This window comes from Megascapheus bottae, chromosome 17 (genome assembly GCF_031878675.1).
Source record: "Megascapheus bottae isolate mThoBot1 chromosome 17, mThoBot2.hap1, whole genome shotgun sequence".
Taxonomy (NCBI): Eukaryota; Metazoa; Chordata; class Mammalia; order Rodentia; family Geomyidae; genus Megascapheus; species Megascapheus bottae.
Genome location: NC_143525.1, coordinates 18,583,440 through 18,861,366, shown reverse-complemented (window position 1 = coordinate 18,861,366; position 277,927 = coordinate 18,583,440). Strand labels below are relative to the sequence as shown.

At 42.6% G+C, this 277,927-nt stretch overlaps 9 protein-coding genes, 1 long non-coding RNA gene and 2 pseudogenes across 16 annotated transcripts; 6 read left to right on the top strand and 6 right to left on the bottom strand.

The window, feature by feature from the left end:
• Positions 1-25,190: 25,190 nt before the first annotated feature.
• On the bottom strand, positions 25,191-27,084 carry Fzd2 (frizzled class receptor 2). The gene has a single exon (XM_090350079.1). It carries the CDS (start codon positions 27,033-27,035, stop codon positions 25,338-25,340), a length of 1,698 nt encoding a protein of 565 aa, XP_090206205.1. The 5' UTR covers positions 27,036-27,084; the 3' UTR covers positions 25,191-25,337.
• Positions 27,085-57,451: 30,367 nt separating this feature from the next.
• On the top strand, positions 57,452-131,844 carry Gpatch8 (G-patch domain containing 8). Of its 4 annotated transcripts, XM_090350036.1 has the most exons (9): positions 66,745-66,824; positions 74,685-74,702; positions 78,927-78,999; positions 95,856-95,900; positions 97,960-98,027; positions 98,805-98,891; positions 100,512-100,655; positions 120,295-120,425; positions 125,483-131,843. In XM_090350036.1, the coding sequence occupies exons 5-9, from the start codon at positions 98,001-98,003 to the stop codon at positions 129,393-129,395; spliced, it is 4,302 nt and encodes a 1,433-aa protein (XP_090206162.1). In that variant the 5' UTR covers positions 66,745-66,824; positions 74,685-74,702; positions 78,927-78,999; positions 95,856-95,900; positions 97,960-98,000; the 3' UTR covers positions 129,396-131,843. The 4 variants fall into 4 exon arrangements, with proteins under 4 accessions (XP_090206161.1, XP_090206162.1, XP_090206163.1 ...); XM_090350035.1 differs by lacking the exons at positions 74,685-74,702; positions 95,856-95,900 and adding an exon at positions 57,452-57,557 and having other exon boundaries at positions 66,750-66,824; positions 125,483-131,844; XM_090350037.1 differs by lacking the exon at positions 95,856-95,900.
• A 202-nt stretch (positions 131,845-132,046) lies between these two features.
• Positions 132,047-134,903, top strand: LOC150051246 (heterogeneous nuclear ribonucleoproteins A2/B1 pseudogene; annotated as a pseudogene). Its single transcript, XR_016538291.1, has 2 exons — positions 132,047-134,330; positions 134,481-134,903. The product of XR_016538291.1 is annotated as a heterogeneous nuclear ribonucleoproteins A2/B1 pseudogene (transcript).
• A 1,736-nt stretch (positions 134,904-136,639) lies between these two features.
• On the bottom strand, positions 136,640-167,899 carry LOC150051242 (uncharacterized). 2 transcript variants are annotated; one of them, XM_090350119.1, is made up of 3 exons: positions 167,487-167,899; positions 166,527-166,563; positions 136,640-137,994 (listed from the first exon to the last, which is right to left on the bottom strand). In XM_090350119.1, the coding sequence occupies exons 1-3, from the start codon at positions 167,882-167,884 to the stop codon at positions 137,773-137,775; spliced, it is 657 nt and encodes a 218-aa protein (XP_090206245.1). In that variant the 5' UTR covers positions 167,885-167,899; the 3' UTR covers positions 136,640-137,772. The 2 variants fall into 2 exon arrangements, 1 of the variants encoding a protein (XP_090206245.1); XR_016538292.1 differs by lacking the exons at positions 166,527-166,563; positions 167,487-167,899 and adding an exon at positions 138,915-140,815.
• LOC150051245 (uncharacterized) lies at positions 140,854-144,842 on the top strand. The gene has a single exon (XM_090350039.1). It carries the CDS (start codon positions 141,359-141,361, stop codon positions 144,803-144,805), a length of 3,447 nt encoding a protein of 1,148 aa, XP_090206165.1. The 5' UTR covers positions 140,854-141,358; the 3' UTR covers positions 144,806-144,842.
• On the top strand, positions 144,821-145,829 carry LOC150051244 (uncharacterized; the record flags this gene model as incomplete). Its single annotated transcript, XM_090351455.1, has 1 exon — positions 144,821-145,829. A coding segment is annotated over one exon (999 nt), but the record flags the coding sequence as incomplete, so codon positions are not given.
• Positions 146,479-166,277, top strand: LOC150051243 (leucine-rich repeat-containing protein 37A2-like). The gene is made up of 12 exons (XM_090351453.1): positions 146,479-146,495; positions 146,820-146,891; positions 148,109-148,180; positions 150,296-150,367; positions 150,973-151,053; positions 153,927-153,998; positions 154,957-155,031; positions 156,754-156,872; positions 157,279-159,077; positions 159,416-159,514; positions 166,034-166,131; positions 166,175-166,277. Exons 1-12 carry the CDS (start codon positions 146,479-146,481, stop codon positions 166,275-166,277), a joined length of 2,679 nt encoding a protein of 892 aa, XP_090207579.1.
• Positions 167,900-173,481: 5,582 nt separating the features above from the next.
• LOC150051238 (uncharacterized) lies at positions 173,482-266,928 on the top strand. Of its 2 annotated transcripts, none has more exons than XR_016538305.1 (3): positions 173,482-173,535; positions 262,110-262,173; positions 266,725-266,928. It is a non-coding gene; the product is annotated as an uncharacterized LOC150051238 (long non-coding RNA). The 2 variants fall into 2 exon arrangements; XR_016538306.1 differs by lacking the exon at positions 173,482-173,535 and adding an exon at positions 256,908-261,635.
• LOC150051239 (leucine-rich repeat-containing protein 37A2-like) lies at positions 178,667-255,679 on the bottom strand. Its single transcript, XM_090351451.1, has 14 exons — positions 255,651-255,679; positions 254,548-254,568; positions 199,835-199,906; positions 196,353-196,424; positions 195,719-195,799; positions 191,368-191,439; positions 190,332-190,406; positions 188,466-188,584; positions 184,283-186,078; positions 183,873-183,977; positions 180,817-180,863; positions 179,311-179,362; positions 179,092-179,240; positions 178,667-178,985 (listed from the first exon to the last, which is right to left on the bottom strand). Exons 1-14 carry the CDS (start codon positions 255,677-255,679, stop codon positions 178,832-178,834), a joined length of 2,844 nt encoding a protein of 947 aa, XP_090207577.1. The 3' UTR covers positions 178,667-178,831.
• LOC150051241 (receptor-binding cancer antigen expressed on SiSo cells pseudogene) lies at positions 193,021-193,727 on the bottom strand (annotated as a pseudogene).
• Positions 216,696-247,796, bottom strand: LOC150051240 (uncharacterized). The gene is given in 16 exon segments (XM_090351452.1): positions 216,696-216,783; positions 216,893-216,982; positions 216,985-217,038; positions 217,109-217,160; positions 218,131-218,177; positions 222,090-222,194; positions 222,774-223,413; positions 223,415-224,336; positions 226,509-226,627; positions 231,986-232,060; positions 233,027-233,098; positions 234,735-234,815; positions 235,439-235,510; positions 237,854-237,925; positions 238,816-238,887; positions 241,337-247,796. Coding segments are annotated over 15 exon segments (8,823 nt in total). The 5' UTR covers positions 247,735-247,796; the 3' UTR covers positions 216,696-216,783; positions 216,893-216,940.
• Positions 261,712-271,858, bottom strand: LOC150051237 (RAD52 motif-containing protein 1-like). The gene is made up of 6 exons (XM_090350109.1): positions 271,751-271,858; positions 271,262-271,441; positions 267,375-267,497; positions 266,734-266,893; positions 265,177-265,275; positions 261,712-262,000 (listed from the first exon to the last, which is right to left on the bottom strand). The coding sequence occupies exons 1-6, from the start codon at positions 271,844-271,846 to the stop codon at positions 261,879-261,881; spliced, it is 780 nt and encodes a 259-aa protein (XP_090206235.1). The 5' UTR covers positions 271,847-271,858; the 3' UTR covers positions 261,712-261,878.
• Between the last annotated feature and the right edge of the window lie 6,069 nt (positions 271,859-277,927).

The window sequence follows — 277,927 nt, the reverse complement described above, 5'->3', positions numbered from 1 at the left end:
CTGTGAATGGAGCAAGTTTCTGGAGGCCCCTTCCCCTGAGCCTCAGTTCTTCCCTCCCCCAAAAGAAGGATAGAAAGTTCTTCACAGGGCCCAGAGTTTGGCCTAGTGGTAGAGTGCTTGCCCAGCATGCACGAAGACCCAGGTTCAATTCTTCTGGACCACATACATAGAAAAAAGCTGGAAGTGGTGCTGAGGCTCAAGTGGTGGAGCTCTAGCCTTGAGAAAGTCCAAGGACAGTGCTCAGGCCCTGAGCACCAGTTCATCACAAAAGGAATTTAATGAGATATTATACCCGAGATACCTGACAGATGGCAGATAGTAAGTGTTGAAAGTATGGTGCCAGAGTCTTTGAAAGGCCAGAGCAGTCCCCAGGCTCTGTGTAACTTTTTAGGCAGGAGCCCTGGGGTTGGGGCCATATAACTAGGCTAGGCCAGGAGTGTGTGTGTCTGCATGCACACGCGTGCATGTGCAGAAAGGGAGCACTGATTCTTAAGAGCCCTCTATGGAAGTGCATATGGCGCATGCCTGACTCCAGAGCAGACTAAAGTCAGGGGCCCTGAGGACACAGACACCCGCTCCCACCCACAGGCAGGGAGGACCACTCCACCACACTGGGTGGTCTCTGGCCCAGCAGTTTCTTCCTCTGACTCAGAGAGAAGCCTGGTTGGCCCCGAGCCACAGCAGCCACATTGCCACGCACACCACTCGTCCACCACTATAGTTCTTTAGCCCCTGCTGACCCAGTGGAGGGGTGACCAGCACACTTGGGCATTTGGAATAAGATTAAACATGGAATGTGCAAGTTCAGGCACTGGGCTCTCATACAGGGGATATACTTAGGATGGATGTGGCTGTCATCTTTTCCTATGTGTGTGTATACGTGTCTGTGGGCACACACTCATCCTGGGGTTCCCGGGTGCATGTGTGTACCATGTGCCTGGATGTCGGCTCGTGTCCACGTGTGTGACTGCTTGTCAAACAAACTCCCTGGAGCTGGGACTCCGCAGGAAAGGTCAGATGGCAGTCTGAGACACTTTTCATGTGTCAGGAAAACCAGGCTCCCCTTTCAGGAAGCCTTCCCAAGGAAAATAAACCAGCCGGGCTCCTGCAGCAGAGAGGAGGAGGAGGGGCTGTGGGGAAGGAAGAGAGAAGTACGGGGGTTGGGGGGACAGGGGCACAAAGCAAAGCAACCAGATGATACCCTTTCACCCTCATCCCCTATTGCCTCTCATCTCTGGAGGTAACTTCCATTCGCTGTAGTCTAAGAAACTTTTTCCTCTTAACCTCTTCGCTTTTTCTCTCTTTTTTTTTTTTTTTTTTTTTTTTGCCAGTCCTGGGCTCGAGCTCAGGGTCTGAGCACTGTCCTCCTTGGACTTTCTCAAGGCTAAAGCTGTACCACTTGAGCCTCAGCACCACTTCCGGCTTTCTTCTATGTATGTGGTACCGAGGAATCGAACCAGGGTCTTCATGCATGTGAGGCAAGCACTTTAACCACTAGGCCAAACTCTCGGCCCGACTTTCCTTTCCTTTCTTTCTCTTTCTTTCTGTCTGTCTGACTGTCTGTCTGTCTGTCTGTCTTTCTTCCATTGTTCACAGGGCTTTAACTCAGGGGCTGGGTGCTGTCCCTGAGCTCTTTTGTTCATTCTACCACTTTAAGCCATGGCTCTACTTTTTGGGGGTGGGGGGGGCAGTGGTCATGGGGCTTGAACTCAGCCTGGGCGCTGTCCTTGAGCTCTTTAGCTCAAGGCTACTGTCCTACCCTTGAACCAAGCCCCACTTCCCATTTTCTAGAGGTTAATTGGAGATAAAGAGTCTTAGGTCTTTCTGTGCCCTGGCTGGCTTTGAACCTTGATCCTCAGATCTCAGCCTCCTGAGTAGCTAGGATTACAGGTGTGAGCCACCACCCAGCTTCCACTTCTGATTTTGAGACTATAGTTTCAAGGGGACTTTTTTTTTTTTTGGCCAGTGCTGGCTTCGAACAACGGTCCTCAGCTTTTAGCCTCCCAAGTAGTCCCAGGCATAAGCCTTTCCCTTCCTTCATTTCTCTTTTCCTTTCCCTCCCTTCCTTCATTTCTCTTTTCCTTTCCCTCCCTTCCTTCATTTCTCTTTTTCTTTCCCTCCCTCCATTCTTCCCCTCTCTCCCCTCCCTCCCTTTATCCCTCAAGGCCTTTCCTATGCTAGGCACACACTACTAGGCCTTTTATTGCTCTGCATGTGTGTGTGTGTGTGTGTGTGTGTGTGTGTGTGTGTGTGTGTGTGTGTGTGTGTGTGTGTACCACATAGTAGGACATGAATTCAGGGCCCCATGCTCTTGCTTAGCTTTGTCTGCTCTAGACTCGACATCTACTACTTGAAGCATACCTCCTCTTTCAGCTTTCTGCTCGTTACTTAGAAATAAGCTTCTCGGGGGGCCGGGAGTTTGGCCTAGTGGTTAAAGTGCTTGCCTAGCATGCATGAAGACCCGGGTTCGATTCCTTGGTACCACATACATAGATAAAAGCCAGAAGTGGTGCTGAGGCTCAAGTGGTAGAGCTCTAGCCTTGAGAAAGTCCAAGGACAATGCTCAGGCCCTGAGCTCAATCCCAGCACTGGCGAAGAAAAAAAAAAAAAGAAATAAGCTTCTCGGGCCGGGAGTTTGGCCTAGTGGTTAAAGTGCTTGCCTAGCATGCATGAAGACCCGGGTTCGATTCCTGGGTACCACATACATAGAAAAAAGCCAGAAGTGGTGCTGAGGCTCAAGTGGTAGAGCTCTAGCCTTGAGAAAGTCCAAGTACAGTGCTCAGGCCCTGAGCTCAAGCCCAGGACTGGCAAATAAATAAATAAATAAATAAATAAATAAAAGAAATAAACTTCTCTCAAACTTTTCTGCCCAGGCTGGCTTTGAACCCAAATCCTTGAGTTGCTAGGATTACAGGCTTGAAGTATTAGCACCCGGCTCTTTTGAGTTGTTTTGAGCTATCACATGCTGTTTTGTGCATTTTGTTTTGTAGTTTTTGTCTTTTAATGCCAGGCTGGTCTCAAGGTCCTGGCTTATTGCCTCCAACTGTAAAGCTGATCTTTCATCCTAAAACTGGTTGACTGCATCATCTATACTGTGTTTATTTAGCACCTAACTTGTGGCTTGTGCCAGGCACTGTGTTTGGCTCTTAAGCTACAGTGGAGGTGGGGAGGGAGAAGAGGGGACAAGAAGCAAGAGAGGAGTGGGCTCTGCTTCACAGAACTCATAGGAAAGTCAGAAATTAAAGCCACAAGCAGAAATGTAAAATTAAAACAACATAAGGGTTGCAGACAGAGGGGTGATTATGTGGATCTGAAAACCTCTAATGGAATTAATATGGTCAGGGAAAGAGACAGATTCCTTAATGAAGCTATTAGCTATGTTTGAGGAAAAGTGAGATTTAACAGGACCTAGGAAAGAAGGGAATGGGTGCTCCTTGAGGCAGATCGTTGTAGGCTGAGGAAACTGCAGGTGAAAAGGCCCTGAGGCCAGAAGGAAGGAGTTCCTAGGGTATAATTGCAATGAGGCTGGCCTGTGTGGTCAGAGAAGGCGGGAGCTGAATGAGGCTGGAACAAAGGCTAAGACCAAGCCAACTGGGCTCTCATAGGCTGAGTACTAGCATCAAACCCAGGGCTGCAGACATCATAGGCAAGCCATCTACCAATAAGCTACACCCTAGGCCTATTTTTTTTTTTTTCTTAAGAAGAAGAGTCTCAGGATTGGGAGTTTGGTCTAGTGGTAGAGTGCTTGCCTAACATGCACGAAGACCGGGTTGATTCCTTGGTACCACATACTTACAAAAAGCCAGAAGTGGTGCTGAGACTCAAGTGGTAGAGCTCTAGCCTTGAGAAAGTCCAAGGACAGTGCTCAGGCCCTGAGCTCAAGCCCCACGACTGGCAAAAAAAAAATAAATAAAAAAAGAGTAGAGTCTCAAACCAGGTCCCAAAACAGGCTCATGCCTGTCAGCCTAGGAGGCTGAGACCTGAGGATCCTGGTTTGAAGTCAGACCAGGCAGGAAAGTCTGTGAGACTGGAGCTGAAAGTAGAGATGTGGCTCAAGTGGTAGAGCATATCATGAAAAATAAAAGCTCAGGGATGGGGCCCTGAGTTCAAGTCCTAGGACTGGCACCAATAAATAAATAAATAAATAAGTCTCTTTCTATTGGCCAGATTGACCTTGCGTTTTTGGATTCACATAATCTTTTTTTCTTTTTTTGGCCAGGCTAAAGCTCTACCACTTGAGCCTCAGCACCACTTCTGGCTTTTCTCTATGTAGGTGGTACCGAGGAATCGAACCTGGGTCTTCGCGCATGCTAGGCAAGCCCTCTACCACTAGGCCAAACTCCCAGCCCCTGGATTCACATAATCTTCTTGGCCTCAGTCTCCCAAGTAACTGAGACTACAGTCATGTAACACCATACCCTGTGGGGCTATTCAACCTGGTAACAGCCTGTGATAAGTATGAAATATTTTATCTCTTTTTTTAAATGAAGAAAGTATCAATTCATTAAAACTAAGTGTTCAGGGCCGGGAGTTTGGCCTAGTGGTAGGGTGCTTGCCTAGCATGCATGAAGATCCGGGTTCGATTCCTCGGTACCACATACATAGCAAAAAGCCGGAAGTGGTGCTGAGGCTCAAGTGGTAGAGCTCTAGCCTTGAGAAAGTCCAAGGACAGGGCTCAGGCCCTGAGCTCAAGCCCAGGACTGGCAAAAAAAAAAAAAACAACTAAGTGTTCAGTAGTGTAGTAGCATATGCCTATTATGCTAGTTACATGGGAGGCTAAAATTGAGATGATCATTATTTGAGGCCCCAACCTAAGCAGAAAAGTTTCAGATACCCTATCTCAATCAATATAACAGCTGAGTGTGGGTATTGCACTTTTGTTATTCCAGCTACTCAGGAACTATAACTAGAAGGATCATGGTCCACTCATAAAAACCCTGTTAAATGAGACAGGAATGTAGCCTAGTGGTCGAATGCTTGCCTAGCATGCACAAAGTCCTGGGTTTGATTCCTTGGTACCACATACACAGAAAAAAAGCTGGAAGAAGTGCTGTGACTCAAGTGGTAGAGCTCTAGCCTTGAGGAAGCCCAAGGACAGTGCCCAGGCCCTGACATCAAGCCCAGGACTGGGGAGGAAAAAAAACCCCCAAACTATTTGAAACATGGCAAAAGGCAAAAAGGACTAGATTGCCTGTTTGGCAAGCACAAGGACCTGAGTTCCAACCTCAATATTGCTGGGGGGGGGGGGAGCGAGGGAGAGAAAAAAAATTAATGCTTTTATATTTTTCACATAACATTCTCCACACCTATTTGTAGAACAAATGCAGACAATTTAGGATCCAGTGCAAAACTATCCACAGATGATGCTTGGTCCATTTGTGAATTCTCAAGACTCTCACAGGTTAAGGGTCACTGTGCTAGAAAAGAGAGGAAAGGGGACATGGAGAATCACCCCTTTGTGTTGCCTGAACCAGGGTCAGACAGAGAAGCCAGGCTGAGCCCAGTTCTACACCCTCCCTCCCTCCACTTCAGTAGACCCTGGCCCTCTGCCACACCAACCATGTGCTTGGCCCCCAACAGCTGGGGTGGCTTGTGTTTGAGGAGGGTAGGGGCTAAGACAGGGAGGGATGGGACAGCTGAGCAGGGAGGAGACGGGATGTGTAGCAGCAATACCTGAGGATCTGAAGAAAATGCAGGCTGTCAGGCCTATCCTAGACCTGGGGAATCCAAATCTCTGGTGGGTGACAGTGTTATGGTTTTGTTCATGTGTTTCCAGACAGGGTCTTGAATTTTTACCTGGACCAGCCACAGCTCTCAATCCTCCTTGCCTGTGCCTCCTGGAATTCTTTTTTTTTTTTTTTTTGCCAGTCCTGGGCTTAAGCTCAGGGCCTGAGCACTGTCCTTGGACTTTTCTCAAGGCTAGAGCTCTACCACTTGAGCCTCAGCACCACTTCTGGCTTTTTCTAAGTATGTGGTACTAAGGAATCGAACCCGGGTCTTCGTGCATGCTAGGCAAGCACTTTAACCACTAGGCCAAACTCCCGGCCCTGCCTCCTGGAATTCTAATGTGACCCACTACACACATCCTATTTGTTAAGATGGGGGGGCGTGTCTCACTATATGCCTGGTCTGGTCTCCTCCAAATCTTTGCCTCCCAAGAAGCTGGATTCCAGGCATGCACCACCACACATGGCCCACTATTACCACCCAGGTAATTCTCCAGCACCACTAGTTTGAGAACCAGCACAAGGACAAAGGTTAGTGGGAAGTCCTCCAAACTGGATTGGTGAACAGATATGCTGAATCCTCGTTCCACCATCCAGCCATCCTCTGATGCCACCTACTCCATGAAACCCAAGTGCTGTTCATGAAGACTTTCTGGTAGAGAAGTGCCCAGAAGGGGATGACCTGGCTCCCTCCATTTCAACCCCTCTCTGCTTCTTCTGGTCTGTCTGGCCTTTTGCTCTGGGCAGGTAAACAGGCTTCTCCCCCCATTCTAGCCAGAAAGAGGAGTGGAAAGAGTGGAAGCTTCCAGGAGGGATGTCAGGCCAGGATTCCTGGCAGACCCAGCTGTCCTTTCTAGTCCACATACCACCCCCACCTCCTCCTCGACAAGCACACCCACCCAGCAGCTGCGAGAACCACCCAGCCTGGCCCAGCCCAAACTCATATCCCCAAGCTCAGGGGAAGTTGAGTTCAACCTGTTCTTCCAAGACGGCTGCTTCCAGGCCTCCTCAAGGGATGCAGACCCACCACAGCCTGAACCATGGCAGCTCCTGAGCCCTTCTCTCTCTTCTCACACATCTCCCCTTTTGGAAGCTAGGTGGGAAACTGTCTAAAGTCATGTCTAAGCTCCAGTTTGTATCCCAAACCCCAATCATCAGCTTCTTGGGTCACAGCCCACTATCACCAAACGTCATCCCACACTGTGGGTGGGATCCCTCCACACAGGCCAAGCAGCTGGCTGGACCACCTGCCTCAGGAGAGACCAAGTGTTAGGCTTGAGAGGAAGGTCAGCTACAGTGGAGGCTCGGAGGGAGAGGAAGCAGGGGTGAGAGGGTGAGGAGCCTGGAAGTCTAGCACATTTGAGCTAGAAGGCCTCAGCCCATACAATTAGGGTTATAGTTTACAAGCTCAGAGAGCTTTTGCCTTGTCCAGTGTCACAAAGCAAATTGGCGTCAGAATCCAGCACAAACCTGAGCACCCCCCAAATCCAATGCAATGCTCTTTCCACTGCCCTCTCCAGGTATCAGAAAGTAAGGAAATACCTGTATCCAGAAAAGTGCCACTGCAAGTCTTCCTTTAAGGAGTTTCCTTATGTTAACTCCCTACTTCTCCTTTCCTGTCACTCATCTTGAAATTCCTGATTGCTTATAACAGGCATGTGGTGCACAGTTCCATGTTGATAGCTCTTGTGGTCTTAGGAATGTGTGTGTGTGTGTGTGTGTGTGTGTGTGTGTGTGTGTGTGTGCGCTACCTTCACTGGCAGACATGGGGATCCCCAAGGACAGAGGATATATCTCTACTAGCATGTAAGATGTTCCTAGAAAACAAATCACCTTTCCCTTGCATCAGAATAGGAGCTGCATCAGCCACTAATGGCTCAAGCCCATAATGCCAGCTATCAGGAGGCTGAGATCTGAGAATTCCAGTTCAAAGCTAGCCTTGACAAAAACCTTTGTAAGACCCTTATCTCTAGTTAACTAGCAAAAAGCCAGAAGGGAAGGTGTGACTCAAGTAGTAGAGGGCCAGTCTTGAGTGGAAAAAGCACCTAGGCCTTGTTTGAGTTTAAGCGCCAATACAAGAAAAAAAAAAAACATAAGGAGAAAAAAAAGAAAGAATAGGAGCTTCTCCAGAGAAGCTATTTTCCATAGACTGAACATCAACGCAGGAACTAAGCCTCCAGAATTTTGTGCTTCCCTATCCACCCCTATTTCTCTTCAACAGTCAGTCTTGGTGCTAGTCACTAGCCCATGTGGACTAAGATCTAAAGTAGACAAAGAGTACTTGGCTAAGAGAGTACCTGGATCTGTACCCTGTAATCCTAGCTACTAAGGAGGCAGAGATCTGACGATTGCAGTTCAAAGGCAGCCTGGGCACAAAAGTCCATGAGACTCTTATCTCCAATTAACTACCAAAAAACCAGAAGTGGCACTGTGGCTCAATGTAAAACGCTACTCTTTTTTTTTTTTTGTACCAGTCCTGGGCTTGAGCTCAGGGCCTGAACACTGTCCTTGGACTTTCTCAAGTCTAGTGCTCTACCACTTGAGTCTCAGCACTGCTTATGGCTTTTTTCTATGTATGTGGTACCGAGGAATCGAACCCGGGTCTTTGTGCATGCTAGGCAAGCACTCTACCACTAGGCCAAACTCCTGGCCACAGCACTACTCTTGAGCTGAAGAATTTAGGAACAGTGCCCAGGCCCAGAGTTCAAGCTCCACCATCAACAACAACAACAAAAAAGAGAGACTACCTGGGGCTAAAATGAATGGCTGGCTGTGTCCAGAAATGAGTGTGACTGGGTAATTTCCAGACGGCTCTTCCCATTCCTCATTTATCCCCAAGATTTCAAGATTTTGGTCGCAATAATTGCCAGCCATGATACTCAGTGATTTCCAGCCACCTGGGAAATTCCCTGAAGAGTTGGTTTTTTTTTTTCCTTCCCTTTTCCCTGTTAGTACTGGAGTTTGAATTTAAGGCCTCAGGTTTACTTTATTAACACTAAACCACTTGAAGCACTTCTCCAGCCCAATTTTGTGCTGGTTATTTTGGAGATAGAGGGGACTTCTCTGCCTAGGCTGGCTTTGAGCTTTGGTCTTCCAAATCATAGCTCCTTGTGTTGCTAAGATGATAGACATGATCCACTGGTGCCCAGACTTCTGAATTTTTAAAAAAATTTTTATTGTAATTAATAGAAGGGTTACATTATATTTGCCGAATACAAGGTACATTTCTTAACAATCACTACTACCCCTTCTCATGTTTTTGTCCTCATTTCCCTCCCCCACCCCTCCTCTCATCTTGTTTTCCCCCTTCCCTATCTTATTTCAAATAAACATATATACAATATATCAGATAACAAGATAAGATGAGAAATAACATAGTACATTAAGAACAACAGTCACACCTTATATAGCTCTTCTTTCTAATCTTGGAGGTCATTTCATTTAGCCTCATCCTATATGGCCTTATGTATCTAGGTTTTGCCTTATTGTAAACCTCTGGTAGGAGAGTCCAAGGTTTATACTAATTATGACAAATTAGGGAAACCATTGAGCCTACGTTGCTTTGAGTCTGGCTTACTTCATGTAATATGATTTTTTCTAAGTCTTTCCATTTCCTTACAAATGGGGAGATGTTCTTTCCGATGGCAGCATAGAATTCCATTGTGTATAAATACCACATCTTCTTGATCCAATCAGCAACTGAGGGGCATTTAGCTTGGTTCCATATCTTTGCTATAGTAAATAGTGCTGCAATGAACATCGTTGTGCTAGTGGATTTAGTATGTCCTTGTTTCTGGACAATTGGGTAAATGCCAAGTAGTGGAATTGCTGGGTCATAGGGGAGCTCTATGTTTACTGCTTTCCATGGTGTTGAACAAGTTCGCACGCCCATCAACAGTATAGTAGTGATCCCTCCTGGCCACATCCCCTCCAGCATCTGTTGTTATTGGATTTCTTGATCATGGCCATTCTAACTGGGGTGAAGTAGAATCTTAGAGTTGTTTTGATTTGCATTTCTTTTATGGCCAAAGATGTTGAGCATTTCTTCATGTGCCTATAGGCCATTCTTATTTCTTCCTCAGAGAAGACCATCTTTTAATGGGATGGTTGTTTCTTTGGAGATTAGTCTGGGAGTGATTCAATTTTTTGAGCAGTTGATATATTTTAGATATGAGGCCTTTGTCTATTGTGTGGTTAGTAAAGAGCTTTTCCCACTCTATTTAGCTTGTCCTTTGCCATACTGAAGCTCTGCAGTTTAATGCAGCAGATTTCTGAATTTTGAGGGACTTCAACCCACATACTGGAGATATTCTGAAGTCTTGTGGAGTCCTAAAGAAACAGAGAGAAGGGAGAAGAGGGTCTTTCTTCCCTTTCTCTCCAAGACCTCTGGGATGACTGAGACAGCCTTCTCTAAAACTGCCCTTTCTCTATGTCTGTGCTCCCCCACTCAGCTATCCCCTCTTCTTCTTTCCTTCCAACAGCTGAAGTTAGTGCTCATGGAAGGCCGTTGAAGCTTATCCCATTTTAAAGGCCCTAGTCACAGTACCATCTTCTCTGTACCTGGCCCTCAAACTTCTCCAGTTATCAGAGAATTCATTCTGGAATTTTCTGGTACCAGCCTCCTGAACGTCTGGCATCCCTGGCCCCCCAGCTGGAAATGTGCCTGAGCTGAGCACAGTGAGTAAAGAAGACCTCAGTCCTGTCCTAGAGGATCTATCACACCACCTCTGGCACCGCGCTGGGCCATTTGGCACACAGGGCCATCCAAGATTTCATCCTACAAACATACATGCTCCACTGGTAAGCATTCCCACAGGGCCTACCTAGGTTTGTGGGTGGCCCACATTAATACACTGGGTGTGCCTGAGCCCACTTCACCAAGCACAAGCACCTGATGTCAAGGCCTTGTTCACCTTGGTAGCCTACATAGCATGGATGCATAGATGGATAGTGAACATAGACTGTACAACAGTGCTGAGATGCATAGGACAGACACTGCCCCAATGATGCAGAAATTATGGATATAAGTATGGATACACTGGGCACAGTGGCTCAAGCCTGTACTACTACTACTAGCTACTCTGAGGGGCCTGAGTAGCCTAGCTACTCTGGAGGCTGAGATCTGAGGATCGTCATTTCCATATTCCTTCCTCAAGGTTTATGTGAATATATGGAAACGTGGAACAACATGAATTCTTGGCCTCCTTCTACTGTCCTATTAGCAAGGGTGCTAGCCAGAAGAAGCTCCTGGAGGAACAACTATGGATCCCAGAAATTCACAGCACTCCTCTCAGGACCCCTGGGGACACTTTCTGTCAAAACTCCCCATGTCCCCAAGAGTCCCTTTGCATGTGCCCACAACTCCCTTCTCCTTACTAAGGTGGTACAACTGCCCCCACACAAGGGTACACCATGTGAGTGAGGGGCAGGCCCCAGCTCTCCAAGCTCCTGTCTGAGCCACAAGCAAGCAGGGGCTAAGGGCTGGGGGACAGCTTCCCTCCCATAGCAGAGCCCCTTCCCCCTCTGCTCCTATGCAGGGCCTGGCCCCTCCCGAGGAACAAGGCTGGGATTAATAAGCGCCCAGCTCCCTCCCCTAATGGGCTCCAGCTGCACAAACATTCCCAGAATTCAGAGCGGCTCTGTCTGGGGCAGCCCAGGCCTCAGCCCCAGCATTCCTGGCTCCCCTTCCCCCCAAAGCTCAAGACAGCTGCTCCGGAACTCAGCAACTGGCTGGGGATCGAATCCCAATTCAGCTTTTCCAGAGGTGGGGGGCATTGAAATGGCTGGGGGTGGGGGTGGGGAGGACAGCAAGGCAGAGGAAACAAAAGGTTAGGGAAAAGCTCAGTTCCTACCCATCTGCCCTTCCCCCTCTGCCTCTAACCCTAGAGTGCTGCCTGTACTCTAAGTCGAAGGTACCAGAGGCCACTGTGTCTTGCCTAATTTGTCTCCCCAGGCAGTGCCCTTGGCTGGCACAGCCCAGGAGGAGGTAACCAGGCAGGCTGGAAGGAAAGATAAACATCTGCCCAGGCTTTTTAAGAGATCCAGCTGTGCTTCCTTAGAACCTCTGACCTGGCAGGAACTTGTTCAAACAGGCTCTTATCAGAAGGGGGCCACCTGGAGCCCAGAGAAGGAAGGTGGGGTCCTCCTTCACCCAGGGAGGGGCATTTAGGGGTCCAGTGGCAAGGAATCCAGGTGGACAAAAGCATGCCTATGTTGATGATAGCTTTGAACCTGTCTTCTTTTTCGTAACTCTGATTCCAAGGCCAGAAGGGGATACCCGGTCATCTTTTGTCTGTTGTCTCCAGTTATGCCAGCTGTGGACACAAGGGCTGAGATGAAGAGGTTCCAGGGATCTGCATTTGTGCCAGAGTCCATGAGCAGGGAGATGGAGAGCATGGGACCCTAAAGTTAGGTGTGTAGCTGTGCTTGGTGTGCAGTGGTCTGAGAACCCAGGCCTGAACAGCTCGGTGGATCTATTGACATCTGCCCAGTTTTTTTTGTTTTGTGTTGTTTTGTTTTTGCTGGTCCTGGGCTTGAGCTCAGGGCCTGAGCACTGTCCTTGGACTTTCTCAAGGCTAGAGCTCTACCACTTGAGGCTCAACACCACTTCCGGCTTTTTTTCTATGTATGTGGTACCAAGGAATCAAACCCAGGTCTTCATGCATGCTAGGCAAGCACTTTAACCACTAGGCCAAACTCCCGGCCCCATCTGCCCAGTTTTTGAAGTAATGAGGGTTGAGTCCTCTCTGACCCTATACCCACCTGGAAAGGCTTCCCAATTCCCACTCCTCTCGCAAAGTTGAGGTAGCCATCTCCAAAAGCTAGAAAGAAGCAGATAAGAGAACAGAAGTAAGAAGACAAGGAAGGGCAATATAAGACAAGGGGCACTGGGGCCTTGGAGGGTGCTTATTTAGAGGACAGGCCCAGAACCCAATGTGGTGGTTCAATGTTATATTCCCAGGAGGTGGAAAGAGGAAGATTGGAAGTTCAAGAGTCTGTCTTAAAAACAAGTGGTATAAGCCTGTAATTCTAGCTACTCAAGAAGTGGAGATCTCTGTTCTAGATCAGTTTGGGCAAAGCATTCCCCAAACAATAAAAAGTTGGATGCAGTGTAGTATACTAATCACTCCAGATATGCAGGAAGCATAAATAAAAGAATTGCAGTTGAGGTCTGCCTGGAAATATACATGAATATTATCTCAAAAATAACCAAAACAGCTGAGTGCTGGTGGCTCATTCCTGTGATTCTAGCTACTCAGGAGGCTGAGATCTGAGGATCATGGTTCAAAGCCAGTCTGGGCTGGAGAGTCCATAAGACTTTTTCTTTTATTGTCATCTATTCAAGCTTGTCATTTAAATTAATTTATTGTTATAAAGGTGATGTACAGAAAGATTACAATTATGAGGCAGATAATTTCCTTTTGTATACTGTCATCTGTCCCCTCACTCCCTGAGACTCTTATCTTCAATTAGCTACAAACAAAACAAAACAAAACAGAACTGGAAATGGCCCTGTAGCTCAAAGTGCTAGAGTACTAGTCTTGAGCAAAAGAGCTCAGGGGCAGTACCCAGGCCCTCAGTTCAAGCCCCATGACCAACAAAAAAATATAAAGACTGGGGAATTGAATGCTGATGCCTCATGCCTGTAATCCTAGGCACTACAGAGGCTGCAATTTGAGGATTGCAGTTCTAAGCCATCTTGGGCAAGAAAATCCATGAAACTCTTCTCCAATTAACCACAAAAATCTAGACATGGAGCTGTGACTCAAGTGGTAGAGCCTTAGCCTTGAGTATAAAAGATCAGGGATAGGACTATGGCCCTGAGCTTAAGCCTCAGGACTGGCACCAAAAATCGGTCATAGACATAGCTTAGAAGGTAGAGCATCTGCCTAGCAAATATAGGGCCTGGATTTCAGAACTCCACTACTGAAGAAAACACACACATACACATACCCTACAAAACCAAAAATGGGGGCTAGGAGTTTGGCCTAATGGTAGAGTGCTTGCCTAGTGTGCACAAAGACCTGGGTTTGATTCCTCAGTACAATGTACATAGTAAAAGCTGGAAGTAGTGCTGTGGCTCAAGTGGTAGAGCTCTAGCACTGAGAAAGCCCAAGGACAATGCTCAGGCCCCAGAACTGGAAAAAAAAAAAAAAAAAAGGCTAACATAGTATAGAGAACTTGCTTCTTCTATGCCCCAGGGTTCAATCCCTGATACTATAAAAACAATAGTAATCAAATTGATAAACTTCAGAAATGTAGACCCTGGCCAGGAATCAGCTGGGCCTTGGTACATGCCAATTTCATTGTCTTGAATATGAGAGGTTAAACAAGACAGCACTGTGGCAAGCATTGGGTTGGAAACATAGGGAAGACATTCTGCTCTGGCAGAGCTGCAGGTAGTTCACTTTGGTTTTTTGTTTTGGGTTTTTGTTTTTGTTTTCTGCTATTTTTCAATTGTAATTAATAGAAGTGTTACATTATGGTCGTTCACTTCTATAATCCTAGCTATTCCAGAGGCTGAGATCTTAGGATGAAGGTTCAAAGCTAGCCTAAGCAGAAAAGTTTGTGAGACTACTCTTTATCACCAGGTAACCAGCAAAAAGCCAGGAGTGAGCTGGGAGTGTGGCTTAGTGGTAGAGTGCTTGCCTAGCATGTACAAAGCCCTGGGTTTGGTTCCTTGGTACTGCGTACACAGAAAAAAACAGAAGTAGTGCTGTGGTTCTAGTGGTAGAGGGTTAGCTTTGAGAAAACTCAAGGACAGTGCCTAACCCCTGAGTTCAAGCCCCAGGACTAGCAGAGAAAAAAAAAAAGCCAGAAGTGAAGCTGTGGCTCAAGTGCTAGATCCTTGAGCAAAACATGGAGGGGCTAAAGAGGCCACCAAAAGCTGTCTATAGGGTGTCAGTGAAGGATTCTCAACGTTTCCACCCTGGAGGGGAACCTCAGAGGAAAGGGTGTGGTCCCTGCCCTGGGGATGTTGTGGGAAGGCCTCAAACTCTGCAACAGGCAGACGGAAAAATGCCAGTTCTTCCTATTATCTGAGCTGGGGGCAGCCTGGGATTAGGGGAGGGAAAGGTCACAGAGTCAAAGTGCACAGGGTTGTCATCCTCTCCTTCATGTCCACACACCGTCTTCCTCTTCAGGCCCCTGCTGAGGAATGCAGACAGACCGCTCCAGGTCTTATCTGCATCAGTCACACCACACTTGCCTATCACATCATCTGCTTCTGTGTATTTCCAGCCATTTCTCTGGGTGCACAGGATAGCTCCGTGACACCCTGACTACTATATACTGAGGGAAAGAGTAAGGTAAGAATGATTTCTTGGCTGGGCTTGGTGGCTCACACCTGTAATCCTAGCTATTCAGAAGGCTGAGATCTGAGGACTGGAATTCAAAGCCAGCCAGGACAGGGAAGTCTCTGAAACTCTTTATTTCCAATTAATCACAGAAAAAGCTGGAAGTGACACTCTGGCTCAAGTGATAGAGCACTAGTCTTGAGCACAAAGAAGCTAAGAGACAGCTCCCAGGCTAAGTTCAAGCCCCAGGACTGGCCCCCAAAAAGACTTCTCTTGTATCTCTTGTGTAAATGGAGAGGCTGAGGGGTTGGATAAGGACCAGAACTCATACACTCAACTCTGTCCAAGTGAGCCTCATTTAGCCAAGGATCTGGCATTTAGTGAACACATACTCAGTATTTATTCTGTGTTTGAAACAGAAATACAAAGAAAAAAAATTCTCTATAGTATGAAGTCCCCTAAAACTGAAGGGGCATTAGAAACAACCCTAGACTGACCCTAGCAAACAGCAGTCAACATCCAATTGTTTATGGAGGCTCCAGAGAAGCAAAAGAACAGGACCCCTGCACCTCCTGGCCAGATAGAAAGGTTGGATTGTGAAGTAGTGAGTATGAAACCTCTCTCTCCCCTTCCCTCCCTCTCTCCCTCCTTACCTCTTTGTCTTTCTTTCCCTCCATTCCCCTCCCTCTTCCAGTTATTTATTAAGTAACAAACCACCCTAAAACTGAGTGGCTTAAAGCAACAGCAATTTTTCCTGATATCAACATTTGAACTCAAGACCTTGCCACTTGTTTGTTTGTTTGTTTTTCTTAACTGGTGCTCTACCATTTGACTACCCCTCCAGCCCAGCTTTTGATGAGTTATTTTGGAGATGGGTTATTTGGAGTCTAACAGTCTCCCCCCACCCCACCCCCACCCCTACCCCAGTCCTGGTGCTTGGACATTCAGCTTGCTTACTTAGCTAGCTCTCTTGTCACTTTCAGCCCAGCTTTTTACTAGTTATCAAGATGGAGTGTCACAGACTTTTCTGCCCAGGCTAGCTTGGACCTTGCTCCTCCAGGATGACAGGCATCAGGCTTGGTGTTTGGCTTTGACCTGTCCTATAGGGTGTGGATATGTTTCCTGATTCTGACCACAAGACAGAAATGGAAATGGGGTCTAGTGTGGAAAGTGGGCAGGATGTCTGAGATGTGTTTTGCAGGGCCAAGGGATTCAGAGTGAGATTTGGATTTGGCTGGGGATCAGCCAAAGTCCTCATTTTGATCAGCTCTGCCATGCTCTTCTGAATACTTGTATCTCAGACATCTTCCTTTTCCTTTCTTCTTTCTTTCTTTCTTTCTTTCTTTCTTTCTTCCCTCCTCCTCCTCCTCCTTCTCCACATCTTCCTCTTCCTCTTGCTAATAGTCTACCACTTGAGCCACAGCACCATTTCTGGCTTTTTCTGAGTAGTTTATCAGAGATAGGAGTCTCACAGAATTATCTGCCTGGGCTAACTTTGAACTATGATCCTTAGACCTCAGCTTTCTGAGTAGCTAGAATTATAGGTGTTAGCTACCAGCTCCTGGCACACCTTCCTTTTCATCATTCCTGCAACACATCACCAATTATTTGGAGGCTGTAGCTGCTGTGTATCTACATGATACCTTACCTCCTCCTTTTCCTGATAACCCACTGGCTGCCTTTTATGTTACACTTATTCTTTGCCACATCTCCAATGCCTTGCAAAGAGTAGTGCTCAGCAAACACTGATTGAGCTGGATGCCTGTGGCTCACACTTTTTTTTTAAATAATCCTAGCTATTCAGGAGGCTCAGGTTTAAGGATGGGAGTTCAAAGCCTGGGCAGAAAAGTGTAGGAGGCTCTTAGCTCCAACTAACCAGTAAAAAGCCAGAAGTGAAGCTGTAGCTTAAGTGATAGAGTGCTAACCTTGGGTGAGAAAGCTAAGGCACAGTTGTATCTCTAACCCTTTCATTGTTTTGTTTGTTATTTTTCAGATAGGGTCCTGTGATTTTGCCCAGGCTGGTCTGGGACTTCAATCCCCCAGATCTCTGTCTTCCAAATAGCAGGGATTATACACATGAGCATGAGCTACCACATCCAGCCAGAAACCCTTGCCAAGGAAAATTGTGAAAGACTTAGAAATAATCAAAAAGACTTCTACATGTCTTTACATGTCTTATTGTTCTTGAACTATTTTACAACTGATAATAATGGAAGTGATTCTTCTCCATAGAAATGCGCATAGTCTTGTGGCATTGCATTTGCCTGTTACACATGGATATTGCCCAGTTTTGTATAATTAAACAACTTTATTCAGGGTGCTAATGGTCTAGAAATGTTTCTGCTCTTTCGATTCTCCTTTGAACTGGTTGTAGCAACCTTACTGATTCTTTCATTAATTAATGAGCTAAAATGGAAACTTTGACATATTTATTATGTATTTGGATATTTGGACAGAGTAATTATTCTGCCTTGTAGGAAAAATAATGTTTTAATTTTCTCATTAGCAGTGAAGATTGAGCATCTCAGTTCGAAGCCAGCCCCAGCAAACAAATCTGACAGACTTCTTTTCTTTTGTCAGTTGTGGGGCTTGAACTCTTGGCCTCAGCATGTTCCCAGAGCTCTTCAGCATAAGGCTACCACCCTACCACTTGAGCTACAGCACCACTTCCATTTTTCTAGTGGTTATTTGGAGATGAGTGGCTTTGAATCTTGATCCTCAGATCTCAGCTTCCTGAGTAGGTAGCATTACATGCAGAAGCCACCGGCACCCGACTAGTTCTGACAGACTCTTTTTTTTTTTTTTTTTTTTGCCAGTCCTGGGCTTGAGCTTAAGGCCTGAGCACTGTCTTTGGACTTTCTCAAGGCTAGAGCTCTACCACTTGAGCCTCAGCACCACTTCCGGCTTTTTTTTTCCTATATGTGGTACCGAGGAATCGAACCCGGGTCTTCATGCATGCCAGGCAAGCACTTTAACCACTAGGCCAAACTCCCGGCCCCTAACAGACTCTTTAATGAATCACCAAAAATCCAAAAGTAGAGAGGTGGTAGAGTGCCAAGACAAGAATTCAGGGCCCTGAGTTCAAGTCCTAGTACTAGCCCAAAACAAAACAAATGCTGGGGATAGAAGTGTCAGAGGGCTGAGCAGGGGGACAGGGATAACGCTGTCTGTGGACAGTCCACCTGATCTGAGGTCACGTGTGAGGATCTGGAGTTAATAGGTAGACTGGAGGAAGAGAAAGCCCATGGACCACAGAAACAGTTTGTTGCAAAGCCAAGGAGCAGATTGATCTGAGCACATAAGAGCCAGAGTGTGCTTGGTATGCTGTAGGAGGGAGCAAATTTGGGTCCTCTGTGGTGGTCTGGTAGGTCTTTTGCTTTGACAATGCTGGGGATGGGACCTTGGACTTTGCTCAAACCACTGAGCTATATCTCCAATCAGCCTGGCCTGAGAATTTGAAGCAGGAGAGTTATGAGCTCAGATCACATTCTCTGCCTGCTTTCCCTCAGCCCAGGACACCAAACCCTGTCCATAGAATTCCCTACAAGCGGGGCTGAGAGTTTGACCTAGTGGTTAGAGTGCTTGCCTAGCATGCACAGAGACCCTGGTTCGATACCTTGGTACCACATACATAGAAAAAATGGTGGTGTGGCTCAAATGGTAGAGCACTAGCCCTGAGGAAAAACCCAAAAACAATGCTAAGGCCCTGAGTTCAAGCCCCAGGACTAACAAAAAAAGGGGGAAAAAAATGCAAGTAATTTAATGCCGGGAGTTTGGCCTAGTGGTAGAGTGCCTGCCTAGCATGCATGAAGACCTGGGTTCAATTCCTCGGTACCACATATACATAGAAAAAGCAGGAAATGGTGCTGAGGCTCAAATGGTAGAGCTCTAGCCTTGAGAAAGCCCAAAGACAGTGCTCAGGCCCTGAGTTCAAGCCCAGGACCGGCACAAAAAAAAAAAAAAAAAAAAAAAAAAAGAATTGCCTACAAGCTACACCTACTCCACAGAGATCCTGAGAAGCTTTTGGAAATGCTAATTGTGGGGCACACCCTGTGCCACCTGGAAGCAGTGGCTGGGAACCGTCTCTCCAGACTTTTTATTTTTCTACCCAGGATGCCCACTGGGACTCCACCATTCTATCTTGCCACCCTCAGGTCACTCTCTTCTGCTACATTCTCAAGATAAGAACACCTCATCTCCTTTTCCCACATCTTTTTCCCTGCCCACCCTCTCACTCCATTAGCTTAAGCAGCTCCAGGCCTCAGGGAGAGGAAGAATGAAGAGCTCAAGCTTCCCAGGGGAGCCATAGCTCTAGCCTGTCCCCTCCCCTCCCATGGGGTTGAGGCTGGTGATTAGTCGGGTTAATTATATCCAAGCCATTTCCGATTGGCATAAGCCCACCCACCCACAGAGGCTGCCCAGAAGGAGGCAGGCCTAGCTTTGGGACAGGATGCTGGGTGTCTTATGGCCCAGGGAGGGATGGGAGCTGACTCCTAATAGGGCCAAAGTGAATGGTACTTCTTCCTCCCTGGACTCTTCCTCATCTGTGTCTCCTTTTCATCACTTTCTACCCCCACCATTTTTTTTTTTTTTTGCTTGTGTTTCCCCTCTCCTCCCCCCCAGGTTTGGAATGAAATCACCAGGCTCTGAGTTCCTTAGTAGGCTCCCGACATAAACACTCTGATTGGGGCTAATTATAAGGGCCAGCTTGGGAGGCTGGAGTCTTCAGAAAGCTTTGGCTTCCCAAACAAAGAACCCAGGGCTCAGCCCCCCTGCTCAGGTTGGCTCCTCTCTAGGCCTCACTGGGTATGAAGGAAACACAATACCCTAAAGCTACTTGGTAATCAACTATGAACTCTCCCCCTCCCCACCTCCCCTTCCCCGCCCTCCGTGCTGCCCTAAGTCTCATCATGTATCTTGGTTCTTTTGCCTAGATCTTTTCAGATTTGAAATCCTGGAACATTTGCAGATAGAGGGCTTGGAGAAGCCACTGTCTTAGGGGTAGGCTAGGCAGCTGGGAAGGGTATCCAGACTGTGAGGCTGCAGAACAGGACAGGGCAAGAGAAGCCAGCTGTGACAGTCCTATCCCTAATTAGTAGGCTTCAAAGCCACTGGAGAGGCAGGCCAGTGTGTGTACTCTGAATAAGACATTTCTGTCCTAATCAGAGAGAGGAGGAGACAAATTCTGCCCACTACCTGCTTGGACAGCCTGTAGATACTGGGCTGGGGTGCTCAGACTTAGAAAAATCATTCTGGGGGCCGGGAGTTTGGCCTAGTGGTTAAAGTGCTTGCCTAGCTTGCATGAAGACCCGGGTTCGATTCCTTGGTACCACATACATAGAAAAAAGCCCGAAGTGGTGCTGAGGCTCAAGTGGTAGAGCTCTAGCCTTGAGAAAGTCCAAGGACAGTGCTCAGGCCCTGAGCTCAAGCCCAGGACTGGCAAAAAAAAAAAAAAAAAAAAGAAAAAAAAGAAAAATCATTCTGTTGCATGAAAACTACCAGTAAAAAAGCCTTCAAGAAATGCATCAGGCCAAGTACCTATAGTTCGTGCCTGTAATCCTAGTTATTCAGCATTCTGAGATCTAAGGATCACTGTTCAAAACCAGACCAATCTGGAAAGTCCATGAGACTCTTAATTCCAATTAATTACTAAAATTCTGGAAGTGGAAGATATGGTACAAGTGGCAGAGCACCAGCCTTGAGCAAAAAAATCTAAGAGATGGCACCCCAGCCCTGACTTCAAGCTCCAGAATTGGCAGAATTCTTTTCACCAAGAATTCTACTTTTCTGAATTCTGAATAGGAAAAGGCCACCATGTTATTGGATGTCTACTTCATGCTAAATCTGTCTTTGCATCACCACGTTTAGGCCACATGACAGTCTTACCTCACAGGTACTTTTTATCTGTGAGGACACTGGGCTGAGAATAGAACACTTGCACAAGTGCTCTTAAGATCACAAGCTGATTGGCCATGCCTCATAAGGTCAGTCTGTCTGTCTGTCTTTCTCCTTTTTAACCCCAAGGCTCAAGATATTGCACATTCACTTCCATCTTGATAATTTGTTACCCTAAAGGGCAAAATCTCAAGTGGCTCAACAGGCTTTGGGGCACTCCTGGTTTTGTTGGCCAGATGGTTTCTTCTTCAACCCCTTTGGGTAGCAGAGGTAGTGGAGACTTAGGGGTAGGTGAGATAAAGGTAGAGAAGGCTCACCCAGATGGTCTAGAAGCCTCCTAAATTTACATGCAAAATGGTGTTTGTCTGTGGCCACTTTTTCCAGGAGGTCCAAAAACCAGTGAACCCTGAGAAGTTCAAGTTGAGAGGTGTGACAGTAGGAGGGAGAGCAGAACTAGAGGGGTACAGCTCCAGTGAGCAGCAAACCTGCAGAAGGGACTTGAAGTGGCAAAAGCTTGGGCCTGGTAGGTTCCCAGACATAGCCCACACTGGTGACAGATAGTGAATCCTCCGAAACCCAGCTCAGAGCAGGGGCTCCAACACCTTCTTGGAGTGAATTTTAGAATACCCAGAAGTAGTAGCTCCAGGACCCACAGAGTACAATTTGATTCCCCCCACCTCCGGTCCTAGGGTTTGAACTCAGAACTCACAGTCTGGTTGCTGTCCCTGAGCTTTATTTTTTATTTTATTTATTTATTTATTTATTTGGTCGTGGTCTTGAACTCTGGGCCTGAGCATTGTCCCTGAGCTCTTCAGCTCAAGGCTATCGCCCTACCCCTTGAGCCGCTTCTGGTTTTCTGGTTATTAATTGGAGCTAAGAGTCTAATGGACTTTAGTGCCTGGGCTGGCTTTGAACTATGATCCTCAGATCTCATTCCTGCGTAGCTAGGATTACAGGCGTGAATAATAGCACCTGGCTTCCCTGAGTGTTTTTTGTTTTTTCGCCAGTCCTGGGGCTTAAACTCAGGGTCTGAGCTCTGTCCTTTGGGCTTTCTCAAGGATAGCATTCTATCACTTGAGCCACAACACTACTTCTGGCTTTTTCTATGTATGTGGTACTGAGGAATCAAACCTGGGTCTTCGTGCATGCTAGGCAAGCACTACCAAACTCTGGGCCATTTTTTTTTTCCTGATTAATTGGAGTTAAGAGCCTCACAGATATTCATCCTAAGCTGGTTTGTAAGTAATATTCAAACCTCAGCCTCCTGAATAGCTAGCATTCAGGCATGAGCTACCAGTACCTAGCTGTGTCTTGGAAAACTTGAGTGGCCTTTGTGAAACTATGACATGATCCTAATAAAAGACAGTTTGTAACAGAGATGGTTTTTTTTTTTTTTTTTTTGCCAGTCCTGGGCTTGAGCTCAGGGTCTGAGCACTGTCGTTGGACTTTCTCAAGGCTAGAGCTCTCCCACTTGAGCCTCAGCTTTTTTCTATGTATGTGGTAGCGAGGAATCAAACCTGGGTCTTCGTGCATGCTAGGCAAGCACTCTACCACTAGGCCAAACTCCCGGCCCTGTAATAGAGATGTTTTTAGGAAGGAAAGCTAGACTAGGGTTGGGAGAAGAGCAAGTCTCAAGAACAAGTCAACCCAAACAGAGCATCGGCATCGCTACCTGTAGGATGCTGACATATTAGAACTGGAAAAGGCTACCTGTGGCCTGAGATCTGCCCTAGGCTTGGGGGCCTCAGGTGAAGTATTTCCTTCTCTGCACATATCCACCATCAAACACGACATCTCAGTCTTCTAGTAAGACCGTCATCCACTTGTAACACATAAATCTGCAAAAACAGATCGCCAGGCCTAGGATTTAACTGGGTTTTCCAGACCACAGAATGAGGACAAAACTTCCTAAAGTCCTAGGGTCCTTTGTCTAAGTCATTTCCAAAGAAATGGGAGTGAGGCGGAAGGAGGGCTCCCCCACTACTTCCTATAAGGTATAATCCAGCCAGTGGGCAGGTCACTCCTTACCCAAGGCATCCTAACATCTGATGTTTCTAGATGAGGCAATGATCACAACTCTCTTCTGTAGTCATAAAACCATTTTGTCCGTTGCCTCACACCCTTTTCCCTATAGTGGCAGGAAACCTTGGGGTGGGAGAGGCAGGAAATTTCCCTCTCTTCTACCCCTGCCCAGGGAAGGAAAAGGTAGTTGTCACCCCAAGATTTTTACCTTTATTGACTGGAAAAGTACTCACAATTTGTGTGTAGTTTAACTCTTTTCCTGTAGCCTTTATGGAGTTCTCTTAGATTGGAGACAAATGGAGCTACAGGAATGACGACATTTCCCCCTAAATTTACTTTGATAGAAATGAAACTTCATGTTGAGACAGTGAATTGTAACTAGCTATTGGTACAAATGATTTGGGGAGAGGGAGATTATATATATTGGGGGGAAACCCTGCTGAAATGCCTATACTTCATACAACGCCAAACAAAGCCCTACACATGACTTCAATTACCACCAAATATTTCCACCTCCCCTCCCCCAACATAAACATACACAAACACTTCCAAGTAGGGTTCTAACTTACTTTCTCCCTGGTCTCAAAGTCAGCGAACAAAGGATGAGAAGGCATCATTCTTCCCAGAATCAATGTGTTAAATGCTAAAAAATGTTCAATCATTTTGTGAAAAGTTTTGGGCTAGATGATCATTCTCCATACCCCAAACAAAGTAGGTAAGGGGCAAGAGGAGGAGGTGTGCTTTGGTTAAACTAATAAAATGTTACAACCCTGTTAAACACAATTAAAGGGCTAGATCTCTTGAAGATAATTAAATGCACTTTATTATTATGATTATTAGCTTTTAATTTGCAAGACATGGGAGATGGTGAGAATTGAGTTATGAGGCACACTTGTCTTCAGATCAATCCATTGTAATTAAAAATCTAAAATATTCCAAATAGTAAAGGAAACTGATTTTTGTTGGAAACTGGAGTTCCCATACCAGCAAAGATACTTTATACATCACCTCTCAGGCAGCTAGCTTAAGTCTTGACTTTTATTGGGGGAGGGGGACAGGGGAAAGATAACAAACATCTGTTATAAGCCTTCTATCAATCTGGAGCTATAGAATGTCCTGTAAACACTCAACCCTACCCCACAGCCACAAAAAGTCTGCCCAGAGGCTTCTAAATCAAATGTATACCCACCCCTTTTTTTTCCTGGACAAGTTTTTAAAAGAAACTAGTCTGTCAAAAAAAAAATCCATCAGCCTTTTCCTGCAACCCTGCTCATTGCTTTTTTTTTGGTGAGGGGTGGGGAGAGAGAAGGAAAGAAAACACAAATAACAAAAACCCACACATAACACACTAACCAACTGGCAAGCTCATAACCTGAGTGCTAGGACTTTTCACCACCACGAAGAAGGGGGGGGGCGGGAAGGTGGTGATGCAAGATCTCAGCCCCCCCAGTATTTGCAAGTCAGTGTTCAAAGGCTAATGATTCCCTTTCCCCAAATTCAGGCAGAGAGGATAAGTATTCAGGTGGGGGTGGGGGTGGGGGTAAGAAGGAAACATACTTCACAAAGCTTTTCTTTTTTCTGCCCATCTTCAGTGCTGGGGTAGTCCAAAAAGAAGACCATCAGAGAAGATATTCCTAGATTTCAGGCTGGGGTGAGGAGTGTGTGTGTGGTGGGGGGGGATAATCACCCCTATCCACCCCCCCCCCCAATCCCCACACCTCTCTGGGGTAGGTGTTATTCCACGTCTTCATCTCGGCTGGGAGGTTTCCAACTATGAAGGGCAGATGAGTAGAGAAGGGAGGAAAGGGACATAAAACAAAACCAACCCAAGCCGTATGTGTTCAAAAACTACTCAACAGCTTCCACAGGCCCAGCGGCAGCGAGGAGGTTTGCAAAGTTTGACTTTCATAGAGGTTGAATGGAACTAACAGCCAACAGAAACATCGGGCAGGCTAGGTGCCTCTAGCCGGCAGGCCCAGCCCTGCCAAATCACAAAAAAAGAAGAAGAAGAAAGACCCAGAGCACAGGGCGGCTTTTAAAAGGGTACTTAAGAAAGGAGAGACCTCCCCCTCCCCCACACCCACCCCATTCTTTAGCCCAGGCGCCCTCGGTGCTGCTTTTTTTTTCTTTTTCCTTTTAAATAGAAAATATATAATTAAATTTACAAAGACTATATACAGTTTTAATTACAAACCTGGTGGGGGTGTTGGGCAGAATTCTCTTTAGGAAAAAAAAAAATGAGGCAAACCTTAAAAAAAAAAATGGTTTCGATTGTTCTTTATTTAAAAAAAAAAAATAAAATAGCAGTCCGCAAGAACCCTCCCTCGGCTAGACGAAAAGCCCGGCCCGCCGCCGGCCACCCGAGCCGGGGAGCGCGCGCCCGGCGCCGGGTCCCTCCTCACACCGTGGTCTCGCCGTGCCGGCTGTTGGTGAGCCGCGTGTAGAACTTCCTCCACGAGTGCAGCGTCTTGCCGGACCAGATCCAGAAGCCCGACGTGATGCCCACGATGAGCGTCATGAGGTATTTGATCATGTAGACGGTGAAGTCGGGCGACAGGCGCGGCGTGTAGTGCGCCGGGCACGGGATGGCCAGGCTCTTGCAGTGCTGGCTCACCCACGAGCGCTCCCAGTGCTCGCGGAAGGCCTGCTCGTAGAAGTAGCAGGCGATGACGATGGTGGCGGGCACCGTGTACAGCACCGAGAAGACGCCGATGCGCACCATGAGCCGCTCCAGCTTCTCCGTCTTGGTGCCGTCGTGCTTCATGATGGTGCGGATGCGGAAGAGCGACACGAAGCCGGCCAGCAGGAAGGACGTGCCGATGAACAGGTAGACGAAGAGCGGCGCCAGCACGAAGCCCCGCAGCGGGTCCAGGCTGTTGAGGCCCACGAAGCACACGCCGCTCAGCAGGTCGCCGTCGATCTGGCCCATGGCCAGGATGGTGATGGTCTTGACGGCCGGCACGGCCCAGGCGGCCAGGTGGAAGTACTGCGAGTTGGCCTCGATGGCCTCGTGGCCCCACTTCATGCCGGCCGCCAGGAACCAGGTGAGCGACAGGATGACCCACCAGATGGAGCTGGCCATGCTGAAGAAGTAGAGCATCATGAAGAGGATGGTGCAGCCCTCCTTCTTGGTGCCCTGCACCACCGTGCGGTAGCCGTCCTCCGAGAAGCGCTCGTTGCACACCACGCGCTCCTGCAGCACGAAGCCGGCGATGTAGGCCACCGACACCATGGTGTAGCAGCCGGACAGGAAGATGATGGGCCGCTCCGGGTACCGGAAGCGCTGCATGTCCACCAGGTACGTGGTGACGGTGAAGAAAGTAGAGGCGCAGCACAGCACCGACCAGGTGAGGATCCAGAGGCGGGCGAAACGCGTCTCCTCTTGCGAGAAGAACATGGAGCCGTCGGGCCGCGAGGGCTCGCAGGGCGCCGCGCAGTCGCGCTCGCCCAGGAACTTGTAGCTGAGATAGGAAGGCACCTTGAGGACCCGCGGGCAGTGGAAGGGGTGCTCCAGCGTGGCGTAGCGCGGCGGGGCGCCGCCCCCGCCCGGGCCGCCCGGGGTGCCGCCGGCGCCGGGCTGTAGTCCCGGCGGAGGCGCCGTGGTGAGCAGCGCGGGCGCTCCGTCCTCCGAGTGATTCTGGCCCACGCAGATCTGCTCGGCCCCGTGGCGCGGGAAGTGCTCGCAGCGCAGGCGCTCGGGCCACTGGAAGCCGAACTTGTTCATGAGCGCCTCGCAGCCCTGGCGCGCGCGCTCGCAGATGGAGCGGCACGGCGGGATGGCCTGCTCCAGCACGGTGCACACGGGCGCGTACATGGAGCACAGGAAGAAGCGCAGTTCGGGCGAGCACTGCACCTTCACCAGCGGGTAGAACTGGTGCACTTCCAAACCCGCGTCCTCCTGGTTCGTATGACCCAGGAGGTTAGGCATGATGGTCTGGTTGTAGGCGATGTCCGTGCACAGCGGAATGGAGATGGGCTGGCAGAAGCCGTGATCCGGGATGGAGATGCCCTTCTCCCCGTGGAACTGGGCCGGCCCCGCGGCGGGCAGCAGCAGCAGCGGCAGCAGCAGGCGGGGCAGGGCGCTGCGGGGCCGCATGCTGGCCGCCGCCGCCCCCCAACCCGGCTCCGGGGCGCCCCCCCCGCCCCCGCCCCCAGCCCGGAGACCGCGCGCCTTCTCCGCCGCCGCCGGGCTGCGGCCGCCGCCTCCTCCCGCGCCCCCGGGCAAAACTTTTCGAACGGCCGCAGAGTTTTTTTGGGGGGGGGAGGCCGGGCGGGGGAGGGGGCGGCACGCCCGCCCGCTCGCTAGCTCGCCACAGTCCGACTGAGCCGCGGGAGTCTCGGAGAGCCGCTGCCCTGGCTCCCCTTCCTCCGCCTCCAGCCTCCAGGCTCCCCCCACACACACCCCGTCCCCTCCCTTCTCCACCCAGCGACTCCTTTGTGCCTCCTCCCGCCCTCACCTCGGCCTCTCCGATCCCAATTAGTCGGTTTCAAGGGGGCCCCCGCTGGCGGCCCCGCCCTCTCCTCGGCCCCCCCCACCACCACAAAAGGGATCCTTGAAACCGCCCCGTCGAGCTCGGTGTACCGTCCCAAAATGTGCGCTCAGCCAATCACATTTAAACCCGAGGACCAGCCCCGAGGGTTGGATAGGCCGACCACAGCAGACTGGGATCCGAAACCCGACGCCAGCAAAAACTTTGCTCCCCGCCCCCCTGGCTTTTTAAAGAGACAAGCCATCCTCACGTTAGGGTCTGTTGGCCCTGCCCGAGCTTTCCCCGGGAGTGGCCGGGGGTTGCTCTACGGAGTGGCCGCGGCGGGATCCGGAGACACACGTCCATTGCGCAGAGCCGCGGACGACCCGGAGTACCCGAGCCCGATGGAGCCTTCTTCCCGAAGCCCGGGCGCTCCGTAGGCTAGGGGCTCTTTAAATCGTTGCCCCCGCCCCTCTTGCTCCAACTCCTCCTATTCCAAGTCTAATTTTTCCAATGAAGTAAAAAAAAAAACTAAAGTTCAAAAAAATTTTTTTTAACTCTTCAAAACAAAACTCGCAATTTAGAAATGTTTTTATTTCATCCTTTTCTCCCGGAGCCCAGACAAAAGTTTATTTCACAGCGCACACACTCCTCCCCTCCCCCACCCCCAGAAGTTTGTCTCGTCCCTCCCCCCCCTTGCACCTACCCTCAAGTAACCCTCGGAAAAAATCAGAGCCTGTCTCTTTAAGAGGCTCTTAAAGGGGCCCGGATTCTGGGGCGTAATTGCCCAGTTGCGAGTACAAAGGAGCCCATTATGGTTCTTTGTGTTCGGTGGCACCTCAAAGTGAGAAAACTCAGGAACCCGGAGGCCGGGGGCTGGAGGGATGGGGTTGGCGGGGAGGAGGGGGCCAGATGAAGGAGAAGAGCCGAAGCTTTGCTTTCAAACTCCTTCTAATTCGGAGACAAATCTTAATTATGCAAAGTAAAGTTTAGTTGCCACTGAGGAAGAGGTCTTAATCGAAAGTTAATGGGGGGTGGAGCGGGAGCGGCCGCGCTGGGTCCCAAGAAGACGCTCCGGGGGCCTTGTCCTCCTCCCTCCCCAGCCTGCTCCGCCTTCTAAACGCTTCCAGACTCGGTCTCCGGGGAGAAGGGGGTGTTTCGCCCGACCCTTAAGTGATTCCACTCCAAAAAGGGCGGTGTGCGGAGGGGAAAGAGGCGGAACGTCCGCCCTTCCCCTCTCTCACCTGTGGAGTGGGAGACGTTTAGCATCGGTGTCTGGCTTGGAAATTGTCTCTCCCCCCCCCCCCGCCCCACCTCTAGGATTTTAAGCTGGGTGAGGGGTTTGGGGCAGAGAGGGGAATTTGCATGTAAATCTCCTGGGCCTGGTAGTGGATGATGGATCAATTATTTCTTGTTTTCTCTTGAGAGAAAGAAGGGGAAGACGAGGAAGAAGGAGGAGGAGGAGGAAAAAGGAGAAGAAGAAGAAGAAGAAGAAGAAGAAGAAGAAGAAGAAGAAGAAGAAGAAGAAGAGAGACCTTTTTTTTAAAGCCTCTTTGCTTTTCAGTAAGAAAGAGCCAATTCTACCCCCCCAACTAGAAAAGGACTGCCTTTAAAAACAATGAAAAGAAAGAAATGTAATGAAAAGGACAAACAATGCCAGAAAGAAAGAACAGTAGTGAGAAAGAGGAAAATGTAAAAAGAAAATTGTAAGGAGATAGACATAAGGGATCTAGATTTGATAAGGCTAAAATTGTTCTGACCATAGATTTGTCTGATTCTTTACAACTTGAAAATGCTTCTTATCTAATCCTAGAGGGGTTGATTTTTCCCTTCTGCAGGAAAAGTTTTCCTTCAAAGATCAAGGGATAGACTTTAAAAAAAAATCTATTTGCATCCCACTCACAAACCTGTCTCTGACAGCCGTCTGAAGAAGGGAACTGATCAACAGAGCTCAATCAAACCTTTAGCTGTGGCTTCTTGCACCTCCTGGGTATCTTTAGAGGCTGGTATGAAAACCTCACTTGAGCTTTGGAAACAAAAGTTAAGACAAGCGCCTGTCTCCTCTTCAGGAAGCTCACAGGAAATTAAGAACAAATCTCCAATATAAAGTGCCGCATCTTCAATTTCCTTCCAAGTCAAGGTAGTTTTGTTGCCCTGGGGCCAGTCCTGAGTGACAGTTATCTGCCTTGACTACCTCCAGGCAGAAGGGGAAGTTGGAAAATAGAAAGGACCTTCTTCCATTCAGTCAACCTTTCTTTCTTTCAATGCACTTTTGTTGATTTTCCTTTTTTTCTTTCTTTGGTGGTGGAAATCAAATCTAAGGCTTCAGGAATGTTAAGCAGTAGCATTACTACTCAACCACTTAGCCTCTCACATACTCAACAATTTTTCCCCCCCAGTGCTGGGGTTTAAACTTAAGGCCTTAGGGGATTCTTTCTAGCAAAGCAGGCATACTCTGCTGCTGAGCCATACCTTTAGGCCTTTAGGACACGACAGTAATCACTATAGAAAAGATCAGAAGGGGAAAAAAGGCAATTTATCTGCCAATCACGAGTTTATCCAAGCCATGCCTGCCTGTATTTCTAGCTACTCAAGATTGGGAGATCTGAGGGTCATGAGTTCCAAGCTAGCCCAAGCCAAAAAGTCCATGAAACTCTACTCGCCAATAAACCCTCAAAAAGTTGGAAATGAGTGCGACCCTGAGTGGGTTTTTGTTGTTGTTGTTGTTTTCAGTCCTGGGCTTGGGCTCAGGGCCTGCCCTTGGGCTTTCTCAAGGCTAGAGCCCTACGACTTGAGCCACAGCACCACTTCTGGCTTTTTCCTGTGTATGTGATACTGAGGAGTCAAACCTGGGTCTTTCTTTGTGCATGCTAGGCAAGCACTCTTAGCACTTGGCCAAACTCCGGGCCAGTGTTTTTTTCTTTTGAGTTTTTTTGTTGTTGTTGTTAGTCATGGGGCTTGAACTCAGGCCCTGGGCAATGTCCCTGAGCTTTCTCGGGGCTAGTGCTGCTCTACCACTTGAGCCACAACTCCACTTCCCACTTTTTTGGAGTAGTTTATTGAATAGAAGAGCCTCCTGGACTTTCCTGCCAAGCTGGCTTCAAACTATGATCCTCAGATCTCAGCCTCCTAAGTAGCTGAGATCGCAGTGTGAGTCACCAATACTCAGCTAGCCGCTCATTGTTGTGTTGGTTCTTTTTGGGTTTTTGCTCATCTTTTCTTGTGTTTTCCGTTCTCTTTCTTTTTTTTAAATTTTCACTTTTTGTGTTAGTATGGAGCTCCTCCATATTCTTTCATGGCTTTATTGCTTATAGTTGGTACTCTACCACTCGAGTCACATCTCTAACCTGGCATTTCACCAGTTGATGGGTGATGGAGCTTTATAGACATTTCTGCTCCAGCTGGCTTCAAACTGAGATCCTCCAGGTCTTAACCTGCTGTGTAGATATGAGTCACTGACACCTGATATGTAACTACTTTTTTTTGGCCAGTCCTAGGGCTTGAACTCAGGACCTCGGCACTGTCCTTGGACATACATTTTGCTCAAGGCTAGCGCCCTGCCACTTGAACCACAGCACCACTTGCAGCTTTTTCTGAGTATGTGGTACTGAGGAATTGAACCCAGGGCTTGGTGCATGCTAGGCCAGCACTCTACTACTAGGTTCCGCTCCCTGCCCCTGTAACTTTTTTTTTTACTCAAACAAGTTGTTGAGCACCTACTATATATAAGACAGCTATGCTGCAGATACTCAGACTTAATGTTGTTGCTGTTGTTTTCTAATCTGGAGGTCACACTGCTATTCTTCCCTAAGAGACTGTGTGTGTGTGTGTGTCCGTGTGTGTCTCCTTAAGCTTATCTGCCTATTGCTAATGGTCTGAAGATCCAGGACTCTTGGATCTCCACTTTCTGCTCTCCTCTAGGTTTCTTCAGCACTGTCTCACTTCAGCCTTGTTGAAATTCAAACTTGCCTTGGTTTTGGGGGTAGAGGGTCAAGGAGACTTGGCAGAATAGATAGCTGTTCACTATTTTTTTCCAGTCCTGGGGCTTGAACTCAGGGCCTGAGCACCGTCCTTGAGCTTTCTCAAGGCTAGAGCTCTACCACTTGAGCCACAGTGCCACTCCTGACTTTTTCTATGTATTTGGTATGGAGGAATCAAACCTGGGTCTTGGTGCATACCGAGCAAGCACTCTACCACTAGGCCAAACTCCCAGCCCTATTCATTCTTTTCTATCTCCCCCTTTTCTCTCTGGCACCTTCTCCCATGTCCCTAGAAGACAAAATGGATAATAAAAGGATTAAACAGATATGCCAGATGACCTATTAATTAAGCGCTTTAATTCGACCAGGCCTTAGACTGGGCAAGAGCAAGTAAGGGCTGCTTGGGGCAGATTGGAGAAAAGAAGGCTGAGAAATCAATGCTGATTTTGATTCCTCAGATTCTTGGGGTGATTTTAGGAAAGGAGGAATAAACAGATCTAAGAGTCTTTTCCCAAATCCTTTTAGAAGCTAACACCAAGAGGAGAAGAAAGAGACTCATAGATTTGTAGATGGGAAGGGGTGGATGCTGGGGTGTCCACTTGGGAGAGAGGACAGAAACAGATCGGCACTTCATCTAGGTCTCCCATCCTGTCCAGTTAGCACACTTTCATGGGCATCTCACCCCATCTTCTACTAGCTGGGTTTCAACTCTCTTCTCCTCCCCTCCCCCTTCTCCAGAATTTCTCTCCTTTCCCTTAGGCTGGGTCATCTCACCCCCTTCCTCTTTCTCTTTCCTGTAACTTAAGCTGTTGTTGGGAGTTGGAGGAGATGGGCTGGTTTGAAAGGAGGCCCCACTGCTTTTCAGGGTGGAATTGAAACTGGGGAGCTGGGCATGCAGGGAGGCAGCAGAGGGGGAGGGGCGGCTTGAGAAATCAAAGAGGCTCCAGCTCCATCTGGGAAAACCAACTTTGATTTACTAGCAAGGACCTGGCTCCCCCGCCACCCCCACTCTCACCCACTCTTCGTCTTCCCTGGACTTTTGCTTTGTTTTCTGGGGACTGGCTTTACTCCTTTTTTTCCAACCTGAAAACCTGCTCTTGTTCTAGGAGAACCAGGCCTGGAGTATCCTGGCTAAGGAACCACAGATCTTCCTGAAAGGGGCTCTAAGGCTCTGAAACTGGGTGAGAGGAATCTCCTGGGAGAGGGTTTTTCTTAAATCTACAGCCTTTTGCCCCCTCCAAATGGATGCGAAGAACCAAGACAAGAAAAACTATATGAAATGATTCTTTTGTGTTGAAGTTCAGTGCAAGCTATGGAGAACACTGGGGTTTCTTTGGGTGAACCCTGTTTTCACTTCTCTTCATCCTTTCATTGCCTCCTCTTTTTTCTTTATTCCTTTCTTTTTTTTTTTTTTTTTTTTTTTTTTTTTTGCCAGTCCTGGGCTTGAGCTCAAGGCTTGAGCACTGTTTTTGGACTTTCTCAAGGCTAGAGCTCTACCACTTGAGCCTCAGCACCACTTCCAGCTTTTTTCTATGTATGTGGTACCGAGGAATCAAACCCAGGTCTTCATGCATGCTAGGCAAGCACTTTAACCACTAGGCCAAACTCCCGGCCCCTCTTTATTCCTTTCTTTATAGAATCCCCCTCAAGGGTTTTGTTGTTGTTGCTGTTGTTTGTTTGTTGAGATACTGTCCCTGGGTTTGTTTATTTGTTGAGGTGCTGTCCCTGAGTTTTTGTGCTCAAGGCTAGCATTCTACCATTGAGTCACAGCTCCACTTCTGGCTTTTTGGTAGTTAGTTGGAGATAAGAGTCTCATGGATTTTCCTGCCTAAGCTGGCTTTGAACCATAACCTTCAAATTTCAGCCTCCTGTATAGTTTGGATTACTGGCATGAATACTGGCACCTCAAGTTTTAAGAAGCTCTCTAAAGGAGCTGGGAGTGTAAAGGGGCCAGGAGTGTAATTTATATTTGCCCAGCATGCATGAAGCCCTAGGTCTGATTCCTCAGTGCCACATACCCAGAAAAAGCCAGAAGTGGTGAGTGCTAGCCTTGAGAAAGCTCAAGTACAGTGCCCAGGCCCTGAGTTCAAGCCCCAAGATTGGCAAAATAAATAAATTAATTAAATTAAATAAAAACAATAGCAACGAAAAAGCTACAGCTTTAAATAAATTTATTAAAAAGAAAAAGAAAAAAAAAGTTCTTCAAAGAAGCTCCCCAAACTCTAACACCAAAATGCAATCCTAATGATTTTCAACCTCTGGATCAGAGTGCAGAACAAGTGACAACTCAAGAAAATGTTTAGAGGTGGGCTTTCCTCCAGTAGTGCCCTGTATTCTGTGTCTATGACAGCGATAAAAGCAGTGGCACTTATGCCTGAGACCAGCTATGAGACTATATCCTTGACTCTGTGCCAAAGAGCCTCTTGGCACAGATAGTCACACCCCTAGCAGAAGATAACTTCTGTGACTTTATTATGAAGTCTGAACTTAGCCAGGAGAGGTAGCCTACGCCTGTAATCCTAGCTACTCAGGAGGCTGAGATTGAGGATCACGGCTCAAAGCCAGCCTGGGCACTAAAGTCTGTAAGACTCATCTCCGATTAATCACTAGAAAACTGGAAGTGGTGCTGTGGCTCCAGGGGTCAGGGTAGGGCAGAAGCCTTGAGCTGAAGAGCTCAGGGACAGCGCCCAAGCCCCACAACCGACTAAAATAAATAAGTAAATAAATAAATAAAATAAAGTCTGTACTTATTGCGGTAACTAAATACCACAGGCTAGGTGGCAAAAATAAAAATAACTGATGCTGCAAACCAGTGGCTCATAATTATAACCAGACTCACTCAGGAGACTAGGATCTGAGGATGTTGGTTTGATGCTAACCCAAACAGGAAAGCTGGTGAAATTCTCTTATCTCCAATTAACTACCAACGGAAGCCCAAAGTGGAGCTATGGCTCAAGTAGTACAATGGTAGCCTACCACTTGAGAAAGAGAGACAGGAGAAGGAAGGAAGGAGGAAAAAAAGAGAAAAATAGCATTTTCTCATAGTTTTTGAGGCTGGAAGTCCCACATCCAGGTGGTAGAGTGACCAGGTCCTGATAAGGGCTCTCTTCCTGGTTGTTGGCTGTCCACTTTCTCAGTGTATATTCATTCATTCCTTAGTGGATAGAAGTTGAGAGGCGGGGAGGGAGAGGGAACACTCATAATAAACTCACCAGCTTTATGGGATTAGGACTCTACTCTTAATTTATTTTTCATTACCTTCTGAAAGTTCTGTCTGCCTCCACATACAATGCCATTGGAGGTTAGGGCCTCAACATGTAGTTTGTGGGAACATAATTCATTCCAAAGCATTTATATTTTCTTTCTGCATAAAACACCTAAATGGTTTTAGTTTCTCCAGAATCCTAGCTTATTCTGATGGAGACCAAGAACATTTGTCATTTTGATACCCCTTGTCTTTGCCTCAGTGGGTCCTTTCTAGAATTACCTGTTACCATAGTAAATCCTGTTACCATAGTAAATCCTACAATGCATTGGTCCTTTCTCTAGATTTTTGTTTCTATGTGGCATTGAACACCTGGCATGGCTTGTTTATGTACATCTCTGCATCTCTCCATTCCCAACGTTGTTCTCTAAAGGACGGGGTCTCTGTTCTAGTTTTTAGTCTTTTTGGCCTTGATGCCAGTACCGGGGCTTGTTGAAGCTCAGTGTGAGCTATGAAGGATATTAGGTGCCTCTGGATGATGGCTGTCTTCCCTTCAGGACTTTCTGCTCTTATTTAGCTTTAACACGCAAGGCTAGCACTCTATCATTTAAGCCATGCCTCCACTTTTAGCTTTTTGCTGGTTAACTGGAGATAAGATTCTCACAGATTTATCTGCCAGGCTGGCTTCAAACTTTGTCCTTAGATCTCAGCCTTCTGAGCAGCTAGGATTATAGGCATGAGCCACTAGTGCCCAGCTTTGTTCTGCTCTGTAGGCACACTCCAATTCCTAAGAAAGGATATAGTAGTCACACAATAAGCATATCTTCAAGGAATCCATATTATCTATAACTAGGCCTGATTGGAAGAGCTCCCTTGGCTGGATACTCTAAAGATACAGGATGCCATCGTGACTCCTTTACCTGGTTTTGCCAAACCTCACACAAACACTCAGAGAGAGGAGGACCTCTGCTCTGGGGCAGAGAAACGAGCAGCTACATTTCCAGAATCCCGATTTCCAGTGTCTAGTTTTAACGAGACTATCTGGTTCTTTGAAGGCACGTTTAATTACAGCTACGTTGTTGTCTTGAAACTGGAGTTTTGAACTCTAGGAGTTCCGCATGCCAAGTGGGGCCACTCTCCCCGAGATGCTAAATAAAGGGATGTGGTGAAGGACAGAGACAGATTTATTATGTGGCAGGCAGCCACACACAGGAAGACAGCCCTTCAGTACATCTTGAACCTTTTCTGAGGCTACAGACAGTTTGCCCGAGATTCAATACGGAGAATTGGAGGTCTGGTGAGACGATATGCAAAAAGCAGTCCTTTAAGTTCCAAGTTGTTTCAGAAGCTGGTAGGGGCAGCTCCTCAGGAGGCTGAGGTCTGAGGCTATCCCCAGGAGAGAAGCAGACTTTTACGGAAGGCCTAGAAAGATCCTTAACATCTTTTTGTATTGGGGGCCTTAAAGTTCTGCTGGTTTGTGCAGGGCTGAAGTTGGGAGGGGCAGGTTCTATACCTTGTGGTCCTGGGTGATGAGGAACATGAGAAAACACTTCCCTCCTCTCCCCAGGAAGTTTCCCTTCCCTGCAGCTGGTGCCCCAAGGACCCCCTCCCTCTCCCCATCCCAGGCCCATCCCATAGAGAGAGCCTGCTGAGCTTGGAATGAGAGGAATCTGAACCACAAACAGACCTCCCAGCGCACCCCTAACTACTCCGCTGCTCCCAGCTGGCAAAAAGCAGCCTTCCGCGGGAGACTTCCGGCCTAGCTAGCCGCAGAGAAGGGACCTAGGTGGGGAGATTTTCATTTCTTTTCTTCTTTTTTTTTTTTCCTGGAAGAGGGACAGGAAAGGATGATTGAAACCTAGGACTAGGTGATATAAGCACCCTAATTTTGGAACTGAAAATCAGAACCAGTGAAACAGAAGAAGTAGACTTAGGGACACGGCTCAATCCAGGTCCAGACTTCAAGCCCTACTACTCTAAAAGAAAAAAAAAAAAGAAAGAAAAGAAAAGAAAAAAGGTTGCTGGGAACCACCAGGGTATACTCCTGTGATCCCAGATAGAAAGGAGTTAGAATTTGGTCCAGTAATAGAGTGCTTGCCAAGCATGTACAGAGACCAGGGTTCAACTCCTCAGTAACCACATATACAGAAAAAAGCCAGAAGTGGTGTTGTGGCTCAAGTGGTAGAGCTCTAGCCTTGAGAAAACACAAGAACAGTGCTCAAGCCCTGAGCCCAAGCCCAGGGCTGGCAAAAAAAAAGAGAGAGACCAAAAACGTTAGTGAGGTCCTAGGCCAGTGGCTCATACTTGTAACCCTAGCTACTTGGGAAGCAGAGATCTGAGGATAGTCCTGGCAGGAAAGTCCATAAGACTCATCTCCAATTAGCAACCAAAAAGAAAAAAAAATAGGGTGATATAGTGCTAGCAAATGCAAGCCTCAGGACTGGTGTGGGGCACAAATGGCTCACACCCACAATCCTAGCCACTCAGAAGGCTGAGATCTGAGCATAGCCGTTCAAAGCTATTTGGGGGAGGAACTTATTCACTTATTCCCAATTAAGGAAACTCCTTATTCCCAATTAACTACCAAATGGTTATTCCCTTGGAGGTGGAGCTGTGGTTCAAGCTTTGAGCAAAAAAAGCTCAGGGATAGCGCACACACACACACACACACACACACACACACACACACACACAGTGAAGCTGGGCACCATTGGCTCATGTGTGTAATCCTGTCCACTCAGGAGGCTGAGATCTGAGGATCACTGTTGAAGCCAGCCTGAGCAGGGAAGTCTGAGACTCTTGTGGTGCTACCCTATGACTAACAAAAAGAAAATGAGAGAGAGACACACACTCACACACACAGAGAAAGACCGTGGAGGGCTGGGGAGGTAGAGAGGGAGAGAACCCATTTCATTCAATGAGCTGGCTGAAGTTTGCAACCTGTCATGTCAGCTGAGCAGAAGGCCATTAGGTAAGATGACAAAGATTGGAGCCACCAGCCAGACACCAGTGGCTCACACCAGGCCCTGAGTTCAAGCCCCACTACAGACAAAAAAAAGAGGGGGGCAGGAGTGGTAGAGTGCTTGCTTAGCATGCATGAAGCCCTGGGTTCGATTCCTTGGTACCACATATACAGAAAAATCTAGAAGTGGTGCTGTGGCTCAAATGGTAGAGTGCTAGCCTTGAGTGCTCAGGCCCTGAGTTTAAGCCTCAGTACTGACAAAAAAAAAAAAAAAAAGCTACAAAAAATTATTATGTGTGGGTCGGGAGTGTGGCCTAGTGGTAGAGTGCTTGCCTAGCATTCACGAACCCAGGTTCGATTAGTCGGTAGGACATATGCACAGAAAAAGCCAGAAATGATGCCGTGGCTCAAGTGGTAGAGCTTTAGCCTTGAGGAAGCCCAATGACAGTGCTCAGGCCCTGAGTTCAAGGCCCAGGACTGGCAAAAAAAATTATGTGGCTTAACAAGCATGAGGCCCTGAGTGCAAATCTCAGTGCCATACAGATGAATAAATAGCAATAATAACAACCCAAATAGATTTGCTACAGCCCTAATAGTGAAGGTATGAAATCAAGCCTGTCCTAGAAGAATCCAAGCTGTGAGGTCTCTACCCTAAGAGTGACAAGAAGTCACCCAAATATAATCAAGGAAAACAAAGAAATAACCTGCCCTCATTTCCCTGCTCCTGTCTGCTTGGCTTCTTTTTCCCTAGGAACCAAGCCTGCCCAGTCCTCAGAGTGAGCTATAGAACTAAGTCTGAGAAGGCTATGAATGAGCTAAGGAGGAGTAGGAGGCAAGGGCTGGAATCAAGAAAGATGAAGAAAGCAGCCAATGGGATAGAGGGCACAGAGCCAGAGAGACCTTCCCTCCTGCCAGTCACATTTCTGTAGACCCTGCCTTCCTCACCCACCATCTCTTAGTCTTTCCACCTGGAACCAGCCTGAAGCTTTGATACGCTCTAGCTCAAGTCTTTAATATGTTCTAGCCTAGGTTGTCACTACACAGGGATGCCCAGGAAAGGAGAATAGTCCTGGGGAGGGGACGAGGGAGAAGAGGCTGCCAGCCAGAGCTGGAAGCTGCCTGAGGCAGGATGACCTCTTGGCGGGGGCGGCTCTCTCCAGCTTGTTTTACACAGCTCCTGCCAAGGGTGGTATAGAAAGGCTCTGAGCCCACAGCGGGCTGGGGAAGGAGTTGAAAAGACAGCTTAAGGGCTTCCTGCTGGGTGAGATGGATTAGGGGCCTGGGCGGAGGTAGTTGGGCAGTGAAAAAGACACTGGACTTCTGCCAGAGCTCCTTGGCTGAAGGCCCTCTGGGACCAGAAGCACCCTGGGTGTCTGGCCGGCTAGGTATCAGCATTCTCCACCTGACCCAGTGGGGTGGGCCCAACAGTGTGACATGCAGAAGAGGTGAGGTGGACCCTGGAGTCCCCAGAATAATAGAGGGGAGCAGGAAAAAGAGGAGGCTGATGAATCGAGTGGACATCTAGCATATTACCTGCGTCTCCCAGGCACCTTGGGCCTGGCTCTGGGCTCTACTTGTCTGGTGTGTGAGATGTGACCTGTGAGGCCACACCGGGAGTCTGACAGCACTGAGATCATGGACTCTCAGTTTTGTCATCGAATATGGAGGGGAGGGTGTTATTTACGGATTGTACATGCATTAAGACATTGGTATCTGTCTTCTGAAAATGTCTAAAGTGAACTATCAAAATATGATCTTTGGGGTACATGTGAATGACTGTCAATATTGATAACCAGGGATTGCTTTGTAGGGTGATTCCTCCCCCCTTTTCTCTCCCTTCCTTCTTTTTTTTCGGGGGGGGGGGTAGGGTCAGGTATGGGGCTTGAATTCAGGGCCTAGGCATGGTTCTATCACTTAGAGCCACAGTACCACTTCCAGTTTTCTGGTGGTTAATTGGAGATAAGAGTCTCATGGAATTTCCTGCTTGGGCTGGCCTTGAACCTCGATCCTCAGATCTCAGTCTTTTGAGTAGTTAGTATTACAGGCATAAGCCACCAGAATCTATCTTCCTTCCTTGCTTCTTTTTTCTTCCTTCCTTTTTTTCTTTCTTTTCCTTCTTGATCCCTCCTTCCTTCCCTCCCTCCTTCCTTCTTCCTTCCTTCCTTTCTTCTTTCTTTCTTTGCTTAAACTCAGGGGTCTTTCTTGCATATGGCTGGTGCAATACCATTTGAGTTATCGCTCCAGTCCAGCTATTTGCTGGTTAATTGGAGATAGAGTCTTCAGACTTTGCTGCCCAAGCTGGCTTTGAATCTAGCTGACATCTTAGTTCTGAGTCGTGTTCTTTCTAGCTTCATAAGGATTTTAAGAGAACAATACCATCCTCTCTATTTTACAGATGAGAAAACCAAGCCTCCATGGGTTATTCAAGTTTATTTAAAGTTATGTAGCCCTAGGGTCCAGAAACATTACTTTTTTTTTTTTTAACCAAAGCTAGCCTCTTACTCCTAGATTTCAGCCTCTGCTATATCTGGGATAACAGACACGACAGTCTCCTGCACGAGTGTTATTAGGTTTATGTTTAGAGCAATGGTTTCCTCAAAGGTTTTATTCTTTCTCCTAACTTTGGTAGGCTCAATTAGGAAGCAAATTTAAATCTCCTACCAACCCAAGGACAAACGTTTAGAAAGGAGTTGAGCTTTGGTGCCTCATACTTAAATTGTGGTGAGGGTCGCAATTTGAAACCAGCCCTTGCTGACAGATCCCAGACTCTAATCTCCAATTAATTAACCACCACCACCACCAAAAAAGAATGGGAAATGGGGCAAAATGGGTTGAGTGCCTGCCCTGAGCAAAATAATAATAATAATAATAATAATAATAATAATAATAATAATCAGTGAGTATAGAATGCACTGAGTTCAAACCCAGTACTAGCACGTTTACTAGTACACACAAACACACACACACACACACATGCAGAGTTTAAGAAGGGTTTGCCAAGTGGAAGAGCAAGTCTGAAGTGGGCCCAGATGACCAGATGAGTTGCTGGTGGCCTCTGGGAACTTCTCTGGGGGCAAAGGGTTCCAGCAGCACTGGGTCCTCCATCCTCTGGGTATCCCAGGTTTCTGGCTGCCCGGTCTCCTAACTCAGAGGGCCAGCCCCCTTCTTTGTGCTCAGTTTTTTCCCACAGCCTGACTACGGGGGTGCTGGGATCCCAGGCCCACCTCCCCTCCCGCTGGGCAGCACCCCATCCACATAAAAAGCTTGAGAGAGGACCAGGAGGGGGTTACGATCGATCGATCCTACGCCCACCATGCCTCAGCACCCTGCTCACTTTCTGGGGAACAAGAAACTTGCTAATGGCTTGGGCCCCCTTCCCCTGCCCCTGGCCCCAGACGGGTCTCCCCCCAGACAAAAAAGCTGCTTTACATGAGAAGAGCAGGCTGGGCTGGCCTCACTCGGGCACTCAAAGAGGTGGTAGCCACTGACAGCCAGGGCTGCCCCTTCCCCCACGCCGCTGCGCCTCCTCAAGCCTCTCGATTAGTTGCAATTAGCAATTCTTTGCATAATTCTCCTCTAAGCTGAGCAGGCTGCCTGGCCTCTCCTCTCAAACCCAGTCTTAAACCTTCCGAAGCCTCCAGGTCCCTCTCTTTCCCTCCTCACCCTGTCTACACCCCCGCACTGGTTCTGGGGGCTTTCCAAAGCGGGCACCCCAAGGGGCCAAGCCCAGGGCATTGAGGGTGGGCGTGGGGGGGGGGCTGCTTAGGGGACTCCCTGTCCTCAATTTGCCACCCCACCTCCAAATCAGACTTAGCTTTCAGATGCTTTTAGATATCCAGGAGGGATTTTAAAGAACGCTAAGGGGCAGTTTCCCATGGCTGTTAATCCTAGCCACTCAGGAAGCTGAGATCTGAGGCCCACAGTTCAAGGTCAGCCTGAGCAGGAACGTTTGTGAGACTCTCATCTCCAACTAACCACCTAAAAACTGAAAGTGGAGCTGTGGCTCAGAGTGGTAGGCTGGGCAAGGTGGCTCACACCTGTAATCCTAGCTACTCAGGAGGCTGAGATCTGAGGATCTCAGTTCAAAGCCAGCTTGGGCACTAAACACTGTGAGACTCCTATCTCCAATTAACGGCTAGAAAATGGGAAGTGGGGCTGTGGCTCAGGGGTAGAGTGTTAGCCTTGAGCTGAAGACTTCAGAGACAGTGCCCAAGCTCAGAGTTCAAGCCCCACAACTCACAGGGGCAAATACAAAAAAAAGCAGTAGAGTGCTAGACTTGAGGAAAAAAGGCTCAGAGGCAATACCCAGGCTTTGAGTTCAAGCTCCATGACTGACAAAAAAAAAAAAAGGAAGGAAGGAAAACAAAAAGGAAGAAAGCAAGTAAGCAAGCTGAGGATGAGCACGTGTGTCGAGGCCCTGGGAGGTTGGGAAAGAGGAGGCTGTGGCTGGGATAAATCAGGGGCTTCTGTCCACCCTGGTGGGCTTGAGCTTGGATACTGGATTGACTTTCATTTAGAGGTGGCCTCCCAGACACCACCCGGTGAGGCAAGTTTGGAGAATGAAAAAGAAGAGCTAGATTCTCAAAGCTCCTATTTGGCTCTCAGGAACCACTCTTCAGTGCCTGGTGGGGGGCAGGGGAGGAAGGTCATTCTCTCCCTGGATGGAGTTCCAAGCTCCTGACCCACATTTCTTTCCACCAAGCTCCTTTGTCCATTCTCTCCAAGTCTTTGGTAGGCTTTTCCTAAGGCCACAAGGTGGAGCCCTTGGTGTGGTGGGAATTCTGGAGCTTGGGAGGGAGGGGAGGCTGAGATAGGAGTAGAGGTGGAAAGGAGATAACTGGGGGAGTGCTGTCCAGCTAGATCTACATTGCCCACACCCACAGGGCCTTCTTTCTACCCTGGGTGAGAATGAAGCACTCCTGAAAAGGAGATCCCTGTCCCCTGAGGGAATTCTGCTCTGGCCATCAAAAGTCGGTGGTGGTCGTGAGAGAGGTTTTTGGATTAAGGAAACAATATGCCTGCCAGGCACTGGACAAGATAGAGAAACTATGCATCCCCTGGGGTGGCTCCATTGGGGGAATCAGGGATTCCTTGTTTAGATGGAAGTTTTGAGCAGAAACTCTGTCAGAGGACATAGTACTGGACCGGGCTCTGCAGAAGGCCCATGGGGGAGCTGAGCTGTGCTGGTTTATTTGGGGGTGGTCCTCGCCCCTTGTTTACTTAGTACATTACTCATGAAAATAGGGAGTGTGGTTTAGGTTTAGGAAGTAAATCTCTGGTAGACTCTTAGTACTTCCAGCATTTCCGGCAGGATCTCATGCCTCTCAGCAGGGAGATCTGCCCTCATAATAGAGGCATAGCAAGCCTCAGGTGGTTTTAGGGAAAGAAGGAATCCTTCAGGTTAATTCCTGTGGGACTAACAAATGCCTTTCCCCTTCTTTCAGTCTGGAAAGAGTCTCTCCTATGTGTGTGCGTGTTGGGGGTGCAGCTTGTGCCCACACCCAGGTGAGAGGACAGAAAGGGCTGAGGTCCTTCATCCAGAGTCTCACTCCAGCACCACATCTTCACCTTTGTTTTGGTCTTTGTCTCTCCATGGGTTCCCCCCCCACCCTGCAAACCTTTCCCTCACTAACCTTGAGAACTTTGCCAGCTTTGCCAGGCAGGCTAAAGGCAGGATAATTCACTGCTGAAATGAAGTTTCTTCAAAGGAGAAGGTCAAAACAGAGCTGGAAATTTCCAAAAAAGAAAGAAAGAAAGAAAGAAAACTCTTCAAGGTACAACCAGGGAGCAGTGGGTGTTTGTTGAGTGCCAGGGGGAAAAAAAGAGACTAGCTGGGACAAAGTGATGGGAGTGTGGCCCAATGGCTTTGGCAAATACCTTCCCCTCCTCTGCAGTTGGCTTCAATGGAGAAAGCCACTGAAAAATTGCATTTTGAATCCACAGCGCCCTCTGCTGGTCCTAAGGGCCTAGGGCAGCACCACCAACAGCAAACAACAAAAACCAGTCATGTGGTGAGATTTAGGAAGTGGGGAAAAAGTTCTGTACCTTATCTGGACCTTTCCACTTCCAACTCCTCTACGAAGTTCGTGCACTGGAATCCCTTAACTAAAAAAATAAATAAATAAAGGTACCGGAAGTGAATGCAGAACCAGCAACCTTTGAAATTTGATCAGTGACTAGCTCTTTAACTCCTAACACAGTTGGTGTAGACAAATGTGTACTATGCTAAATTTATCCCACTTCATAATTCTTTGGTTTTAGAGGGCTGTACATTAGAAACAATAATAATAGCAGCTGAATCTTATAGAGGCTTACCTATGCCAAGTATTCCCTTTTCATTATTTTACAGATGAGGAAACTGAGGCCCAGAAAGATTTGTTATTTACCTAATGTGATATAGCTGGAAGAGGCCGAATGAACAGGGCATTCTGGCCCCAGAGTGGGTACCACAAACCATCAAGCACTCACTAGTTCTCAAAAATGTTCAAGACCAAAGAAAATCTACTCGCATTAAAAACTAATTTGTCTGTTAAAAAAATGAACAAACAAACAAACATACCAGGCTGGGAGCATGGCCTAGTGGTGGAGTGCTGGCCTAGCATGCACAAAGACAAGGGTTTGACATCAGTTATTGGTTTCTGTTGACAATATGTAATGGCTTACTGCTGTCATTGTCCAGGCCTACAAATAATTTATTTTGTATTTTTAAATAAAAGGCATTTGTACTGGGTGCAAGAGTCATGTACCAATGTACTGCTTTCAACTTCAATCGCTGAGGCATTTCTACTACTATTCTATTAAAATCAGGATTTTAGTGCTTGATGAGAAGTTCAGAAGCAGCCTTTCTGCAGAGAGTAAGAATACTTGAGTATAAATTAGAGAAAAATCAAATTATGTGACAAACTTTGTGTAATAAAAGTTTGTTTAAAGTTAAAAAAAAGACCTGGGTTTGATTCCTTGGTACCATATACACAGAAAAGCCAGAAATGGTGCTGTTGCTCAGAGGTAGAGCGCTAGCCTTGAGGAAAGCCCAAGGACACTTCTCAGGCCCTGAGTTCAAGACCCAGAACTGACAAAAACAAACAAAACAAAAAAACACATGCTCAAGAGTACCCTTTCTTACATAGATATTCGGGGAGTTCCTCCCTACTTCTGTTTCTGCTTCTCAAACTACAACTAAACAATTTTTTTTTTTTTTTTTTTGCCAGTCCTGGGCTTGAGCTCAGGGCCTGAGCACTGGCCTTGGATTTTCTCAAGGCTAGAGCTCTACCACTTGAGCCTCAGTACCACCTCTGGCTTTTTTCTATGTATGTGGTACCGAGGAATCGAACCCGGGTCTTCATGCATGCAAGGCAAGCACTTTAACCACTAGGCCAAACTCCCGGCCCCTAAATAATTTTTTTTAATGTCAGGACTAACATTTATTAATTTCTTGTACATATAGAGGAGGAAAAAGAAATTGTTTTCTTCACTTAGAGGAAAGCTGATGGATGACAAGTCTGTGACAAAAGACATCAACAACAGGAAAGCATATAAACATGTCACAGCAAGTTTTTGTTTTGCCAGTCCTGGGGCTTGAGCTCAGGGCCTGAGCTCTGTCCTTGGATTTTCTCAAGGCTAGAGCTCTACCACTTGAGCCTCAGCACCACTTCCGGCTTTTTTCTATGTATGTGGTACTGAGGAATTGAACCCGGGTCTTCATGCATGCTAGGCAAGCACTTTAACCACTAGGCCAAACTCCCGGCCCCCACAACAAGTTTTATAGTATATGAGAGAATTCAGAAATCAAAACCTGAAGAGCCAAGCCAGGTACAGTGGCTCACGCCTGTAATCCTAGCTACTCAGAAGGCTGAGATCTGAGCATCACAGTTCAAAGCCAGCCTGGGCACTAAAGAACATGAGACTCTTCTCTCCAATTAATCTCTAGAAAATGGGAAGTGGGGCTGTGGCTCAGGGGTAGGGTGTTAGCCTTGAGCCAAAGAGCTCAGGGACAGCGCCCAAGCCTAGAGTTCAACTCCCACAACCCACAGAAAAAAAAATACCTCCAACAATAACTCTTTGACTCTTTGGTTCCTGGCACCTAGCTCAAACTGTCCACCAAATGAAGTTGCATGCCCAGCATGGCTGCTTGTTTCACCATGCCAGCCAGAAGTGTCTCTGGAGTGAGCTACCTACCAAGAAAGATCTGATGTGAAGAAATCACAGGAATGATGTCTTCTTGCCTTTGTTTGACCTTTCCTGTAAGGATCCCAAACACTCTTTTCCAAATGCTGGATCATTTTTGCTCTACTTTCTGAGCTCTACTCTCTCTCTCTCTCTCTCTCTCTCTCTCTCTCTCTCCTTTAGTCTTTGATCCAGAAATTCATCTTTAAAAACAAATTTTTTATGCAGCATGCAATTGTTCCCATTCGTAGGTCTGGGCTCTATCACTTCCCCTACCATTACTAAAAATGGAAGTCCTTCACCTCCACTTTCCTTTTGTTCAACTTGTCCTCTCCTTTCCTCAATGATCCAAATTGGAGCCTAGGACTGCCCAACAGTGATCCCTCTTTGTCCAGGTCTTACTGGGTCTTTCCTACAGGAACCACAACCAATGGTTTCCCATTCACTATAAGCACATGGAGATTGCTCGTGCATTGTTTATAAGAAAGTTGATTTTGAAAATGGTGCTGTGACTCAAGAGATAGAGTGCTAGCCTTGAGCTCAAGAGCTCAGGGACAGCTCCAGGCCCAGAGTAGAAGCCCCAGGACTGACCAAAAAAAAGAAAAAGAAAAAGAAAAAAAGAAAGTTGATTTATTGTCTTTTTTTTTTAACAAGAAAGTTGATTTATTGTCTTCCGTGGTAATCAATCCAGGAAAGGAAAGGCGCAAATACTTTTTGATCAGTAGTTCAAAACCCTGGCAGAGCTGAGTACTGGTTATTCACATTTGAAATCCTAGCTACTCAGGAGGCTGAGATCTGTGAGAATTGTGGTTCCAAGTTAGCCTGAACAGGAAAGTTTGTTAGACTCTTATCCCAATTAACCAAAAAACTAGAACTGTGGCTTAGATGACAGAGTATCAGCCATGAATGAAAAGGGTAAAGAATAGTGCGCGTGCACACACACACACACACACACACACACACACACAGACACCAGACACCAAAAACAAACAAACCAAGAAAAAAAAAAGAACCGAGAAGATGTGGTGGGGATGGAAGAGATTTAGAGATTTGGGCTCATTAGATGCTAAGCAACTTTTTTTTTTTCCTTTTTTGTGGGTCATGGGGCTTGAACTTGGCCTGGGTGCTGTCCCTGAGCTCTTCAGCTCAAGGCTACTTCCCTACCCTTGAGCCAAGCCCCATTTCCCGTTTTCTAGAGGTTAACTGGAGTCTCAGGTCCTTTTGTACCCTGGCTGGCTTTGAACCTTGATCCTCATATCTTAGCCTCCTGGGTAGCTAGGATTACAGGCGTGAGCCACCTCTTCCTACTCCAAGCAACTTTGGTCTGACCAGGCATCATTTATATGATGCCCTTCTACCTCTTCACTATTGCATTTAACTTTTACTGGTCTCAGGGATCTCTTCTCCAAAGCTGGAGGAGGCTCTCTCTGTGTGTGTGTCTGTGTGTGTAGAGCTTGTGTCTGGAATCTCTTGTTCTAGAGAAGTTTAGGGTACTGCATTCCCTCAAACCAACAGTAGATGGCAGCACATCCCCAGTGCAACTTGGGGATCCAACCTGTGCACTTTGAAGTCTGGTCAAATTGACCGCCCAAAATTGATCTTTCTTTCTATCCCCAATATCTCAAGCAGGATAATCTGAAGGACTTCCTGTTTAACCCTGGCTCCATGCTCTGCTATAGTCACACCCCACCAAATTCGAGTTCCCCTGTCCAATTACTTGGCTGCTTATCTTCACTCCTGCTCTACCATTTTCTGATTAGCCCTTCAATCTCCTCTCCTATACATTCTTAGCTCAAGAACATGAAAGTAACATTAAATTAATTATAAAATATTGTTTCCATTTCCTGTAATTCATTTCAATAAATATGATGATGATGATGATGATGATGATGATGATGATGATGATGATGATGATTGGATGGTTATGGGGCTTGAACTTAGGGCCTAGGCACTGTCTTTTTGCTCAAGGGTAGCACTCTACCATTTTGAACGACATTACTACTTTCAGTTTTCTGACTGTTCATTGGAGATAAGAGTCTCATGGACTTTCCTACCTGAGCTGGCCTTAAACTGCCATCCTCAGATCTCACTTTTCTGAATAGCTAGGATCGCAGGTGTGAGCTTTTTGTCTGATCAGAGGCACATAGGCATTGTGCCTTTATGTTCATCCACTAAGAGTATTCTCCATGGCCTCAATGTGTGTAAATGCCTAGGGTCCTGTATAATTTACCATATATTTTTATATCTAGCTTCCACATATAAGAGAAAATATGAGCTGTTTGTCTCTCTGTGCTGGCTTACCTCGTTTAACATGATCTGTTCTAGGTCCATCCATTTCCTTCAAAATGCCATATTATTCTTTCTAATGGCTGTGTAAAATTCCATTGTGTATAGGTATCATATTTTGGGGGATCCACTCATCTATTATAGAGTATTGGGGTTGTTTCTGTAACTTGGCTTTTGTGAACAGTGCAGCAGTGAACATGGAGGTGCAGGTGTTAGTGGTGCAGGTTAGTGGTGCAGGTGTTAGTGTTAGCAGGTTAGTGGTAGAGCTTTAGCCTTGAGAAAGCCTCAGGACAATGCTCAGGCTCTGACTGGCAATAAAAAGGAGAAATTACTGTATTATTCATCTGACCTTCACCCAAATACTTAGTTGTAAGTGTGTGTGTGTGTGTGTGTGTGTGTGTGTGTGTATGTGTGTCTGTGTGTATTGGGGGGGTGGACATGGGGCTTAAACTTGGCTTGGGCATTGTCCCTGAGCTCTTCAGCTCAAGGATACCACCATACTCCTGGGCCTGGGTGCTGTCCCTGAGCTCTTCAGCGCAGGGCTACCTTGAGCCAAGCCCCACTTTCTGTTTTCTAGAGGTTAATTGGAGATAAGAGTCTCAAGTTTTGTTGTGCCTAGGCTGGCTGAGTACCTAGGATTACAGGCATGAATCACCGTGCCCGTGCCCGGCTGGCTTAGCCTTTTCAGCTCAAAGCTTGAGCCATCTCCCACATCTGGCATTTTTTTTTTAAAGACTTTTATTTATTTTTTTATTTTTATTTTTTATTTTTTGCCAGTCCTGGGCTTGAGCTCAGGGCCTGAGCACTGTCCTTGGACTTTCTCAAGGCTAGAGCCCTACCACTTGAGCCTTAGCACCACTTCCAGCTTTTTTCTATATGTGGTACCGAGGAATCGAACCCGGGTCTTCATGCATGCTAGGCAAGCACTTTAACCACTAGGCCAAACTCCCGGCCCTTTTTTTTTTTTTTGGTGGGTCATGGGGCTTGAACTAGGCCTGCGTGCTGTCCCTGAGCTCTTCAACTCAGGGCTACCACCCTATCCTTGAGCCAAGCCCCACTTCCCATTTTCTAGAGGTTAATTGGAGATAAGAGTCTCAGGTCCTTCTGTACCTGGGCTGGCTTTGAACCTTGATCCTCAGATTTCAGCCTCCTGAGTAGCTAGGATTACAGGTGTGAGCCATGCGTCCAGCATCCAGCACGTCTGGCTTTTTGTTGGTTAACTGGATATAAAGAGTTCCATAGAGGGCCGGGAGTTTGGCCTAGTGGTTAAAGTGCTTGCCTAGCATGCATGAAGACCCGGGTTCGATCCCTCGATACCACATATATAGAAAAAAGCCGGAAGTGGTGCTGAGGCTCAAGTGGTAGAGCTCTAGCTTTGAGAAAGTCCAAGGACAGTGCTCAGGCCCTGAGCTCAAGCCCAGGACTGGCAAAAAAAAAAAAAAAGAAAAAAGCCGGAAGTGGTGCTGAGGCTCAAGTGGTAGAGCTCTAGCCTTGAGAAAGTCCAAGGACAGTGCTCAGGCCCTGGGCTTCCCAGGACTGGCAAAAAAAAAAAAAAAAGAGTTCCATAGATTTGTCTGTTAGGGATGGCTTTGAACTGCAATTCTGAGTAGCTAGGATTACAGGCATGAGCCGCTGATACCCAGCTTCTCCTCTCATTCTTGCTCTCTTACCAAAACATACTGCACACACGCAGTGATGGGGCTCTTGAAACAGGACCACACTACTTTCTCCATAAATCTGTCAGCTCCCTAACAGAGACCTGAAACTTCCTCAGGGATTAGGGACTCTATCTCCTTTTCCACTTCTTCTTAGAATCCACTTCTCTCATTTTGTTCCCTCCCCCCACAGTGGCTCAATAAGAAATTAAGAATTTCCAGATGGTGAGAACAGAGCATTCACTGCAGTATGGCCCTTCTGGGTATCGGCCCTTCTGAGCCAACCTGCTTTGTGTCTACCTCTGGCTATGTCTCCTCCTGGCACAGAATACTCTGTCCCAGTTTCTAACTCCCAGCTCTCATCTCAAATGTCACCTCCAGAGGTCTTACCACTAGTTGCACAATGTAAAAGAAGCTTCATCTAGTTTACCTCTATCGCGTAGCCTGTGTTATCATCTTTTTACCACCTTGCCTGCCAGAACCAGTCTAGTTTGTTTCTTTGTGTAATAATGACTCAGTGACACCTCTTTCTCCCCTGCTGTCTGTCTGTCTGTCTGTCTGTCTCTCTCTCTCTCTCTCTGTCTCTCTGTGTCTGTCTGTCTGTCTCTGTCTCTGTCTCTCTCTGTCTCTGTCTCTGTCTCTGTCTCTCTGTGTCTCTGTGTCTCTCTCTCTCTCTCTCTCTCTCTCTCTCTCTCTCTCTCGTCTTCCTGGGTAAGAACAGGACTTGGATAAGCACAAACACCTCTGCTGTCTATCCTGCTCACCTCAGTGCCTCCCGCACCCAGGGCCTGAGTCACATCAGGTCATGATAAATATTTGATGATGAATACAGGCAAAGAAACAACTAAGAATGCTCTCTGGGGAATGAGTCTGCATCTTGGCCTCCTTCCACAGGAGGTCCCAAGGGAGCAACCAGAGGATTCTTTTTCCTGTTGGAAACACACACACATACACACACACACACAAAACAAAAAACCACAAAACAACTGCTCCTTCTGTAAAATGACCATGGCCGGGCTGTCATACCATCCCGATTCTCACACTACCTTTTCTTACCTTTCCTGTGGTTTCCATGGGCCTGCTGATCTTATCTCCTCCCAGAGGGTTATGATAGTATTCGCTCTTTCCTTCATTTTGGGAACAGAGGGCGATGATGGGCATGCGATGCATGTAGATAGGTATTGGGTGGTACTGAGGTTTTGAACTCAGAGCCTCATACGTGCTAGCAGGCACTCTACTGCTCATTCATGCCTCCAGGTTCCCCTTTTTCTTGTGCTGGCTACTTTTATATTAGTCTGGATTGCTGTCCAGGCATTTACCCGGACTTTGATCTGCCTATTTCAGGCTTCTTGTCATAGTGGAAATGACAAGGTATGTGAAACTATGCCCAGAAATGGCTTGAGAAAAAGTTTCTTCAACCTTCCCACCCATCCTGGCTTCACACCAGGAAGCCCATCTCACACCAATCTCAGCCTTTTAAGCAGTTAAGCTTAAAGGTGCAAGCTGCCAGTATCCAGAAATTCTGAAACATTTTTTTTTCCAGTCCTGGGGCTTGAATTCAAGGCCTGAGCACTGTTCTTGGACTTTCTCAAGGCTAGAGCACTACCACTTGAGCCCCAGCACCACTTCTGGCTTTTTCTATGTATGTGGTACGGAGGAATTTAACCCGGGTCTTCGTGCATGCTAGGCAAGCACTCCACCACTAGGCCATCCTTTTGGCCCTAAAACATTTCCTTTTTTTGAGTGCTGTCATTCGCTTACGAGAAGCCACGTCAATACACGTCAAGTGGGGCATGATAGTACACGCCTATAGTCCCGGGTACTATGCGGATTCAAGTAGGAGGCTCATTTGTGCCAAGGGGTTGAATCAGCCTGATCAAGATAGAGCCTGTCATAAAAAGGAAAACCTAATGTTTGAAAACAAAAGTGAAAGTGATAGTAACAAAGAAAGAAAGGGAAAGAGAGAAAGTAAGTAGGACATGAAGTTGTGTGTTTCTGTTTCTTTCTTTTTTTTTTTTTTTTTTTTTTGCCAGTCCTGGGCTTGAGCTCAGGGCCTGAGCACTGTCCTTGGACTTTCTCAAGGCTAGAGCTCTACCACTTGAGCCTCAGCACCACTTCCGGCTTTTTTCTATGTATGTGGTACCGAGGAATTGAACCCGGGTCTTCATGCATGCTAGGCAAGCACTTTAACCACTGGGCCAAACTCCCGGCCGTGTTTCTAAGTGTTCACTATCTGTGCGACCATGACCAACGCCAAGTGTCAAAGCCTCCACGTTCTCTTCTACATTGGTGGCAGTGAAAGCCATCATAGTATGATTGGTTTTGTAAGAGAAAGTTCTGGATGAAGGCGTGTGATGTTCTTGCCTGTTTCTGAAGAAGGAGACATATGTTGTGTTGTGTTCAGGAAGTATTCCCCTTACAGCCATCAGGGGTGTTTCATTCCCCCTGCAGTTGTATTAGAGGATCCCCAGGGGCCACATATGGATTCACACAGCTCAAGCACAAACCTTAGCTTCACCATCTCTACTAACTCTCTCCACCATGAGTAAGGAACAAAAGTTGGATTCCACAGGAAAACAAAGCATTTTCTGCCTCATGAAAGAACAACTCCAGGAGCCAGGAGTTTGGCCTTGTGGTAGAGTGCTTGCCTAGCATCCATGAAGACCTGGGTTCTAGCATGAATGAAGACCTGGGTTCAATTCCTCGGTACCACGTACATAGAAAAAAAGCTGAAAGTGGTGCTGAGGCTCAAGTGGTAGAGCTCTAGCCTTGAGAAAGCCCAAAGACAGTGCTCAGGCCCTGAGCTCAAGCCCAGGACTGGCAAAAAAAAAAAAAAAAAAAAAAAAAAAAAGAACAACTCCAGGCCAGGAGCATGGCCTAGTGGTAGCGTGCTCATCTAGCAAGCACATTGGTACCACATACGCAGAAAAAGATGGAAGTAGCACTGTGGTTCAAGTGGCAGAGTGCTACCCTTGAGCAAGAAATGTCCAAGGACAGTGCCCAGGCCCTGAGTTCAAGCCCCAGGACTGGGAAAAAAAAACAACCAACAACTCGTGTTTTGCAACATGGGTAGGTTCCAGCCCTTTCTCTGTATTCATAGCCCCTAGGCTCTTGCATGCCAGTAGATGCTGCCTCTTTAGCTGGTCAAGGCTGGTGCTACCACTTGAGCCACATCTCCATTTCTGGCTTTTTCTGATTACTTAGAGGTGAGAGAATCATAGACTTTCCTTCTCAGGCTGGCTACATATCTCAGTCCTCAGAGCTCAGCCTCCTTATTGGCTAGGATTACTGGCATGAGTCATCAGTGCCTGGCATAAGGGATACATTTTAAAAAATATTTAGCAATTGCTCTCCCTGGTCAAACATGAAACAATGAGGGCAACAAAGTGAACAAAGCTGAACATGATGGTTCATGCCTGGAATTCTAGCTACTAGGTAGGCTAAGATTGGGGAGGAGGGGTCACAGTTCAAGGCCACCCTGGGCAACAAGTTCATGAGACAGTATTTCAAATAATACATTGTTGGATTCCAGCTATATGGGAGCAGGATTGTTGTTTGTGGTAAAAAAAAAAAAATAAGACCCTATTCAAAAAATAATGAAAGCAAAACAATGGCAAGGAATGTGGCTGAAGTGGTAGAATGTCTGTCTTGTTACAGAAATCCTGTTCTGCCCTAAAATAAAGAAAGAAAGAAAGAATAATGAGGCTGGTTGTAGTAGAATGCTTGCCCAGCATGCACGGAAGACCCAGATTCAATTTCTCAGTACCACATACATAGAAAAATCTGGAAATGGTGCTGTGGCTAAAGTAGTAGAGCTCTAGCCTTGAGAAAGCCCAAGGACAGGGCTCAGGCCCTGAGTGCAAGCCCCATGACTGGCAAAAAAAAAAAAGAAGAAGAATGAGGCTGATTATGATGGCTTTCACCTATAATCCTAGCTATTTAGGAGGTAGAGGTTGGAAGGATCCAGTCTGAGGCCAATCAGTAGATTTTCTTTCAAACATGGTTTGACATGAGAGCCAGCCCTGGCAGAAAAATCCATGAGACTCTTATTTCCAATTAGTCGTCAAAAAGCTAGAAGTAGAGCTATGGCTCAAATGGTAGTGTGCCAGCCTTGAATGAAAAAGCTCAGGGACATAGTCTCAAAGCACTGAGTTCAATCCCCAAGACGAACACCAAAAAACAAGATACTGGGGATGGAAGTATAGCTCTAGTGGTAATTGAGTAAAAGGAGCTTGAAAAATAAGATACTTAAATGCTCTCTACTTCAGCCCTGCCACCTCCTCAAATAAAATCAGTATCATTTTTCCTTTCTTTCTTTTATGCTGTTTAAACTCTGAACTTCATGTAAGCAGTCTACCACTTGAGCTGCAGCTCCAGCTCTTTTTTGCTCTATTATTATTATTTTTTTATTTTTTGCCAGTTCTGGGTCTTGAACTCAGGGCCTGAGCACTGTCCTTGGGCTTTCTCAAGGCTAGGGCTCTACTACTTGAGCCACTGCTCCACTTCCAGCTTTTTCTAGGGATGTGGTACCAAGGAATGGAACCTGGGTATTTGTTCATGCTAGGCAAGCATTCTACTACTACTCCTGGCCCCTATTATTATTTTTTGTGTGCTGGCACAGGGCCTTGAATTCAGGGCCTGGGTGGTATCTTTATCTTTCCCTTCTTTTCTCCTCCTCCTCTCTTCTCTTTATCTCTGTAATGCTGTGTATTGAACCCTGTGCCCTAGGTATGCAAGGCCAGCACTCTACCTCTGAGCTACACCTTCAGCTCCCTTATCTGTGTGAAGGTGAGGCAGTCCCATAGTACAAGGTCCAGTGATTGCCAGGGTAGCCGGTTTCAGAGATTACCAAGGCCACTTGCAAAAGCCTTGGATCTGCTCATAGACTCCCCTGTATAAGGAGTACCCCAGCACCCCAAAAGGATCTCCCCAAGGAACCAGGAGTTTGGCCTAGTAGTAGAGTGCTTGCCTAGCAGGCACTAAGACCCAGGTTCAATTCCTTGGTACCACCTACATTAAAAAAAGCTGGAAATGGTGTTGTGGCTCAGGTAGTAGAGATATAGCCTCGAGAAAGCCCAAGGACAGTGCTCAGACCCTGGTTTCAAGCCCTGGGACTGGCAAACAAAACAAAACAAAACGGATCTCCTGAAGATTACTAGAAAAGTGCTGATATAATTCCTGGGGACAGATTGTCTGGCCCCAAGTCCTGGTGATCCAACAAAACCCGGCCTCACAGAGTGCACACATGCAAGGGCCAAACACTATTGCCCTACAATGCCTTGGCACCGCTATGTCCAGGACCTTGGTTTTAGACTATTGAGGAGCATGAGCTCAGCCATCCTGCTGTGCATTGGCCTATGCATATCTGTTGTATAAGCGCCACTATCTTATCAATCTGTCCATCAAAGTTCAAGCCAAAGGAAGGACCCACCTATCTCTCTTGACCCCAGCGGTGCACCCTTTCCCCCCAATAAAGACAAGCAGGAATGCTGCCCTTGGGGCTAAAGAATTATACTCTAGGGGCTGGAAGTTTGGCCTAGTGGTAGAGTGCTTGCCTAGTATGTATGAAGACCCAGGTTCGATTCCTCAGCACCACATACATAGAAAAAAGCCAGAAGTGGTGCTGTGGCTCAAGTGATAGAGCACTTGCCCTGAGAAAGCCCAAGGACGGTGCTCAGGCCCTGAGTTCAAGGCCCAGGACTGGAAAAAAAAAAGAATTACAGTCCATCCTACTGGTGCATTTCCTGCTGGACACACTTTCTGTGTCCTGTCCTTCACTGCTACCTGTCTGTGTCCTGATTCTTCGGAATGAAGAGAATCTGGAACCAAGATCCTGACAGAAGCTTAATTCCTGAGACTCTCATTTGTAACAGTGACACTTCCCCCACAAATTTGAAAGATGGCTAAAAATAAATGGAGAGTGTTTTGCTACAATCTGCTTTCTTTACCACATGCTTCCTTGTCATGTTGGTGGTGGTGGTGATGGTAGTAGTGGGACTTGAACTCCAGAGCCTGGGCACTGTCCCAGACCTCAAAAGCTCAGACCTCAAGGTTACCACTTTGAGCCACAGCCCCACTTCCTGTTTTCTGGTGGTTAATTGGAAATAAGAGTCCCAAGGACTTTCTTCCTGGGTTGGATTTGAACAGGATTCTCAGATCTCAGCCTCCTGAGTAGCTAGGATTACAAGACATGAACCATCAGCCTCCAGCGATTATAACTTGCACCAAGTCATGTGAGTCTTGTTTTGCCTGAATTCTCCACTAGCTGGGCACGGGACTGAGGCTGATAGTTGTGCTGACTTTCTGGTGACAGAGCTTCTCTATAGAGTATTTGAGCAGAAATGTTGATTTTAAATTGTATTTGTGCTAGTGTTAATGCTTGAACAAAGAGCCTCACATTGCCTGGCATTTTACCATTTAATCGATGTCTGTATCGCAGCCTTTTGGTGATTGTTTTGGTGGAGTGATGGAGTCTTGCAAACATCTAACCTGGTTGGCTTCAAATTATAATCTTCTTGATGTCACACTATAAAATTTCTAGGGCTATAGGTGAGAGTTAATGGTCTCAGCTAACACCAGTATGCATGCATGTATGTATGTATGTATGTATGTATGTATGTATATATTTATTGCCAGTCCTGGGGCTTGAACTCAGGGCCTGGGCATTGTCCTTGGGCTTTTTGCCCAAGGATAGCACTCTGTCACTTGAGTCACAGTGCCATTTGCAGCTTTTTCTGGTTATGTGGTACTGAGGAAATCCAACCCAGGGCTTTATGCATACTAGGCAAGCACTCTACCATTAGGCTATGCTTCCCCAGCCTTGTTTTTTTTTTTTTTTAAACTGTATTTTTTTTGGTATTGGGGATTGAACCCAGGACGATGCATTTGCTAGGCAAGCGCTTTGCCACTGAGCTACATCCCAGCCCACACCACTGTTAATTTTTTTTGACAACTATTAACATTTACAATTATGAAATTATTTTAGTAAGTATATGATCTCTCTCCTGGAATATAAAGAGTATGAGATAAAATATTCTCTCTGTTAGCTTTCTAATCCTAAGAGTAAATGGAGATTAGAAACTAAAGTCTGGATAACCACTTTCTTCTGATCATCAGACTTTATATTCATGTGACAAACGATTGCACTCTGCCCCCATTAAAATAGCTGCAATAGGCTGGGAATGTGGCTTAGTGGTAGACTGCTTGCCTAGCATGCATGAAGCCCTGGGTTCGATTCCTCAGTATCACACACACACAGAAGAGGCCGGAAGTGGCGCAGTGGCTCAAGCAGGAAAGTGCTAGCCTTGAGCAGAAGCAGCCCGGGGAGAGTGCCCAGGCCCTGGGTTCAAATCCCGGACTGGTGAGAATAAACTATGTGTATTATGTATTATTTGTAACAAAGCTAGTGTGGCTCCAAAGTCAACACTTCTAACTACTACGTTATATGCTACTTAGTGACTAAAGTAGAGGCCAGGCTTCCGCGATCAAAGAGAAAGAGCGGGGTGGACGGTGATCCAATGGAAACTGCCCAGATCCGTCAGAACCAAGCCCTCCGACCTTTCCTCCGGAAGCTCTTGGGACGCTCGTGCGCACGCGCAGCTGGGAGTGGGGTCGCTTGGGGCCGTGCTGGCTTTATAGCAAGGATTTACGGGAGGGTTCGGCCTCTGGTGCCGGGAGGCGCCTGCGCCAAGTGGCTCCCGTCGGCAGGCGCGTTCCCGCGGGCTGCCCCTCGCGTTTGCGCGCGCGCGCCCGGTGGGCGTGGGAGGAGGCGGGGTACGCGGGAGGGGGCGGGTGTTGCGGGAGGGAAAGAGCGAACCGGAGAGCGTCGTCCTGAGAAGAGTGAAGGCGGCAAAATGGCGGACCGCTTCTCCCGCTTCAACGAGGACCGAGACTTTCAGGTAAACACGGGCGTCGCCGCGGCTCCGCGGGGGGCTCTCGCTGAGCTCGGAGCCTCGGTCATCACCGCCTCCCGGCTCGTTTTCCATGGGGGGCCCTGCTGCCGCTCGCGACCCGGCTCGCTCTCGTGTCTCCCGTTCCTCAGGGGGCCTCCTGGCTGGGGACGAGGCCCCGTCTCCTCGCGGCTGCCTTCTCCGTCCTCATCCACTCAGGTTTCGGCCTGTTTGGCTTGGGGTCCTGCAACCCCAGCCGGGCGGTTTGTGGGCGGCTGTGTGTCGGCCGGGCCGGAGGCCTGGGCCCGGCGGCCGCAGGGGTGTCTGGCTCCCCGGGGAAGCGAGGGCCGGGGTGGGGAAGGCGTGGGGCGGGTGTCGTGGCGATCGGGACTTCCAGACCCCTAGACCTGGCTCACACTCATCTTCCCGGAGTGCTTATCTCCCTTTTCCTTTAATAAACAAATGCCTTCATTGTCTATTTCTCCCCCCCTTCCCCCTCTCCTCACCCACGAAAAAGGTTCAGTTACCAGACGCCTTCTGCTTGGGTCGAATATTCAGATTTCCCCGCATAAATACGGCTGTTGTTACTAAGCCGTTAATTGAGATTGGGAAAACAATGATAGGACGGTGAATCGATGTAAACTTTAACCTCCTCCCCCCCCCCTATTTGTAAGAATTATGAATAATGGCCCTTTTAAGCGTGTGATAACTAGAGGCAAAAGATGTTTTTTTTTCTTTCTTTCTTTCTTTGCAAATGTTGGATGAAATGCCCTTGCCATGGCAAACATTATCGTAGGAAAGATAGCGGCCAAATCAGAATAGTTCATCTTTTGGCTTTTCCAAACTGCTTTCTGTGGAGCATTGTTACCGCGGAAATATCGGAGACTGAAAGGGATTTAGTAGAGATGGCTATTGCTAGAGCCTCGGAGTCCCAAAGAAACCACTGCATTACTACCGCATATCCTGGCAACAGTAATTTGGGTCAGGGGAGGAATCCTCAGAACTCAAGTTTTTACCCTGCTGTAGAGCTTTCCCAAAGCAACCCGAGAATGCTCTAAATGTGTTTCAGAAGGCAGTTTGAAGGGATTGAATTACCTGAGATGATTGAGTTGGTAAATGAACAGGTAAAGCAGTTTAACAGTTTTAAACCAGCATTGGTAACAGTGTAGTACATAGAGCGCCAGGAGTTTTGCAGCAGTGAGATCTGGGGGCTGTTGAAAAAGCCTAGTGATCCTGGGCCCGCTGTATACGCTCCAGCGCTGCACAGAATCTCAGGGTGTTTTAAGGATGTAACTTGGGTCTACTAAAGTTTGAAGCAATTTGATCCTTGAGGTTTTATAATTGTTTTGTTTAAATAGCAAGCACTATAAAACATGAGTTGGTGCAAGTTGTGGAGCCTCAACTGCTTTTCTGAGGAGAATTTCAAGGTGACCAAATATAATTTGAAAATAGTAATATAGGTAATTACATTTTGAGGAAAAAGAGCTCTCAACTATTTCAGCAAAAAATCACCACCACCACCAACAAAATTCAGTACATTGAATGAAATTTTTGAAAAATATGGATAGCAGGATGTGAATGCTATCACTCCCAGAAATTATCTTGTACCTTTTAATATTCGGTTAGTTGGGTTAACATTAGGAGTTGATCTTAGATACTTCATACTATTCTGCTCTTATATTAAAATAATTTACTTCTGCTGTTTTTTTTTTTTTTAAAGAATTTAGATATCCTAGCATTTTGAATGACTAGGATATTAGTGCTGGAAACCTTTTGGAAAATTGTAAGATAGTAAGTAGGTGCTTTATTACTGAGCTACCTTCCCTGTCCTTTTAAAAAAAATTATGCTACTATGTCTAAAAAGCATTTATTTAAAAAAAAAAAAACCTTGATGGTTAAGGGTATAGTTGAAAGTGTGGATGCCTACCATGTGTTAGGTGCTGGGTTTAATATCATCTCTGTAATGGTGATGTTGCTTAATATATTTTTTCCTGAATCGTTCAGTAAAGGGAAAATATAGGTTGTTTTATTGTCCTGGGATGTAAAGTTATTGGAGAGAGAATGAAATATAGTAAGATCTAGTAATAATGTATCTGAAACATTTTTCAAATACAAGTTGCTAAAAAATAAAGGTGACCTCCTTTTAAGGGGTGTGTGTGTATGTGTGTGTGTATGTGTATATATATATATGTGAATGTGTGTGTGTAACTGGGAGTCCTAGAGTCTGGGTACTGTCCCTGTTTTTGTTGTTTTATGTTTTTTGCCCAGGGCACTTGAGCTACAGCTGCACTTCCAGCTTTTGGGGTAATTAATTGGAGGTTAGAGTCTCACAGGATTTCCTGACTCGGCTGGTTTTGAATCTGGATTCTCGGATCTCAGTCTCCTTCTGAGTATTTTAGTTTGAGCTACCAATGTCTAACTTACAGTCTCACTTGTTACCACTTTACTATCAAATACAAATTGAGAGAATTTTGATGTTCTGTTGAACTTAGTGTGGCATCAGATATCCAAAAAGCTTAACTAGTATGCCATTTGAAGCAGTTAGGAATATATGAGATACTTATTATCAGGAAATTTTTTCCTCCAGGAATTGGTATCTTTATAATAGTAAACAAGTGTGACTACAGGTTTTATTATCTCATAATCATTATAGTAAACTTGGGAGGTAGGTGGTGTTAAAGGTGTTATTTCTATTTTCAAATAAAGTAGATATGACACAGAAATTAAGTAAATACATCTGTTAAACGGCAGGGCTTGGATTTAGACTAGCCTTTTGACTCTAAAATCTATGTTCAAATTATTATCCCTGGGCTAGGAATGTGGCTTAGTGGTTGCCTAGCATACATAAGCTCTGGGTTCAATTCCTCAGTGCCACATAAACAGAAAAAAGCCAGAAGTGGTGCTGTGACTCAGTAAAACAGAGTACTAGTATGCTTGAGCAAAAGCAGCTCAGGGACAGTGCCCAGGACCTAGCACTGGCAAAAAAGAAAAAAAAAATTATCCCTGGGGCCAGGAGTTTGGCCTAGTGGTAGAGTGCTTGCCTAGCATGACCGAAGACTTGTGTTCGATTCTTGGGTAGAACATACATAGAAAAAAAGCTGGTACTGGTGCTGAGGCTCAAGTGGTAGAGTGGTAGAGCTCTAGCCTTGAGAAAGTCCAAGGACAGTGCCTGGGCCCTGAGCTCAAGCCCAGGACTGCCCCCCCCCAAAAAAAAATCCCTGCTGGCTGATATATATTGTATACAGCTCTAATTGAGTCATCAGATGTAGAAGATAAACTTAACAAGTCACAAAGAAAGGGAACTTTCAGTAAGATGATACAGTTTTTACTCTATTCCTTTGTCCAAGTTTGTTTCTGTTGGTCTCTCAAGAACTTCTAGGGAGGCTTCTGGCACTGATAAGTTACAACTATATCATAAATGATATATTGTAACCATTTTAGACATCCTTTTGTTTAGCTGCTCCACCTTCTTCTTTGGCAGTACTGGAGATTGAATCAAGAAAGAGATTTGTAACCCCGACAATAAAATGGAATTTTTTTTAAAAAAGAGAGAGATTTGTGCATTTGTGCATGTCCCAGTCTCTGTGTAATTAAGATGAGGATAAAAAAAAAAAAGTTTTTGACACTTTAGCTTCTTTAAGAACTGACCTTACTTTTCCCCCCCTCTGGAGCCAGGTCCCAATAGCTCATGCCTATAACCCCAGCTACTTACAGGATCATGGATCAAAGCCACCCTGGGCAGGGAAGTCCTTGAGACTTTCATCTCAGAAAAAAAATCTGAAAGAGGGCCGGAAGTTTGGCCTAGTGGTTAAGGTGCTTGCCTAGCATGCATGAGGACCTGGGTTCGATTCCTCGGTACCACATACATAGAAAAATGCTGGAAGTGGTGCTGAGGCTCAAGTGGTAGAGCTCTAGCCTTGAGAAAGTCCAAGGACAGTGCTCAGGCCCTGAGCTCAAGCCCAGGACTGGCAAAAAAAAAAAAAAAAAAAAAATCTGAAAGAGACTGGGAGTGTTTCTTAGTGGTAGAGTGCTTTCTTCTAGCATCCATGAAGCCCTGGGTTCAATTCCTCAGTACCACATAGGCAGGAAAAGCTGGAAGTGGTGCAGTGGCTCAAGTGTGGTAGAGTGCTACCTTTGAGCAAAAGAAGTTCAAGGATAGCACCCAGGCTCTGAGGTAAAGCCCCTGGACTGGCAAAAAAGAAAGAAAGAAAATAAGAGAAACATGTAACCCTTTCTAAAGTTGATGTCCTGATTTTCCTTATAGACCCTCAGGTTCTTAGAAATTAAAATGGAAAGCCAAGCACTGGTGGCTCATACCTATAATTTTGGCTACTCAGGAGGCTCAGATCTATGGGTCAAAGTTCAAAGCCAGCCCAGCAATAAAATCAATAAGGCTCTTATTTCCACTGAACTACCAGAAAAGTCACAAAAGAGCTGTGACTCAACTGATAGAGTACTAGCCTTGAGCAAAAGAAGCTCAGGAACAGTGCTCAGGCCCTGACCATCCAGGACTGGCAACAACAACAATAACAAAAAAGAAAAAGAAAAGGAAGTGGGATATATGTATAAATTTTTTGGGGGCAGGGGCTGGGAGTTTGGCCTAGTGGTAGAGTGCTTGCCTAGCATGCACGAATACCCAGGTTCGATTTCTTGGTACCACATACATAGAAAAAAAGCTGGAAGTGGTGCTGAGGCTAAAGTGGTAGAGCTCTAGCCTTGAGAAAGTCCAAGGACAGTGCTCAGGCCCTGAGCCCAAGCCCAAGCCCGGCAAAAAAAAAAAAAAAAAAAAAAATTTGGGGGGGGAGGCAGTCCTGGGACTTGAACTCAGAACCTGAGCACTGACCTTGGGCTTTCTTCAAGGCTAGCCACTTGAGCCACAGCGTCACTTCCAGCTTTTCTATGTATATGGTACCAAGGAATCAAATTCTGGTCTTCATGCGTGCTAGGCAAGCACTCTACTACTAGGCCAGACTCCTGGCCCACTTGGAAAGAATTTTAAAGTACTGCATTGAATGTAGATTGTTTAAAAATATTCAACTTATTTTTATCTTTTTTTGGGGGTAATCAAAGTAATATTTAACCACAATAGAAAATTTGACAAATACAAAAGGTATAAAATAAGCAGTAAGTCACTCTTATTGCATCACTCCCTTGAGTCAGATACCTAATTCTTGAGTTTCTGGGATTCCATGAAACAATTCACTACTTTTGCTTCTATGTCTGCCATTAATTTCCTTTTCATAATGGCATGATGATTTAACATTAAGTGAAAGCACATTCATGGTAATTACCGAAAGAATTACAAATGACCATCACAAATTTTGAAAGAAACCATTATTTTGATACTGCAGCACATACCAGAAAATGTGGTAATGATTTTTCACTTATAAAAAGTGAATTGTCCATTTAACTGTGGAAATCTTAACACTGAATGTGTTTAATACATACTGTATTATTATTAGTCAGTGCAGAAAGTCAAGTATGTCTAGGCTGCCAGAAAGAATGTGCTGTTCTGACTTATTTAATGTTATCTTTGAGATTTAAGCAAATGTTTTCAATATTTTGTATTTTATATCTAATTTAGGAATGAATGTACGAAAAAGTAGCTAAAGTTGCTGTGGTAACGTATATAGATTAGTATATATATAGTGTGTGTGTGTGTGTGTGTGTATGTGTGTGTGTGTCTTTGTGTCTTTCTTTGTCTTTTTTGGTACTGGCTTGAACTTAGGGGCCCTAGGCTAGGAGCTTCCAACCACAATTTTTTTGGGGGGGCATTTATGGGGCTTGAACTTGGGCACATAATGATTTAATAAGTGGTATATATAACAACGAATCAAAGTTGTTAGAAGAGTAATGTTTTCCTGTTATTTACCTTTTATTTTTGTGGTAGTTTTGAGGGATGATAAATTCTGTATTATTAAGTGTAACTCAGTTACCTGCAATGTTACATTTGGTTTCATCTCATAAGGTTCCATTTATTAGTTGCTATTCTTGTTATTTGTTGCAATTACATTGATTTCAAAGAGGAATTATTTTATTTTAGAGCTGGGAATGTGGCTTAAGTGGCCAAGTGCTAAGCCCTAAGTTCAAACCCCAGTAACCATCAGCAAATTATTTTAGTGTTTGTGGAATTACAATACAGACTAACAAATAGGTTTAAAGTTGTAATTGGAATAAGTAATCGATCGTGTTTTCTGATATTTTAATGATTCTTCAGCTGGGGTGGGCGTATACTAGCATGCTCAAAGCCCTAGACTTGATCCCTTACACTATAAAAGAGAATTTAAATAATACAATCTCCCTCCCTTCCTCCCTCCCTTCTTTCCTTTCAAGACCAGGGTCTTGCTGCATAGCATAGTCTGTCCTAGAACTCAGAATTATCCTACCTCCATCTGCTACATGTTGGAGATTATAGGTATGTACCACCATACCTAGCCATGACCTTTATTTTTCTCTAGTATAAAAAAAGGCAGTATTAAAGCTGGGTGCTGATGGCTCACACCTATAATCCTAAGTACTCAGGAGCCAAGAGCTGGAGGATCAATATTTGAAGCCAGCCTGGTTACAAGTCTGAAGCTCCAGTTCAAACTAACCAATAAAGTTGTGCATTAAAGGCATAGCTCACGTTATAGAGAGCCATCCATGAGCAAGAAAGCCTAGTGAGTTGAGTGCCCCAGAGTTCAAGCTCTTGTACTAGCACATCCAAAAAATAATATTGTAAGCTGGGCTCACTCCTGTAATCCTAGCCATTTAAGAGGCTGAGATCTGAGCATCTCGTATTAAAGCCAGCCTGGGCACAAAAGTTCAAGAGACTCTTATCTCCAGTAAACCACCCAAAAACCAGTAGTTCTGTGGCTCAAGGGATAGGGCGGTAGCCTTGAGCTAAAGAGCTCAGGGGCAACACCCAGGCCCAGAGTTCAAGCCCCACAACAGACCAAAAAAAGAAAAGAAAAAAAAAAAAGAGCTGATGTTGCAAATGGTTGCTTAATTTGGAGGAGAAAAAAGTACAGATTTAGGTTTAGACTTTTTTTTTTTGCCTGTACATACACTGTAGTTTAATCAGAATAAATAATCCCCTTAGGCTTTTAAACTCTTACTAATTTTTTTTTTCTGGTCCTGGGGCTTGAATTCAGGGCCTGAGCACTGTCCTTGGGCTTTTTCCTTAAGGCTGTAGTCTGCCATTTGAGCCACAGCACCATTTCTATCTTTTCTATGTATGTGGTACTGGAGGATCGGACCTGGGTCTTCGAGCATGCTAGGCAAGCACTTTACCAAACTCCTGGCCCCTTACTAAGTTGCTTACTATTTGTTTATTTGTTTGTTTGTTTATTGCTAGTTCTGGGGCTTGAACTCAGGGCCTGAGCACTGCCCTTTCTCAAGGCTAGAGCTCTACCACTTGAGCCACAGCACCACTTCGGGCTTTTTACTTTTTCTTTTCTTTTTTTGGGTCATGGGGCTTGAACTCAGCCTGGGCGCTGTCCCTGAGCTCTTCAGCTGCCCTTGAGCCAAGCCCACTTTCGTTTTCTAGAGGTTAACTGAAGCTAAGAGTCTTAGGTCTTTTTGTACCTGGGCTGGCTTCGAACCTTGATCCTCAGATTTCAGCCTCCTGGGTAGCTAGGATTACAGGCTTAAGCCACTGCACCACTTCTGACTTTTTTCTATGCTTGTGGTACCAGGTATTCATGCGTCCTAGGCAAATGCTCTATTACTAGGCCAAACTCCCAGCCCATTACATAGTTTTTATACATACTTTTTTTTTCCTGCCTCAGGAATTGAACCCAGGGCCTTGTATATTGCTTAGGCAAGTGCTCTACTGTAAAACTATATTCTCTTAATTCCTAGTTGCTTTTATTTTATTTTTATTTTTTGTTTTTTATTTTTGCCAGTCCTGGGGCTTGAGCTCAGGGCCTGAGCACTGACTGTCCTTGAGCTTTCTCAAGGCTAGAGCTCTACCACTTGAGCCACAGCATCACTTCTGGCTTTTTCTATGTATGTGGTACCTAGGAATTGAACCCAGGTCTTCATGCATACTAGGCAAGCACTATTACCACTAGGCCAAACTCCTGGCCCCCCTAGTTTTTATTTTTTTATTTTATTTTATTTATTTATTTATTTATTTTTACCAGTCCTGGGCTTGAGCTCAGGGCCTGAGCACTGTCCTTGGACTTTCTCAAGGCTAGAGCTCTACCACTTGAGCCTCAGCACCACTTCTGGCTTTTTTTTTTTCTATGTATGTGGTGCCGAGGAATCGAACCCGGGTCTTCATGCATTCTAGGCAAGCACTTTAACCACTAGGCTGAACTCCCGCCCCCCCCCCCCCAGTTTTTATTTTGCTTGTTTTTGTTTATTTGTTTTTGGCAGTCCTCGGGCTTGAACGCAGGGCCTGAACAGTGTCCTTAGGCTGTCTCAAGGCTAGTGCTCTACCACTAAAGCCACAGCACCACTTTCAGCTTTTTTTCTATGCATGTGGTACCAAGGAATTGAACGCAAGTCTTCATGCATGCTAGGCAAGCACTCTACCACTAGGCCAAACTCCTCCCACCCCCACAGTTGTTTTTGTAGATTTAAAAAAAAAAGGTCTGGCAGGGTTGGCAGGGTGCCAGTGGCTCACACAATCCTAACTGAGATCTGAAGATGGCAGAGGGTTTAAAGCCAGCCCAAGCAGGTTGGAACTGTGGCTCAAGTGGTAGAATACTAGCCTTGAGCAAAAAATCTCAGGGACAATACCAGTGCCCTGAACTCAAGCCCCAGTTATTAGACACACAGCCTGAATTATCGAGATGCCAGTGGCTCATGCCTGTAATCCTAACTACTCAAGAAGTTGAGATTTGAGGATTACAGTTTGAAGTCAGCCTTGGCAGTGAGGTCAGTGAAACTCATAGCTAAACACCAAAAAAGAAAAAGAAAAAAAAGGCGGGGGGGGGGGGGTCCCCAGGAGCATAACCTAGTGGTAGAGTGTTCACTTAGCATGCATGAAGCCCTGGGTTCGATTCCTTTGTACCACATGAGCTCTAGCCTTGAGAAAGTCCAAGGACAGTGTTTAGGCCCTAAGTTCAAGCCCCGGGACTGGCAAAATTAGTTGTACAGTTTTGGTTGTCTGCTGAAAAATGCTAAAAAGGTGGAAATAATTCTTACTTCAGTAGGCTATTAATAATCTTGGTTTATTGTTTTTGAAAAGAACTATGGTCTTCTTTTTTTTAGGGTAATCACTTTGATCAGTATGAAGAAGGACACTTAGAAATTGAACAAGCGTCCCTTGACAAGCCTATAGAATCGGTAAGATGATCAGCACTTTATTTAAGGTCTTAACCAGTTAGTTAGTTGGTGTTTGAGTGACACTTGATGTGGATGAAACTAAACTTATTAATAACTTATAGAGTAGTTTAGAACTATTTTCTTGCATGACCTACAGTAATCAGAGTTTTTGATGTAATATTTAATATGTTGGAAAATCAGCCTAAAATAGAGAAAAGATTAAAAATTTGATGGAAATGTAATTATGGCTTATACTAATATTTTGGTTAAAGTAGTAAGTTAAACTTTAGCACTTCGTAAATTGAATAAAGGAGTAAAATGTATTTTGATCCTTTAATATTTTTTCTGGGCATTAAATATAATCAATCATGTATTGAAACAGTTACCAATTTTATTTACCAGACTCCTGTATAACACAGTAAATTTCATCCCTGTAGCTTAATGTCTGGTGTATGAACTGGGGATGTAGTTTTAGTGGTAGATTGCTTGCCTAGCCATGTTTAGGGCCATGGGTTTGAGCCCAACACAACAAAACAGAAATTTTTAAAAAGTCTGTTTTGCGGGCCGGAAGTTTGGCTTAGTGGTAGAGTGCTTGCCTAGCATGCACAAAGACCCAGGTTTGATTCCTCGGTACCACATACATAGAAAAAAGATCTGGAAGTGGTACTGAGGCTCAAGCAGTAGTGTGCTAGCCTTGGGAAATTCCAAGGACAGTGCTCAGGCCCTGAGCTGAAGCCCAGGACTGGCAAAAAAGAAAAAAGTCTGTTTTTGTTTTTTTGGTGGGGTCAAAAGTTATTTTTGTCTTTTCATACTGTATATTTTGAAACATTAATGATGTCAAGCAGTAGAATGAAGAGGTATCTTTCCCCTGTCTCTTAATTAAAAAAAAAATCCCCTTAATTTTTAAATTTTGAAATAACTTTGTTTTGAAAAACCTATTATTTTTTAATAGTTTAGTCCTTTGTCAGAATGTCTTAAGTTTGTCATAATTGTCAGCTTTAATATTTGTGAGTAAGTATACCACTTTATAAGGGTTTTATTGAGCCACTGGTAAAATTTAAATGAGGCAATGAGTTAAGAAGGAGTCAGTCTTTGTATTAGTCAAGACAAGACCCCTTTTCTTTAAGAGGCATTAGCTTCTTTTTTCCTGTGGGAAGTAAGGCAATGTAGAGTTGTAGAGAGCATAGATACTTTAGCTTTTTTATTTTTTAAACTGTAACATAGTAAAGGATCAACATATATTTATGTTCCTAATTAGGTTGGTGTTGTGTATGTTTGTGTGTGTGTTTAGATGTTTACAGAAATTTACACAACTTGGGGTGTTCGACATTTTTCTTCCACAGCAGTTGGCCCATATTAGCTAAGCAGCCATGATCTGGTTTGTATTGCACGGTCTGCCTTTTTTTTTTTTTTTTTTTTAATTTCTTCTCAAGGGTTTCTTTCTCCCCCACTTCCCTTTCTTATTTCTGTCCTCTGGTCCAGTGAACACTGCATATAGTATCTTCTGTCTTAATGTGCTGGCATGGTGCTAGACTTAGGCATGGCAGTAATTGATGACGCATGTGATAATGCTGCAGAGGGAGAGTTCAAATCTGATATGGTGCAGAAAGTCCAGTCTTGTGTTTTGACATAAGGTTAAAATGCCAAGCCTACTTTATTAAGTTAAAATTTACTGTGCTTTTTTCCATATTGGGGATTATCACCAAGCTGGACTTTATAATGAAACCCATAGTCAAGATCAGTATCTTGTACTTAAAATAATTTAATTTTCCCATTTTAAGTATGTTTCTCTTTGCATCAGAGCTTAAGAACAAACTGTCAATATCTAGTCCCCAGTACCAAATTTTGTAAGGCATATGGTTGCTTAATAATCCTATGTAAGTTAGATTCTGTTCAATACTCTGATTGCCAGTAGTAGGAATTTTTTTTTAGTATGAATTTGCAGCCTATTATTTATTATTGCTATACTTAACAAGGACTTTGTAAAATCTTTAAACAATTAACATTTTTAAAGCCTCTTTTTAGGGCTACATTGTCAGAAAGTTTTCTATGGCATAGGAAGCTAATGCTGTATTGCCTTTACAACGCCCAGGATTTTCTGCCAAATATCAGAGGCAGTACTGTGAGAAGACAATCTGAAAAGTCACTGTTGACTTAATAAATAGTAGTAGAATTGACATATGCCCTAACTGCTAAATAATGTTATTTTCTTCACTTAAAAAAGCAAATGGTTTAGTAGTCTGAGTATATATTTAAATTTTTAAATAATGTATGGTCAAAGATATATTCAATTATTACAAGTAGTAATACAAATTTCTTTCTGAGGCACAAATATATGTATTATTTGTGATTTGGTAGTTTATGTTAAATAGAATCACAAGATAAAGAGGTATCTTACTTCTGCTGCCTAATCATTTAGGAACAAAATTTAAAGTTTTAAAAGAAACTCCTATGTGATTGACACCAAAGTAGGTAGTGTTCCCTCTTTTCCGTTCCCAAAGATGAAAGTCCTATATCACCTGAAGAATGCTTAAGAAATAATAGTATATGTTAAGTTATGTGGCTGGCTGGCTATATTGAGCTGTTTTGTTCTTGGGGGAAATGTTGCTTCTATCACAGAGTGTGTCTCTGTGGAATTAAAATCTTTCTCTGCAGCAATATCTATTGAGAGGTGCTGACTGTTTTGCTACAGCATGCAACTCAAAATGGCTGGAAATATGCAGCTTTGGGAGTCTACAGATCATTGCAGGAGCTAAAGGTCTAGTCCTTTTTTTTTTAAACAAAGGTATTCTGCAGCAGCTGGTAACCATGGAAGTCTGCACAGGTTTGTGCCAAGAATATGCCTGTGTGGAGGGTTATTGTGAGTAGAGGATTAAGGTCTTTTCATTTTGTAGTAAATTTGGTGAAAACCAGGAAGATGGAAATGAGATTCAAGAGATAAAATAATGTATTATTTATGCTTCTAAAATCCAGCTTTGTTGGTGAGATAACAAGCATTTCAATTTCTATAGGCAAATGTTGAAAATAATCAAAATCCTGCATTCAGAAAGTGTTTAATAATTAAAAAGCTTTATTATTTTCCTTTATTTCAACCAACCAAATATCCTTCAATGAATTTTCGGGTCAAGAATAAAATGTGCCAGGCGCTGGTGGCTCAAGCCTGTAATCCTAGCTGCTTAGGAGGCTGAGATCAAAGGATCATTGTTTAAAACCAGCCCAGGCAGGAAAGTCCGTGAGACTACTGCCTCCAGTATACTACTCAGGATTGCTACAGCTCAAGTTGGTGGAGTACCACCTTTGAGCACAAAGAGGTTCAGGGATAGCACCTAGGTCCTGCAGGCCAAAAAAAAAAAAGTTTTGTTTTACTTTTTAAAGTAAATTATGCAAGAATTGCTAGAGTACATGGTTATCTGAATTAAAGTGAAAGCGTAAAATACCCTAATTACAACAAACTTTGGAAATTGAATTTTAAGCCATGGTTGCTTTATGATATTTTAAAGTATAAACTGTTATAATTATGACATGTATATTAGAATATTTTGAAAACAAAAACTTTTATCTAAAGCCATAGCCCAATCTAATTTTTGTCATAGTTATTAGTATTGGCTGGTGTGATTTAGGATATATGGTTCTTTTGTGACCTTTATCATAGCTTGAAAATGAAAAGCCAGATGGGAAAATGATGTTAAGTTATACACAAAAGCAAAATGCGTGCATCATAGCCTTAAAATATGTTATTGTTGTGATTGGAAATGCATTACCCATCAGCCAGTAGTTGGTTTTTGCTCTGTCTGACAGATTAAAATCCTGGCATAATCATTGTCAGGTTGATTGAATAGGTTTTAAAATTCAGGGTGAGTTTTCAAACTCTAGTTGCAGGTGCTTAGTTTGCTTTTATAGGTATATGTATAAATGGATTTTTGTCATGTCGTATATCTGTTTAGATCTGTGGACTCCACTAGTTCCAAACTGTAACTCTGAGACTGCTGATTGACATTTAGCAGTGACCTTAATGTGGATTGCACAATAAACAATGTGCTTCTTGGAGCTGAATGGTGTAGCATTACTATATGGCTTTTCTCTCTAGTCTTCATTGTGTCATCTGTAGTGAGCTATAGATTTTTTATTTTTGGTGGGGGGGGGAGTTTTACAACTGTTGCATGGGTTCACCTAGTAGCATTTGGTTCTTGCTTATAGAGCTTCTAATACACAATCAGCAAAGCTTACAATCCACTCAAGAGACTTAACCAGTTTTGTTACTGTTGAAAATGGGATAAGTTAAATGTATTAATTAAACGTGGCTGTCAACTTAAAAAAAAAAAATCAGTGCAGTGCCAGGAGTTTGGCCTAGTGGTAGAGTGCTTGCCTAACATGCACAAAGTCCCAGATTTGATTCCTCAGTACCATATACATAGAAAAAAAAAAGCCGGAAGTGGTGCTGAAGCTCAAGTGGTAGAACTCTAGCCTTGAGAAAATCCAAGGACAGTGCTCAGGCCCTGAGTTCAAGCCCAGGACTGGTGGAAAAAAAAAATCAGTGCAGAATACTGATGGAGTCACTAGTATATCTGTAGTATAGTTTTTGAGATCCTATTTCCTAGTATAGAAATTTGGAGTTAGCCCCATGCAGTGAATTTTTATCTTTGTTTTGGCAGGCTACAACCATACACATTGGTGATGTTGCCAGAAATGATCTTTGTTACTGTGGGAGTATGTGGCTATACAGAGTGGAGAGAAATTTCTGGGAATATTTTCTACTTAATATTTAATAAGTAAAAATGCTGAAGATGGGCTGAGACAGTAACAATGAGCTTTAAAAATTGCTTGTCTTTCTTTAGTATGTTGATAACTGCTTAGACCATACATACCTTGCTTTAAAGATTATTATTATTCGCTTTAAAAGCTCTATTTTTTTCTCACATGATAAGTGAAACAGGAAAAGGTCAACTGAGGTGATTAGTAGAAACAAATTAGATTTTTTTAGTTTCATGCATTAATCCTCTTCTTTTCTTTTTCTCCCTTCTTCCATCTCTTTTTTTTTTTTTTTTTTTTTTTTTTTGGTGGGTCCTGGGTTTTGAACTCTGGGCCTGGGCACTATCTCTGAGCTCTTCAGCTCTAGGCTACTGCCCTACCCCTGAGCCACAGCCCCACTTCCCATTTTCTAGTGATTAATTGGAGAGAAGTCTCACAGTCTTTAGTGCCCAGGCTGGCTTTGAACCTTGATCCTCAGATCTCAGCCTCCTGAGTAGCTAGGATTAAAGGCGTGAGCCACCTTGCCAGGCCCTTTTTATTTTTGTGTGCCAGTATTGGGGCTTGAACTCAGGGCCTAGACACTGTCCCTGAGCTTCTGTGCTCAAACATAGAGTTCTACCACGAGAGGTCACTAGCTCCATTTTAAGCATTTTTGGTGGTTAATTGAAGATAGGCATCTTACCGATTTTCTGCCTTGTCTGGCTGTGAATAGCGATCCTTAGAGCTCAGCTTCCAGAGTGGCTAGGATTATAGCTGTGAGCCACCAGCACTTGGCAAGAATTTTATTTTCAAAGAACATGCTAGTGACAATTTTGAATCTTATGCACAAAGCCTAAGGTTTCAGTAGTTTATTAAAACCCTATAAAATGTAGAAAATCAGTTTTCGGGGGCATGTTTGAGTAACCCCTCATTGAATAAAACTAATTTACCTTATTCACTAGTTTAAAGTTAAAATTTTGGGGACTGGGAGCATGGCCTAGTGGTATAATGCTTGTCTAGAGCATGCACGAAGCCCTTGGTTTGATTCCTTGGTACCACATACCCAGAAAAGGCTGAAGTGGTGCTGTGGCTCAAATGGCAGAGCGCTAGCCTCAGGTAAAAAAAGTGTCCAAGGACAGTGCCCAGGCCCAGAGTTCAAGCCCCAGGAGTGGCAAATTTTTTTTCTTGTAATTGCTACCTGTACATCTAAATTATAAATAGCCTACCACTATCACAATTTGTAGAATTTTTTTTTGTTTTTGCTTTTTGTTTTTGTTTTGGTGGGTCGTGGGGCTTGAACTAGGCCTGGATGCTGTTCCTGAGCTCTTCAGCTCAGAGCTACCGCCCTACTCTTGAGCCAAGCCCCACTTCCTGTTTTTTAGAGGTTAATTGGAGGTAAGAGTCTCAGATCCCTTTGTGCCTGGGCTGGCTTTGAACCTTGATCCTCAGATTTCAGCCTCCTGAGTAGCTAGGATTATAGGCATGAACCACTGGCATCCAGCTGTGTTTCTTTTTTGTTTTTTAAATAAACTTTTGATCCTTTAAGAGATAGACATGACTGCTTTGTTTTATTGTAAACTATTTGTCTTCCTTTGTATTAAATATTTATATTATCTATCATCTTTATCCCAGTTTTCTTTTTGGTTGGTTGGTTTCTGTTTTTCGTGTATTTTTTTTTGTATCTGTCCTGGACTTGAACCCAGAGCCTGGGTGCTATCCCTGAGTTTTTTTGCCCAAGGCTGATACTGTACCGCTTGAGTCACAGCTCCACTTCTGGCTTTTTGGTGGTTAATTGGAGATAAGAGTCTCACAGACTTTCCTGCCCAGGCTGGCTTGTGAATTGCTTTCCTCAGATCTGAGCCTCTCCAGTAGCTAGGATTATAGATGGTTATAGATGGGAGCCACTGGTGCCTGACTACCCATTGTGGTTTTGATTAAAAAAAAAAAAACAAAAAACTTATCAAATCTTGTTTTTGTTTTTGGAAGGGTATCATACTGAATATTAGATCTTTCTGAGGATCCACCCAGTGCATATATGTCCCCCCCCACTGAGTCCCTCCCTTCCTCCCCCCACCCCCATGGGTTATGGGGCTTGAATTCTGGGCCTGGGCGCTGTTGCTGAGCTCTTTAGCTCAGGGTACCAACCTACCCCTTGAGATACAGCGCCACTTCTTGTTTTATAGAGTTAGAGATAAGAGTCTCATGTTCTTTAGTGCCAGGCTGGCTTTGAACCTCGATCCTCAGATCTCAGCTTCCTGAGTAGCTAAGATTACAGGGGTGAGCCACTGCGCCCAGCCCGAGCTCTCTTTTCTATAGAGGCAAGTAGTTTGAAATGACAGGAGAGGTCCAGATTTTGTGTATTTACTTTAGGTTGGTGAGGATAGCATGTTTTAGGATATTTGTCTGTTGTGGATGTTGTATTTGTTTTAATCAGAAGGAGTTAAAATAGTATATTAGGCCAGGCACTGGTGGCTCACGCCTATAATCCTAGTTAGGAGGCTGAGATCTGAGATCAGAGCCAGCCTGGGCAGGAAAATCTGTGAGACTCTTACCTCCAGTTAACCACCAGAAAACTAGAAGTGGAACTGTGGCTCAAAGTGATAGCCTGGTATAGCACCAGCCTTGAGCAAAAGAGCTCAGGAACACTGTATAGACCCCAAGTTCAATCCCCATGACTAACAAAAATAAGAAGTTTAAAAAAGTGTATTAAATATTCTAGTAGAGCCTCCAACATTTAATTTCTTGTTTGTACTAGAGAAAATAAATTTAATTTTTAAAAAGTTTAAATCTGAAGTTTTAGGGGAATATGCCACTGTAATTTTTGTTTCATAGCTTTTTTTTTCTTGAGGTGACAGCCATTCTCTTGAGTGGTTTTGTACAAGTGGTGCTAATGTGTATACCCTAATTTTTTCTTTTTTCTTCCTTTAACATTTGCTTTTCCTTTCACTGTTGTCAGTCACAACACGCTGCTTTTGAATCTCTCAGCTGATCTTGACTTGTGAATTTACTTATGCTTTTACTCTCCTTTAATAAGTATATTACTTGCAAGCAGTGAATTGAAAACAAGACAAAAAAAACCCCAAAATAAATAAACAACCATTAGTGATTGGACAGTTTCTTACTTTGTGTTACATTTAACTGTTCTTTTGACAGCCCAGTTTTTAAAGCCAGGTTCGTATGGAAATGCTTTCACTCCACTTGCACTGCTTTTGGAAATAGCATACTGCTTCATCTGTCTGTTTATTTTAGTGCATTCATAATATAACACAGTCAGCATAATGTCTCATCTCCACTTAGCCAAAGATTGAGTTTTCTTTAAAAAAGAAAACCCATAACCAAATGGGGGAAGGGTGGCAAAATTTTTTGTCAGCATTGTTTAATATCTAAACTTTGTGCCAGATAATTGATAGCACTGGTAAATAGTAAGCGTAAACACTAATCAGCTTCATACTCTTTAGAAGAGTCATTATACTATTCTTGCCTTTTTCTTTCTTTTCTTTTTTTTTTTTTTTTCATGGGGCTTGAACTCCAGGGCCTGGGCACTGTCTCAAGGCTCGCACTCTCCCACTGGAGCTACAGCCCCACTTCTGGCTTTTTCTGAGTATGTGGTGTCAAGGAATGGAACACAAGCACTCTTCCACTAGGCTCCTGGCCCCATATCCTGTCCTTTCTAGAGGTATGTTCAGTTGTAGAAATTATGACTCAAAATAAGGATTTTATAAATAAATAAGTTTGTTTTCATAGTGAGAAAATAATAGTTTTAGCCAGGCTCACACCTGTAATCCTAGCTACTCAAGAGGTTGAGATCTGAGGATCGAGGATCAAAGTGATCAAAGCCATCCCAGGTAATAAAGTCTGTGAGACGCTTATCTCCAATTAACCACCAGAAAACTGAAAGGGTGCGCTATGGCTCAAGGGGTAGGGCAGTAGCCTTAAGCTGAAGAGCTCAGGGACAACGCCATGCCCAGAGTTCAAGTCCTAGGACGGACCAAAAAAAAAAAATCCACAAAAGTTTTGTTGTTGTTTTTGTATTTTCTACTAATATTACATTAAGACTTAGTATGTTTTATTGTATTTTAGTTTATACTGCTAAGGAGCAAACACAAGGTCTTACCATACTAGGCAAGTGTTGTACCACTGAGCCAGCCTTTTTTTTTTTTTTTTGGTCCTTCATGGGACTTGAACCCTAGGCCTGTCCCTGAACTCTGAGCTCTTCTATTCAAGGCTCAAGTCCTCTACCACTTAAGCCCCAGTGTCACTTCCTGAGCCAGCCTTTAAGAAGTATTTGTCTGTTTTGTGTTAGTCCTGGGGCTTGAACTCAGGGCCCTAGCACTGTCTCTGATCATTTTTGCTCAAGGCTAACTAGCTCTCAGCCTGTTGAGCCACAGCTCTACTTCTGACTTTTTTGGGTGCTTAATTGGAGATAAGAGTCTCATAGACTTTGCTCCCCAGGCTGGCTTAAAACTTTGATTCTTACATCTTAGCCTCTTAACTAACTAGGATTTCAGGCACAAGCCACCAGCAACTGGTTAAGTTAAGGGTTTTTTTTTGCGGGGGGGGGGGGGAAAGGTTGGGGAAGAATAGGGGAGTAGGTAATAGGGCTTGAATTCAGGGCCTGGGCGCTGTCCCTGAGCTCTTTGGCTCAAGGCTAGGCTTTACCACTTTTGAGCCAAAGCACTACTTGTTTTCTGGTGGTTAATTGGAGATAAGAGGTGTCTTGGACTTTTCTGCCCAAGATGTGTTTGAACTGTAATCCTCAGATTTCAGCCTCCTGAATAGAGTTAAGATTACAGGCATGAGCCACCAGTGCCCAGCTAGAAGTATTTTTAAAATTTTTACATTAGTTATAAAGGGGGAGATTTTTTGTTATATTTCCACACGTTTATAATATACTCAAATCCATTTTACCCCTTCTAATCACTATCCCTTTTCTCCCTCTTTTTCCCAGAAAAATTTCAGCAGGTTTCATTATTGTCATAGCTGCAAACAATCTTATTTCCACCATATTCATCTACCTACATCCTTCTTGTTAATCTCCTTTTGCTAATACCCACCTTTTGACAGAGCTCCCTTTTTTTCTTTTTGGTGCTGGTCCTGGGGCTCAAACTCAGGGCCTGGGTGTTGTTCTTGAGATTCTTTTGCTCAATATTAGTGCCCTGCCACTTTCTGAGTATTGCATTAAAAGTCTATGATCTTTCCTGTCCCAGCTAGTTTTACAGTACCTAGTATTACAAGTGTGAGCCAACCAGCACCTGGCTTTAAAAAAAAAAAAAAATATATATATATATATATGTATCCATCCAGTCCTAGGCTTGGACTCAGGGCCTGGATACTGTCCTTGGGCTTTCTCAAGGCTAGAGCTCTATCACTTGAGCCATAGCACCACTTCTGGCTTTTTCTGTGTATGTGGTACTGAGGAATCAAACCTGGGTCTTCGTGCATGCTAGGCAAGCACTCTACCACTAGGCTACACTCTTAGCCCTTAAAAAAAAAACAAAAAAAAACTTAATAGGCATTTATAAATAGACATGTTAATACTGATTTAGAAGATGTTTTTCTGGCAATACAGGGAAGAAAGGAAACCAGTACTGCTGAATTACATTTTTGTGATAGATTGCACATAGCCTAGTGTTTTCTAGTTGTTTCAATTATTAGTAAAATTAATTTGTGCACCATATAATAATATAGTAGTATCTTGTTTATATGTGGTACTGTAGTTTGAACTCAGTGCCTTGTGCTTGCTTGGCAGGCACTCTACAATTTGATCCATTCATCTAGCTCCTTTTGCTTTTTGTTATTTTTCAGACAGAGTCTCAAGCTTTTTACTTGAGCAAACCTGACAGAATGATGCTGAGGCTCAAGGGGTAGAGCTCTAGCCTTGGGAAAGTCCAAGGACAGTGCTCAGGCACTGAGCTCAAGCCCAGGACTGGCTGAAAAAGAAAAACTATTAAGAGCATTTCACTTGCTGTCATAAAAGATAACAGTAATTATTTTCTGTGTACCACTCCACTTAGCATTTTATCATCGAATATGAAGCTGGATGAAAATCATTTTAATCTGAGATAATTGATTTCAATGAGATATTTGTGGTGTTTTTAGCTTTATAAATTGATTTCAGGTAGAGATTATTTCCAGATGATGATACTAGATTAATACTACAGTTGCAGTTAAGTATATAATAACACAAGGCCTTGTGCATACTGGGCATTACTGTACCTCTGAGGTACATATTAGCTTTTTCTTTGGATTAGTACCATCTTATTTATTAATGAGTTTCTGAGGCTTTTTTTTTTTTTTTTAGCCTAGGCTGGCCTCAAAGCAGAATCCTCAGCTCTCAGCTTCCTGTGTAGCTAGGATTATAGGCATTAGTCACAGATGCTAGGGCTTAATTTTTTTGGGTGTGGAGGGTACAGTTATCTGTTATTTTAGCTTTGACCTGTTACTTCACAAAAATAATGAAAAATAGAGAATTGAACAGAGGGTTGCAAATTTTTTTTAATTTCTTGATGCTTTGCACAAAAGCTGACATTTAATTATTATTTCTGGTGTCTTTTACATTGAAATAACTTTCCCAGTGTGCTTCTAGGAAGATGAGACATTATGTATGTTGATTTCCCCCTACATGCACTAATGGTTCTTTACTGTTAACTTATTGCTAGGCCTGTTTCATTCTAACATCTTAGCATTTTTGTTAGACTACATGTTGAAATGCATCACTTAGTCTGTGCTTGAGCTCATTTTATTTTTATGTTTAATCAATTTAATTTCTTGTTTTACTAACCTCACTGTTATTTCAGTTTAATATTGGCTGCATGCTAGTTAAATATGTATATTACATATATTTATTTATTTATTTAAAAACCCAATCAAGTCTAGCCTGGATTTTGCTGATTTTCATTTCTAGTGGTGGGGCAGTCTTATATTTACTACTTTGTATCCTGAAAGCCTGACACATAAAATAACAAAACACAATGTAGATTTTCCTTTTTTTTTTTTTTTTTAACTTAAACAATCTTAAAGTGGTGCTGTCTTGGTGGTGGATATGATTGTATAAGTACCTTGATTTTATGCTTTTTAATGTTTTAAAATTTCATGAATGTATTCTTCCCCCTTTTCCTATCCTGATTTGCTCCTTTTTAAAGTGTTATATAGAAAAGTTGCTCAGCACACTATCAGAAAGGACCCTTATCCCGTATGTTCTTCCCATATAAAATACTAGCATTTCTTTTTACATTAATAGCCTTTTTATTGGGGGCACATTTACCCTATTATTAGCACTCTTTGCATGCATATATGTAGAATTATCTCTTGCTCATCACCTGTTTAAATGTCACTAGGAAGGGAAGAATATATTATTGGAATATTTTTGGTTTGTCTCTCTGTTCTGTCTGTCAGGATAATATTGGACACCGGTTACTCCAGAAACATGGGTGGAAGCTGGGCCAGGGCTTGGGAAAATCTCTACAGGGTAAGTTTTTAAAATTTACCAAAAAAAGAAAAGAAAAGAAAATGTTTCTGATGTAAATCTTGTACATGAATTTATTTTGTTTTGTTTTGTTTTTGGTATAAAAAGTATTTGGTATTTGGGTTTATTCCTCTCCTCCTCTCCTTCTCCCCCTCCCCCCCAAACATAGCCTGCTTTCCTTGTAACTGTTTTAGATTGCTGTTTAGGCACCATATTTGCCAGTAATTTGCAACAGTATGCTGCCATGTCATTAAAACCTACAGATCAGCATACTGTGTATGGCTCTACTTGTTTGAATTCGTGTGTGTCGTAGAGATGAGTCAAATTAAGTACATTATCAGGCTATACTTTCTTTATGCATTGTGACTTTAGTATTGTAAAGTCAGGGACAGTGGCAAGTTTGTAATTCCTAGCTACTTGGAAAGTGAAGATTGGGGAATGTGGTTCAAGACTAGCCTAGGCATAAAAGTTTATGAGACCATCTTAACCAATGTCTGGGTATGGTGGCATACATCAGCCATCCCAAGCTACTGGGAAGCCACAATGGCTTAGTGGCATGTGTCTTCATCACAGTGACAGAGGAAAGAACAAATAGAATTACAGTCTAGGATAGCCTGAGCATAAAGCCATACCTTGTCTTTTAAAACAAAGCAATGTAAAAAAGAGACTTGTGTAACTCAAATGATAGAGCACCTTCTTAGCAAGCACAAGGTCTCAAGTTCAAATCCCAGTCCCCTTCAAAAAAATTATAAAGAGAAAACAAGCAGTTTAGCTTTGTACTTTCAAATTCCCTGAAATCAGTAGCTTCCCTGAAACTACTGATTTCATGGCTCTTTTGCCCTGTGATTAGAATTCATTATAGTGGTACAGAGATAAGACATGAAATGTTAAGAGATTTTCTACCATTCTCCAAGCAGAGGCCGTTTCTTAGGTTTAGATCAAGCTCTTGAAAATGTATGACTTAGTTTCTTCGTTTTTCCTTCTTCTCCCCTCCCCTTCCCCTTTTCAGGCTTTTTTGGTAAACATAAAACATTTTTTGGCCTACCTAGATCCCAGTACTCCCTGTGGAGGTAGGAAGAATTGAGTTCTAGCCAGTTTGGGCTTGGATAGATGATCCAGATGAAAAGCTATACAGTAAGATCCTATCTCTCAAAAAAAATTTTTTTTTCAAACCACTTAAATTTTTTTTACAATTAGTGCCATATTTTTTGGTGGTCTACTATAGATTTGGTGAATAGGTTGTGGATTCTGGGATGAAGATCAAGCCTGCCTGCCTGCCTTCCCTCTTTCCCTCTTTCCCTCCTTCCCTCCCTCCCTCCCTCCCTCCCTCCCTCCCTCCCTCCCTCCCTCCTTTCCTCCCTCCCTCCCTCCCTCTTCTCCTCCCCTTCCCCCTCCCTCCCTCCCTCCTTCTCTCCTCCCCCTCCCCCTCTCTCCCCCTCTCCTCCATTTCTTTTTTCTTTTTTTTTCCACAGTAAAATAGGATGGTTTTAATAGACAAAATGTTTTACAGGTGAAAGTGGTCATTTTTCTTTTATTCCAGTCCTGGGGCTTGAACACTGGGCCTGAGCACTGTCTTTGGGCTTTCTCAAGACTAGCACTCTACCACTTCCAGCCTCTTCTGTGTATGTGGTACTAAGGAATCAAACCCAGGGCTTCCTGCATGCTAGGCAAGCACTCTACTTCTAGACCACATTCCCAGCCCCTTTTGTCCATTTTAATTTCTCCCTCTCTCCCTCCTTCCCTTCCCCCCTTACTCTTTCTCTCCCTCCTCTCTCCTTTCCCCCCTTCCCTACCCCTCCCTTATCTCACCCCCTCTCCTCTCCCCATCCAGCATCTGGGTGCCCTCTCTGAGTTTTTGTGCCCAAAGTTAGAGAGAGCTCTACATCATAAGGCCCACAGTTCCACTTCCAGCTTTGTTGTTGTTGTTGTTGTTTGTTGGTCATGGGGCTTGCACTCTGGGCCTGGGCATTGTCCTTGAACTCTACAGCTAAAGATTACCGCCCTACCCCTTGAGCCACAGTGCCACTTCTGGTTTTCGGGTGGTTAATTGGAGATAAAGAGTCTTGTGGACTTTAGTGCCTAGGCTGCCTTTGAACTGCAAGTCTCAGATCTCAACCTCCTGTGTAGCTAGGATTACAGGCATGAGCTGTCACGCTCGACTGTTGTTTAAACTATTGTAGACCTGGGGGGGGAGGGAAATGGGTACCAAGACGTGTGAAAGGGTATCAATGTATGTGAATTAATGCACCTTCTATCTGACAAATATCATGTAACCCTTTTACTAATTACAATTAAAAAAAAAACTATTATAGATCTATAAAGGTTTATTCAGGATATAGCCCATACTTTAGGTACACCTTTCCTGTGGATAATTAGGTATCACTCTGGATAGTTAATTGACATTGCTTCAAACCATTGAGAATGGCAATATTCTTTCTTTTTTTTTCTTCTGTGTGATAGGATTTGGAGCTATGGGTTTTTTATTGTTTTATTTAGTTTTATTTTGAGATAGCGTCTTGATGTATAGTCCTTGCTAGCCTCAGTCATCATCCTGCCTCAGTCTCCTAAGTGCTAGTATTACAGGCATGTGTTACCATGCTTTGCTAGAGGCAGTATGTTTACAGATTTGGAAACATAAGATACAGGTTTCAGTGCTGAGTTGCCATTTCCTTCAAGGTAAAAGTTAACATCACTCTATCCATTTTCCTCAGTCATAAATGAAAATTAAAGTCTCTGTCGCTTTTCTCATATAGGAGTTAAAAGGATAAAAAATTAATGTAAGTGGTCACTTTATAAAAATTATAAGATATTATATAAATATTCACTGTTAACACCTCTATTGTAATTGTGCATATGTAAATTTATTTTTGTGAGATAGGATTTTATTTTATGTAGCCAGGCTGGCCTGTAACTCATATGTAACCCTGTTTGGCCTTGAACTTTTTTTTTTTTGGTGGGTCATGGGACTTGAACTTGGCCTGGGCACTGTCCCTGAGTTAGCTCAAGGCTACCGCTCTACTCTTGAACCAAGCCCCACTTCCCCTGTTTTCTAGAGGTTAATTGGAGATAAGAGTCTCAGGTCCTTTTGTGCCCAGGCTGGCTTTGAACCTTGATCCTCAGATCTCAGCCTCCTGAGTAGCTAGGATTACAGGCGTGAGCCACGAACCCTGAGCCCTGGCTGGCCTTGAACTTCTGATCTCCTGCTTTTACTTTCCAAATACTGTGATTATAGGCACATGACACAATACCAGGCTCCACATTTAGATATTTTAACTTAATGATAGATAATCCATTTCTTAGTTCTCTGTGTTGTAACAATCATAAACAGGAATGCTTCTATTTTCTTCATTTGATTTTTTTTTTGAGTGGGGAGTCAGTCATTGGACCTGGGTACTGTCTCTGAGCTCAAGGCTACCACCCTACTCCCTTGAGCCACAGTGCCACTTCTAGTTTTCTGTGATTAATTGGAGATAAGAGTCTCATGATCTTTAGTGCCCTGGCTGGCTTTGAGCCATGATCCCCAGAGCTCAGCCTCCTGAGTAGCTAGGATTACAGGCATGAGCCACCGCACCCAGTTTATTTGATTTTGTGTGTGTGTGTGTGTGTGTGTGTGTGTGTGTGTGTGTGTGTGTGTGTGTGTGTGCTGGTGCTGGAACTTGACCTTAAGACCTTGGCACTGTTCCTGAGCTTTAGTTTATTTACTTAGGGCTGGCACTCTATCACTTGAGCCACAGATCTACTTCTGGCTTTTTTAGTGGTTAGTTTGAGGTAAGAGTTTCAAGGATTTCCTCTCCAGGGCTGGCTTTGAACTGCAGTCCTCAGAATTCAGCTTGCCAGAGTAGCTAGGATTATAGGCAGTTGCCATGGGTGCACCCAATTACTTTTTTCTTATTACTGTCTTATTGCTCAGAATTGAGAAGTGTAGTAGCTAATAGGTTATTATGTTGTAGATTATGGATTTTAAAATCTATGCTATTAGGCTGGGAGTGTAGCCTAGTGGTAGAGTGCTCGCCTAGCATTCACAAAGTTCTAGGTTTGATTCCTTTGGTACCACATACTCAGAAAAAAACTGGAAGTGGTGCTGTGGCTCCAGTGGCAGGGTACTAGCCTTGACCAAAATGTGTCCAAGGACAGTACCCAGGCCCTGAGTTAAAGCCCCAGGACTGGCCAAAAAAAAAAAAAAAGGATGTATGCTATTAATATTGCATGTATTTGTGTTTCCATGTTGAGAGATTCAACTCTGAGGTTTTCACATCTAGTTAAGTGCTCTTATGCTATGCCCCCTATCCAATGATCCTGGGTTTTTTTTTTGTTTTATTTTTGAGACAGAATCTTGATATCTTTTGTCTAGTTTGACCTCAAACTCAGGATCCTTCTGCTTCCACATATGGAGTAGCTGGGATTAAAGACAGGAACTGTCACAGCTGGCTTCTGTATAGGGACTTCTAAATCCCCAGTTTTGGTGTCTGATGCACCAGTTTTGAGCTCATTAGTTATATCTGTTTCTGAATCTGGCAGTATTTAAAAAGAACCTCAATAAGAGCCAGATTGATGGTATATGTCTGAAATTCCAGCTACTTTGGAAGCAGAAACAGAGATCAAGTTTCTAAGACAGCTCAGGCCAAAGTTAGTAGACCTGATCTCAAAAGCTAAAAAACAAAAAGTAGTAGAGAGGCCCAGAGTTCAATCCTTAAAACTGGGGGGAAAGCCTCAATATCACAGCAATGCTGTTGAAGACAACTGGTAACAATCTGGACAAAAGGAGTTATTCTGAAATAGAGCTGGAAGAATAAAAGACTGAATGAAAAAAAAGTAATAAAATTATTAGAATGAACAATGGGAGAATTATTATTTTCTAGAGTTAAGAGCCGAATTTAGTTAATTACACAAGTACTATTCCTTGCTACTCCATTTTTGAGCTACATCTCTAGTCAAAAGTTATTTAATTAATTAAAAAAAATTGAAGTTGGAGCCTGGGTACTGTCCCAAAGCTTCTTTTGCTCAAGGCTAGCATTCTCCCATTTGAGCCACAGTGCCACTTCTAGACTTTTCTGTTTATGTGGTACTGAGGAATCAAACCCAGGGCTTCATGCATGCTGGGTAAGCACTCTTATCACTAAGCTACATTCCCAGCCCAAAGTTATTATTTAAAAAGTAATATTTGGAGCTGGGCATGGTGGCTCGTACCTGTAATCCTAGTTATTCAGAGGCTGAGATCTGATCTGAGGATCACCGTTGAAAGCCAGTCCAGGCACTAAAGTCTTTGAGACTCTTTATCTATCTCCAATTTACCACCAACAGAAAACCAGAAGTGGAGCTGTGGCTCAAGGAGTAGGGCAGTAGCCTTGAGCTGAAAGAGCTAAGGGACAGCGCCCAGGCCCAGAGTTCAAGCCCCACGACTGACACATGCACAGACAAAAAGTAACTTTTGGCTAGTTATGCAGACTGGTAATCCATTCCTCTGTTACCACATACATAGAAAAGGCCGGAAGTGGTGCCGTGGCTCAAGTGGTAGAGCTCTAGTCTTGAGAAAGCCCAGGGACAGTGCTCAGGCCCTGAATTCAAGCCCCAGGACTGGCAGAAAAAAAAAGCAAAACAAAAAGGCAGTATATACAAAGGAAAAAAAATTCCTTTATGTGTTTTTCAGTGTGAAAAAGTAGAAAGGAAGAAATATGAATATTACATGTAAGAGAGTAATACAGATATCCTTTAAATATATGAAAATATTCTTAACCCTGTCATAATAAGAACTGTGGCTATTAAACTGAGTTACCATTTTAGTCAGGTGATGATGGCTGGCCTACACCTGTAGTTTTAAATACTCAGGTGGCTAAGAGGCAGAGGATTATAGTTTGAAGACAGCCCAAGAAGAAAAATCTGTTAGATTCTCATCTCTAAAATAACCAGCAGAAAGTCAGGTGCTTGTGGCTTATGCTTCTAATTCTAGTTATTTAGGCTGAGATCTTGAGTTCTGAGGTTTGAAGCCAGTCCAGGACAAACTAACTGTAAGTCTCTGAGCACAAGCTCTAGCAGACGTATACCAGCAAAAAGCCTGAAGGCTTTTGGGAGGCATGACTCAAGTAGTAGAGCAAGAAAGCTCAAGTCCCTAAGTTCCAGCCTTAACACTACCACATAGCTACTTACATCATAACAGTGTGAATATAAATAGGGAACACCACTACACAGAGAAAATTAAAGATTAAAATGTATATATCTTTGTTAATTGGACTACATTTTAAATGTAGTGGAAAAGTAACAATGAAATCATCCCACTCTCCTTTGTAACTCATGTAAAATCTCACACACACACGCACACACTTAAAGCATATATCTTGCCCAGCTCCTAATGGCCTGCCCCTATAATTCGAGCTATGCAGGAGACTAAGATCTGAGGATCTTGGTTTGAAGCCAGCCAGCTCTAGCCTTGAGCAGAAATGCTCAGAGATTGCTTGGCGCCAGTGCCTCCTGTCTGTAATCTAGCTACTCAGGAGGCATTGATATCTTGAGTGTCATGTGTTGAAGCCAGTCCAGGCAGACAAACCAAGACTCCCGTTTACCCCCACACTCACCCCCCCCCCCCCACAGGAAAGTCTGTGAGACACTTCCAGTAAACTGCTCAGAAGAAGAGTCGGAAGTGATGCTGTGCCTCAAGTGGTAGAGCACTAGCCTTGAGTACAAAGAGACTCAGGGACAGTACCAGGCCCTGGGTTCCAGCCTTAGGACCAGCAAAAGAAGAAGGAAAGTAAAAAGAAAGAAAAGGTGTGTGTGTGTGTGTGTGTGTGTGTGTGTGTGTGTGTGTGTGTGTGTGTGTGTGTGTGTGTGTGTGCTTCTATTTATAACTGTCCTGAACTTAACTCCTGTAATGCACAAAATAATACATGATTGATGTTAATTTATTTTATCATGATTTGTAACAATAAACTAGGAATTGTATCTTATTTAGACTTTTAGTATTTTAATAAAGCAAAAACCAAAATATCTTTTATTGTAGTACTGTAGGTACAGTTGATAGCTCTTTAATTTCTTAGTGGCTCATGAAATAATTTGTTTCATGGTTAGTGACATTTATTTATAGACTGCTAAAATAGTGTAAACAAAGACCATGCATCTTGAAAAGATGTATGTGCTTAATATGTACAGAACTGTTTTGAGGATAAATTAATTAAAAAGATACAGAACAGTGTGTATTATGTATATTTGTAACAGTTGTGTTAAGTGATATATAAATATGTAAACATACTTTTTTGTTTTCTTTTTTTGCCAGTCCTGGGGCTTGAACTCAGGGCCTGAGCCCTGTCCTTGGGCTTTTTCAGGACTAGAGCTCTACCACTTGACCCACAGCACCATTTCCATTCCTCACCCCTCCCCATGTATATGGTTCCGAGAAATCGAATCCTGGTCTTCGAGTATGCTAGGCAAGCACCCTACCACTAAGCCAAACTCCCAGCCCTTAAACTTCCTTTTTAAAACTGGTATTTCAAAGAGAAAAATCAGGTGTTCTGTGTAAATACATACCTGGGAATTGATTACCCATTATTTTGTTATATTTTTATTATATTATGTTTATTATATTTTATTTATTTTTGTGCTGGTCCTGGGTGTTGTTCCTGAGATTTTGTGCTCAAGGCTGGTATTTTACCACTTAGAACCATGGCTTCCTTTCTGGCTTTGGGAGGCTAATTGAAGATAAATGTCTCACAGACTTTACTGTTCAGGTTGGCTCTGAAATTGGAATCGTCAGATCTCAGACTCCTGAGTAACTCGGATTATAGGCATGAGTGATTACCCCTAGTCTCCCGGAGCTTATTCTCAAGGTTCGTGCTCTACCACTTGATCCACAGCTCCATTTCCAACTTTTTGGTGTTTAACTGGAGATGAGAGTCTCATAGACTTTCATGCCTGGGCTGCCTTTGAGTTATGGTTGTGATTATCAGACCTCAGCCTCCTGAGTTGCTAGGATTACAGTGTGAGCCACTGGTGCTCCATTATTTTAAGTGAATTGTCAACTTCCAAATTTAATCAGTCTCTAAAGCATAAAAAGCTGCCTCTTTTTTTTTCTTTTTTCTTTTTCTTTTTTTGGTTGGGGGAGGGGGAGTCCTGACACTTGAACTCAGGCTCTGAGTGCTGTCCCTTAGCCTTTTTGTTTATGACAAGCAGCATTCTCCTACTTAAGTTCTGCCTGGGATGGCCTTGAACCATAATCCTTACAATCCCCTGAGTAGCTAGGATAACTGGCCTGAACCACCAGTGCCTGACTGAAAGCTGCCTATTTGTGTAATTTTTAAAGTTTTGAAGCCAGGCACTAGCAGCTCACACCTGTTATCTTGGTTACTCAAGAGGTTAAGATATGAGAATCAAACCAGGAAAGTCCGTGAGGCCCTTACCTCTAATCACCAGAAAACCAGAAGTGCTGTGATTCAAAGTGTGCAATAAAGCTCAGGGACAGAGCCCAGGCCCTGTGTTCAAGCCCTATGACCAACTAAAATAATAATAAAAAAACAATTTTAAAAAAGGAAAAGAGAATTGGGAATTGGGGTTTAAAACCTAGTAAGGAGCTGAGTTCCAGTGGCTCAGGGATAGCATCCAGGCCTTGAGTTCAAGCCCTATGACCAGTGACCAAAAATAAGTAAATAAGCAACAACAAAAACATTAGGAAAGTGTATGGTATATGTCTGGAGTTACTTGGGAAGTTGAGGAAGGGCATTAAGTCCAACTCATCTCTAAAAAGAGGGTAAAAGTTTAAAAAGTAGAGAAAATCTGTTAGGATATGCTTCAGTATTTTTTCCTGGTTGCTATTTTTTTTTTTTGGTCAGTGATGGGACTTGAACTCTGGGCCTGGGCATTGTCCTCGAGCTCTTCAGCTCAAGACTACTGCCCTATCACTAATTTTTTTTTTTTTAATTCCTTTAAAGGGCTGAGAATGTGGCCTAGGGGTAGAGTGCTTGCTGAGGACACACGAAACCCTGGGTTTTACACAGAAAAAGCCAGAAGTAGTGCTGTGGCTCAAGTGGTAGAGCTCTAGCCTTGACAAAGCCTAAGGACAGTGCCCAGGCCCTGAGTTTGAGCCCCAGGACTAGCAAAGAAAAAATCTTTTTAAACAGAGTGTTGCTATCTAGCCTGCTCTAGCTTTTCAAACTGATGATCTTTCTGCCTCTGTGTCTTAAATTTGACGATTACATTAGTAGTTTTTGTGTATGCAGTTGAATGCATGTGTGTTTTGTGCTGGTACTAAGGGTATAACTCAGAACCTGGGCACTATCCCTTAGCTTTATTGTTCCACACTGGCATTATAAATGCACAACTGACTTCTTTCTCTTTTCTTTTCTTTCCTTTTTTTAAATCTGTCTTGGGTCTTGAACTCAGGGAATGGGCATTGGCCCTGAGCTCTTTTTGTTGTTGGTTGTGGGGCTTGAACTCTGGGCCTGGGCACTGTCCCTCAGTCAGCTCTTCAGCTCAAGGCTACCAGCCTACCTCTGGAGCTACAGCGCCACTTCTAGTTTTCTAGTGGTTAATTGGAGATAAGAGTCTCTCCTCTTTAGTGCCTGGCTGGCTTTCAATCAAGATTCTCAGATTTCAGCCTCCTGAGTAGCTAGGATTACAAGCGTGAGCCACCACACCCAACTTGTCCCTGAGATTTTACGCTCAAGGATAGCACTCCACTTTGAGACACAGCTCCACTTCCAATTTTTTGGTGGTTAATTGGAGGTAAGACACAGATCCACTTGCTTTTTTTTGATGGTTAATTGGAGTCTCATCGACTTTCCTGATGGCCCTCAGATCTCAGCCTCCTGAGTGGCTTGGATTGCAGGCAGGAGCCACCAATGCCTGGCCACAATTGATTTCTATGCAGTAACATTTTGTGTATTCTGAAATAGTTTCTGTAAAATTCTAGTTTTATTTGGAATGTTTTGCCTGACTTCTCATGTATTTTTGTTAATAGCATTATGTTTAAAACAAAAGTTTTTGTTTTTGTTTTCATGGGCCAGTACTAGGATTTGAACTAAGAGTCCTGTGATTGCTAGGCATACTTCTGAGGCAAACCTCTGGTCCTTGAAAAAAGGAATCTTTTACTTTTTAAAATTATTGGGTAAAAAATATGTCAAGAGAATATTCATTATAGTTCAGGTATTAAAACAGGGGCATTTTATTTTCTGGGGGAATACAAAGTTATACCTGTTTGTTATTTTTAGCTCTGGGTGCTTAAACTTAGGGCCCAGTTGCTATCCCTTAGCAATAACTTCATTTGTGACTTTTTGGAGCTTAGTTGGAGATAAGAGTCTCATAAACTTTCCTGCCAGGCTGGTTTGGAACCTCAGTCCTCAGGTCTCAGCCTCTTTATCATTCCCATAAATTCACTAGTAGTATTTTGAATAATGTGGAAGAACCACAATGACTGGTCTTGAACAAATGATTCTCCTGCTACAGCCTTTTATTTTCTTTAGATAATCTGTATTATATGTTTAATTTGAAGAAGGTCTTGCTAAAAATTTTGCTTCCTTAAATTTATTATTTTGGCTACTTTTGTCAGTTGCTTTTCAAACTCAGTCACTGATTTGATTGATACATGGGAAGAATATTTGAATAATACTTTTATTGATCTTAGATAATCTCCATCTGGAAATGGGTTTTAATTAATAGCCCCAGTCCTGGGGCTTTAAGTCAGGGCTTGGGCTCTGTGTCTTTGGGCTTTCTCAAGGCTAATGCTCTACTGCCGGGGCCAGCCGGCATCAAACCAGGGTTCGCAGATTGGGATTCCTGAAATAGGGGCAAGGACTAGGAAAAATTAAAAGAGAGACAAACAGATGGAGTTCGGGAGGACTACAGCCCAAGTCAGCAGTCCAGGAAGGTTGTGAGCTCCAGACTGCCGCCTAAGGCTGTCCTGTTTATTTTAAGTTCCGACGTTAAATACTCTTAAAACTAGGGAACTGCCAGAGGCTACATTCATACAAAATAGTAAACAAGTCACATATAGGGTAAATGAGAAAGGATTAACATTGCTTAAAGTCATCCTGGTAAGAACTGATTGACATTGCTTAAAGTTATCCTGATAAGAGTTACTTCCTTGTGTATACAGTTGTGTAGGTCCAAGGTCATTGACCCCACAGTCGGTCCCCAACACTCTACCACTTGAGCCACAGCACCACTTCCAGCCTTTTCTGTGCATGTCGTACCAAGGAATTGAACCCAAGTCTTCATGCATGCTAGGCAAGCACTCTACCACTAGGCCATACTTCTGGCCTGTCCCAGGTCTGTTTTGAGTATCTTTCATTTTATCATATTTATTTATTTTTTTTTTTTGCCAGTCCTGGGCTTGAACTCAGGGCCTGAGCACTGTCCTTGGATTTTTCAGAAGGCTAGAGTTTTAGCACTTGAGCCTCAGCACCACTTCCAGCCTTTTCTAAGTATGTGGTACCAAGGAATTGAACCCAGGTCTTTGTGCATGCTAGACAAGCACTCTACCACTAGGCCATCATCATATTTATTTTTAATGCCCAAATTGGAAATAAAAGGATGGCTTAAAAAAATTTAGAGGGGCGAGAGTTATAAGCAGGGCCACCGTGCCCTGCTTATAATAATCTTGAAATAGTAAATTCTCAATGTAGATGTGGAACACTTGCCTATAATACGTACAACTTTTAGGAGGACACTGGAATTCTTGATAATTACAATGTTGTAGGACTGACCAACATGCACAGAACAAAAGTGTGTTCTATCCTTCATACTTTAAACTAGAAGTAAACTATATAGATTATTAACTAAGCCATTCTTACTCTTTTATTTTTGGATCATGAAACTAAAATAGCTGCTAATTTTTCACATCTTCAATGAATGATAGACGTATATTAGTTCTATTGAGTTCCAGATTGTCACTCAATTTTCTTTTGGAATGTTGTAATTGGGAGATATTCTGCATACATACAAACAGAAAAGAGATCCACACCAGGTTCCTGTAGTTTACTCCTGTAATCCTAGCTACTTGAGAGGCTGAGAATGGAAGGATTGAGTTAAAATATGTGGATTGCTGTTGAGGCAAGTGCCCAGGCAATAGGCAAGACCTTACCAGCACAAAATAACATGCTGGAGGCATGGCTTAGTAGAAAGAAGAGGACCTGTCTAGCACACATGAGGCCTTAATTTCAAACCCCAATATGGAAAGAAAATGGGGGAAGAAGAGCCACACACACACACATTGTAGCTTATTTATTTAACCCACATTTATGTGCTTATGCATGTACTACATACACTAGGAAGTGATTAATTTTCACTTAGAGGTTTTGTTTTTGTTTGGATTGGGCAAAGATTCAGATTTTAATGTCCCTGTTCTTAGGACTGTGCTATCCAGTGCTCAGCCAGTCCTCTTGGCCCTGCTGCTTACTCAGAATTTGATTGGCCTGCTTCATCTAGGCCTTCATTTTAGGTCACCAAGTTCCGTGTCCTGTTCAGGGTCGTCTGTGTAGAAGCCTCATAGTCCAGAGCAGGCTGACACACCCAGCATGACTACTATACTTGCAGCTACACCCCCAAGTGACAGCTGCTTAGGCCCCTGAAGTGAAGCTAGTCTGCCTAGAAGGCATGCTACCTAATGTTGAAAGACCACAGACAGGCTAATGACTCATGTGATTCTACATGAAGGAGATGATTCTAATATTCCCCTGTTTATGAAGTGAAGGAGGGGGCATGAACCTTGGAATCATTTTTGTGTATGTATTATGCTTCTGAGGTTTGAATTCAGGGCCTGGGGACTTAGCTTCTTCACTCAAAGTTAGTGCTCTAACACTTGAGCTTTATGTCCACTTCCTGTTTTCTAGAATTTAATTGGAGATAAGAGTCTCAGGTCCTTTTGTGTCCTGGCTGGCTTTGAACCTTGATCCTAAGATCTCAGCCTTCTGAGTAGCTAGGATTACAGGTGTGAGCCGTCACTCCTGGCTTTTTTTTTCTCTCTCTCTCCAGTTGGTCCGGGCACTTGGAACTCTGGACCTGGGTGCTGTCCCTGAGCTCTTCAGCTCAAGGGTTACCATAGTGTCACTCCGAGTTTTTCTAGTGGTTAATTGGAGTCTCATGAACTTTAGTGCCTGAGCTGGCTTTGAACTGTGATCCTTAGATCTCAGCCTTCTGAGTAGCTAGGATTATAGGCGTGAGCCTATAATGGTGTAAGCCCATTACTCCTCCTCCTCCTCCTCCTCCTCCTCTTCCTCCTCCTTCTCCTTTTTCTTCTCCTCCTTCTTCTTCTCCTTCTTCTCCTCCTCCTCCTCCTCCTCCTCCTCCTCCTCCTCCTCCTCCTCCTCCTTCTCCTTCTCCTCCTTCTCCTCCATCTTCTTCTTCTCCTTCTTCTCCTCCTCCTCCTCCTCCTTTCTTCTTTCTTGTGGGTCATGGGTCTTTAATTCAGCCTGGATGCTGTCCTTGAGCTCTTCAACTCAAGGTTACTGTCCTACCCTTGAGCCAAACCCACTTCCTGTTTTCTAGAGGTTAATTGGAGATAAAGAGTCTCAGGTCTGTTTGTGTTCTGGCTGGCTTTGAACCTTGGTCTTCAGATCTCAGCCTCCTAAGTAGCTAAGCTACCATGAGCCACTGTGCGTGAGCCACCGTGCGTGGCTAGCCCAGTTATTTTCTAAAGGGACTAATAAAATGTATTCTGTGTTTCTAGTGATATTGAGTAGACAATATCATATGGTAATAATAAGAGAAATGTATAAATGATTCTGATTGTTTTTATTCCATTGAAGACTAATTTTCAGGAAATAGTTGAAAAGTAAAACCTAGGTTTGGAAATAGAGGGTATTTTTGTTTACAAAGTTTACCTTCTTGATTTTGTAGTACCTTTCATTTTCTCACATGTATTTGAATTTCTTAAAATAAGAAGTATATGGAGGGCTGGGAATGTGGCTTAGTGATACAGTACTTGCCTAACATTCATGAAGCCTTGGGTTTGATTCCTCAGTACACCACAGACAGAAAAAAGCAGAAGTCATTTTATGGCACAAGTGGTAGAATGCTAGCCTTGAACAAAAAGCTTAGAAACAGTGCTAAGACTCTTGAGTTCAAGCCCCAGCCAAAAAACAAAAATACACACACACACACACACACACACACATACACGTGTGTGTGTCTGTATGTCAGTGTGTATGTATGTTGAGTCAACATCTTATCCTTTATGAGTTTAGGTCCTTTAGCAGTAGATTTTGAATTTTTTGTTAGCTTTTGTATTTACTTCCACGTTATTTGGGTTGATCTTTAGAAACTTAAGATAATTTAAAACTTTTTAAAGTAATTACACATTAACTCCAGAAATGTTCTCTTTGCTTCCCTTATCATACCAGAAGTTCAAGGTGATTAGATTATTTCTCTGAATTATGTAATTCAGAAGGCACAATACTTTCTCCTATAACTGCTATGTGTTCTGTTTCTAGAAGAGAGCCTGGTGTGTGTTAGGAACTCAAGTATTTCTAATGTACATTTATGTTGAATGAATCTTTATGGAGGAAAAGCACCAGAAATAAACTATAGCATGTATTCTTCTACCTGTTTTAACCAGTCAATGTGGTAATCCTTTTAGAAGGTTCTTTGGCTTATTACCAAGTTATGATTTCCTTTTAATGTTTTCTTCTATTCTTCACACACAGTGTTTTTACAAAAAGAAAAATAGATTCAGTTTGGGGCCAGTTTTGTGTATCACCTTATATATCACTTATGTATATGTATGTGTGTATAAACTGTGTGGCTGTCCTAGGGATTGAACTTTGGTACCTGGGCACCTGGCTTCTAATCTCTTTTAAGAAGAGTGTTTTGTGTTTTGAAGCAGCTTCTTTTGTGGTGAAATGAACAATAAAAATGTTCCTAGTTACTCAGTACTTCAAATGGCACCTGTCACTTTAAATCAAGAAATGGAGAATCTGGATTTAGTTGGTTATTTAAGAAGTTCTTGGGGCTGGGAGTGTGGGCTAGTAGTAGAGTACTCAGCGTAGCATGCACGAAGCCCTGAGTTCGATTCCTTGGTACCACATACACAAAAAAAGCCAGGAAGGGTGCTGTGGCACAAGGGTAGAGCGCTAGCTTTGAGAAAAGCCCAAGAACAGTGCCCAGGCTCTGAGTTCAAACCAAGTCTGACAAAACAAGCACACACAAAAAACCCTCATTGCTCCAAATTGGTTATCAAAATGTTTATTTTATTTTGGTAGTACTGGGGTTTGAACCCAGGACCTCACACTTGCCAAGAAAATTATCTTACTACTGAGCTATATACCTCCAGCCCCTTTTTGTGCTATTTTTAAGACACTCTCATTTCTTTCTTGACATGTGCCTATGTTTGGCCTTAGACTACCCATTTTAGGCTTCCCATCATTGCAGATAATATTATGTGTGCATTATCTTGTCTAAGCTCTCCATTAAAAAGGTTCTCTTGGGGGCTGGGAGTTTGGCCTAGTGGTAGAGTGCTTGCCTAGCATGTACAAAACCCAGGTTCGATTCCTCAGTACCACATACATAGCAAAGGCTGAAGTGGTTCTGTGGCTCAAGTGACAGACCTCTATCCTGGAGAAAGCCCAAGGATAGTGCCCAGTCCCTGAGTTCAAACCCCAGGACTGTCCCCCCCCAAAAAAAAGGGGGAGGTCTTTTGAACTTTTGTACCCTGAAAGCCTCAAATAGCCTCAAACAGTATTCTCAGTTTCAGCTTCCCAAGTATTATTATAGGCATGAGGCCTGCCCTGCCATCTGATATTCTAAGTAATGTTCTTTATGAGAGTATTTATCATGCATTGTAAACAAGTAATGAAGATTTAAAAATGCAGCCTCTTCATATATGATTTGTATTGTGTCTGATTTTTCTTTGTTTTGTAGCCCCATATTTTTCTTTTTTCCAATCATATTTTAATGTGATTCTAAAGGTAGTGTATAGAGTATAGTTCCTTTAATAATGTTGAAAAATTGCTACTTGGTTCAGGCAGTTATTGTCATCTTCACATTGCCTTGAAAGCTAAATTTTTAATTTGTGGGGTGACTCTGCGTGTGTGTGTGTGTGTGTGATTGTGACTTGTGGGGCTTGAATTCTGGGCCTGGGTGCTGTCCTTGAACTCTACAGCTAAAGGCTACTGCCCTACCCCTTGAGCCACAGCGCCATTTCCAGTTTTCTTGTGGTTAATTGGAGATAAGAGTCTCATGGTCTTTCATACCCAGGCTGGCTTTGAACCTTGATCCTCAGATATCTGCCTCCTGAGTAGCTAGGATTGTAGACATGAGCCACCACGCCCCTTCTAACTTTTAAATTATTTTTAGGTTTTTGTTTGTTTGTTTACAAGTTGTTTTTTTGTTTTGGTTTGTTTTGGTTTGGTCCTGGGGCTTGGACTCAAGGCCTGGGCACTGTCTTTAGGCTTTCATCAAGGCCAGTGCTCTATCACTTAAGCCACAGTACCCTTCAGCTTTTTCTGTGAATGTGGTACCAAGGAATCCAACCCAAGTCTGGGTAATAATCTTCATTTAGTAGAAAGAAACTTAAAAGGAAGATCTGACGAGAACTGTTTAACAAGTTTTATTTATTCATATCAGAAGTCAAATGCACAACCTTCTTTAAGCAACGAAAATTCTGATGAGGTAGTGTAGTTCTCTCCCTTTAAATTGACACCACAGCCCCTGCATTATTGGAGTGATTGGTCATGTTCTCAAGTAGCAGTAGAAAAATCTCACACCCTGGTCCAACAAGTATGAAAACAGCTGTTAGAGTACAAAATGTCCTTCCTATGTCCTCAGCTGAAATTGGGGGAGGGGCAAAGCTCATTTGGTACTTTACACTATCCTATCTGCCTGCTAGAAGGCCTGTTTCCCACCCTGATGGTTTCTGCCTAACAAATGGTGTTTCTTTTTTACAGCAATATGATCCTGGACTTGTTGTGGTGATGGTAAACTTAGCAGTGGTAATTTTTATTTTCAGACTGAATTACTCCTTTTGTCATCAGTGCACCAATATGTTAGGCTTACTTTCTCTGTTGTAGCCTTCATCCTTCTGCTTGGTCTTTTTCATTTTCCTTTCCTTTCCTTATGCAATTTGTCTGATCCTTGTTCATTAAAGGATAATGTTAAGAAGAGATGTATCTGTTCATGTTAAAACTGCCAAAAAATCAGTTAAATATTCTAATACTGTCAAAAACTTGATTTCCCCTCCCCAATGTAATGGGCACTAGCACTTGCTACTGCAATTTATAAGTAAATTAAAACAAACTTTGACTGCCTTAGAAGGCAAAAGTACTAATGCAGAGTTTATAAACTCAGGGGTTTACAGAGGTAATGAAATTGTGCCAAATCCTTTTCGATTCTTACAAAACAAATTCTTACAGATAAAAAAGATTCCAAAATTTTTGATGTTTCTTTTCAATTATTTCATTAGACTTTGTTTTTTTGCCAGTAAATCCCTGATTGAGACGTTATGAAAGTGATATTGCACCTAGGAAGTCATTTTTATAACTTGTCTTTAATTTGGTCCTTTTGCTAAGATTGCAGTCACTGCTTATTTATTATACCATTGGGCAAAATGTAGAAATGCATTGTCAATTTGTTTTGCTAGCAGTCTTTGATAGTATCTAAAAGAAGGCTATATTTAAAAAGTTTTTTTTAAGCTCCTTTTCTTTCTGGCCTAAAATACTGTATTAGAGTTTGTTTTAAAAAAAAAAAAACTAGGATAATTCCTACCTCTGTATTGTATGAAAGCAATAAGGGGGTATTGAAAAGTAAATTTTTCAGTGTTCTTCACTATATTTTAAAGATAGAAATTAATCTCACAAATATAAAGCAACTCTGGATATAAGTGGTTGCTGGTCATTTTGAAAAGGATTTCTTTTCATGCAGGGCTCATACAAGTCAATACCATGGAATTTGTTATTTTTAAAATTTCAGTGATGGGGAATAGCAGAGCCTGGCTGCATGGTCAAGTGCCTGCATAACAAGTACAAGACCCTAAATTAAAACCCCAGAGCTATCAAACAAAAAACTTTCTCAGACTAGGGAATTTGCTTGATGAAATTCAGTTTTTTAGCCCAAAGGTATAATATATATGTGTGTATAACAACAACAACAAAAAACAATTGTTTACACCAGCCTGAGTGAAATGATGAGGGAAGTAAACATTGTGCTTTTTCACTAAAGGTGTACAGCAGATAAGGTAAGTCCTCTTTTCAGTGGGCTTACATCACAATGAACAGCGCAAGTTGTGATGTAAAACAGCTGTGGTAGTAAAGTGCTTGTCTGCCCCATTTTGCTTTGTTTGGCTGGTTATGAGTGGATAAAAAATATATTTATTTAAAAAATCTCCAGCATAGATCAATTAGTTTAAAGTCAATTTTCTTCGCAACTAGTCCTTTTCACAGCTTACCAATTACTACTGCCCATGTTAAATCCCCTCTGTTAAATGAAACCTTGGCACCAAATTGCAACTATTTGTCCCTAAGGGCAACTAACTAGCGTTTTATTTAAAAAGTTCATAGACCTATTTAACTATGAAGCATCTTTTGAAAACAAATTTGACTCACTAATTTGTAATTATAGTTCTCTAAATCACATTTATAAGTGTACTTTTTAATCATGTCAGCAGAGATATTTACTACCAGTTTTAAGTGTTTGAGGGAAGTCATCAGTGGGCAGACATACTGAAGTGATTTTTTGGTGGGAAGTTAATTTGACAATCTTTTTTAAAAGGAACTTCGAAAATTTTTAATTTCATACTTGCTGGTGCCATTGCTTAGAATGCTTCTTATTTAATTTGGTGAAGTTCTCTCCAACTGGAAAGTCAAAGTGGCTAGCTGGGTTTAACCTAGGAAAGGAAGGATTGGCTGTAAGCTGTGAGAATGGCTTGTGTTTGGTTCACTGTAGCTTTCTGGTCTCTGCACTCCAAGGCAAGATCTCTAACCACCCAAACCTAATGTGTAAAGTGAGCTGTTGGCTAAGCTTGTGTCTCACCTTGATTCTGTGTTCCTGTTACAGGGAGAACAGATCCCATTCCAATCGTTGTCAAGTATGATGTCATGGGCATGGGTCGCATGGAGATGGAGGTAAGTGAATCTTAGTAACTCATTCATTTTATGGATATTTTAAAATTACATTAACTTGAAATTCAAATACCAATTCAGGAATACATTTATGAGGTAGAATTTAATTTTAGTATTTTGGGACAGCTACAAATACATTTTCTAACCACAAAGTGAATCCATCATCTGCTGTTTGAAATGAAAGAATGAAAAATACAGTGGAAGACATGAATTTGTTCTAAACGCATATTGTATATATGGAAATACAATGAAACCTCCATGTACTACAAATGTGTGTTAATTTTCTACTATACAAACATATACTATATTTCATTTAGTGCTACTTTTGAGGCATGTAGGGTATAAGTAAATAGCCTTATTTTATGTGATACAAAGTCCAGTGGTTTATCTAGGGCTATATAGTAAAGCAGGCAGTGTTGCTCAATGCTTAAAATACTTGCTGTGATAGAAGCTTTTACTTATGTAAAGTTATATATAGCATCATCTTTAATACCAGAGTTTTATTGCTTATAATACTTTATCCATTCCTAATTCTTTGGCATTGAACCTTCACCTGAAGTGTATTATCAACAAATTGTGTCTTTTGGAAACCATCAGCAATAAAGGATTAGGAACTATTTTATTTGCTGTTATCTTTCTGAGATGAAGATAAAGTAAGAAGTAGCTGAGCAAAACATACAAGTTTTTTGTTTTCAAATAATATTGTGTTTGTGCAAATGACTTTTACATTGCTAATCTTGGGTACTTTAGGAAATAAACTAAATGTATGTTTTTATCAAGCTTGATTATGCTGAAGATGCTACCGAACGACGCCGTGTCCTAGAAGTAGAAAAAGAAGATACAGAAGAGTTGAGACAAAAGTATAAGGTACTTAAACTCATTCTTTGGTGGAGGATTTGCACATTGAAAAAGTGATATTGTTTTGGTGGAAAGGATTTTTTTAGTTGTCTTGGTGCTTGAACTCTGGGCCTGGGCACTGTCCCTCAGCTCTTCAGCTCAAGGCTATAGCCCTAGCCCTAGTTCTGGGCCTGGGTATTGTTCCTGAGTTCTTTAGCTCAGGGCTACCGCCCTACCCATTGAGCCACAGAGTCACTTCTGGTTTTCTAGTGGTGAATTGGACATGAGTTTCTCGGACTTCAGTGCCTGGGATGGCTTTAGTGCCTGGGCTGACTATCCTCAGATCCCAGCCTCCTGAGTAGCAAGGACTATAGGCATGAGCCACCACACCCAACTTGAAAAGGATCTTTTAAGTGGTACCATTGGCTTAAATTTGGTGTTTAATAGTAATTGGTCTCATCTATGGTTTTAGTTACTTTCCTATTGCCTTTGTAAAAATAAAAATAAAATAAGGTAATAATACCTAGTTTATAAGTCTGTTGGAAAGACAGTACTCAGGCCCTGAGCTCAAGCCTCAGGACTGGCTTAAAAAAAGGGAGGGGGGTGGCTGGGAGCATGGCCTAGTGGTAGAGTGCTCTCTTAGCATGCACAAAGCCCTGGGTTCAATTCCTCAGTACTGAATGCATAGAAAAAGCTGGAAGTGGTGTGATGGCTCAAGTGGTAGAGCGCAGCTCTTGAACTGAAGAGCTCAGGGACAGTGGCCAGGCTCAGAATTCAAGCCCCATAGCCACCAACAAGAAAGCCAGAAATGAAGCTGTGGCTAAAGTGGTAGAATATAAAGCTTGAGCAAGAAGATGTTCAGGGGCAGTACATAGACCCTGAGTTCAAACCTTAGGATTGGCACAAAAACAAAACAAGAATTACTTGGCAGTTCTGAATACCCACCTAGTAAATTTGGTAAAAAGTATTTTTGTGGAAACACATCATGTTGTACTGACAGGATAGTTTTTGTTTGTTTGTTTGTTTGTTTGTTTGTCTGCTAGTCCTGGGGCTTGAACTCGGGGCCAGGGCACTGTCCTTGGGCTTTCCTGAAGGTTAGAGCTCTACTGCTTGAGCCACAGCACTACTTCTGGCTTTTCTATGTATGTGGTACTGAGGAATTGAACCCGGGTCTTTGTGCATGCTACGCTAGCACTCTACCACTATGTCAGACGCCCTTTGGACAGTTAAATTTTTGGAGATCTTACCTTACAGACTTTTCTTCCTGAGCTAGTTATTTGCGGGGGGGTGCGGGGGAAGGATTATTTATTTATTTATTGCCAGTCCTGGGCTTGAGCTCAGGGCCTGAGCACTGTTCTTGGAGTTTCTCAAGGCTAGAGCACTACCACTTGAGCCTCAGTACCACTTCCGGATTTTTTCTAAGTAGGTGATACTGAGAAATTGAACCCCGGTCTTCATGAATGCTAGACAAACACTCTACCACTAGGCCAAACTCCCAGCCCCTGAGCTAGTTTTGAAGTGAATCCATCTAGCTCAGCTTATTGAGTAGTTAGGACTACAGGCATAAGCTGCCTTTTATATATGTACCCAGCTATAAAAATTATATTTTAAAAAGTTTATTCATTTGTTTTTATTTTATGATTCTTACAGGATTATGTTGATAAAGAAAAGGCAATTGCCAAAGCCTTGGAAGACCTCAGAGCCAACTTCTACTGTGAACTCTGTGATAAACAGTACCAGAAACATCAAGAATTTGATAATCACATCAACTCATATGATCATGCACATAAGCAGGTGAGGATTAATTACTTGCTAAGAAAGAAAAACTATAGTTTGTTTCAGCCGAGTATGCCAAAAGACTTGACTGCTACACGTGCGTGCGTACGTGTCTGCGTTTGTCTGCGTCTGCCAATCTTTTAAGATCTCAATTGATTTTTTTCCCCTGTGGTAAAACTCCTCTGACATTTATTCTCTTTGCCACTCTCCCAGTACTATCCCAATATGTTTAAAGAAGGGATTGTGTATTTTATAAATCTTATATAACATTTGTTGATTTGAACACTTTCTGAATTTTATTTAATTTGGTAATTAAGCTATGGACTGCCAGGAGTTTTGTTTCCATTTTTCCTTTTTTCTGAATATCTTAAACTTTAAACAGTTGTTATATACTATTGTCCTTTTAACCCCTGAATGTAACGGTTCATATTTTCTTGGCTGCAGTTTTTTTGATCAGGAAGTCATTTTGCTATTGAGTGTATATTGGAAGGAAGATAAATCTTGAGAACACTATAAAATTAAATGTTATCTTAACTAGCAAAAACTCCAATGTTGTATATTGAAGAATTGAGAAATGAATTACACTTTTTTCTTTTTATTGTGCTGGAAAAGAAACGTGGATGCAACTAGTTCATCACATTGATTGCTTAGAGTGACTTTAGAAGAGGAAAATTAGTATTTAGGATAAATAGGACAGTTTAGGCATGTTAAAGAATTCCAAGGCTAGATTCTGTGTTTCATATCTATAATCTCTGCTACTTGAAAGGAAGAAATTGAAAGGCTCACAACTCAAAAGCCAGGTAGGATAATTTGCTTCTGTAATTCCAGCATTATGGCAGGCCCTAAGTAAAAACGTGAAACTATCTGAAAAAATGACTAGCTGGGCACTGCTGACTCATACCTGTAATCCTAGCTACTCCAGAGTCTGAGATTGGAGGATCTCTGTTCTAAGCTAGCCTGGGCAGAAAAGTCCCTGTGAGACTCTTACCTCCAATTTACCACTCCAAAACCAGAAGTAGCACTGTGACTCAAGTGTTAGAACGCTAACCTTGAGCACAAAGAGGCTCAGGGACAGTTCCTAAGCCCTGAGTTCAGGCCTCACAACCCATCAATAACAAAACAAAACAAAAAGCTGGGTGAGGTGGCTCAGGCCTGTAATCCTAGCTACTCAGGAGGTTGAGATCTAAGGATCATGAGTCAAAGCCAGACTGGACACTAAAGAACAAGAGACTCTTATCTCCAATTAATCACTAGAAAATCAGAAGTGGTGCTTTGGCTCAAGGGGTAGGGCGGAAGCCTTGAGCTGAAGAGCTCTGGGACTGTGCCCAGGCCTAGAGTTCAAGCCCCAGGACTGACCAAAGGGCGGGGTGGGGGGTACAATCGTAAAGCCAGGTGCCAGTGACTCATGCCTATAATCCTAGCTACTCAGGAGGCTGAGATCTGAGGCTCACTGTTCAAAGCCACCATAGGCAATTGTCCAAGGAAAGCCAGAAGTAGAGCTTAAGCTAAAGTGGTAGACAGCTAGCCATGAGCAAAAAAGTTCAAAGACAGTGCCCAGGTCTGAGTTCAAGCCCCAGGATGGGGGCATGGTGATGGTGGTGGAGACTAAGGCAAAGAAGAACTCAGATGGTAGAATGCTCGCCTAGCAAGAATGAGTTCAAGTGTCTAGTACCACCAAAAAACCCCAAAACACAGTAATTTTGAGCATTCGATCTTGGATGACTTGAACAGGATTTGTTGAGTCTTTATGGGGTGCAATACTCGTATTTGCTAGACTTATAAAGTTGTATTGCTTGAACTTCTCTGTTAAACTTCGATCTATTGAACCTGGTGGTACCTTGTTCTCAAAGCCTTATTTTCTACCTCATCTTTGTATGAAGTTTGTAAGAGAGTTGTGATATTACATATTTTTGCAACAATACTTTCTGCATTTAATCACACATAACCAAGTTAAATTCTTCTGCTGATTGTTACACATTCAAGACACCTTTTTATCTTATTACGTACCTTTGAAAATGGTCTTATTGTTTTTGTTTTGGTTTTGGCGGGTCATGGGGCTTGAACTCTGCCTGGGCATTGTCCCTGAGCTCTTTAGCTCAAGGCTACCCATGAGCCAAGCCCCACTTCCCATTAATTGGAAATAAGAGTCTCAGGTCCTTTTGTGTCTGGGCTGGTTTTGAACCTTGATCCTCAGATCTCAGCCTCCTGAGTAGCCAGGATTAAAGACTTGAGCCACCTACCTAGCTTGTCTTAGTGTATTTTATACCCTGTTTGATTCAAATAAGAGAAATTTAAAAAGCTGTAGATAGGTGAGATACATTGTTAAATTACTTCTTCAAGGAATCATTGTTTTTTCCCATGCTGGGCACAAGTGGCTCATGCTACTCAGGAAGCTGAGATCTTAGGATCATGGTGTGAAGCCAACTAGCCTGGGCAGACAAAGTTGAGCAATGCTTATCCAACTAATCAGCAATAAGTTGGAAATAGAGACATGGCTCAAATAATAGAGTGCTAGCCATGAGTGCAAAAGCTGAGCTCTTGAGTTCAAGCTGAACCCCATACTGGCTGAGGTCTTAGCTACTTCAAAGGCAGATATATGGGTTTCACAAGGTTTAAAACGAGTCTAGATGTGAAAATTCTTGAGACTCCATCTCAACCAATGGCTGGGTACAGTGGCAGACCTCTCTCATCCTGATGACAAAGGAAAACACAAATAGAAGAATTGAAGCCTAGGCATAAAGTAAAAACTTATCCCTAAAATAAATAATGCTCAAAGGGGCTTATGGAATATACTTGCTTAGTAAGTGCAACACTCAAACTCCAGTACTGCTGCCAAAATTAATTAAAGGGGCTGGGAATGTGGCCTAGTGATAGAGTGCTTGCCTAGCATGCATGAAGCCCTGGGTTCCATTCCTCAGTATCACATAAACACAAAAAAGCCGGAAATGGTACTGTGGCTCAACTGGTAGAGTGCTTGCCTTGAGAAAAAAAAGCTGAGGGCCGTGTTTTCAAAAAAATTTTTTTGGTCAGTAGTGGGGTTTGATTTCAGGACCTGGGTACTGTGCCTGAGCTTTATCACTCAAGACTAGCACTCTACCACTTTGAGCCACTTGGAGTTTTCTGAGCATTAACTAGACATAAAGAGACTCACAGACTTTCCTGCCCAAACCAGGATTCTCAGATATATCAAACTCCTGAGAAGGATTACATGTAGGAGCCACCAGCACAGGCAAGTTTTTTTTCTTTGAATGGAATTAACAAAGATAACATCTACTTACTCAGCCTTTTTAGGCTCTTGAGAATTTTGTGTTTATGGAACTAAGCATAGTCCCAGCACTTGTAAGACATAGCCAGGAGTATTGAAGACAAGCCTGGATTTCATAAATAAATTCATAGCCAGCCTTGCCTACTAGTGAGACCTTGTCTTAAAAGTTATTGGAAGTGGCACTGTGGCACAAGGGGTAGAGTGCTAGCTTTGAGCTGAAGAGCTCAGGGACGGTGCCCAGGTCCAGAGACCAAGCCCCACGACCAAAAATAAAAAAGTTTTAAAAAAGGGACGGGAGCCGGGAGTTTGGCCTAGTGGCATGGTAGAGTGTTTGCCTAGCATGCACGAAGACCTGGGTTTGATTCCTTGGTACCACATACATACAGAAAAAGCCGGAAAAGATGCTGTGGCTCAAGTGGAGAGCTCTAGCCTTTAGAAAGCCCAAGGATATTGTTCAGGCCCCGAGTACAGCTAGGACTGGCAAAAAAAAAAAAGGAAGGGAAAAGGTAACAGGTGGATGAAATTGACTGGAATACAGTATAAAAATGTAGAGATGTAACAATGAAATGCACATATAACTAATATAAGCTAATTTGGGGAAATATTTTTTGAAAGGGCAAAAAAAAGTGTCTGAACACAGCAAAATTCCCCAGAAGAGGAAACATTGGTAGTGATAGCATTGACCACGATGCACTGTTCTCATAAATTGACACATTAAAATTCCTTTTGTGTTGTTATTGTTGTGGAGCTTGAACTCTAGGCTACTTCTCTACTCCTTGAGCCCACAGTGATTAAAAGGAGATAAGAGTCTCACAGACTTTAATACCCGGGCTGGCTTTGAATTGCATTCCACAGATCTCAGCCTCCTGAGTAGCTAGGATTAAGGCATGAGTCACCAAGCCCAGCTAAAATTCCTTTCTACACTACTGAAGATACCTTTCTTTTTTAATTAAAAAAATTTCATCTGGGGTTTGAGAATGTGACTTAGTGGTACAATGCTTACCTAGCATGCATGAATTCCTGGGTTTTGATTCCTCAGTACCTTATATACAGGAAAAAAAAATTCAAAAAAACAGAAGTGGTGCTGTGGCTCAAGTAGTAGAATGCCCGCCTTTTTTTTTTTTTTTTTTTTTTAATTTCCTAGAAGATACTTTTGACCTAAAAACAGACATGTAAGGGGCTGGGAGTTTGGCTTAGTGGTAGAGTATTTGCCTAGCATGCAGGAAGACCCAGGTTTGATTCCTCAGTACCACATACTTAGAAAAAATCCAGAAGTGGTGCTGTGGCTCAAGTGGTAGACCTCTAGCCTTGGGAAAGCCCAAGGACAGTGCTCAGGCCCTGAGTTCAAGGCCCAGGACTGGCCAAAAAAAAAAAAAAGACATGTAAAAATCAGCGTTTTCAATCAGTAAGTCTACTTAAGATTAGAAGCTTCTGCTAAAAAGAGTAAAGCAAATAAAATGCAATTCAACAGGTAGTATGGGGAAAAGGAAATTTTAAGGGGAAAAAACTTCTATCAAAGCAAAATCTGAATAGAAATTCAAACCTAATGAAATTCATACTGACATTAGTTCATTGTGGTATATGATACTCTATTTTAGTGATACTGCTCTTAACCTGCGTATAATAGAAATGTCATTTTTGCTTCATTGAATTTGACATGTTTATACTCTGACCTTAGTCTTTTCCCTCAGGAGAGACTTGGCATTCAATATCAGGAGACATTTTTGGTTGTTGAACCAACAACCATCAAGTGGGTAGAGGTGAAGGATGCTACTGAACATCCTACAATGTACAAGAAAGCCTCTTAAAAAGAAATTCTTGGCCTAAAATGAGAAACAGTACATTAGTGTTGAGGTTGAAAAACTATACATATTGCTAGCTACTGAAAACCTTTAAATGAATATGATATTGTGATATCCTATGACCTTTGCCTAGTCCAAATAATTAATTATTTTATTTTACTAGCTATAAACATTTATAAAGTACTTATCTATGTGACCCAGTATGTTCATTTATTTTTATTTTTTATTAAAGAATTTATTAACGTTGATTTTTACATCATATTTTAAATGATAAGTTTAATAAACAAGTGTTCAAGGAGGGAATCTCTATTTACAATCACTGGGACTTAGTATTTAGAACTTAATCAAAATTAGGCTAAGGGTTTGTATGTCATAGAAACATTCATGTTCATTTATTTTTTATTATTTAAAATACAAATTTAAGAATTTCTCACAGAGAACTCACAAGCTACTAGTAAAGATTATGTGTGTAATCATTGGTCTGGGAAAAATCTTTAATTTATTCATGAGTTTATTTCTTCTGCTTAATGAGAAGCTTAAAAAAGAATAGATATAAAGTTATACTTCTCAGTTTCCTTATCTGTAAGAGATTTACTTGTGAGACGTGATTGAGTTTTGTATTTTTTAATACTTCAGAGAATGCCTAGTACATCAGATATGATTAGGAAATGATGTCATTACCAGGCACAGTGGCTCACACCTATAACCCTAGCTACTCAAGAGGATGAAATATGAGGATCTCGGTTCAAAGCCAGCCTGGCACTAAAGACTATGAAACTCTTATCTCCAATTGATAACCAGAAAATCAGAAGTAGTGCTGTGGCTCAGGGGGTAGGGTGGTAGCCTTGAGCTGAAGAGCTCAGGCACAGGGCCTGGGCCTAGCTCCTCTGGAGGCTGATATCTGAGGATCATGTTTCACTTAGCAAAATCCAGAAATGGAGACATGGCTCAAGTGGTAGAGCCTCAAATATAAGCTTAAATGTCAAGTGAAAAATGCCAAGCAAGTGTTATGAGACTCTGAATTCAAGCCTCAGTACCAGCAAAAATAAAACAAAAAACAGGTATAGCATGAGTTTTTCTCCTGTTTTTATTGTTTGAAAAGTAAGCCTTATTACTTTTGTCTCACTGTAAGTATTAGAATCTCAAATCAACATATTACATGTCAACCAAAATAAATGTGCTAACTTTTATAGTTTAACTCCTCTCTGTACTTAGAATTATATTGTGTTTATTTGGTTATTTATTTGGCAGGATAAGAGTTTTCTTGCTGGCAGCTCTTGCTTGCTTCTACCACTTGAGTCATGTCTCCTACCTGCACTTTGAATTTCTAAAGAACATTTACAACATAGCTTGCTACAGCATAGCTAAATAAGTCCTAAGAAGAGTTATTTTTATTCCTCTTCAATGGACAAGAACTTACCATACAAATGGGCCTACCATTTTTTCCAAATTCATGCTCTAAAATCATAAAGACAACCCGTCTTATCTTCCAGGAAGGCACACAGGATTATTATGAATCTGAAACACTAGGTAAGTACTTGACTCGGTGTTAGTAATCCCTAGTTTGAATCCTAGTTTGAATCCCTAGTTTTTGCCGTTGAACTTTTTTTGAAAAATAATTTGTTAATAGTTAATTACTAGTATATACAGAATCTTAAACATACCTTTATCTCTCTATTAAGGCCAATTTTTTTTTCTTTCAAAAAGAAGCTGTTTGGAGCCAGGAATTTGGCCTAGTGGTAAAGTGCTTGCTTAGCATACACAAAGACCTGACTTCAATTCCTTGGTACCACATGCATAGAAAAAGTCAGAAATGGTGCTTTGGCTCAAGTGGTAGAACGCTAGCCTTGAGAAAAGCCCAAGGACAGCACTCAAGCCTTGAGTTCAAGCCCCAGGACTGGCAAAAAAAAAAAAAAAAGCTGTTTGGTAATTCTTAATTTAGATTTTTTTGGGGGGTATGGTGTTCCATACTTTTCCTATTTGCTAGTTTTATAAGATTCTCAGAAGAATTTACTATAAAAGTAATAGTACTAAGTGCTAGTGGCTCACACCTATAATCCTAGCTACTCAGGAGCCTGACATCTGAGGATTGCCATTCATATTTCATGAGACTGTTTGCCTCCAATTAATCACCAAAAAAGCCTGAAGTGGAGCTGTGGTTTAAGTAGTAGAGCACTGTCCTTGACTAAAACTCAGGGACAGTATGCAGGTCCTGAGTTGAAACACTCAGTGTACACACATTCACACACACACACTGTAGTTTAAATTTCCCAAAGGTAAAAACTAATTTGATGTTTTTACTCTTTTCAGAAATTTAATTCTAGTTTTCAAGCAATCAGTTTTGTTATATTTTGAAATCCAGAAAATAAATCATGCCTCAGCCAGTATCCAAATATATGATTTTATTTTATTTGTTCTGATGTTTCTGAGTGCCCCATAAACACTAATACTAATCATCGCTTACTTTTGTTTATTTAATGGTAAGCCACACTGTATTGTTTGAACTCATCGTTTTGCTTTCAATTGGCTCTTTTTGCTGAAGGCTAGTGCTATGTCACTTTAGCCACACCTCCACTTCTGGCTTTTTGGTGGTTAATTGGAAATGATTGCCCCATGGATTTCTGTATTCTGGCTAGCTTCAAACCTCAATCTTCAGATCTCAGCCTCCTCTGTAGCTAAGATTATAGGCATGAACTACTGGCACCTGGCTGAAAACTAAAAATGCTCATCTACTAATAGATATTTTCTTTAACCTTTATAGAAAGCCTTAAAATTCAAATGATATTATCATTGTTACTTGGCAGTACTGGGATTTAGGCCTAGAGCTTCATATTTGCTAGGCAAGCTCTTAAGCTATACTCCCAACCCTTTTAAAATTTTTATTCATTATTTATTTTATTTTGTTTTATTTTTTGCTAGTTTCAGGCCTTGCACTCAGGACCTGAGCACCGTCTTTGGGCTTTCTCAAGTATAGAGCCCTACCACTTGAGCCATAGTAGCACTTCCAGCTTTTTCTGTGTATGAGGTACTGAGGAATCCAATCTGGGTCTTCGTGCATGCTAAGCCAAACTCCTGGCCCTCTTATTTCATTCTTGAGATAGAGCTTCATTAACTTTGTCCCAGATAGCCTTGAATTCTTTTTCTTCAATTTACCTTCCAAGTAGTCTGGGATTATAGGTCTGGCATATTCTTTTTCCCAGAAACTAATGTAGCAGCATATTGTTCATATTATTAGGATAATAGAAGAGCTGAAGGAATAGTTTTGTGGTGTAGTATTTGCTTTGCATAGTCTAGGCTATAATCCTTAGCACTGTACATATAAAAAGTAAGTAATAATGAAGATAAGAGTAGTCAATGCCTTAAATATTTTAACAGACTCAAAATTATTCCAGTCTTTTTCTCTTGTGTTTATGCTACTAAGGATACCTCTATTTATGAGCCAGAGATCACACATTGTCTTAGCAGTTGTATTTAGTATGATCTTCAAGGTGTTAACTATTCTACTCTTAATTTTCATTTGTTCAAAACTTATTAAAAATGAAAGCTAAGCATAGTGGTGCCCCATTTCAGATACTCTGGAGGCCAAAGTAGACTTACTTGAGACACCAGGGTTTCAGGGGCAGCCTTGAAAACAGGTTGAAAATCCATCTCTTTTATTTGTTATTCTTTTTACTGTCCTTGATTTTTGTTTTATTGTTGTTACTATTCCTGATTTTTTTTGTTGCTCTTTGTAGCACAAGCTAGCCTTGAATTCTCAAGTCTTTTACCTCAGCCTCCCAACTAATGACCATCTCTTAAAGAAAAAAAAAAACAAATTGAATTTTATATAATTTGACTTTGACTTATCTCAAATTAATATCTAGTGATATTGCACTTACATTTCAGTATAACCCTTGAATAAAACTGAATCCTTATTACCTCTTTACTTTCTCTGTATTCAACTCTAGCTTCAGGTTCATCTTTTGTTTTGCATTTCTTTTCTCTTGTAACAGCTGTGTGATTTAATGTTAGTTGTCTTCTAAAAACACTTGTGTCTGTTTGTGACCCAGGGCTGTTCCTTTCCCTCCTCCCATTACAAGTTTCTTTGAGTTCTGGCTGATAATTGGGAAAGTAGAAAATTGAAAACTTTCTTCTTCTCAACTTAATTACAATTTCAGTACACTAATGCATTTGTCAAAATCTGGCACTATAAAACAGCTTCCAAGCCTGGCGAGGTGACTTATACTTGTAATCCTAGCTATTCAGGAGGCTGAGATCTGAGGATCATCATTCAAAACCAGCCTGGGCACTAAAGTCCATGAGACTCTTATCTCTAGTTAACTACCAGAAAAATGGATGTAGGGCTGTGGCTCAAGGGGTTGGGCAGTAGCCTTGAGTTGAAGAGCTCAGAGACAACACCCAGTCTCACAACTAACCCCCCCTCAAATAAAAAGCGCTTCTAAAATTTGCTGTAGTCTCCCTCTTTTTCTGCAGAAATAACCTTAATATGAAAACCTCTTTGCTTGCTTGCTTTTCTTTTCTTTCTTTTTCTTTAACATGAGATCACAAGCCTGATCTTATTTGGTAATAAATAGCTGGTAATAGAAGTAGTAGTTTCCTCAGTTGTCTTTTATTTCTTTTGTTTTCTGGTACTGAGGTTTTGACCTTACTTTTACTATTAGCACTCTAGAACTTGAGCTGTTTTCTGGGCCTACATTTGATGGTAAATGAAATCTAGCCAAATTTTATGCTCTCTCTGACCATGGTCCTCTAGATCTCAAGTTTCTGAGTAGCCAGTATTATAGGTATGAACCATGAGTGCCAGCTTTCCCTTAATTTTTTTAAACCTTTTTTTTATTTTTTTTTTTTGGCCAGTCCTAGGACTGGAACTTTGGTCCTGGGCACTGTCCCTGAGCTGCTTTTGCTCAAAGCTACCACTCTACCACTTAATCCACAGCACCATTTCTGGCTTTTTCTATTTATATAGTCCTCAAGAATTGAACCCAGGGCTTCATGCATGCTAGGCAAGCACTCTACTACTAAGCCACATTCCCAGTCCTTCTTAACCTTTACATATAAAAAAAATTGACTGATGTATCAAAATATGAGAGGGTGACAGTCACATAGTATGAAATCTTGCAGTTGAGAGTCCCATGAAGTGTGTACTCCATGGTGCATGTGCATCCACTTACACATAATTCTGGTGTGGGAACATGGACTAATGCTCACAAGTAAGTAAACCCATGCTCCCAAGAAGAGTGTGTGTTCTGCGTTCCATCAACCACAAACCAACGTCTACTCTGGACATTAGGAACAATAGTGCACATCATGCTTGAATATTGAGTCTAACTTCTTAAAATGGACCAACATAAATAAATCCAGAAAATATAGAACTACATACTTTAATTTAAGGTAGTCATTCATAAGGATTGTCGGTAGTTCTAATATAAGGAACAAATTCCCTGCTCTCCACATCTTTTTTTCTTTAGCCAAATGTGGTCCTTATTTCTAGAGGCCTGGATCTCCATCAACATTATTATTTCTTTCAGTCAAAATATATTGCTTTTTATGAATCTTCAGGACTTGATGAACTATATTTCTCTTCTATCCCAAAGACAAAATCTCCTCACCCCCATGTGGGAGTTTTGACTTGATTCATTAGAAAAGAGATCTCTATAAAATGCATGTACATACTATCACCAGGCTTTCCACTCGTTATTACCATTCACCCTTTCAAGATCCTTAATGTGGAAGATACAGTCATTCCAAAATTTTGGACTTGATAATGTAGGTGCATCTACGTCATCCACTGAACATCGCCTACCCATGTAGAGACACATAAGCAATACACCTACCAAAGAGAGATCCTTGATTATTTGTGAATTAGAATCACCATGATTGTACTCTGTCTAGGCTTACACTCAAGATCCTTTTGTCTCCACCTCCTGACTAGCTGGGATTACAGGCATATACTACCAAACTTTATTCTGGACTTGAAATAAGTAAAATAAATGAACTCATAGCAGTGGCCACTAAGTTGCCAGAATAGGTTTATTATTTTCTTTTTTGCCAGGGGTGCAGTACTGGGGCTTGAACTGGAAGCTTTTTTGCTAAAGATTGTTCTATCACTTGAGCAACACTCTGTTTCTCTCTGTGTGTGTATGCATATCCTTGCATGGGTGCAGGTGTAGGTGCGTGAGTATGTCTATGCACACTGGGCCTCAGGACTTTGATTAAGGGCCTGGGTGCTGTCTCTGAGCTTTTTTGCTCAAGGCTAGTGCTCTATTTCTGACTTTTTTGTGGTTAATTGGATATGAGTCTCAAGGACTTTTCTGCATGGGGTAGGCTTTGAACCATTATCCTCAGATCTCAGCCTCCTGATAGCTAGGATTATGCACATGTGCTATCTGTGCCTGGGTTGTAGTTTATTTTAATAAACTGTAGCAGAAGCAAAGCTTCTACTTTAGTAGTACTTTCTGTTCCTATTGGTACAATAACTCTTGGAACTGTTTTACTTAATAGAGAATTGAAACATTTAGTCAGTCTGAACATCTTTTGGGCCTTTTTAGCTACTAAGCATTATGTGTTCATCCCTGTCTTGTCTTGGGAAGAGCTGCTTTAGATCTAGAAAAAAAATCTGTCTACATAGAGGAGGAGTCTGTTTTTTGTTGTTGTTGTTTTGTTTTGTTTTTGCCAGTCCTAGGCTTGAGCTCCATACCTGAGCACTGTCCTTGGACTTTTCTCAAGGCTAGAGCTCTACCACTTGAGCCTCAGCACCACTTCCGTTTGTTGTTTTTTTTTTTTTTTACTGCGTATGTGGTACTGTGGAATTGAACCCCGGTCTTCATGCATGCTAGGCAAGCACTCTACCACTAGGCCAAACTCCTGGCCCCGAGGAGTCTGTTTTTACAGGTATTTATAACTTTAAATAGATCCTTTAGGTCTGGTGCGAGTGACTCACACCTGTAGTCTTAGCTACTTAGGAGGCTGAGATCTGAGGATTGTGGGTCAAAGCCAACCTAGACACTAAAGTTCATGAGACTTACCTTCAATTAACTACCAGAAAATAGGAAGTTGTGCTGTGGCTCAAGTGGTAGAGCGATAGCCTTGAACTGAAGAGATCAGGGATGGTGCCTAGGCTCAGAGTTCAAGCCCCATGACTGACATAATAATAATAATAATAAATAGACCTTTCAGGAGAATGTTGCAGGTACACCTGGAATTCTCTTATGTAGTTCTAGTTGTCTTTCAAGTCAGCACATAATTCTAGCATAAATAAAAATTTACTTTATCCACTTCCAATTTAGCTTGTTGTCTGCCCTCATAAACTTAAATTCATCACAGTGATGTACTACAGAAATTCTAAGATTAGGCTCTGTGGTTCTGTTTTAGTGTGAGAGGCTAAAGCAGTCTAAATTTAAGTTTGTAGATGATTGCACTGAAACCCACTAAACTGGACACTTTAAATGGATAAGTTATGGTATAAAATATTTCAATTAAATTATCTTAAAAACTTGTCCATGAGCTGTGAGTGTGGCCAAGTGATAGAGTGCTTGCCTTGCATACACAAAGCCCTGGGCCCAATTTCTCAGTACCACATACACAGAAAAAGCCAGAAGTGGTGCTGTGGCTCAAGTAGTAGATAGAGCTCTAGCTTTGAGAAAGAAAGCCCAAGGACAATGCTCAGGCCCTGAGTTCAAGAACCAGGACTGGCCACACACACACACACACACACACACACACACACACACACACACACACACAATGTCTCATTAGAAAAATGAAGCTAGGGCTGGGAACGTGGCCTAGTGGTAGAGTGTTTGCCTAGCATGCATGAAGCCCTGGGTTCGATTCCTTAGTACAACATACACAGAAAAGGCTGGAAGTGGTGTTGTGGCTTGAGTGGTAGAGCGCTAGCTTTGTGTAAAAAAGCTCAATGATAGTGCCCTGGTCCTGAGTTCAAGCCACAAGACTGGGGAAATAAATAGTATAATGTTTACTAAGCATTTGTTTTGTGCCATGTATGACATTGCAAATTTAGTTAGGGAAGTTCAGTCCTGGTTCTGGAAGATTGCTATTAAAACTATACTTTTGATTCTGTGAAGATAAAGTCAGGCTTTTGTTTTTGTTTTTTGAACTGAGTAGGTATAGAACATAATCATAATGCTGTGTGCTTTTACCTTTACCAGTTTTCTGATGTCTTAAAATTTCCTTTTCATGGGAAGTTTTTTTTTTTCCTTTGTAAAATAAATTTGAATAGTTGATACAGACTGAGATCTAGTTAGGAAAATTCAATCAAATATGAACTCTTAGTATCAAGTTCAGTTGTTATGGTAGTACCAAAACATACCTCTTCCCCATTTTTTTTATTAGACCTTATCTCCCCCTACTACCCCCCTCCCACCAGGGTTTTAACTCAGGGCCTCAGTTTTTGATTACTTGGCTGGCATTCTACCACTTGAGCCCACACCTTTAGCCTGAAGGGTTTTTGCCAGTTATTTTGGAGATAAACATCTCATGGATTTTTCTGCTCCATCCAACTGTGAATCACAGTCCTCCAGGTCTTAGCCTCCTGAATAGCTCAGATTACAGATGTCCTCACCAGCACCCAGCCCAAACCTTCTTGTTGTTAGGAAGTATTCTTGTTACTTTTATTCCCAGCTTAAATACAGTAATGAAACAGTGGTTCTACTTATTATTAATACACTAAGATAGCTGTCAACAAGAAATCCTGGGGCCAGGAGTTTAGCTTAGTGATAGAGTGCTCTCTTAGCATGCATAAAGCCCTGGGTTCAATTCCCTGGAACCACATACACAGAAAAAGCCAGAAGTGATGCTATGGCTCAAGTGGCAGAGTGCTAGCCTTGAGCAAAAAGTGTCCAAGGACTGTGCCCAGGCCCTGAGTTCAAGCCCCAGAACTGGCCAGAAAAATAAAGAAAAAAGTCCTATAGTGTCAAGTTAATTTTAAAGATAACCTGTGCTAGGCACTAGTGACTCACACCTGTAATCCGAGGTCCTCAGGTAGCTGAGATCTGAGGATCAGTGTTCAGAGCCAGCCCAGGCAAGAAAGTCTATGAATGCCACACATCAACTAATTACCAAAAAGCTTGACTGGAGCTGTGGCTCAAAGTAATAGAGCAGTAGCCTTGAGCACAAAAACTCAGGGACAATATCCAGGCCCTGAATTTAGGCCCAATACCAGTATAAAAAAATAAAATAAGGAATGCCTGGCAGGTGGCTCACGCCTGTAATCCTAACTATTCAGGAGGCTGAGTATCAAGGTTCTGATCTGAGATCAAGGTTCAAAGCCAGCCTTGGCACAAAAGGACCTGAAATGCTTAAGTCCAATTAACCTCTAGAAAATAGGAAGTGGGGCTTGGCTCAAGGCTAGGGTGGTAGCCTAGAGCTGAAGAGCTCAGGGACAATACCCAGCTGACTTCAAGTCCCTTGACCCACAAAAATTAATTAAGGAAAGTGTTGCTTGGCTCAAGGATATGGTGGTAGCTTTGAGCTAAAGAGCTCAGGGATAAGGCCCAGGCTGAGTTCAAGCCCCACGACCCCCCCCCCCCAAAAAAAGAAAAAGTTAAATAAAGATAATTTCTTCAGTTAGTAGAACAGAAATTAGTGCCCAGAGTTCAGTAGGCTGCCATGTCTTTTGTCTTTCTGGGATGGTTTTGGAACCCTGGTAGGCACTTTTTTTTTTGCCAGTGCTCAGCACCACTTCTGGCTTTTTCCTATGTATGTGATATAGAGGAATCAAACCTGTCTTCGTTCATGCTAGGCCAAACTCCTGGCCCCCCAAAGCAAACACTTTTTCATTAAACTGTATCATCAGTCCTTAAGCAATTGTGTGTGTGTGCGTCTGTGGTTGTTATTGTGGGGTTTATGGCCTAAGTGCTGTCCCTGAACCTCTTTATGCTCAAGGCTAGCATTCTACCTACCATTTGAATGACAGCATCATTTCTGGCTTTTGAGTGGTTAATTGGAGATAAGTGTCTAATCGGGACTTTTCTTCCTGGTGACTTAGAACCATGATCTTTAGATATCAGCTTCTGAGGAATATTAGGAAATGTCCTTATGCCACAAGTGTTTTGTTTTGTGTTTTTTTTTTAATCAGTTGTGTGACTTGAACTCACAGCCTGGATGCTGTCCCTGAACTCTTTTGCTCAAGGCTAGCACTCTACCACTTTGAGCCACAGCTCCACTTCTAGTTTTCTGGTGGTTAATTGAAGATAAAAGTCACACAGGGGGCCGGGAGTTTGGCCTAGTGGTAGAGTGCTTGCCTAGCATGCATGAAGACCCAGGTTCGATTCCTTGGTACCACATACATAGAAAAAAGCTGGAAATGGTGCTGAGCTCAAGCAGTGGAGCTCTAGCCTTGAAATAATCCCAAGGACAGTGCTCAGGCCCTGAGCTCAAGCCCAGGACTGGCAAAAAAAAAAAAAAAAAAGTCACACAGACTTTCCTGCTCTGGCTGATTTTGAACTTTGATCTTCAGATCTCAGCTTTCTGAGCAGCTAGTATTACAGATGTGAGCCACCAGCACCTGGCTAATTCTTTTTACCCCCTTTCCACCCCCACCCCTCCCATTCTTCTCTGATGAGCAATCTTATTGACCTTTTTATGTTGGTTTTGTTTTTGTGGGTCATGGGGCTTCAACTGGGCTTAAGCTCTGTCATTGAACTCCTCAGCTCAAGGCTATACCACCCTACCCCTGGGTCTGGGTGCTGTCCATGAGCTCTTCATCTCAGGGCTACCACCCTACCCTAGCATCTCACCAAAAATTTGTTTTTTGCATATAGGGAATTAAGTTTCTGGTCAGTATCTAACTTGTCATTTGACTTAATTTTATCCAGAAATTAGGGGTATTTATTTTCAGGCTTGTTTCTTTGAATAAGAGGCTTTTCTGCTACCTGAATAATAGTTGGAATATATATATATATATATATTTATACATATACATACATACATACATACGTATATGTATATATATAGCATAGACTATGCCTGTATTAGAGATGTGAGACTTAATTCATAGTAGCCTTTCATACACATATTAGAAATTTTTATTTGAGGGAAAAAAATCAAAGATTCACTATTTAAGCCAAGTTACTTAGTAGACCTCTTCCATAGATTTGGTACTATTTCATGTTTTAGGGCTAAACTTAAGGGAAAACAGTATTGAATAGTTGTGACTTAATTAAGTGGTTTATATTTATTTTTACATTAGTATCATAAATCTACTGATAGCCCCGCTTTTACAATAATGAAATCACATAGTGATTGAATGAACATAGGTCTTTTAAGACTATGAAACTTATACATACTGCCTTTCTGAAAGACAAAACTAACTTTAAGCAGAGGAGAATATGGCAATTGAGAGAACTATGGCAAAAGTACTGATTTGACTAGAGCGAATCATGTTGAGTGACACAAGTCAAGACCAAAGGAACAAAAGGCGCATGGTATCCTTAGTATGTGGCTATTAGATCCAAACCGTTGACTAGAGCAAATCATGTTGAGTGAGACAAGTCGAGACCAAAGGAACAAAAGGCACATGGTATCGTTAATATGTGGCTATTAGATTCAAACAGTACAAGAACGAGGATTCAATATTTGTATACCCAATGCTATGGACATAAAAACCTATGACTCTATAGGCATAATGTTTTATTTCATAAATTAATATGTATCTATGATATGCAAACCCTTAGCCTAATTTTGATTATGTTCTAAAAACTAAGTGCCACGAGGCCGGGAATTTGGCCTAGTGGTTAAAGTGCTTGCCTAGCATGCATGAAGACCCGGGTTTGATTCCTCGGTACCACATACATAGAAAAAAAGCCAGAAATGGTGCTGAGGCTCAAGTGGTAGAGCTCTAGCCTTGAGAAAGTCCAAGGACAGTGCTCAGGCCTAAGTGCCAGTGATTGTAAATAGAGATTCCCTTCTTGAACACTTGTTTGTTAAACATGTCATTTGAAATACGATGTAAAAATCAGTGTTAATAAATTCTTTAATAAAAAAAAATAACATGGGGGGAAAAAAGTACAGATTTGACTTTTAAGTTTGTAAAGGTGATATGTATGGAGCCAGGCAGTGGTGGCTCACTCCTATAATTCTAGCTCCTTAGTAGGCCTGCTCAGGCAAAAAGTTGAAGAAGCCCCATCCCAACCAATAAAAAACTGCACAATGGTATATGTCTATTATACCAACTGTGGCAGCAATTTGATACTGCGAATATAATAAATAGTCCAGGCCTACCTAGGAAAAAATATTTTAGAAACTATCTTAACCGAAAAGTCTAGGTATGAGATACATTCCTGTTATCCCAGATATGACAGGAAGCATAAATAGGGGATTGTGATCCAGAACATTAACGCACCTTCTTCCTCTCAAGGACATAATCCTGGTTTAAGCTCAGGACCATCAAGCAAAACAACTTTTGTGTGTTTGTGTGAACATGCACACGTGTGTGTGTGTGTGTGTGTGTGTGTGTGTGCGTGTGCATGCACTATACTTCATAGGGTGCTAAGATTTATAATTTGGATGTATTGGCATTGTCTCATTTTCTTCTGTCCCTCCACATTACATATACACACATGCATGCACATGTATGTACATGAGTGCTTGCAGTAGGGGTTTTAAGGTTGAACACAGTCCTACTTCCAGATTCTTTCTAGTAGCTGCTAAATGGTTGGAAATCATTCTGGAGACTCTAGACTTTAATAAAATAACTTTAATAAAAGGAGCATTACATTCTTTGGGACAAGATGTCCTATAGTTCAATAAATGCCTTCTTATATAAGTACCAGTGGCTCACAACTGTAATCCTAACTACTTAGGATACTGAAGAGCCTATTGTAAAAAGAGGAAAAAGCTAGGTTGGTAGCCTTAAAATAATAACATAGGCATTATGGGGACTCTTTCTACCTCATTTCTTTCAGAAGAATAAAATGGGACTTAGAATACTTCTCCATTTTGAAGTGGTTTTATGTAGTCTTGTGTGTGAGCAACCTGTCTCTGTAATGGTTTAACCAGCTATTGGTTACTTGAACTTACCCAAAACAAAGATATGTGCATACAAAACTTAACTACTTTTAGACAGAAGCAGTCCTTTCCAGTTATGTAGTCATTTTTATTAATGTGACAGAGATGATTTCACATACCTAGGTAGTATTACTGTCAGTCTATGTGTACATGTATGTGCTTCCTTTTTCCCAGCACTTAAGTTGATGGCTTTGTCCTTGATTGTTCAGTATAATAGTTTGCAGATTCACTAAGAGAGCTTATGTAATAATGCTTGCTTTATTTTTTTTTCTCTTCCATTCTTGTTTTATTTTTTACTTTTTTTCCTTTGTGATATGACATTTTCAGCTGATGTATTGAAAGCAAATCCTTCTAATTTGGGATCACAAGAGTGAGTTTTTCTACTAGTGTCTTTAGCTGTATCTCGTGTGTGTGTGTGTGTGTGTGTGTGTGTGTGTGTGTGTGTGTGTGTGTGTGTGTCTTTCTACCCTTTCCCTTTCCCAATTCAAAAGAGTTTCAGAACACACTTCATAAATATTAGGAACAGAAATTCCTCTGTCTGTTGAACATCATACCTTTTTACAAAGCAATGTCCACTTTATATTGGGTCAAAATCCTTTTCCCATGCAGATGTAAAAACATAGACTAATGGATGTGTTTTGTTTCTTTTTATATACATATATATATTGCCTAGTGTGTTGAAAATAATTTTAGTCCTGTCTTCATTGCAGATAGGTATGTCTGGACTTTGTCACCAGTGTATTATGGCACTGTTCTTTTTTGGTTGTTTCTTTTATCTTAAGGAAATGTATACAGTAGTTTTTGAAAATAAAAGACCTATTACCTGAATTTTCAAATCTTCCAGGTATATCTGTATTTCCCTTCTTCATCCTCTGGGTATTTCTCTCAGAACCATGAAGGAATAAAAGCTATTCATATCATACTCTAATTTTAGCAGACTGACCAGATGAAAGTGGTCAAATTGATGAACTCTGAATGTACTAGCTTTGGAAGACGTCTAGGGTTTGTTTAATGTAACAGGAAACATACTGAAAAGAACACCTTTTATGGTAAAAGTATGTCATCTATTTGTTTAGATGTACATAACCTCCCCATGAAAGCTGTACATTGCTTTTTAAGATCTTACATTGCAAATAATTTTCTGTGCTAGCCTAACCCTTTCTGTTACCTTTGGCCTGTGTTACTACAATTTATCTCATGTTCTGTTTGTCTAGTTTTGCATCCTGGAAGAACAGGTGATTAAATAGTCCCTTTTCTTTCTTCCCAGTGTTCTAAAATTTGCTTTTTGCTTCTGAAACCATTTTATTTTGTCCAGTAAGGCAATTGACTGCTGTCCTAATTAAAAATGCAGATATTACATGTGTATACCCAGAGTAATCAACCGTTGTGTTTTCAGTTACCATAAGAGAGTATAATAATGTATCTTATGCTAGTACCATAACCAGTGATCAAGAGTAAATATGAAAAAAGGAAAAAAAAGAGTAAATATGTTAAAGACTTTGTCTTAAAATCCCCAAGTTACTCTAAATCACCCACCTTCTGTTCCTTTCTTTCTGTTACTCAGAGATTAAAAGATCTCAAGCAAAGAGAGTTTGCCCGAAATGTTTCTTCAAGATCTCGCAAGGATGAAAAGAAACAAGAAAAAGCCCTTCGGAGGCTCCATGAGTTGGCAGAGCAGAGAAAACAAGCTGAATGGTAAGGAAATTCTCTCCTAGGATGTTCTACAGATAATTATAATGCTTAACAGTTAAAGCTATAGATTTAAGATGACAATTTAGCATTTAAATTAAAGTTTAAAAATCATAAGCCTTCATATACTTTTAAGCCTTGAAACTTTTTTTTTTTTTGCCAGTCCTGGGCTTGAGCTCAGGGCCTGAGCACTGTCCTTGGACTTTCTCAAGGCTAGAGCTCTACCAGTTGAACCTCAGCACCACTTCTGGCTTTTTTCTATGTATGTGGCACTGAGGAATTGAACCTGGGTCTTCGTGCATGCTAGGCAAGCACTCTACCACCAGGCCAAACTCCCAGCCCGAGCCTTGAAACTTTTAAACTAGATGTTGTGGCACCTATAGTCCCAGCTACTCAATAAGCAGAGATATGAGAATTTTGATTTGTAGGTCAGTCTATACAAAATTAGCAAGACCATAACTCAAAATGCACAAGGTCTAGAGGTATGGTTTGTTAGTATAAGACCCTTGGTTCACTCTTTTAGTAGAGTCTTCTTTTAAATTAAAAGTATATTCATGGTTTAAATATAATATACTATCGTATGTCCTCTGAGGACATATTCTAGATCACATGGTCAAATCATATGTCTTAGTTTCTTTATCTGTAAGAATAATAAAGATTTGCTTATAGTTGTTGTAAGAAGTTTGATTGAGTTATTATGAGTTACTACATTAGAAGTACCCAAAGCCAGGTGTTGGTGGCTCATCTATATAATCCTAGCTAATCAGGAGTCTGAGATCTGGGAGTCATGGTTCAAAGCCTGGGCAGGAAAGTCCATGAGACTTTTATCTTCATTTAGCCACCAGAAAACTGGAAATGGAGCTGTGGCTCAAGTGTGGTAGAGTGCTAGCTTTGAGCAAAAGAAAGTAGGCCCAGTGAGAGTTCAAGCTCCACTGAGGGGGGGGGGAACATTCAAAACATTGTAGCATATCAGAGAAGATTAAGAAATGATATCACATTAAGAAATGATATCACACCAGGCCTGCCACTGGTTCACACCTATATTACTAGCTTCTCAAGAGGATGATGTCTGTCTGAGGATCACAGTTCAGACCAATCCAGACAGACAAATTTGAGAGCTCTTTATCTCTAGTTAACCAACAAAACAAAAAAACAAGTTGAGACATGGCTCAGTTCAATGAGTGATAAAATGAGCAGAAAAAAACTGAGTTGAGATTCAGAGGCTCTCAGTTAAAGCCTGACATCAAAAAAAGGGGGGGGGTGGGAGTTTGGACTAGTAGTAGAGTGCTTGCCTAGAATGCACAAAGGTACCATATATATAGAGAAAGCCAGAAAGTGGTGCTGTGGCTCAAGTAGAACCATAGCTTTGAAAAGGCCCAAGGGCAGTACTCAGGCCCTGAGTTCAAGCCTCAGGCCCTGCAAAAAGAAAAATAAAAAAGAGAAATACGTGCTGGGTGCGGTAGCTCACACTTACAATCCTAGCTACTCAGGAGGCTGAGATCTGAGGATCCAGGTTTTGTGCCAGCCCAGGCACAAAAGGACCTGAGACTCTTATCTCCAATTAACCTCTAGAAAATGGGAAATGGGGCTTGGCTCAAGGATTGGGTGGTACCCTTGAGCTGAAGAGCTCAGGGACAGTGCCCAGGCCGAGTTCAAGCCCCATAACCTACAAAAAAAAGAAGAAAGAGAAATATGTAATGTCATACTTTCTAACTCTTAATTTATAGAAAAGTTCAGTTTCCAGTTATTTATATCCAGACAGAAAGTTCTTGGATATACACTATATACTTAGACTAAATACTGTATCCATTTTTTTTCTCCATAGTTTCCTGCTTTCTTGAACATTCTTTTAAAATGTTCTTTCATAGTTATTACTAATTACCACATTTTTTAAACTGGTATTTAGCCTTAGACAAATTTGCCTAACTTGAGGCACTGAATCTTTGAGCATTTGAAACTGACTATAGGTTTTATATGAGGTGTGCTTCAGTCAGAAAGGCAAAAAAAAAAAGTGAGGTCCCTGGTTTTTCAGTGGCTACCCAAGACTGAAGAGGACACTCGTTTTAGTACAAAGAAAAACTATTAAGCCAAGTACAATTGGCATACTTGTAATCTCAGCACTCAAGAGAATGGAGAATTCAAAGCCAGCCTAACCTTCATAGGCTAGGCCCTATCTCAAAGAAAGAGACGAATGAAAGGAGGTGGGGCAGGGGGTGGAGGTGGGATAGGAGACAGAGTTAGGAAGGGAGATAGTAGACAGACTTTGACTGTGGCTTTTTAATTTTGGCTGTGGCTCATGCCCTAGCTACCCAGGAGGCTAAGATACGAGGATAATGGTTCAAAGCCAGCCCTGGCATGAAAGTCCTTGAAACTCTTATCTCCATTTAATGACAGAAAACTGGAAATGGCACTGTGGCTCAAGTGGTAGAGCAATAGCCTTGAGATGAAGACCTCAGAGACAGTGTCCAGGCCCAGAGTTAAAGCCCCTCAACTGAATAAAAAATAAAGAAAAGTAAACAAATTTTTGCTTAGGTTAGGTATTAGTGGATCATACTTGTAATCCTAGCAACTCAGGAAGCTGTGGTCTCAGGATCATAGTTTGAAGTCAGTCTGGGCAGGAAAGGCTGAGACCCTTATTTACAATTAAGCACACACACACACACGCGTGCATGCCAAAAATGGAACTGTGGATCGAGTGATAGAGTGCTGCCGTGAGCAAAAAAAAACCTCAGGGACAATGTGCAGTCGCTAGTTCAAGCAAGTACACTAGGCCGTTTTTCTAGTTCAAGGCATATTCTAATATATGTTTTTCTACAGTGGTAAGTTTTAGTTCTCAGTTTTATATGTGAATAAAAAGTGATTACCAACTAGGGCTAAGGGTATTGACTTTGTAGTAGACTACTTGCTTTGCACCTGGAGTTCTAGCCCTAATACTGGGCAGGGGGAGGGGGGATATACAAGTAATCTCAAGGGAATAAAAGGTATCATCCAGTATTTCTTCATTCCTATAACTAATGTGTGAGTCCGTGATACTACTGAAGTAACAAGACAAAAACAGAAGGTCCTTTTTGTTCACTTAAAGAGTTTTATTGTATTTTGGGAATTTTACTTGTTTTGTATCTTTGGGGGTAGGTTCTACAACATATTGCAAACATCTGTCCCATCTGTTAAGTGCCCATTTTCTAATAGCAGTTCATATAACAAGAGATAATATGTATCTGAATGTTTTTGGTTTTAGAATTAAGAGGAGTTAGGAGATAAGGGACAATTAACAGAGGCTTTATCAAAATGAATAAACTTGAGTTTGAAATTCAAGGGATACCCAATGTAGGCTACACACTGAAAATTTCAGGCAAGATAAGCAGTTTATAAATTGCATTGAGTGTTCCCAAGGTCCAAGCTAAAATGATTATGGTCATTGTTCTGCATGTCCAGTGAACCACAGAAGTGGTGTTGTGGCTGACGTGGTAGAGATAGAGTACTAACCTACCCAGAGAGGCTCAGGGACAGTGCCCAGGCTCTGAGGTCAACAGAGCAAAAAAGAATTTATGTTTTAAATTGTGTGCCATTCTAAGTAGCATGGTGAAATCTTGAGCTGTCGTATTCTCTCCTGCCTGGGACATGAATCATCCCTGTGTCCAGTATATACATGTTACTGCACATTAAAGAGAGAGCAATTTCATGTAACTTGGTTACGGTGTATTGTTAAATATATTCTATTTTGTTGTTAAATTTCTACAAATTAAACTTTACCAGAGGGGGCTGGGGAGAGTTTTTAAGTGTAAGCGCCATATATATAAAGGTGTAGTTTGTTTGTTGTTCTAATGGCATATGTTTTTAGGTTTGCTGGAGGTCAGAAATATCTCCTGGGGCTCAGGGGAGACTACTCTATCATAAAAGCAAATGTTTTTACATAGTGTCCAAGAGATAGGCACAGACTCTAGTTTTTACAAAAGCCTTATTAGCCACAGACTGCCATAGAGTAGCTTAATAAAGGTTTCTGGCGATGTTTAATTTAGAATGTATACTTTTTTTTAAGAAATGAAAATTTAGGGCTGATAGTATAGTGTAGTGGTAGAGTGCTTGCCTAGCGTGCAATTCCTTGGTACCACATACACAGAAAAGACCAAAAGTGGTGCTGTGGCTCAAGTGGTAGAGTGCTAACCTTAAGAAAGCTCAAGGATAGTACCCAGGCCCTGAGTTAAAGCCCCAGGACTGGCAAAAAAAAAAGGAAAGAGAAGGCAAGGGAAAGGGAGGGAAATTTAATACATAAAAGAAATATAAATTTTTTTCTCTAGCCGAATGAAATGCACGCTTTGTGAAGAGTATATAGATGTGACTGACTATATAGACATATATCTGATAGCACACTAGTATAAGAATGATACAGTGTAAAATGAAACTATTAGCAAGCTAACGTAGACTGAGATGGTAGTGATAGAGAAGCAGGGAAAGAAGGGTGGGAGAGAAAGCAGGGAGGCAAACAGGCTGGCTGGCTGGGAAGGAGGGAAGGCTGTAGAGTGCCTGCCTACCATGCATGGAGCCCCAGGTTTGATTCCTTGGTACCATATAAACAGAAAAGTCCAGAAGTGGTGCTATGGCTCACATGGTAAATGCTAGCCTTGAGGAAAAGAAGCTCAGGGACAGTGCTCAGGCCCTGAGTTCTAGCCCTGGGACTGGAGGAAAAAGGGGAAAGAAAAAGAAACAACAGCATTAACTGGTTGGCCCTGGGAATTTAACTTGGTAGGTTAATTGAGTGAAACACTGTCTAACTTCTACTAAGCAAGTTTTGTTTATTAGCATAGGGCTTGGGAAGGGCCACCATTCAATGTCTGAGACCTAAACATGGGGAATGATAGAACATAAAAGTGAGTTCTTTACTTGAGAGTGTAGCTCACGGCAAAGCACTTGTCTAGCATGGCCACGGCCCTGGATTCAGTTTTCTAGTACTGAGGGATGGGAGGGAGCTTTCCACTGCTAAATGATGAGTATTTAATAAGATGGGTAAAATGTACCCCTAAACCTCTTTTTTGTTTGTTTCACTTTTCTGAACCGTTATGTAGTGCACCTGGAAGTGGTCCCATGTTCAGACCAACCACAGTGGCAGTAGATGAAGAAGGTGGAGATGAGGATAAGGATGAATCAACTACAAACAGTGGCACAGGTGCCACTACCACTTGTGGCCTTGGATCTGAATTCTCCACAGATAAAGGAGGCCCCTTTACTGCAGTACAAATCACAAACACTACTGGACTGGCACAGGCTCCTGGGTTGGCTTCCCAAGGCATCAGCTTTGGTATTAAGAATAATGTGGGGACCCCACTGCAAAAATTGGGAGTATCGTTTTCCTTTGCCAAAAAGGCTCCTGTCAAACTTGAATCAATAGCATCAGTTTTCAAAGATCATGCAGAGGAAGGGACCTCTGAAGATGGAACAAAACCTGATGAGAAAGGTTCTGACCAAGGACTGCAGAAGGTGGGAGATGGTGATGGTAGTAGTAATCTTGATGGTAAAAAAGAAGATGAAGAGCCTCAGGATGGAGGATCCCTTGCCTCAACATTATCCAAGTTAAAAAGGATGAAGCGAGAAGAAGGAACTGGAGGAATAGAGCCAGAGTATTACCACTACATCCCCCCCGCACACTGTAAAGTAAAGCCGAATTTCCCCTTTTTACTTTTTATGAGAGCCAGTGAACAAATGGAAGGTGATAATTGTACACACTCTAAGAATGCTTCAGAGAACAAAAAAAGCAGTTCTCCTAAGCCTAAAGGCTGTGCTAAGGCAGCAGTAAGCCAGGAAGCAGAAAAGACAGTTAGTGAAGTTTCTGAGCAGCAGAAGGAAACCACGATTCCTGACACCTCAGAGCCTGGAAGCAAAATTGAGATAAAGAAGGCCGCGGGAAGGGAAGCCTCAGGAAGGGATGTAACTGAGCAGAATTTAGAAAGCCAGAGTCAGAAGACTTCAGAAGTCCAAATGTGTGAGTCTCCTCTTTCTAAAGAAATCTCTCAGCCCACCCCAGCAGGAAAAGCAAACCAGGAAGGACCCAAACATCCCACTGGCCCCTTCTTCCCAGTTTTGAGCAAAGATGAGAGCACTGCCCTCCAGTGGCCGTCAGAACTATTAGTTTTTACCAAGGCAGAGCCCTCCATTTCCTACAGTTGTAACCCTTTATACTTTGACTTTAAACTTTCAAGGAACAAGGATGCCAGAGCTAAAGGGACAGAAAAACCAAAAGATAAAGGAAGTTCCTCAAAGGACTCTCTCCAAGGTATTGATCCTAGCGAGCCTAATAAAAGCAAGGAAGGGGAAGAAAATGTACTACATTCCTCAGAAGGCAGAATGGATCCATCTGCTTCAGGGTCTGCCTGTAATAAGCAAGAGCCTGGAGGTAGCCATGGGTCAGAGACTGAAGACACTGGGCGAAGCCTTCCTAGCAAGAAAGAACGATCTGGGAAGTCCCACCGACACAAGAAGAAAAAGAAACACAAAAAGTCTAGCAAACACAAACGGAAACACAAGGCTGATACAGAAGAGAAAAGCTGTAAGGCAGAATCTGGAGAGAAGTCTAAGAAGCGCAAGAAACGGAAGCGAAAGAAGAATAAGTCAGCCCCAGCAGATTCTGAACGAGGACCCAAACCAGAGCCCCCTGGGAGTGGCAGTCCTGCACCACCCAGAAGACGACGGCGAGCCCAAGATGACTCCCAGCGGAAATCTCTCCCTGCTGAAGAGGGGAGCAGTGGCAAGAAGGAGGAAGGTGGGAGTGGTAGCAGTTCCCAAGACCATGGTGGAAGGAAACACAAAAGTGAACCTCCAATTTCATCCTGTCAGCGCAGGGCTGGCACCAAACAGAATACCCGGTCCAGCCACCGGAGCCGACCCAGTAGTGGAGAGGAAGAAAGTGATGATGCTTCATCACGTAGGCTCCACCAGAAGTCTCCCTCCCAGTATAGTGAAGAAGAGGAGGAAGAGGAAGAGGAGGAGGAAGAAGAAGATGAAGACTCTGGCAGTGAGCATTCTCGCAGCCGCTCCCGGTCTGGCCGGCGCCATTCCTCACATCGCTCTTCCCGGCGTTCTTACTCAAGTAGCTCAGATGGTTCTTCAGACCAGAGCTGCTACAGTAGAAAGCATAGCTACTCTGATGACAGCTACAGTGACTATAGTGATCGGTCAAGAAGGCACTCAAAGCGCTCTCATGACTCAGATGACTCCGACTATGCCAGCTCCAAGCACCGGTCCAAACGGCACAAATACTCATCATCTGATGATGACTATAGCCTCAGTTGCAGCCAGTCACGAAGCCGATCTCGGAGTCATACCAGGGAGCGCTCAAGATCCCGAGGCCGGAGCCGCAGCAGCAGCTGTAGTCGCAGCCGCAGCAAGAGGAGAAGCCGCAGTACTACAGCTCACAGCTGGCAGCGAAGCCGCAGCTATAGCCGTGATCGCAGCCGCAGCACCAGGAGTCCTTCTCAGAGATCAGGCTCTAGGAAGGGATCATGGGGTCACGAGAGCCCTGAGGATAGGCGTTCTGGCCGTCGAGACTTTATTCGTTCAAAAATATATCGCTCTCAGTCTCCTCACTATTTTCGAGCAGGCCGAGGAGAAGGTCCTGGAAAGAAAAATGATGGCAAAGATGACTGTAAGGGGACAGGCCCACCATCCCAGAATAGTAACACTGGCACTGGGAGGGGATCAGAAAGTGACTGCAGCCCTGAAGATAAGAACTCTGTTACTGCCAGACTGCTACTAGAGAAAATCCAGGCCAGGAAAGTGGAGCGGAAACCCAGTATGAGTGAGGAGGTGCTGGTCACCCCTAATAAGGCTGGGCTCAAGCTCAAGGACCCTCCCCAAGGTTACTTTGGGCCCAAGCTGCCTCCCTCTCTTGGCAATAAGCCTGTTCTTCCACTGATAGGGAAGCTCCCAGCTACTCGAAAGCCCAGCAACAAAAAATGTGAAGAGTCTGGCTTGGAAAGGGGGGAAGAGCAAGAGCAGTCAGAGACAGAAGAAGGGCCCCCAGGGAATAGTGAAGTCCCATTTGGGCACCAGTTCCCATCAGAGGAAACAGCTGGCTCCTTATCAGACCCACCCCCAGAAGATCCAAAGTCCGAAGAAGCTACTGCTGATCATTCTGTGGCTCCACTGGGTACCCCGGCACATACTGACTGCTACCCTGGGGATCCAACCATCTCCCATAACTACCTCCCTGACCCCAGTGATGGGGACACCCTAGAATCCCTGGATAGCAGCAGTCACCCAGGCCCTGTGGAATCCAGCTTGCTTCCTATAGCACCAGATCTTGAGCACTTCCCTGGTTATGCGCCTCCTAGTGGGGAACCTAGTATTGAATCAACAGATGGGGCTGAGGATGCTTCGCTGGCTCCCCTGGAGAGCCAACCCATTACGTTCACCCCTGAGGAGATGGAGAAGTACAGCAAACTCCAGCAGGCCGCACAGCAACACATCCAACAGCAGCTTCTGGCCAAGCAAGTAAAGGCCTTTCCAGCTTCAGCAGCCCTAGCCCCAGCCACACCAGCCCTGCAGCCCATCCATATTCAGCAACCAGCCACAGCCTCTGCCACCTCCATCACAACTGTTCAGCATGCTATTCTACAACATCATGCTGCAGCTGCTGCCGCCGCCATTGGCATTCACCCCCATCCTCATCCCCAGCCTCTTGCCCAAGTTCATCATATTCCCCAACCCCATCTAACTCCCATTTCTTTGTCCCACCTCACTCATTCTATCATCCCTGGCCATCCTGCCACCTTCCTTGCTAGCCACCCCATTCACATAATTCCTGCTTCAGCCATCCATCCTGGGCCTTTTACCTTCCATCCTGTCCCACATGCTGCCCTTTACCCTACCCTCCTTGCTCCACGGCCTGCTGCAGCAGCTGCCACTGCCCTCCATCTTCATCCATTACTTCACCCCATCTTCTCAGGTCAGGACCTGCAGCACCCCCCCAGCCATGGCACATGAGTTGGGGGATGGAACCTACGTAGGGCCAGGGAAGATAATCCATAATTCTTTCCTTGGGGGTGTTGAGCCATTAATACCAGCAAGTAGTAAAAGCTGGAATGGGCAGTGTCTGACAGCCAAAGAATTGTGTTTTGGCTTACAGAAATGATTTTTTGAGGTTTGCTTTGGGTTTACTATCAGGGATTTTTTCCCCCCTCTGTTTCCCTGTCCTGTGTTCCTAAGCTAGGAGAACACCAGTAAGTGCTACCCACTCCTCTGAGGCAACATCTCCAATCTGTCAAGTTTAAATAGTTCCTCTCTTCCTCTACTTTTTAACCTCTGCTCTTCCCATCTATAAATTTTAAAACATTTTCCTCCTCTCTGGCCTAGTTGTCACCAAAGCATTTGCCATGGGCCCAATCTGGTCCTGTCTTCTCAGTGCCACATGGAAGACCAAGCTGTCTTTCCAATGGTGAACGTACCACCATTTTGGGGCAGTGTCCTTGACCATCCCTTGGTGACAGGTTTTCCCAGATGAGGTGGAAAAGGAGTCTGACCTGGAACCAGAAGCAACTCAGGCTGCAATTTTTCCACTTCCCATAGCAACAGAGTCACACATTTGGCACTGTTGTCCTCAAGGTCCCTCATCTCTGAAGAGACACCTGCATAACCCAGAAAAGAAGATCCTATCATGAATAGAAGCTATGTGGAACAGTCTCCCATGTGCTTCCCCAGAGAGGAGCTCATGTGTCTGAAGGGTATATTTTCTTCTGTTGTGTTACGTTTCCTTCTTAATTTATAGGATTTTTTTTAATGTAAAAATTGCACTGAACTCTATAAACGTAAATGCTGCTTTTTGTAGCTCATAATAAAAAGGTTCCATATTTGTAGTATACTGCAATAATATTTTTTACATCCAGCTCTTTAAGTGATCCTTGTTCTGGTGGCTTTGTGTAAATATGTTTGCCCTAGTTGAATTAAGAAACTTTAAAGGTTATAAAATGAAAACAAACAAAAAAATAAAGTATTTGTTTTCTGCTAGATGCAAAAATGACTAAGCATGTATATTTTATCAAGCTCATGTATTTTTTGAAGTTATGAACTATAAAAATGTTTAAAAAAACTTTTTCCCCCCTCTGGGACAAAATGTTAAGTAATTTGCAGTAATTAGTGCCCCCAGCACTGGGATTTTTGAGATAATGGGCAGCAGTCTGCTGCAGGTGTCAGAGGAATGCTCAGTTGTGACTGTCTCCCTTGCATGCTTTGTAGTTCTATGCCAAGAAACAAGTGAACTCCACAGAGGAGAGAGAAATTAAACATCTTTATTCTCTGAAAGCAGTAAGATTCAGAGATTGTTGGGGGGAGGGGAATCCCCGGTTCCCTGGGCACTTTGTTCCAGGCATTCATTTGCCTTCCTAGTGTTTAGCCCCCTCTGACAATTTTTTTTTGTAATGTGCCTTTTGGGTCGGCTATAAACTGAAATAGGAGTAGACCAGAGGATAATAGAGTTGGTACAGTTTTTGCCTCCTCCCATTGGGAGGTGAGCATATTTATAGATACTTCAATTCTTTTGCTTTATAGTTCCATGCTATCTGTTCAGCTCAGTTTCAGCAGTAGAGGTTCTTTTTTTCCTTTTCTCGCATGACACTGACCAGAGAAATTACCACCTCAGCCCTTCTTTCTCCTGTTCTTCTTTCACCCAGGCGCTCTGCCCTGGTTAACATACTGACCCAAAGGTGCTGTATTGCAGGACCCATCTCCATGTTGTAACTAGTGGTTTCATCTTAGGCACATGCCAACCTGTACTTATGGTTAAAATTGGTTGAGTGGTCAGCTAACAAGAAACCCCATTACTAAGCTGGGCCAAGGTTCTGTTTTCATGCCTTCTCCAATTTCCAAAAGAAAAAGGTTTTGAACTCATGAGAAGAAGCAAGTTATGGGCAAAGCTCTTGGCTAAGTCCCCCTCTTGCCTGTTCAGTGCTCTTCTTCTGACCAGAAATAATGACTAGCACTGGAAAAAAATGAAATCATCTGTATGAGGTGAAAGGATTCATTTTTCTTTGCTTTCAGCCCATGTAAATATTAAAAGAACACAGTATTAACATTTTTGTGCTGCTTCCGGTTAGCTTGTAGATTGAGCCATACTCTGGCTGCCTCTGCCTTCCTGGGGGCAGTTTTCTTTAACTTCCAAAATAGTCATTTTAAACTTAAGAAAAACAAGATAACCTATCCTTACTTACAAGCATAACAGATTGTATTTAACTTTATCACATATGATAGAGATATATATGCTGTAAAATGAGGGAAAGGAACTTTCTAATAAACCAATGATTTGTGGAAACTTAGCAGAGTCTGTCGTGATTGATGCCCTATCCAGTCAAGTTGGGAAAGGTTGGAGTTGCAGGTTACAAGTAACATGTTGATTGAAGAGGTCAGGTAATAGATGCTGCTTGTTAGCCCGTTTGATATGTTTGGAATTGTGCATCTGAAGATCAGGCTGTCCAATGAGAGGGGAACAGTGGTTGTGGGAAGGACTAGTTAATTTTTTCTTGGTCTCCAGTAGATGAAATGTCACTTCATTTCCACTCTGCCTATTTTTCTCTTTTGGATTGATAATGTGTGTAGTAGAATATATAGCATTAAGTGTTCACTAGCTAGACAGATTGTTTTGTGGGGTTTCTCATGGCTCCACGTTTTAGTACCTATGCACAACTTCAGTGGACACAGAGAAGGTACATTAAGTGTGGTAGGTTTCGAAGCAAGGCGAGCTTGTCCTATGCCACTAATTCTCTACCTGGGCCAGTTGTGTCCAGAAACACTATACTCTTCTTTGGGAGGGAAGGAGACATTGATTTTTATTTGGGCTTCTCACAGTGACTAGAACTGCTCTGCTTCAGAATCATTGTTCTTTTGCCAAGATGTTCATAGAAGAAAAACAAGAAAGCACCCAAAACAAGCTATATTTCCCATCTTGTTTAAAATGAATTTGCCACCAAGACAATATATAATCTTACCTGTTTTGTTCCTGTTCAACTATCCACTGTACCAAACATCCTCAGACTCACCTAGTCTAAAACCAGTTCTGCAGAAATACCAAACTGAAAACCCCCAAAAAGGGAAGGGACACACACTTAACGGACAGTAGATGCTAAGGGACACAGGACACAGGTCAATGAATTGGCCTATTTCCAGCCCTACCTCCCTCCCCTCTGGGCACTTGCTTTCTGAATTCAATCCAGCCCAGAGGCCAGGGCTGAATTTTTTTTTGTGCCAGACCTGGGGCTTGAACTCAGGGCCTGGGCACTGTCCCTGAGCTCCTTTTTGGCTCTATCCCTTGAGCCACAGTGTCACTTCCAGCCTTTTCTGTTTATGTGGTAGTGAGGAATCAAACCCAGAATTTTATGCATTCTAGGCAAGTACTCTATCACTAAACTAGGCTGCATTTGACCTCAATACAAGCCTGTACCTCCTGTCCTGCCCCTCTAATGGCTGCAAGCTGCTACATTCCAGTATGTTTCTCTTCCTGATGGAAAGAACAATGTGCCCTCTGCCATGAGAAGTGTAAGCCCAACACCAGCCTTGCATACACACACACACACACACACACACACACACACACACACACACACACACTAAATCACTCCTCGCTGCTTTGAATCCAGTCGGGAAAAGGTCTTAAGAATCCATCTCCAAAATAAATAGCAAAAAAGCTAGGCTAGAAATGTGACTCAAGGAAGTAGTGGCACTGTGGCTGAAGTGGTAGGGTGGTAACTTGAGCTGAAGAGCTCAGGGACAGCACCCAGGTCCAGAGTCCAAGTCCCACGACCTACAACAAATGTGAGTCCTGTGCGGAGGTGCTCTCGGTGGTGGTGGTTTCTCGAGCAGCCACAGCTCTCACTACAGCGCCAGGACGAGTCCGGTTCGTGTTCGTCCGCTGGGATCTCTCTCATCTCGCTAGGCTGCGGGAAATCGGGCTGAAGCGACTGAATGCGCCATGGAGAGAGAACAGGAACAGTTCCGTAAACTCTTTATTGGTGGCTTAAGCTTTGAAACCACAGAAGAAAGTTTGAGAAACTACTATGAGCTATGGGGAAAGCTCACAGACTGTGTGGTTATGAGGGATCCCGCAAACAAAAGATCAAGAGGATTTGGTTTTGTAACTTTCTCATCTATGGCTGAAGTTGATGCTGCCATGGCCGCCAGGCCTCATTCAATTTGATGGGAGAGTGGTTGAGCCAAAACGTGCTGTAGCAAGAGAGGAGTCTGGAAAACCAGGGGCTCATGTGACTGTGAAGAAACTGTTTGTTGGTGGAATTAAAGAAGATACTGAGGAATATCACTTTAGGGATTTACTTTGAAGAATATGGAAAAATTGATACCATTGAAATAATTACTGATAGAGAGTCTGGACAGAAAAGAGGGTTTGGCTTTGTTACTTTTGATGACCATGATCCTGTGGATAAAATTGTGTGGCAAAAATACCACACTATCAATGGTCATAATGCAGAAGTAAGAAAGGTGTTGTCTAAACAAGAAATGCGGGAGGTCCAAAGTTCTAAGAGTTGAAGAGGAGATGGATATGGAAGTGGATGTGGATTTGGGGATGGCTATAATGGGTATGGAGGAGGACCTGGAGGTGGCAATTTTGGAGGTAGCCCTGGTTATGGAGGAGGAAGAGGAGGATGTGGTGGAGGACCTGGATATGGCAACCAGGGTGGGGGCTACGGAGGTGGTTATGACAATTATGGAGGAAGAAATTATGGAAGTGGAAATTACAATGATTTTGGAAATTACAACCAGCAACCTTCTAACTATGGTCCAATGAAGAGTGAAAACTATGGTGGTAGCAGGAATATGGGGGGACCATATGGTGGAGAAAACTATGGTCCTGGAGGCAGTGGTGGAAGTGGTGGTTATGGTGGGAGGAGCCAATACTGAGCTTCTTCCTTTACATGGGTAAGTAGTTTTTGAGTTTTACAATTATTATCTTGGGAGTCCTAGCAGCAAGAGTAAAAGCTTTTTATGATCATGTTATCTTTCCTTAAAATCTGGTTAGATGGATAATTTCATAACCTATTTTTTTACTCTTTATTTCTGTTGAAACAGGCTTCACTGTATAAATAGGAGAGGATGAGAGCCCAGAGGTAACAGAACAGCTTCAGGTTATCGAAATAACAATGTTAAGGAAACTCTTATCTCAGTCATGCATAAATATGCAGTGATATGGCAGAAGACACCAGAGCAGATGCAGAGAGCCATTTTGTGAATGGATTTGATTATTTAATAACCTTACTGTGGAGGAAGGATTGTAAAAAACAAAAACAAATGCCTTTGAGACAGTTTCTTAGCTTTATACTTGTTGTTTCTTTCTAGTGGTCTTTGTAAGAGTTTAGAAGCATTCCTTCTTTGATAATGTTAAATTTGTAAGTTTGAGGTGACATGTGAAACCTTTTTTAAAATTTTTCCCAAAAGTTTTGAGAAGCTATTAGCCAGGTTCATGGTGTAATAAGACATAACATAGGGCCGGGAGTTTGGCCTAGTGGTTAAAGTGCTTGCCTAGCATGCATGAAGACCCAGGTTCGATTCGTCGGTACCACATTCATAGAAAAAAAGCTGGAAGTGGTGCTGAGGCTCAAGTGGTAGAGCTCTAGCCTTGAGAAAATCCAAGGACAGTGCTCAGGCCCTGAGCTCAAGCCCAGGACTGGCAAAAAAAAAAAAAGACATAACGTTTTTCCTTTAAAAATTTAAGTGCATGTGTAGAGTTAAGAAGCTGTTGTACATTTATGATTTAATAAAATAATTCTAAAGGAAATTTGTGTAATTATAGACTTTTGTTTTAAATAAGTTAAGGAGTGGGTAGTATAATTAAGGTCCATTGTTATGTCTCTGTAAGATAAATGCTGGTCAGATGTAAGTGTGTTGTCTGCAATTCATCAGGATTAAATTATCTAGATAACTTAAGGGATATCTTTGCAAGGAGAAACACCTTTTTAGATCTTTTAGATGCTGCTTCTTCAATGCAAGGAAAGCAAATAACCCCAACAAGGTACTCTTCAGGGACACAAGTGTAGTACAAGAGAACTCTTGACGGCTACTAAATTCCGCCAGTCTTAAAAAACTGTGCTGCTTCAACAAAGCTGTTACTACAGTAGTTTATAAGGATGCCAACAAAAGCTGAGGGGTAGAGCAAGATAGTTCTAAGCTTCAGTTAAACTCCTTTAGGTAAGGTCTTATTTACTTTTTCTTTCTTAATTTTCTTCCCTAAAAGATAAACTAATAACTCTTCAATGGTCTTTCATTAGTATAGTGGTTCTTACGTAGTTTAACATAGCTATAAATTGAGTTTAACAATGTATAAACACAAACAGGTTTAATTCTATAAACCCCGTTTTCCAATTTGTCATACTTAAATTATTTTGGTTGTTTTTCCCTTTTGTTCCTTCTTTCTCCCCCCTCCCCTCTCCATGAAGATTTGGGTGCTTAACATATCATTTTTTTCCCTGCTGGAATTTTAGCATTGATAGGAACCATGGACAAGTATATTCTGCTGCCACAAAGACTATAAAGTGCTTCATTTCAACAGCTGAGGCAAGCCAAGTGATCATTAATAAAGCTTTTCTTGGTTCCTTCAGTGGTGTTGGTAGTAAGGAAGGTGTTTTGCTGCTGCAGGTAACTAATGAAGAAGTGGTCAACCACAGAGTCTTCAAGAAATAAGAAATTCTGTACCATCTGAAAGTAGTTCTTGTTGGTGTCTTCATTTAAGAAGCACTCTATAAGAAAAGGGAAATGCTTTCTGATAAAACAAAAACTTCTTTAGTACAGGTTCTTAATAAAAAATAATAAGTGAGTATTGTTTGTAAAGCATAGCATCAAATCAGCTAGAGAGAAATGTATCATGTTTTAAATTAGATTTTGTGAGTAGACAGATGAAAAGTTTATTTTAAATACCAATTTCATAAAATAAATACTTTTGTATCCAAAAAAATGTGACTAAGCTAAACAGGTTAACAAGTACAAAATCCTGACTTTACACAGCAGTACAGGAAAGAAAATCATTCCTTCTAGATTGCTGATAATCTCTAATGTGCCATACTGTTCTTTTCTAACATCAAATCAATATCCTGCTTTAAAGAAAAATGCATCTTATATGTAATATAATATGAATATATATGTTATATATACACAAGTTTATGTATATATATGTATATATGAGTGCGGCGCCCGGCACCCCTGACCAGCAGGGAAGAACGGACACCACCCGAGGATCCTTCTCGTATCACGCTTTATTGAAGAGCAACTTGATTAAAGGGAGAGCTGAAGCAGAGGGGCCCGGGGCAGGGAAATGCAGCTGCTTATAAACAATCAAGGAACACGGGGCTTTTGCCATTGGCTGCTCTGTTGCCAGGGTCATTTTAAAACTCGGGATTGGTCAGGCCTCTGACGTCATACGCGCAGACTCAGTGGAACGAGCAAAGGCTCCGCACTCACATACCAAATAAGGAGAACTAAGAAGTTGTTCACAAAGAGCGAGGCAGGGGACAGGCGCCGTCTTGTAATGTCGGCCGCTCCGGCTCCCCACATCTCCCCCTTTCTGTTTTAATGCAGCAGGCCAACATACCTGTTGTGAAGAGAGCAGAGGTGCTGTCCTCCAAAGTAAAACTTGAGGTCCTACTCTAGAGGAGTGACCCAGGCGATCAACTCTGGATCCCTCCCCTTCAGGTCCTCTTTTCCCTTTGTGGAGATGGGCTAGGGGCGCAGACCCATATGCTGACGCACATGCTCTCCCTGACCTGTTAGGGTCAGGAGTGGTACTTTGTCCATCATTTCACAACTCTTGGCTGCCTATACTCCTATTCCTCGTGCAATAGACTAAGGTCTCGAGGGTGCAAAGGCAGTACAGGACAGTTTTAGTTGACCTTTAAAGCTGCAAGCCAAATTTTGGGGGAGTGTCCCTGCTCCAAGGCAGTGAGTGCATGAACAAGCATTGCTCTCTCTCTCTTATTGCGAGACCTCATTCGGCAGAGCAACCAAAGGCTAAAGACACAAAACCCAAAACAAACTGCAACAAACATTCACAGGAACTGGAACAAATGTAGGCAACGGCTCCAGCATTGACTCAATTTACACTCTATGGCAGAACAATTTAAAATACTATCATTACTTGAAGCTTTAAAGAGTAAAAACATAAACAGGAAGGTCCACCTCTGGAACAAGTGCAGAAAACCCCACAACCCTTCCCTTGCCAGAACTATACATTAATCAGAGCGACCCAATTTTTGAGAAACCAGCCTAACACAGAAGGACAGATTTTTTGACAGGGTAAGGCATAGGGAACCTTGCAGTCCTAGGGAAGTTGCAAGGAAGAATTGGTGGCACAAAGGGGAAAACGGAAGAAGCATTAGTCACAGGCATTGGTAATGGAAAGGTCTTCATCACTGCCCACATCGTCTTTTCCTTGTTGCTTTTTCCCTTCTGTCTCTTCATCCAAAGTCGTGGCAGCAGAAGAATTATTAACAGGGTTATTCCCAGGATTTTGTTTCGCATCGTCCTCTTTAGGCGTTTGATTTTCCTCCAATATCCTTACGAGGCGCTGCGGCACCCAATGGGGGGATTCCTGTCCCTGTGGAAAAACACAAACAGCTCCCCTGGATCTCTGAATTACAGGATCCGGTCCATACCATTTATTATCGATAACATTTTTCAACATTACTTTTTGTGTGGGTGGTATTGCCATTTTGCCAGCATGCCGATCAGCAGCTGATTGTCCATTGTCATCCACTGTTACATAATTTAAGGTAAACAGTGCAATGGCCAGCCTTTCTCTGGGGGAGGCATCTCGGCCTATTCCCTCCTTTTGTTTAAATAAAAGTTGTTTAAGTGTTCTATTGGCGCGTTCCACAATTCCCTGACCCTGGGGATTGTAAGGGAGGCCAGTAGAATGAACTACCTGCATTTGAGTGCAAAAGGAGCGAAATCCGGCAGAGGCATAAGCAGGGCCATTATCTGTTTTCAATTTTAATGGTTTTCCCCATGCTGCCCAGGCTTCCAAGCAATGGACTTTGACATGTGACACCTTTTCTCCAGTAAGGGCGGTGGCATGCATTATGCCAGAGAAGGTATCCACAGAGACATGTATATATTTTACTCGGCCAAATTCAGGTACATGAGTAACATCCATTTGCCACAGGGCATTAGAACAAAGTCCTCTAGGATTAACCCCAATTATAAAAGAGGGGTGATAAACCACACAGGATTGACAAGCTTTAACAATTTCTCTAGCCTGTTGGCGTGAAATGGAAAACTTATAACGAAGGGTTTTTGCAGAAACATGATAAAGCTGATGAAAATCTCGTGCTAATTGAACAGAATTATGGGAAAGGTCCACCAGGGCTCTGGCAGTCAAATCCACTAAGGCATTGGCCTCTGACATAGGACCAGGCAAGCCAGTATGTGCCCGAATATGACCAATGAAAAAAGGATTTTTCCTTTGTAAAATTAAACTCTGAAGTTGGGATAATATATTTGAAACTGTACTGCTACCTTTTATGGAGGCGGCGACTTCCAGGGATGCCACTGCATTAACTACATATTGTGAATCAGAATATAGGTTAAAAGGCTCAGGAAATTTCCCGAATACTTCTAAAACTGTTAGACATTCAACTACTTGTGGAGTTTCTGGTCGAAAATTTAAAGTTACTGGCTCTTTTCCTTGAACTACATAGGCACCTCGGCCTGTTTTTGACCCATCTGTAAATATAATTAGGGCATTACTCAGAGGCAGTTTTTCCGTAACTTTGGGGAAATACACCCAATCTTCACGCACAAAATTCAGCAGTGGATGTTTGGGATAATGATTGTCAATTATATTTGGAAAGGAGCACACCAAAACTGCCCACCAGTCAACAGAGGCAGCCAATATTTGTACTTGTTGCCGGGTATAAGGAATAATTAATTTGTCAGGAAATTTTGCAAAGTGAGTCAAACACGCCTTGCAACCTGTAAGAGCTAACAAAGCAACTAATTCTGGAAAATACTGAATAGTTTTTAAGCCATAAGAATTTCCATGCAACCATAACAATGGGCCTTCTTGCCATAATACTCCTGTAGGATAATTCTTTGTTTTAAAAATGCACAATAAGATTGGCGCTGATGGATTTACACGCAAAAGTTGTGCATTTTCTATGGCCTGTTCAAGACGCTGAATGGAACTCTTAGCCTGAACAGTCAATTTTCTAGGTGAGGTAACATCCGGGTCTCCCTCCAATAAGGAAAAGAGGGGCAACAATTCAGAGCGAGGGACATTAAGAAAATTTCGGACCCAATTTACGTCCCCCATTAATTTTTGAAAATCATGAAGGGTATGCAAATGCTTTGTCTTTAATACCACCTTTTGAGGTGTAACAACTGTGGGAGAAATTATGGAACCTAAAAACTGAACCTTTTCTGAAAATTGCACCTTTTCTGGTGCCAAGTTTAAGCCTGCCTTTGCAAGGAGTTTAGATAATTTACTAAACGTCAGGAACTCGCCCAACAAAATCAGTAAAAGGTTCGACAGGCTTCTGGATGATTTTTGTAAGGCCACCTCGAAGCTCTCCCTTGTTAGAGAGGGACTTCCAAGCCCTATAAAATATATCATTAACCTGGCGATACACTTCCATGGGATAGTTCATTTGATCTGCCACATAAAGGCCTTGTCCAAAGAGCATGTCCGCCGTCCATTCAGGATGGCCATTAGCAACATTTTGGCCATGCCGGGCCACAGCCAAATCCGCTGCTGAGGCACTAAATGCCAGGAATTGGCCATGCGTTAGGCAAGAGCGTCCAATTTCGTACCAGTCTGTGGGAGTCATGGCCATGGCTTTAAGCCTACGCACTAGTGCAGTACTGTTGAGCGGAGGCCATAAGATCTTTTAAAGTTTTCAGCCGAGACCAGGTAGGAGCACCGATAAGGGAGTTCCCTGTCTTAGGGACGCAGGGGGGCAGGGCAGAAGGGGTAGGTCGGGAAACGCCCTGGCCATTGTCTGCACCAAATCCTCCCCTGGGGCCGTATCTATCAGCCTCATACCTGGCAGCTTGCTCCTCTAATTCTCCCTCTTCATTTGAACTTAGCTCCTCCGGGGGCCCTTCCCCCTCATTTTCTGTGCTTTGATCTGACTCTCCTGCATCCTGATCATGTAAAGTCAGGGCAGAGAACTGGTTATCATCCTGAAATTCCTTCAAGGACGGGTAGAGGGAGCTCCTTGGTCCCTCCTGTTTTTTCTTCTCTCCTCTCTCCTCCTCCTGCACTGTACTTTGTGAGGGCTGCAGTCCCTCAATCCTTTTCTTTTGTTTTCTCTTATATTTTACCCCACTCTTGGTGGTCTCTCCTTCCCTGTACGATGACTCCGAGAGACTATCCTGGTGCTTAATTAAGCACCCAGACAGGAATCTCCCAGAACAACATACCTAGGAGTCCTCTTCACGTGTCAAGTTCTGGATCCTCTTCGGCCCCTCCGCAGGTCCCGGGTCTCGGCACCAGTTGCGGCGCCCGGCACCCCTGACCAGCAGGGAAGAACGGGACCTCAGGAGCCCACTCCTAGGATGCTCACATTGCGCAGGACAGATGCTGCTGCACAGCAACCTCCTGGGTCAGGTCAGTTTCCTGCTTCTCGTCAGGATCTGCCAGAGGAGTTGAGTCTGCAGGACAGACTCCCAGAGACAGTGCCAGAGCCAGGTGAGGACCACAAGCAGGCCATGCCTCGTCCACTCCAAAGGGACACACAGCACATTGCTCTAGCTGAGGCTTCAGAACAGCCATCACTGCAAATGCATGTTCCACCTCTGTACACTCCGAGTGCACAAGAAAAACCATTTGTTCTTTCACCCCAGACCCGGAAAAAGGATCTAGTCAGGAGGTGGCTACTTAGGCAGAGACGGCAAGTACATGACCTTCTGGTAGGAACTGAAAACCAGTTTGCAGAATCCCAGCTAGATCCAGTAAAAATATGGCTTATGGTGACAGCATGCCTCAGAAAGCACAAGAGAAGGCAGATGAACTTCCAGAACCGCTCGAACAAGGTGAATCTTCTCAGTTCCAGCTGCACACCCATACTCAAAACCCGGGGACTCCTGAGAAGCTCCAGTCCCTTGTGGCTCAAGAACAACAGCATGTTAACAAAGAGGTTATTATGAAATCGGTGCATGAGGATGGACGGGTTCCATTTCCAAGCAGCAATAAAACTCAGCATTCAACCTCACCAAATATCACAGTTCAGCCTGCAGATGTGCAGATTACCTTCACCACTCCACGTCAGCAACAGACCCCAGCCCAGCCTCCAGGGAGACCTCAGCAGGAAGAACTGTCAACTACCCAGCAAGAGGTGCCAGGTCAGCCTTCAGAGCTCCCAGCATTTGGAGAACTTTTGGAAAGCCACCTGGAAGCCCCAGCTCAGCCTGAAAAGCCTTTGGAGGAAGTCACACCTCCAGTTGAGCATGAGGCTCCTGTTCAAGCTCCTGAGTCCCCCGTGGAGGGCATAGATGCAAGTCGACCAAACCACCAGCTGACAGTTCACTCTCCAGGAGAGGCCCAAGCTCACCATGCCAATGTCTCCTATGTTACAGATAAGCCCCCAGATGTGACAATTACCTTCACTTCAGTGCCTAACCAGGAGACTGAGTTGTCTCTGGCCCCCAGTGAGGCTCTAGCTGGTCCTGCAGGTTATGGAGAAGAGGTAGAACCCTCTTTCAGTGAGCAAGAGCAAGCATCTCAGCCTTCTGAGTCTCTTGGGGAGAATCAGCCTTCTGGAATGCAGCCTGCAGCCCCACCTCAGGCTTCAGAGCATGATGGGGAGTTTGAATCTTCTCTAACTCAGCAGGAACAACCAGCTCAGTCTTCTGAGCAGCATGAATGGACAGTTTCACCTTCAGGTCTGAATGAATCTCAGTATTCAAACTTGGGTGTGACTGGTAAACCTCCAGATGTGGTGATTACCATAACACCACAGCGGATGGTTGAGTGGGGGAGTTCTCCAAACCCCAATGAGGCCCAAGCTTATCCCTCTGTGCCAGTGAATAATATGGGATTTTCTGTAACCCAGCAGGAACACCCAACTCTGCCACCAGAGCCTTCAGAAGTAGTTGTACCTGTATCATTTCAAGAAGAGACTGTACCTCCAGTTGCACAGGAGAAGCCCTCTGTCCAACTGGAAGCCACAGCAGAGAATACACAGACCTCTGATGAGGTTAAACCTCCATCCCAGCCTGCAGAGTTAGAGGTGCCACCTCAGCCTCCAGAGTTTCCTAATGAAATTATAGGTCAATCTCCACATAATCAAGAACAAGTTCTACCTACATTACAGAATGACACTGTTAAGCCTCAGGAGATGAATGATTTTGAACTTAAAAATTCAAATGAACAGGGGGTTGCTGATCAGTCCTCAGTGATCTCTGAACAGTCTGGTGGTTTGAAAGACCAGAATGAGGTTACAGTTCTTCCAGAAAGACCACCTGCATTGCATCAACAATCTCCAGTCTATCAAGGAATGTTGCCACAGCCTGAAGAGCTGCCTGAGAAACCTTCTCCAATGCAGCAAGAGATCACAACTCTGCTCCCCAAACCCCCTGAGAATGCTGAACCTCCATCAAGCCAGCAAGGAGTTCCAATTCAGTCAACAGCGTCCAGTATGGACTCAAATCCTCCTTCACATTCAGAAAGCTGGGGATTTTCAACTCCAGATCTGGAAATGATGTTCAAAGGTTCTAATGAACTAATGTCACCTAAAACCACAGTGAAACATGTGGACCTGGAGTTGACCATAACTCCACAGACTACAGTTGCTAACTTTTCTCCAACTCAGTCTGGTTTCCCTTCCCAGCCTCCTAAAGTCCCTGAAAATGTTGACCCTCCTTCACTCCAGCAAGAGACTGCAACTCACACTCCAGATTTCCACAAGCAGGAAAATACCTCTGCAACTTTTCCAGTGGCTCCATCTCAGCCTGCCCAACTCCCTGAGAAGGTGGAACCCTCTCCAGTGCTGCAGCCAGCTTTACCTCAGCCTTTAGAGACTCCAGTAGACGTAGAACTCTCTTCAACTCAAGATGCAGGTCCAGCTCAGCTTCCATTGCCACCTCATGAGACAGCAGCACCTCCAGTGAATTATGAGATGACAGTTCCCACACCAGATCCAGATTCAGCTCAGAGCCCAGTATTACCCAGTGTCACATCTCAACCTTTGGACGTGGAACTCACAATTATTCCAGAACTCTCTACTACAGCTAAACTTGTTAAAAACTTGAAAAAGCGCTCTCGGGTAACAATTCAACCTGTGGACATCCAACTGACAGTAACTGTACAAGCTATTGTAGAAGATGAACTTTCACCAACAGTAGATGAGACCCCAAGTCAGTCTACAAAGCCCCCTACGAAGGTTGTATCACAACCAGAAGAATATCAGGGGCTGACAGTTCTCATAACAGATGAGAATGAAACTCAGCATTCTGCATTGCCCAATGTGACATTCCAACAATTTGATGTGGAAGTTACAGTAACTCCAAACCCTGCCACAGAGTATGAACATTTTTCATCTGTGAAGGAGACAACAAGTCCTTCTGCAGAACACCCCGAGGTAACCCTTCTACACACAGAGATGATTCAGTCTCAGCATCCAAATCTGACTGAAGTCACAGTTCAACCTTTTGATGTGGAAATTACCTTAACCCCAGAATCTAATATGGAGGTTGGACTTTCTCCAACCATACAGGAGACCTTAACTGACCATTCAACACCACCCACGAAGTTTACATCCCCAGCCCCATTTTCCATCACAGCTCCTGCAACAACCCAGAGTCCAGTGACACACAAGGTCACATTTGAACCAGTGGACCTACTGCTTTCCATAATTTCAGAACCCACTTCTGAGGCTGAATATTCTCCATCCCTGTCGGAGACTACAGCTCCTCCTCAAATGACATTTCCACTTCACATCCAGGATGGAAATCTAACTTCACAACCTACAACAAAGATCAAACTTCCTTCAACTATGCAGAAGGTCCCAACTGAGCCTTTGCAGGAAACCTCAAGTGAGGCTCTGCAGGAGACCACTACACAGCCCTGGCAGGAGATTTCAACTCAATCTCTGCTGGAGACTCCAACTCAGCATGTGCAAGAGATCCCAACCCAGACTACTGAGAAGCTTCTGTCTCACCATCTGCAGGAGACCACAACTCACCATCCACAGGCAACTCCAACTCACCATCCACTGGAGATTTCAACTCACCATCCGCAGGGGACCCCAACTCACCATCCACAGGGGACCCCAACTCACCATCCACTGGAGACTATAACTCAGTATCTGCAGGAGACTTCAACTCACCATCCACTGGAGATTTCAACTCACCATCCGCAGGGGACCCCAACTCACCATCCACAGGCGACCCCAACTCACCATCTCTAGGAGATTTCAACTCAATATCTGCAGGAGACCCCAACTCAGAATTTGCAGGAGACTTTAACACACCATCCACAGGCGACCCCAACTCACCATCCACAGGGGACCCCAACTCATCATCCACAGTGGACCCCAACTCAATATCTGCAGGAGACTTCAACTCTATTTTCACAGGAGATTCCCACTCCACCTCTACAGGAGTCCCTAACACTACCTCTGCAGGAGATTCCAGCACAGTCTTTGCAGGCCACTGTAGAACAATCCCTGCAGGGGACTCCAGCACAGCCTGGGCAAAAGACTCCAACTCAAAACCTGCAGGAAAACAAAACTCAGCTTCTACAGGAGACCCCAACTCAGCATCTGCAGGAAACCAAAACAAAGCTTCCACAAGATACCACAACTCAGCATCAGCAGGAGACACTGGCCCAGCCTATATGGAAGGCTGTAACTCAGCCTAAACAGAAGGCCCCAACTATGGCTCAGCCAAAGACTCCAACTCCGGCTAGGCAGAGGACCTCAACTCAGCCTCACTGGAAGAATGTAACTCATCCTACAACATCAGGACGTCAGCCAATGTCATCATCTACAAAGGCTGCACATGGTACTACCCTGAAGAATGCTACAACTCTTCCTCCAAAGCAAAGGCCGGTGACACTTCCACATCCACACCAGATTCAGACTCAGCATCCAACCCTGACTCAAGTCACAGCTAAAACTTTGAGTCTGCAACAACGTACTACAACTCATTTTTCAACATCCACCACAGAAAATGCTTTAGCGGTGCACACTGAACACAATGCTCTTCCAAGCACCAACTTATGTTCACTCTGTAACTGCCAAGACCAGACACTGTCCTGTGTGGATCTCAGCCCAGGGCAGAAGCTCCGCCACGTTCCCGTGCCAGATATCGACCCCAAGAAGCAACTTTTCACTGTCTTGCAAGTATCACTTACCTCCTTTGTGCTGGGCATTCTGCCTGACATTCTTGTCTCAAGATCTTCCTCTTCTCTCCAAACGTGATTGAGTGATGTTTACCTTTGGTTTTTTTCTTTTCTTATTATGTTTGGTCAGTCCTAGGGCTTTGATCTCAGGGCCTGGCACTGTTCCTGAGCTCTTCTGCTCAAGACTACTGCTTTAAAACTTTCAGTCACAGTGTTCCACTTTTCTAGTGATTAATGGAGATAAGAAGGTCATGGGCTTTTCTGCCTGGGCTGGCTTTGAACTGCAGTCCTCAGATCTCAGCTTCCTGAGTAGGTAGGATTACAGGCCTGAGCCACGCTGTGCCCTGTTGGCTTTTACTTTACACTTCTCAACTTTCCTTGTCCTCCTCTTTGTATTGTATTCATTCTCCAGACTTTTATTTGAGGTTGCCCTTTGTCTTTTTCCAAGAAGATACTGATTCAAAGAAATTCACATGCACATAGAAAATCATAGCATGCTCTAAAAGGAAGAACAGAGAAGAAGCAGGTACACACAAAATTTTTTTTTCAACCAATATTTTTATCTTTTCCTTTCCTTTCCTTCCTCCTCCTCTTCTTCTTCCTCCTCCTCATGCTGCTGCTCCTCCTCCTCCTCCTCTCCTCCTCCTCCTCTTCGTCCTCCTCTTCCTCCTCCTCCTCCTCCTCCTCCTTCTTCCTCTCTTTCTTGTTGACAAACATATCGCTGAGCTATTTCACTCAATGCTAGTTGCACTCCAGTACTTGGAGCCATTGTGCCATTTCCAGGTTTTCTTGGTGGTTATTTGGAATTGAGTCTCACAGTTTCTTGCCTAGGCTAGCTTACAAGGTGATCATGAGATCTCAGCGTCTTGAGTGGCTAGGATTACAGGTATAAGCCACTGGTGACTGGTCACTCTGTTTCTTTATTATTGTATAAACTGTGAGGAAACTCGGGGCTTCATAATATAGAAAATGTGGGGTCTTTCTTCTGCATTTAATCACGCCTTCTGAGTTAGCAATGACTCTCTCATTCTGATCTTTCTATTCCTGCTTATTTATGGATATAAATTATTTCTCAATAGAATTTCCCAAGGAAATGATATTTCTTATATTGAAGAAAATATATGGAGATTGTACTGTTGGACTGAGAAACTGTGAGTATATTCTCTCCAAATATAAATAAAACACTGTACTGTTGAGCCCCTGTTGGTCTAGAATTATTTTTTTGTAGGTCATCTGCCTGGGCCATGTCCCTGAGCTCTTTAGCTCAAAGCTGTTGCCCTACAACTGGGCCTGGGCAATGTCCCTGAGCTCTTCTGCTCAAGGCTACTGCTCTACTCCTTGAGCCTCAGCCTATCTTTGTTTTTTCTAGTGACTAATTAGAGATAAGAGTCTCACGGACTTTAGTACCTGGGCTGGCTTTGACTCATGATCCTCAGATCTCAGCCTCCTGAGTAGCTAGGCTTACAGGTGTGAGGCACTGTGCTTAGCTTTGGTCCCAAATTTTGAAGAGAATTCCTCTGAGAGAACCTCTACACCCTGATCAACCTCTACTGACTGAAATTCTGTAATTGTTTGAAACATTAAGCTTTATGGGTACTCAGGGTATTATTAAGTGGCAGAGTACTTGTCTCACATGCATGATGAAGCCTTATTTTCTATCATGCAAAATAAATTTCATGGACCCTCTTTGAATTAAGTATATGGCAAGTTGAAGTTATTATCTATTGTACAAGTGAGGCATGCTTATTTTCATCATATATGCAAATGAAATAACATAGTAAAAAGTATACCTGAAATGATTATAGTAGATCTATTTTCCCAGGCAGTTTTATACCATTTTGTTCTATATATATGTATATATATATATATATATTACTTTTGCATATAGTAGAATAGGTTTGTGGTATCATTTTCTTACTGCCTGTTTACTTCTTATAGAAATGGTAACATTGTGCATCTTGCATATATCATGCTATCTGCTTTGAATGTTAACATTCCTGTACATATATAAAAGATTATCCTATTCCTTTCATCTTCTGCATGATATTTCATAGTGTGGATGTCTCATGCTTGATTTAGTACCTCCCATAGTATTTATAGACCATGCCCAGTTGCATGTTGACCTGCATTTATAGACCTGCAGTTGCAGATTGTTGCAGTCATGGCTACAATGAACATTCACATACATACTACTTTGTGAACCATCATTCTGTGGACATGAAATGGTAATTGTCCTCAAGAAAGTTGTGCCACAATATACTCTAGGCAACAGAAAATGCCAGCCTTCTTTTTTCCATACTTTCTCTATTCAATATAGTCCCCAATGCTGGATGAATTTAGATCCAGAAATGACCTTTTTATCTTCCAGAATTCTCAGCGAAAATCGCCTCACTGAATTACATAAGGATACATTTGAAGGCCTCCTATCCCTTGAATATTTGTAAGTTAGTAAGTTTATCACATCATTAATATTTGTGACTAATTATGTATAAAATACATATTCAAATTAATTACTGAAATCTCTGTGAGTTGTGGAAGTAATTCTGTCTGTCTCAGCTCATCTCAAATAAATACTTGCTTTTCATTATGAGTTTAACTATACAGACACCACATAGATGGGGGAAAAGTGTCCTGAGAAAAATGGTAATAAGACCTCGGCAATGGCTCAGCAATTGCTGATACTCATAAGAGAATGGTCTAAAAATACACAGACTGCCAGGCACAGGTGGCTCATGCCTGTACTCCCAGCTAATCAGGAGGCTGAGCTATGAGGATCTTGATTCAAAGCCAGCTGGCACAAGAAATTCCGTGAGACTATTATCTCCAATTAACCACTAGAAAACTGGAAGCGGTCCTGTGGCTCAGTGGTAAGGCACTAGCCTTGTTAAAGCTCAAATACAGTGCTCAGGCTCTGAGTTCAAGCCCCAGGACTGGCCAAAAAAAATAGAAGAGAGTATCAAGAGATTTAGATAACACACAAAAAAATTATTTGCATTATCAACCCTTCTATGTTCTAAGGTGATGTTTTTGGTTTGTTTTTGCCAGTCCTAGGGTTTAAAGTCCGGGACTAGGCTCTGCGTATCCCTGATCTTCGTTTTCTCTAGACTAGCACTCTACTAAATTGAGGCACAGCACTACTTCTAGGTTTGTCTGTTTATGTGGTACTGAGGGATCTGACCTATGGCTTTCTGAATGCTAAGCAAGCACTCTAACACTAAGCCACCTTCCCAGCCTGATGGACAGTTTTTGTTGTTGGTAGTTTGTTTGTTTTTAGTCAGACATGGCTTGAACTCAGGGCCTGAGCACTGTCCTTGGTCTTTTTCAAGCCTAGAGCTCTGCCACTGGAGCCCCAGCACCACTTCTGGCTTTTTCTATGTATGTGGTACTAAGGAATCGAACCCAGGACTTCATGAATGCTAGGCAACCACGCTACCATTAAGCCAAACTCTCAGCCCCCTGATGGCAAGTTTTATATTGACTTTTTGAGGCCTTTCTGCCCCACACCTTTCAAACATGGTTTAGAAGAAAACTTCCGTGAATTCATCCCTCTGGCTTTCCTACCCTGAAATGCATTACAAGATATTTATATCACACTAGCATGTATATCGTCATCATTCACGAATGAAAAGGAGATGAAATTGACTGTGCCTAGATTGGCACACAAAGATGAGTAAATCAGGGACCTACCTTTAAGAATTCACAGGCTTCATTGCTCAAACCACAGTGCATGCAGCAGAGGGCAAAAAAAGGTGTACTTCCAGCAAATAGCTGAAAGTGGGGTATGGTTCAAGTGGTAGAACACCAGATTCTGAGTGAATAAGCCAAGCAACAGTCCAACGCTCTGAGTTTAAGCCCCAGGATAGGCCTATATGTTATACATAGAACAGGAATGCAATGAATATGTTACATGTCATATATATATAATATGTACAAAATATAGGACTTGCTGGGTGGAGTGGCTCATGCCTGTAATCCTAGCTACTCAGGATTTATGATCTGAGGGACAAGGTTCAAACCACCTGTGCATAAAAGGACCTGAGACTCTTATCTCCAATTAACCTCCAGAAAATGCGAAGTAAGGCTTGGCTCGCAGGTAGGGGAGTAGCCTTGAGCTGAAATGCTCAGGAACAATGCCCAGGCCCAGGGGTAGGGTGGTAGCCTTGAGCTGATAGAGCTCAAGAGTTCAGGCTCAGAGTCCAAGCCCCATGACCCACAAAAAACAATATCTAGGACTTTACAGTATAATTATATACAGAACTCAAACCTTTGGACTTATAGAATCAAGTCTGATGAGAATATAAAATATTACTTAATTGTACTTCTGCTCTCTTGAAAGATTATCCAAAATTTTCAGAATCTAAAGTTATGTATTTCATTGATGGTAATCAATCCTTCAGGTGTGCTCAGATGTAAGGAAGTTCAAATCCAAATCCAAAGGTTTGTTGTTTAAAACTGTTGCATATTCAATATTTTCTGTCCTAAAGTTTACTACTTATTCACCCTCATTGGTATCTAATAGTTTTGAGTGCACTATTTTCCTCTGTCTTTTTTCTAGAGATTTGTCCTGCAATAAAATACAGTCAATTGAAAGACGCACATTTGAACCATTGCCTTTTCTGAAGTTTGTGTAAGTTGCAAATAGAACTTTATAATATCACATATATCATCTTATTTTGCAGCAGGATTAAAATGTTGCTAGCGAAAAGTCACTATACATAATATGTGTGTGTGTGTGTATGCATGTGTGTTTGTGTGTGTGTGTGTGTGTGTGTGTGTGTATGTGAAATTGTTTTAGACCAGCAAAGTTGAATGTAAGAACCATTACAAGTCAGACAAGAATCATTGCAATGGTTCTCAGCGAGTGGACTGCACCCACAAGACATTTGGCAACTGTGGATATGTTACAGATATCTAGTGGGCACACATGTCTACAGGGATACAGGTGTCCTACTTGCATGTACAGGACAAGGCCCAAGGAATTGTACAGCCCATTATGTGATGGGAAAACCTGTTCTCCGTAAGTGAAAATCACTTGATACTGAATGTGTAAATATGGAGGCATAAATAACCAGCCAGTGTTGTCCATAGGAAGATTTCTTTAAAGCATGGGGAAGTAACAGAATCATGTTTCATTGTCTGTAAATTAGAATCACTGTGAAATGATAAAGTTCTGAAAGAATGTCTCTTATCGTTTTTCTTTGGCTTATGTCTTTTTTTTTTTTTTTTTTTTAGAAATCTTGGTTGCAATTTAATCCCAGAACTGAGCGCTGGAACATTCCAGGCATGGCATGGAATGCCATTTTTACACCACATGTAAGTGGTATAGAAAATAAGCATGCTAAATTAAACCCTATTTATGTGTTGAAAACCTAATATCCTTATTATCTGGGTGTAAGAACTATATGAACTCTCAAAAGTATGTCTTTAATATCCAGTAACTTTCCCCCCTTTTTTAAAGTATGCTCATTGTTATTATTAGTTTCTTTTTTTTTTTTGGTGGGAGAGTCATGGGGCTTGAGCTCAGTATGTACACTGTTCCTGAACTCTTAGCTCATGGCTACTGCCCGACCCTTAAGGAAAGTCCCACCTCCTGTTTTCTATAGGTTAATTGCAGATAAGAGTCTCAGGTTCTTTTGTGCCTGGACTGGCTTTGAACTGTGATCCTCAGATCTCAGCTTCCTGAGTAGCTAGGATTACAGGTGTGAGTCACCCCACCCGGTTCCTTTAGTCGGTTTTTGCATGTGTAAATGCATTCAGTTCCCTGCATGTTATCATGCCTAGTTGTATTTTTAAATTTAGCTTCCACATATGAGAGACAACTTGTGTGCCATCTCTCTCTGCCTGGCTTACTTCACTGAACATGTTTATCTAGGTCCATCCATTTCCCTGTAAATGACACAACCTTATTCTTTCTAATGATGAGTAAAATTCTACTGTGTGTAGGTGCCACATTTTCTTGATCTCTACCCATCTGTTGAAGAGCATTTGGGCTGTTTCCATAACTTGGCTATTGTGAATAGTGTAGCAGAAAACATAATTATGCCAATGTCCTTACTATATTCTGACTTGTGATGTTCTGGGTGGTTGCCCCTAAATGATAATCATTTTTTTCAAATGAGGGTAAAAATAAGGTATAGAAGGCTAGGTGACTCATATGACTAAGTCATACAACCGCCTGGTTTTGTTTTCCTACTTTGGCTAGGGCAACAGAAGACAGCAAGCAAGTAATCTTCAAATGATCTCTGACATGGGAGGTAATGGCTGCTCTGATATGTGTGAGGCTAGCATTCATTGCTTCTGCATTGCAGAACAAATGCCTGACTACTCAAATGTCTGGGAGGCAGACGCGCAGAGAGCAAAGTTGATCACCCAGTCCTTCACTGAGCAAAATGGTGTGGCTGCTTTCTCAGTGCCAGTTTCTTCTAATGGTGACACAGGGCACTTCTCTGAGTCAGGCAGAATGTTATTTGTCAAGTATGTGTCTCTGAAGTTGTGAATTACTTTGTTCAATAGGAACCGCTGAGGTATAGAAAAGGGTATACATTCAAAAATGAAATACATGGCTTCTGACAGATTTCTATACATTTTTCCTTCTTGAATACCTTAAACATGAAATGTATTTTTAGTTCATTTCAGTTCTAAATGTTGGAGCCAGGTGCAGTGGCTCACGCCTGTAATCCTAGCTACTCAGGAGGCTGAGATCTGAGGATCAAGGTTCAAAGCCAACCCGGTCACTTTAGTCTCAGGAGACACTTATCTCCAATTAGTCACCAAAAACTGAAAGTGGCTGAAAGTGGAGCGTTGCTCAAGGGGTAGGGTGGTAGCCTTGAGCTGAAAAGCTCAGGGATAGCACCCTGGCACAGAGTCCAAGCCCCAAAACCAACCAAAAAACAAAAGGGACATTGTTTGCCAGACATGGTAGAAAACCTATAATCTAGCCTTGCTCAAGATGTATAGCCAGGCAAAGAATACAGCAACCACTGTAGGCTACATACCTAAAACTTCATCTCAGAAAGAAAAAAACCTCTGTTGTTCAATGTCCTAAAGGATAATATGATGCAAAGTGAAATTTTCCTCTAAACTTGTCTTTATGAAAGACTGCCTCCTTGTGAATCAGTAAATTCGGATTCTTTCAAATTTATTTGTGTTGGTGGTGGATTGAGATGTAGTTGGAATCTCTATCAAGGTTGCCTGTGCTGGCTTTGAATCTTGATCCTCAAATCTCAGCCTCTGAGTAGCTACAATTATAGGTATGAGCTTACTTAGATGGACTGATTTTCACACATCTTTTCAGTTGTAAGTCATTGGTACACACCTATAATCCTAACTAATCAGTAGGCTGAGATCTGAGGATCCCAGTTCAAAGCCAGCCCATGCAAAAAAGTTCATGAGACATGAGACCCTCACCTCCAATGAAACCTCAGGGAAAAAAACCCACAAAAAAACAGAAGAACAACTATGGCTGAAAGTGGTGGAATGCCAGGCTTCAGTGAAAAATTTCAGGGAAAAAGCCCACCCCCCGAGTTCAAGTCCCATAACTGACATCACACACACACACACACACACACACACACACACACACACACACGCTTGTAGTCACTTCATTGGTTGGCACAGTGCCAACTCTATGACTTTAGAAGCTGTTGGACTTTGCAAAGCAGAAAGTCTATATATTATTGAGGAAAAGCCCTTACCCTTGCTAGCTGGTCTTGAGCACTAAGAGACAAGAGAAAAAGGAGAATAAATCAGGCCTTATCCATATTGAATTATTTACCCACTATAGAGTTTCAGTCATGCTATATTTTCAGGGAACATTCAGCTGATATCCCAAAAACAGCCTATTACTTTTCACTCAGTTCAGTAGCATTGGTTTTCTGTTGAGAACTGTAGGTACACAGAAGTTTGCACGCTTCTGGATCTTTGTGGTTTGTACTAGAAGCCTGGTTCAGTCTCAACTATCCAATACCTCTCTACTCCTATACCTTTTCTTTTTCCATATTCTTTTCTAGAATTCTGGGAAGTTTCTAAATAAAGTCTGCTTTATGGATTGTAAGTGTGACCTAGAGTAAAGACTCTGATTTCCTTTAAACCTACAAGTTATAAACCAAATAAATGAATATAAAGTTTTTATGAAGACTAATTCAAATTGAAAAAGTTGATCATTTCAATTCCATTGCCATTTTCAGAATTCTCAATCGTAATCCTCTAACAGCTGTTGAAGATTCCTATCTTTTTAAATTGCCAGCATTAAAATATCTGTAAGTATTTCAGAGATAATTTCTGTTCTTCCTGATTAGGTTTTCCAAATGTTAAATATTTTTCAGTGAGCCTAAGAAAGTCATTTTTTTCATTTCTACTACTGGTTCTAGCACTTGAACTCAGGATCTGGGCTCTGTCCATGAGCTTCTTTTGCTCAAGGCTAACACTCTACAACATGAGCAACAGCACCACTTCCAGATTTTTCTGATAGTTTAGTGGAGATAATAGTCTCACAAAATTTACTGCTCACACTGGATTCCAACCCTGATTCTCAAATCTCAACTTCCTGAGTAGATAGGATTACATTCTTGGGCCACCAGCACCCAGACTGAAAGTTAATTTTAGTTAATAGGTAATTGAATAAAACTTTTGGTAAAGGAAAGAACTAAGAAACCATTTATAATGAACAAAACAGTGGAAGGATAAACACGTGTAGAACCATCACTTTTTCCAGAGAGCAAAGAGGAATAAATGGTACACATTCTTTTATGAAGAAAAACAAAAGTAAACTGATAGTGAATGTATTGTGAAGATGCTAAGATAATGGTAAGAAAAGAATGATAATGGTTCGATACTAGGGCAAGATCATTAATTTGATGACGTGATGAGTTAACACAAAATTTTCAGTTAGAAAGTATTGAGCTGACTTACTCTTAGGGAAGCTGAAATTAAATGAACCTCATGTTCTTCAAGAATTTTTTTGCCAGTCCTGGGCCTTGAACTCAGGACCTGAGCACTCGCCTGTGCTTTGTCAAGGCTAGAGCTCTACCACTTGAGCCACAGCATGCTTCTGGCTTTTTTCTCTCTCTATATATATGGTACTGAAGAATCAAACCTGGGTCTTTGTGAATGCTACGCAAGCACTCTAGCACTAGGCTAAACTCCTGGTCCTTAAATGATCTTTTTTAAGAACATTTGAGTTGGGGTTTACCATGAATGTCTGGCTTTCTCCTGCAGAGACATGGGAACAACACAAGTGCGACTGACAACAGTGGAGAATGTCCTCATGTTGACCCTTACGTTGGAAAAACTGTAAGTTAATTGTTTTTACTTTTGTATCAATTTGTTGGCTTTTTTTTCAGGGTTTTATTCTTTGTAATATCAAGTTTATCAAAGTGACAGTTTATACAGTTAACGACATGCATTTTTTTTCCAGTCCTGGGGCTTGACCTCAAGGCCTGGACACTGCCTTTGAGCCGCTTTTGCTCAAGGCTAGCACTCTTCCACCTGAGCCACAGCACCACTTCTGGCTTTTTCTGTTCATATGGTACTGAGCAATCAAACCCAGGGCTTTATGCATGTTAGGCAAACACTCTACCACTAAGCCACATTCCCGGCCCATAACTTCACAGTTTTTAAGTGTACAGTTTGATGAGTTCACATGGATGTAACCACTACTGTGTTCCCATCACCCATAAAAGGCTCACAGTCAGTCCTTTTGCAGTGAATCCACTCCTTCCACCACCTCTGAAACCTCCAACCTTATATCTGGAACTGAAGTTCCACCTTTTCTAGAATAGCTTCTAAATGAAAACATAGAATTGGTCACTGTCTGGGTGTCACTGAACACACTGATAATTGATGGTTTCTCCATTTCCAAGCCTGGCTGCAGGTTGTTTGAACCTAAGATAATGTAATACAATTGGTGCCAAGCAAGAGGCCCACCCACAAGATGGAGGATCAGTGTTATCCAAGACATGGAGAGCAAAAGATGCTCTTGCCTAATACTGTATCAAGACTATTGCCAGTGCTCACAAAATGACTTCTTTTCAGGCCAGACCCGGAGCTTGAACTCAGGGCCTGGGCCTTGTGCCTGAGCTTTGTACTCAAGACTAGTGTTCTGCCCCTTGAACCATAGCACCACACCCAGTGTTTTGGTAGCTAATTGGAGATGAGTCTCATGAACTTTCCTGCACAGCCTGGCTTCTAAGTGTGATCCTCAGATCTCAGTCTTCATAGTAACTTGGATTACAGGGATGAGCTCTTGGTGTCCAGCTAATTTTCTAATTTGATCATTCCTCTACATTGTTTATGCTGCATTATTCTATCACAGGATAGCATCTCCTCTCTCTCTCTCTCTCTCTCTCTCTCTCTCTCTCTCTCTCTCTCTCTCTCTCTCTCTCTCTCTCTCTGCCACTTCTGGGGCTTGAATTTGACAGGGCCTGGGCACTGTCCTTGGGCTTTCTCAAAGCTAGCGATCTACCATGTAAGCCACAGCACCACTTCCAGCATTTCTGCATGTGGGGTACCCAGGAATTGAACCCAGAACTTCATGCATGCTAAGCAAGCAATCTACCACAAGGCCATACTCTCAGTTTTTAAGTATCACAATAGATTAATGGATTCTTCTTTACATTAGTTATAACCCATTATCATTTTGTTTTAGTTTGTATAATCTTTGTACAATTGATATACAGAGGGGTTGCAGTTTCAGCAATCAGGAATGAGTCATGAATACATTTCTTCTCCTCCCACTCACCCCGGTCTTGGGACTTGAACTCTGGGTCTGGGCTTGTCCCTGAGATCTTAAGCTCAAGGCCACAGCCCTACCACTTGAGCCTCAGCCTCACTTCGTTTTCTGGTGGTTAATTGGAGATGAGTCTCACAGGGCCAGGAGTCTGTCCTAGTGGTAGAGTGCTTGCCTCACATACACGACTTAGATGGGGGAAAATGGAGTTATTGGCTTTGCTTTGGCTCATCTATCACTTAGTAACCCTTTGCCCATTAACTTAATTCTCGGGTTTCCATTTATAGGGTCTTACCTCACACTATGGCAAGCTGTCTCTGCCAATTTAAAAACAATATTGAGGTTATCTGCAAGACAGTCAAGCTACATTGTGACAGTGCCTTGCTGACAAACATCACACACTGCCGTGAGTCTGTTGCCTGATATTTATTGTGTTCATTTTTAACTTTTCCTCAGTGATGATTTCTAAACAATTACAATTTTTATTCGTTTATCCAGTTAATCTCTGCATTTCTGAACTGCTTAAAGTCATGTTTTCAGTAGTGATTGTATACTTAAATAATTTAATTGTACATACGCATAAGAGCCAAGAGAAGGAAATAGACTGTGGTCTCTGCTTAATGCTTTGCCTTCCAATAATTATTCATTCAGATGGTGAAAAGGAGTCTGTAAGATTCTTTAAGTTTCAAGTGTTCTTTGTCTCTGTGACACTCCAATCTTTTCTGACCCCTAATGTATTCAACTGAGTTGTGAGGTGATAGAGTGACAAGAAGCGATCAGCCTTCTCTTATCAGTTTCTTCCTTTCTGACAGTTGAAGAAGCATCAATAGGGAACCCAGAAGGAACATTCATGAAAGTGCTAAAATCCCGCAAGGAGAAAACCAGCACCGAGCTGACTATTGAACCAGAGAGGGAACATTCTGACAAAAATTATGTATCATACTCAGGACTGATGAATGAGCAGCAAGAAATTGCTGAGGAGACTGATATTTTTACTGCACTAAGTTATATATTGGCCTATTTCACACAACGACATGAAATAGATACACATTCAACAGAATTACCATTCATTAAACTGCTTTTCTCAAATGTACCAAATGGAGACAACTCCATAAATGATTTAAAACTCAATACAGAGATTACCCCAGTTGTGCAGGCATCTGATGTCTCTATGTATAAAACTAAACTAAAGAAGATTCATCAGCTAAAAAATGTGTTTGGTACAAAAAGGCAGAGGAAATACAATAAAGTTAAAAAGAAAGACAAAGCATCAAGATTCAGGCAACCTAACCTTTTAGGCCCTAAATTTAAACGTCAAATCTTTCCCCACAAAGTGCAAAGTGTTAAACCACAGGTAGGCATCTGGGAAGAAATGGAGAGTGAAGAAGAAAGACTGCCAAGGCCCAACAGAGACCACAAGTGGCCAAAAAGCATACAGAAAAGGCACTACAAGGAAGTGAGCAGCTGGATAAAACAGAGTGCCCAAAATCTTGTGGAGAGCCCTGGTAAAAAAAAAAGAAGACTTGAGAAACCTCTATCAAGGGAGCTGGAGCCACCTCATGTGGCTCAAGAGCCCAGGAAATTGTTGGGAAACTCCTTGCACACAGAGCTCTCATTCATAAAGAAACATAAGGCAGTAGGCTCTTCTTTGCAGAATCATCACTCACAGAGCAGAGACTCCTTTTCCACCACTCTAAAAATCCCACATGAGTTCAGAAAAAAAGACAGAGAGTTAGCCTACAGTATGTTTGTTTTAGAAGAGGCAAATTCTAAAGTTAAAAACATGGAGCGTTCTAATCCAGTCATCTATTCCAAGAAAAATTACCATTTTCATAAGAATGGCTCTCCTGTGGCCCACAGAATACCCAAGGCCAAACTGAATAGAAAGGTCAGAAAGAAAACTTCACACTTCAGACCAGTGCTTGTAAATAGGCCTCCATTTTCTGCAGTAAGAAGCCTCATGAATTTCCCTTCAGAAGGAGACATTTCATCATGGGGAGAGCTGAGTTCTCGAGAGAACCCTTTTCAAGAATTCTATGCTGTTTCAACACCTTCTATGGACAACACTCCTGTAAAACACCAGATTGTAACAAATGCTTTGGTAGGAAATATTCTTGCACAAAATGTTCTTGTACCAGTAGGAATTCTCCCTAAAAACACCATTCCTGAAAATCTTGTTGCTCCAGGGTCCAGTGTGACTGCATTCAACTTAATGCCCTCTATCCAACAAAGCAAGGAGACACAATGGGAATACCTTAGCATGGGTACTGACTCACCTGTCAAGGCCATAATCACCCATTCGCAATCTCCCTCATATTCTGACCACTTTGAAATGCAGTTAAACCAAGAGCTAAAGCCACTTATTCCCAATAATGATGTGAGGAAGCTCCTGTCTCATCTTATCCGGACCTTGAGAATGGACTGCCCTAGAGCTGAAGTACAGATACCCTGTTCCAAGCTCATCTCCAGAACAGGCCTGCTGATGAAGCTTCTCAGTGAACAGCAAGAAGTAAAGGTATCGAGATCTGATTGGGATATGGACCAGTGGAAAATGGATAACTACATCAATGAGAACACTGAAGTTCAAAGTGAACAGCAAGAGTCAAGTGAGGTGAGTACAGCTGTAGAACTGCAAGCCCTGACTTCCCCATCCTTTAGATACAGCCAGGACTTGGTCCAGTCCAAAGTCATGTGATCATGACAGAATTCCCCACTGTTCTCCTTTACAGAGTGGAGTTAACCTTAAACTACAGGTAAGTTGTAGAGAAACTGCAAATTAGTAAGGCATAGAGTACATTAAATTTAACATATCCTTTGAGAAAGTTCCATGCTCTCCTTCTGGAAGAATGGGGTTTGAATAGCTTTCTTCCTCCTAATCTCTTTGTAAATTAACAAAATTATCCTTTTTTTTGCTTTTTGGTTGTTTTTTGTTTTTTGGTTTTTTTTTAGCTAACACAAGAAGTTCCGGGATATGGCTATAACAACAAACTCATCTTGGCAATATCTGTGACTGTAGTAGTATTGATTCTAATTTTCTGTCTCATTGAGGTAAGAACATTCATGCATGTTTCCAGAATATATCATGTTTTTGTAACCAAAAGTATTTTTCTGCTTTCCTGATTGTATTTCTTTGACTGTGTATACAGTTTAGTGTTTTCCTGATAGAATCCTATGTATCATTGTTACTCCTGTGCTAACAAGTTATTACTGCTCCTACAGAAAAAAAAATGAGTTCACTTGATAAAGTTGAATTTGATGCTTACTAAGTGGGAACCAGCATAGGTTCAGTGGGCAAAGATCATTAGTAATTGATCACTGGCCTTTGTTCAGGCAGGCCATGTGAATCTCATAGTGGTTCACTGATTTCCTAGAGATTTTTATAAAGTCAGATACTGTTGTTAATTTTTCTGTACAGTTCAATACTGTCTTTACATTTATATGTTTTCATTATTTGCTACTTTGATGAGCTCTGTGAGAACAGTAACATGCAGTGTTCTCTTCACATTTGATAGTAATGGTCAAAAAAGAATTGAGGCATTGTGGGTCCTGGTGGCTCATGTCTGTCATACTAGCTACTCAAGAGGCTGAGATCTGAGGTTTGAGGTTCAAAACCACCCCCCAGAGTTCAAGCCCCTTAACACCCCCCCCAAAAAGAATTGAGGCATTCTGCTAAGCAGCCTTGAGTGAATGTTCCACCAGCTAACAATTGCTGTATTACGTAGCTACTCTTCTAGCCTAAAATTTTGGAAATCTCACATTTCAGTAAATGTAAGCAAACAGACAAAGAAATCCTAAAAGTATTAAGAGAAAATAAAAGCAATATTTTCTTTTTTATAATTTTGCAATCAGAGAGAGCTTTCTGTGCCTGGTCCTTTAAACAGAAACCTTTGATACCTATCGACAACATGACCCTGAGATCCATGTCATTATGGATACTAAGTGTAGGGACAAAAAGGTTTCCATAGATTGTATCATCCAACCCTGGGGGACGATCTCACTCATCTTGTTTTACAGATGAAAGAGATGAACTTAAAGTCCCAATGGCAAAACTAATTCATTAGACTATTAATAAAGCTGTCTTTTTTGTTCTGTTCCCCGTAGAGAAAATAATACCAGGAGATATTTCAAACATGAAAATCCAATGTGAACCACCCCAAACCATTGAAAACACTAAGATAGTTAATGTAAAAGAGGGATTTGTCAAACTAAGAAAAAGGCAACCATCCAGTGGAGGAGCCAGGACTGGGAACAGCATGTGCATTTTTCTAGTTTCCAACACCACCTGTGCCTACCCCCACCCCTGTCTCTTAGTTTATAGCTTGGGCTCTCTCTCATGCTTTCCTAAGCCTGCCTTGTTATTTATACCTTTAATCCTTCTGGTATTTGTTCATGTTTTTGTATGGCTGAGATAGAGAATCTTTTTTCATCCTAAATGAGTATTCATTTGTAATAAAAATTCTTATTAAATGGTTCATTCATTTTTCACTGATCTAAAATACCATATTGACTTCTTCCTTTGATCCAACTGTCTTTACTGCACCAGCACCAGTGTTTGCTGTTAATTTATAACAGAGCAAATAAGGATGGTTAATCCAAGTAGTTAGCTTCATAATGCTTCCTTTGAAAATTTCTTAAGTTGTGTAATGGTCCACTTCATATCTCTTCTTGAATACCTTCCCTTCCCAAAGAGATCCTGTTGGATTTTCTTTTATAGGTACGTTAATTTGAAACAATATAGTGGTTAGTTGGAGAAAAGAGTCTTGGGGACTTTTCTGCTGAGGCTGCACTCCTGAGTAGGTTATTTTTAGGTGTGAGCCACCAGGAACTGGCTTTACAGTTTTGATTAAAGGCATGACATCATGCCTGGTCCTAGGTTTTTTTTTAATTTTTTATTGTAATTAATAGAGGAGTTACAGTTACAGTCGCCAGGCAGAAGGAGCATTACTTCATGCACATTGATACCCCTTCTGGTCCTAGGTTTTTAAGTTTTTGCTTTTTTTTTTGTCTGTCATAGAGCGTGTACTCAGGCCCTGGATGCCATCCCTTAATGTTCATTTTTTTTTTGTTTTTGTTTTTTTGTTCAAGGCTCGTGCTGCACCACAATAACCACAGCTTTATTTCCAGTTTTCAGATAATGAACTGGAGGTAAGAATGTTACTGAGTTTCCTCCCTCAGCAGGCTTTGAACTGTGATCCTCAGATCTCAGCCTCTTGAGTAGCTAGGATTACAGGTGTGAGCCACCAGTGCTAAGTGATTTTGAGGTTTTATTTCATAGATTTTCTTATACCTTTACTGTTGTTTATTCTAAGGTAGTTTCCTATTCCTTTATTGCTATTATAAGTTAGATCTTTCCTTTATCTCCAATTCCTATGGGAACCTAGGAGAGCTATTGTTTCTGTGCTGATCTCCATATTTTGTTTCTGCCCACTTCACTTTCATGTTATTAGGTCAATAATATTTGTTGATTCTCTTGGGTTTTCCTTGTTTTTTCTACATCCAGCTTTTCTGTGGGTAATTAGATGTCAGAGTCTCACGTACTTTCCTGCTCAGACTGGCTTCAAACTTTGATCCTCAGGTATGAAAAACAATGACTTGCTCTCTTAGGCGTTTTTTAGTTATCCATCATTTCATATACAAATAAGAATAGTTTGGTTCCTTTCCAATATTTGTGTTCTATTTATGTCTTCATTACATTGGTTGTCTTCAATAGGAGTGCCTCATGACAGTAATAATTGTAATAAAGACAGTAATCTTGTCTTTAATTTGATAATAATACTGGTGTTTTGGTCTTGAGGCAAGTCTGCAATTGATTAAAGGGCATTTTCTTTACTGTTTTAAGAGTTATCATGAGGAATTGTCTGTTGGATTTTATCTAAAATAGTATATGCCGGGCTGGGAGTTTGGCCTAGTGTTAGAGTGCCTGCCTGGCATGCACAAAGACCCGGGTTTGATTCCTCGGTACCACTTACATAGGAAAAAAAAAGCCAGAAGTAGTGCTATGGCTCAAGTGGTAGAGCTCTAGCCTTGAGAAAGTCCAAGGACAGTGCTCAGGTCCTGAGCTTAAAGCCCAGGACTGGCAAAAAAATAGTAAATCTTGGGCCAGGAGGATAGCCTAGTGGTAGAGTGCTTGCCTAGCATGCATGAAGCCCAGGGTTTGATTCCTTGGTTCCACATATGCAGAAAAAAGTGGAAGTGGCACTGTGGCTTAAGTAGCAGAGTACTAGCCTTGAGCAAAAAGTGTCCAAAGAGGGCCAGGAGTGTGGCCTATTGGTAGAGTGCTTGCCTAGCATGCACGAAGAACTGGGTTCCATTCCTCAGTACCACATACATAGGAAAAGTCAGAAGTGGTGCTGTGGCTCAAGTGATAGAGTGCTAGCCTTGAGAAAGCCCAAGGATAGTATCCAGGCCCTGAGTTCAAGCCCCAGGACTGGCAAAAAGAAAGAGAAGAGAGAGAGAGAGAGAGAGAGAGAGAGAGAGAGAGAGAGAGAGAGAGAGAGAGAGAGAGAGAGAGAGAGAGAGAGAGAGGAGAGAGAGAGAGAGGAAGGAAGGAAGGAAGGAAAGAAGGAAGGAAGGAAGGAAGGAAGGAAGGAAGGAAGGAAGGAAGGAAGGAAGGGAGAAAATTCACTAGAAAGTATGGGACAGTCCCATTTTCCCATATCTCAGTAACATAAGGTGAAGGATGGATAAATCACCCTGGGTCACCCTGAGCAGTGAATGGAACAGAGTCCAGATTGTTCAAGCTCATCTATCCCTCCTCTGACTGATGTGTTAGCCAGTGCTGGCCTTAAGATCCCTGTTCTCCTGATGCCTCCCAAAGCTAATTCCTGAGAGGGGAAATGTGTTTCTCCTTATGTGGTATTTTAGTGAGCAGAAAAATATGAATATTTTTTACTGAGCTTGAAGTACAAGATTAAACCGTAGCAATCACAAGCTGTAGCAGCAGCAGCAGCTGCCAGCAATACCATTGAGTTACTTGATACCAAGCCCTACCTCAGACATTTCACAGCCTGTATCATTTAGCCACATACTCCACAAAAGCATACTTTGTTTCTTGTTTTTGTTTCTTCCTAGTTTGAAGCATAACCAGCAGAGTTCACAGAATGTAGGCTACCTACCCAGCTACCCAAGGCCACACATTCAAAACCAGTGGTTTGGACTTCAACTCAGCACCATTGAGATTCCAAAGCCTCCTAATTATTCCACTGTCTGGTTTTAGGGCACATGCTTATGAAGAGATATAAGAAGTGCCACCAGCAAAAATGATGGCAGTGACAATGTGGTGAGTTATGATGGCTATTACTGAGCAATCACCTACAGGCCAAGCACAGTACTTGGCATTAAGTTCATTGTTACAAGGACCTAAACTCCCCAGGCCAGCTTATATTCCTAAAATGGGGACATAGGTATTTCTTTTAATAAGACTATTGGACAAAAAGACAAGAGCTCACCTCAGTGATTCTATCACTGGACTTCCTAAAGATTGTGCCAGGATTGGAGGCAGTATTGGATTCCTGTTTTGACACATTTCCTGTACTTCAAAAAAACTTAAATAATATTTTATGTGAATCTTTCAATTAGATACAATTAAATTTTACAATTAGGTGAAATTGAAGAAATCCTTTATTGTTCAACTATTCCTAATTGTGGCAGTATATGTCTGAGTCACAAAATCAGCTTTTGAGTAAAAGAGAGGTGAACACCCAGACCAACAGCCTCTGTATGGATGAAAATTCTCACAATGTCAATGATACTTTTCAGAGAAAAGAGATGTTTCTAATGAGATGATGGCAGGAGACAATAATATGATTAGAATAAAAATGCTATGCGATATATCTTTTTCAGAGGAGGGAAACCAGAGATCCTAACAAGAGTGCATAAGAGATGGAACTTGAACTGAGTCTTCATAGTGATCTGTGTCTGGTGTTGAGGAAAAGACAATTGAGTCACCTAGTTAGACCCTTTCCTAGGGTCACCTAGCCTGGGAAGATGGAGAGACAATCCATACAGAAACTAGTGAACTGGATATGACAATGGCAATAGCTCAACTCCGGGTTAGCTAGAAGGAAGTAGATATTTGGAGGAAGGGGTGTGAAATAATGGGATTTTTTAGATGACAAGAGGCAAGGAAGGAAACTAGAAAGTAGAGGTGCAAGGGCACAGAAGCACAACTCCTCAAGGTGTGCTTGTACTATGGACAGTCTGCTGGCGTTCTAGAACATGACATACAAGGAATACAAAGAATAAATGCTATAGACTGCATAGGTAACAGACCTATCCCACAGGCCCTGGCATAGGCCCAGGAACCGTAAGATGAGTAACTGACAGGCTAAACAGCAGCAACATGATCAAGCTTAGGTTTTCGGATGCTTCTTAGATGGTAGCTTAAAAGAGGAGAGAGAGGGGCAGGGAGTTTGGCCTAGTGGTAGAGTGCTTGCCTTAGCATGCATGAAGACCCGGGTTCAATTCCTCGGTACCACATACATAGAAAAAAGCCAAAAATGGCGCTGAGGCCCAAGTGATAGAGCTCTAGCCTTGAGAAAGTCCAAGGACAGAGCTCAGGCCCTGAGCTCAAGCCCAGGACTGCCAAAAAAAAAATAAAAGAGAGAGAAAAAAAATGGGGGTCAGGGTATCCACACATAACAGGAATTGGGGCAAAATGGGGCGTCAGGTAGGTTTGATACACTATGGGCTTTGCAAGCTCAGTAAATCAATGAGATCCTCCTCCTCAACCAAGCAGAGTCTATTGGTGATAAGGATGTTTCCTGATTCTCTAGCCATCTATGCATGTGATGTATTCCTAAACAGGCTCCCTCCCTGCAAAAATTCCAGCTTTGGTGCCCCAAGTCCTGCTAAGTGTGGTGGTCTGCCCTGCCTTCTCAAAAGATTGGGAGATTGAGCATACTCTATTGTCAGACTGCTTTGTAGATCCATTAGCCTGCAGCTTAGCCTAATATGCAAGGCCTTAGCTTCCATCTCCAGTACCTCCTTCTCCACCCCCCCAACACACACATGCACTTGACACTCAAAGCAGAAAGGGCAAGGGAAGCTGATATGCAGCCTATTGAACAATAAAGTTGGAAGGTAGATTTGGCACCGCATTTTGGAAGACTTGGCCTTGTAAGCTGATGGACACAAATTTCCTGCAACTACTATAAAACCTGAGAGCCAGACCTTGGAAGATGAAGCAATGATACAGGGTCTGGGTCACATACTAAGACCACCAATCTAGCCCTACCTGGACTTCTTAACTATTACTTGAGAATTCAATAAGTTTCTTACTAAACCCAATGTTGGGTTCAAAGCTTGCCTCGGTAAAATTGTCACAAGATCCTACTTAAAAACAAATTGACAGAAAAAAAGAGATGAGACTCAAATGACAGCACTCAAGCTGGAGGGTTTCAGTTAATTCCTGAATATTGCCACACAGTGATAGCTACAAACAGTCCTGAAGTCAAATTGAAATGATGACCCCTACAGGTCTGCAGCTAGACAATGTACTTAAGCTCTAGTGGAGAGGTGGATGGACCCTCTTCCCCTGTGGTGCTGTTCCACCCATGTTCTTCCCAGGGGCCCAGCCTGGAGAAGCAGTTGCTGCTCAAGGGAAGCTGCTCTTGTGTGAAAGAGGAAGAACTCATGACCAGAGATCATCGTGAGGCCCCTTCAAGGTGACATTCCTAACTACACTTTCATTTCTACTTTATCCCACAGACCAAACCAAGTGACATATACAATCCCAAATTCAGGGAATGGGAAAAGACAGTGCATCCCTGATGAGACCGTGGATGTTGGAAGAGGCAAGAAGCAGAAGTAATTCTACCTCGGTGTGCATTGAGCCTGAGTTTGGGACTGCTCTTGCAGTGGTTCACAGTGTAGTAAAGGAAGTGCCTATCATTGTGGGGACTGTCCTCTGTGAGCTCAGGGACCCTGACAAAGCAAGAACCACATCTTTCTCTCCACACAGCCCCTGCTCCCAATCCCCAATGCTTAGCACCACTCCCTGCACTAGGTATTAAGAATAATAGTCTTGACAGTGAGAGTATTTTCAAAGTGTCTAGCTTACCTTAATTTCTGCCTTCCCCAGACACTGTTTTCCAAGCCTTCAGGGGAGAAAAAAAATGTGATTAATCCTAAATAATCTCAAAGACAGCAGACACAGTGGAAAAGGGTGGAGAGTACATATTAGAGATCCCCTAGTCCCTCAAAGCATTCACTGTCAAGTCACCAGTGATCTGGCTGTGCCAGGCTTGACCAGAAACTCTAACCTTTTGCCAAGATGTCCCCAGAAAATTCTTTCTTTCTCACCTTGTTTACAAAGGGTTTAACATGAAGAGAAACACTGTATGATCTTGTGTATCTTTTTTCCTGTTCAACTATCCACTGTTCCCAACACACTTCGACTCACCTAACCTAAAACCTAGAGGGGGGGCAGATTCTCACTCCTGGCAGAATAATTGAACTGCCAGACCCCAGAGAGGGAAGGGACACACCCTAACAGAAGCCCAGGGACAGGGGACTCAGGACTCAGGGGCTCCGGATCAAAGGAGCTTGCCTTATATAATTGGCCTGTTCCCGGCCATCCGGGTGCCTGCATTCTAACCTCTCTCCAGCCCAGGCCCAAGGCTGCATTTGACCTCAGCAGCACTGGGCCTGGCACCTCCTGTCCTGCCCTTTGCTGACTGCAAGGTGCTCCCTCTTTCCAGTTTCTCACTGCATCTTTAGAAAGATCAGCGTCTCCTCTTCCATGGGAAGGAGACGTGTTCCGAAGAGGGACGGAGGTCCCCGGGCTCTGTGCTGGAGGCGCCGAGGAGGGGCTGACAGGCCAGGGACACCCAGGAGGGTGCGTTAGGCCCAGGGGAGCCTCAGGGCGATCTTCAGGGAGAAGGGACAGACCAAGCAGGTGTGGCTCAGGCTCCAGAGAACCCAGCCAGGGGCAGGCTGGGACCTGGGTCCCGGTTCTGCCCACAGGGTGGCGCCATGGCCCTCGGGGAGGAGACGGAGGAGGGCTGGTCATCGCCCCAACCTTCGGGTGAGGGGCCGCGGTGACAGTGCCCCCTGGTCACGCAGTGGTGGCTGAGGTCCTGAGAAAGGAAAGCCCTGTAGACGTCGGGAACTCGGCTGGCGCAGACCTGCGGGAGACGGGCGCAGGGAGCGCGTCGCCCCAGCTGCACAGGTCCGGGCCTGGCTAGGGACCCGAGGCCATGGTGGAGCCTTGGTGGCAGGCAGTGTCCTGGGTCCCCTCCCGGGGTGTGGAAGGCCGTTGGCCCCGCCCCGCGTCCTCAGCCCCTGGCTCCGCCCTCGGGAGGCGGGACCCAAGTGCGGAGCGAACGTGATGGCGTCAGGCGCTCCCCTGCGGCTTCCTGCTGGTGGTGGCCAGGAACTGCAGGCAGAAGAGAGACAGCTCTCCCTCTCCTCTTCCATCCTCCCTTCCTTCAGCCCTGCAAATGACCCATGGGAGATTAAATCCAAAGAGAACTGAGTGAAAGGCTGTGGAGGAGAATAAATGCTTCTGCCTAGTATGGTTCTGCAGGTGGTTATGCACAGGGACTTTTGGGAAAGAAAAATGGTAAGTGGGGCTGACAACTCTAGCTATGCTTCAGGCCAAGTCACATGCAAAGTTCTCCCTAGAGGTACTGTAGGGACCTTCGGGACAGGCTTGGAGAGCTCCTGCAGGTCCTGTCTGTGTGCATGGAATTGATTCCAGAGGCTCAGAATGAGGGAGCCTTTGGTCATTTTGATTATGAACCAAAGCACAGGTTTGTTCCAGTAAATCCTGAGATGTACATAGTGGCACACATGAAATAGCCTCAGCTGTCACTAATTGTCTATTTCTTTTCGAGCAAGAAGCTTTTTTGGTTTATGCGAAGGCAGTGCCCTGAGAATCGAGAGTCAGGCGAGTTAATTGGAGAGGATGTGGTGCTATAGCCAGAAAATTATGTTCCCCTAGACTTTCCTCGGAGGGCTTCTTTTTAACTTTGGCTGAGGGATATGTACAGATCTCTTATTGATACAAGCAAGAAAAACATGGCCAAGAAGCTACATGACAAGGACTCCTCTGATGAAGATGAGGTTTTCCAGAAGAAACAAGGGGGAATATGGAGGCACAAGTTAACATTCCTAGATAACAAGGCATAGATTGGGAGTGAAGGGTGCAAGGGAAAGTCTGGTTGTTCCCTTCAAGACTAAAAGCTTGGCATTGTTATTTTTCCAGGAAACTGATCAAAATAACTATAGACATACCCCACCACCACCACTACACCTCCATCACCTCTTCCACAAGCTGGGATTCAGAGAGGGAAAGTGCTGGGTGTTATGGGATCTTTCTTCCACAAAAACTTGGAACTGTTTTCCTCTGACAAAGGCTTCAAACCTTCCTTTTCAGAGAAAGGATGCACTGAGTAAACAGGGACAGGAGATTCCAAGTGGCTCTGTTCAAAAGTCCAACTCTTGAACAAAAGGCGCATGGTATCCTTAATATGTGGCTATTAAATCCAAAGAGTACAAGAGCGAGGACTCAATAACTGCATACCCAAAGCTATGGACATGGTAATGGAAATATAAACATAACTATATAGACTTAAAAACCTATGACTCTATAGACATAATGTTTTACTTCATAAAGCAAGGCAAGCTTGTCCTGGTGAGCTTGTCCTATGCCATTAATACTGTACCTAGGCCAGTTGTGTTCACAAACACTATACTCTTTTTTGGGAGGGAAGGAGATATTGATTTTTATTTGGGCTTCTCACAGTGACTAGAACCGCTCTGCGTCAGAAACACTGTTCTTTTGCCAAGATGTTCATAGAAGAAAAACAAGTAAGCACCTAAAACAAGGTGTATTTCCCATCTTGTTGAAAATGAGTTTGCCACCGAAAGAATATATAATCTTATCTGGTTTTTTCCTGTTCAACTATCCACTGTACCAAACATCTGCAGACTCACCTACTCTAAAACCACCTCTGAGAAACACCAAACTGAAAAGCCCCAAACAGCCACTCTAGCTTCTAGATCCTGGGTTCCAACCCCAATCCACAGTTCCATTGATTCAAACCTCTCCTTCAGGCCTGTCTATCTACAGAGGTTTATTTTTATTTTTATTTTTGCCAGTCCTGGGGCTTGAACTCAGAGCCTGGGCACTGTCCTTGGACATTTTTTCCTCAAGACTAGTGCTTTGCCACTTAAGCCACAGTGTCAGTTCCAGCTTTTTCTGTGTATGTGGTACCAAGGAATGGAATCCACAGGCCATACTCCCGGACTTATGTAGATGTCTTTAAGTTCCAGAGGTGCCCTTCCCTCAGCTAGTTACACAATCATGACCAAAAGGAAGAGATCTCAACAATGTAACTAAGGACTTAAGTCCAGGAAGGCCTCATTAACTAATTAGCTGAGGATATTCATTGGGGAGGGCCAAGGGCTATCAGTAAATAGGAGTTCTGCCAAAATTACCATCTGCTGAAAAACCAAAAACAATAAAGTGAAGATAAGAGGAGTCAGAGAAGGGAGGGCTATATAGGAGATAACTGAATGTGGCCTAAAAGCAAGTACTAAAGCCACAAAAGAGGGAGGAGTGTGGCCTACTTGGAAAAAAGAATCTTCTGATTCAAAAAGGCAGCTGATCTTTCAGACATGTTACTGCTAAGAAAAAAGTACCTCCTATCTGAAGAAAGTCTGATTTTTGATAAGGGTAGTAGAAGAGTCGGTGTTGGGAGAGGGGGTATAAAGCTTCTGAAGCAGTAGCTTCTAGCTCATGATTCTTGGGCTCCAAAGATAACCCATGGCCAAAAGCCTCTCCTTCAGGTACAATGCTCTAGACAGAGCCCTTATAGACAGAGCCCTTAAGCTCCTCTGTTGCCTTTTCTTCAGTGCGCTACAAGGCCAGGATCCTGAGGCTTAGACCTCAACAATCTAAATAAGGATCTGAGTCCTTTAAGGGTTTATTAATTGGCTAACTAGTCAGAAATGTGAGGTCAGGGAACCTCAGGGTCTTTCTTCTATTTTTCCTCCCATTCTCATTTCCCCCATATTCTTGGCAACAGTATTCTAAAAGGAAGCAAACTACAAACCAATGAAAACAAAAACTTCATGACTTATTTACCACTGCATTTTTACGACTTTTAACAGTGCTTGGAATACAGTGATATAAAAAAAATACTTGTTGAATGACCTGATGATTATACACATGCCAGGTATATTTCACAGACTGGGAAACTGAAGTATATGATTTTGATATGGTGGAGGCACTGTGATACCACTGCCATTAAATCAAGCTGTAAATCAAGCTATCAATAAACTGTGAGCTACACAGAAGACAGCACCCAAATGGAAGGATTGTACTGAAGGTAGAACTGTATTCAGCTTTCAACAGAAAGCATGGACAGTGGGTCCTCTTGGATCCTTTAAAATTGCCACTGTAGCCTGGGGGAGGGGCACACGGGTATCTAGTATCCTAATAGTAAGAGTCTTGCCTAGTAAGGCTAGATTCTGGGTTCGATCATCAACAATAACAACACATACACAGTTCTCACCAGGCTAATTTCTGTATAACAAGATCGTCAGAATCCAGAGAAAAAGTGCAGCAAAAAGCCCCCAGGAGGCTCTAAACACTAACGTGGGAGGAACATGGGTGCCTCAAGAATGTCCTCCTGCCTCAGTTACTGAAAGATAATTCAGTTCCCAGTGCTCATGGAACTCAAACTGCTAAAACCCAATGTTCCAGCACCTACAAAAAAATGGGGGGGGAACAGTTTCTGGTATCCACTTGGATCTCAGCCTCCCCAGAACACATTCATCTACAATCTCCCCAACATATACTATGCCTCTAGCTCATATCATGTTCCATATCCAGGGCTGCAACTGGTTCACAATCAGAACTGGCAGAGAGAAATACTGGGAGACAGGGTTTCTTCACAAGTGTCAGGATAAGACACAAGGACACAGCTCTGTGATCTTCACACAGTGGCATTTCCTGAAGAACTGATGGCCCCAGGGCAGAGCGAGCTGAGTGAGTGGCCATCTCTAATGTTCCAGATATTTGAATGACACCATTCCTACAGCCAGCACACACACATATACCTTAATATGAATGCCACAAATGCGATCACCAGGGACAGATACAGGGGACCACATAAGGCAGGGAGGGGTAATTTTGGCCCCAAGAGAGGGGAGAGGGACCTCTAGTCCTTCACACTCATGTAACCATGTGAAACATGATACACACCAGTCAGGCTAGTCTAACTGTAATGTCAAAACTCTTGCTGGCAGGGGCTGTGCATTGAGTTTTCATATTGAATGAAACCTGGGCTAAGAGAAGAATGAGCAGAGTTGCCCTAGGGGACAGCAGAAGGAAAAGGGTATGGAGATCTCATTGTGAACAAGATTAGGAGTGGGTGGCAGGAGCCGAGACAGTAAGAGCTGGGGACAGTTTGGTAAAGACTTAGGGAAGGAATGTATGTCCTCAGGGTGGTAAGTGAGGGAAATGAACTGTGAGATGAACTAGGAAGGTAGGAGCCAAATCTGTGAGGCAAGAAGGCAGACATTGGAGCTGGGGTAAAGCAGAGGACAGCGTTAACAAGCAGGAGATGAGCTCAACAGGGCACTGATGTAGGACGTGAGTTCTTCCATCAGAGGTGGGCAGAGGGAGGTTGTTTGGGATGAGCAAATCTTGGAGGGATGGGAAGAGGTGGGGGACTGCTGAGCCGGGAAAGCGGGAACCCGAATGGAGAACTGGGGGGAGACTTGGGCAGAACACTTGGCTTGCCTCGGAGGGCTGGGGTGAGGAGGAGTGAGGGAAGGCAGGCACGAGGGACAGCAGGGAGATGCTGCCACACGCCCGCCGCCCCCACACGCCGCCCTGCCGGGCTTGACCCTTTCTAACTCACCCAAGGACAGCGCACGGTGCGGGAGCTGAACGCTCTCCACCACCACAGACCCACCGCAGGACCAGCAACCGCGCGGCTCCGCCCCCACACAGGGGAGCGCCTGACGCCATCACGTCGGCTCCGCACTTGGGTCCCGCCTCCCGAGGGCGGAGCCAGGGGGTGAGGACGCGAGGCGGGGCCAACGGTCTTCGATACCCTGGGGCGGGGACCCGGGACACTGCCCTCCACCAAGGCTCCCCCAAGGCCTCCCATCCCTAGCCAGGCCTGGACCCGTGCAGCTGGGGTGACGCGCTCCCAGCGCCCGTCTCCCGCAGGTCTGCACCAGCCGAGTTCCCTACATCTACAGGGCTTTCCTTTCTCAGGACCTCAGCCACCACTGCGTGACCAGGGGGCTCCCTGGGCCTAACGCACCCTCCTGGGTGTCCCTGGCCTGTCAGCCCCTCCTCGGCGCCTCCAGCACAGAGCCCGGGGACCTCCGTCCCTCTTCTGACCACGTCTCCTTCCCATGGAAGAGGAGACGCTGATCTTTCTAAAGATGCAGTGAGAAACTGGAAAGAGGGAGCACCTTGCAGCCAGGGAAGGGCAGGACAGGAGGTGCCAGGCCCAGTGCTGCTGAGGTCAAATGCAGCCTTGGGCCTGGGCTGGAGAGAGGTTAGAACACAGGCACCCCGGGTGGCCGGAAACAGGCCAATTATATAAGGCAAGCTCCTTTGATCCGGAGCCCCTGAGTCCTGAGTCCCCTGTCCCTGGGCTTCTGTTAGGGTGTGTCCCTTCCCTCTCTGGGGTCTGGCAGTTCAATTATTCTGCCAGGAGTGAGAATCTGCCCCCCCTCTAGGTTTTAGGTTAGGTGAGTCGAAGTGTGTTGGGAACAGTGGATAGTTGAACAGGAAAAAAGATAGACAAGATCATACAGTGTTTCTCTTCATGTTAAACCCTTTGTAAACAAGGTGAGAAAGAAAGAATTTCTGGGGACATCTTGGCAAAAGGATAGAATTTCTGGTCAAGCCTGGCACAGCCAGATCACTGGTGACTTGACAGTGAATGCTTTGAGGGACTAGGGGATCTCTAATATGTACTCTCCACCCTTTTCCACTGTGTCTGCTGTCTTTGAGATTATTTAGGATTAATCACTTTTTTTTTCTCCCCTGAAGGCTTGGAAAAAAATCAGAGTGTCTGGGGAAGGCAGAAATTAAGGTAAGCTAGACACTTTGAAAATACTCTCACTGTCAAGACTATTATTCTTAATACCTAGTGCAGGGCATGGTGCTAAGCATTGGGGATTGGGAGCAGGGGCTGTGTGGAGAGAAAGATGTGGTTCTTGCTTTGTCAGGGCCCCTGAGCTCATAGGGAACAGTCCCCACAATGATAGGCACTTCCTTTACTACACTGTGAACCACTGCAAGAGCAGTCCCAAACTCAAGCTCACCGAGGTAGAATTACTTCTGCTTCTTGCCTCTCCCAAGATCCACGGTCTCATCAGGGATGCACTGTCTTTTCCCATTCCCTGAATTTGGGACTTGGTTTGGTCTGTGGGATAAAGTAGAAATGAAAGTGTAGTTAGGAATGTCAGCTTGAAGGGGCCTCACGATGATCTCTGGTCATGAGTTCTTCCTCTTTCACACAAGAGCAGCTTCCCTTGGGCAGCAACTGCCTCTCCAGGCTGGGCCCCTAGGAAGAACATGGGTGGAACAGCACCACAGGGGAAGAGGGTCCATCCACCTCTCCACCAGAGCTTAAGTACATTGTCTAGCTGCAGACCTGTAGGGGTCATCATTTCAATTTGACTTCAGGACTCTTTGTAGCTACCATTGTGGGGCAGTATTCAGGAATGAACTGAAACCCTCCAGCTTGAAATGCTGTCATTTGAGTCTCATCTCTTTTTTTCTGTTAGTTTTTAGGTAGGATCTCATGACAATTTGATCCAGGCGAACTTTGAACAGTGATGGGTTACCTCCAACTCTTGGGTTGTGGGGATCATAAGCATGTACCACCACACCCATTTTAACTTCTCTCTCCTTTTTCTCTTTATTTTCTTCTCTCTTTGGTTCATTCCCTCCCTCCTTCCTTTCTTTCTTTCTTCATTTTTTTTTCCAGTCCCAGGGGTGAACTCAGGGCCTGAGCACTGTCCTTGGACTTTCTCAAGGCTAGAGCTCTACCACTTGAGCCTCAGCACCACTTTTGGCTTTCTTTTTGCTCTGTATGTGGTACTGAGGAATCAAACCTGGGCCTTCGTGCATGCTAGGAAAGCACCCTACCACTAGGTCAAACTCCTGGCCCCCAGCAGTTATTCTTAATGATGGCATCTAGTCCTTTTCTTAGCCTTGCTTGGAGAGTCATCTTTCTACTTACATCTCCTGTATAGATGTAATTATCCATAGCACTATAGCACCATTCAACATACCCAGTTTGTTTCTTGATATAGGATATTCCTAAATTTCTGCCTAGGCTGACCTCAGATTGTGATCTTTCCTACCTCTGTTTTCATAATAACTGGGATTACAACTTTGGACTACTGTGCCCAGCTACCTAACTCAATTCTTGTAGGGACAGCTGCTTCAGAGATCCAACCAACATTGGGTTCAATAAGAAGCATATTGAATTCTCAAGTAATAGTTAAGAAGTCCAGGCAGGGCTAGATTGGTGGTCTTAGTATGCAACCCAGACCCTGTATCATTGCTTCATCTTCCAAGGTCTGGCTCTCAGCTACATAAAGGCTTTATAGTACTTACAGGAAATTTGTGTCCATCAGCTTACAAGGCCAAGCCTTCCACAATGCTGTGCTAAATCTGCCTTCCAACACTGTTTAACAGGCTGCATATCAGCTTCCCTTGCCCCTCCTGCTGTGAGTGTCAAGTGCATGTGTGTCTTGGGGGTGGGGTGGGGAGGAGGTACTAGAGATGGAAGCTAAGGCCTTGTGTATTAGGCTAAGCTGCAGGCTAATGGATCTACAAAGCAGTCTGACAATAGAGTATGCACAATCTCCCAATCTTCCTGAGAAGGCAGGGCAGACCACCACACTTAGCAGGACTTGGGGCACCAAAGCTGGAATTTTTGCAGGGAGGGAGCCTGTTTAGGAATACATCACATGCGTAGATGGCTAGAGAATCAGGAAACATCCTTATCACCAATAGACTCTGCTTGGTTGAGGAGGAGGATCTTATTGATTTACTGAGCTTGCAAAGCCCATAGTGTATCAAACCTACCTGACATTCCATTTTGCCCCAATTCCTGTTACGTGTGGATACCCTGACCCCCATTTTTATTGCTCTCTCTCCTCTTTTAAGCTACCATCTAAGAAGCATCCTAAAACCTAAGCTTGACCATGTTGCTGCTGTTTACCCCGTCAGTTACTCATCTTGTGGTTCCTGGGTCTTTGCCAGGGCCTGTGGGATAGGTCCGTTACCTATGCAGGCTGTAGCATTTATTCTTTGTATTCCTTGTATGTCATGTTCTAGAACGCCAGGAGACTGTACATAGTACAAGCACGCCTTGAGGATTTGTGCTTCTGTGCCTTTGCACCTCTACTTTCTATACAGAGGCTGTTGGTCTGGGTGTTCACCTCTCTTTTTCTCAAAAGCTGATTTTCTTGACTCAGACATACACTGCCACAATTAGGAATAGTTGAACAATGAAGGATCTCTTCAATTTCAACAAATTGTAAAATTTAATTGTATCTAATTGAAAGACTTACATAAAATATTATCTAATTTTTTTGAAATAAAGGAAATGTGTCAAAACAGTGATAGAATCACTGTGGTGAGCTCCTGTCTTTTTGTCCAATAGTCTTATTAAAAGAAATACCTATGTCCCCATTTTAGGAATATAAGCTGGCCTGGGGAGTTTAGGTCCTTGTAACATTGAACTAAATGCCAAGTACTGTGCTTGGCTTGTAGGTGATTGCTCAGTTATAGCCATCATAACTGACCACATTGTCACTGCCATCATTTTTGCTGGTGGCACTTCTTACATCTCTTCATGAGCATGTGCCCTAAAGCCAGACAGCGGGATAATTAGGAGGCTTTCGAATCTCAATGGTGCTGAGTTGAAGTCCAAGCCACTGGTTTTGAATGTGTGGCCTTAGGTAGCTGGATAGGTAGCCTACATTCTGTGAACTCTGCTGGTTATGCTTCAAACTAGGAAGAAACAAAAACAAGAAACAAAGTATGCTTTTGTGGAGTGTATGGCTAAATGATATAGGCTGTGAAATGTCTGATGTAGGGCTTGGTATTAAGTAACTCAGTGGTATTGCTGGCAGCTGCTGCTGCTGCTGCAGCTTGTGATTGCTACGGTTTAATCTTGTACTTCAAGCTCAGTAAAAAAAATTCATATTTTTCTGCTCACTAAAATACCACATAAGGAGAAACACATTTCCCCTCTCAGGAATTAGCTTTGGGAGGCATCAGGAGAACAGGGATCTTAAGGCCAGAACTGGCTAACACATCAGTCAGAGGAGGGATAGATCAGCTTGAACAATCTGGACTCTGTTCCATTCACTGTTCAGGGTGACCCAGGGTGATTCATCCATCCTTCACCTTATGTTACTGAGACATGGGAAAAATGGGACTGTCCCATACTTTTTGGTGAATTTTCTTCCTTCCTTCCTTCCTTCCTTCCTTCCTTCCTTCCTTTTATTTTCTTTCTTTTCTTTCTTTCTTTTTGCCAGTCCTGGGGCTTGAACTCAGGGCCTGGATACTGTCCTTGGGCTTTCTCAAGGCTACCACTCTATCACTTGAGCCACAGCACCACTTCTGACTTTTCCTATGTATGTGGTACTGAGGAATGGAACCCAGTTCTTCGTGCATGCTAGGCAAGCACTCTACCACTAGGCCACGCTCCTGGCCCTCTTTGGGCACTTTTTGCTCAAGGCTAGTACTCTGCTACTTGAGCCACAGTGCCACTTCCACTTTTTTCTGCATATGTGGAACCGAGGAATCAAACCCAGGGCTTCGTGCATGCTAGGCAAGCACTCTACCACTAGGCGATCCTCCTGGCCCAAGATTTAACTTCTAAATGAATTATGGACTTCGTGTTTGAGCTTGGAATGGAGAAACCCTTTTATCTTCTGGGAAATTACCAGTTGGAAGACACTATTAATGGCTCTGGGGCAGGAAGTAGATATGTGGAGCTAGAGAGAGCTGGGCAGTTCTCATAGGACCTGAAGTGTGGTCAGGAGAGGATGGAGCAATTCATGCAAATGGAAAAGTGGTCCCACCAGTAAGACATCAGCAGTAAAGTCTGAGGAGGGTCATCCTGGGCAATCACTGTCCATGCAGAGTGACCTTTCCCTAATCCTTCCAGCAACTCCCTTCTTGTTGTGCAAGTGCTGGGAATTTAAAAAGAAAAACAAACAAATAGGAACTTCTGAGCAGCTGATTTGGGTAGCAAAAACATTTCTTTATGAGCAAAGAGATAAGACTAGGCTCCAGAGTATAGTAGTCTCACTGACCCAAATTTCTGGTGACCACACAGCCTGTGAATGTGGCTGGAAGTGGACAATGGCCTGGAGGCATGTCAAACTCTTTGTAAATGACCGGTTCTTAATAAACCAAAACAACAGGGCTCTGATTTTAAAGATCCAGACAGATCTACCTGTGACAAGCTTGTCTCTGAGAGGGAAGAGTCAGGTTTAGAAGGTTGAGTTTCAAAGAAAGATACATCAGGCTTGGGGCCGCCAGGAGTGTGACCTAGTGCTTGCCTAGCATGCACGAAGACCTGGGTTGGATTCCTCGGTACCACATGCACAGAAAAAAGCTGGAAGTGGTGCTGAGGCTCAAGTAGTAGAGCTCTAGCCTTGAGAAAGACCCAGGACAGTGTTCAGGCCCTGAGCTCAATCTCAGGACTGGCAAAAACAAACAAACAAAAAAAACCCAGAAAGATACATCATCAGCCTTGTGCATGTAGAGGAAGATATTTGAGGAGCCCATAGGCCTAACCTAGATATGTCCCATTAATTCCAGGCGCTTGTCCCCAAGCAGCCCATAAAGCAAAGGCTTTTCTTGGGAGCTAAGTCTCAGGCACAAAGGTGCATCTATTTAGAGTGATGACAAATAATGTGGCCCCTTTCTCACTTATCTCTTCCAGTCCCACTTTTAGTATCTTTAGAAGTTCCACAAGAATCTATAGCTCTCCTTTTTTATTTAATTCCATTAGTCATATTTGATTTCTAGCATGACTTCTCAGAAAATAGGCAGATTTTGACATAAAAAAAATCCACATGTGCAGGATATGTTCTGTGGTTCTGCAGCAGGATGTCCTCTTTAGAAGCCATCTACACCTGCTGAAGCCTGACTACCAAAGCAGCCCCAGCCACAATGCTGCCGTTCCTGCCTGTGCCCCTGTTATCTGCACAGATTTGTGTAAGTACCACCACACATGGAAATGGTTATGAATCATACACAATTTAATATGAGAAGTATAAAAATAGTCGCATATGTTAAAATGTAGGTATGTAATAAGCGATGCTGAGAGGCTGAATATAAAAGTGTCACAGTTATGAGGCAGGTTTGCCAGTCTCACGTGCAGCGCCTGGAGGAGGAGCAGATTGTGGGGTTGGTGTAACTGGTGGTGGTCGGCCTGGTTTATCTGGCGAATCTGGTGGTGGTGATGATGGTGGTGGAACTTCTACATTGGTTTCACTGGGTTCCCTGGGGAAAGAACAATGACAGCCTTTCAATATTGAAGGAAGCAACCCAACTTTCCCTTGCTTCCCTCTTGGAGCTAGGAATGTTGAAATTGCCCCCATCCATTTACTCTTTAGTCTTCTTGTGGGAAATCTCCTCCTCATCGAAAGAGTCCCCATCATGTAGCTTGTCGTCCATGTTTTTCTTGCATGTGGCACTGAGAGGTTTGTATATATGCCTCAGCCACCGTGGCTTCCTTAAGAAGAAGAAGAAGCCCTCCTAGGAAAGATAGGAGAAATATTAATTCTGCATTCACTGCTCTTTTCTGGCTACAGAAATAAGTACTTACCCGACTTGGAGTTTCTGATGAACATTTCCTTCGCAGAAATCCAAAAGAGCTCCTTGGGGGAAAAGTAAGCATACAATTAGTGATTCATGCCATTTTCCCTATCTCTTACAATGTACACCTCAGATCTTACTAAGATAAACACCTGTGCTTTGGTTCAAAATCACAATGAGCAAACCTAACTTGGGGCTAGAAAACAATTTCATGAATGCAGGCAGAGGTTGCAGGAGCCCCTACAATGCCACCAGGGAGACTTTTAGGAATGATGTGGGCTGTGACATAGCTAGGATTGTCAGCCCCACTTACCCTCTCTCTGCCAAAAATCCCTGCATATCAACAACTGCTTCTTTGGACTTAACTTCCCATGTGTCATTTTTTGTGGGGTTTGAACTCTGGGCCTGGGTGCTGTCCCTGAGCTCTTCAGCTCAAGGCTACCACCCTACTACACCTTGAGCCACTACCCCACTTCTTTTTTTATTTGTCCAGTCCTGGGCCTTGAACTTAGGGCCTGAGCACTGTCCTTGGGATTTCTCAAGGCTAGAACTCTACCACTTGAGTCACATAACCACTTCTGACTATTTTTTTCTTCTATGTATTTGGTACAGAGGAATCAAACCTGGGTGCTTGCCTGCATGCTAGGCAAGCACTCTAGCACTAGGCCAAACTCCTGGCACCAGCCCCACTTCTTAACTGTTTTATCTTAGCTGTGTTTACACAAGTTGAATCATAGGAAGCACAACTTCTAAAGTGCTGTAGTTTAGAGATTTTGATCTCTGAAAGATTACCATGATGAATGATTTATGAAATCAATTTAAAGGACATGAGAAAGGCAAGCTATCATTTCTAAATGGAAGCAGAATAGGGGAAATCAGTTTGTTGTTCTAGATACTAGATGTTTTCATGACATGTGATTGTTGGTTAAATGTATCCTCATATAAGGAGGGGAAAGAACCATCTTCCCCTAAAACTCATGAGCAGTGTGACCCAATAGCAAGAAATTTCCCCTTTCTCCTCTTGATTTTTTCTTTATTCCAAAAAGAAATGACAAACTAACATCTGCAGTCTCTCTTACCTAAAATGATGTGAAGTTCTTCGTAAAAGAGAAAATGGGAATGAGAAGGTATCAACAGGATGAGGAGCTGAGTTTTTTTTTTTTGCTAAACAGGAAGGATCCCTACATTCCACCTTCCACCAGACCTACACCCAGTACCTCAAGGATTTCTTATGTGATCTCCTGAGACCCACCTCTAGCAGCAACAGTCAGCTGAAATCTCTATTGCCCACCCTCATTCACTGAAGGACTGGTGACAGAGAGTTATCCATGCTAGTACTGACCACCTCTGCCTCTGCCAGGCAACTACTTTTGCTGGAGCCAGATGAGACCTCGGGAAGCAAGAGTTCTCTCTACCTTGCATAGAGCCCTCATTGTAAGGCTAGGGGATAGAAATTGATGAGTTCTAGGCTCCTTCCAGTTTTCAGATCCTCACTAAAGATTTAGACTCCCTTTACCTTGAGGACTCTTCACTTCCTTCTGCTGATGTTCTGTGGGAATAAATCTGGGAACAAAGCACAATCAGGATTATCCACCAACATTAAGTACTTTCAACTGCTCATTCCATTATTTATATATCCTATCTACCCAGGAGGTGGCTTTTATGACTCCAGGAATTCTCCTCTACTAATAGATCTTTTTCTCTTCCACAGGACCTAGCTGAGGGTCTTGTCTGAAGCTAGAATTTTAATATGTGGCATTTAGTATTTTAGATAAAACCAATAGGCAATTCCTTATAACTCTTAAAACAGTAAAGAAAATGCCCTTTAATCGATTGCAGACTTGCCTCAAGACCAAAACACCAGTATTATTATCAAATCCCAAACAACATTACTGTCTTTATTACAATTATTACTGTCATGAGGCACTCCTATTGAAGACAATGTAATGAAGACATAAATAGAGCACAAATGTTGGAAAGGAACCAAACTATTTTTATTTGTATATGAAATGATGGATAACTAAAAAACACCTGAGAGAGCCAGGCATTGTGTTTCACAACTGAGAATCAAAGTTTGAAGCCAGTCTGAGCAGGAAAGTAGGTGAGACTCTCACTTCTAATTAAAGAAAAGCCGGATTTAGGAAAAACAAGCAAAACCCAAGAGAATCAGCAAATATGATTGGATTAATAACATTAAAATTCAGTGAGTGGGCAGAAACAAAATATGGAGATCAGCACAGAAACAATAGCTTTTCTATGTTCCCATAGGAATTAGAGATATGGAAAGATACAACTTATAATAGCAATAAAGGTATAGGAAAGTCCTTTAGAATAAACAACAGTAAACTTATAAGACAATCTATGAAATAAAACCTCAAAATCACTGGGCGCTGGTGGCTCACACTTATAATCCTAGCTACTCAGGAGGCTGAGTTCTGAGGATCACAGTTCAAAGCCTGCTGAGGCAGGAAACTCAGTAACCTTCTTATCTCCAGTTCATTATCTGAAAACTGGAAATAAAGCTGTGGTTATAGTGGTTGAGCCCTAGCCTTGAGCAAAAGAAAACAAACAAACAAAAAAAGAAAGTTAAGGGATGGCATCCAGGCTCTGAGTACAAGCCCTATGACAGAAAAAAAAAGTGAAAACTTAAAAAAACTAGGAGAGAATGGGCTATCAATGTGTATGAAGTAATGCTCCTTCTATCTGGTGACTATAACTGTAACCCCTGTATTAATTCCATTAAAAAAATTTAAAAAAAACCCTAGGACCAGGCATGATGTCGTGCCTTTAATCAAAGCTTTAAAGCCATTTCCTGGAGGCTCACACCAGGAGTGCAGCCTGAGCAGAAAAGTCCCCAAGACTCTTTTCTCCAACTAACCACTATATTGTTTCAAGTTAGTGGACCTATAAAAGAAAATCCAACAGGATCTCTTTGGGAAGGGAAGGTATTCAAGAAGAGATATGAAGTGGACCCTTACACAACTTAAGAAGTTTTTAAAGGAAGCGTTATGAAGCTAACTACTTGGATTAACCATCCTTATTTGCTCTGTTATAAATTACCAGCAAACACTGGTACTGGTGCAGTAAAGACAGTTGGATCAATGGAAGAAGAAGTCAATATGGTATTTTAGATCAGTGAAAAATAAATGAACCATTTAATAAGAATTGTTTTATTACAAATGAATATTCATTTAGGGTGAAAAAAGATTCTCTATTTCAGCCATACAAAAACATGAACAAATTCCAGAAGGATTAAAGGTATAAATAACCAGGCAGGCTTAGGAAAGCATGAGAGAGAGCCCAAACTATAAACTAAGAGACAAGGGTGGGGGTATGCACAGGTGGTGTTGGAAACTAGAAAAATGCACATGCTGTTCCCAGTCCTGGCTCCTCCACTGGATGGTTGTCTTTTTCTTAGTTTGACAAATCTCTCCTTTACATAAACTATGTTAGTGTTTTCAATGGTTTGGGATGGTTTGTATTTTCATGTTTGAAATATCTCCTGGTATTATTTTCTCTAAGGGGAACAGAACAAAAAAGACGGAAGGCTTTATTAATAGTCTAATGAATTAGTTTTGCCATTGGACTTTAAGTTGGTCTCTTTCATCTGTAAAACAAGTGAGTGAGATCGTCCCCCTGGGTTGGATGAGACAATCTATGGAAACCTTTTTGTCCTACACTTAGTATCCCTAATGACATGGACCTCAGGGACATGGTGTCCATAGATATCAAAGGTTTCTGTTTAAAGGACCAGGCATAGAAAGCTCTCTCTTATTGCAAAATTATAAAACGAAAATATTGCTTTTATTTTCTCCTAATACTTTTAGGATTTCTTTGTCTGTTTGTTTACATTTACTGAAATGTGAGATTTCCAAAATCTTAGACTAGAAATGTAGCTAAGCAACAGAGCAATTGTTAACTGGTGTAACATTCACCCAAGACTGCTTAGCACAACGCCTCAATTCTTTTTTTTTCTTTTTGGTTAAGGTGATTGAATTCTGGGGGGTGGCTTTGAACCTCGAACCTCAGATCTCAGCCTCTTGAGTACCTAGTATCACAGACATGAGCCACCAGGACCGGCAATGCCATAATTTATTTTTTTGACCATTACTATCAAGTGTGAAGAGAACACTGCATGTTAATGTTCTCACAGACCTCATCAAAGTAGCAAATAATGAAAATATATAAATGTAAAGACAATATTGAACTGTACAGAAAAATTAACAGCAGTATTGGACTTTATAAAAATCTCTAGGAAATCAGTGAACCACTATGAGATTCAGATGGCCTGCCTGTACAAAGGCCAGTGATCAATTACTAATGACCTTTGCTCACCGAACCTATGGTCGTTCCCACTTAGTAGGCATCAAATTCAAGTTTATCAAGTGAACTCATTTCTTCCTGTAGGAGCAGTGATAAGTTGTTAGCACAGGAGTAACAATGATAAGTAGGGTTCTATCAGGAAAACACTCTACAGTATACACAGTCAAAGAAATACAATCTGGAAAGCAGAAAAATACTTGTGGTTACAAAAACAGGATATATTCTGGAAACATGTGTGAATGTTCTTACCTCAATGAGACAGAAAATTATAATCAAAATCATTACTACTACAGTCACAGATATTGCCAAGATGAGTTTGTTATTATAGCCATATCCCGGAACTTCTTGTGTAAGCTAAAAAAAAACAAAAAACAAAAATCAACCAAAAACACAAGGATAATTTTGTTAATTTACAAAGAGATTAGGAGGAAGAAAATTATTCAAACCCCATTCTTCCAGAAGAAGAGCATGGAACTTTCTCAAAGGGTATGTTAAATTTAATGTACTCTAAGCCTTAATAATTTGCAGTTTCTCTACAACTTACCTGTAGTAAGGAGAACAGTGGGGAAACATGATCACATGACTTTGGACTGGACTAAGTCCTGGCTGTATCTAAAGGATGGGGAAGTCAGGGCTTGCAGTTCTCTACATGTACTTACCTCATTTGACTCTTGCTGTTCACTTTGAACTTCAGTGTTCTCATTGATGTAGTTATCCAATTTCCACTGGTCCATATCCCAATCAGACCTCGATACCTTTGCTTCTTGCTGTTCACTGAGAAGCTTCAACAGCAGGCCTGTTCTGGAGATGAGGTTGGAACAGGGTACCTGTACTTCAGCTCTAGAGCAGTCCATTCTCCAGGTCCGGATAAGATGAGACAGGAGCTTTCTCACATCATTATTGGGAATAAGTGGCTTTAGCTCTTGGTTTAACTGCATTTCAAAGTGGTCAGAATATGAGGGAGATTGTGAATGGGTGTTTATGGCCTTGACAGGTGAGTCAGTACCCATGCTGAGGTATTCCCATTGAGTCTCCTTGCTTTGTTGGATAGACGGCATTAAGTTGAATGCAGTGACACTGGACCCTGGAGCAATAAGATTCTCCTGAATTGTGTTCTTAGGGAGACTTCCAATTGGTTCAAAAACATTTTGTGCAAGAATATTTCCTACCAAAGCATTTGGTACAATCTGGTGTTTTACAGGAGTGTTGTCCATAGAAGGTGTTGAAAGAGCATAGAATTCTAGAAAAGGGTTCTCTCGAGAACTCAGCTCTCCCCATGATGAAATGTCTCCTTCTGAAGGGAAGTTCATGAGGCTTCTTACTGCAGAAAATGGAGGCCTGTTTACAAGCACTGGTGTGAAGCCTGAAGTTTTCTTTCTGGCCTTCCGACTCAGTTTGGCCCTGGGTATTCTGTGGGCCACAGGAGAGCCAGTCTTATGAATGTAGTAATTTTTCTTGGAATAGATGACTGGATTAGAACGCTCCATGTTTTTAACTTTAGAATTTGCCTCTTCTAAAACAAACATGCTGTAGGCTAACTCTCTGTCTTTTTTTCTGAGCTCATGTGGGGATTTTAGAGTGGTGGAAAAGGAGTCCCTGCTCTGTGAGTCATGATTCTGCAAAGAAGAGCCTACTGCCTTATGTTTCTTTATGAGTGAGAGCTCTGTGTGCAAGGAGTTTGCCAACAATTTCTTGGGCTCCTGAGCCACATGAGGTGGCTCTAGCTCCCTTGATGGAGGTTTCTCAAGTCTTCTTTTTTTACCAGGGCTCTCCACAAGATTCTCGGCACTCTGTTTTATCCAGCTGCTCACTTGCTTGTAGTGCCTTTTCTGTATGCTTTTTGGCCACTTGGGGTCTCTGTTGGGCCTTGGCAGTCTTTTTTCTTCACTCTCCGTTTCTTCCCAGATGCCTACCTGTGGTTGAATACTTTGCACTTTGTGGGGAAAGATTTGACGTTTAAATTTAGGGCCTAAAAGGTTAGGTTGCCTGAATATTGACGTTTTCTCTTTCTTTTTAACTTTATTGTATTTCCTCTGCCTTTTTGTACCAAACACATTTTTTAGCTGATGAATCTTCTTTAGTTTAGTTTTATACATAGAGATATCAGATGCCTGCACAACTGGGGCAGTCTCTGTATTGAGTTTTAAATCATTTATGGAGTTGTCTCCATTTTGCACATTTGAGAAAAGCAGTTTAATGAATGGTAATTCTGTTGAATGTGTATCTATTTCATGTCCTTGTGTGAAATAGGCCAATATATAACTTAGTGCAGTAAAAATATCAGTCTCCTCAGCAATTTCTTTCTTGTCATTCATCAGTCCTGAGTACAAAACATAATTTTTGTCAGAATGTTCCCTCTCTGGTTCAATAGTCAGCTCGGTGCTGGTTTTCTCCTTGCGGGATTTTAGCACTTTCATGAATGTTCCTTCTGGGTTCCCTATTGATGCTTCTTCAACTGTCAGAAAGGAAGAAACTGATAAGAGAAGGCTGATAGCTTCTTGTCACTCTATCACCTCACAACCCAGTTGAATACATTAGGGGTCAGCAAAGACTGGAGTGTCACATACTGGGGTAAAAATAAGCCCAAACTTAAGACTGTGAAATGGCAACAACAAGGAGAAATTAGACAAGCCTTAACAAAGTAGTTAACTCACTCAGAACATCTGAGCACATAATTTTGTGTGAAGTATAGGGATTCTGGTAGAAAAGAACATCCCGCATGCCTAGTAGTCAAAGCAAATAATCATCCCGAGTAGCTTCGGTGTAGAACAGCCATGCCTCTCCACATCCACATCCCCCATATCCTGTCCTGCCACAGCTGCAGAGCACAGGCTTCTTCTCTCCACTTCTTCCGTGTGCTGTTTTCTTCCTACCACACAGGCAACCATGACAAAGCATGGTCCTCAGGATAGCAAGGGCAGATGCTAACCTACAGGTCCTGCTCTTTTTTTTTTTTGTCAATCTTGGGGTTTAAACTAGGGCTGGGCATTGTCCCTGAGCTCTTCAGCTCAAGCTTACTGCTTTACCCTCAAGCCAAACCCTATTTCCCATTTTCTAGAGGTTAATTGGAGAAAAGTCTCAAGTCCTTTTGTCTCTGGGCTGGCTTTGAACCTTGATCCTCAGATCTCAGCCTCCTGAGTAGCAAGGATTACTGGTGTGAACCACATTGTCTGGCTCCAACTCTTCTTAATAAGAGGTCATCAACTGGACTTTTTCCCACATGCCTGCCCAGTACCTTCACTTGAGCTCTGATTCTATGTTTCCTGTTTCCCTAATAATAAGCTCTACACTGTAGGAATACAATTTGGACCAAGGGTTGGGGTATGCTAACCAATTTTCAGTTTCTGGGGTGTATTTTGCTGTACAATGGGTAAGAAACCAATAGAGTAACAGCAATTCTGACTAAATAGGGCTTGAAATATACAAAGGAAACAAGCTACATTTTTGTTTTGCATTACTGGGATTTGAACTCTTGTCTCCGTGCTGGTTTGGGAGGCATTAGCCACTCCAATCCCACTGGTGTCCTTTTGGCTTTAGGTACTGTTTGGTTGGAGTTTTCTGTTTCTCTTAGCCCAAGCTGGCCTCTAACATCATTCCTGTTTATAGCTTCCCACTGAGGATCAGAGGCACATGCCACAAGAGTGGTCTGACTGGTTGAGATGGGATCTTGCTAGATGTATTCTCAAGCTTACTTGGAACCATGAATACCCTTATCGCTCCTTTCTGAGTAGCTGTAGTTATTGGCATAAATTACAGCATAGGGCTGAAAAAGCTACTTTTCATTTGAAACTCTTCAGTGTTACTTGGGAAGCATCCAAAGCATTAGAGAACAAAAACATTTAGCGTCCATCCTGTGCCTAGGAGAAGTAAACTATTTTTGTTGGTAGTGAAGGTCACAGGAGGAGGTTAGGTGGTGAAGAAGGATTCAAGTCTTGGGCATGGGGCTTGGTACTTGATTTCTCTGAACTAATATTTTCCTTCAGCTGTAAAGGATGAAAAATCCTGGCTTTGGTCATCACAGATAAGGAAGGAAATAACGGTGTTGTGAAAACTGGTTTTGAAAACTAAGCAATAATGGTATCTAAGTATCAGACTGTTTGGCCCTAAACTGCATGTGAAAACCTGTGCTGAAGCTATAGCATATGACATCAGTCATGTTTTTGGAGACTTAATTCAGGCTCAGATTGAAGCACTTTCAGAGTTGCAGTCTAGGCCTGGAAGAGGCCTTTAATTGGTTACAAAAGCTAGGTAACAAGTGGTAAGCAGAATGCTGGAAACTCAGCCTCCAAGGAAAACAATATCACTTATAGATTTTTTTTTCTGCCACTACTGGGCTTGAGACTTTCTCAAGGCTAGAGCTCTACCACTTGAACCTCCCCACCACTTCTGGCTTTTTTCTATGTATGTAATACCGTGGAATCAAACTTGGGTCTTTGTGCATGCTAGACACACACTCTACCACTAGGCCAAACTCCTGTCCCGATCACTTACAGATTTTTAGAGAGTTATGAAAACAAAGTAGAACGTAGATATACCTATCACAGAGACAAAGAACACTTAAAACTTAAAGAATCTTACAGACTACTTTTCACCATCTGAATGAATAATTATTGGAAGGCAGAGCACTAAGCAGAGACCACAGTCTATTTCCTTCTCTTGGCTCTTATGAGTATGGACAATTAAATTATTTAAGTATACAATCACTAATGAAAACATGACTTTAAGCAGTTCAGAACTGTAGAAAGATTAACTGGATAAACAAATAAAAACAGTCATTGTTTAGAAATCATCACTGAGGAAAAGTTAAAAATGAACACAATAAATATCAGGCAACAGACTCACGGCAGTGTGTGATGTTTGTCAGCAAGGCACTGTCACAATGTAGCTTGACTGTCTTGCAGATAACCTCAATATTGTTTTTAAATTGGCAGAGACAGCTTGCCATAGTGTGAGGTAAGACCCTATAAATGGAAACCCGAGAATTAAGTTAATGAGCAAAGGGTTACTAAGTGATAGATGAGCCAAAGCAAAGCCAATAACTCCATTTTCCCCCATCTAGGTTGTGTATGTGAGGCAAGCACTCTACCACTAGGACAGACTCCTGGCCCTGTGAGACTCATCTCCAATTAACCACCAGAAAACGAAGTGGGGCTGAGGCTCAAGTGGTAGGGCTGTGGCCTTGAGCTTAAGATCTCAGGGACAAGCCCAGACCCAGAGTTCAAGTCCCAAGACCGGGGTGAGTGGGAGGAGAAGAAATGTATTCATGACTCATTCCTGATTGCTGAAACTGCAACCCCTCTGCATATCAATTGTACAATGATTATACAAACTAAAACAAAATGATAATGGGTTATATAAATAATGTAAAGAAGAATCCATTAATCTATTGTGATACTTAAAAACTGAGAGTATGGCCTTGTGGTAGATTGCTTGCTTAGCATGCATGAAGTTCTGGGTTCAATTCCTGGGTACCCCACATGCAGAAATGCTGGAAGTGGTGCTGTGGCTTACATGGTAGATCACTAGCTTTAAGAAAGCCCAAGGACAGTGCCCAGGCCCTGTAAAGTTCATGCCCCAGAACTGGCAAGAGAGAGAGAGAGAGAGAGAGAGAGAGATAGAGAGAGAGAGAGAGAGAGAGAGAGAGAGAGAGAGAGAGAGAGAGAGAGAGAGAGAGAGGAGATGCTAACCTGTGATAGAATAATGCAGCATAATCAATGTAGAGGAATGATCAAATTAGAAAATTAGCTGGACACCAATAGCTCATCCCTGTAATCCAAGTTACTTTGAAGACTGAGATCTGAGGATCACACTTAGAAGCCAGGCTGTGCAGGAAAGTTCATGAGACTCATCTCCAATTAGCTACCAAAACACTGGGTGTGGTGCTATGGTTCAAGGGGTAGAACACTAGTCTTGAGTACAAAGCTCAGGCACAAGGCCCAGGCCCTGAGTTCAAGCTCCGGGTCTGGCCTGAAAAGAAGTCATTTTGTGAGCACTGGCAATAGTCTTGATACAGTATTAGGCAAGAGCATCTTTTGCTCTCCATGTCTTGGATAACACTGATCCTCCATCTTGTGGGTGGGCCTCTTGCTTGGCACAAATTGTATTACATTATCTTAGGTTCAAACAACCTACAGCCAGGCTTGGAAATGGAGAAACCATCAATTATCTATGTGTTCTGTGACACCCAGACAGTGACCAATTCTATGCTTTCATTTAGAAGATATTCTAGAAAAGGTGGAACTTCAGTTCCAGAGATAAGATTGGAGGTTTCAGAGGTGGTGGAAGGAGTGGATTGACTGCAAAAGGACTGACTGTGAGCCTTTTATGGGTGATTGGAACACAGTAGTGGTTACATCTATGTGAACTCATCAAACTGTACACTTAAAAACTGTGAAGTTATGAGCCAGGAATGTGGCTTAGTGGTAGAGTGTTTGCCTAACATGCATAAAGCCCTGGGTTTGATTGCTCAGTACCATATGAACAGAAAAAGCCAGAAGTGGTGCTGTGGCTCAGGTGGAAGAGTGCTAGCCTTGAGCAAAAGCAGCTCAAAGGCAGTGTCCAGGCCTTGAGTTCCAACCCCAGGACTGGAAAAAAAATGCATGTCGTTAACTGTAAAAATGTCTCTTTGATAAACTTGATATTAGAAAGAACAAAACCCTGAAAAAAAAAGCCAACAAAATGATACAAAAGTAAAAGCAATTAACTTACAGTTTTTCCAACGTAAGGGTCAACATGAGGACATTCTCCACTGTTGTCAGTTGCACTTGTGTTGTTCCCATGTCTCTACAGGAGAAAGCCAGACATTCATGGTAAACCCCAACTCAAATATTCTTAAAAAAGATCCTTTAAGGACCAGGAGTTGGGCCTAGTGCTAGAGTGCTTGCCTAGCATTCACAAAGACCCAGGTTTGATTCTTCAGTACCATATATACAGAGAGAAAAAAAAGCCAGAAGCATGCTGTGGCTCAAGTGGTAGAGCTCTAGCCTTGAGAAAGCACAGGGTAGTGCTCAGGTCCTGAGTTCAAGGCCCAGGACTGGCAAAAAAAATCCTTGAAGAACATGAGGTTCATTTAATTTCAGCTTCCCTAAGAGTAAGTCAGCTCAATACTTTCTAACTGAAAATTTTGTGTTAACTCATCATGTCATCAAATTAATGATCTTGCCCTAGTATAGAACCATTATCATTCTTTCCTTACCATTATCTTAGCATCTTCACAATACATTCACTATCAGTTTACTTTTGTTTTTGTTCATAAAAGAATGTGTACCATTTATTCCTCTTTGCTCTCTGGAAAAAGTGATGGTTCTACACGTGTTTATCCTTCCACTGTTTTGTTCATTATAAATGGTTTCTTAGTTCTTTCCTTTACCAAAAGTTTTATTCAATTACCTATTAACTAAAATTAACTTTCAGTCTAGGTGCTGGTGGCCCAAGAATGTAATCCTATCTACTCAGGAAGTTGAGATTTGAGAATCAGGGTTGGAATCCAGTGTGAGCAGTAAATTTTGCAAGACTATTATCTCCACTAAACTATCAGAAAAATCTGGAAGTGGTGCTGTTGCTCATGTTGTAGAGTGTTAGCCTTGAGCAAAAGAAGCTCATGGACAGAGCCCAGATCCTGAGTTCAAGTGCTAGAACCAGTAGTAGAAATGAAAAAAAAATGACTTTCTTAGGCTCACTGAAAAATATTTAACATTTGGAAAGCCTAATCAGGAAGAACAGAAATTATCTCTGAAATACTTACAGGTATTTTAATGCTGGCAATTTAAAAAGATAGGAATCTTCAACAGCTGTTAGAGGATTACGATTGAGAATTCTGAAAATGGCAATGGAATTGAAATGATCAACTTTTTCAATTTGAATTAGTCTTCATAAAAACTTTATATTCATTTATTTGGTTTATAACTTGTAGGTTTAAGGGAAATCAGAGTCTTTACTCTAGGTCACACTTACAATCCATAAAGCAGACTTTATTTAGAAACTTCCCAAAATTCTAGAAAAGAATATGGAAAAAGAAAAGGTATAGGAGTAGAGAGGTATTGGATAGTTGAGACTAAACCAGGCTTCTAGTACAAACCACAAAGATCCAGAAGTGTGCAAACTTCTATGTACCTACAGTTCTCAACACAAAACCAATGCTACTGAACTGAGTGAAAAGTAATAGGCTGTTTTGGGGATATCAGCTGAATGTTCCCTGAAAATGTAGCATGACTGAAACTCTATAGTGGGTAAATAATTCAATATGGATAAGGCCTGATTTATACTCCTTTTTCTCTTGTCTCTTAGTGCTCAAGACCAGCTAGCAAGGGTAAGGGCTTTTCCTCAATAACATATAGACTTTCTGCTTTGCAAAGTCCAACAGCTTCTAAAGTCATAGAGTTGGCACTGTGCCAACCAATGAAGTGACTACAAGCATGTGTGTGTGTGTGTGTGTGTGTGTGTGTGTGTGTGTGTGTGTGTGATGTCAGTTATGGGACTTGAACTCGGGGGGTGGGCTTTTTCCCTGAAATTTTTCACTGAAGCCTGGCATTCCACCACTTTCAGCCATACTTGTTCTTCTGTTTTTTGTGGGTTTTTTTCACTGAGGTTTCATTGGAGGTGAGGGTCCCATGTCTCATGAACTTTTTTGCATGGGCTGGCTTTGAAATGGGATCCTCAGATCTCAGCCTACTGATTAGTTAGGATTATAGGTGTGTACCAGTGACTTACAACTGAAAAGATGTTTGAAAATAAGTCCTTCTAAGCAAGCTCATACCTATAATTCAAGCTATTCAGAGGCTGAGATTTGAGGATCAAGATTCAAAGCCAGCATAGACAACCTTGATAGAGATTCCAGCTACATCTCAATTCACCACCAACACAAAAAAAAATTTTTGATAAAAAAATTATTGTATTTAATGTCATCTTAAAAACCAAAACCATCAAATCCCTTATTGATATATAAAACAATACCCGTTTTCACTAGAGTAAACGTATGCCAACATCAGCTTCTTATAACAAAAATAAGGAAGTGAAATCCCTACTTATAGTCTGTCTAATTTAGGTCAGGTGATCATGGAAACAAAAAAATATAACTTTATTTTATAATTATACACATTGAAGGAAAACATCATAGATAGCAGAGTTCTTTTTCACCATAAAATTATTTACACTCATTTATTTAGCTAGAAACACTGGCTTGAGAGGTACTGATATATTCCATTTGTAATAATTTTTCTACAGGAAACAATTGTCATATGTCTGGAAAATGTTGAAGAAAATACTTCCATACATCTTTTCTGTCCTTTTGAGTCTCAATCACTAAGTACTTTGGGAGAATCTTGGTCTCCTGAATGGCCTGATGAATGCATTAAAATCAAGCAGTGTATTTGGATTCCATAAATGCTCTTAAATCCATACAAATGTTGCATGGGTTCTGGAGCTCAGATTTCTCCTACTGGCACTATGACATCTGAAGAGTATTTGTTATGAAATTTTCACACCAATTTTGTTCTGTTCCTTCTTCATTAGCCTCTGTGCTTCCTTTTCCATTTTCTTTCTTTGTTGTTCTGCTGCTCTCTTTTCTCTGTCTGCTATTTTCTGCTGCCTCAAAACTTCTTCTGCTTGCCAGGCTGCATCTTCTTCCTCCTCCCAAGTATTAGTATTTTCTTGCCAAGGGTCCAAGTCACCTAATTCAGAGAACTGATGAATGGAAGGCATATCTTATGTAGCTGTTAGTCTACTGGAGAAACCTGTGCTACCATCTCGGATGCCAAAATTTAACGGTTCTCTCTTGTTAATAATTTTCTGAGTTTTCCTTATAGTTTGTGTCATGTCCTTAAAATAGTCAGGTTCCAGTTGTTCCAAAGCATTTTGTTGTGATGCCACGTTGCCATTGCCTCCTTCAATCTTTACACTTGTGGGTGCATCTTCATCCCAGGAAGTCCACTCCTCCACTTCTGTCTGCTTTGGAACTGAAGAATAATCAACTGTAGTTGGCAAAGTTATTTGGTCTCCACTTAATTTTCTTCCTCTGCCAGACCTGCATATTAATCTCTTTAGGAATGAGAATACTGTTGCTAAGCAGGTACAAACTTTAAATAGCCGAAACTGAGTGATGGCCATGGGTGGGAGCCAGAACCTGCCGTGAAGTGAGAGGCCTGGAGCCAGATGGCAGGAGGGACCTCCAAGTGTCATGCTTCAGAGTTTCTGGGGCCTGTGCTCCCTGCCCGGGCCCCCCATGCCACCCCAACACAAATAAACGTTAAGAATCCAAATTTACTGATTCACAAGTAGACAGTCTTTCATAAAGACAAGTTTAGAGGACAATTTCACTTTTCATTATAATATTCTCCACAACATTGAACAACAGAGGTTTTTTTTTCTTTCTGAGATGAAGTTTTAGGTATGTAGCCTACACTGGCTATTGCACTCATTGCCTGGCTACACTTCTTGAGCAAGGCTAGATTATAGGTGTTTTCTACCATGTCTGACAAATAACATCCCTTTTCTTTTGTTTGTTTGTTTTGGTTGGACTTGGGGCTTGGACTCTGGGCCAGGGTGTTATCCCTAAGCTTTTCAGCTCAAGGCAACCGCCCTACCCCTTGAGCCACAGCTCCACTTTCAGCCACTTTCAGTTTTCTGGTGACTACTTGGACATAAAAGTCTCCTGAGACTAAAGTGGCCCGGTTGGCTTTGAACCTTGATCCTCAGATCTCAGCCTCCTGAGTAGCTAGGATTACAGGCGTGAGCCACTGCACCTGGCTACAACATACCATTTTTGAACTGAAATGAACTAAAAATACATTTCTTGTTTAAGGTATTCAAGAAGGAAAAATGTATAGACTCAGTCAGGAGCCATGTATTTTGTTTTTGAATGTATATCTTTTTCTATACCTCAGAGGTTCCTATTGAACAAAGTAATTGACAACATCAGAGGCACATATTTGACAAATAACATTCTACCTGACTCAGAGAAGTGCCCTGTGTCACCATTACAAGAAATTGGCACTGAGAAAGCAGCCACACCATTTTGCTCAGTGAAGGACTGGGTGATCAACTTTGCTCACTGCGTGTCTGCCTCCCAGACATTTGAGTAGTCAGGCATTTATTCTGCAATGCAGAAGCAATGAATACTAGCCTCACACATATCATAGCAGCCATTGCCTCCCATGTCAGAGATCATTTGAAGATTACTTGCTTGCTGTCTTCTGTTGCCCTGGCCAAAGTAGGAAAACAAAACCAGGCGGTTGTATGACTTAGTCATATGAGTCTCCTAGCCTTCTATACCTTATTTTTTACCCTCATTTGAAAAAAAATGATTATAATTTGGGGGCAACCACCCAGAACATCAAAAGTCAGAATATGGTAAGGACATTGGCACATTTATGTTTTCTGCTACACTATTCACAATAGCCAAGTTATGGAAACAGCCCAAATGCTCTTCAACAGATGGGTAGAGATCAAGAAAATGTGGAACCTACACACAATAGAATTTTACTCATCATTAGAAAGAATAAGATTGTATCATTTGCAGGGAAATGGATGGACCTAGATAAACATGTTCAGTGAAGTGAGCCAGGCAGAGAGAGATAGCACACTAGTTGTCTCTCATATGTGGAAGCTAAATTTAAAAATACAACTAGGCATGATAACATGCAGGGAACTGAATGCATTTACACATGCAAAAACTGACTAAAGGAACCGGGTGGGGTGACTCACACCTGTAATCCTAGCTACTCAGGAAGCTGAGATCTGAGGATCACAGTTCAAAGCCAGTCCAGGCACAAAAGAACCTGAGACTCTTATCTGCAATTAACCTATAGAAAACGGGAAGTGGGACTTGCCTTAAGGGTAGGCCAGTAGCCATGAGCTATGAGCTCAGGGACAGTGTACAGGCTGAGCTCAAGCCTCATAACCCCTTATCCCCCCAAAAAGCAACAAAGAAACTACTTAATAATAACAATGAACATACTTTAAACAAGGGGGAAAAGTGACTGGGTCCTAAAGACATACTTTTGAGAGTTCATATAGTTCTTACACCCAGATAATAAGGATATTATGTTCAACACATAAATAGTGTTTAATTTAGCATGCTTATTTTCTATACCACTTACATGTAGTGTAAAAATGGCATTCCATGCCATGCCTGGAATGTTCCAAAGCTTAGTTCTGTGATTAAATTGCAACCAAGATTTCTAAAAAAAAAAAAAGACATAAGCCAAAGGAGAAGGAAAAGAGACATTTTTTCAGACATATTTTACAATGAAACGAGATTCTTTCCTTCCCCATGCTTTAAAGAAATCTTTTTATGGACAATACTGGCTGTTTATTTATGCTTCCATATTTACACATGAGGTGTTGAATGGTTGTCATTTACGGAGAACAGGTTTTCCCATCACATAATGGGCTGTACAATTCTTTGGGCCTTGTCCTGTACATGCAACTAGGACACCTGTATCCCTGTAGACATGTGTGCCCACTAAATGTCTGTAACATATCCACAGTTGCCAAATGTCTTGTGGGTGCAGTTCACTCGCTGAGAACCATTGCAATGATTTTTGTCTGACTTGTAATGGTTCTTACATTCAACCTTGCTGGTCTAAAACAATTTCACATACACACACACACACACACACATGCATACACACACACACATATATGTATAGTGACTTTTCATTAGCAACATTTTAATCCTGCTGCAAAATAAGCTGATATATGTGATATTATAAAGTTCTATTTGCAACTTACACAAACTTCAGAAAAGGCAATGGTTCAAATGTGCGTCTTTCAATTGACTGTATTTTATTGCAGGACAAATCTCTAGAAAAAAGACAGAGGAAAATAGTGCACTCAAAACTATTAGATACCAATGAGGGTGAATAAGTATTAATCTTTAGGACAGAAAATATTGAACATGCAACAGTTTTAAACAACAAACCTTTGGATTTGGATTTGAACTTCCTTAAGTCTGAGCACACCTACAGGAGTTATACTTCTTTATAGTGATTACCATCAACTAAATACATAGCTTTAGATACTGAAAAATTTTGGATAATCATTCAAGAGAGGAGAAGAACAATTAGGTAATATTTTATATTCTCATCATACTTGATTCTTTAAGTCCAAAGTTTTGAGTTGTGTATATAATTATACTGTCAAGTCCTAGATATTGTTTTTTGTGGGTCATGGGACTCGAACTCTGAGCCTGAACTCTTGAGCTCTTGAGCTCAAGGCTACCACACTACCCCTGGGCCTGGTCATTGTCCCTGAGCCCTTCAGCTCAAGGTTATGCCCTACCTGCGAGCCAAGCCTCACTTTCCATTTTCTCGAGGTTAACTGGGAGATGAGTCTCAGGTCCCTTTGTGCCCAGGTGGCTTTCAACCTTGGCCCTCAGATCTCAGCCTCCTGAGGAGCTAGGATTACAGGCATGAGCCACTCCACCTGGCAAGTCCTATATTTTGTACATATTGTATATATATATATATATATATGACATGTAACATATTCATTGCATTCCTGTTCTATGTATAACATATAGGCCTATTCTGGGGCTTGAACTCAGGGCCTTGGACTGTTGCTAGGCTTTTTGACTCAGAATCTAGTGTTCTACCATTTCAAACCATACCTCACATTCAGCTCTTTGCTGGAAGTATACCTTTTTTTGCCCTCTGCTGCATGCACTGTGGTTTGAGCATTTAAGCCCGTGATTTCTTACAGTAGGTCCCTGATTTACTCATCTTTGTGTGCCAATCTAGGCACAGTCAATTTCATCTCCTTTTCATTGGTGAATGATGATGATATACATGCTAGTGTGAATAAATATCTTGTAATGCATTTCATGGTAGGAAAAGCAGAGGGATGAATTCACGGAAGTTTTCTTCTAAACCATGTTTGAAAGGTTTGGGGCAGAAAGACCTCAAAAAGCCAATATAAAACTTGCCATCAGGGGGCTGAGAATTTGGCTTAATGATAGCGTGCTTGCCTAGCATGCATGAAGTCCTGGGTTCGATTCCTTAGTACCACATACATAGAAAAAACCATAAGTGGTGCTGGGGCTCCAGTGGCAGAGCTCTACTCTTGAAAAAGCCCAAGGACAGTGTGCAGGCCCTGAGTTCAAGCCAGGCCTGACAAAATACAAACAAACAAACAAACTACCAACAACAAAAAACTAGCCATCAGACTGGAAAGGTGGCTTAGTGTTAGAGTGCTTGCTTAGCATTCAGAAATCCATAGGTCAGATCCCTCAGTACCCACATAAACAGACAAAGCCAGAAGGGGTTGTGAGGTTCAATTTAGTAGAGTTCTAGCATGGAGAAAACAAATTTCAGGGATAGGCAGGGCCTAGTCCTGGATTTTAAGCCCTAATACTGGCAAAAACAAACCAAAAATAAACTGGACATCACCTTAGAACAGAGAAGAGTTGATAAGGCAACTAATCTTTTTTTTGGTGTTATATAAGTTTCTTGATACTCTCTTCTATTTTTTTTGCCAGTCCTAGGGCTTGAACTCAGAGCCTGGTCACTGTATTGAGCTTTCACAAGGCTAGTGCTTTACCATTGAACCACAGGACCGCTTCTAGTTTTCTAGTACTTAATTGGAGATAATAGTGTTATGGAATTTCTTGTGCCAGCTGGCTTTGAATCGAGATCCTCATAGCTCAGCCTCCTGATTAGCTGGGAGTACAGGCATGAGCCACCGGTGCCTGGACAATCTGTGTATTTTTAGACCATTCTCTTATGAGTATCAGCAATTGCCGAGCAATTGCCGAGGTCTTCTTACCATTTTTCTCAGGACACTTTTCCCCCATCTATGTGGTGTCTGTATAGTTAAATTCATAATGAATAGTAAGTATTTATTAGAGATGAGCTGAGACAGACAGAATTACTTGCACAACTTACAGAGATTTCAGTAATTAATCTGAATATATATTTTATACATAATTAGCCACAAATATTAATGATGTGATAAACTTACTAACTTACAAATATTCAAGGGATAAGAGGCCTTCAAATGCATCCTTATGTAATTCAGTGAGCCGATTTTCGCTGAGAATTCTGGAAGATAGAAAGGTCATTCTGGATCTAAATTCATCCAGCATTGGGGACTATATTGAATGGAGAAAGTATAGAAAAAAGAAGGCTGGTATTTTCTGTTGCCTAGAGTTTATTGTGGCACAACTTTCTTGAGGACAATTACCATTTCATGTTCACAAACTAGTATGTATGTGAATGTTCATTGTAGCCATGAATACAACAAGCTAACTGGGCATGGTCTATAAATACTATGGGAGATACTAAATCAAGCATGAGACATCCACACTATGAAATATCATGCAGAAGATGAAAGGAATAGGATAATCTTTTATATTTGTACAGGAACATTAACATTCAAAGCAGATATCATGATATATTCAGGATGCAGGATGTTACCATTTACATAAAAAGTAAACAGGCAGTAAAAAATGATACCACAAACCTATTCTATTATATGTAAATGTAGTACATATATATGTATATATATATATATATATATATATATATATATATATATAAATGGTACAAAACTGCCTGGGAAAACAGATCTTTCTACTATGCTCATTTCAGGTATATTTTTTACTCTGTTATTTCATTTGTATCCATGATGAATGTAAGCATGCATCACTTGCACAATAGAGAAGAACTTCAACTTGCCATATACTTAATTCAAAGAGGGTCCTTGAAATTTATTTTTCATGATAGCAATAAGATGTCATCATGCATGCGAGACAAGTACTCTGACACTTAATAATACCCTGAGTACCCACGAAGCTTAATGTTTCAAATAATTACAGAATTTCAGTCAGTAGAGGTTGATCAGGGTGTAGAGGGTCTCTCAGAAGAATTCTCTTCAAAATTTGGGGCCAAAGCCAAGCACAGTGGCTCACATCTGTAAGCCTAGCTACTCAGGACGCTGAGATCTGAGGATCGTGAGTCAAAGCCAGACACTTATCTCTAATTAGCCACTACAAAAAGGGAAGAGGGGCTGAGGCTCAAGGAGTAGGGCAGTAACCTTGAGCAGAAGAGCTCAGGGACATTGCCCAGGCCCAGGGGTAGGGCAACAGCCTTGAGCTAAAGAGCTCGGGGACATGGCCCCGGCCGAGCTCAAGCCTGATGACCTACAAAAAAAAATTCTGGACGAAGACGTGTTAAACAGTACAGTGTTGTATTTATATTTGGAGAGAATATACTCACAGTTTCTCAGTCCAACGGTACAATCTCCATATATTTTCTTCAATATAAGAAATATCATTTCCTTGGAATATTCTATTGAGACATAATTTATAACCATAAATAAGTAGGAATAGCAAGATCAGAATGAGAGAGTCATTGCTACCACAGAAAGCATGATTAAATGCAAAAGAAAGACCTCACATTTTCTATTTTATGAAGCTATGAGTTTCCCCATAGTTTATACAATAATGAAGGAAAAAAGTGGCCAGTCACCAGTGGCTTACACCTGTAATCCTAGCTACTCAGGAGGCTGAGATCTCATGATCACCTTGCAAGCTAGCCTAGGCAAGAAACTGTGAGATCCTTAATTCCAAATAACCACCAAGAAAACCTGGAAATGGCCCAATGGCTCCAAGTACTGGAGTGCAACTAGCATTGAGTGAAATAGCTCAGGGATAGGTTTGTCAACAAGAAAGAGAGGAAGAAGAAGAAGACGACAAAGGAGGAGGAGGAGGAGGAAAAGGAGAAGAACAGGGGGAGGGGGAGGAGGAGGAGGAGGAGGAGGAGGAGGAGGAGAAGAAGAAGGAAGAGGAGGAGGAGAAAGGAAAGGAAAGGAAAAGATAAAAATATTGGTTGAAAAAAATGTTTTTTGTGTGCTAGCTTCTTTTACTCAAGGGTAGTGCTCTATTACTTGTAGTTTCTTGGTAGAATATTTGAGATACGACCCTTATGAACTTTGTGACAGGATAGGCTTGATTCATGATGCTCAGAGCTGAGCCTTATCAGTACCTAAGATTATAGGTGTGAGTCACTGCTTGGTAAAAGCAGATGTTTACTAGAAACTCTTGAATTACCTTAATCTTTACTTATTCATCAATATAATGCTCCTGCTCAGTTTGTATATACTTTCTCTGGTTGTGAAGTGGAGCAGATTTAAATCTTCTCAATTGCCTAGCAGACTATTTCCATTTTGCTGCAAGCCTTCTGACTGTTTACCAATAAAAATGTCCAATACTGAACTCCTTTCTTACAAACCGGTTTTCCTTCCTGAGTGCTCTGTTTCTAGCACTGTCATGATCATTTAGGACAGAAAGTGTGCAGTCCTGTTTGTTATACTCATACCCAAATTTTGTCAGTCAGTGATTATCTCTATTCTTCCTTTTAGAAAATACTAAGATTTTCTATGTGCATGTGAATTTCTTTGAATCAGTATCTTCTTGGAGAAAGACAAAGGGCAACCTCATAAAATTCTGGAGAATGAATACAATACAAAGAGGAGGACAAGGAAAGTTGAGAAGTGGAAAGTAAAGGCCAACAGAGCACAGGGTGGCTCAGGTCTGTAACCCTAACTACCCAGGAAGCTGAGATCTGAGGACTGCAGTTCAAATCCAGCCCAGTCAGAAAAGCCCATGACCTTCTTATCTCCATTAATCACTCGAAAAGTGGAAGACTGTGACTGAAAGTTTTAAAGCAGTAGTCTTGAGCAGAGGAGCTCAGGAACAGTGCCAGGCCCTGAGATCAAAGCCCTAGGACTGACCAAACATAATAAGAAAAGAAAAAAACCAAAGGTAAACATCACTCAATCACGTTTGGAGAGAAGAGGAAGATCTTGAGACAAGAATGTCAGGCAGAATGCCCAGCACAAAGGAGGTAAGTGATACTTGCAAGACAGTGAAAAGTTGCTTCTTGGGGTCGATATCTGGCACGGGAACGTGGCGGAGCTTCTGCCCTGGGCTGAGATCCACACAGGACAGTGTCTGGTCTTGGCAGTTACAGAGCTCACATAAGTTGGTGCTTGGAAGAGCATTGTGTTCAGTGTGCACCACTAAAGCATTTTCTGTGGTGGATGTTGTTGAAAAATGAGTTGTAGTACGTCGTTGCAGACTCAAAGTTTTAGCTGTGACTTGAGTCAGGGTTGGATGCTGAGTCTGAATCCGGTGTGGATGTGGAAGTGTCACCGGCCTTTGCTTTGGAGGAAGAGTTGTAGTATTGTTCAGGGTGGTACCAGGTGTAGCCTTTGTAGATGATGACATTGGCTGATGTCCTGTTGGAGGATGAGTTACATTCTTCCAGTGAGGCTGAGTTGAGGTCCTCTGCTTCAGCCAAGTTGGAGTGTTTGGCTGAGCCATAGTTGGGGCCTTCTGTTTAGGCTGAGTTACAGCCTTCCATATAGGCTGGGCCAGTGTCTCTCGCTGATGCTGAGTTGTGGTATCTTGTGGAAGCTTTGTTTTGGTTTCCTGCAGATGCTGAGTTGGGGTCTCCTGTAGAAGCTGAGTTTTGTTTTCCTGCAGGTTCTGAGTTGGAGTCTTTTGCCCAGGCTGTGCTGGAGTCCCCTGCAGGGATTGTACTGCAGTGGTCTGCTGCTCAGAAGACTGAGCTGGTTTTTCCTGCTGAGTTAGAGAAGATTCAAACTCCCCATCATGCTCTGAAGCCTGAGCTGGGGCTGCAGGCTGCATTCCAGAAGGCTGATTCTCTCCAAGAGACTCAGAAGGCTGAGATGCTTGCTCTTGCTCACTGAAAGAGGGTTCTACCTTTTCTCCATAACCTGTAGGACCAGCCAGAGTCTCACTGGGGGCCAGAGATGACTCAGTCTCCTGGGTAGGCACTGAAGTGAAGGTCACTGTCACATCTGGGGGCTTATCTGTAACATAGGAGACATTGGCATGGTGAGCTTGGGCCTCTCCGGGAGAGTGAACTGTCAGCTGGTGGTTTTGTCGACTTGCATCTATGCCCTGCATGGGGGACTCTGGAGTTTGAACGGGAGCCTCCTGCTTAACTGGAGGTGTGACTTCCTCCAAAGGCTTTTCAGGCTGAGCTGGGGCTTCCAGGTGGCTTTCCAAAAGTTCTCCAAACACTGGGAGCTCTGAAGGCTGACCTGGCACCTGTTTTTGGGTAGTTGACAGTTCTTCCTGCTGAGGTCTCCCTGGAGGCTGGGCTGGGGTCTGTTGCTGACGTGGAGTGGTGAAGGTAATCTGCACATCTGCAGGCTGAACTGTGACATTTGGTGAGGTTGAATGCTGAGTTTCATTGCTGTTTGGAAATGGAACACGTCCATCCTCATGCACCAATGGCATAATAACCTCTTTGTTAACATGCTGTTGTGCTAGGGTTTCTTCCTGAGCCACAAGGGACTGGAGCTTCTCAGGAGTCCCTGGGATTTGAGCATGGGTGTGCAGCTGGAACTGAGAAGATTCACCTTGCTCGAGGTGTTCTGGAAGTTCATCTGCCTTCTCTTGTGCTTTCTGAGGCATGCTGTCACCATAAGCCATATTTATACTGGGATCTAGCTGCGATTCTGCAAACTGGTTTTCAGTTCCTACCAGAAGGTCATGTACTTGCCGTCTCTGCCGATGTAGCCACGCCCTGACTAGATCCTTTTTCCGGGTCTGGAGTGAAAGAACAAATGGTTTTTCTTGTGCTCTCTGAGTGTACAGAGGTGGAACATGCATTTGCAGTGATGGCTGTTCTGAAGCCTCAGCTAGAGCAATGTGCTGTGTGTCACTTTTGAGTGGACGAGGCATGGCCTGCTTGTGGTCCTCACCTGGCTCTGGCACTGTCTCTGGGAGTTTGTCCTGCAGACTCAACTCCTCTGGGAGATCCTGAGGAGAAGCAGGAAACTGACCTGACCCAGGAGGTTGCTGTGCAGCAGCATCTGTCCTGCGCAATGTGAGCATCCTGGGAGTGGGCTCCTGAGGTCCCGCAGACATCTGAGATGGAGCAGAGGATCCTAGATAATCAAAGCCTCCCAGGTCCACCTGGCGTTTTAGCATGGGTGAAAGTTCAGGTGAGATGTAAGAAGAGGGTGAAGACCTGGGCTCAGTAGGTCCAGCACGATCAGAGTTAGGCCAGAACCGATTGTGGGTCCACTGTGGAATCGGCCTGGTCTGAACTGACAGCCACAACTGTAGCAATATGAATAGCAGCTCTGCTGCAAAGGTATACATAGGGGACATGGTAGGTAAAAGGCACCTTGTAGGCAATAGGGATATGTCAAGGGAAGTCACTAATCGTGGCAAGACACAAAGCATTTTGGTAGATTCCTATCTGGTGCCCTGAGTTCTCTGCCCCGCCCCTGGTTTATGACATGTTTGTTTATGAAACTGACACCTTTGTTCGTAAAACAGAAAGGCTTAGGCTTGTGGATGGCAGCAAGTCTCTCCTTACAGGGCCAGGGCCCGCATCTCCTCTTCCGGAGAACAGGGGTCATTTCTTCCTGTAGGGTCCCTCTTCCCTCAGCTAGGCTGGATTTGGGCAAAAGACCTGGATGTCCCCAGATGCTAGCATGTGGTGAGGAGGGACATGACAGAACTACCCAAGGAAATGACATGGTTGGGACCTCAGGAGTTATGCAGAAATGCCATTTCAGTTCTGGGAGCGTGGAGTCCTTTCCTGAGATATTATTTTTCTCCCTTTCGTTGTAGGTTTCCAGAAAAACAAAAGTGAGCCAATTAGGGTGGTAAGCTTGAGAATACACATTATGATTATTTATCCCACAGTGTTTTCATTTCCTTTAAAATTTTATCACCTGGCCAAAAATCATCCACTCCATTTGCTGGGTTTACCATAGAGTCAATGATGACTACAATATTTCTGCTGGAACAAGTGAGCCTGGGAGCACGCTATTCAGGATGAAGGTTTGGATTCAGCCCTACCCCTCCCATGGGCTGAGCAAAACATCCACGTTTGACCTTGTCTGAACAGAGCTTTCAAGTATTTGTGGCAGTTTTCAATCTTTTTTTAATTTTTTATTGTAATTAATAAAAGGGTTTCATGATATTTGCCAGATAGAAGGTGCATTAATTCACATACATTAATACCCTTTCACATGTCTTGGTACACATTACACTCCCCTCACCCCACCCCCCCATCTTGGTTTTCCCCCCTTCCCTATCAAATTTCAAATAACCAAATACAAATAAATTCAATATATCAGATAACAAAGTGAGATACTGTAACAATATGAGATACCCAAGGGACAGCAAAGGAAATGAGAAATAACATAGTACTTTAAGGACAACAGTCATTCGTTATCTGGCTTTTGTTTCAATATCCTGGAGGTCCTTTCAATTCGCTTCATACTATATGGCCTTATGTATCAAGGGTTTGCTCTTTTCCAGGTCTCTGCTAGTAGAGCCCAAGGTTTCTACTGATTATGACAAATGAGGGAAACCATTGAGCCTAAGTTCCTTTGAGTCTGGCTTACTTCACTTAATAGGATTTTTTTCTAAGTCTTTGCATTTCCATACAAATGGGTCGATGTCGTTTTTTTCTGACAGCAGCATAGAATTCCATTGTGTACAAATACCACAACTTGTTGATCCACTCATCAACTGAGGGACATCTAGGTTGGTTCCATATCTTTGCTATGGTGAATAATGCTGCAATGAACATTGTTGTGCTAGTGGATTTAGTATGCCCTAGATTCTGGATGGTTGGGTAAATGCTGGGTCATAGGGAAGTTCTATGTTTAGCCTTTTGAGGCACTGCCATACTGCTTTCCATAGTGGTTGAATGAGTTTGCACTCCCACCAACAGTGTAGTAGTGATCCCTCCTGGCCACATCCCCTCAAGCATCTGTTATTATTCGTTTTCCTGATCCTGGCCATTCTAACTGGAGTGAGGTGGAATCTTAGAGTTGTTTTGATTTGCATTTCTTTTATGACCAGAGATGTTGAGCATTTCTTCATGTGTCTATAGGCCATTTTTGTTTCTTGTTCAGAGAAGACTCTCTTTAAGTCTTTGGCCCATTTTTTAATGGGATGGTTGTTACTTTGGAGATTAGTTTTGGAGTGATTCAATTTTTTGAGTTGTTGATATATTTTAGATATGAGGCCTTTGTCCGTTGTTTGGTTGGTGAAGATCTTCTCCCACTCTGTAGGCTTCCTAATTAATTTACTAGCTATGTCCTTTGCCATACAGAAGCTCTGCAGTTTAATGCAGTCCCACTTATCCAGCCTTTCTCGGATTTGTTGTGATTCTTGGTCCTTATTAAGAAAGTTTTGACCTGTGCCAAGGAGGCCTAGTGTATCTCCTATTCCTTCCTGTAAAGTTTTCAGTGTGTCAGCTTTTACCTCCAGGTCTTTGATGTATTTGGAGTTAATTCTAGTGCAGGGTGACAAAGAAGGATCCAACTTTAGTTTTCTGCAGGTGCTTAACGAGTTCTGCCAGCACAACTTGTTGAAGAGGCTGTGTTTCTTCCATTCTATTTTTTGGCTCCCTTGTCAAAGATTACGTGGTCATAGGTCTGTGGTTTAATATCTGGGTCCTCAGTTCTATTCCATAGGTCTTCAGGCATGTTCTTGTACCAGTACCGAGCTGTTTTGATAATTACAGCCCTGTAATAGTGTCTAAAGTTTGGAATTGAAATTCCTCCAGCGCTGTTCTTTCTGCTAAGAAGTGTTTTTGCTATACGGGGTCTTTTATTATTCCATATGAAATTTTGAATTGCCTCTTCTATTTCTTTAAAGAATGCCATTGGGATATTGACGGGTGTTGCGTTGAATTTGTAGATAGCCCTTGGCAAGATTTTCATTTTCACAATGTTGATTCTTCCAATCCAGGAGCATGGGAGGTTTTTCCATTTCCTTAGTTCTGCTTTAATTTCCTTTTTTAGGATTTTAAAGTTTTCATCAAAAAGGTCCTTTACATTCTTAGTTAAGCTAATTCCTAGGTACTTTATTTTCTTTGAGGCTATTGTGAAAGGAGTTGCTTTCCTGATTATTGCCTCATTCCTCTCTCTGTTGGTGTAAGTTTTCAATCTTATACTGTAATTTTCAAAGTAACTCATATATACATATATATACATATACTTGTGTATATATAACAAATATATTCATATTATATTACATATAAGATGAGTTTTTCTTTAAAGCAGGATATTGATTTGATGTTACACAAGAACAGTATAGCACGTTAGAGATTATGGGCAATCTAGAAGGAATGATTTTCTTTCCTGTTCTGCTGTGTAAAGTCAAGATTTTGTACTTGTTAACCTGTTTAGCTCAGTCACATTTTATTTGTTGGTCAGGGAACTTGAATTCTGGGCCTGGGTGCTGTCCCTGAGCTCTTCAGCTCAAGTTACTACCCTACCGCTTGAACCACTTTCTTGAGTCACATTTATAGCCTAGCTTTTTTGCTATTTATTTTGGAGATGGATTCATAAGGCCTTTTCCTGACTGGATTCAAAGCAGCGAAGACTGATTTTGTGTATGTGTGTGGGGGGGGGCTGGTGTTGGGCTTACACTTCTCATGGCAGAGGGGACATTGTTCTTTACATCGGGAAGAGAAACAGGCTGGAATGTAGCAGCTTGCAGCCAGTAGAAGGGCAGGACAGGAGGTACAGGCTCTGTATTGAGGTCAAATGCAGCCTAGTTTAGTGATAGAGTACTTGCCTAGCATGCATGAAATTCTGGGTTTGATTCCTCACTACCACATAAACAGAAAAGGCAGATGTGGCACTATGGCCCAAGGGATAGAACCAAAAAAGGCTCAGGGATAGTGCCCAGGCCCTGAGTTCAAGCACCAGGTCCTGCACAAAAGAAATTCAGCCCTGGCCTGGGCTGGATTGAATTCAGAAAGCAGGTGCCCAGAGGGCAGGTATGTAGGGCTGGAAATAGGCCAATTCTCTGAGTCAAGTCCATCCCATTGACCTGTGTCCTATCTCCCTTAGGGTCTAACTGGCCATTAAGTGTGTGTCCTTTCCTTATTTGGGGGTTTTCAGTTTGGTATTTCTGCAGAAGTGGTTTAGACTAGGTGAATCTGAGGATGTTTGGATAGTTGAACATGAAAAAACAGATCAGATTATATATTCTCTTGGTGGCAAACTCATTTTAAACAAGATGGGAAACACAGCTTGTTTTGGGTGCTTTCTTATTTTTCTTCTATGAACATCTTGGCAAAAGAACAATGTTTCTGAAGCAGAGCAGTTCTAGTCACTGTGAGAAGCCCAAATAAAAATCAATATCTCGTGAGACTCTTTTTTTTTTTTTTTGCCAGTCCTGGGCTTGAGCTCAGGGACTGAGCACTCCCTGCCGGGAGTTTGGCCTAGTGGTTAAAGTGCTTGCCTAGCATGCATGAAGACCCAGGTTCGATTCCTCGGTACCACATACATAGAGAAAAGCCGGAAGTGGTGCTGAGGCTCAAGTGGTAGAGCTCTAGCCTTGAGAAAGTCCAAGGACAGTGCTCAGGCAAAAAAAAAAATCAATATCTCCTTCCCTCCCTAAAAAGAGTATAGTAGTGTTTCTGGATACAAGTGTCCCAGGTAGAGAATTAGTGGTGTAGGACATGCTTGCCTTGCTTCCAAACACATTTAATGTCCCTTCTCTTTGTCCACTGAAGTTGTGCATAGGTATTAAAATGTGGAGCCATGGGAAACCGCACAAAACAATCCCTCATCTGCTTTCCAGGATGCTATCTTTCCTGGTCTTGTGGTCTCTTGCTTTCCAGGCTCTTGGGCTCTTTGAAGGGTCTACAGGTACATTTATCTCCTCTGAGTGTTCTGGCATGGGTCCTGCAATGAGGTGAGAGAATCAGAAATGATCAACTCACAAATGCACATATACCTTTCCACAAAAGATTTCATACATGAACCATGAGATTGCCTGTAAGAGTCCAGATCAAAAAAGCCACATGTTACCATGTGACTTGAATGAAATAAAAGCACCAGCAAAATGCTTTGGGATGAAGAAAAGCTGATAAGTTTCTAGGTTTATGGCATCTATGAATAGGTGAATAGCAATTAGGGGCTCAAAGTTTAGTTTAAGTTCAGTCTTTGATCCCCTGTCTTTGTTTTACAAGGGTTTCTGATAACAGAACCACCCTCTTGGTTTGTTTTTAGATGATCCTCTACATCCTGTGGTTCTGTTGGGTTTGAATTACTGGTTTAAAGCCCCATCTCAGATTTTGCATAGAACCATGGTCAGACAGTGACAGCATTCTCTTCCCTGTTCTGTGGTCCAATTAGGTGACAGGCCTTCTGAGGGAAACTGTTTTTTTTTTCTTTCTGAGTTATTTCCTGACCATTATTATAGAGTTGGAATTAGTGATCACTGTCTTTAACAATGTCTTACCATTGTTTGACACTTGTCAAATTGTGATTGAGCAAAGCAGATGGGAAGGAAGAGGATGCACAGGCACCCTTAAGTCCTTTAGTGTCCTCTATAGAGGAGCCTACATAAAGTCTATTATATGTTTGGAGACAATGTCTTATTATATAGCCCAAGTTGTTCTAGAACTCATGGTCTTCTTTCCATCATATCCCAAGTGGTACTATCAACTGCCACCTCACCTTTTCTACCACTTCAGGTTTCATTATATTTTAGTTAGGATTTCTTTCACAAGCAAATTAAAACCTAAGTAATATTGTTTTTGAATTTGTGGAAGTTCTTTAGTCCCTGGGGCCTTAGTTACCTGTTATTTGGGAAGAATAAGACTGACCACCCAGGTAGCCATAAGGTTTAAATACCATACCTACATAGTAAACACAGACATCTAGAATGATAAAATCATTTTATTTTTGGAAGGCAGGATTTATTTGCTCTGCAAACAGCCTGGGCCATACCTGCTTTTAGAGAACTTGTTGTGACTGACCCTGTCAGGATCTGCAGTTAGATACTGGAAGCCAATGATCCAGGAGTTGACCTTTTGAACAGAGCCACTTGGAATCTCCTGTCCCTGTTTACTCAGTGCATCCTTTCTCTGAAAAGGAAGGCTTGAAGCCTTTGTCAGAGGAAACAGTTCCAAGTTTTTGTGGAAGAAAAGATCCCATAACACCCAGCACTTTCCCTCTCTGAACCCCAGGTTGTGGAAGAGGTGGTGGAGGTGGTATTGGTGGTGGTGGTGGGGACATCTCTATGGCTGTTTAGATTAGTTTCCTAGGGAAAAAAAGCAATGCCAATCTTTTAGTCTTGACGGGAACACCAGACTCTCCCTTGCACCCTTCACCCCCAACCTATGCCTTGTTATCTAGGAATGTTAACTTGCTCCTTGATATTCCCCCTTGTTTCTTCTGGAATACCTCATCTTCATCAAAGGAGTCCTTGTCATGTAGCTTCTTGGCCATGATTTTCTTGCTTGTATCAATAAGAGATCTGTACATATCCCTCAGCCAAAGTTAAAAAGAAGCCCTCCGAGGAAAGTCTAGGGGAACATAATTTTCTGGCTATAGCACCACATCCTCTCCAATTAACTCGCCTGACTCTCAGATTCTCAGGAGCACTGCCTTCGCATAAACCAAAAAAGCTCCTTGTGGGAAAAGAAATAGACAATTAGTGACAGTTCATGCTATTTCATGTGTGCCGCTATGTACATCTCAGGTCTTACTGGAACAAACCTGTGCTTTGGTTCATAATCAAAATGACCAAAGGCTCCCTCATTCTGAGCCTCTTCAGTCAATTCCCATGCACACAGACAGGACCTGCAGGAGCTCTCCAAGCCTGTCCCGAAGGTCCCTACAGTACCTCTAGGGAGAACTTTGCATGTGACTTGGCCTGCAGCATAGCTAGAGTTGTCAGCCCTACCTACCTTTTTTTCCCAAAAGTCCCTGTGCATAAACACCTGCATAACCATACTAGGCAGAAGCATTTATTCTCTTCCACAGCCTTTCACTCAGTTCTCTTTAGATTTAATCTCCCATGGGTCATTTGCTGGGGTGAAGGAAGGAAGGATGGAAGACGAGAGGGAGAGCTGTCTCTCTTCTCCTAGCTGCTTTATCATACAAGTTGAATCACAGCAAGCCATTGCCTAAATCGAAAGCATAGGTTTAGAGATTTTCATCTCTGAAAGGCTATCATGATGATTGATGCATAAAATCAGGACATGATGAACACTTAAAAACAAGCTATTAGAATATCTCAGCATCTGTGCCAATTCCCACTTCCTCACCCACCTCCTCTTTTTTTTTAGCAAAGATTTATTACTCATGGTTTTGACCAAGTCATCATATACAATAAATGAAGTTACGAAAATAAAGAAAATTCTGAATGCACATTGCAAAATTCACTTCTCTCAATCAGGCCTTTTTTGCTGCCATGTTTGTTTAGATCACTGAATAATCTTCTGAGTGCTTCCTTGTCATTCGTTTTATGAAAATCTGCCTCCCCTAAAAGGAAGTGGTGCTTCAGAAGCAAGGCACAAATTACAGTAATTTTCCCAAACCAATAAGGCATAAAATGTATGTAATTTAAAGGAGAATTTAAAAAATTAATATATACATACACTTGTATACACATATACATATACCTATAATTTACATGCATATCAACAGAATCACATATATGCTCCTTATACACAATCTCAATAATTAGAGTCTCCACAATGATTTCAATTGTCTTTCTTGAAGTATTGTCACTACATTTTAATCATTTTCTCCTAATGTTTATGGAAATGTTTAGCACTAATTGTGATGCAGTGGTATTTACCTAGAATCATAGATAGTGTGTTCTTTAACCAGCAAAATTACTCTTTAAGTGCTTTTGGCCTAAAAGTCTACTTTGTTTGATGTTAATATAATCCAAATAACCCTGGACTTCATTAGCCTGTGGGTACTAAAGATGCTGCATTAATTAACCCTAATTTGCTAGCTCATTAACCCCTACCTGCATAACAGCGAGTCTTTGATCTTTTCTAAGGAAATCCCCACACAGAATCTAACTGACATGCACTCTGCAATCTGTAATCTACTCTTCATCTCTGTTGGCTGCACTTTCAAGACATACTCACTTGGTCTACTGTCAACTTCTGCTTCAGTTTTTGCTCCTATGGAAAACTGCTGCAGGCCTCAGAAACAATCAATCCTTACCAGGCTGGGTGGAAGTCTTTTAAGGGATTCCCCTGTGCAGTTGCCTCTTGGGGGACTGAATGAGACCCCATACTGAAGTTATCATGCAGTCGTTTCTATTCAAAACACTATAGCTGAGAGAAATTGTATGACAATTGGCTGATTTAACAGCATTCTTCTCTAAACACTAGAATGTTAATTCTTTCATTGAGCTAAGAACTCTGACAAAGTACAGTTTTTTTCATATATTTTTATTGTAATTAATAGAAGAGTTACATACTATTTGCTATATAGAAGGTGCATTAATTCACATACATTGATACCCTTTCTCATGTCTTGGTCCCCATTTCCCTCCCCCCACCCCCCATCCCTCATCTTATATTCCCCCTTCCCTATCCAATTTCAAATAACCAAATACAAATATATCCAATATATCAGATAACACAGTGAGATACTGTAACGATATGAGATAACCAAGGGACAGCAGAAGAGATGAGAGATAACATAGTACATTAAGGACAACAATCACTCATTATATGGCTTTTGTTTCTATATCCTAGAGGTCCTTTCATTTAGCGTCATTCTATATGGCCTTATGTATCTAGGTTTTGCTCTATTGCAAATCTCTGCTAGGAGAGCCCAAGGTTTCTACTGATTATGACAAATGAGGGAGAGTATTGGGCCTATGTTCCTTTGAGTCTGGCTTACTTCACTTAATATGATTTTTTCTAAGTCTTTCCAGTTCCTAACAAATGGGGCAATGTCATTCTTTCTGACAGCAGCATAGAATTCCATTGTGTACAAATACCACATCTTGTTGATCCACTCATCAACTGAGGGATATCTGGGTTTGTTCCATATCTTTGCTATGGTAAATAGTGCTGCAATGAACATCGTTGTGCTAGTGCATTTAGTGTGTCCTTGTTCACCCCCCATCTTTTGCCTTTTATTTATATGGGACGTGTGCTCTTTCATGATGGAATGACCACTCTGTAGTTATAAAGTGCTCCCTCACTACCAAGCCACTGTGGTAGTAATGGTGATTGCTTTAGAATTGAGGCTTCCTCCATTTTCCCATCTCAAGCTTTGCCAGCCTGTGTGTGTCAACAAAGCTTCACAGGGCCAGGAAAATATAGTGATTTTTCTGGAATCAGGAGGTCTCAGCTCTGGGCAAAGCCCCAGAGCCCTTTTGACCACCCTGAGTCCAGGCACAGCAAGCACAGCTTGCAGCAGCCTGTCCTTCCTTTGGTGGGTAGCTGGTCTCTTAGAGCTGTGGTCCTGCTTTTGAAGTCAGTTATCTATGTACCCCTGCCCTGGGAAAAAAAAGAACTAAGATGACTAAAAAAAAAAAAAACAAGCTAATGGGGGGCAGGGTAATGGTTACCAAGACATGTGAAAGGATATCAATGTATGTGAATTAATGCACCTTCTATCTGGCAAATATCATGTAACCCTTTTATTAATTACAATAAAAAATTTAAAAAAAGACAGAAAATTTAAAAAAAAAACAGAAAAGAAGAACAAGCTAGTAGTTCTGACCGAAAACAGAACAATTGTCGCTGCCCACCAAAACGACGCGTCAGTTCGGAAGCGGCCTGGGAATGATCGCAGACTCAAATCACTGCAAGCAGAGGTTTTTTATTTCTCTCTCCTTTCTTCTCTCTCTGCCTTTCTCCTCCTTTCTTCTCCCCTTTCCCCCTATATGCCACACTATATATATCCTTAAGCAGCCAAGAACAGTAAAGGTCATCTGCAAAGCAGCAAACAAACCTGGAAGAAATCTAGCGATCCACTCTATCCACAAGCATGGAAGAAACAAATCAACAAATGCAAACAAACTTCCTGGTCAGCAAGTACTGACTCATTAGGGAGCTGCCAGGTGCCATCTGATAATCTTACTTCCTCAGGAGGCTGAAAACAATGGTCTCCAACAAAAATCAGTTTGTTTTTCTAGAGACAGTAGTTATTTTTTGATATGTGTATACATCATGTAATAAGGAAAAGGAAACCATCGTCTCCTAAAACTGACCAGCAGTGCTACAAAATAGTGCTCTTTTCTCCTCCATTTCTTTATGGAAATGAAGAAACTAGTTTCTGTTCTTTTTTTTTTTTTTGCCAGTATGGGGGTTTGAACTCAGGGCCTGAACACTGTCCTTGAGATTTCTCAAGGCTAGATCCCTACCCACTTGAGCCACAGCACAACTTATGGTTTTTTCTGAGTATGTTGTTCCAAGGAATTGAACCTGGGTTTTTGTGCATGCTAGGCAAGCACTCTACCACTAGGCCAAACTCCTGGCCCAAAGAAATTCATTTCTTTATGGAAACAATGGAAATAATAAACTAGTTTCTGATTTTATCCTACCTAAAATGATAGGGTAAAAGAGAGAGTGGGGATAAGAAGGTACTCAAGTATGCACTCCACACACACACACACACACACACACACACACACACACACACACACTCACACACAGACACACACCCCTCTTAACATTTGGTCTATCCAGTGGTAGACTATTTATTCTAAATTAAATAAATACTGAGTTATATTATATCTCATTGTAGAATTCAAGTAATGTTTTACCTCTCTTTCTTTGACCATTTCTAGATATTACAAATAAAACATCATACACCACACACACACACACACAGACACACATACACATGCACACATTCATATACACATAAATACAAAGTTGAATGATGTACAGAGAAAATAATATCAGCATAGGAGTATATAGAAATACTAAGACTGGTCATGAACATCTGAGAAATGGGATATTCACCTGTATGTATGTAGCCAGGTATAATTTCTCCAAAGCCTTTTCAAACTGACCCCGTAGTGATCACTGACTCCTTGGCACAAATTCGGGCAGTACTCAACAATAAAAGTCACTTCCTCCTTAAGAGTGGTCCCAGTTGATATTACAGAAATAACAATGAGAAATACTGTTTTATAGTAGAAAACTGTCTGTACTATCAAGGAATTATGTTCTAGAGAGTAGGAAAATGGCTTTGTTTTTCAAGTTGTACATACTGAATCCATTACGAAGACAGGATATATTACAGAGACCTGACTGAATTGTGGACCTTACCTCAATGAGACACAAAATTATACTCAACATCATAACTACTAAAGTGACCAATATTGATAGATGATTTTGTTGTTAAAGCCAGGTCCCAGAACTTCTTGTGGGAGCTACAGGCAAATAAAGGATAATTTTGTTAAATAATGAAGGGACGGAAAAGATAAAAATGATTCAAACTCCCATTCTTCAAGGTGAGGCTCTTGCAGATTGTTAAATCACATGCCAATTTAATGCGTTAAAATGCTTTCTTAATTTGTAGTTCCTCTATATCTTACTGTGTTTTAGGTCCACTGCACTCTATGGAGGAGGAATGTGGGAAACAAGCCATAACACTTTGGACTAGACTAAAGCCCCAGGTCTTCCTCCTTCAAAGTGTATCTAAATTTGAGGCCTGAAGTTTTATAGCTGTGCTCACCTCACTTGACTTCTTTTGTTCACTTTGAACTTCAGTGCTCTCATTGTTGCAGTTACCTGTTTTGCACTGGTCTCAGCTCTGGACACTTTGCCTACTTGAGATTTGCTGAGAAGCTTCAGCAGGAGGCTAGATCTAGAGATTAGCTTGGAACAGACCATCTGCACATCAGTCTCAGAGCAGTCCCATTTTCAAGGTCCAGATAAGAGAGGTGCTTTCTTATGTCAAATGCAGCTACTGACTTAGTTGCATTTCAAAATGATCGGCAAAGGATGAAAATTGGATTTATGAGTCTGCAGGCTTGACAAGTGAATCAATGGCCAAGTTAAGATATTGCCATTGTGTTTCCTTGTTTATTGAATAGATGGCATTAAATTGAATGCAGTCACACTGGATCCTAGAGCAGCAAGATTTTCCTAAATTGTTTTTAGGGAGATTTCCTTCCAGCACAAAGATGTTTGGTGCAGGGATATTTCCTACCAAAGCATTTGTTATAATCTTGTGTTTTACAGAAATGCTGTCTATAGAGGCTTTGAAAGACCATAGAGGACTGGAACAAGAGTTCTCCTGAGAACTCAGCTCTCCCCACAATGAAAAGTCCCCTTCCCGAGGCGTATTTGCAAGCTCTGGTCTAAAGTGTGAAATTTTTCCCCTGAATTTTGACTCTGTTTAGCCCTGGGTATTCTGCGGGCCCCAGGAGAGCCAGTCTTACAAAAGCAGCCATTTTGGAGGAAAGATATGATCAGATTAGAAGTCTCCATGTTTTAACACTAGAATTTAGGTAAGGTTTTCTATTTCTGACCTCATACATACAGTGGTGGACAGAGCAGTGCTGCCCACTGAGTCTGGTTTCAGGACAGAAGAGGCTGCTGCCTTTAGTTCCTCTATGCCAGCAGTTTCCCATCCATTTCCTGGGCTCCTGAACCACGTGAAGTGAGCGGCTCCAGCTCCCTTGGAGGAACTTTCCTAAACCTTCATTCTTAACAATAGTCTCCATAAGATCTGGATACTCTGTTTCCTCCAGATATTCTGTTTATTCACTTCCTTGAAGGGCCTTTCCACATGGTTTTTGTCCCCTTGAGGATTCCATTGACCCTCCTTCATACAGTCCATATCAGCCTGGATTTTCTAGATTTAGAGCTTAAAAAGGTAGGCTGTGCCTCCATGTTTATTCTTTCTTTTTAACCTCACATCCCACACATTCAAGGTATGTTTCTGGTTTGTCAGAAATTGATCACACTGGGGGAATGTGGGTAGGATGTCCTCTTTAGGGGACTGAGTGAAAGAGTTTAGAAGCCTGCTGAAAGCTTGACTCCAACAGCAGCCCTCACCATAGTCCTACCCTTTCTGCTATGACCCTTTTATCTTCATATATATATATATATATATATATATATATATATATATATGTGTGTGTGTATATATATATGTTAGTACCACACATGGAAATGGTTATGAATTATATACAATTTAATCCAAGAAAATTGTATATAAAAATATTAGCCTGTTAGAAAAATGGGTATGTAATAAGCGATGCTGAGAGGCTAAGTGTAACAGTATCAGTTATGAGGGAGGAAAGTTGCCACAACACCCAGGATCGCCAGTCTCATCATTTGCAGCAGATGGTGGGGCTTGTGTATCTGGTGGTGGTGGTGATGGTGGTGGAACTTCTACATTGGTTTCACTCTGCTCCCTGTGGAAAGAACAATAGCAGCCTTTCAATATTGAAGGAAGCAACCCAACTTTCCCTTGCTTCCCTCCCCTTGGAGCTAGGAATGTTGAAATTGCCCCCATCCATTTACTCTTTTTTCTTCTTATGGGAAATATCATCCTCATCAGAAGAGTCTCCGTCATGTAGCTTCTTGGCCATGTTTTTCTTTCGTGTGGCATTGAGAGGTCTGTACATATCCCTCAGCCAAATTGGCTGCTTTAAGAAGAAGAAGCAGTCCTAGGAAAGACAGGAGAAATGTTAATTGAGCATTCACTTTCCTTTTCTGGCTACAGAAAGAAGTACTTGCCTGACTTGCAGATTCTGATGAACATTTCCTTCGCAGAAATCCAAAAAAGCTCCTTGGGGGAAGAGGAAGCAGACAGTGAGTGATTTGTGCCATTTTCCATGTCTCTCACAGAAATAAACACCTGTGCTTTGGTTCATAAGACAATGAGCAAAGGCTCTCCTAACCTGGGGCTTGAAAACAATTCCATGCATGCAGACAGAGGTTGTAGGAGATTCTCATGCCAATCCCAAAGGTCTCTACAATGCAACTAGGGAATCCTGAAGTGTCGGGAGCAAGAGTGGAATCAAACTGTACTTTGATTTGCATCAGATAATTGCTTGATTGTCTTATTGTTTTTTGGCCTTCTCCTGTTCAATTGATCTGAGATTTACCATATGAATGTAACCCCCAACAGTTCCCTGATTAACCATCTGGATGTAACACCTGGCAGTGCCCTGGTCTCAAGAAGGGATATAAGCTTTGAGTTGAGAATAAACGGGGCGCTGCAGTTTTTGCCTGGGCTGCAGACCTCCCAGACCCGATGTGTTTGTCTCTCTTCTATTTTTTCCAGTCCCTGCCCCCTATTTCAGGAACCCCAATTTGCTCCCGGTAGGCCCCGGCACTGAAGGACTGTTGACAGAGAGTTATCCATGCAAGTACTGACCACCTCTGCCTCGCTATGCAACTACTTTTTTTTTTTGTCAGTCCTGGGCTTGAGCTCAGGACCTGAGCACCGTACTTGGACTTCATTAAGGCTAGCACTCTACCACCTGAGCCTCAACATCACTTCCAGCTTTTTACTATGTATGTGGTACCAAGGAATCGAAACTTGGTCTTCGTGCATGCTAGGCAAGCACTCTACCACTAGGCCAAACTCGTGGCCCCTGGGCAACTACTTTCCTGCAGCTAGATGAGACCTCAGGAAGCAAGAGTTCTCTCTAACTTGCATAGAGCCCTCATTGTAAGGCTAGGAGATAGAAACTGATGAGTTCTAGGCTCCTTCCAGTTCTCAGATCCTCACTAAAAATTTAAACTCCCTTTACCTTGAGGACTCTTCACTTCCTTCTGCTGATGTTCTGTGGGAATAAATCTGTTTGGGAAGAAAGCACAATCAGGATTATCCACCAACATTAAGTACTTTCAACTGCTTATTCCTTTATTTATATATTTTATCTACCCAGGAGGTGGCTTTATGACCCCAAGAATTCTGCTCCACTAATAGATCTTTTTCTCTTCCACAGGACCTAGCTGAGGGTCTTGTCTGAAGCTAGAATTTTAATACGTGGCATTTACTATTTTATATAAAATCCAACAGAAAATTCCTCATGATAGCTCTTTAAAAAGTACAGGAAATGCCCTTTAACTGATTGCAGACTTGCCTCAAGACCAAAACACCAGTATTATTATCAAATCAAAGAGAAGATTACTGTCTTTATTACAATTATTACTGTCAGGAGGCACTCCTATTGAAGACAACCAATGTAATGAAGACATAAATAGAGCACAAATGTTGGAAAAGAACCAAACTATTTTTATTTGTATATGAAATGCTGGATAACTAAAAAATGCCTTAGAGAGGCAGGCACTGTGTCTCAGACTTGAAATCCTAGGTAATAAAGAGGCTAGGATCTGAGGATGAAAGTTTGAAGCCAGCCTGGGCAGGAAAGTACATGAGACTCTGACTTCCAATTAACCGGAGAAAAGCCGAATGTAGAAAAAAACAAAGCCCAAGAGAATCAGGAAATATTATTGGACTAATAACATGAAAATTCAGTGAAGTGGCAGAAACAAAATATGGAGATCAGCACCCAAACAATAGCTTTCCTAGGTACCCATGGGAATTAGAGATAAGGAAAGATACAACTTATAATAGCAATAAAGGTATAGAAAAGCATCTTAGAATAAACAACAGAAGATGGAGCATTGCCTACTGGAAGAGTGCTTGCCTAGCAAACATGAAGTGCTGGGTTTGACTCCTCAGTAACAAATACACAGAAAAAGCTGGAAGCAGTGCTGTGGCTCAAGTGACAGAGTGCTACCCTTGAGGAAAGCCCAAGGTCAGTGCTCAGGCTCTGAGTTTCAACCTCAGAACTGGCTAAAAAATAATAGAAAGTAAGAAGAATAAACAATAGTAAAAATCTTGGATAAAACCTCAACATCACTGGGTGCGGATGGCTCATTCTTGTAATTCTAGCTACTCAGGAGGCTGAGATCTGATAATTATGGTTCCAAGTCAGCCCAGGCAGGAAAGTCCATGAGACTATTATCTCTAGGTAGCCACCAGAAAACCAGAAGTGGCAATGTGGCTCAAAGTGGAGGGTGTTAGGTTGGAGGGGGAAAGCTCAGGGACAGGGTGCATGTCCTGAGTTCAAAATAAAAATACAAAAACAAAACAATAACGACAACAAAAACCTAGTGCCATGCATGGTGTCACAGCTTTAGTCAAAACTGTTTGTGAACCTGGTTATTAGTACCTCAAAGCCTAGCTACTCAGGAGGCTGAGATCTGAGCACCATGGTTCAAAGCCAGCCTGGGCAGAAAAATACATAAGACTTTAAGCTGCAATTAAGTACCAGAAGTAGAGCTATGGCTCAAAGTGGTAGAAAGCACTAACCTTGAATGAGAAAGCTAAAGGATGGCATGTAGTGCCTGAGTTCAAGCCCCAAGAAGGACAAAAAGAAACAAAGCAGGGCCAGGAGTTTGGCCTAGTGGTAGAGTGCTTGCCCCAGCATGCACGTAGACCTGGGTTTGATTCCTCAGTACTACATACATAGAAAAAAGTCAGAAGTGGTGCTGAGGCTCAAGTGGTAGAGTTCTAACCTTGAGAAAATCCAAGGACAATGCTCAGGCCCTGAGCTTAAGCCCAGGACTGGCAAAAAAAAAAAAAAGCAAACAAAGCATAACCTATTTATGAGGCAGAAATAAGAGACCTGTGGTCTCAGGATGGACTCTACCTGAAAAACACAAACAGAAATACTGTGAGGTGATAGATTAAATAGTAGGCAACTACCTAGCAAATATGAGGTTCTAAGTTCAAAAGTCATTACCACAAGAAACATTTAGCAGAAATATCAACCTACAATTTTAATATATTGTTTTCCAATTCAAGGCCATTAAAGAAATGTTTTGCAAACAAACTCGATTAGGCCCTTTTTTGGGCAGATAAGGTATGAAAGAGAAACTATCAAATATATGTAAAGAAAGATCTAAGAGCAAGATCTAAACAAGATTGATTACCTTACCTTTACCCAATTTAGTAAGGTGCTAAAAGAACTGTTATGAAACTACTTGGACAGTTATTAATTAATAGCAGGCACTATTTAAGGTACAGGAAACACAGATCAATGGAAGAGTTCCATATGGTATTTTAAATCAGTGAAGAATGAACCATTTAGTAAGAATTGTCTTATGACAATTGCATATTCTTTTAGAGTGAAAAAAAATCTGTGCCTCAACCATACTAAAATATGAATTAAGGCTGTAACAAGAGCAGCTTAGGAAATCATGAGAGTCCACCTGTATTTCATGAGGTAACAAGAGTTCTCCATCAAGAGCACTAAGAGAGAAGGGTCGGGTCTGGCACAGGTGGTGATGCTAACTAGAAACTGTTCCCAGTCCTGGCCCCTCCACTGATTGCTGTCTTTTTTCCTAGTTTTACAAATCTCTCTTTTACATTAACCATGTTAGTGTTTTCAATGTCTTGGGATGCTTTACATTGCATTTTCATGTTCGAAATATTTTCTGGTATTTTCTTTAAGGGGAAAAGACCTGAACAGAGCAAATAAGGACTGCAGACTTTATCATCTGGTGAATTTGTGTTTTGGTACTTGGTTGATCTCTTTCATCTGTAGAAGAGGATGGATGAGATCTTCCTCCTAGGTCTTTTGTAAGGGTTGGATGGGACAATCTATGGAAACCATTTTGAACCATACTAAGTATCCATAATGACATGGACCTCCAGGAACATGTGACCATAGGAACCAAAGGCTCCTGACTAAAGCATCAGGTATAGAAACCTCTTTTCTAGCACAAGATTATTAAAAGAAAATATTGCCCACATTTTTTCCTAATGCTTTTAGGATCTCTCTTTCATTCTCTCTTTCTCTTTTTACATTTACTGAAATATATGTCTTTAGGTGAGAGACATGAATCTTTTGCCCCTTACTCCTCACAAAAGAGTTTGGAAGCTTTAACATTTGTTTCTTTTCTCCAATTAAGTAGAATATTGAAAAATGACATTTCAAAAATGTTTCTTAAAAGCCTTGCTTCAATTTTTTAAATTTTTATTTTATTGTTGGGGTAATATATAGAGGGGTTACAGTTACATTTGTCAGGTAGTGGGTGCATTACTTCTCACACTTGTTTTCTCAGGTTTTTGTCCCCATTTCCCTCCCTCTACCCACTCCCAATCATCTTGTTTTCCCCCCTTTCCTTCCCTATTTCAAACAAACATATATACAATATACCAGGTAACAAAGTCAGATACAGTAAACACATAAGATTAAACATAAGGGGAATAAAAGAAAAAAATAACATAGTGCATTAAGAACAAAGTAGAGCACATGGTTAGCTTGTGCCACATTCACCCTCCACCACCTCATCTCCTTTTTTGACCATTACTATCAATGGCAAGGAAAACATCGCATTTTCCTTGAAGGTAAAGAAAATAATGATATATATATGTAAATTAAAGGCAGTATAGGAGTTTATAGAAACTTCTAGATAAACAGTGAACCACTGGGAGATTCAGAAGGTCTGCTTGTGCAGTGATCAATTACTAATGGCCTTTGCCCACTGACCCTATTCTATCATATTCAACTCTGTACTAAGAAGAGAACCTACTTCCTCATACTTTGTTAGCACAGGACTAACAATGAGATATACTATTCTATCTGGAAAACACTAGGTACAGTCAAAGAATTACCATCTGGAAAAAGGGAAAATAGCTTTGGTTACAGAAACATGATATATTTGGGAAATATACATGCATGTTGGTACCTACCTCAATGAGACAGAAAATTATAATCAAAATCATTACTACTACAGTCACAGATATTGCCAAGATGATTTTGTTGTTATATCCATATCCCGGAACTTCTTGTGTTAGCTGAAAACAAACCAACAAAAGAAAAATTTTGGCAAGTAAAACAGATTAGGGGACTGGGAGTTTGGCCTAGTTGTAGAATGCTTGTCTAGCATAAACGAAGGCCTGGGCTCAACTCCTTAGTACCACGTACATAGAAAAAGCTGGAAATGGTGCTGTGGATCAAGTGGAAAAGCTCTAGCCTGCAGAAAGCCTAAGACAGCTCTGAGTTCAAGCCCCCAGGAGGACTGTCCGAGAGAGAGAGAGAGAGAGAGAGAGAGAGAGAGAGAGAGAGAGAGAGAGAGAGAGAGAGAGAGAAGATTAGGAGGAAGAAACCATGCAAACCCCAATTCTTTCAGGACAGGATCTGGCAGGTTCTTAAGGGATATGTTAAATTTAATGTGTTCTATGTCTTACTAATGTGCAAAATTTCTATATATTTCACATTCTTTAGACCTACTTCACTCTATGAAGAAGAGTGCAGAAAACTGTCTCATGACTGGCCAAATGACTTTGGACTGGACTAAGACCGGGGCAGTCCTCCTTCAAAGTGTATCTAAAGGATGGGGAAGTCAGGGTTTACAGGTCTATAGCTGTGCTCACCTCACTTGACTCCTTTCTTTCACCTTGAATTTCAGAGCTCTCACTGATATAGTTATCAGTTTTCCACTGGTCCATATCCCAATCAGCTCTTGACACCTTGATTTCTTGCTGTTCACTGAGAAGCTTCATCAGCAAGCCTGTTTTGGAGATGAGCGTGGAACAAGCCATCTGCACTTCAGTCTCAGAGCAGTCAATTTTCAGGGTCCGGATAACATGAGATAGGAGCTTCCTTACATCATTATTGGGAATGAGGGGCCTCAGCTGCTGGTTTAACTGCATTTCAAAATGATCAGCAAAGGATGGAAATTGGGAATGGGTGACTACGGCTTTGATAGGTGAGTCAGTGCTCATGCTGAGGTATTCCCATTGTGCTTCCTTGCCTTCAATTGGCAGCATTACCTTTAATGCAGTCACAGTGGATCCCGGATTAACAAGATTTTCCTGAACTGTGTTTTTAGGGAGACTTCCTACTGGCACAGGAACATTTTGTGCAGGAATATTTCCTACCAAAGCATTTACAATCTGGTGTTTTACAGGAATGTTGTCTATAGAAGGCTTTGAAAGACCATAGAATTCAGGCAAGGGGTGCTTTTGAGAACTCAGCTCTCCCCATGATGACAAGTCTCCTCCTGAAGGGGAATATGAGGCTTCTTACTGCAGAAAATGGAGGCCTGTTTGCAAGCACTGGTCTGAAGCGTGAAGTTTTCTTTCTGACCTTTCTACTCAGTTTGGCCTTGGGTATTCTGTGGGCCACAGGAGAGCCAGTCTTATGAAAACGGAAATTTTTCTTGGAATAGATGACTGGATTAGAATGCTCCATATTTTTAACTTTAGAATTTGCCTCTTCCAAAACAAACATACTGTAGGCTAACTCTCTGTCTTTTTTTCTGACCTCATGTGGGGATTTTAGAGTGGTGGAAAAGGAGTCGCTGCTGTGTGAGTCATGATTCTGGAGAGAAGATCCTACTGCCTTATGTTTCATGAATGAGAGCTCTGTGTGCAACGAGTTTCCCAACAATTTCTTGGGCTCCTGAGCCACATGAGGTGGCTCCAGCTCCCCTGATGGAGGTTTCTTAAGTCTTCTTTTTTTTTTAACCGTGTTCTCCCCAAGATTCTGGGCACTCTGTTTTATCCACCTGCTCACTTCCTTGAAGTGCCTTTTCTGTATGCTTTTTGGCCACTTCGTTAGTTTAGTTTTATACATAGAGGTGTCAGATGCCTGCACAACTGGGGCAATCTCTGTATTGAGTTTTAAATCATTTTTGAAGTTGTCTTCATTTTGCACATTTGAGAAAAGCAGTTTAATTAAGGGTAATTCTGTTGAATGTTTATCTCCTACATGTCCTTGTGAGAAATAGGCCAATATATAACTCAGTGCAGTAAAAATATCATTCCTGTCAGTAATTTCTGTCTGCTCATTCATGAGTCCTGAGTATGAAACATAATTTTTGTCAGAATATTCCCTTTCTGGTTCAATAGTCAGCTCGGTGCTGGTATTCTTCTTGCGGGATTTTAGCACCTTCATGAATGTTCCTTCTGGGTTCCCTATTGATGCTTCTTCAACTGTCAGAAAGGAAGACACTGCTTTGAAAAGAGAAGGCTAATAGTTTCTTGTCACTCCATCACCTCACAACCCAGTTGAATACATTAAGGGTCAGAAAGATTGGAGTGTCACATACTGGGGTAAAAATAAGCCCAAACTTAAGCCTATGAAATGGCAACAACAAGGAGAAATTAGACAAGCCTTAACAAAGTAGTTACTCACTCAGAACATCTGAACACATAATTTTGTATGAAATATAGGAATTCTGTTAGAAAAGAACATCCCACATGCCTAGTAGTCAAAATGAATATTCATCCCAAGTAGCTTCTCTGTAGAAGAGCCATGCCTCTCCACATGCACATCCCCCATATCCTGTCCTGCCACAGCTGCAGGAGGACAGGCTTCTTCTCTGCACTTCTTCCATGTGCTGTTTTCTTCCTACCACACAGGCAACCATGACAAAGCATGGTCCTTAGGATAGCAAGGGCAGATGGTAACCTACAGGTCCAGCTCTTCTTAATAAGAGGTCGTTAACTGGACTTTGTTCCACCTACCTGCCCAGTACCTTCACTTTAGCTCTTGATTCTATATGTCCTGTTTCCTTAATAATAGGCTCTACACTGTAGGAATACAATTTGGACAGAGGGTTGGGATATGCTAACTGATTTTCAGTTCCTGGGTTGTATGTGGCTGTACCATGGGTAAGAAACCAATAGAGTAATAGCAACTCTGACTAAATATGGCTTGAATTATACAAAGGAAAAAGATACATTTTTGTTTTGCATTACTGGGATTTGAACTCATGTCTCTGTGCTGGCTCGGCGGCATTAGCCGCTCCAATCTCACCGGTGTCCTTTTGGGTTTAGTACTGTTTGGTTGGAGTTTTCTGTTTCTCTTAGCCCAAGCTGGCCTCTAACATCAGTCTTCCTGTTTATAGCTGAGGATAACAGGCATATGCCACAAGAGTGATCTGTGGTGGGATCTTGCTAGATGTTTTCCCAAGCTTACTTGGGACCATGAATACCCTTATCTCTCTTTTCTGAGTAGCTGTGGTTATTGGCATAAATTACAACGTGGGGCTGAAAAAGCTACTTTTCATTTGAAACCCTCCAGTGTTATTTAGGAAGCATCCAAAGCATTAAAGAACAGGAAAATTTAGTGTGCCATCCTGTGCCTAGAAGAATTAAACTATTTTTGTTGGTAGTGAAGGTCACAGAAGGAGGTTAGGTGGTGAAGAAGGAAGAACTGTGGACTCTGTGAGTGTGCATTTGGGGATTAAAGTCTTGGGCATGGGTCTTGGTACTGGATTTCTCTGAACTAATATTTTCCTTCAGCTGTAAAACATAAAAAAAACTCCTTGCTTTGCCCATCACAGATATGGAAGGAAATAATGGTGGTAGTGAAAAATGGTTTTGAAAACTTAGCAATAATGGTATCTAAATAGAGAGTGTATGACATAGTTTGCCCTCAATCACCTGTGAAAACCTGCATTGAGCTACTGCATATGACATCAGTCATGTTTTTGGAGACTTAATTCTATCAATATTCAGAGAAACTGTTTTGAACACCTTACTATTCTGTAGATAGGCTGAAATTGAAGCAAGTACCTGTCACAGAGGCAAAGAACTTTTGAGACTTAAAGAATTGTACAGTCTACTTTGCACCATTTGAATAAATAATTATTGGAATGCAGAGGACCAGGCAGAGACAACAGTATCCGGAATGTAGCCCTCAATCCTCTCCATTTTTTCTTGTATTTCCTTTTCTTGGCTCTTATGCATATGGACAATTAAATTATTCTACTATATAATCACTACTGAATACATGATGTTAAGCAAAGAAACAGGTAAGATTACTAAATAAATGAATCAAAAGAAAACATTTTTTTGGTGGGTCATGGGGCATGAACTTGGCCTGGTCGTTATCTCTGAGCTCCTCAGCTCAAGGCTACCACCTTACTCCTGAGCCATAAGCCCACTTTACATTTTCTAGAGGTGAATTGGAAATAAAAGTCTCTCAGTCTTTAATGAGTGCCCGGGCTCCCTTTGAACTTTAATCCTCAGGTCTCAGCCTACTGAGTAGCTAGGATTACAGGTCTGAGCCACCATGCTCAGTGAAAACAATCATTATTTAGAAATCATCACTGAGGGAAAGTTAAAAATGAAAAAATAAATATCAGGCAACAGACTCACGGCAGTGTGTGATGTTTGTCAGCAAGGCACTGTCACAATGTAGCTTGACTGTCTTGCAGATAACCTCAATATTCTTTTTAAATTGGCAGAGACAGCTTGCCATATTATATGGCAAGACCCTATAATTGGAAATACCAAGAATTTAGTTAATGGGGAAGGGGCTACTAAGTGAGAGAAGAGCCAGAGCAAAGCCAATAAACCCTTCTGGGTTTAAGGGTTTTTTGTCTTAAGTTTTTTTGAATGGTTATTATAAAGGTGATGTATAGAGATCTTATAATTACATAAGTCAGAAATAAATACATTCTTTTTGGACAATATCACTCTTTCCCTCACTCTCTTCTCATTTTTCCCTCCTGTCTCTACCCACAAGTGGCATAGTTGATTTTCAACACAGTGTCTAAGGACTACAACTGTTGTATTTGCTCACCAAATAACTCTTTTCAATAATACAGGAAAGAGCTGTTAAAGAACAGAGCCTATGGGCTGGGAGTATAGCCTAGTGGTAGAGTGCTTGCCAAGCATGCATGAAGACCTGGGTTTGATTCCTCGATACCATGTACATAGAAAAAAAAAAAAGCTGGCAGTGGTGCTGAGGTTCAAGTGGTAGAGCTCTAGCCTTGAGAAAGCCCAAGGACAGTGCTCAGGCCCTGAGTTCAAGCCAAAACTGGCAAGAAAAAAAACAATAAAACATGGCCTGGATAGTTGAAGAGGACCCCTTTGGTAAACAACATCCCTTTAATATTGAAAACATACAGGAAGGAAGAGAGAGGCACCCAGCAGAAGGTTCAGCATAGGAATGGATGTGCTTCTAAAGCACATAAAGTAACAGATTAGAACTGCTACACTTAGCTTTGTAAGTTCATCTCAGAAGCATCTCCTATCAACTCAAAGGCCTCTGAGTTGTGAGGGCACAGGAAGGAGGATGTCTAAGAAGAGTTGGCAAAGCCGTCAACCTCAGAGATCCCTGTTTTGGTTTCTGTTTGAAGTAGTATTAGAAATGAGACAGGGTAAAAACTGCTTAGCTCTTCCATATTATGTGCTTAGAAAGGAAAGGATCACATTGTCCAAAAAGTAGTAACTGAGCACATAAAGGAATAAATGGCAGGGGCAATGGCCCATGCCCATAATCCAAGCTAAGATCTGTAATTCAAGGTTCCAAACCAACTTTGAGAGGAAAGTCTCTAAGACTCCAACTAAACACTGAAAAAAAAACAACAAACTAGAAGCAGAGCTGTGGCTGAGGTGGTAGTTCTCTAGCCTGGAGCACAAATGAAGAAAACTGTGCCCAGCCACTGAGTTAAAGACCCAGGTGGGGTCTGTGCATATGCAGACACAAACATACACACACACACACCAAATTTAAGAAGGTCAAGGAACGCTATACATGCAGCTCAATAATAGAATGCTTGCTTCCCACATACACAGACTAATTGATAATAGACCTGGAGAGAATGATAGAAGTGGTGACATGGTTTAAAAAGAACACTCATGATTCATTCCTGATTCTTGTAACTGTGCTTCCACTGAATGTCAATATTACCATAATAATAATAAATTGTAATAAAATAAAATAAAATGTTACTAGGGTATAAATAATGTAAAGAAGAATCCATTAATACACTGTGATACTTAAAAAGATTGGGTGGTCTCCTGTAATATAATAATGCAACCTAATCTATGCAGAGGAATGATAGAATTAGAATGCAGCTTAGTGGTAGAGTTTTTGCCTAGCATGCACAAAGCCCTGGGTTTGATTCCTCAGTACCACATGAACAGAATAAACTAGTCCTGGTGCTTGAACTCAGGGCCTGGGCACTGTCCTTGGACACTTTTTGTGCAAGGCTAGTGCTCTTCCACTTAAATCACAGTGCTACTTCTGGCTTTTTCTGTGTGTGTGGTACCAAGGAATCCAACCCAGCGCGTCATGCATGCTAGTCAAGTATTCTCCCATTAGGCCACACTCCTCCCCCCCCCCCAGCAATAATCTTTACAGGGCAGCATTAGGCACGAGCCTGTTTTGCTTTCCATGTCTTGGGGAACACTGATCTTCCATCTTGTGCCTGGGACCAATTAGATTACATTATCTAGGTTCAAACAGCCTGCATCCAGGCTTGGAAATAGAGAAGCCCTCAGTGTGTTCTGTGACACCCAGCTTGTTTCCAAGAGGCTGGCAGCCCACACACATAGGCACAGAGCAGAAAGAGTTGGCCTTCTGCCCAAGGAGAGCAACTTCATTGCCAGACAGCCATTTCAGAAAATAAAGGATCTAGCTTCTGCTGGAAGAGGGTCATGATTACTGAGTGGTCACTTTACACTGATTACACTAGCAAAGAGATCACAATGAGGGAAGCTTTGGGAATGAGCCTGATGGCTGAGATACCCCATCTGGGCCCAGGTCACAGGCTACTATCAGAGGAACACAGAGAGAAAGCTCTTGGGTCAGGATTTAGAAGTTGCCAGCAACTTCATTCTCAAAGTCCATTTCTGAAAACAAAAGACTGAGTCTCCTCTGTGTAAATAGCTCAGGCTGTAGAGTATCAGTTTACTCTGATGTCTAGCAAATAACCCATATGACAGGACAGTGACTGGGAGTGGCTCACAGATTAAAGAATATGATAGTCAGCTTTTAGGGATTTGGGGGTCATTTGGCTATGCAATTTTGGCAATGGAAAATGAAATTGAAGGATCAGGGCAAGATAGGAGCAATTGCAATCCTATAAACTGCGAGTGGGACATGCTAAGGATTTTGTGATGTGACAGAAGCCAAATCTTCCCAAACTACAAATTCTATGTTTTCCTTTCCAAGATGTTCTAGACAAGGTGGAACTGCAGTGGCTGATAAGATAGGAGGTTTCCAGGAGTGGTAGTGGGTGGAGTGGATTGACTGCAAAAGGCCTGACTGTGTGCCTTTTGTGGGTGATGGGAAGGTGATAATGGTTATAGTTAGGTGAACGCATCAAACTTTACACTTAAAACGTGTGAAGTTTTGTACTTTAGCAAAGTGGCAGGATACAAAATTAACCTTCAGAAGTCAGTAGCCTTCTTGTACACCAACAATACACAAATAGAAGGCCAAATCAAGAAAATGATCCCATTCGCAATAGCCCCCAAGAGAATAAAATACTTAGGAATACACTTAACCAAAGATGTAAAGGAATTATTCTATGAAAACTATAAAAGCCTAACGAAAGAAATTAAAGAGGACACTAGGAAATGGAAAGACATCCCATGCTCATGTCTAGGGAGAACCAACATAGTGAAAATGGCTATACTCCCAAAATTGATATACAAATTCAATGCAATCCCCATCAAAATCCCAAAGACATTCTTTACGGAAATAGAAGATATAATCCAAAGTTTCATATGGAACAAGAAAAGACATAGAATAGACAAAACAATTCTAGGCAAAAAGAGCAATGCTGGTGGTATTACAATACCAGACTTCAAACTCTACTATAGAGCCATAATAACAAAAACTGCTTGGTATTGGCACAAAAACAGACCAGAAGATCAGTGGAACAGAATAGAAGACCCAGAAACAGAACCACATACCTATAGTCAACTTGTATTTGACAAAGCAGCCAAAGATATACAGTGCAACAAACACAGCCTATTCAATTATTGGTGCTGGCAAAACTGGACAACCACATGCAGAAAACTAAAAATTGACCCTAGCCTGTCGCCATGCACAAGCATTAATTCAAAGTGGATCAAAGACCTCAACGTCAGACTGGAAACCGTGAAACTGCTACATGATAAAGTAGGAGAGACACTGGAACTTGTAGGCATAGGCAAAAGATTTCTGAACAGAATCCCAGGGTCACAACAGATTGGAGAGAGACTCGATAAATGGGACTACCTAAAAATAAAAAGTTTCTGTACAGGGGCCGGGAGTTTGGCCTAGTGGTTAAAGTGCTTGCCTAGCATGCATGAAGACCCAGGTTCGATTCCTCGGTACCACATACATAGAAAAAAGCCGGAAGTGGTGCTGAGGCAAGTGGTAGAGCTCTAGCCTTGAGAAAGTCCAAGGACAGTGCTCAGGCCCTGAGCTCAAGCCCAGGACTGGCAAAAAAAAAAAAAAAGTTTCTGTACAGATAAAAACATAGTTGCAAAAGTAGGGAGACAGCCAACCAACTGGGAAAAGATATTCACCAACAATACATCTGACAAATGCTTAATATCTAGTATCTACAGGGAACTCAAGAAACTAATCCCCCGAAAACCCGATAAACCATTCACTAAATGGACAAGGGAACTAAGGAGAGACTTATCAGAAGAAGAGATTAAAATGGCAGAAAAGCATATGAGAAAATGTCATCATCCATGGCCATAAAGGAAATGCAAATAAAAACAACCCTAAGATACCACCGTACCCCAACAAGAATGGCCAAGATTTTGAACTCAGACAATTGCTGGCGGGGTTGTGGAGAAAAAGGAAACCTACTACACTGCTGATGGGAATGTAGACTAGTTCAGCAACTCTGGAAAGCAGTGTGGAGGTTTCTTAAAGACCTGAAAATAGACCTTCCCTACGATCCCGCCATACCACTTCTGGGCATCTATCCTAAACATCGTGACCCAAGATATTACAAGGACACCTGCTCAGCTATGTTCATCTCTGCACTATTCACAATAGCCAGGCGATGGAAACAATGCAGATGCCCTACTGCAGATGAATGGATACAGAAAATGTGGTATATATACACAATGGAATTCTACATAGCCAACAGACAAGATAAAATAATAGCATTCCCAGGGAAATGGATGAACCTAGAGCGAATCATGTTGAGTGAGACAAGTCAAGACCTAAGGAACAAAAGGTGCATGGTATCCCTAATATGTGGCTATTAAATCCAAAGAGTACAAGAGCGAGGACTCAATAACTGCATACCCAAAACTATGGACATGGTAATGGAAATATAAACATAACTATATAAACATAAAAACCATTGACTCTATAGACATACTATTTTATTTCTTAAATTAATATGTTTCTATGACATACAAACCCTTAGCCTAATTTTGATTAAGTTCTAAATACTAAGTCCCAGTGATTATAAATAGAGATTCCCTCCTTGAACACTTGTTTGTTAAACTTGTCATTTAAAATATGATGTAAAAATCAACATTAATAAATTCTTAAAAAACAAACAAAAAAATGTGAAGTTTTGGCAGGGCGTTTGGCCTAGTGGTAGAGTGCTTGCCTACCATGCACGAAGACGCGGGTTTGATTCCTTGGTACTACATATATAGAAAAAAGCCAGAAATAGTGCTGAGGCTCAAGTGGTAGAGCTCTAGCCTTGAGAAAATCCAAAGACAGTGCTCAGGCCCTCAGCTCAAGCCCAGGACTGGCAAAAAAAAAAAGTGTGAAGTTAACTGTACCAAAATGTCACCTTGATAAACCTGACCTTAGAAAGCAATAAAATAAACCTGATAAAAACAACAAAGTGATACAAACCTAAAAGCAATTGACTTACAGTTTTTCCAATGCAAGAGTCAACATGAGGACATTCTCCACTGTTGTAAGTTGTACCTGGGTTGTTCCCATGTCTCTGCAGGAGAAAGCCAGATATTTGTGATGAAACCCCAACTCAAATATTCTGTTCTTATAAAAGATCCTTCAGGAGCCAGGAGTTTGGCCTAGTGGTAGAGTGCGTGCCTTAGCATGCGCAAAGACCGGGGTTCCATTCCTTGGTGCCACATACATAGAAAAAAGCTGGAAGTGGCGCCAAGGCTCAAGTGGTAGAGCTCTAATCTTGAGAAAGTTCAAGGACATTGCTCAGGCCCTGAGCTCATTGCCAGGACTGGCAAAAAGAAATATCTTTCAATTCCCTGGTACTACATATACAGAAAAAAACAGAAGTGGTTCTGTGGCTCAAAGGTTAGAGCCCTAGTCTTGGAAAATCTCAAGGACAGTGCCCAGGCCCAGAGGACTGGCAAAAAAAGAAAGAAAGAAAGAAAGAAAGAAAGAAAGAAAGAAAGAAAGAGAAAAGAAAAGATAAAGATAAAAATAATATAGCATTTATTCTTCTTTGCTTTCTGTGAAAAGTTATGTTTCTACAAGTGTTTGTCCTTCTAACTGTTTTGTCCTTTATACTTTTTTAGAATTTTCCTTTGCCAATAGCATTTTATTTAATTACATATTAGGTAAAATTAATTACCTATTAACTAAACTGACTTTCAAGTTTGGTGCTGCTGGCCTATCATTGTAATCCTAGCTACTCAGGAAGCTGAGATCTGAGAATCAGGGTTGGAAGCCAATGTGGGCAGTAAATTTTGTGAGACTATTACCTCTACTAAACTACCAAAAAAATCTAGAAGTGGAGCTGTGGTTGTAGAGTAGTGGCCTTAAGCAGAAACAACTTGGGGAAAGCACCCAGACCCTGATTTCAAGCCTTAAATGCAGCACGAAAGAAAAAAAAAGAAAACCACAGTGCTACTTCTTAGGCTCACTGAAAAATATTTAGCCTTTGAAAAACATAATCAAGAAGAATGAAAATCATCTCTGAAATACTTACAGGTATTTTAATGCTGCCAATTTAAAAAGATAGGAATCTTCAACAGCTGTTAGAGGATTACGGTTGAGAATTCTGATAAATGAAGTGAAATTGATATTATCAACATTTTCAGTATGAATTCATCTTCATGTAAAGTTTATATTCATTTATTTGGTTTGAAACGTGTCCTTACTCTAAGTCAATACTACAATCCCTAAAGGAGAGTTCCTGTGGAAACTGCTCACAATTCTAGGAAAGTCTGTGGAGAGTATAGGAGTAGAAAAGGCACTGATAGCAGAAAGTAAGTCAGGATCCTAGTACAAACCAAAAGTGATGACCAGAAGCATGCTAAGTCTGTGCACCTACAGTTCTCAATAGAAAAGCAATGCTAGAGAACAGGGAGGAATTATTCATCAGTGTTTCTCTCTGCATGCCTGCCTCCCAGACATTTCAGCAGTCAGGCATTCATTCGACCATGCAAAAGCAATGAATGCTAGCTTCACACATATTAGAGCAGCCATTGCCTCCCATGTCAGAGACCATTTGAAGATTACTTGCTTGCTGTCTTCTGCTGTAGCTTCCTAGTCTTGTATACCTTATTTTGTTCCCTTATTTGAAAAAAAAATAATGAATGATTATCATTTGGGGGCAACTACCCAGAACATCACAAGTCAGCATATGGTAAGGACACTTGCACATTCATTTTCTCTGCTGCACAATAGCCAAGTTATGGAAACAGCCCAAATGTTCTTCAACAGATGAGTAGCGATCAAGAAAATGTGGCATTTACACACAATAGAATTTTACTCATCATTAGAGAGAATAAGGTTGTGTCATTTGCAGGGAAATAGATGGACCTAGATAAACAAAGTTGAATGAAGTAAGCCAGGCTCAGAGAGATAGCACACAAGTTGTCTCTCATATGTGGAAATTAGACGTAAAAATATAACTAGGCATGATAACATGTATGGGAATGAATGCATTTACACACACAAAAACTGACTAAAGGCAGGTGGGATACCTCCTCTGAACAACTAAAGTACTGTTCATCAAAACCAATACCATTGAAATGGAAACAAATTTTGTTATGCTTTGGTTGGAGGAGTGAACAAATGCAGTCATTGTATTCAGAGTATACAATGTAAACTATAAACTATGTAACAGGTGACTATAGGTGAGAGGGGGAAAGTGGGGGAGAACTAAGGAAGGGGTGACATTGTCAAGAAGCACTATCCTCCTAACCTGACATGGAACTGCAACACTTTAGTAAAACTACTTAATAAGTCAGAAGCGGTGGCTCACACCTGTAATCCTAGCTGCACAGGAGGCTGAGACCTGAGCATCACGGTTCAAAGCCAGCCCAGGCAAAAAAAAGAACCTGAGACTCATGTGAAGTTAACCTCTAGAAAAGGGGAAGTGGGACTTGGCTCAAGGGTAGGGCAGTAGCCTTGAGCTGAAGAGCTTTGGGGCATTGCCCAGGTCCAGGGGTAGGGTGGTAGCCTTCAGCCCAGGCTGAGTTCAAGCCCCATGACACCCCAAAAAAATCTAAAAAACAAAAAAACTAAGTAATAATAACAATGAACATACTTTTAAAAATTGGAAAAAGTGACTGGATCCTAAAGACATACCTTCAGAGTTCATGTAGTTCTTATACCCAGATTATAAGGATATTAGGTTTTCAACACATAAATAGGGTCTAATTTGCATGCTTATCTTCTATAGCACTTACATGTGGTGTAAAAATGGCATTCCATGCCATGCCTGGAATGTTCCAAAGCTCAGTTCTGTGATTAGATTGCAACCAAGATTTCTAAAAAACAAAAAAAGGACATAAACCACAGGAGAAAGAAAAGAGACATTCTTTCAGAACTTTTTCGTATCACAGTGATTCTAATTTACAGACAATGAAACATGATTCTTTACTTCCCCATGCTTTAAAGAAATCTTCCTATGGACAATGCTAGCTGGTTATTTATGCCTCCATATTTACACATGCAGTGTGAAGTGACTTTCATTTACAAAGAACAGGTTTCCCATTACATAATGGGCTGTATAGTTCTTTGGGCCTTATCCTATACATGCAAGTAGGACACATGCATCCCTGTAGACATGTGTGCCCACTAGATGTCTATAACATATCCACAGTTGCCAAATGTCTTCTGAGTGCAGTCGACTCACTGAGAACCACTGCAATGACTTTTGTCTGACTTGTAATGGTATTCATATTCAACTTTGCTGGTCTAAAACAATTTCAGACACGGACACACAGACACAGACACAGACACAGACACACAGACACACACACATATATACACACACACAAATATATACACACACACACATATATATAGTGACCTTTCACTCTCACCATTTTAATTCTGTTGCAAAATGAGCTGAAATATGTGATATTATAAAGTTCTCTTTGCAACTTACACAAACTTCAGAAAAGGCAATGGTTCAAATGTATATCTTTCAATTGACTGTATTTTATTGCAGGACAAATCTCTAGAAAAAAGCAAGAGGAAAATATTGCACTCAAAACTATTAGATACTACTGAGAGTGAATAAGTATGAAACTTTAGGTCATATAATATTGAACCTACAACAGTTTTAAACAATAAATGTTTGGATTTGGATTTGAACTTCCTTAAGTTTGAGCACACCTAAAGGAGTTACACTTCTTTATAGTGATTACCATCAAGGAAATATATAATTTTAGATAATGAAAAATTTTAGATAATGAAAAGAGTAGAAGAAGAATTAGATAATATTTTATATTCTCATCAGACTTGATTTTATAAGTCCAAAGGTTTGAGTTCCGTATATAATTATACTGTAAAGTCCTAGATACTGTTTTTTGTGGGTCATGAGGCTTGAACTCTGAGCCTGAACTCTTAAGCTGCTTCAGCTGAAGGCTACCACCCTACCCCTGGGCTTGGACGTTGTCCCTGAGCCATTCAGCTCAAGGCTACTGCCTTACCCGTGAGCCACGCCTCATTTCCCATTTTTTGGAGGTTAAGTGGAGAAAAGCTTCTCTCAATCTTCAGTGAGTTCTTGGACTAGCTTTGAACTTTGATCGTGAGGTCTCAGCCTACTGAGTAGCTAGTATTACAGGTCTGAGCCACCATGCTCAATGAAAACAATAATTATTTAGAAATCACCGCTGAGGGACAGTTAAAAATGAAAACATAAATATCAGGCAACAGACTCACGGCAGTGTGTGATGTTTGTCCTCTTGTGCTGGGGAGCAGGGGAGGTGTGGGGCTTGAACCCTGGCCCTCAGATCTCAGCCTCCTGAGTAGCTAGGACTACAGGTATGAGCTAATCTACCCAGCAAGTCCTATTTTTTATACATATTGTATATATAAGACAGGTAACATATTCCTTGCATTCCTCTTCTATGTATAATATATAGGCCTATACTAGGGCTTGAACTCAGGGCCTTGGTCTGTGGCTAGGCTTTTTTACTCAGAATCTAATGTTCTACCACTTGAACCATACCCCACATTCAGCTCTTTGCTGGAAGTCCACCTTTTTTGCCCTCTGCTGCATGCACTGTGGTTTGAGCATTTAAACCCGTGAATTCTTAGAGTAGGTCCCTGATTTACTCATCTTTGTGTGCCAATCTAGGCACAGTCAATTTTATCTCCTTTTCATTGGTGAATGATGATGATATACATGCTAGTGTGATATAAATATCTTGTAATGCATTTCATGGTAGGAAAAGCAGATGGATGAATTCACAGAAATTTTCCTCTAAACCATATTTGAAAGATTTGGGGCAGAAAGGCCTCAAAAAGTCAATATAAAACTTGCCATTGGGAGGCTGAGAGTTTGGCCTAGTTGTAGCGTGCTTGCCTAGCTTGCGTAAAGACCTAGGATCGATTTCTTGGTACCACATACATAGAAAAAGCCAGAAGTGGTGCTGGGGCTCCAGTGGCAGAGCTCTAGTCTTGAAAGAGCCCAAGGACAGTGTGCAGGCCCTGAGTTCAAGCCAGGACTGACAAAATACAAACAAACAAACAAACAAAAAACTGGCCATCAGGCTGGAAATGTGGCTTAGTGTTAGAGTGCTTGCTTAGTATTCAGAAAGCCATAGGTCAGATCCCTCAGTACCACATAAACAGACAAAGCCAGAAGTGGTGTTGTGGCTCAAATTAGTAGAATGCTAGCCTGGAGAAAACAAAGATCAGGGATAGGCCGGGCCTAGTCCCAGACTTTAAGCCCCAGGACTGGCAAAAACAAAACAAAAACAAACTGGACATCACCTTAGAACATAGAAGGGTTGATAATGCAAATAATTTTTTTGTGTGTTATCTAAATCTCTTGATACTCTCTTCTATTTTTTTTTGGCCAGTCCTGGGGCTTGAACTCAGAGCCTGAGCACTGTATTTGAGCTTTAACAAGGCTAGTGCCTTACCACTGAGCCACAGGACCGCTTCCAGTTTTCTAGTGGTTAATTGGAGATAATAGTCTCACGGAATTTCTTGTGCCAGCTGGCTTTGAATCAAGATCCTCATAGCTCAGCCTCCTGATTAGCTGGGAGTACAGGCATGAGCCACCGGTGCCTGGACAATCTGTGTATTTTTAGACCATTCTCTTATGAGTATCAGCAATTGCTGAGCCATTGCCGAGGTCTTATTACCATTTTTCTCAGGACACTTTTCCCCCATCTATGTGGTGTCTGTATAGTTAAACTCATAATGAATAGCAAGTATTTATTAGAGATGAGCTGAGACAGACAGAATTACTTCCACAACTTACAGAGATTTCAGTAATTAATTTGAATATGTATTTTATACATAATTAGTCACAAATATTAATGATGTGATAAACTTACTAACTTACAAATATTCAAGGGATAGGAGGCCTTCAAATGTATCCTTATGTAATTCAGTGAGGCGATTTTCGCTGAGAATTCTGGAAGATAAAAAGGTCATTTCTGGATCTAAATTCATCGAGCATTGGGGACTATATTGAATAGAGAAAGTATGGAAAAAAGAAGGCTGGCATTTTCTGTTGCCTAGAGTATATTGTGGCACAACTTTCTTGAGGACAATTACCATTTCATGTCCACAGAATGATGGTTCACAAAGTAGCATGTATGTGAATGTTCATTGTAGCCATGAATGCAACAAGCTAACTGGGCATGGTCTATAAATACTATGGGAGGTACTAAATCAAGCATGAGACATCCACACTATGAAATATCATGCAGAAGATGAAAGGAATAGGATAATCTTTTATATATGTACAGGAATGTTAACATTTAAAGCAGATAGCATGATATATGCAAGATGCACGATGTTACCATTTCTATAAGAAGTAAACAGGCAGTAAGAAAATGATACCACAAACCTATTCTACTATATGTAAATGTAATAAATTATATATAATAAAATAGTACAAAACTGCCTGGGAAAATAGATTTTTCTACTATACTCATTTCAGGTATACTTTTTCCTCTGTTATTTCATTTGTATCCATGATGAATGCAAGAATGCCTCACTTGTACAACAGAGAATAACTTCAACTTGCCATATACTTAATTCAAAGAGGATCCATGAAACTTATTTTGCATGATAGCTATAAGGCTTCATCATGCATGCAAGACTAGCACTCTGCCACTTATTAATACCCTGAGTACCTATAGATTTAATGTTTAAAACAACTGCAGAATTTCAGTCAGTAGAGGTTGATTAGGGTATAGAGGAGCAATGGATTTTCTCAGAGGTATTCTCTTCAAAATTCTGGACCAAGAAGGGTCCAACAGTACAGTGTTGTATTTATATTTGGAAGAATATACTCACAGTTTCTCTGTCCAACGGTACCATCTCCATACCTTTTCTTCAATATAAGAAATATCATTTCCTTGGAAAATTCTATGGAGAAACAGTTTATATTCATAAATAAGTAGGAAAAGAAAGATCAGAATAAATCATTGTAACCTCATGAGGCATCAAATACAGAAAAAATTTTTCTATTTTCTGAAGCTATGAGCTTCCCAGTTTGCCCAATAAAGAAAAAAAGTGGACCCACTGGAACAAGAGACTCCTCAACAGAAGCTTAATTTTCTGTTTGTTCAATCTCTTGCATATATAGTTCCAATGACCCTAGATAATATTTTCCCAAATCATTTGTGCTTAAAGTAACTTCTAAATCAATTAGAAAATGGTAACGGAAAAAAAGGAGCAAATGTTATTATTAGCAAATAGAAATAAAATCCTTTTGTCAAATAGTACCAAAGCTTTGCTTAAGTGCTCTTAAAAAAGGTGAGGTGGTAGAAGGAAGTAGATTTGTAGATGTAAGGAATATTAGAAATTAGAGGAATGAGTGTTGTTGAGGAAAGATGATCTCTGAAACATGCTGCATAGAGGGGAAAGCAGGATTCAATGAGATAAGAGTTAAGTTTTATTGACTCATCAGAAAAATAAAATGCCAGACATCGGAAAGAACAATGCACATGAAAATGTTAAGAGCGTTTAATCTTATTTGAGGTATGGCAGGTAAGATGGAGTGATAAAATGTAGATGGAAGAACTGCATGCTTTTATATTTTATTCCATATAGTTCTATAAATTATGTGTGTATGTGTGTATTATTGCATGTGCATGTCTGAGTGCTGGTGATTGAACTCAGATTCTTGTGTGTACAAGGCCTTGTACTAAGCTTTCCGCTTAGCCCTTGGATTTTGAGACAAGACCTGATAAAGTCCAGACTGGCCCTGAACTCTAGATTCCTTTTCTCCCTCTCAAATGTGCATAATGAAGGCATGTAGTGCAAAACCCAGCTTTTGTGATTTTGTTTTGGAAGATGGAATGTACTCATAAAATCATGTGTGGGCCGCACACTGGTGGCTCATGCCTGTAATCTGAGAAACCCAGGAGGCTGAGATGTGAGGATCATCATTTGATGCCAGCCTGCAGAGGGAACTGTGTGAGACTCTTATCTCCAACCAGACATGGAGCTTTGGCTCAAAGTGGTAAAGCACTAGCCTCGAGTAAAAGAGCTTAGTGACAGCTCCCATAACTTGAGTTCCAGCCCCATTGTTGACCAAAACAAAAAAAAAAAGAAAAACAAACATGGGTTGAAAAAAACTTTGTGCTCCTGTTGGGTCTTAAACTTGGGGCCTCCGCCCTGTCTCTAAGCTCTTGTTTTGCTCAAGAATAGTATTCTATCACTTCTGGCTCACTAGTAGTCATTTTGAAATACAAGCCTCACAAAGTTTCCAACTGTAGCTGGCTTTTTGTTCATGATCCTCACATCTGAGCCTCACCAATACCACTGTTTGGCAAAAGCACATGTTTAGTACTAGCTATTCAAATATCTTAATCTACCCAACTCTTCTCAGTACTAAAAATATCAGTCTGCTCAGTTTGTATATACTTTGTTTGGTAGTGAAGTGCAGAAAATTTAAGTCTGTTCATCTGCCTAGGTGGACTTTTTCATTCAACCTTAGCCTTCTGTTTACCAATAAAAATATCCAACACTGATCTCATTATTAAAAATTTGTTTTCCTTCCTGACTGCTTTGCTTCTAGCACTGTCATCGTCATTCAGGACAGAAAGTGTGCAGTACTGTTTGCTATACTCCCACTGAAATTTTGTCAGAGAGTGATTCCTCTCTATGAGAAGAATGCTATGATTTTCTATGTGCATGAGAATTTCTGTGACTCAGTATCTTCTTGGAAAAAGACAAAGGACAACCTCAAACAAAAATCTGGAGAATGAATACAATACAAAGAGGAGAACAAGGAAAGCTGAGTAGTGAAAAATAGGAAGTAGTGTTATTGTTCAAAGTGGTAGAAAGCTAGTCTTGAACACAAAGTGCTTAGGGACAGAGCCCAGGCCCCACAACTGGAAGGAAGGAAGGAAGGAGGAGGAGGAGGAAGAGGAGGAGGAGAAGGAGGAGGAGGAGGAGGAGGAGGAGGAGGAGGAGGAGGAGGAGGAGGAGGAGGAAAGGAGAAAAGTAAAAGCCAGCTTGGTAAGGGTGGCTTATGCCTGTAATCCTAGTTACTCAGGAAGCTGAGATCTGAGGATTGAAGTTTGAAGCCAGCCCAGGCAGAAAAGCCCATGACCTTCTTATCTCCATTAATCACTAGAAAACTGGAAGAGGCACTGTGGCTCAAAGTTGTAAAGCAGTAGTCTTGAGCAGAGGAGCTCAGGAACAGTGCCCAGGCTCTGAGATCAAAGCCCTAGGACTGACCAAACATAATAAGAAAAGAAAAAAACAAAGGTAAACATTACTCAATGTGGTTTGGAGAGAAGAGGAAGATCTTGAGACAAGAATGTCAGGCAGAATGCCCAGCACAGAGGAGGTAAGTGATACTTGCAAGACAGTGAAAAGTTGCTTCTTGGGGTTGATATCTGGCACGGGAACGTGGCGGAGCTTCTGCCCTGGGCTGAGATCCACACAGGACAGTGTCTGGTCTTGGCAGTTACAGAGCTCACATAAGTTGGTGCTTGGAAGAGCATTCTGTTCAGTTTGCACAGCTAAAGCATTTTCTGTGGTGGATGTTGTTGAAAAATGAGTTCTAGTACGTCGTTCCAGACTCAAAGGTTTAGCTGTGACTTGAGTCAGGGTTGGATGCTGAGTGTGAAACTGGTGTGGATGTGGCAGTGTCACCTCCCTGTGCTTTGGAGGAAGAGTTGCAGTATTCTTCAGGGTGGTACCAGGTGCAGCCTTTGTAGTTGGTGACATTGGCTGATATTCTGATGTTGGAGGTTTAGCCACAGTCTCCAACTGTGGCTGTGGAGGCTGAGTTGGGGTCTTCCACTGAGGTTCAGTTGAGGGCTTCAACAGCGGCTGAGATGAGGTCTTCTGCCTAGCCTGAGTTGAGGTTTTCAGCTGAGGCTTTATTGGGGTTGTTTGCTTAGCCTGAGTTATAGTGTTCCACAGAAGTTTAGTTGGCACCTCCTGTAGATGCTGAATTGTGGTCTCCTCCAAAGGCTGAGCTGGGATCTCCTCTAAATGCTGAGTTAGAGTCCCTTGCAGATGCTGAGTTGAGATCTCCTCTACAGGCTGAGTTGGGATCACCTCTACAGGCTGAGTTGAAATCTCCTGCAGATGCTGAGTTGAAGTCTCCAGCAGATGATGACTTGTCATCTCCTGAGTTGGGATTTCCTCTATAGGCTGAGTTGAGATCTCCTCTACAGGCTGAGTTGGGATCACTTCTACAAGCTGAGTTGAAATCTCCTGCAGATGCTGAGCTGAAGTCTCCAGCAGATGTTGACTTGTCATCTCCTGAGTTGGGATTTCCTCTATAGGCTGAATTGAGATCTCCTCTACAGGCTGAGTTGAGATCTCCTCTGCAGGCTGAGTTGGGATTGACTCTACAGGCTGAGTTGGGGTCTCTTGCAGATGTTGACTTGTGGTCTTCTGAAGATGCTTAGTTGGGATTGCCTCTACAGGCTGATTTGAGGTCTCCAGCAGATGCTGAGTTGGGGTCTCCTGCAGATGCTGAGTTGAAATCTCCAGCATATGCTGAGTTGGGGTCTCCTGCAGAGGTTGAGTTGGAGTCTCCTGCAGAGATTGAGTTGGGGTCTCCTGCAGATACTCAGATGGGGTGTCCTGTAGATGGTAAGTTGTGGTCTCCTGCAGATGGTAAGTTGTGGTCTCCTGCAGATGCGGAGTTGGGGTATCCTGCAGATGCGGAGTTGGGGTCTCCTGCAAAAGTTGAGTTGGGGTCTCCTGCAGATATTGAGTTGGGGTCTCCTGCACATGCTGAGTTGGGGTCTCCTGCAGATGTGGAGTTGTGGTGTCCTGCAGATATTGAATTGGGGTCTCCTGCACATGCTGAGTTGGGGTCTCCTGCAGATGGTGAGTTGAAATCTCCTGCAGATGTTGAGTTGGGGTCTCCAGTGGATGGTGAATTGGGATCCACTGTGGATGGTGAGTTGGGGTCCCCTGTGGATGGTGAGTTGAAATCTCCTGCAGATGTTGAGTTGGGGTCTCCAGTGGATGGTGAGTTGGGGTCCCCTGCGGATGGTGAGTTGAAGGCACCTGCAGATGCTGAGTTGGGGTCTCCAGTGGATGGTGAGTTGGGGTCCCTTGTGGATGGTGAGTTGAAGTCTCCTGCAGATGCTGAGTTGGGGTCTCCAGTGGATGGTGAGTTGGGGTCCCCTGCGGATGGTGAGTTGAAGTCTCCTGCAGATGCTGAGTTAGGGTCTCCAGTGGATGGTGAGTTGGGGTTCCCTGTGGATGATGAGTTGGGGTCCCCTGTGGATGATGAGTTGGGGTCCCCTGTGGATGGTGAGTTGAAATCTCCAGTGGATGGTGAGTTGGGGGCCCCTGTGGATGGTGAGTTGAAGTCTCCTGCAGATGCTGAGTTGGGGTCTCCTGCAAATGTTGAGTTGGGGTCTCCTGCAGATGCTGAGTTGGGGTCTCCTGCAAATGATAAGTTGGGGTCTCCAGCAGATAGTGAGTTGGGGTCTCCTGCAGATGCTGAGTTGGGGTCTCCTGCAGATGCTGAGTTGGGGTCTCCTGCAAATGATAAGTTGGGGTCTCCAGCAGATAGTGAGTTGGGGTCTCCTGCAGATGCTGAGTTGGGGTATCCTGCAGATGTTGAATTGGGGCCTCCTGCAGATACTGAGTTGGGGTCTCCTGCAGATGTTGAGTTGAAGTCTCCTGCAGATATTGAGTTGGGGTCTCCAGTGCATGGTGAATTGGGATCCACTGTGGATGGTGAGTTGGGGTCCCCTGTGGATGGTGAGTTGAAGTCTCCTGCAGATGCTGAATTGGGGTCTCTAGTGGATGGTGAGTTGGGGTCCCCTGTGGATGGTGAGTTGGGGTCCCCTGCGGATGGTGAGTTGAAATCTCCAGTGGATGGTGAGTTGGAGTTGCCTGTGGATGGTGAGTTGTGGTCTCCTGCAGATGGTGAGACAGAAGCTTCTCAGTAGTCTGGGTTGGGATCTCTTGCACATGCTGAGTTGGAGTCTCCAGCAGAGATTGAGTTGAAATCTCCTGCCAGGGCTGTGTAGTGGTCTCCTGCAGAGCCTCACTTGAGGTTTCCTGCAAAGGCTCAGTTGGGACCTTCTGCATAGTTGAAGGAAGTTTAATCTTTGTTGTAGGTTGTGAAGTTAGATTTCCATCCTGGATGTGAAGTGGAAATGTCACTTGAGGAGGAGCTGTGGTCTCCGACAAAGATGGAGAATATTCAGCCTCAGAAGTGGGTTCTGAAATTACGGAAAGCAGTAGGTCCACTGGTTCAAATGTGACCTTGTGTGTCACTGGACTCTGGGTTGTTGCAGGAGCTGTGATGGAAAATGGGGCTGGGGATGTAAACTTCGTGGGTGGTGTTGAATGGTCAGTTAAGGTCTCCTGTATGGTTGGAGAAAGTCCAACCTCCATATTAGATTCTGGGGTTAAGGTAATTTCCACATCAAAAGGTTGAACTGTGACTTCAGTCAGATTTGGATGCTGAGACTGAATCTTATCTGGGTGTAGAAGGGTTACCTCGGAGGGTTCTGCAGAAGGAGTTGCTGTCTCCTTCACAGATGAAAAATGTTCATACTCTGTGGCAGGGTTTGGAGTTACTGTAACTTCCACATCAAATTGTTGGAATGTCACATTGGGCAATGTGGAATGCTGAGTTTCATTCTCACCTGTTATGAGAACTGTCAGCCCCTGATTTTCTTCTGGTTGTGATACAACCTCCGTAGGTGGCTTTGTAGACTGACTTGGGGCCTCATCTACTGTTGGTGAAAGTTCATCTTCAACAATAGCTTGTACAGTTACTGTCAGTTGGATGTCCACAGGTTGAATTGTTATCTGAGGACGCTTTTTCAAGTTCTTAGAAGGTTTACCAGTAGTAGAGAGTTCTGGAGTAATTGTGAGTTCCACGTCCAAAGGTTGAGATGTGACACTGGGCAATACTGGGCTCAGAGTTAGTTCTGGATTTGGTGTGGGAACTGTCATATCAAAATGTACTGGAGGTTGTGCTGCCAAATTTGGACTGACATCTTGAGTTGAAGAGAGTTCTACATCTACTGATGTCTCTAAAGACTGAGATAAAGCTGGCTGCAGCACTGGAGAGGGTTCCATGTTCTCAGGGAGTTGTGCAGGCTGAGATGGAGCGACTAGAAGAGTTGCAGAAGTATTTTCCTGCTTGTGGAAATCTGGAGTGTGAGTTGCAGTCTCTTGCTGGACTGAAGGAGGTTCAACATTTTCAGGGACTTTAGGAGGCTGGGAAGGGAGACCAGACTGAGTTGGAGAAAGTTGAACTTGTTCATAAGCAACTGTAGTCTGTGGAGTTATGGTCAACTCCAGATCCACATGTTTCACTGTGGTTTTAGGTGACATTAGTTCATTATGAACTTTGAACATCATTTCCAGATCCAGAGGTGAAATTTCCCAGTTACCTGAAGGTCGAGGATAACTATAGTCCATATGGGGTACTGGCAGTATTTGCAGGCTAGATGAAGGTCCAGGATTCTCAGGGGGTTTGGGGAGCTGAGTGGTGATCTCTTGCAGGCCTGGAGAGGGTTCCTCAGGAAGCTCTTCAGGCTGTGGCAACATTCCTTGATAGTCTGGAGATTGTTCGTCCATTGCAGGGGGTTTTGGCTCATGAGTTATGATTTCATTCTGATCTTTCAAACTACCAGACTGTTCAGAGATCAACGAGGACTGATCAGAAACGTCCTGTTCATTTGAAGTTGTAATCTCAACATCATTCATCTCTGGAGGCTTAACAATATTGTGCTGCAACGTTGTAGGTGGAACTTGTTCTTGATGACCTATAATTTCATTAGGAAACTCTGGAGGCTGAGGTGGCACTTCCACCCCTACAGGCTGGAATGGAGGTTTAACCTCATCAGAGGTCTGTGTATTCTCTGCTGTGGCTTCCAGTTGGACAGAGGGCTTCTCCTGTGCAACTGGAGGTACAGTCTCTTCTTGAAGTGATACAGGTACAACTACTTCTGAAGGCTCTGGTGGCAGAGTTGGGAGCTCCTGCTGGGTTACAGAAAATCCCATATCATTCACTGGCACAGAGGGATAAGCTTGGGCCTCATTGGGGTTTGGAGAACTCCCCCACTCAACCATCCGCTGTGGTGTTATGGTAATCACCACATCTGGAGGTTTACCAGTCACACCCAAGTTTGAATGCTGAGATTCATTCAGACCTGAAGGTGAAACTGTCCATTCATGCTGCTCAGAAGACTGAGCTGGTTGTTCCTGCTGGGTTAGAGAAGATTCAAACTCCCCATCATGCTCTGAAGCCTGAGGTGGGGCTGCAGGCTGCATTCCAGAAGGCTGATTCTCCCCAAGAGGCTCAGAAGGCTGAGATGCTTGCTCTTGCTCACTGAAAGAGGGTTCTACCTCTTCTCCATAACCTGCAGGACCAGCCAGAGCCTCACTGGGGGCCAGAGACGACTCAATCTCCTGGGTAGGCACTGAAGTGAAGGTAATTGTCACATCTGGGGGCTTATCTGTAACATAGGAGACGTTGGCATGGTGAGCTTGGGCCTCTCCTGGAGAGTGAACTGTCAGCTGGTGGTTTGGTCGACTTGCATCTATGCCCTCCACGGGGGACTCAGGAGCTTGAACAGGAGCCTCATGCTCAACTGGAGGTGTGACTTGCTCCAAAGGCTTTTCAGGCTGAGCTGGGGCTTCCAGGTGGCTTTCCAAAAGTTCTCCAAACCCTGGGAGCTCTGAAGGCTGACCTGGCACCTCTTGCTGGGTAGTTGACAGTTCTTCCTGCTGAGGTCTCCCTGGAGGCTGGGCTGGGGTCTGTTGCTGATGTGGAGTGGTGAAGGTAATCTGCACATCTGCAGGCTGAACTGTGACATTTGGTGAGGTTGAATGCTGAGTTTTATTGCTGCTTGGAAATGGAACACGTCCATCTTCATGCACCAATGGCATAATAACCTCTTCGTTAACATGCTGTTGTGCTAGGGTTTCTTCCTGAGCCACAAGGGACTGGAGCTTCTCAGGAGTCCCCGGGTTTTGAGTATGGGTGTGCAGCTGGAACTGAGAAGATTCACCTTCTTCGAGGGGTTCTGGAAGTTCATCTGCCTTCTCTTGGGCTTTCTGAGGCATGCTATCACCATAATCCATATTTATCCTGGGATCTAGCTGGGATTCTGCAAATTGGTTTTCAGTTCCTACCAGAAGCTCATGTACTTGCCGTCTCTGCCTATGTAGCCACCTCCTGACTAGATCCTTTTTCCGGGTCTGGAGTGAAAGAACAAATGGTTTTTCTTGTGCTCTCTGAGTGTACAGAGGTGGAACATGCATTTGCAGTGAGGGCTGTTCTGAAGCCTCAGCTAGAGCAATGTGCTGTGTGTCACTTTGGAGTGGACGAAGCATGGCCTGCTTGTGGTCCTCACCTGGCTCTGGCACCGTCCCTGGGAGTCCGTCCTGCAGACTCAACACGTCTGGCAGATCCTGATGAGAAGCAGGAAACTGACCTGACCCAGGAGGTTGCTGTGCAGCAACATCTGTCCTGCGCAATGTGAGCATCCTGGGAGTGGGCTCCTGACGTCCCGCAGACATCTGAGATGGAGCAGAGGATCCTAGATAATCAAAGCCTCCCAGGTCCACCTGGCGTTTTAGCATGGGAGAAAGTTCAGGTGAGATGTAAGAAGAGGGTGAAGACCCGGGCTCGGTAGGTCCAGCATGATCAATGTTAGGCCAGAACCGATTGTGGGTCCACTGTGGAATCGGCCTGGTCTGAACTGACAGCCACAACTGTAGCAATATGAATAGCAGCTCTGCTGCAAAGGTATACATCGGGGAAATGGTAGGCAAAAGGCACCTTGTAGGCAATAGGGATATGTCAAGGGAAGTCACTAATAGTGGCAATATATAAAGCATTTTGGTAGATTTCTATCTGGTGCCCTGAGGTCTCTGCCCCGCCCCTGGTTTATGACATGTTTGTTTATGAAACTGACACCTTTGTTCGTAAAACAGAAAGGCTTAGGCTTTTGGATGGCAGCAAGTCTTTTCTTACAGGGCCAGGGCCCGGATCTCCTCTTCCTGAGAGCAGGGGTCACTTCTTCCTGTAGGGTCCCTCTTCCCTCAGCTAGGCTGCATTTGGGCTGCAGACCTGGATGTCCCCAGATGCCAGCATCTGGTGAGGTGGGGGCATGACAGACTACCCAAGGAAATGACATGGTTGGGATCTCAGGAATTATGCAGAAATGCCAGTCCAGTTCTGGGAGCCTAAAGTCCCTTTCTGAGATATTATTTTTCTCCCCTTCATTGTGGGTTTCCAGAAAATAAGTGTGTTGGGAGCCAGAGTGGAATCAAACTGTACCTTGATTTGCATCAGACAATTGCTTTATTGCTTATTGTTTTCTGGCCTTATTCTGTTTAAATGACCTGAGATTTACCATATGAATGTAACACCTGGAAGTTCCCTGGGTCTCAAGGAGGGAAGAAGCTGGAGAAAAAAATAAACGCCACAGTCTTTACCTGGACTGCGGACATCCCGGAGCCGGTGTGTCTGTCTCTCTTCTATTTCTTCCTAGTCCTTGCCCCCTATTTCAGGAACCCCAATCTGCGAACCCTGGTTTGCTGCCGGTTGGCCCTGGCAACTGGCGCCCGAACAGGGACCCTGAAAATCTGGGACGAAGGTGAAGGACCCCTCCCTGTGGTGAGTAACACATCATAGGACTATTAAGAGAGGATCTTAAGAGAGTGTATAGTCAGGAGTAAAAATTATGGGTCAAGTTAATAGCCATAGGTCATATGTACCGATCTTAACAGGCCTACTTGAAGCCCACGGAACGTGGGTGAAAAAAGGGGTGCTTCAGAGCTTCCTACAGTTTGTCGAGGAGGCATGCCCGAGGTTTATAGAGGAGGAATTCCAAAAAACCTGGCAGCAGATAGGAAAAAGAATTCAAGAATATTATAATGTATATGGCCCGAAAAGACCCCAGTAGAGGCTATTGATGTATGGAATTTAGTAAGTGAATGCATAGATCCTCAACATGAGAATGCTGAACTTAATCTTGAATTAAGGGAAATTTATGAGTTAAAGGACTCTTCTAAAAAACCTGAGGCTGAGCCATATGCCGCAGCCCAAGAGAGTCTAAGTGAGATCTTGAAAAGGGAACAACAACCAGTAGATATTGAGTATCACCGGGAGGTCATAGAATAGTTTGTAAGCATGCCTTACTAATTCCCGTGCCTTTCATAACTGGGCAGGAACTTGTCAATCTTCTGTGATAGTGGGTAGTTTAAAGTCCTAATTGAGCGAAATTTTTATTTTATTTTTTATTTTTTGGCACCAGCCACAAATTCAGGAAAAGTTTGTGGATCTGAGGCTTGTGTCTCTATTAATCTGTTTAGATCTGACAACTGAAGCATTGTTAAGGTTGCAGAAATTTAGTTCCCCAATCAAGAAAAAGCCTTTGCAAATGGGTGCTATGTAAGCTACACTATTGTAGCCAAAGATGGTTTGTGCAGTTGTTAAATGTTAAATATGATCTCTAGTTTGGAGTAAATTATTGTTCCTAATATCTAATCCTTGCAACCCCTTAACAAAACAGGCTAGGCTTCTTAAGGTCCCTGGTCAAGCACAGAGATAACGCCCCTAAGTCAGCTTGAAGAAGTCACAGAAGCTGAATCTCCGCCCATCAATCCCCGTTAGACGAAGGGACCAAAGTCATTTTTGGAAAATGTGACAGGATAAATTAGAGGTATAGAAAAGAGTAAAACTTGCACTTGTGTTTCTTTTAAAATAAAAACGGGGGATATGTTGGGAGCCAGAGTGGAATCAAACTGTACCTTGATTTGCATCAGACAATGGCTTTATTGTCTTATTGTTTTCTGGCCTTATTCTGTTTAAATGACCTGAGATTTACCATATGAATGTAACACCTGGAAGTTCCCTGGGTCTCAAGGAGGGAAGAAGCTGGAGAAAAAAAATAAACGCGGCAGTCTTTACCTGGACTGCGGACATCCTGGACCCCGTGTGTCTGTCTCTCTTCTATTTCTTCCTAGTCCTTGCCCCCTATTTCAGGAACCCCAATCTGCGAACCCTGGTTTGCTGCTGGTTGGCCCCGGCATAAGTGAGCTTATTAGGGTGGTAAGCTTGAGAATTTATCCACAATGTCTAAAGTCCTATCATCTGGCTCCATGATTGATAATATGCTACTGTGTTAGCTGGGTTTACCATAGTCAGTGATGACTCCAAAGTTTCCTCAAGAATAGTTTGGTGGTGGAGAGAGCAGGCTATTCACTCAGAGTGAACATCTCGATATGTGCTACTCGATATGTGTCCACCAAAATGAGTGAAAGACTAATACCTTAAATCCCATAAAATATATTCTATTTTATTTTTGTCTATATCTGCTCTCTTTTCAGTTTTGTTTTATTTTGATTTGGGTAGGTATACTAGGGCTATGAACTCAGCTCTATTGCTTGAGGCATGTTCTCTGCCCTTTTGACTTTTCGTGATTTTTTTCAGATAGGGTCTAGACAACTGGTTTTTCTAGGCTGGCCTTAAAATGCAGAACCTAATATCCTCAATTTCTGTCTTGTCAAGTGTTTTTGGATTATAGCTGTGTGCTCCTTGGACCAGCCCTAATCTACATTTTTGTTGGTAAAAAAAATTGCTTAGGAAATGGTGCTCAAATACAGGTGAGTGGTTTTATAATTTTACTTAAAAGCATTCACATTAAAAGCTAGAAATCTGTTTTAACTTTTGTTGCCTTTTTACTGGCCTGTGAAATACATATGTAGAAACTAGTGAGTATTCAAACTTGTCAAATGACATGGTTACAGTTCACAGAGCCATAAGTGGTCCAGGATAACAACTGTTGTTCAGACATTATTGATGGTGCCAATTTGCAGGGCATTCCTTTGATAGTGTCTTTTATTTTTTAGCTTTTATTTTATTTTTGTTATTGTTGGTTGTGGGGCAGGCTACTGCTAGGTCATACTCCTGGCTCTGTACAGGTATTTTTTAGTCACCTCGATTGTAGCACATTTTCCCAAAGTAGACAAAAATGATTAGAATCTGGCATTATGTTTTCATTCCATCATTACTTTCTCTCTCTTTATCAGACCCTTAATCTCACTCATTTTTTCTTTTCTTTGGTCAAGGTGACAACCCAGATTCAATAGCATACTAGTCAATCACTCTACCACTAGGCTATGTCCTGAGCTTTCTCTTTCTCTTTCTTTCTCTTCCACTTTCTCTTTCTCTTCCTCTTCCTCTTCCATTTTCTCTTTCTCCTTCTCCTCCTCCTCTTCCTCCTCTTCCTCTTCTTCCTCCTCCTCCTCCTCCTCCTCCTCCTCCTCCTCCTCCTCTTCAGAACCTGAGCACTGTCCTTGGGCTTTCTCAAGGCTAGCACTCTACCACCTGACCCATAGCACCACTTCCTGCTTTTTCTGTGTATGTGGTACCAAGAAATTGGATCCAGGACTTTGCAAATGCTAAGCCATGCTCTACCACTAGGACATGCTCCCAGATCCTGAGCTATCTCTTTTACTTCCAAAATAATGTGTATGGAAGAATTACAAAGATCTGATCCTCTCTCTGATCTTGATACTCATATTAAGTCTCTCCATAAGTTCACTATACATTATAATACTTTTGATATCTCTGCTACTCTAGCTTTATTTGAATGCCTAAAGGGAAAAGCTATGCTTTTCTTTCTTCTAGCACTTAGCACATTCTTATTGAGTCTACAAATTTATGTGGAAAGACTAAACCCCTGTTTTCTTTGCTCAGGAACTGCTTTAAGAAGACACACACATGCACACGCGCGCGCGCACACACACACACACACACACACACACACACACACACACACACACATTTCTTTATTCTGGTCCTCAGTTTGCAAATGAAAGTCAGTAATGAAGGAACTGGGCTTGATAAGCAAGAGAAGAACTCTAGGCTGGGAGTTTGGTCTAGCAGTAGAGTGCTTGCCGAGCATGCAGGAAGACCTGGGTTCAATTCCTTGGTTACTACATATACAGAAAAAGCCAGCACTGGTGCTGTGGCTCAAGTGGTAGAGCACTAGCCTCAAGGGTAGTAAGGCTAGTGCTCAAGGACAGTGCCCAGGCCCTGAGTTCAAACCCCAGGACTGGCAGAGAGAGAGAGAGAGAGAGAGAGAGAGAGAGAGAGAGAGAGAGAGAGAGAGAGAGAGAGAGAGAGAGAGAGAGAGAGGAGAGTGAAGTGGGAGGGAGAAAGAGAGAGAGAGAAAGAGAGAGGGGGGGAGAGAGATCTCAAAAAGGAACTTACCCCTACACTCTGGACAGCTTTGCTTATGAATGAGAAAAGAAGAAAATAACATGAAGTGGTGGCAACAGGAAGAAATAAAGAATGTGCAAATGAGGACAGGAGTCCTATTTCATCCTAGATGCATCTTATCATCCAGCAGGAATGTGACAGACCTAACCAGTGGAACTTTCATTTCTCTGTGATTGAAAAGGACATGGCTCCTGTTTTCTACTCAATACCTCTTGTCCAACACACTTGACCCAGTTCCTGGAGCGTTTTCCTCCCAGTGCAATGCCCCTTCATTACTAACATCTGGCCTGTTGTCCACTGGCCCCTCTAATTGACAGCCTTTCCCTCTTCCCCCATTTGACATTCTTTTTTTTTAACATTGAACACATTTTCTTTCTTTTTTAACTAGTCCTGGGGCTTGAACTCAGGGCCTACGCACTGTCTTTGAGCTTCTTTGCTCAAGGCCTAGCCCTCTGCCACTTGAGCCACAGTGTCACATCTGGCCTTTTCTGTTTATGTGGTACTGGGGAATGGAACTCAGGGCTAAATGCAAGCATTCTACCACCAAGCCACATTCCCAAGCCCAATTTTTTTTTTATAAAAGACTTTATTAACCTTGATTTTTACATCATATTTCAAATGATGTGTTTAATAAACAAGTATTCAAGAAGGAAATATCCATATACAATCACTGGCACTTAGATTTTAGAACATATTTAAAATTAGGCTGAGGGTTTTATATGTCATAGATACATATTAATCTATGTAATAAAACATTTTGTCGGCCAGGAGTTTGGTCTAGGGGTAGAGTGCTTGCCTAGCATGCATGAAGACACAGGTTCAATTCCTCGGTACCACATACATAGAAAAAAGCCAGAAATGGTGCTGAGGCTCAAGTGGTAGAGCTCTAGCCTTGAGAAAGCCTAAGGAAAGGGCTCAGGCCCTAAGTCTAAGCCCAAGACTGGCAAAAAAAAATTTGTCTATAGAGTCATACATTTTTATGTCTATGTAGTTGTGTTTATATTTCCAATACCACCATGTCCATAGCATTGGGTACAGAAATATTGTGTGGATCTAATAGCCACATATAAGGATACCATGTGCCTTTTGTTCCTTTGGTCTTTACTTGTCTCACTCAACATGATTCGCTCTAGATTTATCCACTTCCCTGCAAATGCCATTATTTTATCTTGTCTGCTGGCTATGTAGAATTCCATTGTGTGTGTGTGTGTGTGTGTGTGTGTGTGTGTGTGTGTGTGTCTCACATTTTTTGTATCCATTCATCTGCAGTAGGGAATCTGGATTGTTTCTATTACCTGGCTACTGTGAATAGTGCAGAGATGAACATAGCTGAGCAGGTGTCCTTATCATATCCTGGGTTATGATGTTCAGGATAGATGCCCAGGAGTGGTATGGCAGGATTATAGGGAAGGTCTATTTTTAGTTCTTTAAGAAACCTCCACATTGCTTTCCAGAATACCAAGCCCAATTTTTTTATGTTAAATATTTATTTTATTGTGTCAGTACTGGGCTTGAAAACAGGGTCTGGGCTCTATTCCTTAGTCTTTTTGCTCAAGGCTAGCACTGTACCATTTGATTCACAGCCCCACTTCTGGCCTTTTGTGGTTAATAAGAGTATTATGGATTTTCCTACCTGGACTGGCTTTAAATTATTTTCTCGGATCTTAGCTTTAGTTGCCAGGTCTACAGTTTGGGCCACTAGCACTGGCTCCGGATTTTTTTCCTCAATTACATAGTTTATCATGAACACTTATGTTCCTCAAAGGTTCCTGTTGCTCATAGGTAAGTCAACTTCTGAGGTGTATACTTATTGAACAATAAGTTCTGGTTGACTGGGGAGAGAAGTGCCTATGGCATATTGTCAGGAAATATTTCTGCTTCACCATTCTAATGGTGAGACTGACACTGAGAAGCAGCAGCTACCCTTTTGCTCCCTGGAGAACTTGATGTTCACTGCTGCTCTTTGCAGCTCTGCCTTACAGACATTGAAGCAGTTAGGCGCTCACTCTTCAAGTGAGAGGCAATGAATGCTAGCACCACACATATCAGAGAGGCAATGAATGTTAGCTTCACACATACCAGAGCTGCTATCAGTTCCCATGACAGAGCTAACTTGAAGTTTACTTGAGTGGTACCTGCTGTTGTCTATGAAAAGTTCAGGATTAGGGAAACAGAGCATGTATTTGTAAGTCATACAAGTCTCCCAGCCTCATGAATGCACAAAGCCACGTATTTTAGAGTTCACATAGACCTTATGCCCAGCTAATAAGGATATTAGATTTCTAACACATAAATATGGTTTTATCAAGTATCCATTTATCTTCTATTTCACTTACCTCTGGTATAAAAATTCTATCCTATGTCACGCCTGAAATGTTCCACAGCTCAGTTTTGTGAGTCACTTGCAACCAGAATTTCTACAGAAAGAAAGAAAAACACATAAGCCAAAGAAGGAGAAAAGGACATTCTTTCAAAATATTTATTTCAGTGATTTGCATGCAAGGAACCATAAGTTTGTTATTTTCCCCATGGTTTAAAGAACTCTTCCTGTGGACAATACTGGCTTGTGATTTACACTTTCACATTTGCACATGCAGTGTAGTGTCAAGTAATCTTTGTTTATGGAGAGCAGATTTTCATATGACATTTGAGGCTGCAAAGTTCTTTGCTAAAGAGTCCTGTCCAGTATATTGTGGAACACAAGAAGGAACACCAACATCCCTCTAGATATGTCTGCCCATTGGCTAGCTGCCCATAGCACAGCCACAGTTGTCAAATGTCTCCTGGGTACAAAGTCCACTGACCAAGAATTGCTGCTTTGTAGTGATTCTGTATGACCTGTAATGATTCTCATGTTCATCTTCTCTAGAGTTAAAAAGATATGCTACATACTTTTACTAACTTTCCACTAGCAAATTTTTCATTGTATTTAAAAATGAGTTCAATATTTAATGATGTTCTATTTGCAACACACATAAACTTCAAAAAAGGCGAAGGTTCAAAGCACATCTTCTAAAAGATTGTATTTTATCATAGGACAAATCTCTAGAAGGAGGAAAATACTGCACTGACAATCTATTCAAATCTAATAGATATCTAATGAGGATGAATACATAGTAGACTGCAGGACATAGTATATATATATACATATATATATATAATAAACTTTTGGATTTGGACTTGCTTACTCAATTAACTCTGCCCACATTTAAAAGACTCATCTTCAATTATCATTATCAATGAAACATACAACTATAGCTACTGGTAGATTTTGGAAGTAATTCAAGAAAGAAGGAGAATAGTTAGATACTCTTGTGTATTCTCATCAAATATAAGCTCAAAGTTTAAGCTATGTATATGTGTGTATATATATGTATATGAATGTATGTATATACATCAATATACTGATTAGGTCTTAGAGAGTAGGTCCCTGTCTTACTCATCATCTTGTTGCTCCAATCCAGGCATAGTGTTTGGGCACGGTTTATCTCTTTATTATTGGTACACATTTTTTTAAAAAAAGAATGGTGGTAAACATGCTAATGTGAGGGCCCGGGAGTTTGGCCTAGTGGTAGAGTGCTTGCCTAGCATGCACGAAGACATAGGTTCGATTCCTCGGTACCACATACATAGAAAAAAGCCAGAAGTGGTGCTGAGGCTCAAGAGGTAGAGCTCTAGCCTTGAGAAAGTTCAAGGACAGGGCTCATGCCCTGAGTTCAAGCCCGGGACCAGCAGAAAAAAAAAACATGCTAATGTGAGATATATATATGCATACATATCTATCTATCTATCTATCTAGAGGGAAAGAGAGAAAGAAGAGAGAGAGAGAGAGAGAGAGAGAGAGAGAGAGAGAGAGAGAGAGAGAGAGAGATTGTAATGTATTTCATGATAGAAGAAGCAAAAAGCTGATTCCATGAAGAGTTTCCTATTTTCTTCAAAGATATATTTGAAATGTTTGAGAGCCTGAATGGTAGCGGGACCACAATAAATCAATACATAATTGGTCATTGCCTTAGAGCCTAGAAGGTCTGATGAATCACATAATTATTTTTCATGCCATGTAGTGATGTTCTGTATACTCATTTATATATTTGAAACAATTATGTGAAAATGTAGTTCATTAGTTTAGAAAGCAATGTAAACATTAACGTATAAGTATAGATCTCTGGACCCCATCGACAAAGGACAAAAATGAAGCAAAGCTGGGTGCAGGTGGCTGACACATATAATCCTACTCAGAAAGCTGAGATCTAAGGATTGTGCTTGAAAGCCAGCCTGAAAGTCCATCAGACTTTTATCTTCAATTATCCACCAGAAAACTGGAAGTGGTACTGTGGCTCAAAGTGATAGAGCTCTAACCTTGAGTCCAGGCCATGAGTTCAAGCCCCATGATTAACAACAACAACAACAAAAGCAAAAACTGTGTGTGTGTGTGTGTGTGTGTGTGTGTGTAAATATATACATGTGTATGTATGTGTGTACACATACACACTTAGCTTGACACTTTTATTCCTCAAAGGTTCATATTGCCCACAGCTAACTCATACCTTCAGAGGTATATATACTGCTGGAAAATAAAGAATAAAGTTCTGGCTGATTAAGTGAAGTACCCTGTGTAATATTGTCAGGAATTTTTTTTAAGTTTCACCATTAGAAAAGACTGACATTGAAAAAGCAACCACTCTTTGCTCCCTGAAGCACTTGGTAATCAATATTTCTCTCTCTTTTTTTTTTTGCCAGTCTTGGGGGAGTGAACTCAGGGCCTGAACACTGTTCTTGGGCTTTTCTCAAAGCTAGTGTTCTACACCTTGAACCACAGCACCACTTCCACCTTTTCTATATATGTGGTACCCAATAATTGAACCTAGATCTTCATGCATGCTAGGCAGGAACTCAATCCCGGTCCTTCAGTGTTGCTCTTTGCAGCTCTCCCTTGCAGATATTTAAGCAGTTAGGCGCTCACTCTTCAAGTGAATGCAGTGAATGTTAACTGCACATATCAGAGCTACCATCGGCTACCTTGAAGTTTACTTGTGTGATATCTTGTATTGTTCATGAAAAGTTCAGATTAGTAAAACAGTGCCTATCATACGTAAGTCACATAAGTCTCCTGGCTTCGTGTACCTTATTTAATTACCTCAGTTAAAAAAGAAAAACAAATCCTAAAGATATACTTTTCAGATTTCATACTTTTTATACTCCATTGACCAATAAAGTTATTAGGTTTCTAACAAATAAAATTTTATTTAACATATATTTATCTTAATTTCACTTACATGTGCTATAAAAACTGCATTGTATGTAAAGGCTGAAATGTGCCAGTTATGAAAGTAAACTGTAACCAAGATTTCTTAAAAAACAAAAGCAAAAAAGACCCAGGCTGAGATGAAATCTCCTGCAGGGACTGTGCTGTGCTCTCCTGTAGCAGCTTAGTTGTGATCTCCTCCAGAGATACATAGTTGAAGAAAATTTAATCTTTTAGTCCATTGTGGATTCAGGTTTGGATGCTTAATCTGAAGTGGAAATGTCACTTGAGGAACTGTAGTCTTCTTCAGGGATGAAGAATATTTAGCCTCAGTAGTGTTTCCAGAGGTTGTGGAAAGCAGTAGGCCCATTGGTTGAAATGTGACCTTGCGTGTCATTAGACTCTAGGTTACAGCAGGAACTGTGATGGAAAAAGGGGTGTAGGATGTAAACTTCGTGGATGGTGTTGAATGGTCAGTTAAGGTCTCCTGTATGGTTGGAGAAAATCCAACCTCCATATTAGATTCCGGGGTTAAGGTAATTTCCACATCAAAAGGCTGAACTGTGATTTCAGTAAGATTTGGATGGACTTCAGTCAGATTTGGATGCTGAGACTGAATCTTATCTGTGTGTATCTTATCAGGGTGTTCTCCAGAAGGAATTGTTGTCTCCTTCACTGGGCAATACTGGGCTCTGAGCTGGATCTGGGTCTGGTATGGGAACTGTCATCTCATAATGCACTGCCAGTTGTGCTGCCGTCTCATGAGGTGGCAATGGAAGCTGAGCTGGACCCACATCCTGAAGAAAATTCTACATCCAATGGAAGGCACTGAAGAGGGTTTCACCTTCTCAGGGAGTTTGCAGGCTGAGACAGACCCATATTTTGAGTGGAAGAATGTTCTATGTACACTGGGAGCACTAAAGGCTGAATGAAACTGGGTGCAGCACTAAAGAGTTCCGCCTTCTCAGAAAGTTCTGAGAAAGGTCATTGGAGGGGTCATGGAAGTATTTTCCTGCTTGTGGGAAATGGCAATCTGCGTTGTAGTCTCTTGCTGAAGTGCAGAATATTCAACATATTCAGGAAGTTCTGCAAAATGACATGAGGTCACTGGAGGACGTATACAAGCATCTTCCTGAAGTCTGAGTTGTAGTCTCTTGCTGCACTTAAAGGGGTTGAACATTTTAAGGGACTTTAGGAGCATGGGAAGGGAAACCAGACTAGGTTAGAGAAAATTCAACTTGTTCATTAGCAATTGTAGTCTGTGGAGTTATTGTCAACTCCAGATCCATGTTTCACTGTGATTTAGGAGAATTTAGTTCATTATGACTTCTAAATATCAACTCCAGACCTAGAGCTGAAAATCCCCAGCTATCTGAAGGTGGAAAAAAATTATAGTCTATACTGAATTCTGGTGACTGACCTGGGAGTCCTTGTGGGCTTGGTGGAAGTTCAGCACACTCAGGGGCTTCGGGGAACAGAGTTGTGATCTCTTGCTGACTTAAGAGAGGGTCACTGAGGAAACTCTTCAGGCTGTGGTGAGATTCCTTGATAGAGATTGTTCATCTATTGCTGAGCTGTGACCTCTTTCAAAGTGCCAGACAGAGACAACTGAGGACCTCCTGTTCAGTTTAACTTGTAATCTCAACATCATTCATCCCTGGAGGTTTGCCAGGATTGTCCTGTAATGGTACAGATGACATCGTGGAGACTGAACTATGATTTCATTAGGTCTCATGGGAATGGGGAAGGTAAACTGCACAACTGCAGGCTGAACTGTAACATTTGGTGAGGTTGAATGCTGAGTTTTATTGCTGCTTGGAAATGGAACACGTCCATCCTCATGCACCAATGGCATAATAACCTCTTTGTTAACACGCTGTTGTGCTAGGGTTTCTTCCTGAGCCACAAGGGACTGGAGCTTCTCAGGAGTCCCCGGGTTTTGAGAATGGGTGTGCAGCTGGAACTGAGAAGATTCACCTTGCTCGAGGAGTTCTAGAAGTTCATCTGCCTTCTCTTGTGCTTTCTGAGGCATGCTGTCACCATAAGCCATATTTATACTGGGATCTAGCTGGGATTCTGCAAATTGGTTTTCAGTTCCTACCAGAAGCTCATGTACTTGCCGTCTCTGCCTATGTAGCCACCTCCTGACTAGATCCTTTTTCAAGGTCTGGGGTGAAAGAACAAATGGTTTTTCTTGTGCTCTCTGAGTGTACAGAGGTGGAACATGCATTTGCAGTGAGGGCTGTTCTGAAACCTCAGCTAGAGCAATGTGCTGTGTGTCACTTTTGAGTGGACGAGGCATGGCCTGCTTGTGGTCCTCACCTGGCTCTGGCACTGTCTCTGGGAGTCTGTCCTGCAGACAACTCGTCTGGCAGATCCTGATGAGAAGCAGGAAACTGACCTGACCCAGGAGGTTGCTGTGCAGCAGCATCTGTCCTGCGTAATGTGAGCATTCTGGGAGTCAGCTCCTGACGTCCCGCAGACATCTGAGATGGAGCAGAGAATCTGAGAAAAACAAAGCCTCCCAGGTTAACCTGGTGTTTCAACATGAGTGAAAGATAGGTGAAATATGAAGGCACTCGGACTCAGTAGGTCCAGCAAGATCAGAGTTAGGTCAGAACTGACTGTGAATGGACAGTGGAACTGGCTTGTTCTGAACTCACAGCCACACTGTAGTGTTATGAATAGCAGCTTTGTCATGAGAAATGATACATCAAATACATCATAGGCACGAAGTCAGTGCTAGTAGTAAGAGACTAAGTATTTTGGTAGGTTATTACTTGTGGTCCTGAGATCTCTACCAGGCCATTGGCTTATGACATGGTCATGTTTGTTCAGAAAATGGAAACTTTTATTTTAAAAGGCTGAGTACTGGAATTGGATCTCTACAATCCTTTCCGGCAAGAAGGGACGTCTTCCTAAAGGGCTCCTATTCCCCATCAAGGAGGGATTTGGGTTGTATACCAGGATGTTCTTGATAAATCATATTCATACTTAGATCTCAAAAATTATTTTGCAACAGGTGTTTCTGAAAATGAGATTTGGCAGTGTTTTCTGGTTTCTTACCATGAAATCATATACTCATGAACTTGTTGACACTGCTGATGCCAAAGTAGGTCATTCTTCAGATCATAGAGCTAAATGGTGAATCATTTTCCTTTTGAATTCTGTGTCTTGATTGAATAAGTGATTCAAATGTGCTATGATTTTCAAACTCTTCTATAGCAAAAGTCTGTGTATTACTTTTGAGGAGGTGAGCCAGAGGTTTGCCTGCATGTGATCCTCACCTAGCACTGGCAGCATCCTGGGAGTCTGTCCTGCAGCTTCAGCTTGTCTGGCAGACCTAGATGAGAAACAGATGTGGCCTGGAGGTAGCTGTCCAGCAGAATCCATTCTCAGGAATGAGAGCAAACTGTCAGTGAACTCCTGAGGCGAGAGCAAACATATGGGTGGGAGCTGAGTTTCCCAGGTAATCATAGCTGCTGTGTTCTGCCATGTCATTCATCATTGTTGTGGGAGATGAGCAGAGGATGAAGACCAGGGCTCAGTAGGTCCAGTGGGATTGGAGTTTGGCTACGTCAGATTTCAGGCCCATTGGGGCAGTTTTGTAGTGAAGGGATGCAGCAAGGGAAAGCAGGTCAAAGGACATGGTATTTGCAAGAGACAAACCATTATGGCAGGTTCTTTATGGTGACCTGACAACCTGGGGTCCCTCACTCTGCTTGGTCACTGGTTGATGACACTGAAACTGTCACCTTTGTTTATGAAACAGAAATCTTTTTCATGTTTGTACCTAGTTGGATTCTACACTAGTGAAAGTTCTGAATCCCATCTTCTCTAAGTAGAAAGACCACTGGCCTCCTGCAGGAACAGTCCACCACAGCAAGGCAGGATTTGGGCTACAGACCAGGATGTCCCTTGATGCCAAAAGCCCATTTGGTTGGCCATGGCAGAACTTCCCAACACAGTTAAAGGCAGGGCCTCTAGGGACATTCAACAGTGCTGGTCCAATCCTGGCAGCTCAGGTCCTCTTCTTCCAAGCTGAAATCAGAAAGATCTTCCTCCCCATGGCAATATGGCTTCCAAGAATTACAATTGACCTGCAAAATGAGAGCAAGTTATGGTGCAGGCAAAAGAATACACATTATGTTGTCATTTCCTCTGAAATCTTACCAACAGGTATGATAATACACTACTTTGTTAGCTAGGTCTAGCAGAGAATTAGTGATGACTCCAAGACTCCCACAGGAGGAGTTTGGGCAGACAGTCAATTCAGTCTGTGACAGAGAATTTGATTCTGAGATAGCCCTTCACATTTCCCTAGGAAAAAAATCCCCATTTCACCTTGTATCAACACAGCCTTAACCTAATTGTGGCACCACTTTTCAACCTTCTAAATCTGATGCTTGTTTTGAATTATGGCTACATTACTTGTTGAACCCTTGAGTTTTCCTTTCCACCTACTTGAATTAAATCATGTTCTTCATTTTCGACATCTTCCATCTCTTCACTGGGTTTGTACTCCACAGCTATTTTACCACTTTCTGAAAGAAAGTTAATGATGTTTAGTTTAGAATTTTTCTTGTTCTAAAGCTTTATGTCTAAGGGGTCATCCCCTCATTGATGACTTTATTTTTTTCTTCTCTGATATAGGATCCAAGGGTCCAGCTTATTCTGGCCTTGAACAGCCTTCCTGAACTCCTTGATTTCTGAAATTGTAAGTGTATACCACTATGCCTGTCATCAGGCAGTGATTTCAAAAAGCAGAGAAGGAAAGCATTTTGCTAAAAATATCACCATCTTACTAACTTATAACATAGCTATTTGTTTTGAAATACAAATGATTATCAACTATGTATGGTTCCAAAACTCTGTAATCTTAGCAATAAGAAGCCATAAAAATGACAATGGAATTTTAAAAAGGTCAAATAATTGAAAAATAAGGTATTAGGTGAAGGTCTAAGTGAATTCAGAACTGATATAGATTCCACTAGACTAGTAGATAATCCATGTTAGAACAATGGAACAATGTTCAACTCCCAAAGTACCAAAATTCCCCTGGGAAAAATGCACAGATATTTATAAAAAGCAATGAAAAGTTTCATTGGCAGAAACTACACTACCTCATAAATAATACACAATGCAATTTTCCTTAAACTATAGCTATGAAGTTTTTGGTCTAATGTGATTTCATTTTACACAAGGAATACCATTACAAAACAGGGAAAAGTAAACTACCTAGAAAGATTTAAACTCAGGGCTTTGTGCTTTCTTAATCTGGTTGTTCAGCTGGTGCTCTATCATTTGAGATACAACTCCAGTCTGATTTTTTGCTGGTTATTTTGGAGATAGAAGATCTTTATTACTTGGCTGGATTCAAACTGTGATGTTTGGATCTTAATCGCTTTAGTAGATTATAGGTATGAGACACCACCATCCAGTGATTTTGTTTTCTTTTTTCTTTTTTTTGTAAACAGTGTCTCATCATGTAGTCCAAACTAACCTGGGAGTCACTCCCAAATTGTCCTCAAACCCTTGATCTTTTTTGGGGGGGCCAGTCCTGGGGCTTCAACTCAGGGGCTGGGCACTGTCTTAGAACTTTCTGAAGGCTAGCACTCTACCACTTGAGCCACAGCACCACTTCTGACTTTTTCAGTGTATGTGGTACCAAGGAATTGAACACAGGGTTTTGTGTATGCTAGGTAAGCACTCTGCCACTAGGCCACGCTCCTGGCCCCTGAACTCTTGATCTTATTTCAGTCTCCTGAGTACTGGGATTAGGGGTGTATACTACCATGTCTGGCATAAACTAGACTCCTTTTTTGTGTGTGGGGGGGGGCAGTTCTTAAAGATTAAGGGAGAGGCTATTGATGGAAATTCTACCTTTGACTAGATAAATCAGACTTTCACTGAAAGAGGTAGCTGCCCAGGTTGAAAGGCTGAAGCCAATCAAGACTACCTCTTAGAAGCAAATAGGGCTCTGATAATTCAGTAGGATTTCTCAATCTAAGCTTTCAGGACTTGTGAAGTGGGAAAAATCATTGTTTGATACTTTTCTTTTTCCTTATCTCCCTCTCTCCCCTCCCTCCCTCCCCCCCTCTCTCCCCTCCCCCTCTCTCTCTCTCTCTCTCATGCTTTCTTTCTTTCTTTCATGAATCATAGGGTTTGAACTCTGGGTCTGGACACTGTCCCTGAGCTCTTTGGCTTAAGGCCACCACTCTACCCCTGGGACTAGGAATTGTCCTTGAGCTCTCCAGCTCAAGACTACTTCCCTACCCCTTGAGACATGGCCCCACTTCCCCTTTTCTAGTGATTAATTGGGGATAAGAGTCTTGGTCTTTACTTAGTGCCTGGGCTGGCTTTGAACCAAGATCCTCAGATCTCAGCCTCTTGAGTAGCTAGGATAACAGGCGTGAGCCACTGTGCCCGACTGTTTGATACTTTTCTGTTAATCCTAAAATTCCTTTTGGCACAGCCTGTAACATTCCTACCCGTACAGAACTAGGGAGTAGAAAATCATTCAACAGCATGACCACTCTCAGGGCTCACATAAATCAACTCATTATTATAAGAACTGTATTCATTCATCCAATTTGTCAGTGTCATAAATGAAAATGGAAGCTGACATGTATTATTATTATTGCTTAGAAGCATATAGTGGTTTGAATTTGTGATATAGCCCCAGCTGGTCCTGAACTCCTAATACTCCAATCACAGCTGTCTCCTAAATTTTGGCATAATACCATGTGCCACCATGTCTGCTGAAACTGAGTTAGATTCAGCAGGATATATTTATCTATTCAGAGAGTAAAATGAAAATTATATTTTAATACATACACATGATAAACCATCTTACTTATTCTTACAAAATAATGCATAATGTAGGTCCTGGAGTTTGGCCTAATGGATAGAGTGCTTGCCTACCATGAAACAAGACCTGAGTTCAATTCCTTGGTACCAAAAACAACAAAAAGCCGGAAGTGGCGCTGTGGCTCATGTGATAGAGCGTTACCCTTGAGGAAAAGGCCTAAGGACAGTGCTCAGGCCCTGAGTTCAAGCCCCAGGACTAGCAAAAAAAAAAGTAATAATTTATAATATAGATAAGGTTCTAGACTTATTCTCAGATTAAAGAATTCATCTTTAGAGATACCTAACAAATCAGTTCTAAATGTAAAATTTTATAGGTTGTATCAAGTGCTGGTGGCTCACACCACTAATCTCAGATATTCAAGAGACATAAGCCTCTGAGATTTAAGGTTCAGAGCTAGCCTGAAAACTCCGTAAGACTCTTCCCTCCAATGAACCAGCAAAAACTCAGAAGTGGAGATGAGGCTCCAGTAATAAAGCACCAGCTAGACATGAACAAGCCAAGTGAGAGCATGAAGGCCTGAGTAAAGCCCCAGTATCAACACATATTAAAATGTATTAAAAATGTAAGAAGCAGAGTGAGCTGTACAAATCTTATAATCACTATTCTGTATGACAGATGAGCCACTGAGGAAGAAGACTTAGCTAAGTCAAACACTTTCTCCATGAACCATGGAAGGCTATCCTACATCTACAAATTGGGTATATTTGTTGTTGCCTTTAAAAAAAATCCAAAAAAGACAACTTTGAGAACCTTGTTATGAAATTACTTAGTAAATGGAAACATTAACATATTTTTATCCAATTAGCTTTTCAAAATGAAGTTCTCCAACAACAATCAAGAGTGTCTTACCTAAAACCACAATGCACAGCTTCTGGAAGGCATCTGACAGAGCCCTCTGAATAGCATGCTTCTGTGCTGCCTTTCTTTTCATAAGGAATGTTAAGGGTCCTACATCCAGCCAAACAGACAAAATACCCATGAGTGATAATTATTCTGTTTTAAAAATAAAAATATATTCATGATATATTGTCATGGATATATTTATATGTAATATACATTCTACATAAAACATTAAATATATGATACATAAACTATATACATTGTATACAATCTATTATGTACCATAGTACATGATACATAATCACATATATATATATTATTTGTATGATCTTATACAGAGAAATATATTTATATAAATAAATATCTGGATCATTCTCTTGATAATAAAAAGTAGATACAACACCAAGTGTGGCTGAATGGCTCCACTGGAGGTACATCTTGGTGGGACCTATTTTCACTGCCTCACCCTATGCTGGAAGTTCCTGATGTTTTTGAATGAGGATCCAAGTCAAGACTTTGTACCAACCTCACATTAATGACAGACTGAAAAGTGACAGATAGAAAGCATATTTTCTACACAACCTTACCTTCTTGAATCAGGCTGGAATCACACAAATTAAAAGATTCTGTGGAAGAGCCTATGACTAGGCTAGGACCTACGCATCAGCCCTAGGAGCCTGCTCTGCTCTGCTCTGCTCTGCACTGCTCACAAACATCTTTGCCTCTGTCTTACAACACTGATTCCCTTCTTGAATACTTGTTTGGTAAATACGTCACTTGACATGTGATATAAAAATCAATGTTAATAAATTCTTTATATAAGAAAATTTAAAAACCTTACGTGGAAGGCCACAGATTTTAGACTACATTCAGCATCACTAGAAATTTCCTTTCTAGGTATCCATATTTGACTTTTTTTTTAGCTCAAGCCCTTCTAGGGCTAGGCAAATAACATTTATACAAATGCTTATTAAAATCATTAGATCATGATTTGGTTGAGATAATTATTTTGCTGCAATAAGTACAAGAAATCTGTATGGAATAATTATTTCAGCATAAAGCAAGTTCTAATCAAGAACTACAGAAATAGTCTTTCCATTGTCTTCTTAAGCTCTTGGCAGAAGGCCAGATCTCAGGTTTTAGTTGCAAAGATTGTCAGGTACTGCCTAAGGTGAAACTATATTGGAAGGCATAGAAAGCCTACCTAGGACTTTAGTAGCTTAATAAGGACCTAATACATAGCTGAAAAGTGACTTTAAGACAGAAAGAAGCTGGGTGTAGTGGCTCATGCCTGTAATTCTAGCTACTCAGGAGGCTGAGATCACAGTTCAAAGCCAGCCTGGGCACTAAAGTTGGTGGGACTCTCATCTTCAATTAACCAGGAGAAAATGAAAGTGGCGCTGTGGCTCAAGGGATAAGGCAGTAGCCTTTAGCTGAAGAACTCAGGGACAACGCCCAGGCCCAGGGTTCAAGCCCCATGAAAGACAAACAAAACAAAACAAAACAAACAGAAAGAAGAAAAAAAGTGAGATCATCCCTTCTTCCCTCCCTGCTCAGGAAGCTGACCTTCTTCCAGAGTCTCCTCTGCAATGCCAACTCCATAACTCCTGCACTCATACAGAGGTAGCACCACCTCCACAGCACAGAAGAATTTCAGGCTTGGCTTCTCCAGTGGTACCACAAGGTCATCATTTTCCCTTTCTTCAAGGTCAGAAAGCTCTTGAAGCTATTAGGAATAAAAATTACATGTCATTCCTAGGACTTTTCTTTTGTGTTTATGGTGCTGGGGATCAAACTCAGGGCCTCATACATATTAGGCAAAGTGTTCTACCACTGAGCCACATCCTTTGGACCTGTGAGGATTTCACTGTAGAGAAATAAAACTAAACTCCAGGGATCTCAGCTAGTGGCTGAGTTGTCTTTTAGTACAAAATTAAGAAAGATTTACAAATGAATTAATAGATACAGGCATCTTTATTATTATTATTATACTCTACAGGAATGTTATATGATTTACAGGTTAACTGACTGATATGATCATTGAAAATTGTGTATAATGAGTCCACTCAGAAGTATCTATTCACCCTCAAGTGTAGGTGCCCTCTTACATGTACTCCTCACAGCCCAGTTCATCCTTTTTTGTCTGACGTCCCAGAATTAAATATACTGCAAAGGGATTTTAGGCAAGAAAAATTTACAAGATTTACCTTGATGATCCTTTTTGACCATCCTTGGAAACCAAAGTAGTAATTTGCCAGTTCTTGGCATCGTGAGCTGGTCAAGGGAAGAGTATGATGTAGAACTGCCTTATGTCTAGTACCAAGACGAACCTGTAGTTTCAAAAGATACAGCCATAAATACAGTCTGCCAGACTTTTCATTTGGGATACACTTGAAATTCATCTTGATTTCATAGAATGGATGTGAGTACTGCATGGGATAGGAAAAGCATATTATTTTGCATACACATGGGCCCTAAATAAATGTTCTTTATTGCTCTAATTCCACAGTATAGTCCATCATCATTAGTAGGGTCCATGATTAATTGGAAGGATTTTCTGAGCATGGATGATTAACAGTGATGATGAAAGCAACTAAAAAAAAAAGAATCCATGCAGGAAACATATAGGCTGCAAGTAAGCAAAGAAATGCAATTGTTTCAGCCTATTCATTCAGTAACTCCAGGTTAAGGACCTAAAAAGCAGACGTGAAGCCGGATGTGGTGGCTCAAGCCTGTAACCCTAGCTACTCAGGAAGCTGAGATCTGAGGATCAAGATTCAAAGCCAGCCCAGGCACTAACTAAAGACCAAGACTCTTATCTCCAATTAACCTCTAGAAAACAGGAAGTGGTGCTGAGGCTCAAGGGGTAGGGCAGTAGCCTTGAGTTGAAGAGCTTAGGGACAGCACCCAGGCCCAGAGTTCAAGCTGCCCCACTCCCCAATATTAATCCCCTCTATAAGAAATAATATTCTTATATAACTGAAAATATTAGATCAACTGTACTAAGAAAGTTCTTTTTTTTAATGAAGATAACTTTACGGTTAAACTCTCACTACTTCCTTCTCTCTCTCCCTCTTCCCCGCCCTTCTCTCTCTCTCATTCATTTTCTTTGGCTGGTAGTGAGGCTTGAACCCTGGGCCTAGGCACTGTCCCTGAGCTCTTCAGCTCAAACAGAGTGCTTTACCACTTTGAGCCACAGTGCCACTGCCAATTTTCTGTTGGTTAATTGGAGATAAGAGTCTCACAGATTTTCAAGCCCAGGCTGGCTTTGAACTGTGATCCTCAGATCTCAACCTCCTGAGTAGGGAGGATTACAGGCTTGAGTCACCAGTGCCCAGTCATGAGTTCCATCTTAAATATTGAATTATTATTATCATAAAATTTGAAGAACACAAATAAGGTCACAGCATTAAATTCTCATTGATTTGTTTGTGAATCATTTTCCTCAAGCACTGTTTTATAAGCTAAGGTACCACTATCACATTCTTTAATTATTCTAAGGATCAAGTAAGAAATTCATGCCATCTAACAGAGGATGACAAGGCACTGATTGGGTGAATGAATGAAGAATGTATATTAAAAATGTGAAATCATCGGGCCAGGAGTTTGGCCTAGTGGTAGAGTGCTTGCCTAGCATGCATGAAAACCCAGGTTCAATTCCTTGATACCATATACATAGAAAAAAGCCAGGAAGTGGTGCTGAGGCTCAAGTGGTAGCGCTCTGGCCTTGAGAAAGTCCAAGGACAGTGCTCAGGCCCTGAGTTCAAGCCCAGGACTGGCCAAAAAAAAAAAAAAAAAAAAGAAAAAAAATAAAGAATCTCCAACCGAAGCTGCACATTATAAAGGAGAAAACTTTGGCTAATATGCAGTACTGTTGTTAGGCTGATGTGTATGGGGAGTCACAAAGGAGATTTTATGGACAACCAGGAAGCGTCAGAGTGACTCAGAGCCTCTTGATGGTACATTAACATATAGATGTTGTCACCCTCAATAGCTTTGCAAAGTCCTTCAGGATGACCTTTTTCCTCTGTGCCTCAGAGGACGCACGGAGCCCTCTTAAGGTGTCTTAAGTTATTCACTGATCTTATTTTAAAACATCTTTGCGTTTTCTGTATTTATCAAAAGCAGAGACAGAAGGGGGGATGGAGGGAGGCAGGAAGAGAGAGAAGGACGGAGGGAGGGAGGGAGGGAAGGAAGGAGAGGGAGAGAGAGACAGAGACAGAGACAGAGAGAGAGAGAGAGAGAGAGAGAGAGAGAGAATGGAAAAACATTACTTGACAAGTATAAAAAATATTACTAGTGAAACTAGATAAAAATGTGAGCTAAGCCAGGCACTGGTCACTCACACCTGCAATTCTAGCTATGCAGGAGGCTGAGATCTGAGAATCACTGTTCAAAGCCAGCCCAGGCAGTAAAAGTCCATGAGATAACATCTCCAGTTAAGCACCTGGAAACCGGAAGTAGTGCTGAGCCTCAAAGTGGTAGACCACTAGCCTTCAGCTGGAGAGCTCAGGGACAGTGCTCAGGCCCAGGGTTTAAGCCCCACAAATGACAAGAAAAAAAAAAGAAAGAAAGAAAAAGAAAGAAGAAAAGAAAAGAAAAATGTGAAGTAGTAACCTCAGTGTTTAATATGAATGGTTTCTCCAACTATATACTGACTTGAACATTTTCTTTATCACTATAGCAGTAATAGGTTTTACCTGTAAATTCCTTAAAACCTAAAGCTTATGACATGATCTCAGTGTCCAAAGAACACCTAAAAAAGTCTGTACTGCTTATTCTGTAATCTTTCTGGTACCATTTTTAAGTTTAAGTGGCTATGAGACATGGTCAGAGACAAAAATAGGCATCTCATTACAAAATTTAAGGAAAATCTGATGAAGATTTCACTCTTTGGACATAAATTAAGAAATCTGTGTACAGCCATGGAGGAAGAATTCTCAAGGCCAGTACTGAGAATAGTTGATTCAGTCAGTTGAACTGGTAAGAAAAACAATATAGACAAGAGCAGGCAGCCAAGTCAGGAACAGTTGTTTAGGAATTACTAGGACCGTGAAAAACAAAATGAGTATCAGGTAGCCAAAACATGTAATACCAGGGGGGGGAAAGAGATTGAAGGGGGAGGGTCACTAAGAGGAGGGCAGAGAAATGGAGAGAAACGTGGATAAATACAGTGAAAACATTCAATGTGCATATGTGTAACTAGGGAATAGGTGGGGCTGGAAGAGATGGTGCAGAATCATGGAAGAGGTGACACTAAGATGAATTGTACTTATAAACTGTCATATTATACTCATAAACTGACATATTGAATGAAACCACTTGAATATTTATGAAAGAGAAAGGAGGTTGCACATGAAGAGATGTTTTTCTGGAACTCTGAAAATTGGAATCATTTGGCATGCTAACAAACATTTCTTTAACACATTAAGGAAGGTTTCTCTTTTGGGGGGATTGATGGGATTTCTGACAGTTTTCAGTGAAATGATAATAAAGTATCCTTTATGTTCTGAGTAACAACCAAGTTATTCAACTCACATCTTAAATCCACATGAAATAAAAGAAGGTGTCTGGTGAAGATTTCCTACATGAAAAGGCAACAAAAAGTGCCATCCATCTTTATATCAGTAACTTTGTTTTTTTGCCAGTCCTGGGCTTGAGCTCAGGGCCTGAGCACTGTCCCTGAGCTTCTTTTGCTCAAGGCTAGAACTCCACCATTTGAGCCACAGCAACATTATGGCTTTTTTCTGTTTATGTAGCACTGAGGAATCAAACCCAGGCCTTCATGCATGCTAGGCAAGCACTCAACCACTAAGCCAAATTCACGGTCCCCTGGGGTTTGCATTTCTTCATCTAAAAAAAGCTGGGACTAGAGAATCCATGTGGTAATACAGATGGAAGCATTCTGCAGAGCAAAATGCCACAGGAATACTAGCTTATTATTGAATTTAACTCTTCGTTCTTGTGGAGTTAGAATTCGATATTTTTATCTTTGTTGGGAACACAGCACAAGTAGTAGAGTTAGCAGGCAGTAGGCCTTGGGTGCAAACCTAAGTATATCCACTTAAACGTGCACACACGAGATCGGACCCACCTTCACAGGAGAGGCCTGAACAAGCAGCTTTCCATCACAAGCCTTTTGGGCTCTTTGGGCCTCGCCGGCTGAATAAAACTTGATGATGGCAGAGAACCCAGGAGAGGCCACTGCAGCGTTTGGGAAGACCCGCACTGAATACAGAAGGCCAAACCGGGAGAACACTGTGAACAGAGAAAGCTGGGGGGGGGTCCCCACGCCCAGTTAGTGCACGACATCTCACCCCCACCTCAGAACCACACCCCTCCCCAAACCCTGAGCCACCACCGCGGGAGCCACTTCTCCTCTGACTACAGGGCAGCAACCTGTGGCCGAGAAGCAACACGAGCCACGCCCCTGGGTGTCCGTCGAGGCCGTGGGGTCCCCGGCCCCAAGGCCCCTGCGTGGAGGCGCTGAGGCACCGGGGGCAGAGGCAGGACTGCGGCCCCGGGTCCCCCAGTCAGCGGCTGGGCGGTTCTCCACTCCTCCCTCCACCTGGGCCCGGCTCACTTGCAAGGCCTCGGCCGTGGGGCCGGGGCTCAGCGCCCACACCAACAAGGTTTTGTCGCTCTCGGTGGGAACCGCAAAAGGTACCAACTCCGCCATCCCGCAGGTACCTCACAGGAGCCACCGGGGCTGGGCGGTACTGCGCTTGCGTGAGGCGCGCCCGCGAGTTTCAAAGGGAGCGAGGGGCGGGGCCTGCGAGGGGCGGGGCCTGTGGGGGCGGGGCCGTGAGCTGGAGCTGGGAGCAACCAGGCCAAGAGGAAGGTCGGGGGCGGGGCCGAGTCTAGAGCTTCTCTGCTTGTGCATTTTGAGGACAGTCCTGAGGGTGGGCTGACAGGGTGGAGGGCTTCAGCTTCATTCCCAGAGACTGAGGTTGTAGGTGCTTGTGGAAAATGACGTTTGATTCACGATTCTTTTCAGGAGGTTTAACTAGAGAAGTCAAGCTCAGAGCCCCTAGCTCATGCTTGTAATCCTAGCTACTCAGGAGAACTGAGACCTGAGGGTCGGGGCCCAAAGCCTAGCCAGGTAGAATTCCGCGAGACTTTTATCTTTTATGAATCACCAAAAAGCCAGAAGCAGAGCTGTGACTAAAGTGGTGGAGGTGCATCTAATGGTGGTGCAGGCTGAGGTCAGATTAGGAGGGGGGGGAGGGGGGGCGGGGCTCTCAGCTGCGGGTGGGTGCGCTGAGGGCGGGTTTTGGGGCGCAGCTTAGGAAGAAGGGCTGCGGGCTCGAGATGCCAGGCTGTCTTCGGGTAGCCAGGGGCCAGGGAAAGCAGGGAGATGCGCAGGGTGTGGGCCCCAAACGCTCCCCACCGCAGTCCGCAGCCCCACCCTAAGGCAGGCTACCCGCGGTTTCCAGGCCACCACCAAAGGGAAGCCGCGGCCTGGGCCTCTGGCATCACCTCCACATTTGGGTCCCGCCTCCCGAGGATGGAGCCAGGGCCTAGGATCCCACTGAGACTGCAGATGGAAAAAAAAAAGCATTGGCAAAGTGCTATGGATGAAGAGAATTTGATTGGTTTCTAGGTTTATGGCATCTACGAACAGGTGAATAACTATTAATTTGGTGCTTAAACTTTAGTTCAATTTCAGTCTTTGATCCCCTTTTCCTAATCTTACCAGAGTTTCTGGTAACAGAACTTCCCCTTTAGTTTTGGATGAACCACCACTTCCTGTGATTCTGTTGTGACTGAATTGCTGGGTTAAAGCCCTACCCCAGGGTATGCCCATATCCATGGCCAGTCAGCAAGAACATCCTGTTCCCTGATTTATGGTCCATTCAGGTGAGACACAGGTCTTCTGAGGGAAGCTTTTCTCTAGATTTCCTGACCATTTTTAGTATGGAGTTGTAACACAGTGATCACTATCATTGGGCTACATACTTTCCATTGTTCCACACTTATAGGAAAAGGATGCATGATCTATAAAGCAGGCACCCTTAAGGTAATTTAGTGTTGTTCTTATTTTAAAGTCCTCAGGAGAAATGCAGCATATCTAAAATACATCAACAGCTCAAAAAATTGAATCACTCCAAAACTAATCTCCAAAGAAACAAACATCCCATTAAAAGATAGGCCAAAGACTTAAAGAGAGTCTTCTCTGAAGAATAAGAATGGCCTATAGACACATGAAGAAATGCTCAACATTTCTGGCCATAAAATAAATGCAAATCAAAACAACTCCAAGATTCTACCTGAGTCCAGTTAGACTTGCCATGATCAAGAAATCCAATAACAACAGATGCTGGAGGGGATGTGGCCAGGAGGGATCATTACTACACTGTTGGGAGGAGTGTAAACTACTATGGAAACAGCATGGAAGTTCCTCAAAAGACTTCCCTGTGACCCAGCAATTCCACTACTTGGCATTTACCCACTCATCCAGAAACAAGGACATACTAAAATCACTAGCACAACGATGTTCACTGCAGCACTATTTACCATAGCAAAGATACGGAACCAACCCAGATGTCCCTCCGTTGCTGAGTAGATCCACAAGATGAGGTATTTATACACAATGGAATTCTGTGCTTTTGTAAGAAATAACGACATATCCCCATTTGTAAGGAAATGGATAGATTTAGAAAAAATCATATTAAGTGAAGTAAGCCAGACTCAAAGGAACATAGGCTCAATGGTTTCCCTCATTTGTCATAATCAGTAGAAACCTTGGGCTCTCCTAGCAGAGATTTACAATAAAACAAAACCTAGATACATAAGGCCATATAAAATGATGCTATGAAAGGACCTCCAGGATGTAGAAACAACAGCCACATAATGGAGTGATTGTTGTCCTTAATGTACTATATTATCTTTCATCTCTTTTTTTGTTGTTGGTTTTTTTTTTTTTGCCAGTCCTAGGCTTGGGCCCAGGGCCTAAGCACTGTCCTTGGGCTTTCTCAAGGCTAGAGCTCTACCACTTGAGACTCAGCACCATTTCTGGCTTTTCTCTATGTATGTGGTACCAAGGAATCGAACCCGGGCCTTCACGCATGCTAGGCAAGCACTCCACCACTAGGCCAAACTCCTGGCCCCTATCTCTCATCTCTTATGCTGTCCCTTGGTTATCTCACATTGTTATTTCACCTTGTTATCTGATATATTGTATACATGCTTATTTGGTTATTTGAAATAGGATAGGGAAGGGGGAAAACAAGTTGAGGGGCGGGGTAAGTAGAGGAAAATGGGGACCAAGACATGGGAAAGGGTATCAATGTTTGTGAAGTAATGCACCTTCTATCTGGTGAATATAAATTAACCTTTCTATTTATTAGAATAAAAAATATTTGAAAAAAAAGTCCTCAGTTACCCCCTCTGTTAATTGGAAAGAATAAGACTCTCCACCCAGGTAACTATAAGGTTAAAATAACATGCCTATGTAGTAAATACAGGTGGCTAGAGTGATAAAAATCATTTTATTTATGGGAGACACTGACAGAATTTATTTGCTCTACAAACAGCCGGAGTGACCCATTTTCAAGGCACTTGTGACTGACCCTGTAAGGATCTGCAGTTACAGACTGGAAATCAATGATCCAGGAGTTGCCTTTTGAACAACTTGTAATCTCGTGTCCATTTATTCAGTGCATTCTTTCTCTAAAAAGGAAGGCTCAAAGCCAGTGTCAGAGGATAAAAGTTTCAGTTTTTTTTGGAAGGAAACATCCCACAGCACCCAGCATTTTCACTTTCCTCCATCGCATTTGTTCCTGTGGATGATGTTGGTGGTGGCATCTCTATGGCTGTTTCGCTAGACTTCCTAGGAAAAGAACAATGCCAAGTGTTTAGTTTTGTAGCACTTTTTCCCCCTTCCCTATCCTCCTACCTCCCCCTCCAGTTAGCTAGGAATGTTAAATTATTCTCAGCCATTCACTTTTCTTTCTTCTGGAAAATCTCATCTTCATCAGAAGAGTCCTTGTCATGTAGCTTCTTGGCCATGTTTTTCTTACTTGTAGCACTGAGTGGTCTGTACATATCCCTCAGCCAAAGAGGCCGCCCTAAAAAGAAGCCGTCCTAGAATATCAAGGGAAATACAATTAATTCTGCTTTTGCCTGTATTTTCTGTCCATAGCACCACATCCTCTCCAATTTACTTGCCTGACACTCAGATTCCGAGGAGCCTTGCCTTCGCAGAAACCAAAAAAATCCCCTTGGAGAGAAAGAAATAGACAATTAGTGACAGTTCATGCTATTTCATTTGTGCCGCTATGTACATCTCAGATCTTACTGGAACAAACCTGTGCTTTGGTTCATAATCATAATGACCAAAGGCTCCCTCATTCTGAGTCTCTGGAATCAATTCCATGCACACAGACAGGACCTGCAGGAGCTCTCCAAGCCTGTCCCGAAGGTCCCTACAGTATCTCTAGGGAGAACTTTGCATGTGACTTGGCCTGCAGCATAGCTAGAGTTGTCAGCCCCACTTACCATTTTTTCCCAAAAGTTCCTGTGCATAAACACCTGCATAACCATACTAGGCAGAAGCATTTATTCTCTTCCATAGCCTTTCACTCAGTCCCCTTTGGACTTAATCTCCCATGGGTCATTTGCTGGGGTGAAGGAAGGAAGGAAGGATAGAAAAGGAGTGGGAGAACTGCCTCTCTTCTCTTAGCTGCTTTATTGTACAAGTTGAATCACAACAAGCAATTGCCTAAATCAAAAGGCATAGTTTAGAGATTTTCATCTCTGAAAGGGTATAATAATGATTGAGACATGAAATCAGTGAATAGGACATAATGAACATTTGAAGATAAGCTATTAGTTCTGAGTGAAAACAGAACAGAAAAAAATCAGTTTTGTTCTAGAGACTGTGAATGTCTTCTTGATATTAGTGTACTGCTTACATATGACCACAACCCATACACCACATAAGGGGAAAGAACCATTGTCTCCTAAAACTCACAAGCAGTGTGACTCTGATGTAATATCACCCACCCTTTCTCCTTGTATATTTCTTTATTGCAAGAGGAAATAATAAACTAACATGTGAGGTCTCTCTTAACTAAAATGATGTGAAGTGCTGGGTAAAAGGGAGAGTGGGGATGAGAAGATACCCAGAAGAATGAGGAGTTGAGTTTTCTTATCACTGTACAGGAAGGACCCCTATATGCCACCTTCCACCAGACCTACACCCCAGTGTCCCAGAGATTTCTTTCATTATCTCCTGAGGCCCATCACTAGCAGGAGCAGACACAGCTGAAACCTTTCAGTCTCCCATTCTCATTCACTGAAGGACTGGTGATAGAGAGGTATCCATGTTAGTACTGACCACCTCTCCCTCTACTGCGCAACTGCTTTTGCTGGAGCTAGGTGAGACCCCTGGGAATCAAGCGTACTCTTCATTTTGGGTAGTACCACTTTGTAAGGCTAGGGGATAGAAATAGATGTGTTCTAGGGGCCAGATGTTTGGCCTAGTGGTAGAGTGCTTGCCTAGCATTCACGAAGACCTGGGTTCCATTCCTTGGTACCACATACATAGAAAAAGCCAGGATGGGTGCTGTGGATCAACTGGTAGAGCTCTAGCCTTGAGAAAGCCCAAGGACAGTGGTATTTCCCTGAGTTCAAGCCCAGGACTGCCACAAAAAGAAAAAAATGATGCGTTCTAGGGCTCCTCCAGTTTGCAGATCCTCACTGAAAGATTTACAGACTCATATTTACCTTGTAGATTCTTTACCTTCCTCCGTTGCTCTTCTGTGGCAACAAATCTGTTTCAGAAAAAAAAAGTACAATCTTGATTTCCCACCACAATGACCACTATCTCCAACTCTCCATTCATTCTTTTATTGATATATTATCTGCCCAAGAGATGATAAGTTTTCTTATCTCAGGAATCCCACTTTACTAATAAATCTTTTCCTCTTCCTCAGTACCTAGCTGAAGGTCTTTTCTGAAGCTGGCACTTAACATATGAACTCACTATGCTAGAGAAAATCCAGCACATAATTCCTCATAAAATGCCCTTAATTTAATCGAAGGCTCTCCTAGATACCAAAACAACTGTGCTACTTTCAAGTGAAACACAAGAACAAAATGGATCTTGCTAGATACTCATGTTGAGGAGATCCCAACAAATGCAATAAAATAGTAAATGGAGTAAGAGCCTGATAAGTAAGAGAGGAAACTTATTTCATATGAAATAATCCACAGCCTAAAACATGTAAGAAAAATCACCTGAAATTTTCTTAGAAATGCACTATGCAATTTTAATAAAGAGGGTAGATGGATCAACACACAAAGTTTAATAACTTTCCTGTACACTAACACAAATTAGTGAACAGAAGAAAGATCTTATTTATAAGTTCAATAAAGGAGAAAATTATTTGAAATCGATTTATCTAAAATTACATAAAAATCTTTGTGAAAAACCTGTAACACTGGGGGTTGGGATGCTAGTTACACCTGGAATGCCAGCAACTCAAGAATATGAGATATGAGGATCTCAATCTCAGGGTGGCTCATGACATGTTAAAGACTGTATATGAAAGCCAACCTAGAGTAAAAAAAAGAACTGGGAAATTGCTTATATAATAGGTTCACGTATATCAAGTGTGAGACCTAAATTAAACAATAATCTCTTTTAAAAAACAAAATGAAAAGGAAAAAAAAAACCCTGGGACCAGGAGTTTAGCCTAGTGTAAAATGTTTGCCTAGCATGCAAGGAGACCCAGGTTTGATTCCTGGATACCAC

Bases quoted from the DNA above. Each gene is read 5' to 3' on its own strand.
- LOC150051237 (XM_090350109.1), bottom strand. From the start codon at position 271,846: ATGGCGGAGTTGGTACCTTTTGCGGTTCCCACCGAGAGCGACAAAACC. The intron at 271,442-271,750 runs GTGAGCCGGGCC...ACCCCCCCCCAG, and splicing joins CCACGGCCGAGGCCTTGCAA to CTTTCTCTGTTCACAGTGTT. The intron at 265,276-266,733 runs GTCAGCTTCCTG...GGCTGGATGTAG, and splicing joins AGAGGAGACTCTGGAAGAAG to GACCCTTAACATTCCTTATG.
- LOC150051245 (XM_090350039.1), top strand. From the start codon at position 141,359: ATGGCTTATGGTGACAGCATGCCTCAGAAAGCACAAGAGAAGGCAGAT.
- LOC150051239 (XM_090351451.1), bottom strand. From the start codon at position 255,679: ATGCCTGGATTGGAGCAACAAGATGATGA. The intron at 190,407-191,367 runs GTAAGTATTTCA...TTTCTCCTGTAG, and splicing joins TTGCCAGCATTAAAATACCT to AGACATGGGAACAACACAAG. The intron at 186,079-188,465 runs GTGAGTCTGTTG...CCTTTCTGACAG, and splicing joins GACAAACATCACACACTGCC to TTGAAGAAGCATCAATAGGG.
- Fzd2 (XM_090350079.1), bottom strand. From the start codon at position 27,035: ATGCGGCCCCGCAGCGCCCTGCCCCGCCTGCTGCTGCCGCTGCTGCTG.
- Gpatch8 (XM_090350035.1), top strand. From the start codon at position 57,513: ATGGCGGACCGCTTCTCCCGCTTCAACGAGGACCGAGACTTTCAG. The intron at 98,892-100,511 runs GTACTTAAACTC...TGATTCTTACAG, and splicing joins AGTTGAGACAAAAGTATAAG to GATTATGTTGATAAAGAAAA. The intron at 120,426-125,482 runs GTAAGGAAATTC...ACCGTTATGTAG, and splicing joins CAGAGAAAACAAGCTGAATG to TGCACCTGGAAGTGGTCCCA.
- LOC150051242 (XM_090350119.1), bottom strand. From the start codon at position 167,884: ATGGAAGAGGAGAGGGAGAGCTGTCTCTCTTCTGCCTGCAGTTCCTGG. The intron at 166,564-167,486 runs GTTGGGGCGATG...TCTCCCCTGAAG, and splicing joins CCGCGGCCCCTCACCCGAAG to GCTTGGAAAACAGTGTCTGG. The intron at 137,995-166,526 runs GTAAGCTAGACA...GTTTTTCCACAG, and splicing joins TGGGGAAGGCAGAAATTAAG to GGACAGGAATCCCCCCATTG.
- LOC150051243 (XM_090351453.1), top strand. The intron at 148,181-150,295 runs GTAAGTTAGTAA...TCTTTTTTCTAG, and splicing joins CTCCTATCCCTTGAATATTT to AGATTTGTCCTGCAATAAAA. The intron at 156,873-157,278 runs GTGAGTCTGTTG...CCTTTCTGACAG, and splicing joins GACAAACATCACACACTGCC to TTGAAGAAGCATCAATAGGG.